We start from the raw sequence: 219,138 nt of genomic DNA on the forward strand, positions 1-219,138 counted from the left end.
ATGCTTGCAGCCATCCGCCGATGGTAGACGAAGACACCTTCTTGCCTTGGGAGGCCGGCTGAAAGGATATGAAAAGAGATTCGGATCTCCGAAATCTGGCCGTGCATTTGATATATCTGCGAATAGTCCTGCGCACATCCAGCATGTGCCAGCGTTTCCCCCTCAGGTGATGAGGGTGCGGGCAAAAATCCGGAAGGACCACCTCCTGTGCCCAATGGAACCAGGAATTGATCTTCAGAATGAAGGACGGGTCCAACCTGAGGATCACTCTGTCCTGCCGAATGAGGCATAAGTCCTCACTGACTGACAAGGCAGCCAGCTCCGATATGCGTCTAGCTGAAGTGATAGCGACCAGAAAGACTGTCTTGAATGTGAGATGTTTGAGACTGTCAGTTTTAAGTGGTTCAAACGGAGGACCGAGGAGAGCCCTCAGCACAACGTTGAGGTCCCAAGACGGATATCTGTGAACCACTGGAGGTCTCAGGTTGGTCGCCCCCCTGAGAAAACTGCGGATAGTAGGATTCCGGCCAAGTGAGGAGCAACCCTCAACTGAAAGGATGGTTGACAGAGCTGCCACCTGACGCCTCAGAGTGTTAGGTGCCAGACCTTTGTCCAAACCTTCCTGTAGGAAGTCCAGGATGACAGGAACTGTAGCGGAAGATGCAGACGTACCACGAGCAGTGCATCATCTGGCGAAGGTATTCCAGGTGGCATCGTAGATATGCATCGTAGACGGCCGTCTGGACGCTTGAATGGTGCCAATCACCTTGTCCGACAAACTGCCTCTGCTGAGGAGATCCCTCTCAAGTGCCAGACGGCCAGTTGCAGCCACTGGGGCTCTGGATGTTGAAGAACCCCTTGGCTGAGAGAGATCTCCTGTGGAGGGATCCGCCATGGTGGTGCGACCGAGAGACTCACCAGATCCGCAAACCAGGTTCTCCTGGGCCAGAACGGTGCCACCAGCAGAACCTCCACCTCCTCTGACAGGATCTTCCTGATGACTCTGGGAAGAAGAGGCAGCGGGGGGAAGGCGTAGAGCAGTCCTTTCGGCCACGGGCTGTGCAACGCATTGACTCCTTCGGCCCTCGGGTCGTGGAACCTTGTAAAAAACCGTGGGAGGTGTGCGGTGGCCGCGGTGGCGAACAGGTCCACCAACGGAAGGGCGAACCTCTGGGACAGCTGCTAGAACAGTAGCGGGTGTAGACGCCACTCCGAGTGGTCGACCGTGGACCTGCTCAGCCAGTCCGCCTGGGTGTTGCTCGTGCCCGAGATGTGTTCTGCCTGAAGAGAGAGAAGGTGTCTCTCCGCCCATCGACCCAGGAGCTCCGCCTCCTTCATCAGGGATCTGGAACGCGTGCCTCCCTGGCGATTGATGTGTGCTTTGGTGGCTACATTGTCTGTCAAAATGCGCACGTGCTGTCCTTGTATGGTGCTCTGGAACCGTCTAAGTGCCAACCTGACCGCCCTCAGCTCCAGCCAGTTGATGCTGTGAGTGGCCTCAGAGGGGGACCATCTGCCCTGCGCAAGCTGATTGTGGCAATGGGCCCCCCAGCCGAACAGGCTGGCATCCGTCGTAATGGTGAGACGGACTGGCTCCCTGAATGGAGACCCTTTGACAGGGCCGGAGACAACCACCACTTGAGGGAGCGACGTACCTCTACTGAGACTGGAATCAGCCTTGTTGAGCTGCTTTCGTTGGCCCTTTGGTATGGAAGCAGGAGCCACTGAAGCGGGCGGGAGTGAAGTCTTGCCCAAGGCACGATGGACAGGCACGAAATCATCTTGCCTAGGAGCTGTGAGAGCTGGACCACTTTGACCAGGCGTGACTGCTGCACCTGGGCGACCCTTTCCGGGGATAGGGATACTGTGCACGAGACGGTGTCTATGATGGCCCCTAGATGTTGTAGCCTGGTTGTTGGAACAAGATGACTTTTCTCCAGGTTGATGGAGAATCTGTGGTCTTGGAGCACCTGAATGGTGTGCTCCAGGTCTCTGGCTGCTTGTTGATGCGACGATGACAGAATGAGAACATCGTCCAGATAGCAGTGCGTCTGATCGGATGTGACCTGAGGAAGGCCGCCACGGCTGCGAGGACCTTGGTAAATGTCCTGGGTGCCGATGACAGACCGAACGGCAAGGCCCGATACTGGTAGTGGCGGCCTGCGTACGTGAACCTCAGGAACTTGCGGTGGGCTTTGCGGATAGGGACGTGGAGGTAGGCCTCCTTGAGGTCTATGGATGTTAGTATATCGCCTGGTCTGATGCACCCCAAGATGGACTGGAGGGACTGCATTTTGAACCTGCAATAGGTCACGTGGTAATTGCACTTTTTTAGATCTAATATCCCCCTCCACCCTCCGGAGTTTTTGGGAACCGGAAATAGGATGGAGTAAAATCCTGTTCCCTCCTGGCCTGCTGGAACAGGTTCTATGGCCCTGATTTCCCTGAGGTGCCTTATCTCTTGTTCCATGAGGGATCTTTTGATTATGCCCGAGGGAACTGGACACCTGATGAAGTGGCGGGGGGGAGGGACCAGAATTCCAGAGTAAGACCCATGCGGACCGTTTGAAGAACCCACTGGTCCGACGTGGTATGCTCCCATTTGGCATGAAACAACTGTAGATGCCCTCCTATGGGAGCTGACCCTTGATGGTCACTTATATCTCCTAAAAGGCCGTGAGTCGGAGCCCCCCCGGAATGGCCGCTTGGAGTAATACTGCTGGCTACCTCTGTCGCGAAAGGACTGACGGTCCTGGGACCGCTCGCCCTGCTGGGGATACGCCCAATGAAAGGGAGTGGAGCTAGTGGAGGGCTCATTGCTCCGAAAGGGCTGCCTCCTGTAGGAGCTGGAACCCTTACGATCAGACTTTTTAGCGACTGATGGCATCATCTTCTTTTTGTCCTTGTTTTCCACAAGGACAGGGTCAAGGACCTCCCCAAACAGCTTGTCTCCTTTAAAGGGGGCAGTTACAAGCTTCCATCTGGAGCGCATGTCCACGTTCCAATGTCTAAGCCACAGAAGACGCCTAGAAGTAACATTAGACGCCAGGGCGCGTGAGGCAAATTTTGCAGCACTCAGGGTGGCATCAGCAGTGTACTCTGTGGCTGCCATGATCTTATTGATATCCTGCCTCACTTTAACGTCCTTGGCAGGTATCTTCCTCAACAGCTGTCTCAGCCACAGGAGAGCTGCCCTGGAGAAGAAGGAAGCAGAAGCGGATGACTTAATACCCCACGCTGCTGCCTGGTGAGTCTTGTGGCAAGCAGTCTCGGTTCTTTTATCCTCAGCCTTGAGCCCCTCCAACAGGTCAGGAGGGAGCACAGAGGAGGAAGTGAGAGCCGCTACAGGGGGATCAATTGGAGGTAGCTTGAGCAGATCCTCCAGGCTGGCATCCACCGTGTACAGCTTTTTGTCATTGCTGCTGGGGGTAGCCATGGTGGCCGGCTGCGCCCACTGCCTCTGAACTAAGTTGAGGAACATCTTGGGCACGGGAACAATTTCCTGGACCAAAATAGGTTCCTCAAAAAGGTCCCCAGATAGGTCATCAGGGTCTACGGTCTCTTGGGCTGGGGGAGTTCACCTCAGACGTGTTGAGATCTTAGCCTTGTCTAAAATGGTTTTAAAGTTGTCCAATTTAAATAGGCCTGAAAAAGCCGGTTTCTTGGATGGGCCTGTCTCATCCCCAGAGAATTCAGCCTCCTGCCTAGGAAGGATATCCTCCTCCTCCTCCCAGTCCGAATCATCGGTAGCCACCGAAGAATGCAGGGAAAGAGGGTGGAAGACTAGGAGTCATCTCTCTGGAAACCTCCTGGGGCTGCAAATGGTGGGTCTTGCGAGTGCGCTTGCCCCTCCGTTGCATGCCTGCCTCAATGCCCTGGGAAATGGCCCTGTTAATAATATCCTGCATTTCACTAGATAGGTTAGGCCCCTGGTCCTCAATGGGGCGAACCCCTTGAGCAGACCCGGGGATCGGCTGCTGAGGGGCCAAGGGTCCCATTGGAGCTGGTCCCTCTTCCATATCTGAGGGACAGGCAAAGAGATCAGCCTGGTCAGCCATGGAGGGGCCTGGAGAAGCTGCCATGGCAAATGAAGCCGTGGGGGAGAATTCCTGGCCTTCCTCCTCACTATCAGAAATGGGCCCTCCCTGGGCTGGAGGAAGTTCCCTGGAGGGCTCCCCAGGAGACACCGAAAGGGAAGAATGGGCCTGCTGTTGGGCCTTGGAGAACTGCTTCTCTAAGGCTTTCTGGCGTCTTAAGGCATCTCTGTCTAGACCTGAGCCCTGTTTGGGACCATGTCTGGAGTAAGGTTTACTCCCTCTAATGGCCTCTCTGGCAGCTTTCCTGGCCTGTCTTAGAGGGGCTCTGGAAGAGACACCTTCAGAAGTTTCAGGGGCCTGATCTGCCATGGTAATAATCTCTGGACAGGATAGTAGGGGATGGGAAGACCACCACTCACCACCTCCACAAAGCCCACCGCAGCACGATGCTCCTGAGGAGACAAGAACTGCAAGGCCTGATTCAATTACTGGAGCTTTTCGCGTGATCAGAATTCGCTCCCAGAGCCTGCAGGAGATCCAAGGGGGCGACGCATCAGGCCACAATCCCATGCCACTATTAAATGATTGGATTGGGGCCCAGGTCGCCGGTCACACCGGTCAAGTCTGAATCCAAGCGGCTCCTGCAAAGAGTCAGGCTTCAGGCAGCTGCGGCAAACTTTTTACTCGACGAAACCGAAAGTTGCGCAATCCAAAATGGCGGCCAGAACTCACCGCTGCTTTGCGCGCCAAATTTTAAAGCCCTAATGGCCAAAATGGCTGCCCTGGAAGCCCGCGCCACAATCTGACTTGCAAGAAGCACAAACGGCAACAGCGGGCTCCCAGCGGGAAATGGCCCCCAGTAGGGGTGCCCCAACAGCTCTGGCGTCGGCACTCCGACCCACGCGCTTTCCTCAACAGCTGCCTGTGGCCTCGAGGAGCCTGAGCGAAGCCCTGGAGAGCCAAGGGTGAGAACACCAATTAAAAACAATATTTTTGACTCACCAGCCTGCTCTGCGTGATTACTTTCCATATTTTCTATTTTTCTTATTTTAAATTACTCTTGAGAGTCCAAGTAATCTCAGAATTGGAGAGAAACTCTAAGCGCGTCCACTGGGCTACCTGAATTGAAAAAAACTGGAGATAATCAGCACCAGAGGCGTGGCTTAAAGTTTCAATTCAGTTCTGGGCAGATTGGCTGTATTTAACCCTTGCTTGGACTCTCCAGAGCAGCGCCCTGGAAAATAGCAAGATGTATTCTTCCTGTTCACCGTCTCTGCGGGATGGTTTAGGTCCGTTTGGACCACCCAGTGGCAAAAGTATCAACGGCAATCTCAGAGCATTGAGATCGCACATCGTCTTGTCGTGACATTGGCTCCTCCTCCCTCACTTGAAAAGTATTGAAGGCAAAGCTGACCAAAAACTAACTTGGAACTGGTTAAAATCAGGAGTACTGAAAAAAGAAACAGAAGGCTTTATTTTGGCAGCTCAAGAACAAGCCTTAGCCACAAACTGTATGAAGGCAAAAATTCTACATGTTACCACCAACAGCAAATGTCGCCTCTGTAATGAGAAAGATGAGACAGTCGACCACTTGATCAGCGGGTGTAGCAAAATTTCATAAACTGACAACCTACAACGCCATGACTGCGTTGCTAAGATTATTCACTGGAAATTGTGCCAAAAGTTTAGATTTGAGTACAGCAAAAACCACTGGGACCATCAGGTTGAGAAGGTTTTAGAGAACGAGAAAGGCAAGATCTTGTGGGACTTCAGAATCCAGACTGACAGGCACTTGGCCTACAACAGACCTGACATAACAATAATTGAAAAGAAAAAAGTATGGTTCATTGACATTGCAATACCAGGTGATGCACGAATTGAAGATAAACAGCAAGAAAAAATCACAAAATACCAGGACATGCAAATTGAGGTTGAGCGACTGTGGAAAAAGAAATGTATTGTCCCAATTGTAATTGGAGCCCTTGGAGCAATACCTAAAGAGTTACCTCGCTATTTGAAAATTCTAAATTTACCTGACTTGAACATTCTGACTCTACAAAAAACCACCCTACTTGGAACAACTTATATCCTCCGACGTTACCTTAACACAGTGCTTCTCAATTATTTTCTGTCATGCCCCCCCTAGGAAGAAGAAAACATTTCGCGCCCCCCCGCGTGACTGTAAATAGTATCATTTGTCTATAAAATTGTTATAAGTACACCTCTGCATAACACTGTATCCTTATTAACGTATAAGAGAATAAAAAAAGAAAAATGTGGATCAATTTACAACAAAGAATAGCTTTATTAACTGTAGCAGAAAAGATTTAAAGGAGCACAGCTAGAACATATATATACATATATTTATATATAGAGTATCACAGAAGTGAGTACACCCCTTAACATTTTGTAAATATTTAAGTATACTTAAATATTTACAAAATGTTAAGGGGTGTACTCACTTCTGTGATAACACTGAAGAAATGACACTTGTATGTGCATGTATACATGTTACGGTGAAAGTCCGAAATCTGGTGAATGTTGACATTCACCGGTGAATGTCGACATTCACCAATCTCGCTTGGTGAATGTCCGAAATATTTGCTAAATGCCCTTATTTCTGACTTACACCGGTGAATGTCGACATTCACCAAGTACGTTTTCCCCTCTCTTTGGGGAGGAGGAGAGCCAGAGGATCGCCTCTCTTTGGGGAGGAAAGTACGTTTCCCCCTCTCTTTGGGGAGGAGGAGAGCCAGAGGATCGCCTCTCTTTGGGGAGGAAAGTACGTTTCCCCCTCTCTTTGGGGAGGAGGAGAGCCAGAGGATCGCCTCTCTTTGGGGAGGAAAGTACGTTTCCCCCTCTCTTTGGGGAGGAGGAGAGCCAGAGGATCGCCTCTCTTTGGGGAGGAGGAGAGCCAGAGGATCGCCTCTCTTTGGGGAGGAAAGTACGTTTTGCCTCTCTTTGGGGCATCCTTTGAGGCGATCCTCTGGCTCTCCTCCTCCCCAAAGAGAGGGGGAAACGTACTTTCCTCCCCAAAGAGAGGCGATCCTCTGGCTCTCCTCCTCCCCAAAGAGAGGGGGAAACGTACTTTCCTCCCCAAAGAGAGGCGATCCTCTGGCTCTCCTCCTCCCCAAAGAGAGGGGGAAACGTACTTTCCTCCCCAAAGAGAGGCGACCCTCTGGCTCTCCTCCTCCCCAAAGAGAGGGGGAAACGTACTTGGTGAATGTCGACATTCACCGATGTAAGTCAGAAATAAGGGCATTTAGCAAATATTTCGGACATTCACCAAGCGAGATTGGTGAATGTCGACATTCACCGGTGAATGTCGACATTCACCAATTTCGGTCTTTCACCGTAACATACACACACAAACACACACATATATTTCCTGCATGCAGTGATTTCTAGAAACAACACCTGCTCGTCTCAATGGGAAAGACCCATGCATCCCAGATGCGAAGACAGTCCAAGTGGTCTCTCCCTCTGTCTCTCTCTCTCCCTCGTCTCTCTCCCTCTCTCTCTCTCTCTCTGCCTTTCTCTTTCTGTCTCTCCTTCTATTTCTGTCTGTCTTTCTGTCTCCCTCTCTCTTTCTCTCTCTCTCTGTCTTTCTCTGTCTCTCTCTCACTCTCTCTGTCTCTTTCTGTCTCTCTCTCTTTGTCTCCTCTCTCTCTGTCTCTTTCTGTCTCTCTGTGTCTCACTCTCTCTTTCTGTCTCTCTCTTCTCTCTCTCTGTCTTTCTCTGTCTCTCTGTCTTTCTCGGTCTCTCTCTCCTCTCTCTCTCTTTCTGTCCCTCTTTCTCCTTCTGTCTCTCTCTGTCTCTCTGTGTGTGTGTCTCTCTCTCTCTCTCTGTCTATCTCTTTCTGTCTCACTTCTCCCTCCCTCCCTCTCACTAGCTCTCTCTTTCTCTATCATCTTCTGAAGGTGGGGGGGGTTGAAAAGGGGCCCATTTTTTGTGCCTCCTGGGGCATCTGTGCACCCCATTTTTCATCTTCCCCACCCCCAAAAGCATTCTACTGGCAACAAATGGGCAAAAATGGCCCGTTTTTTGGCCAAAACCTTCCCCTCACGGCCAGTTGCAGGGCGTGTGGATCCCGCTCGGAGAAGGCGGAGCGGCAGCTCCTCCCTCAGCCAGGAGCCAGCGGGGGCTGGTCGGACAGGCAACCTTGGCGGGAAACTCCAGTCCGCCGCCGCCGCTGCGCTGTTGCCGCCGCCGTTGCACCCAGATGGAAAGGGAGCCTTCGCGCCCCCCTTTACGGAGCCTTGCGCCCCCCCTGGGGGGCGCGCCCCACTATTTGAGAACCACTGCCTTAACAGTTCCTAGGTCCTTGGTTAGGACTCAAGCTGTTGAGCTACCAACCAGCCCCAAAGGCTGTGAATCTCACCAAAGATTAACATAATAATGATGATGATGATGATGATGATGATGACGATGATGATGATGATTTTTAAAATTGCCCTAAGTGCAAAATTTATCAAAGACCCTCTTATTCTACCAGTAGATATCACAAATCTAGCAGCAGGTTTATTCCTCCCCCTTGCAGCTACACAAGATAACTTTGTAAAGGAGGAGAAGTAAACATGAAAGGTTAAAAATCCCTGGAAACAGATGTATACATTTCAGTATGTAGATACATGGTAAGTTTTCCGAAAAGAAAAAGGCAGAGAGATTCTTGTAATTGTGATTAACACATACAAGTTTTTGTAGTTTATTGAATATTATTATCTTTAATGCTCTTCACAGAAGGTTTATTTGTACAAGCCATATAACTGAATTACTGCTAATAAACTTAGTTGCAGTAATGTAAAATGCTTCTATATTTGAAATATGACAAGTACTGTACTAGTGATTTATAACATACTCTAGCCATTGTTGCGGCAATATATCATTATCAAAGACAGGCTTTATATTACTACAGCAATATATGAATAATGCTGTAAATACCAAGTACAGAAATGCTATATATCACATCAGTTTACCTTTTAAAATAAATATAGCATTGAAGATGCAACTCAAAAACATTGACTCTTTGTACTTTTATTCTTTTGACCATAAGAAACACTGAGGGACAGACAGCAAACCAGAGATGAAATACTTGCTCTTTTCTCCTGATCTGAAGATATAATCTTCAGTGTCTGCTTGACTTTGTCAGGGGTGAGAAGGAAGAAAAAGATGGGCCTGGTAAGTACTTGGATGTCCAAATTACACTAGGGTTGTAGGCTAGAGTAGGAAGTTTTTAAAAAATCCCAGATGGTGGCACTCCTATATTGCAAAGAAAACAGGAACATGTTCAAAATGGTCATAAGGAGACAAGATCATCCTGAAGCTGGTAGTTACTTTTCAGAACTCTTCCTTTGAACCTGCTTCCTGCGGTACTTTTTCTCCCCTAACTTCTATGATGATAGAAAACTGAGAGAAAATTGTCATTTTTACCATTGGGCAGAAGACATTGAAGTACAGCCAGCCAGACAAACAGGTTTGAAAACAGCTTCTACCCATGGGCTGTCAGACTCCTAAACACAATCACAAATCACTCCACGTACATATGGAAATGTATGACTAGTTTTTTCTTTCCCAATTACTTGTATAAATTGGGAACTGTATTGTCCTGTATTTTTGGTTATGGATTGCACCAGTAGAGGCTAAACCAATTTTATTGTATACATGTGGTACAATGACAATAAAGGCTATTATTATTATACTATTATCATTATTATTATTATTTTTGGCAAGCTCTGTTCTAATGAAATCAGCATGAACAATGGCATTGGAAAGCATGGACAATATATACAATTTGAAGAAGTTTGTCTCTACTATTCTAATCAAACAAAGACAGAAACTCTATCTGCTACATATTTCTGGTGAGAAAAAATTAATCAATGAAGTATTACCATCATTAGAAAAAAAAACATTAGCTGTCCTTTGCAGTCATTTAAAATTAGCATTCTCTCCCAGGATCTTGAAATGTGTTAATAGTGTGTGTGTGTGTGTGTGTGTGTGTGTGTGTGTGTGTGTCTGTGTGTGTGTGAGTGAGTGAGTGAGTGAGAGAGAGAGAGAGAGAGAGAGAGAGAGAGAGAGAGAGAGAGAGAGAATGAGAATAAAAGACATGGGGTCCTTTATGATTACAGAAAATGAATTTCCCTTTTGTTAACTTTTGTTAACTTTGTTTTCATAATAATAACTTGCTTCCTCAACTGAGATCTTAGGTCAGGTTCCAGTTCAGCTATAGCTATCCTCAATACTGTACATCAGAGATACCAATGATATCTACTCCAACAGAGATATCAAATACAGATGGTCCTTGCTTAGTGACCACAGCTGGAAGTAGAAAATAGTCCTTATGTAAAGTAGCTGCTAAGTGAAACTGTAACTGTGCTTATGATCTTACTTTAGCTTTTCTTTGCTTTGCAGACCTACAAAGATTTAAATGCAAGGACTGGTCATATAGTTCGTTTTTCATCACCACCGTAACTGCAAATTATCACTAATCAAGGCTGTCACTAAATGAGGAATACCCGTATAGACAGAGACACAAACAAGTATACAGGTGTGGGTGTATTGTGTGGGTGTCCACCCATTCGTAGATAAATGTCTATATAGAGAGAGCCAGTTTGGTCTAGTGGTTAAGGTTTTAGGCAAGAATCCAGAAGTCTCAATTCTAGTCCTGCCTTAGGTATGAAAGCTAGCTGGGTGACTTTGGACCATTCGATCTCTCAGCCCAACTCATCTCTCAGGGTTGTTATTGTGGGGGAATCAGAGGAAGGAGAATGAATATGTTCTTCACTGCATTATTTATAAAAATAATAAAGGTGGGATTAAAAACATTTTTAAAAATGACCTAATGCATTCCTTTTGACTCTCAGCTGATCAGACATCTGTCTGCATAAAGTTCTGCTAGCCTTCCTTCCTATAACAGAATATCAGAGTTGGAAAGATTCTTGGAGGTCTCCTTATCCGAGTCCTTTCTCAAAGCAGGAGACCCTAAATCATTATAGACAAATGGTTGTCCAATCTCTTCTTGAAAACCTCCAGTGATGATTACTCAACTTCTGGAGGCAAAGTATTCCAGTGATTAACTGTTCTCATCATCAGGAAATGTCTTCTTAGTTCAACGCTTGATTTCTCCTTAATAATCTTCCATCTGTTACTTCTTGTCCTGTCCTCAGAAACTTTGGAAAATAGGCCAACCTCCTCTTTTCTGTCACAGCCTGTCAAGTATTGGAAGACTGATATCATGTCACTCCTGTTCCTTGTCTACATTAAGGTAAACATACCTAGTTCCTGCAACCGTTTAGCCTCCAGATCATCTTCATTGCTCTTCTCTGAACTCTTTCTGGAGTCTCAATGTTTTTTTTTGTATCATGATGACCAAAACTGGACACAGTATTGCAAATTTGCTGTTACCAATGCAATATAATATGGTACTATAACTTTAAGTGATCTTCATGCTGTCCCCCTGTTGATGCAGCCTAAGACTCAATTGGCCTTTTTGGCATCTGCAGCACACTGCTGACTCATTCTTAAGTGATTGTTACCTTCCCATCGAAATGGTACTTATTTATCTACTCACATTTGCATGCTTTTGAACTGCTAGATGGGCAAGTAATAAGAGATAAAGCCATTACACAGTGCTTGGGTCTCAAAACCAGGCTGTCAGCTTTCCAGCTGACAAGCTCAACGTCTTTAACCACTGAGCCATTGCACCCCCTTCATTTATTATAAATCATCATTATTACTTAGTACAAAGGGTGTTTTTTTTCATTTACTAAGATTCCTTGTTATTATTTGATTCAAAGATAGACAGGTTGAGGTCTAGATGCAAGTATAAAAGCTCTTTTTTTAAATGTCCCCAACCCACTTCCTCGCAGAAATTTGATTTTGGATGAGTGCTGGCAAATTCCTGAAAAATAAAATACAATTTCCCCATGCTATTTGTCATAAAACAGGAGTGGTATATAAATCACAGTTAGGCTTCACACTGCACAACCATTGACATTCCAGTGCTAACAATTGTGTGATGTCATTTCATTATCATTCTGTCCACTCTGCCTCTAAGCTGATCAGAAGAGAAATAAGAGCAGTCCTGGCCTTCTTTTGATTTAATATCCTAAGGGAGGGAGCTCTGGCACTGAAAACAGATTCTAAAGATGAGATCATACCTTATGCTGACAATCATCTCTTGGCGGAAGTAGAATAAATACAAGACAGAAAAAAGAAGTAACCAAAATAAATAAACTTTAAGACTACATGTAAACTTATACATAAACTGTGCAAGTGCTGATGGGATTTAGGGAGGTAAGTATCTGAAGCAGTTAGCTCAAATAGGTTAATGCTTAATCTCTCTCTTCAGTTAATCAACTTGATATATATTTCTTATTTTCTAGTGGAAGTACAGAATGTAAACCTGCAGTCCCAACTTTAATCAAGCCTTCAAGCTTCAAAATAGTCTAAATATTTGGACAAAACAATTTGCAAATTAACTGCAAGTTATTCTTTTTGATGGTGATTTTGACATAACAATATAACGTTTATCTTTCAGCTTCTGTTAGAAAGGTTTTTTTTTAAAGCCTTACCGTTAAATGTACAATCTCTTTTCATGTACATAAAGTTCTCTTGGATTTATCCAGTTCAGCTGAAATGGCCGGAGAATGCTTGGAGCAAAACACTGCACAAAGAAATCTGAGGAGGCAGGAAATAAAATAACTGAAATGGATCCATGTGACATGGACTGTTAAAAATAAAACTGATGTACTCAGCAGCATGATTCACTTTATGGAACACTGTCCTTTCATGGTATTTCTCTCCACTAGTGCTAGAGTGATGTTTAACAGAGTTGCTGTTGAACAGGTGATTCATATTTTAATAAAGGACAATATTACCAGTAAAAGGCAATGGTATTTTCTTTGCTGTATTATAGAGAAAGTTTTGCATTCCTTTTTCCTTTTATTTTTTACTACAAATATATTTCCTCAGCCTTTTCCATATATAGCAGCTAGATCACAAATCTTTACTCAGTACAAAATATAAACTTTCTTGTCTGAAAACATAAAAGTTTAAACTATCTTTATGAATCTTACTGACATTAAAAGTTAAGAAATAACCGAGGTCCAAATCATAGTTTAGATGCTTGAAAGTAGGGTTGGGTTGGTTGTTCCTTTCTTCCATCTTAGCAGCAGCTTTTCATTTCATTTTCTAATGAGTTTTACATTTATAGAAAAGTATTAGGCCTGAATTTTGACTAATACACGGACGGATCCTACTATCCTACTCCTTGTAAACTTCTTTTTAACCTCATTTTGAAGCATATCAACAGGAACCACATTTTCTTCGAAAAACTAAAGGACAAACCAGAAAAAGGGATAAATTTAAAAGGGTTTCATAAGGATAACAATATTTAATTCTATGGTTATAACTTTGCTTTAAAATTTAAAGAGGAAAAACAAAGGAAAAGTTTTAAAAAATGTATATTCTAAGAAAAATATCAAAAATCAAACAGTATATGTACACTTCTTTTAAAAAAGACATTCAATTTCCATATTTTTTCATGAATGTGAAAGACTGTTAAGTGATACTGTTTGTAGATTGAAAGTTACCGTAAATGACAAATTGTGTTTTTTTAAAATTAATAATCTAAAGAACTGCTTTCTGAAATAAAGGACTGCCCTTTATAATAAGGACACATGATCACTACAGACATCAAGCACATAATATGAGAAAATAGTGACAAATGAATAGACTTTGTTTAAATTCCTATCTGTCTATAAATTGGTCAGTAGCACATGGTGATTAAACCTGCCACTCCATTGTTAATTGTTTTCCCAGTTCTCTGTCTCATCTCATCACTATTCTGTGTTCCTTTCAAGCTGTATAGTAATTGTATACAAGTAGTTCTTGACTTTCAACAGTTCATTTAGTGATCGTTTGAAGTTACAGCATCACTGAAATCATTTTTCACACTTATGACCATTGCAATATGCCCAAAGTCACGTGATCAAAATTCAGACTTTGACAGAATCAGAATCAATCTTTATTACAATTACAGACCAGCACAAGAATTAAATATTAAAATTAATATGTTCTCTAAAAATTATTGGAAAATAACAATTAGTCCCCATTTTTTCCTTATTATCATTGCAGCAGCACAAAATTTTGCTACTGCAAGAATGGTAGCTGGATTTGAATCCTGAAGGAGATGGTGCACATAGAAATTATCTTATCTCTCTAGAAATCTCTCCCATAGAGGGAGGATATATGTTGATCCGATGTCCCTGTAGAACTTGCAATGCAATAGGACATGTGAGATTTCTTCAATTTCCCCGTTGCCACATGTATACAATCGCTCAGCTCATAGGGGAGCTAAGGGGAGGATATTAGGTCTGGCTCTAAAAAATGCTATTCTGTTTTTAGGAAAAATCAGGTCTTCCAGATACCTTGCTGGTTCCCAAACATCCCATTTAATCTTATTTTTGCTGTGGAGAGATATCCTGTTAAATTCTAACTGGAACTCCATGTCTCTTATTCTATTTGTAACCACTTGCTTGGCTTGATCATAGGGATATTAAAACCAGTGGGGAAGGTCCATAGAAGGCCAGCTTATGTTCTATCGCTTGTTTATAAGAAGAGGGGAAGTTGTCTATCAGAACTAAAGGGGTCAAGCCCTTTGGGAAGAATAGAATGATCAACCAGGCCCTTACCTGAATTTGGTATTCCTGTCTCAATTTTCAACTGGGCATTTGGTCTCCTGCTAGGTGGAGCTAAAATGGATCGCAGGAATTTTGTTTGTATGGTTTCTAAAGACACTTTTTAAAAAAATCTTGTTTGTGCCCCATAATTTGCCTCAGGTTTTTAGCTCAACCAGTTTTAAGGCTATAGTGACAAATTGTCCTCCACCCATGTAAAAAAATGTTTGATAGCATTTGAAGATCTAAAAGCTGATTGCATCCTGTAATTCAGGTGTGCCTTCCAAATACCTTTCTTGTGGAAAACCACCCCAAAGTACTTGAATACATTCATCCCTGGTATACTCCTCTTTGTACACTTATTGAGCCAGATAAAGTCCCTTATGGGTTACACCTTACTTTGGAGGTGGAGTTAGAATATAGTTTTTGTATGAGATAAGGGAAGCGTTTATCAATAGTAATATTTTTTTAGTTTATTCCAGAGGGTACTTCTGGATAGCAAATCAAACACTTACAGACTGGGAGAAGGAATAATTTAAATCTTAGCAGTCCACAATTTCCACCAAGAGTAATCATATGATTATGAGGGGTTATTGTCACTAAAACTGAAACTCATGACAAACTATAGTTAATATTGCTGGGGAGCTATTAGTGCTTCTCCCTTTCATCCAGTATTTAAAAAATAGTATTTTAGGATCTTCTGCCCAAAGCTCAGGAATTAACAAACATAAGGAACTTTGTGTCTCTCTTGAAATTTAATAATAGTTCTGTGTTACCTTGCATGTAATAATAGTTTAACGTTAACATTTGATTTTTAAATCAGTAAGACCAGTTCTCTAGATATCAAAAGGGGAAATATTTATGTAGTCAAAAATAAGGCAACAAGCACACAAAATTAAAATTAACATTGAATTTTAATGGGTCTATGGCAAGGGTGCAGGATATCTGAAGAACCATCTTTTCCCAATGGGACTGGCCCATCCCACTTGTGCTGGCAGAAGGGGCCTACTTTGCATCTCATCAGCCAAGGAATTTTAGATGATGAGATCCAGGATATTCCAGCTTTTTGAATATATTGTTGCAGGTGGTAAGATTCCCCCACCCCACCCCATCTCTCTTTTGGCCTTCAGGAAAAATATTGAAAACTTGGCTATGCTAGTTTGGAGGCATGGAGTTCTGAAGAAGCTGTTGGTTTGGAAATGGTTGGTGCATTAAGACAGAAAGCACATATTAATGTTATGCTTGTCCACCCCTACCCCATGGTTTTTAGTGGGGGGGTTTTGGGTAATTTTAATGTTTTTTATACTTGTCTAGTTATGTATATATTTTATCATGTTGTAAGCCACTCATAGTCACTTTGAACTGTGAAATGGGTGACAAATACATTTAATAATAATAAAATGTTATTTGGTATCACTGCATTAACTAGATCTATAGGATCTTGAGACTTCAAGACAGTTTTGGACTTCATTGCAGAAAAAAGGCTGCGAATAACTCGTATGGAACAGCTTATCCTTTCAGCATGTCATCAATTTGCCAGATGGGTTAGTGTGTTAGTGGCTTGCCAAAAACCATGGCAGACCTCATCCTTCCTCCTGAAGTTTGGTCCACCACTACTCTCCTGGTCTTTTGCAAAGCACTGAAGAACTGGCATTTCTCACAACTGCTGAGATAAGACAAGGTGACTGAATATCAGAAGCTTGACATAGCACCAGGTTTTTCTTTAATGTGTTAGGTTATCATTTTACTATGGTTTTTGTGTTGCTGTAATTTTAAACTGAAAGCTGCCAAAGTTTGTTATAAGACGGGCAGCTATATAAATGTTTCAAATAGAGTTTTTCAGCCAGGAGCTGAACAGGAAAAGTACAGCCATATTAATACTGAGACCACAGGATATCAACACTCTGGACTGCCTGGTAGGCTATTGTAGTTAGTCTTTCCTGTTGTACCATAACTAGAAGATAATGCGGTGAGATTGTTTGGCATCTCAGTTCTTGTCTTCTAATGTCCAACAGAATTCTATCTTGTTCTGATCATCATCCATTCTTACAATAACCAGTTCAGTTCTTAGCATGGGGCAGGGAAATGTGTTGTGGCTGATGCACAGTAATGATGCAGGGATATTACCATTTAGGATAAAACTAGGAGTTGTGCTTCCGACAACCAAACGGTGTGTTTTATGGTTGGGATTTCAAGCATTGAGCATTGAATAGTGTGTTGTGGATTAGATGTAAAAACAATATCCCAAGCACCTTGTGTGTTTATAATACAACTTGGCACTGCTTTACAGGATGTTCAGAGAGAAAACACGCCCTCCCTCAAACACATTAGAAACTGATCATTTCCTCCAATAGGTTTCATATCCAATGTTTTTATTAGTTGGTGGGTTACATTAAGATTTATCCCAAGAGTCAATGTTGGAAATGTACTATTAATGCCAAAAAAAAATCCATGTTTCTTTGTTTTTGGTATAGTGTATGATGTTATTTGTGCCAAGGCTTCTGGTGGAGCCTACATAAAAATGATGGTACATGTTTTTGTGGCAGAGTGAACTGAATTTAGGGTTCATTCTGTACAAAAAGATGCAATGTATTGTTTCCCACAGAACTTGCAAAAAAAAAATATCACATGAAATAAAGTTCTATGTCAGATCTCCTGAAATGATCTTTTACTCCTTTCCCACAAATTATGCGGACTTTCCAATTAAGTCAGCTGCTACCTCTTTCCAAGATCTGTTGGATCAAGTTGCAGAATAATCATTTCAGGAAATGTGCATGTTCAATGTTCCGAGCTGCACCGCTTTTTGCAGAATCCGCTTTCTGGATTTCCTTTTTAAAATCACCGTTATTTAGGAATGCTCATGGCGCATCTGCCTGTCCTTTTTCCCCCCCTTGTAAATTCCTCTCCGTGGGCAAACCAGATGGATTTAGTTACCCTGTCGAAGGTGCGCAAAGACCAAGAAAAAAGCTGCAACCTCCTCCCGTTCAGTGGCTCCCTGAGTGAAGTGATGGATCTCTCCCGGTTATACTTTACGCCTTAGAAGCAGGCAAAGAAACGGCTCGTTCGTTACGCATCTCGCGCGTCTTACATGGGATCTTCCTTGCGGTCCCGCGGCAGGCTAGCACGGCAAACCCGCCCTCCAGGTCTCGTCAGAAGCATAGCACTCTCTTCCATACAGGCCCCTTCTCCCTAGACTTATTTACGTACAGGCGGACCGGAAGCTGCGCCAAATGGCTGGCTCAACCGCGCCTGCGCGCTGTGGCTTTTCGCACCCGGCTTCGCCTTGCGTAGAGGGAGAGGCGCCTGTGCGCGCCTTGGGCCCAAGAAGGATTTTGGTACCGTGTAGGCCGGCTCTTTAGCCGGCCGCAACAGCAGGTACTGGGGGTTGGTGGTAGATAAGTTGTGCGCGCCTGATTCGAGGGGCCGGCCTTGCCTAAGAGAGGGCGGCCGCTGGGCTGCGTTTCTTCCAGGGCTCCGAGCTGGGAGGGTGCGCGGCCTTTTGGTTGGGGGCGCCCGCAGGCTGAGCTTGGCGCCCCCCAAGGGGGAGCGGAGGGGGGGCAGGCCCCTCGAGAGGGCTGCTGCTTTTTACTCTCGGGGCATTGAGGTGGTGACTTGCGGCGCTGGAAGGTGGGGGGGCGGCGGGGGTTACTCGGAAGCCATGAAGTAGCTGCTGGACACGGCCTCCCTTCGCCTTCCAGGGTTTATAACGAAAGTTCGGCTTGGCATTTCCTACCTGGGATGATTTGATAGCGGCAGGGACTCTGCTTGGCACCTGTGGAAGATTTGGGCACCCTCTGCCCATTATATGAATCTTGGCCCTTTTTTGATAACTGAACAGAATTTTCACACCAGTCTTATTTCCTGGGGGTGGGGGGGAGAACAATCCCTGTAAATTGCCCCTCCACCTCCTTGTTCAAACGAAGCGAGTCTTGATCAAATATTTAAGAGTGGGCAGATCTTTATTTTTCTGTTAGCTATTATCATTAATATATATAGTATAGAGTATATAGTCGTTCCAGATGAGACAACCAAAATGTTTTTCTGGGAGATAACTGTATTGTAAGTAGTATCTCCTGTTGACTTGCGCATAACTTCAGAAAATTTCTGCGTAGTGCAAATAACCATTCTTGTGAGGTTCAGGTGTCAGTCAGTGAAATTCCATGCACACGGAATTTCATATCTTCCTTTCACATCCATCTTTCTTCCTGATACCTAGTTTCCTTCTTTCTAGCTGCTGATTTTGGATTCTTCCAGAGTCAGAACTATATGATCGCTTTGCCAACCAACTATAAAGGTTTGACGCCATAGATATAGAAATGTTAGATATATTGATATCAAAGTTGGATTACAATTATAGATGGGTATTTTGTCCAGTTGCACCCATTCTGTTACAAAGTGAATTTCCCTTCCACAAAAGATCAAGTACAAGATTTAGGCATTCTCCAATTCAAAGGAGGACAGTTCAATCACTATGACAATGATTGATATATTTTTGATCTTTTTTCTGTTTTGGAATTTTTCTGTTTCTGACACAATTTACCAGGAAGTTTTTTCCTTTAATTATTTGCTTGCACACACACACACACACACACACACACACACACACACACACACTTTTCTCTTTGTTATATTGTTGCTTTCCTGAATTGTTTTTTCTTATACTACATTGTTATAAAACTGAGAATAAGTTGAATCTGTTAGGGTGAGTATGTTCTCACCAGATTTAAGCTGATCCCAACTATCTTCTTTCTGCCTGCCTTACCATGTCTTATCGTCATTTCAAAACGAAGGCCAGAAGACAATAAGTCCATTTCTATCTTAGTGTCTGGATTTACATATGTCAGTGTCTTTGATTTTGTTTATAGCAGTTTGATTATAGTATGTTTATTGAAATACAAAATGCCCCCAGAACTGACTATGCCCATTCCAGTAACATATTGTCATTATTCTCCACAGCACATGGAATCTTTTTTTTAAAGAAATTGTGATGTGTGCCACACACAAAAATCCTAACCCTGTACTAACTCTAACCCTGTACTGTTTCCAAGTGAAATTCAACATACTGGTATTTACAAAATTCTAAACAGTTTACATTCATGCTACAAGTGGTACGTCCCTTTTGGTACTTACCTACTTATACTTTAAGTTCTTCCTCCAAGGTTCTTATGCTGACAAATCAGAAGTACCCTGTTCCCTGGTGTTGCTTCATTTAAAGAATATTCTGCCCAAGAAGATCACTTAAAATATTTGCTGTGGTACTTTGGTACCATGCATTTTCCCAGTCATTCTAACAATTTTAGCACTTTAGATAGTTTTATTGCTTTATTTTAAAAATGTAGAATGGGGAATCAGTTTATTTTTTTAAAAAATGGATTTTAAAATTATGTTAAGTTATGATATGTTTATATGTGTAAACTGACATTTACATATACCAACCATACATCAATTGTATCTTTGTACTTGTTTATCTCTCTCTAGCCACATGTCCTGTATGTTCCTCAGGAACCAAATGTGGCCATTGAGCCAGACAAGGTTGCAGATGAGTTGTTTATCCAAATAAAGTTGGGACCGTCTGATAAAGTACCTTACTTGCTTATATTAAGCATATGAGAACAACTTTGACCCAGTTAGTGGATAAAAAATGCAAAGATAATTTATTTATTAGATGCATGCTAAAATACTTCAAGTTCAGAAAAATATGGAATATTTTCTTTTAAAGCTACGATTCTTACATTTTCTTTTATAATGATAATAGCATATAGAAGAGGGAGTCAAACTATTCTCCAAGGCACTTGAGGGTAGAACAAGAAGCAATGGGTGGAAACTAATCAAGGAGAGAAGCAACTTAGAACTGAGGAGAAATTTAATCAGTGGAACAGCTTGCCTCCAGAAGTTGTGAATGCCCCAACACTGGAAGTCTTTAAGAAGATGTTGGATAGCCATCTGTCTGAAATGGTATAGGGTTTCCTGCCTAGGCAGGGGGTTGGACTAGAAGACCTCCAAGGTCCCTTCCAACTCTACTATTGTATTGTATTGTTCAACATAGATATGCCTGTAAAATGCTACTTGGGGATAAGGAATAGATAAGAGATAGAATATCTAAAATATTCCCTAAGAATGGAAAAGATAAAACTACTTGATGTTCATGTTCTTATAGTAAATGCAGTAACCAGCCATGTAGTTCTGAAAAATATTTCAAATATTTATATTGGAATCAATTTCCATTTCAATATTGTACAAGTGTTCAGTATATATAAAGCTGAAGTATTTTTCAAAGTGCTTGTGCTATTTATTTTCAGAGCATTGCCAAGGAGACATGAAGGAATTCTTCAGATTGCTGTTTTTAATTCCCGCAATACGTTTTGGGTTTAACTAGATGTTTTATTCCATCTCTCTAGCTGTAACTCTATCTATCTATCTATCTATCTATCTATCTATCTATCTATCTATCATCTATATAATGTGTGTGTGTGTGTGTCTGTCTGTCTAATTCACAACAAAAACTATTGTAATTGATTAAATAGAAGTGATCTTAATTAAGGACATTCTCTGAACTCATTACTTGAAGATACCATATTTTTATCTTCCCTCAACTGATATGGTTTATGTTTCTGGAATGGTAGCTCGGGGGAGGTTGTTTCTGTTTTCTTTACTGTTCTTGGCCATTCTATTAAGTATTTTGATTCTGAAATGATAGTCTCTATGTTTCCCCCGTCCACTGGAATTATTCCAAAACACACTAGTTCTGTCCGTGCTTGTATAAGAATATCTAAGTGGAACTTCCTAGTGAGTAAAATGCAAATGTTTTTTCTGGATGCTTCTAAAAACTTTTTAGAAGATTCATTAAATTTCTTAAGTTCTTAATTAGTTGTTTTGTCTTATGGTATTACTATGTAAGTACCCTGTTCTGGTAAATTTTGTTTTAAAGCAAGGCATGTAACTTTTGTCAGCTTGTCGATTTCTTCAGGTTTTATATCATAGGGTTGAACTCCATCAGTAGGCAGAGTAGATCTGTTTTGGAGAATTTGGGGTGAAATTGATGCTTTAAGGCCTAGCAACATTTCTTCTAGTTGTACCTGTCTACTGTGAGACGTTTCATGGACAGCTCAATGAATGCTATATAGGCTGAACATTTTTGCCAGTTTAATTAATAAAGTTTATTTCAAAATAAAGATACAATAGAAAACTTCATTTGGATTTATAGGACACCTCAGATAATGTTTAACAAAGGTTGGTTATAATTACCTTATTTGGCAATGCACTTCTGTAGTTAGAAGATTAACTCACATGGCCTCGGCTTATCCTGTGATTGACATATTTTGGACTATTTTCTACATATTATGTACATGATTATTAATAGAAAGCCTGTGTGGCATAGTGATTTAGCATTGTAGAGAATTCAAGGGTACACTTTCATGGACACTCATAGAGTTTTTTGCAACCAAGGTTAGGAGGGATGTTGTTTAACAAAGATTAAAATAAGGAGAAATTCTCAAGTAAGCTAGCTCAGGCCCATGGAGAAAAGATAGGACACAAATTTAGTAAATAAGTAAATGATCTTGCTTATCAAGAGTTCATATACATCCTTGGCTGTTTTTTTATAAATTTGGAGTTTATCAAAGCACCAAGAATTGTGGAGTTCTTGCACAGGGAAAGTAGTCAAAAGAATAAATGCAATAATAGATACATACCGTATATATTAGGATTTTTGAAAGATGTAGAAATAGCCTTTTTTCATTTTCTCTCTCTTTTGGACAGACGGGTGAATAAGAGGATTTTCAAACAAGTTGGCACACACTTTTGGAATTTTTCTGTTTCTGACACAATTTTTCAGGAGTTTTTTTCCTTTAATTATTTGCAATAATATATGTACATATTTTTCTCTTAGTTTGTTATATATGTTGCTTTCCTGAATTGTTTTTTCTTATACTATATTGTTATAAAACTGACAATACGTTGAATCTGTTAGGGTGAATATGTTAGTATCTCACCAGATTTAAGCTGATCCCACTACCTTCTTTCTGCCTGCCTCACCATGTCTTATTGTCATTTCAAAACAAAGTCTTATTGTCCATTTCTATCTTAGTGTCTGGATTTATATATGTCGGTGTCTTTGATTTTGTTTGCAGCAGTTTGATTGCAGTATGTTTATTCAAATACAAAATGCCCCTAGAACTGACCATGCCCATATTCTTCACAGCACATGGAATCATTTTCTTAAGAAATTGTGATTTGTGCCACAAAAAACCCCTCCTTGCTTAATTGAGTCAGTTTTGCCTTTGAGAGAAATTCATAGACACACAAATGCATTTTTTTAACTTGGATAGGAGTCACCTCTGTCTATGGAAAAGCAATAAGAGGAAGAGAAATAATAAAAGGGGGAGAACTGATGCGCCTAATTAATGAATGTTTATAGAACTGGATGACAAGTCAGGCATTCAAATACAGATTTATAGAGGAGGCTGATAAATTTGTAGATGAATTCAGAGAAAAGCTGGCATTTAATGAAAAAATATTTGGCTTTTGGTAGGAGAGACTGGGTTCTTGATTGCACATTGTAAGCTTGCAGAGATATTGGGAGTATATTGTTTAATACAATGCTAGTGGGAAAGGAGACAAATGTAGACTTTTCTATCAATCATGAAAACATGAATGAGAAAGACAAAGTATCTGTGTGTAGAAATCAGATAGCAATAGCAGTTAACTTATATACTGCTTCATAGTGCTTTACAGCCCTCTCTAAGCAGTTTACAGAGATAGCATATTATCTCCAACAATCTGGGTCCTCATTATATTGACTTCAGAAGGATGGAAGGCTGAGTCAACCTTGAGCTGGTGAGGATCAAACTGCTGGCATTCGGCAGAATTAGCCTGCAATGCTATATTATTAAGCATTTTCTAAAAATTAATTTCAATTTCTCTATTTGGTAAAAGGCTTACATCAGACTAATTCCTAGCCCAAGTCAAGTATCTGTTAGATCCCACTCTAGAACCCTCCTTCCCACTTTAGTTTATGTGGCTCTGAGCCTAAGTAAAGCTGCGTGGAAGATTAATATAGCAGATTGCTGATATCAGCTACCCATTTTATCTTTCCTTTATTGACCAGCAGAAGTGAAGTCATTTGAAAGGAAAATGATATGTTGGATCATTTTTTTCTGTGCTCATATTTGTAATAGACAAATATTTCCAGTGCCCTTTAGTCCCTATGTTTAATCTTTCAATCCTCATCAATAATTGAGGGAGATAAAAAATCATATTTTTTCTTCCACCGGAGAATTAAATATGATAGCTCAGAAGCTGATTAAACATATATATTAATACATTTAATTGGATGTAAACATGCTAATAAGGAGCTCCCGAGTATCTTAAGAGTGGTTGGGAAAAGTATATGGGATATTGATTGCCCAAGTAGCTTACCTTGCTACATTAGTCTCAATGGGTATTGACTACCATTTGAAATGGCTTGCCATAGCAAGCTATTTAATATTTGAAAGTGGTATTTTACAAAACGTTGGTGTGAGGGAACTATATCCTGCTGAAGGCTGGTTACTTCAGATTATTTGCCTGTCTTTATATTATTCCTATATAATTGTTTTGCCAAGTAGCTGTTTATACTTCTGCCTATAGAAATCAGGTGAAGAAGCCTTCAGAGCAACTGTTCAAATCCTTCCAGTGTGTACATTAGCTCATTGCTTAGCAGGATGGATAAAAACCGATCTTTAAAATTTAAATTGGATTTTTAATTTTTTAATCAAATTTATTTTAATAAAATGCTTCTGGAGTAAAAATCTATTTAAAGATAGTTTTCTATTGAAGATACATTAATAATTTAATTTATTCTGCATGAAATGGAGCTTGGTTATGTAGCATGAGGCTGTATATTCTGCAATATTTACATTATTGGTAAAGTCATTCAATGAATCCAAGTTCTACAAGCTGACAACATGCACTGCGTGATGCATTCACACAATTTACAGTAACCATGAGATAAATCATAAAACAAAGTTCAGGAATATTCTTTTAGCCCATTGTTTTGCAAATTACTCTGTTTCCCCAAAAATAAGACCTCCCCAGATGATAAGCCCAATCAAAAGCCCTCCCTGAAAATATTGCATCACAGCAGCAGCCATGAGGTGACCACGCTTACTACCTCCTGCACCTCAGAAATAATAAGACCTCCCCGAAAATAAGGCCAAGTGCTTTTGGGGGGGGGGGGGCAAAAGAAAATAAGACCCTATCTTATTTTTGGGGAAACACATTATGTACACTTCGTACTACATGAATGTTTGAAGAGAAATGCGTCTGTACCACCAGGTTCGAAGTATGAGGACAAAGGGCAACCAGTAAAAACGAAAGTGAAACCTAAGCAGCTTATAAATATAATATTAAAGAGCATCTGTCATTTCCATCATGGCAGTGCCTGTTAGCGGGCATTTGCTCACCTGGTGCCTGCCACATCCCCACCTTGATGTGTCACTGCCGCATCACCAGCCGCCCCATTAAAGTGAATGGGACTGTCGGTGAGTCAACAGCGGGCCAGAGGAGCCACTTCAGGATAGAGATGACAGTTGCTCTTTAAAAATTATGATTTAAATCAAATCCACCCTGTTGCTTAGAGGTAGCGGTAGTTTTAGTGCCAAAGACCATTTGGGAGCATCCCCTTGAATAATTTGAAATTTTAAAAGCAGTATAAGTAGAAATGTAATGAGCGATATAGTTTATTTGTCAAGGCCCTGAGGATTTAATAGCTGCCAGCTGATGTAAGACTGTAAAATGTAATTTGTAAGCTGAAGGCAAGGCTGATGAAATAAGACTGATTCATTGCAGCTAATGATGGGAGGGCCGCACAAGTCCATATATATAGGTAGCTATTAGCGGATGTTTCTTCTCAGCGTGTATTCAGTTCTCTCCTTGTGTCTGTAGTGAATGGTAAGGGATTTTATCTTCTGCATGTGTTTGCCTGTATATAGTTGTAAATAAACCATTGTTAATTGTCTTAAGGCTGTGTTATTGCTTCTGGGTGTATCACATTATACTAATCACGCTGCCAAAACTGACATTATTTGTATTTCTTATTTTTCTGGCCTAAAAGAAAAAAAATCCCTAGTATTAAAAGTCTACCGTAACTTTCAAAATAAAACGCAACAAAATAAATAAATTCAGTTTGAAAATCAATTATAGCATACATTTTGCAATGTCAAAAAAATTAAAGATACAACTATGTGTCAACTATTGGGTATGTCTAGTCTAAGGAAGAGAAGAACTAGGTGACATGATGGCTGTCTTCCAGTACTTTAGCTGTCACAGAGAAGAAGGGGTCAACCTATTATCCAAAGCACCAGAGGGCAGGATAAGAAGTAATGAGTGGAAGCTTGTTAAAGAGAGAACCAATCTAAAACTAAGAAATTTCCTGACAGTTAATTAACTTTTAAGCACCGTAATCTTTGGAGATGTAAGTGTTCCATCTCAGTACTGATGGCCTTGGGTTTTGTTTTTTTCCTTGACAAATAATAAAGCATGTTTAAGAATGAAGATAAAACATCTTTTGACTGGAGATCTTAAAGAATTTTAAAAGAGGAATAAGTCTTTTGAGAATAACGTCCCCTACCTTGATGGCCAAGGTTCTGTATAAACTGAGGAATAATCAGCATTGCCTCCATTACCACTCCAGGGTCTCCAGTGTCCCTGTTGCCCTACCTCTTGGATCTACTTTGGAAGGAGAAGTAAACCTCCATTTGGGAGAAGTTAGCAGCACATCTGTACATTTCCAGTGAAATCCTTCTCAGAGACCGCCTTTATCTTACTATTTGCGCTTAGCACTTTCTCCTAATACAGAGCTGTTCTGTTCCTGGGTTTATTAACTCTTGATAAAATTTAAATGCCATTACATTATTACAACTCTTGATCTCCTTCACCTTGGCCCTGAGCTCCATCTTAGTGATAGTGTTTATTATTCCCAGTAGTGCCAATTCTTTACATTGTTCTTCCTTCTATCTACCTTACGTTCACTGCTCATATATTTCTCTTTCAGCTTTGTTTTACTCCTAGTGTTAGTTATGGTGTTTATTTTGATGCAGTTTCCCTTGGACCCAAAATTGTCTGTTGAGTAGATTATACTTATAATGAACTCTAAAACCCACATGGAAAAAGCTTTTCTATAAATCTTACAAATCTTCATACTTTGGTCCCATACAGTATTCTGCTTTGAGGTAGTAGTTTAGTATAGTTTTTACTGCCACTATCTTTGGTCCAGGGGGCATTTCTGACAAATCCCCAGGATATTTTTTAAACCTGTGCTGCTTTTGTAATAACTGAAAGGTTAGAATGCAAACATTAAAATAATTTTAACTTAGAACAGGAGTGAAAACAAAACTAATTCACAACTGCATTGCTTGGGTTCACTGCCAAAATAGTTATTCTAATACTTTCTGTTACTATGGTGTATCTTATAGTACAAAGCTTTCCTTCATCCTCTGTTTAAACATCCACTATCTGATAAGGCAATCTGCTTAAGTGTAGAACAGCAGTAACCATTAGGGATTTTTTTCTAATGTCCATAAAAAATCCATTTCCTTGTAATTTAAGCCATTGTTCCTTGTCTTCTGGAACAACTGGACAATTCTGCTTTTTCTCTCTCTACACAGTAGCTTTTGAAGATTGCCAACATATCTCCCCACCGTTTTCTCCAGTTTAAGCATACCCAGTTTCTCCAACCCAGAACTAAGGAAAAGTTTCCTGACAGTGAGAACAGTCCACCAGGGAAACAGGTTGCCTTCAGAAGTTGTGGGAGCTCCATCACTGGAGGCTTTAAGAAGAGACTGGATAGCCACTTGTCTGAAATGGTATAGGTTCTCCTGCTTGAGCAGGGGGCTGGACAAGAAGACCTCCAAGATCCCTTCCAACTCTGTTGTTCTGTTAACTATAGTTGATAGATTTGTCTTTCCTGAACCCTAATCTTTGCCTGCTTTCCTTTGGATATGCTCCTGTTTGTCAAGTTCTTCTTAAAAAGCTTTGTCTAGAACTATATGCAGTATTTGTGAACCACTATCTACAGCTGACTTGCTTAAGGAGGTTGGCTTATTGATTGTATCAGGATGAAATAAATCTTTTAAGATAGGCATGAGATAAAAATAAAACAAAAAGAGCCATATCCTGTTAGAAAACTCCTATGTATATATGAAATGGTTAGCTGGTGAAAGTTTTGGGCCATTCTTACCTGGAACTGTAAACTAAGACTGATCAGTATTTGAGAATTACATAAATGATATGGCCGTGAACTGTAAGTAAAGCTTGAGTTGAAGAATACTTTACTTTTAGGTACTTACAGTAAGAATTTATTTGTGTAGGACTTTTTTGGCCGTGGTTTTAGCTTGGTTGCATTCTTGGTGGTCAAGAAAGACTGAAGAATAAACCATAAAAATTGGAAAATAGCAAGTCAGAAGCCTAAGTCTTTGTATCTCTAACATTGCATCTGGAGTGGCTGTAAAATATGTGAACTTCAAAGGAGGGAAGTTGTAGAAACTTGATGTGAGCTAGCTTTAGTCCATTTATTAAAGAAAGAGGAAGAAATCACACTGATTGTTGGTTCATTTTTCCAGGTAAATTTATTCTGGTTGCACCTATTTTCAGATCTGGCTTATTCCAATTTGCTTGTGTTTTCTTCTCCTTTTTTATTTTTGAGATTATGTTTCATTTGCTGGTTTTTCGTATTAAAGCAAGATAGTTGCTCTGAAATATCTCTACTAATAATTAGACAAAATGAAGCCAATATTAGGAGAAGAATAAAAATAGTTTATCAAACGGTGTTTTTTCTCAAACAAGGCAATTCCTCCAAACCTTTTCCACAATCGATTTTAAATAATACATTTGAAGTAAAAACATGGTTACCTGTCACTTGATACAGATTTCCTTTCTAATCACTGTTTAGAAACCATGACATCTTCAGGAAAAGAGAATTTTCGACTCAAAAGTTATAAAAACAAGTCTCTGAACCCTGATGAAATGCGGCGCCGTCGGGAAGAAGAGGGCCTTCAATTGCGGAAGCAAAAACGAGAGGAGCAGGTAGAATGAAATTCTATGAACACTGAAAATGGAAAGGGCTATATTCATGTATACATATATACATAAAATACATACATATGTATCATACGTATGTACGTACATATATACATAAAATATTTAGTGGAAATTATCAAGAAGCAAAAGAAAAGGGGGGAAATGAAACAAAAAATATTCTTCCCAGAAAGTCATGTTCAAATACAATTAAGAAAAAGTCTGTTAATAAAGTTCAGAAATGAATAAAATTACCTCTAATTGTAAAATTTTCTAATGCTTTATGTTCCAGCATTTTAATTTTTTTAAGCCAATGGATTTCCCAAAATTTTAATTGGTTTAATGGAATTATTAATTGATTTTAAGAAAGACATACTTTTTGGCAGGTAGTAACAACATTATTGTGTGTGTATATGTATGATAGCAGTTTAGAAATCTTTGAAATTTAAACAGTATAAAATGATGTAATTATTTACTAAAAGTAGTATATTGTAATAATTTATTCGCAGTAGCCATATCTATGAATTTCCTGGATGATGAAGGGCCAGTTAAGTAAAAGAAGTCAAATGTTGACTTTATCTTCAAAAGTAAGAGAAAGAATGGTCCAGGAACTAAAGGCCAATCAGTTTGACTTTGATATCTAGGAAGATGCTAGTGCAGTTCATAGTGACAGATCTGTAAACATTTGGAAAAAGTTCAGTGATTATTTGAAGTTAACATGGATTTCCCAAGAACATATATCGTTAATTGAAATCAAATGATTTCAATTTCAAGGCATAGGCATAGTCTTTCATGCTGTCATCTCACAGAAAAAGCATATATACCACAGATAATAAATAAAATAATGAAAGTTGAGATTGTTACTTCAGCATTACTATCATTCTTATATATTAAAGAGGCATTATTTATTACTTGTATACTCCAAGTGTTAGAGCTCAGCCGTTTTTTGTGCCCAACTAAGCTTGTATAATTCCTTGTTTTGAGAAAGCATTCAAATTAAATTTCTAAGGAACATTCCAAGCTCCTTGCTGGGTCTCAAATGCAGTTTTTTTCTGTGAGGCTGGAACTATAATTAAGACCAGCACTTGTTTGCACATTTTTACATACTGCACCAAAAGTTTTACAAACTGCCCCTTTAAGTCTGGTCCTGGATTCTTATTGATAATTTTGATTTATCCTGGAATTTCCTTAAATCAGCCCTGCACGTTCAAACATTGAGGATGGAGCAGCAGCTTTGAAACAATGAATTGAGGATATTGCTAGCCAATTAAACCTAGCATCTCTTCCCATGGATATATTTTTGACTAGCCTCTTCATCCTGCCAAATATTTACCAAATCACAACATTTTAATATAAGAAGGCATTTTCCCTAGCTAAATTCAGTGGCCACCCCACAGCAGTCTTAGAAGGGAGATAAAAGGGCATCCTATTTGGCAAAGGCTTTCCTCATGTGACGAAAGAGCTAACAAAACCATAAAATACATTTATTACAGTGCCTCTTTTAGGCTGGCACATATTCATAGTGGATACCACCACATTTAAAGAAATTTGGTCATTCTTACTGGCTCTGTTTATAATTTTTACTTTCAAAAGGACATGGTTCTGTTATTCAATCTAAATTTTGTTATGTGTTATATAAAATTTCCCCCTTCCTATATACATGTAACATGTTTTAGATTGGAATACGTTATATACTGTTCATTTATTGAACATAATAAATATTTTTATTCCCTATTTTAAAAAAAAATTCTTAAATGTGTAATTATGTTCTTGTGAAATAATACTGAAGAAAAAAACATCAGCTTTTGGACATGCTTTTGGTGTTCTTTGGTTTCCAGTGCTGGATAAAAGAGTTCCACTCATAAATGTTCTATTTGAACTTTCTATGATAGTTGTGTTGCAGTAATTTAAAGAACTCACTTTACATTCTATATGAAATAACATTAAATATGTTGAGTATTCTGCTCCTGGAAGCTATTGAAATTCAGAAAATCTCTTTCATTCCACCCAAAAATTAGTAGGATGTCAGTTTATGCTTACTATTACCTACTCTCCAACTTACAGAAAATATGTCACTGATTATTTTAAAATATGTGAAATAAATAGAAGTTTAATTAGGAACTGTGAGCCCCTTTCAATATCTAGCTCTGTGACTCCCAAACTAAATAAACTAAGGAAGCCAACAACTAAGAAAGTTTGGAAACTTTTGATCTAGTTGATAATCTTCTGGAAGAGCTAGTATTTCATGTTTTAAAGCTGTTGTAAAGGGAACTGGACGATCCTTCTCCACTATACTCTTACATCCCACTTAAATTGGACTGAAATTCAGAGACCATTACTTTAGGTTGAAGGATATTAGTAGCCTTTGGTCATTCTGTTATGGATGTATAGATGTATAACAGAATATCCACAGCCTTTCAGCTAGTAAAGATAGATATGATAGCTAAAAGTGCAGGAGGGATAGGTTTTTTCGAGTGTATTGCACAATGTTTGTATTTTGCTCTATTTATACTCTCTTCCACAGTATACAATGGATATAGAAAGTCTATACATCCTTGTTAAAATGCCAGGTTTTTGATATGTTAAAAAATCAGACAAAGATAAATCACATATTTTTTTCAACCTTTAATATAACATATAAGCTGTATAATTCAATTGAAAAACTGAAAACTTTTAGGGCTAAAGATAACAATAAAAATTTACAATAATGTGATTACATAAGTGTGCATGCCCTCATAAGTAGGGATGTGGCTATGTTCAGAATTAACCAATCACATTCATACTGATATTAAATAGTAGTCAGGACATGCCATCAATTAAAGTGACTCTGATCAAGCCAATATAAAATTAAGCTGTTGTAGGATTTTGTTAGAAGACATTTACTCAGTTGCCTCTTACCATACAATTTTTGCAGCCGTGGTCTGCAAAGAACTTACAGAGCATAACAGGGATCTTATTATTGGAAGGTATCAGTCAGGAAAACAGTACAAAAAATTTCCAAGGCATTAGTTATATCATGGAAGACAGTGAAGACTGTCATCAACAGTGGAGAAAATAAGGCACAACAGTGACATTACCAAGAACTAGACGTTCCTCCAAAATTGATGAAAAAACAAAACTGGTCCGAGAGGCTGCTAAGAGGCCTACAGCAACATTAAAGGAGCTACAGGAAGTTCTGGCAAGTACTGTGTATCTTATGTGACAATAATCTACTGTTTTCTTCATATGTCTCGGCTGTAGAGTAGGGTGACAAGACAGAAACTTTTCTTACAAAGAAAAACAAACGTTGCAAAAACCTATGTCAAGTCTGACAAAAGCATGTGGGAAAATGTTATAGTCTAATGCAGGCCTGTCAAACTGGTGGTCACAGGTTGGATACGTCACATATAGGCCATAGCTACCCTGGCTCCACAAAGTCAAAAAAGTCACGATATGCCACATTACACTATTGAGTTTGACACCCATGGTCTAATGAGACCAAGGTTGAACTTTCTGGCCATAATTCCAAAAAGTATGTTTGGCACAAAAACAACACTGAGCATCAAAGTATACCATACAGTGAAGCATGGTAGTAGCAGTATTATGCTTTGGGGCTGTTTTTCTTCAACTGGAACTGGGGCTTTAGTCAAATTAGGAACAGTTCCAAATATCACTCAATTTTGGCAATTCAGCCTCTGATGCTGACAATGAAGAGGAATTTCACTTTTCAACATGACATAACCCAAAGCATACCTCTAAGTCAACAAAATAATGGCTTCATCACAAGAAGATCAAAGTTTTGGAAGGATCCAGACCAAAATCCAATTAAAAATCTGGATGACCTGAAAAGCTTAGGAGATGCCCTTGAAATCTTGTCAGATTTGAGCACTTTTGCAAGGAAGAATGGGAAAAGATTCTGAAGGCAAGATGTGCCAGGCTCCTATCCCAAAAGACGGAGTGCTGTCATAAAATCAAAAGTGCTTTAATAAGGTATTAGTTTAAGGTTATGCATCTTTATGTGACCATGTTACTGTACGTTTTTTTATATTTCACCCTAAATGATTTCAATTTGTTTTTCAATTGTATAGTAACAGCTTTTATGTTTGGTTAAAGCTGGAAAAAAAATCTGAAGCAATTTATCTTGGACTGGTTTTTTTTACATCTCAAAAACCTGGCACTTTAACAGAGTTGTGTAGACTTTATATATCCATTGTATATAGCTGATTGTATAATCTCCATTTTCTCTTAACAGTTGTTTTATTTTGTGTCACTCCCAGCATTTTCTTTCAAACATTACTGATGAGGTTATAGGGTCTAGGACCTTATGATTGTTTGATAAATTGTGAATTGTTTTATTCTCTAAATTACATACTTCTAATTTTAATGTCATTGCATTTCTCTTCTAGTTATTTAAACGTAGAAATGTTGCCACAGCTGATGAAGAGACAGAAGAGGAAGTTATGTCAGATGGAGGTTTCCATGAAACTCAAATGAATAACATGGAAATGACATCTGTAAGTCCATAATAAAATGCAAAATCCAGCCTGAACATCTGGCTTATGCCTTTGTGTGACCAGCCATTGTAATAATTTTATTATTGATCATTTCTAAAGCTGTAAAGCAAAACACAATTCTCTGGAATCAAGATACCTATTAATTGCATGAACATTCTATATTGGAGGAACAATCTCTCTGGAAACCTCTAAGTTACAGTATTTGTGCAGGATATTCGCAATGCTGGGGAAGGGGGGGGGGAATTCTAGCCTAACATCATTTTCAAAGCTATACCTGATTATTTAAAGGGAAGTACTGAACTTCATTCTTGCTAGCTGTGGTCCCATATCTTCTTTCAACCAGATATTGCTTCTAACAAAATCAATGGCAGATTTTTTTTACACCCCTGATAGAAACTAAAATAATTTATTTTCTATTGTATGTTTCTTCAGGACTTTTTTCTTCCATTCAGTTGTGCCTGATTCTGAAAAAGTCCTTGCAGTTTTCTTGGCAAGTTTTTTAGAAGTGATTTGCCCTTACCTGTTTCCTAGGGCTGAGAGCTGGCTTTGTGCCTACGGTATAAATTAGAACTCATGGTATCTGGGCTTGCAACCTGATGTCTTACAACTACACCAAACTGGCGCGCTCTGGAACTTAAGTTAGCAACATGGTTGTTAAGTGAATCTGGCTTCCCCATCATTGCTTGTCAGAAGGTTGCAAAAGTTGATCTCATGATCCAGGACACTGCAACCATCATAAATACATGGCAGTTTCCAAGCATCTGAATTTTGATCATGTGACCATGGGAATGCTGCAACGGTTATGTGAAAATGGTCATAAGTCACTTTTTTCAGTGCTGTAACTTTGAATGGTCACTAAATGAACTGTTGTAAGTCGAGGAGTACCTATATTAGGTTGTACTGGTAGTCTTTGACTTAAGACCACAATTGAACCCAACATTTATGTTGTTAAGTGAGTTTTGCCCCATTTTGCGACATTTCTTGCTACAGTTAATTTTTAGAAATTTCAAGCAGTGTTTTTAGGTAAAATTTTTTCCATTTGGAATTGTAGAATGCAGTGATCACCTCCGACATGACTGAGATGATATTTTCCAATAGTCCAGAACAGCAGCTCTCAGCTACCCAAAAGTTCCGAAAACTTCTTTCAAAAGGTGAGTGCAAGAGAAAGTTGCTGCTCCTAGGCGTGTCTTGTGGGTTTTCATCAAAGCTGTCCTATTATTAGCAGTTACTGCGCATTAACAGGATGCCAGGTAAGGAACCGAGGAGTACCAGTGCCAAATAAACCTCCCTGGATGCTAATCAGGCTCATTCCTATTCAATTTCCTACCTTAAAAAAATAATTAAAAACATTGGATGGATGGCATCTTGCAAATTTAGAGCAAATATGCAACTATTTCATTATTTCTGAGAATGCCTATGATCCCCAAATTCTCCTAGAAAAATGCAAGATGAATGGTTGCTTCCCTGCATTTCTGTTTCATGTCTAGAAAATAGACAAAGGTAAATACGGGTCATAGTTCATGTTTTGGTGGAGGGTGTGGGTTTGTAGTTAGCATTCTGGTAAATTGATGCCTTGAAGCTATGCATTGATGTGAATTCAGAATATAATCCAGAGCATTCATAGATGCGTGCATTGCACCTGATTCAAATAATTTAAAGCAGATTCATTGGGGGGGGGGGGGGGGTCTTTTGTGGCTGGCCCTGCAGGAATAGAGTCTTAAGAAAGGCTACATTTAGTTAGGAATTCCTAATAGGTGTTTCTTATATATCCCAAAATATTTTGCCCTTCGGTTCCTAATTAATACATTGCTCTAGCAACTGTTTATTCCAATCTACCTATGTGCCCACTCAGTAATCATTTTGCAGCTGAACTCACAGGGGTTTTTCAGAATGTCATATAATACCCACCACCCCAAAGAGGTTGTAGAGGAAAGAAATTTAGAACACAATGTAAAGTAATTCATATTTTATATAACTTTTATGGATACATATTTATATATAGGAGAAGCAGGTAGATGAAATTAGCTTATTGTAATTCTAAATAATAATATTTTAATTTCCTGTTCCATTCATCATTCATTCATATACATGTAAACTACTCATATTTAACTACACTTTACTTTTGGATGATGAGATCATAGAAAGCGCAAAGTCAGAAAACAGAATGAACTAGTGCATAAGCTGTCCATAGAAGTATTCTGTAGATGAAGTCTGCTCTGCTTTTTCCCTACAAGATTAGAGTTTATTCAGTTTTGTAAAACAATGTGCATCTAGGGATCCAGGGTTCCACAGTGGAGGAAATTTTCCTTACCTGGGTTGCTCTTCTTCAATCGCCCTAAGAGGAGGATCAAAACCTACAGTGTGTCTCTGATTTGAAAAGGTACCAGTCTTCCTAAAGTCTTCCCCCTACCCCTCGGCAGCAGCCTCCCTTCCACAGACTATCCCAGGAGCAGTTCTTGGCTCAACAGCTGAGTCAATAGATTCCACTTGTGCCACCTCTGCAGGTGAACAGAACTCCCTCAATCCCCATGAAGAGCTGAGAGACCATGGGGTAGGAAGGGACTAAGCCTAGAGACAACGGGCAGCCAATCCCCCATCTCCCACGACCAAGTGATCGGCGTTTCATCTGGACTTCTGCCATTGGATGCATCAGGTAACCTTGGCAGACTTCTTCCCACCCAATCCTCGCGACCCATTTCCCCCAATGGCAAAGGAGACTACGCTACCACACAGGGGACCTGCTCTCTATGTAGCAAGTGAGGCAACCAATATCTTGAGGGAGAGAAAAATTGCCACCTTGATGGGCATAGATTGCATCTATCCCTTTCAAGTGAATACTCCACCCAGCAGAGGAAAACACCTGTTCCAATTTATCTTTTATTTTTCATCCTTCTATATTCTGAAGGAGTTTATCTCAAAAACTGAAGGGGAGGGGCTGCTTTCTTCCACAGTAGAAGCATGCAAAACCTTTAGTGCCTATCAGACTGAATGGGAGGAGCAACCCAGAAGAGTTTTCCACTGAAGGAAAAGGAATCTTTATGGTAATTGCAAGGATTTGTTTGTTTCAAGTAGATTTTGCATATTGCTATTGCTATTAGGTTCTTGTTTTGTAGATCACTCAGAATATCTTTTGTAGTTTTCCTATCTCCTCTCTCACATACTCACACATGCACCCTCACATAACCTTCTTTAAAATATGTATGTAATCATATTCTTAATTCTGCAACACAAGATGAATTCAGATCCAAATGCTACTCTTGGTCTTTATTAATACCTAAAGGCAATGTTTATTATCTGATCACTAGCATATTGAATATAACTAATTGCTTAATCTATCATGTGTTTTTTTTTAAATTATGTCCACAATTTGTCTTCATTTTCTCACCTGAATTACTGTTACAATTAAAACATTTTTATAATCTAATTGAAATTTGCCTTCTGGCAGCTTAAATCCATGGTTCTATTTGGATTCTGCAACATCAAGGAATACCTTCTGTGTGGCATTCCTATTCTTTTCTAAATAATCTATCCTTAAGACTTGATTTTGCATAATTCCTTCAACTCTCTTCACAGAACTTAGGTTTTGGTCCCTTGACCATCCTCATCACTTTTCCATGAACATGTTCCAGTTCTCTTGAATCCTGAAACCAGTTCTCCTGAATCCTTAAAATGTAGGGTCCAGAATGAAACACAGTATTTGGAATGGTTAGAGCAGTGCAGAATGATTTAGAAGTCTGTTGATCTAGAGTAAAGTTGTATTTGTCATTTTTGCAGCTACATCATAATTTCTCTTTCTAGTAAGGATATTAACTATCCCATCCAATTTTAAGCCATCTACAGAATGAATATGCATTACTGCTACCTCCTAAATCAAATAATTGTTAAAAAAAAGCACTAGGCCCTAATATTGGTTCTTATAATTCTATGCTCAATGCATTCATCTTTATCCTCAGCATCTTTCACAAACTCTGAACTTTAGTTTTCAATAGCACTATGCTTTTTAATTGTCATATGGGCTTCTTTTTATGTCCTCCATTTTATATTCACTAGAATTGTTTGTGATAGTGCTTTTAGAATCTCCTTTTAAAGAAACTCTTATATATCTTAAGCCCCTTTTCCCAAAAGAGTGTTCTGCCACAGGATCCTCTTGATTATTGCTCTAAATTTATTAAAATCCACTTTTTGAGGTTTAAAGTATGTTTTAGACTATAGTCAAATTTAATTGAATGTTAATATTTTTATTAGAATCATGCTAAGAATAGCTCATATTCCTTCACCCTCTGAAGGAGTAATTTAACACAAGTCAGAAATTTGGTTAGAACTATACTTGACAGAGTTTTTCTCAGTGATTGATTTGGATGATTAAACTCCTCTCCTCCATTTAAAAAATATTTGCAATCTGGTTTTAGATACACTTGCAGTATCTTTTCCTTATGTGGACAAACAGTAATTGACATCAACAATAGTAGTTTTTATTTGCTGATCCATTTGTTTTAACCCAGATGTTCTCTACACTATTGCTAGATTTGTTCAGTTGAATTTCTGGGTGGGTGTGGAGTATTCACTATTTGTTTATTTAATATTCCTATCTGTTTCAAAAGATACTCAAGACAAATGGCACAGAAATAAATGAAAATCAACATAAGGAAAAGTGAGACTTAAAATAAAAAATAAAAAATATTGAAAACATTTTAAAATGCCACATAAAAAGATGCTTCTTGGCATCTTACTTTTCTGTTTTAGGGAGTAGAGTCAAGTGACATTTCTGAGAAAAACGTACAGGTTTAGAGGCTGCAAATTAAAATAAAGATGCAGATATTTAGCAAAAAAAAGCTGGATTATTGGTAGTTAACAGTTAAGCGCATTGAAAGCTAATCCAATAAGATTAAATTGAAGAAAATTTATAAACAGGAAAGTGCCTTGTAGAATGAAACATATAGATCAACAAATAGAATTGCTGAATTGCGTATCTTCTGTCTCTGTATTTGCACTATATAACAAAAACTCATTTTTGTTGCTTTCTCTTATTGAAGTAGAAATTGGGAAGCATATTTTTCCTAGAGTCCCCTATTGTATCATTCCCATGAGCTGCTTTTTTAAAATTGTCCTTTTCTTCCTCCTCTCTCGCTGTGGAAGACAAAGAATCATTCAGCAAACACTTCTATTTCCAAAACCATTCAGATAGCTAAATTATACCGTGTTTCCCCAAAAATAAGACAGGGCCTTGGGCTTATTAGAGGGGAAGGGCTTATTATTTTTCAGGTGCAGGAAGCAGCAAGCCCACCAGCCCCACTCTCTCCATCCCACCATCTGCTTGCCTGTGGCCACAATGACCCAAGTTCTCCTTGCATCCTGGCCTTCGCCTGCCCTGCTGGCCGCGGAACCAGCTGACTGTGCTGCTCTGGCCTCCATTCTCCGCTCCACGTGCAGGACAAGAAAAGTAGACTGTGTGTCTGTGGTAAAACAAATGCCAGAAAATACCATCCAAGTTCTCACAAAAAAGAAGAAGAAGAAGATCTCGCGAAGTTGGATGTAGTCCCACAAACTACTTTTCTTGCCCTGCACATGGCAGTGGAGAATGGAGCAGAAAAGCAGGTTAGTGGAGGGATGTGGCTGCCTTGGTGGGGGGGAGTGTTAGGGATCTCTTTTTCACACACACATACACACCATCCTTTCCTTGGGAGCTCTGCACAGACGCAGAGAAAGCTTCGGATAGAGTATTTGGGGGATGTGCGTCTGCGCTGTGATCTCAAGAAAAGAACGATTGCCAGGAAAAAGGGGGGGTGGGATTTTGCCTCCTATCCTGTTCTGAGTCTGTGCTGAGCTTCAGAACAGGGTAAGAGGAAGGAAAATCTCCCCTCCCCATTTTCAAGCCATTCGCAAAAATGCCTCATTCCGAGCCTTCAATCCTTCAATCCTGCAATATGCTGAAGGCTCAAAATGGAACGTTTTTGCAAACCGTTTGAAAATATGGAGGGGGATATTCCTGCCTCTCCCCCTGTTCTGAAGGTCACAGACTGAAAACAGGATAAGAGACAAAATCCTCCCTCCCGTATGCCTTCAATCCTGCAATCCTGGATAATGTGAAGGCTTGGAATGTGTTTTTCAAACCTTGAAAATGGGAAGGGGGGATTTCGTATCTTATTCTTTTCTCAGTCTGTGCTGACCTTCAGAACGGGGAGAGGGAGGAATATCTCCCTCCCCATTTTCAAGTCATTTGCAAAAACGCCCCATTTTGAGCCTTCAGTGTGAATATGCAGGTGAGAAACGACCTCCTGTAGGCATTAAAATCCATACACTTGGGACATTGGAAGAAGCCCTGCAAGGAGACACTGCTGCCGAAGTGCAGGAAATCTCCCCCCCGCCAACCTGCAGATCGTCCTTTCAAAGAGGAGTTTCACCAGGATTAGGATGTGGCTGAAGGTGGCGTTTGTGTCGCCTTCATCCTGGTGAAACTCCTCTTTGAAAGGACGATCTGCGGGTGGGGGGGAGATTTCCTGCCCTTCGGCAGCAGCGTCTCCCCTCATGGCTTCTTCCAATGTCCCAGGTGTATTGATTTCCATGCCTTCTTTTCCTGTTCCGTGGACAGAATTGCGAGCTGTGACTGTCACCGTTAGGCAAGGAAGGCATGAGGCATTTGGGTTGTGTTGCTTGGCTCCGGCTTCTTTTGCAGCTGCAATTGGCTGCAAAAGCGACCGGAGTTTGCTGAAGGCAGAGGCCTGAGCGGCACCCGTGAATCAGCTGTTTTGTGAATGGAGCGGCCCAGCTGATCCGATTAAGGGGCCAAGAAGCCCTGAGGTGACCGGGGAAAGGAAGGGCTACCCCCTGTTCTGGCTAAACCCACCCGTTCACTAGGGCTTATTTTCGGGGGAGGGTTTATATTTTTGCCCAACACCACAATCTGGCATGATCTTAGTTTCAAGACATGTCGTATTTTCAGCGAAACACGGTAGTTTGAGACTATTGAAGTTCCAACCGTATCTGGTTCCACACACTTGTTTGCATATTTGTTGTCATCGTTAGATGGGAGGAGGGACTGTGACATTGAGCAGAGGGATAAAGACTAGTTTTCCATTCTTATCATGACTCTACTTTCAAATTCCTAATCTTCGGGCAGGCACTTGATGAAATGAAATAAAATAAAAGGTTTGTAAAAGAAATAACATACTGAAGAAAACTGAACTGAGAGGGAAGGGAAGGAAGCCTGGAGAATTTCAGTCTACCTAACTACCTATTGTTCTTTAGAGGCAAACTAAATCTTTTAGAAAGGGAAGGAAATAAAGGACAGAGTCCCTGTCTGCATTTGTTGCCCTAGAATGGTTTGGTTTTATAGGAGTAGAAAGCCAGTTGGTGAAAAGTTAAATTCTGCAATTTATGTTGTGTGTATGTGAAAGAGAAATAGTTGGGATAAAGTGCACAAAATATATGACTGCACAAATCGTTTAAAACCTTTAACATGAATCTATTCATGCACTTTATACTCAATTCTATCATATATTTTATAGTTAAAATCAGTTAAAAGTTGGAGTGGGACTATATGTTTATCATTTAATTAACAATTACCTTAATTTTTATTTTATTTGCTCTCTTTTTGAGAAAATAGCACCTGGTTCAAAATGTGATTCAGACCATATCTTAAAAGAATGGTTTTGCGTTTATGATACAGAGCATACTATAGCTATCTGCCCAAATGTTAAATTGCTTGATATTTAAACAATAACAGTGTTATTTTAATATATTTGTATTTTGTATCATCTCAAACAGAACCAAATCCTCCTATAGATGAAGTTATCAGCACACCAGGAGTTGTGGCCAGGTTTGTGGAGTTCCTGAAACGGAAGGAAAACTGCACATTACAGGTGTGATGTTTGTGTGTTCATTAGTTTGTAAAATGCATATTCATACATAATTTAAAAAATCTAAAATCACGGAAGTCAAGCTATTGTATGATAACTCATAATTGGTTGACAAATCCAATAAATGAAATGAAAAGATTTATTGTGAAAAACTTAGCAGTTCAGCTTTAAAAAAATATTTTTACAAAGAACATTGTCTCATTTTAGTTTATTTCCACCCATTTGGGAGGAGTGAATGTTTTATTTCCTGTTTCTTTGCTTATAAATTGTTTAAATTCCCAAATGGATGCATAAGTATACAAATAAATGCATCTTTAATAGTAAACTTTAATGACACTCTTGATGTACTATAACATTTCCCCCTCTACTAGTGAGATGTTTGTGTGCAAAATCCCTTGAGTTTAAATTAAGGTGGAAGACAGAATTCATCAAGCCATTTTCTCACTACAGGTAGTCCTCAGTTTACAACCACAATTGAGCCCAAAATTTATGTTGCTAAGTGAGAAATTTGTTAAGTGAGTTTTGCCCCATTTTACAACTTTTCTTGCCACATTTATTAAGCGAATCACTGGAATTGATTATTTAGTAACACATTCGTTAAGTGAATCTGGTTTCCCCATTGACTTTGTCTGTCAGAAGGTTGCAAAAGGTGATCACATGACCTAGGGACACTGCAAACATTAGAAATGTGAATTAGTTGTCAAGTATCTGAATGTAAATCACGTGACCATGGGGATACTGCAATAGTCATTAGTGTGAAAAATGGTCATGCCACTTTTTTCAGTGCTATTGTAATTTTAAATGGTCACTAAACAAACTGTTGTAAGCCGAGGACTACCTGTATCAATTCATCTAGTGCTCCCAAGAATATTAAAACAAATGTATTTTTCTTATATTACTCTTCGGATTCTTTGTTTTAATCATACTGTATCTTAATCAGTTACATTGGTATATTTATTAGGGAATACATGTAGCAGATGTCAGCAACACTTGCTGTTGCATAAAATTACCCACCATAAGGCTACACAAGTGGAATATGTGGGTTCGTCACAATTTACATTGCGTGGTTTGGTAGAGTTCTTTACACAAATCTGCCCAAAGGATCAGCTTGAACTAATACTAGTTTGGTCCATGAGACTTGTAATGTTGTTCAGGTAGTAGACTGAAGACTTAAGGGCTGCTGTTTACTTTCCCTGAAGATTTCCCTATTGTTATGAATTTCCGTCTGATTCTCCTGAAAGGAATGCAAGCCCAGACTCAGATACTTTTGTATCTATAATTGTAGATATGAAAATAAAGACAGGTAGTTCTGGAGATTTTAGTGGCATCTCCCCCCCCCCCTTTTTTTTTTTTTTTAATTGCACCCCAAGAGGCTCATTTTAAAATGGCCTTTAAACAGTCAAATCATTTTCTTTCTCTTCCTCTTTATTTGTTTTCCCCATGTTAATCACTTTGTACATGTGCCTTAAATCACAATTTGCACTGTGGCTTGTTTATAAAAATGTGAGTTTAATGGTATTTAAGACAAATGATCCAAATAGCATGCACCATTCCACAAATAATGTGCACTGTTCTATTAATGCTTTGGATGGCTTCTGAAATCTGAACCCTCTTAAGAAGACTCTGCCTACCATTCTTCAATTTGCACATGCTGTTCTTGTGATGCATCAGAAGACCTCAGAAGCATTGTGAGAATGGCATGCACAATTTGGAGACTGGAGTGCACAACTGTCTTGCAATGCTTTGGAAGGCTTCAGAAGCTTTTTGAAGCATTGTGAGAATGGAGCATGCTGTTTGGAGAAGGGCACAGCCACAGAGGACCAAGTTGGGCAGTGCACCTAGTCAGCAATGGAAGGAAGATGATGAAGGTCAGCTGTGCATTGCGGGGGTGGCTGGGGCTTTGCAGCTGTAACTTTGGGGGTCAAGTGTAACTATTACTTGTTCATTGTTGCTGTAACTTTGGCAAGGACTCTCTCAATTTTGATAGATTACTAGATAGACAATCATAGAACTTTATTTTGGTCATTGATCAATAAACATACAATCAATAAAATGAACAACACAAAACTATCCCCTATCAACGAGAACTACTAGCGACCATTGTGGATGAAGCTTACACATAATTAGCAAAATTTTGCTACTTTTAGAGAAATTTCTCTTGATTATTTAACAGATGGTACCACTAAAAGCTATCAGAGTGCCCAGGAAATTTAAAGAAATGAGAGGTAATGAACTGGTGGCGAATGGCTGTGTAGAACTGGTAATACAGAAAAACATGGCTGTGGTTTCTATGGCACCCATATCATAAGGGCAGTATTGAGTTTCATATGGAGTTTTTCTATATTTCCCTTCCAGGAAGCTGTGGGGAGAATATTAAATTGAGTTCAAGATAAAACTCCTAAATTTGAGAACTGATACACCATAAATAGGCTGGTTTAGACACTAAAATTATATTATGAATGAAAGCAGCAATTTCTGTTTAACCTTCTATATGTAAGAACTTTTTCATTAGATCTATCTTGATCTAACTCTCTAAGTTAGATAGTATCACTGGAGAAACTATAGATGCTTAGATACTCAGATACTAGAACTTCCTTGTGTTTCTTGTTATTATTGGTAACTTAAATGTTACCCTGTAAATGCAAATGAGTATAAACTAATGGAATTTAATGTTATATTTTAAAAATCAGTGACGGAAGCTTTTTCTATCTCCTGATGCAGTTTGAAGCCGCTTGGGTTCTGACTAACATTGCCTCTGGAAATTCCCTTCAAACTCGGATTGTGATCCAAGCAGGAGCTGTTCCTATCTTCATAGAACTACTCAGCTCAGAATTTGAAGATGTACAGGAACAGGTTAGATTCTCAGAAAATAAAAAGGGAAAAGGAGAAATGAAGTAGTATGGATTTCCCCACAACTGAAAATTGTCTTTATAGTGTTACTTTATCTTACTAGATTGCTATGTTGTGTCTTGTTTTATTGTGACTTTATGGTTTGTTACTGTTTAAATTGTAGTATTATTTTACTGATAATTAGCTTGGAAGTATAGTCTTTAAATCTTCTTAGATGCATAATATTAGAAAAGCCTTTATAGTGGAAACATATTTAATTCTTTTCTTTCTTTCTCAGGCTGTTTGGGCTCTAGGTAATATTGCAGGTGATAGTACCATGTGTAGAGACTATGTACTTGACTGCAACATCTTGCCCCCTCTATTACAGTAAGTGATACAAATGGTATTCAGATTTATCAGCAAGGGTGGTACAATCTTTGTGAAAAGAAACTGTTTACCAGCAAAGTACATCAAACTAATTTCAGTATATGAACTAACAGGCCATCCTACAACTAAATAACCTGAATCTGTTCTGTGCTTGGATGGAAACTGACTTATGCCACCTTCATTTCCTTGATGAAGGTGAAATAAAAAGTGTAGTGTAGATAAAATAAGGAAGTGTTTGACAAATTGGTAATTTCTTATTAACTTATTAAACTTATTTCTCATTAAAGATACTTACAGTTGGTTCGTAAGTAATGCATCTCATAAGCCTGAATAATAAATATCTAATATAGTGTCAATCAACTATGCAGGAAGATGATATTGCAAACCTTTTATTTCTATTTTCAGATTGCTTTCCAAACAGAATCGTCTTACCATGACTCGGAATGCAGTATGGGCACTATCTAATCTTTGCAGAGGGAAGAATCCTCCTCCAGATTTTGTTAAGGTACAGAATAAAATTCAAGGAGAATTAATGTCCGAAAGGTGCTTTTTCCAAAAAGCAACTGGGCTTTCTTGAATTTTTTTCTTTGAAAACATTTCACTTCTCAGCCAAGAAGCTTCTTCGGTTCTGTTCTTTTCTGGGTTTTTTTCCCTGTTACTTTTTCTATTTGTGGAAAAAGTTGTTCATAAGAGGGTTATTTTCCCAGAATGTCTTCTTCACAATTACTTTCTCATTCTCAGCTGTTCCAATTATTGCTGTTTTTCTGTACCCTATAAGTAATCTTTCTGGAATATTTCTTCAGAATAGCAATAGGCTCCTGCACAGAGAAGAAGTGGCCAATTTCTCATTATTAATAAAAGCACTTCAAGTACAGTAATTGAGAAACAATGGGAGATTTCTTTCCCTTTTTGACAACTTATTCAAAACCATTGATTTTTTTCAGAGTGAAAAACAAGAGATCTACATGGAAGAAGACAGGGGTCCAAACTCTATAGAAATATATCATAGGAGGTAAAACATAGCTCCTATGGTGAAATAAAAACATTTCTAAAGAAACAGTAAGCCAGCCTTGCCAACAACACCTGCTTTATTTTTGGTATATTGCACAGGATGTCAGTTTTATGCTCATCTGCCTAAGTCATAGGCTTGTGCTTGGTGCACTGAGATCTTGTGCTTAGGGAAGAAGTTCATTCTCTTGAACACCAGATACTTGAGCTAGAGAGGTGGAGAAATACAGACGGGAGATAATTTAGGAGGTATTAACTTTATTTCAGTCTTCAAAAAAAAAAACTTGCTTGCTATCAAGAAGAATAAGGAAATTGGGGAAGGACATAATTTTGATGTCCTCCCTGGATGCTTCTCCGGATGTCAGCTCGACGGAAGATGAGCCGGTCCCAGGCATGTCATATGGAGAGGCAGCAACAGGCCCGGAGGCGGCCAGTGGCTTTGACCAGAGAGCAACAAGTCCAAGCACAGTGGAACAATCACAGGGAACAATCAGATGAGCTTCCAGCTGAGTTTGAGTCAGTTGAGGCCCAGCTGCAGCAGGACAGCCCTGAGGCTTCAGATGGAGAGAGTGTGCAGCTGCAGCTGGCCAGCAAGGAGGAGAAGGAACTGCCTCCTCCACCCAGTCCCAAGAGCATGCAGGGCAGAGAAGAGAAGGAGCAATGGAGATCAGGCCACTTACTTACGAAGCTGCAGCCTTGCCCCTCTCAATGGGCTGCACTGAGTGCCAGCTATTTAGTGCAGGAGGAGGAGGGAAACAACATTGGGAACAATGCATTTATTTTGGTATCTAGCATTTACCAGCCTCTTAGTTGAGCTTCCTGACCATGACCATGTATTTTAGACCCTGGATTTGTGCTTTGACTCTTGGATCTGCCTCTTGGACTTGCCTTTGCCTTGAACCCTGTCTCCAGACCTTGGACGGTGGACCTTGGTATTTGTGCCTTGCCTTGCTTCAATTTTGTCTTACCTTGTAGATTTCTCCAGCTTTGTGGATTCATACTGAAGTCATTCCGGAATTGAGCTGTGAACTTGTTGGGGTGGGGGGGTTGCCTTGTCATTGGATTGGAGATTTTCTAGAAAAGAGTCTTGGAAGGGTTTGGAAAATCCTTGAATTCTCTGAAGTGTGTGAGCTGGAGCCTGACAAAAATTTCAAAGAAGACTGACATGTTCCCATAGGAGAATCCTAATCCTTGGATAATGAATGCACATTCTTTCATACCAAGAACACTCCCCCATATAGTTGATGACGGGAGGAGTTTGTGATGTGTATAGAACACATGGTAACTTGTCTACCTGAGGAAATACATATAAACTGCTGTATAACTGGGGGAATGGGAAAACCCAATGAGGGAATACTGTAAATGTAATACAGTATATCTTGATTTCATGAGCAAAACATTTGAGAGTGTCAAGAGGAGCATGGTTGGAGATGGCCTCATCAATATCGTTTATTTGGACTTTCAAAAATTATTTGACAGAATTCCTCTTCAAACATTTTTGAGTAAACCTAATGGTCAAAGGATAAGAGTAACTTTCTTAATGAATAATTGCATTAATTTAAAAAATAGGTTAATTTATATATTCTTAAGAGTTTAGAAGCTGCATTGCTGTTCTAGTGTGAGAGTCAGAATGTCCCCTTCTCTATTGCCTGTTTTCTCCTGGTTTACTCCAGAATAAGCATTCAAATCTCCACCATTCTTACTGTTTAAAAATGTGCTCCAAGAGACTAAAAAATAAAAACTTTTGATACGTCTTTTTTCTTTTTCATCAACATATACTGGTAATTATATCTGTGGCTTGTTTTAAAGCCACAGTTATCCATTAGAAATTTAGACAGGAAGTCAGTAATTTCGATGCGTATGGAAAGCAGGAGTCCTTTCCCAGCAAAAAGTTTGTTTACCTCTGTAAGGTTCCAAGTGTTATGCAAAATCAAATACAAAATGCAAATGTATTACTAAATGGACAGGCATTTAAAGGACCAGCAATTTGTCATATCATAAACAATACATATTTCAGTTTGCTAAAATCTGAAAGGAGAATTGGTTTCTAAATTTTTGTTTTATTTTTTCAGTAGAAACTGTGAAATTCTTCTTAATTTCAGAATATTAAAACCAACAGTGATAATCCAATTGTTGTTACATTTTTTCACTACAATTATTTAATCTTTGGACTGGTTCAGTTTTACAATCTAAACTTGATGTATAATGGAGCACTCTTTTTATACATAAGAATTCAATTTTGGCAACCTTCTGAGTAAGAAGCATTTATTGAGTCATTTTCATAGAAACCATTTGATTAATTATTTTCCTCTTTCTACCTTTGCAGGTGTCACCCTGTCTGAGTGTACTCTCATGGCTGCTGTTTGTTAATGATACAGATGTTCTAGCAGATGCATGTTGGGCTCTCTCCTACTTGTCTGATGGACCCAATGATAAAATTCAGGCTGTGATTGATGCTGGAGTATGTAGGAGACTTGTAGAGCTGTTGATGTAAGGGATTTTAGATCAAGTACATATGATTTTTCATTAAGTTATTCTGTTTCCTGTATCAGTGTAAGATTGAATCAATGTTTGTTTCACATTCATTGACTGATTCATTTGGTTCCAGTGCCTCCTTTTTGAATAGCATTTAAACAAGCAGTCAAATTGGCTTTACACCACATTTTTCTATCTAGCTATGTGATCTTGATGAAGAATAATTTTCAGAGTAAGGTGTTTATTTGGAAGTAAAACTTGCCCATTTGCAATATCTCTTGTAGTTCCCCAATCTTCTTTTTGTCACTCATTGAAGCCTATATAAACAATTCTTTCTTCTTATGCTTCACAGTTCATGAACAGCTGGGAAGGGGCATCTTGACATTGTTGGACATGTAACCAAGATTAACAATTGGAGGCTTTTGGGGGGAACTGCACATATCTCAGTGATATAATAAACTCAGAGTGATTAAGGATGACTGGGTTATCTATACTAAATGACAGAATAGCATGGATAGAATCCTTGGTTAACACTGTAGCTTTAATAAGAACAATATAGTCACATTTTGTTTAAGCTGATGCATATCTACACACCTTTCACTCCCACATACAAACAACAGACATCCACCAACTGGCCAAAGAGGAATGGAAGTAATAAATTAGAGCTTCATATGGTTTTTGTACATATATGATTCCCTCCCCTCATCCGACAGCTTCCTCTGTTTTCCCAAAATTACAAAATTTAATATGAAAAATTATTGACTTCATGTTCATGTGTAATTAATGCTGGATCACATAGCTTAACATTCTGAAATGTAATACTAAACAAGTATGAACTATACTTACACCGTAGGAGACATACAAAGAGACTGAGTTGAATCTTTTTATACATTTCACGAAAAAAAATCCACTTTGCTCCAAAATTAACTGTTAAATTATGAAAATATAGAGCGGTGCTTATATTTTTAGTGATTTGCTATAGTTTCTAAGAAGTGAAAATCTCTGATTCAAAGAACAGGAATTTGTTTAAACATTTGCTTGCACTGGACTCTGGACTCCCCTTAGAGTAATTGAGTGGCTTTTTCCTCCCAAAGTACAAAATAGTATTTTTTTAAAAAAAGTACTGAATTTGAATATGTTACTTCTTTTACACATGGTTTACCCATTCAACAGTAGAAGTTAGATCCTTATTCATTCGCCATATTGTATTTTTTAATTATTGGTAATTTAAATCTCTAAGCTATATATAGTTTTTATATATAGACTCACACAGTCCCTTCTCATACTGTGATGTAGCTCTGTCTACTTTTGATACGCAGTTTTTCTTTAAACATTCATGACTCGTTTTCAAGGATTGTGACAAATTTGGTTTCAGTATTTGTTAACAACTGTACAGCAATATTATAATAAGCGATATTCAGTATTACTATTACGTACAACCCAAAAGCAAAACATAGCCAGAAATGTTACAATGTCATATGTTCATGAATATTCATTGAAAAGAGGTAGTATAAAAACTGACACCACATAGCAATCATCACAATATATCTACCTTGTATATTTTACAATCTAGTAATAATTTCCTGTGTGGTATTTTTTAATCAGGTTTGGATTTTTTGGAGTCTTACTTGTTTAAGATTACTTACGTGCTTCTTGATTATAACAGAGTATTACATCTGTTAAACTGCACCCTTTTCTTGTTTTAGGCACAATGACTACAAAGTGATATCACCTGCCTTGCGAGCAGTTGGGAATATTGTTACAGGAGATGATATCCAAACCCAGGTATTAATATTTCATACCGGAACCTAATGTGCTCATTTCAAACAAGTCATTGAACAGAAGTAAATTAGCCCATCTGAGGGACATCATAAAAAGACAAGTTTTTCCCCCCAAAAGGCAACATGGTTCCCTTATTGTACTTCAGATTTCAGAGCTTTGAGCTTTGCTGAAAATTACTTTACGGGGTCTGAGACACATAGTTTGCGGAATAGCTTTGTCTCTCCCTATTAATTTTATCTATTTGAAATGCCGTTAAATCTTTAGATTATAAATAATTTTATATAATCTGCTACATTCCTTCTTAAAGATTTAGAAATAGGATCTGTCTGTAAATATGCATTGCATATTCATATTGTTCAACTCTTGGTAACAAAATACAAAATTGTTGAATTAGTACTTAACCCTGAAGAATGTTTTTTTTTTTTCTTCATGGAATTTGAATAAAAACTACTATAAAAATGTGAGCTGGCGGAGGGAGGGCCAAGCTTATTGTTCACTCTTTGCTGTGTGTGTCTTCCTTTTTGTGAGGGTCACACATATTGTTGCTTATTACCGTGTTTCCCCCAAAATAAGACAGGGTCTTGTTTTCTTTTGACCCACAAAATATGTCTTGGGCCTTATTATCAGGGGAGGGCTTGTTGTTTTGGGGCTGCCAGGCGGCTGCTCTCTTGTGAGCGGGCTCAAACAGCTGGGCACAGCCTCAGGGGCGAACAGCTGTGTTGCGCTGTCACAGCAGTGCAACACAGCAGCCATGAAGCGACCACGCTCACGAGCAGCCACCCAGCAAACACCCTTTCCAGCTGGGCACAGCACCATTCACTGACCTAGGGGTATTGCCAAGCCGCGTGAGTACCTGTTTGCCGTTGCCCTGCTCCTGTGGCTTGGCACCTTAGAAATGCCAGTGAAATCTCTGCACGGCTGGAAAGGTGGGTTGCGCGAGTGGCTGTTCCACTCCTGCTTGTGCACCGACCAGCTCATGATGCCCTAGCCCAGCTCTCCCTGCAGAGCCAGAGCACCTCTGCCTCCACCGCCATCCCAGCATGGCTTTTTCGGCAGTTTCCAAACTGAGCCTTCCGACTGTGGCCGCTCTGGGCATACGCTCTATGGTTGTACGCTCTGGAAGTACGCTCTGCCGGCAGCCAGCCCACACCATAGAGCATACGCCCAGAGCGGCCACTGCCGGAAGGCTCGGTTTGGAAGCCGCCGAAAAAGCTATGCTGGGGTGGCGGTGGCAGCAGAGGTGCTCTGGCTCTGCAGGGAGAGCTGGGCCAGGGCATCGTGAACTGGGAGGTGCGCAAGCGGGAGTGGAACAGCTGCTCGCACAACCCACCTATCCAGCCGTGCAGAGTGCCATTCACTGGCATTTCTAAGGCGCCAAGCCGCGAGAGCCGGGCGGCGGGAAACAGGCACTCACGCGGCTTGGCGATACCCCTAGGTCAGTGAATGGCGCTGTGCCCGGCTGAAAAGGGGGTTTGCTGGGTGGCTGCTCATGAGCGTGGTCGCTTCATGGCTGCTGTGTTGCGCTGCTACGACAGCGCAACACAGCCGTTCCTCCCTGAGGCTGTGCCTGGCTCTTTGGGAGCCCGTTCGCAAGAGAGCAGCCGCCTGGCAACCCCCCTGCAGCTGGGCACAGCACTGCTCACCAATCTAGCTGTATTCCAAAGGCGCCAAGCAATGCAATCACCTTTGCCCCTCGCCCCCAGTTCCCGTGGCTTGACACAACCCAATCATTTGTCTCCGCATAAGCCTACGTATGTTTGTAGGTATTCCTTGATGATAGCTGCTTTTTTAAACACAGGAATGTTAGTTATTTCACATTTGGTTCCGAACATGTTCTTGTTCCTCAAAATGAATCTACAAATGTAAATAGTCTGATCTTAGTGGTATTTAAACAGGTGAATGGTTGAGTATCAAATAATGTGATCTATATCCATAAATATGCTTGTTATTTCCAAGTGAAAGACTGGAAAAGTCTATGAGGTCCTCTAATACCTAGAAGTACATTAGTTGGTCAATAAATCAATATTATTGATATCTCTGATTTCTCTTAGTCGATTGTCCTGTAACCAAATTTATTCCAATCATTGGGTTTTGAGGTGGTGGGGAAGGAAGGAATGCAGCCTGCTTAGAATTCAAGAAAAAGCCATTTAGATGTTGAGGAATAGTGGTGGTGCAGGCTAACATTTTCCTTCTCACTCTGTATCCTCCATCATCTTAACCCAATCCTTAAATCATAATTGCCAATAATTGCCAAAGATCAACATAGATTATTATCAGTTTTTTATTTGCTGTATGCATTCATTAATATTTGACTCAAGCATTTGCCCAAGCATTTGATAAAATATTTTATAATATTCTGATTAGTGGTGTTTAAGCATTGGTTTTAAGGTTTGACAGTTAAGTGTACATGCTACTTGGGTTGAAAATTATTGTTTTGAAAATGGCCAAGGCATATCAGCTACATGAAAAGCTATTATATGTTGAGCCTTCTATAAATGATAGTTTTTAGCTAATATTTCATGTATTCAATAAGAGAATAAGGCTGACCCATTTCATTACATTCATTGGATCATTTTTAAACATCTCCCCAGACTTCCCCATGATCTTCTAGCTCCTGAACTACATTGAATCTGCTATCCTAGCACATTTTAAATACTTATTTTTACAGGAATTGACACCACACCTTTCCAGTATTTTATAGTTGCCAGTGGGAAATTTGCCCATTTATTCTACTCTTTGTTTTTTATTTTTTAAATAAATCATCCATTAAAGCAGGGTTTCCAACCTCCAGTCTGGAGATTGATACCAGTCCATGGCCTGCTGGGAACTAGGCTGTGCAAGCAGCGGGCAAGTGCGCAGAGCTTCATTTGTGCATATGTGGGATCTAGATTTTGCATGCGCAGAATCTAGATTGCATGCACAAAACCATCCACATGCAATGCCGTTGCTGCTGCCGCTGGTCCATGGAGCCAGAAAGGTTGGGAACCGCTGCATTAAAGGATAGGTCTGTGAGGAATTTTATCAAAGACACTTTGAAAATCTGAGTATATTGTGATGATTGATACATCTCCATCCACGTGTCTGTTTATATTCCAAATATTTCAGCTTTTCCTCCAGAGAGGCCTTTTAATGTAGCAGCTTTTTTTTTCTTTGATTACTGTTTTCATAAGTTTACTTGGAAGAAGTTTAAGCTAAGTGCTCTTTGGTTTCTCAGATCTTGCCTAAGTCCTTTTTAACAACTATGTCTCCTCTGTTTTTGTGATCCTGTAATCCCTTAATTCGGGTTAGAATTGGGGCATGATAAAAAGTTATGTACAGCTCAGTTCAGCTGTCAGATAACCAGTCAAACCTGTGGCTCTCCTGTACTCCCTGCCATCATGGTGATATGTAAATTGGTTTTACTGAAAGGGTTTGCTTTCAGATTCTTTCCCATCCTGTTATTATTTAGGCAGATGTAGCAAAGACTTTAGCTAGCTATCTGTAAGTATATGTGTTTCCATTCTCTTATGATTATGAGTTCCATTCAAAACTGCATCTACAACCCTTTTTTTTTTAAATGTAGGCTACCTAAAAATCAGTTAAGCTCAAAATCCTAGTCCACAGTCCTTTCCTCTGTTGTAATATAACTTGTGTGGCACATGCCAGTCAGCATAACCTGCCATTGATATACAGTTGAAGTTCAAGCAGCAGATTTAGCACATAGAGAGAATTGTTGGTAACTTGGCTGTGGCTGGCTGTTAGAAAATAAAACTGTTGTGTTCAAGTGATGCTTATGGTAATACTTCCATGAGAATTTCTTTGAAAATATATTGGTTAGATTTTTTTTTCTCCAGGAGCTCAAAATGGTTTACATGGCATACTCAGCTTTAATTTTATCTTCACAACAAAACATCTGAGTTTGATCGATCTGAGACTTTCAAAATATCCCAGTGAGCTTCTCTGCAAGTTACATCCCCAAATGCCTCTAAAGTCCTAACCCAATATTTTTATAATTACATACACACTGGCAAAAGCTGTATTAAACAAAATGGGCAAGATTGCTGCCCCTGCCCAAGCTCCATCAAAACACAGAAAGGTGTAAAAATCCTCTCTGCAGAGTTTTTTGCCTCCTAAACATTTCTGCACAGCATAAAAGGAACTGCTCTGTGCTTACAACGCTCATTTGCTTAACAAAAAAATTCCCCTTTTTATACTTTAAAATCTTTTTTTTAAATAGCATTAGAAGGCACAGGCCTGCACATCCACGAAGATGCTTCATGATGCTATGAACAGATTAGGTTTCTTTAATCTAGGCTCTGGTCTGCTGCCAACATGTTGGCTGTGTGATGCACGTGGTGTTGTGGGCTACAAAGCAAGTGTACCGTTTCAGACCTGCCTTGGTCAGGGACTGTTGCCCGGCAGCATTAAGACCATCAACTCCCCAGTAACCATATGTGAATGCAGATAGGTCTCCTCAAGTGACCTACATGGGATCTCCATCCAGGATTCAATAAAACCAGGGAACTACATGGAATGAATCTGATGTGCATTTTGGGTGGTATCTCCCTTTAATAGCCGTTATTATTCCATTGTTTTGAATTTCACAGTTCCAAATCTTCACTCACACACACACACACACACACACACACACCACACACACACAAAAACCATTGGTAAACAGCAAAAAGAAACAAACACATCAGCGTAGAGTGCTGCTTCTGATGCCACAGCATGATAGCCCTCAGCCATTCTTGGTTAATCTCAAAAGCCTAGTTGGGGGTGGACCTAGTTAGTACTTGAATTGGGGGACTGTAAGAGGATCCCCAGGGCTATAGTTGAAGAAGCATCCCAGAACTTGGGAATGGCCCATATTGCTGCCATGAGCTCCACTTAATGGAGAATTAACTTTAGCCTTTGGTAGTCATTGCTCATATTGTTTCCACTGACCATCCCTCCAGTCCTTTCTCACTGGATAAGCCATCTGCTGTTATGCTTCTCCCTGAAAGTTTTTCTTAAGGTTATTTTTAAATTATTTGCTGAGGTCTAGGACCACGCTTTCTGATGTTATTGTTTTGTGCTTCTGTTAATTATCATCCTTATTTCTCTGAAGTAAATACGTCGTCTGAGTATAATCTAAAATCTATTCTCCCTTTTTCTAGGTAATACTGAACTGTGCAGCGCTGCAAAGTTTATTACACTTACTGAGTAGTCCTAAAGAATCAATCAATAAGGAGGCATGTTGGACAATATCAAACATTACAGCCGGAAACAGGGCACAGATTCAAGTAATTAATCATTTTCGGGCGGGAGAAACAGGAACATATTTGCGAGGGGAAAATGAGACGTCTTTATAAAACTTTTGAAAAGGACGTAACTTTCTCCTCATAATCCAAGAAATGCTATATTGTATTTCTAAGCAGAAACTTTTAAGAGAAATGAACTCCACCTATATTAACATTTTGGAAATACAGGTAGTCCTCATTTAGCGACCATAGTTGGGACTGGCAACTTGGTTGTTAAGTGAAACAGTGATTAAGTGAAACCACAATTGGCGTTATGATCTTACTTCAGCTTTCATTTGCTTTACAGACCTACAAAGATTATAAAAGAGATTAGTTGCAAAGATAGTTTAATCACCGGTGGAACTGAATGATTTCTGTACAAGGCAGTCGCTAAACAAGGACTACCAGTTAACTGGTGTAAAATAATAGCGTAGACATATGTCAGGATAAATGCACATTGCTATGACTACCACCAAATTCTTATTTAAATTAAATCTATAAAGAGGGAGGGGTTTGTCCTATTTTTATTTGATATTAAATTCTGTTTTTCAGACTGTCATAGATGCCAATATTTTCCCAGCTCTAATAAATATTTTGCAAACTGCTGAGTTTCGGACAAGAAAAGAAGCAGCTTGGGCTATCACTAACGCAACATCAGGTGGTTCTGCTGAACAAATAAAGTAAGTAGTAGTAAATTGATCATAGCTGATTATGAGAACCATTACGAAGCATTAATGGTGGTGATCCAAGAGCTGCATGTTCTTGACCCCCTTAAAACACCCCCAAAGATTGTGCTATTGAAATTCCATCAAAGTGCCATTTTTGCAATGCAGATATTTATATATTATTGTGGTTAAAAGTGCAGAAGAAAAATAATAAGATTATTTTTTGCTTAATGCATTATTTTACATTTTAAACCTCCCAGACTTTTCAAAAAAATGAAAACAACCAATAACATCACTGCCAACTTACTTCTATTTTTTTAAAAAACAGAAACCCCACCCCACCCCCAAAAAACCCTGAACACCAGCCAAACTCTATCTCCATTGGATAGCAATTGCCTTCTCTTCTTGTAATTGCTCCCAAAGATTCTTTAAAATAGAAGAATTGTGGCAAGAGCTGATTCCATGTTTTATTTTGTCTGGCCTGCAACTAATTTTAATTGATATATTTTCATTAATGCTTTAGGTTGGTCTTTTAATACTATTTAGCAGTTTTTCGATTCTTTATTTTACTACTTTCCCAGAGAAAATTGATTACCAGCAATAATCTTCCTTTGTATTTAGGACATTTGAGCCATATTAATTTTACATTTGAGCCGTATTAATTTTACCTTTCAAAATTATCTGTTCTTAATAAGTGATCTAACCATGATGTGCACGTTGACCAACAAAATCCTCTGTGTGACTTCCAATTGGTATGGTTTTCAGATATCTAGTAGAACTTGGTTGCATCAAACCACTCTGTGATCTCCTTACCGTGATGGATTCAAAGATTGTGCAGGTAGCACTTAATGGACTGGAAAACATCCTGAGGCTGGGTGAGCAAGAAGCAAGAAGAAGTGGCAGTGGCATTAATCCATACTGTGCACTCATCGAAGAAGCCTATGGTAAGGATGATGGCTACAAACCAGAAGATTGAGTTTACTCTAAGCCTCCCTTGGCATGAAAGCCAGTTGGGTCAGCCCCCCTCTCAGCTCAGCTTGCCTCATAGGGTTGCTATGGGGAAAATTGGCAGGAGTATTTATGCTTGCTGCCTTGAGTTGACATACATACATACAAATGTGGGATAAAAATATAATAATAGCCAGTAGATTGATCTTTGCTTATTTCCCATTGTTTATTTTAATCTGAATTTTAATACAGTGTGCCTATTCTTTCAGTCCCTGTCTAAAGCAATTGTTATAAACCTATTTGCCTTCATCTTTGCTATATTCTTCTTTTTAGTTGCCTCCTATATGTATATTGCTATAGAAAAGGTTAGTAGAAATGTAAATCTAGTTTTTATTCTCAAAATAAGAACAAGATTTGAAAATTCTCTAGTTCTATTGTATAACCCAATAAAAGGTTGTGGAAGCCATATCTTGCCATTAGACTTTAAGCAGTACTTGGCTACATTGAGTTAAACAAATCATATTTATTTGAACTGCAACATTAAGAGATTTGGAGAATATGTAATTATTTGTATACTGCTTCTCTGTTGTCTAAGTGGCATCTGCAGATTCTAAGATAGTAAAGAGAACATTAATTAATAAGCCTCAACCAACTTTAGTGCCAAAGGGACCTATTGCATCTTGAATAGTGCAGAGCTAGTCTTCTTTACAGTTTCATAAGAAATAAGTGAGTTCGGGCTAGCTGTTAGTTGAGTTTCTAGGTTTAGGGAAAGGCTGAAACAGAGCAACTATATCTTCCAGTTCAAAATTTGATGGAAGTTCTGTATTTTTTTTTGCAGGCCTGGATAAGATTGAATTCCTGCAAAGTCATGAGAATCAAGAAATATATCAAAAGGCCTTTGACCTGATTGAGCATTACTTTGGGACAGAAGAAGAAGACAGCAACATTGTCCCACAAGTAGATATTGGCCAGCAACAATATATCTTCCAGCAGTGTGAGGCTCCCATGGAAGGTTTCCAGCTCTGAAGTGCTCCTGTCTGCCATTAATGTAGAGCTCTGAGTGGTTCATTTACCATAAATGTGTGAGCTAATTTGCTTGCTTTGCACATACACTACCTTAAACACAACTGGAAAAATATTTGGCTCTTAGTTGTAGGATGCCACTTTGGTAAGGGCTTATCTTAAATACTGAGCCCATTGTTCAGAAGTGGCACACTTCTTTAAAGATACAATTTTTCCTATTTTCCTAATACACTGAAAACGTAACCCTAGAATCTCAAACAAGGACAACATTTCCATATGGAGCATTCTTCACTGTCTACTGAGACTTTTGAGAGACTCTTCCTTCCCATGCATTCCTTTAGGTGCCTGCCTTGTTCAATGAATTTAAGAGAAATATTTAATGCGCACTCAGAATTTGAGTGGCATTCTTTGCGGCATCCTGGATTCCTGTTAATTTATAAGCATATATGGTTAGAGTTATTCTATTCCCTGCGTTTATGGCAGCCCATGAATACCTTTCTCCAGGTTTTAGGAATATTGCTAATTGTCAGCAAGCTGATTTCAGTGCTCCCATTTTGACTGCATAGGATTTGGAGTTGCTCACTTTCAGACTGGGAATCAGCTCATCCTTCTATTAAGAATATAGCACTTTCTTTGACATGTTCTGAATTGGGCCATTGGTAGAGAAAACCTCTCTACCACTAAATTAGCACTCTCTCCTAAAGCATACTTTCACATCCTCACTAGCATGGTGATGAAAACTTCCAACATAATTTTTTGTACAGCTCCATCAAACAAAGCTGTACGTAAGTGGTTAATATTCTAAATTATTGGTGCTAGGACACTTGATCCCTAGTTTGCATCTGCTTTCACAAACTGCAGTTTCTAAATCAAATCAGACAGATTGGTTATTAGCAGCTTCATTAAAAATAGTAGAAACCATCTGCCCTGTATAATAGATTCCAACACGCCCAAATAATAATTTGTTTCATGGTTAAACTATAAGCACTTCAGCCATTTAACACTCTTGCACCTTTCATTTAGTTTTCAATACAGCTATCTCCAATGAAAAAGTAGTAATTCAGCCTCTGCATCAGTTAAGAGATTCCATTTCTTGAAGAATATCCATTGGGTAAGGTGAGGTTGGAGGTCTCTAATAAGCTTGGATTTAAGACCCTGGGAATGAATACCAGTTGCTTTGATCTTCTCCTACATTCATGTCCTCTGATCTTGATAGTATAATATAACTACTTCAGGAGTGTTGTCCTATGAATTCAATTTAACTTTTTCCAAACAGATGACCTTTGTTTACACTTTACAAAAGAAAACTAGCATTGCGTACAACATACTACTTTGTCAAAGTCTGATCCATATCCTATATCCCACATAGTTTCCGGTGAGATCTATTATTCAGCAGCCATCACAGTCCAAATTACTGCATTCATGATAGCACTCTCTTATGCTGAAAGTGCACCATAGGTTACAATGTCAGTTGAATTTCCTGTTTGATTTTAGGATTTAAAAATAGAGCTAAGATGGCTAGGATGGTACATTTCGCAATAAACTAATTGTCCATTTTGTTGATTGTCCAGATTGTTGGGCCCCAGGTGAGAGAAGGAATTTATGGGCTCATTTTAATTGTTCTATACATAACAAGTTTGACTCCAGATGATGTGACAATCATGCTTCCTGATTGGCTAGGATTGCTTTGGGAAGAGATCCCCATTTTTAATACCAGAAGTCAAATGGGCAAAATAATCTGTTACACATAGGAAAGCAAACAATATGTAGTTTGCAGTTCAAAAGTAAATGAGCAATCTTTAACATTTTTAATTTTATATATTCATCTTTTTTTCTTAAAGAATGGTAGAAACACTGATGATAAAAAAAAGTCCATTTCGTTTCCACAGCGGTTTTTTTTGTGGCTGGGTTTTTTAAAGGATAAATTACTGACTACATGTCATTCTATATAATATGCTTTAAATCATGTACTTTATCGCATAGTTGTTCTAGAGAGGAGCTACGTATTTTGTAAATCAGCTTCAATGAAGTGTGTATGTGATACTGAAATGTATCATGTATACCAGTACTAATACATGTGTGCATACTTAGTTTGTATATGCACATACACACTCTTCTGGGATAATTGCTAATGTGTATGTATATATGTATATTTACACAAACTTCACAGTGGAAGTTTTTCTCTGAAGCTCCTAGAACAATAATGGTGCATTGGTGTTTCTTCTAGTAAATAATGACAGTTCTCTCTTTAAAAGGGTGAATTAAATCATATATTCAAATGAATGGAGTGTTTGTTTATAGAAGAGTTAATTAGATTTATTATATATGTAGAAATAGATTGTACAATCCAGATTTGTATAATTGAAGTATTTTAGATAGCTGAAACTGTAAAATGTTACTAGTTACGTAGCCTGCTGAAGGTAGTTATTTGGTGGTGGTGGTTTTTTTTTAATGTGGAGCAAGGAGAGGCGATAAACTCCTGAAACAAGTGTCAATACTTTTCAGGTGTGCAATGGATGGATTGAATGGAATGTGAGAGGACTGCAATTGTTATGTTGTCTTAAAGTGATTCAAAAAATGGGAGGTGGGAGAGTTTGGAAAGATTCTTCTTTGAAGAGCTTGTAAACCTTTTGTTTACAAGGGAAAAAGCCAACACTGGATTTAGTATCCTATTTACATATCCAGAGTTATAATCACAAGATTTTTGGCAGTAGCAAAGATTCCTCTAATACAGTGGGATGGGATAGTTCTGTGTGAGTGGCAGGCGCACACACATGTACAGCTCCATTTGAGCAGAGCTTTGTGGTTCACACAAGTGTCACACAAGCATCCACCACTCACATGAGTGGAGTTCCACGCACACGCTGCTTGTGCGGCCCGGTTCCAAACAGGCCCCGACCTGGTAGTGGACCACAGCCCATAGTTTGGAGGACACTTGCTCTTAATAGTTCCAACATAGGCCAGAAGAGTGAAAGAAAATGAATATGGAAGGATGAACTGTTATTTCCTTCCATGATAGCCTGTACTTTCCATCACTTCATGAATTTAGGGCCAATTTCAAAAATTAAGGCTAACCCTCTTCTATAATTCTACAGATATTCCTAAACTTACAACCACAATTGGGACCTGAATTTTAGTCCTAGGTTGTTGCAGTTATATCTCAAAATACCACATGACTGGACCCAATTTTTAGACCATTTTTACAATCATCATTTAGTGAATCATTTGGTTGTAAGTGAATCTTGTACAGAAAGGTCATTTTTTTCCTAGAAATTCAGTCTTGTGACCAGGGGGTGGTCACATTTTGCAATGGCCGGAACTGCTGTACAGATCAGCCTTTCTGAGGATGTTGTAACTGGTTGTTAAACAACTGATCCTTAGTTTAGGACTACCTGTACCTTGATCTATTATTTTTGAACCTGAACTGCAATGGACATTTTCAACTGGGAAGAAAGGAAGAATTAGGTCTGGTTCTGCCAGCAAGTTTGGCCAAAACTACAGGACATCATTAGTATTACTCAAATGAGGAATTACATTTCATAAAATGTTTTCTTTTTGTCTTAAGAAAAATGTGTAATTTTTTAAAGAAAAAGTTACACATCACTGACAAATCCCAAAACTACAAGACCAGATTAGGACACTTAAAAGAGATTTTAATTTAACATTAATGCAGATAAGATGATCTTTGTCATAATTTTTGGAGAAATGTAGAATAATGAGAATTCGAACTTCAAGTTGCTATCCAGTTGCTAGAATGCCATGGTAAGTATGCATGGACAGCAGTATGGTTAGCATAACTGTTGTGTAAGGACAGCCCCCAATGGAAAATTGGCTCTTCTGCTAAATTGTTGGTAATTAACAGCTAAGAAAATCTCTCTGCAATCAGGAAGAGACAGATCTTGTGTGTCCAGGGAAATTTCATTTTGTCCTTCTGAACTAAATCCTAGGTGGAAAGAGTTACTAACCTGCAGTTTAACACCTTGGATGTTGCCTTATGAAATGTATTATCTACATACCATTATTATTAAGCACAATACAGTAAGAATTTGAGCATAGGTTGCCAACAGAGATCTGATTATTGTAGAGTATTTTTTGTGCCCCAGATACATATTTTGTGCTGAACAAAACACAGAAGAGATTTTAGTAAAGCCTGTATGATTCCATTAATAATGTACAAGGGAATTTCTCCATTCAGTTCTCCGTTGATCATTTATGAAAAGTTGAGATGCATCTTATTAATAATTTGTTTCCTTTCTCGGTTTTTTCCTGCATTTTAATTTAAATTTAATGCTTTAATTTTCAAACTTTTAAATATATCTTCTATGCATTGTACTTGGAATCCCACCTGAGTTGTATTGTCACTGTAACAGCAAGGTAGGCAACCTGCTATCCACAGATATTAAGGTATTAGTAACAGCCGATTGTCAGCCATGTTTTGTGACAATCTGACTTCATTTTAAAATATTTTTTAATTTAACCAATTTTGAAATTGGCATGCTCCACAACACATAAGATCCATAGACATTTTTTTTGCAATGGAAAAAAGCAAGTGGCTTCACCCAGGCTTTTTTGTGGGGGTGTATCCCTAATTGTCCATTAAAAAAAAGATGAAGTAAGCAATGGATGATATCATGCCCTTCCACTTTATCCTTTATGATTGACCATACCCATCATGGAAGGCATTTTGTAAGAATGCTTCATCATGCTGCCTCCTTCCCCATTTGTTCTACTGCATAATTGTGAAATGTATTTGCCTGAATCTGAGAGATAGGAATTCATCATGGGAGTTCATTCCCTGGCATTTGGATGTGATTGCTCATACTATTCCATAAGATACTCCATGGTATAGGTAGTCCTCAACTTACAACAGTTTAATGAGCGGTCAAAGTTATAACAGCACTGAAAAATGTGACTTATGACTGTTTTCCAAAGTTATGCCTTTGCAGTATCCCTATGATCATGTGATCAAAATTCAAATGCTTGCCAACTGGTTCGTATTTATGGCCATTGCAGTGTCCCAGGGTCATATGATCACCTTTTGCAACAACCTCATAAGCAAAATCAATGGGGAACCAGATTCATTTTAAGAACTGGGTTACTAAATTATCAATTGCAATGATTCACAACAGTGGCAAGAAAGGTCATAAAAACTCACTAAAACATATGTCTCACTTAACAGAAAATTTGGGCTCCATTGTGGTCGTGAGTCGAGGACTACCTCTTAGAAATTCTACTGGGCATGACCAGCTTTCCTCAGTCAAGATTAATATTAAAACTAATGTTCAAAACAGGCTTTTCTCAACTCTATTCTTACCATAGTTCATCTCCCCACCTATTGACCTTACATTTACCAAAAAGAAAAAAGAAATATGGCCTTTCCAACTGATGCTACTTGTCAGCTATACTTCCATAACTAGTGGGCAAAGCTGGTTCAGTATCAATTCTGCATGTGCTGTAACTACAGTACAAGATTAAGGTTTAGTGCTCTTACCAGCCAAATAAGACATACAGTACCATCTAATTTAATACTTAAATTCATATTAAACTTTAGTAGCAACTTTTGGAATGGATCTATTTTTTAAATTCCAGTCTTTTGCATATTTTCAAATATCCATTTAATAACAAAAATGAGTTCCCATTTGAAATAAATATTGGCATAAGCAGTATTGGGAAGCAATTAAAAGTGCTGTACGGTTTCTTAAGGCTTTCATATTTTAGGTAGCTTTTGGATAGCTGCTGTTAGATTATTGTTTATTAAATACCATGCATTTCTTCAAATGTCAGGAAATGATTCCTCATTTTGTAGCCTTATGTCATTTCAATATTCTGGTTTGAAATTAAATCATACATGACACTTATTTCATGAAATGGAAAAAAAATGCCCAAGAGTAAAAAACTTTGGATACAATCTCTACACTAGTCAGTATAGTAAGTATGAATTATTTTACCATTCATGTTATTCAGTTCATATGAATTCAGTATCCTGGATAGATCCATTTATTATTAGAGCAGGGTGTATTTTACAGATTACAATGATGTGTATATATATATATATACACACTAGTATTTAAAGAAACATTCTAATATAGATTCAGACTTTCAAAAATAAAAGGTGCTTTTGTTTTAGTCAGAAATGGAGCCTTCCATCAGAAAGGATAAAATTTTAGCATTGCCACTGAACTATAAATTCTTTTTTTGAAATGTGAAAAAAATGAAGTAAATGTTTCTTAAGTTGCTCTTCCAATTCATGATGAAAATCACACACCAACAGATCTAATCTTCTTTTTGATTATGGCTTGGCAGAAGTACTTTCACCAGTCTCTTCTATCTCCTCAACGCTGCTGTGCATATACCGCAAATGTTTATATTTCTGAACATCCTGCAGCAGAATGACCATAACATGGCAAGTAAGAGACAGTTAATCCTGTCATTATTTCTACAGCATGGCAAACAGAGGCCTTAATGTTCACTTATCTCTAATTCTGAAAATATCCCTAATACAGGAGTGGACAGAAGATAAATTTGGTTATCTAGTTAAATTACTGGATAACACACAGTAAATCAGCAAACATTTATACTTCTAACTTCAGCAGTTAGAGAAAAACACAACTGCTTCCTGAAATAAGCCAGAGGTATATTTCTAAACTACAGACCTTATTCAGATCAGTTCGGTCTCTAAGGCTCATGAGAATGCAACAAATTAGCTCTCTCGATTGCCACCATTTTTCCATTTACATTCATTGTTCTAAGGATATACACACATGTATAATCCTACAAGTCTGAAATCTGCAACAGAAGAGAGGTAAGGAGAGTAGCCTATGTTTTTACTGGGTTACTCCTTCATGTTCAAGGATGTTTGTATTTTTTGGATTTATGTGCCGCCCATCTCTGGAGGTTACTGACTGCTTACAAACATTAAAAACAGAAACATTAAAAACAGTAATCATAGTTATATTAAAAATTGATTTAAAAGGGTGAGTGGGAGAAAGCATAAACACAGGTCTTCAATCTATTAACCACCTGTACAGTGATGCCCCCTTGTTGGGGACCAAGGCGTTCTAGTCTTCAAGCCCTTGGGAAGGTCAGGAGGGTTGGTCCAGATCTCACCAAAGGGCAGGGACCACAGAGAAGTCTCTTCTGGATCCTGCCTGTTGGAATTCCTTGGCTGACAGGATCCAAAACATGCTTTCTCTGCTGGCATGGGTGAGGGGAGAAATCTCATTGGGGTGAGGTGGTTCCTCAGCTGGGACCCAAGCCATACAGGGATTTAAAGGTAATAACACCTTGAATTGCAGCCAGAAGCAAACCAGAGCCAGTGAAACTCATGAAGGAACAGTATAACATGGGCCAGTCAAAGCTCCCAGAACTGCCTGCACTGCTGCATACTGCACCAGTTATAGCTTCTGAGCTATACTCTTCAAGAGTAACCCCATTAGAGTGCATTGCAAAAGTCCAGCGTGAGATGACTAGGGCTTGAGTGAGTGCAAGGACTGAGAAGGGGTGCAACTGACGCACAATGCAAAGTTGGGCAAAGATTCTCCTGGCTATGACAGCAGAATTGAGAGGCCAGGAGAACCACCACCACCCCGCCCCAAGTTGCGCACTGTGTCTGCCTGGGGTAGTGGAACCCCATCCAGAACTAAATGTGTTAAGAATCCTGGATCTTGAAGCTCCAAGTATCCAAAGCCATTTGATCTTGCCAAAGTTCCATTGAAATTGTTGTCCCCTATCCAGGCCCCCACAGCGTCCAGCACTCGAGGGCAGCGACAGCATTATTTGGGTCACCAGGGGTGGAGATGTAAAGTATTTGGTCTCAATTTCTTTGGACAAATGACAGATACAATAACATTAATCATGAAGTTATGATGTATATAAAAAAGAGAGCACCCAAGAGGCTCTGGGCATTGTTTATGATAGATGACTGATTGGTTCACATAACCCAAGTGTTTCTACTCCATCGAATATGTTTAAACAAAAGGCAGAAAATAATGCAGTCCCATAGGACAATTGCAGATTGATTGGCAGGGGTAGGAAAGTCATACTTTTTTGTCAGCCATTGCAGTGGGTCTTCACACTATTTTCAATGAGCTTTGAAATATAATTGAATAATGGGTAATCTATTAATACTTTTGATCCCACTTTCAACCCTGTAACAATTTTCTACTAACCTTTTTCCCTATGAAAACTGCCGATACAAAACCCATAAGCAGGAAAGCCATTGCGAAGTAGGCAACTTTCACACGAAGTTTGCTCCTTGTTGCACTCATCATCTTTTCCCTTTAAAAAGCAAACATAATGTTATCCCATGGAAATGGCTATCTTGTATGTAAGATTTTGAAAGCAACTCTCCCATAGTTTTACCTGACATTTAAATTTTACTGGTTTAATGGTTTAAAGCATTTGCTCTGTTTTATTGTGCTTCACTCTATTGTGAGCTGGATGGCCATTTAAAAGAGAGAGGTAAGAACCTAGATGTTTACACTTTGCCAATTTCCAACAGGAGAAAATATCAAATCTATCTGATGGATCATCTCTCTTGCAATTCTAGCTGTCTGTTCTGCATACTGATAGGTGGCTAAAACAATACATTTGAAGAGACTCCACAGATGAGTTACTGAAAAGCAATCATACTTCCTGTTAATTACAGTAGGATGTTTGCAATTTCCTATACAGGCTTACAAGAAAAGATGAAATAGCATGTGCAAGTGAAATGTAAAAGGTAGGCTTGTATTATGAAAGTTAAGAACAGTGGACAGCTTTCTCCAATCTGAATGTGAGCCAGATGTATGAGCTTCAAATTCCAGAATTTTCATTGCTCATATTAACTAAGGAAATCAAACATCTGGAGAAAGATGAGTCTGGGGAAAGCTTAGAGTTTACTGAATCATACCTACAATTACTCTTTAGTTCAGCATCCTAAGAGTTTTACAACAGTTTTTCTGCAGATAAAATATGTCCTCTGAACAAAATATTCCATTTAGTTGCCAACAGACACTATTCTCACCAAATTTACAGACTATAGAATAACAAGAATGGAATTGGGAATATTCTAGTCCAACCTCCTGCTCAAGCAGAAAACTATACCTATACCCTAGTGATCCCTTTTCTGTGATAGACCCCCAATCACAGATAGACCCCCAATTGGAAGACTGCTATCACGTCATCCCTAGTCCTCTTCATTAGACTAATTCTTATAATTGTTCATCATACACATTCGCCTCCAGTCCTCTAATCGTTTTTGATTTATAAATTTTATACAAAAAATATATTTTCTTTTTTAAAAACCACTATTTAAGACAGTCCTCTACTAATAACTATCAATATCATAATTCCACAGTAGTATTAAGCCTTATTTAGCCTGAAACAGATGAAAATCCACTTGACCTGATATCCCAGAGGACAAGTTTTATAAGTCTGTAATGTTTTATACGCTTCTCTATCTGAACTAAACAGATAAACTTTTTTGGTATTTCCTCATAAAGAATGACTTAAGTATTTGGTGTAGGTTTCCAAATCACGGGCAGTAATTCTGTTCTACCCTACATTTATCAGACTAAACCTAGAGTTGTGTGTCAAGCTTTGGATAAACAATATTTCAAGATTCAAACAAATTGGAACATGAAGATGGAAAAGTGGTTCTACAAAGAGAGATTGGGGGAAATGGTTTAATCTTGACCAAGAGAATTTCGCGAGGATACGATAATAATCTAGTTCTTGATGGGAGTATTTTGTAGACAAAATTATCTACAGTCCAGACTGCATTTGTAGCCAGTTACAAACTGCATTATAGACAGAGCAAATTGGCACAACTGACAACAATTCCAAAGCTGGACCAGAGCTTCCAAGAAAACAGCACTTTGGCCTCAGATTGCTGCTCTTGTATTAATGTCCCCATTCCCCCTCCCCGCCATGACCACCTGCCTTTTCGCCACATGAAAAATATATATCTATTTGAAATTGGTGCCAGCAACAGTCATTTTTAATGGGTAATGAACATACGAAACTTGATGAGGTATATCTTCTTTTTTCTTGAAGCGGCCTGACCACAGCAACAGTTTCTTATCCCAGTCAGAAACTTCATGGCTGAATGGAGAGGAGCGCCCTGCAGGAAATGCACCACCTGAAAACCCAAGGACAAAAGGCAGCATCAGAATTGAATTGTAGCATCATAGCCAAGGAACCCCATGCTAACAGTTTTCCTAAGGGTAACATATTTTATAGTCAGAGAATACAGAATAACAGGGTTGGAAGAGACCTTGCAGATCTTGTAGTCCAACCCCCTCCTCAAGCAGAAGATCCTATACTATTCTGCACAAATGGCTGTCCAGTTTCAACAATGAAGACAGTTTTAGCCCACCACAAAGAGAAGCATCTGTGCAATTGGCATTCAGTCGCCCATGCCCATGTGATAGTAGAGGTAAACATTTCACTTTTGTGACTCCCAAACTTCCTGCCATTATTCCTTATTTCATTGTTCTCTCCTGATATTCAGGTCAAAGGGATATTTTCATAGCAGCCTTTTCTAGAGAGCTGGGGGTAATATATTCAAAGTAAAATAACTTGACCTCATTATTTGTGCTTCAAGCGAGAACACTGGGTTGACTTGTAGTTTTTTTTGCTGTCTGTGGTAGTCAATGCCAACACCAAAGATCAAAAACATCAACCTCTCCTGCTTCAGTCCAACTTTCACTTCCGTAAAGTGTCACAGGAAAAATCATGGCTTTGCACTAATTAAGCTGGATTCAAAATCTCAAGTCAGCAGAAGGGTCACGAACTAGTCTGAGAACATCACTTTCTCTAATCCTAATCTAAACTGCTGTGAGGACTAAAAATACAGAGAGGGATGTATTACATATAAGTAGTCATTGATTTACAATCACAATTGGAACCAGAATTTCTGTTGCTAAGCAGTTGCTAAGTTAATAAATTGAGTTGTGCTCAGTTTTACAATCTTTTTTTTGCCATGGTTGCTAAGTGAATCACCGAATCTTGCGCTTGTCAAGTGAAACTAACTTCCCCGCGTTGACTCTGCTTGTTAGAAGCCAGGTGGGAAAGTCACAAATAGAGACCCTGGGATGCTGCAACCATTGTAAAGACATGCTGGCTGTCAGGTGCCCAAATTTTGACCATGTGACTGTGGGAATGCTGCAATCGTTTTAAGTATGAGGACCAGTTGTAAGTCACTTTTTTCAGTGCCACTCTAACTTCAAACAGTCGCTAAACAAATGGCTGTAAGTCGAGGGTGATCTGTATATATGCTTTTTGGATTCAAACATAAATGACTAAAAATAAGATTCAAAATATCAAACCTGCTAACTCCTCTGAGATGTAAAACAGCAGAAGCACACCTGCTAATATTACAATTGCTAGTTTGAAAAAGTTTACATTGCAACTAAACCTCTGCTTACTTTCCTAGAAAAAGGTCTGACTGCTGAATAATCAGAATTAGGAGAAGGAATTTTGTGGGTGCCATTGCACTATATATTCATTATGCAGGAAGGGGGAGCCCCTTTCTTGCTGAAGATTCCTTGTCAGACTTTAGTTGTGGGTCTCTACTGTATTTAACATGTTTACCAATGATCTGGATAAAGAGTTGGAAAGAATGCTTATCAAATGACACATAAGTGGATGGAATGGGAGACAAATTTCAAATAAATAACCTCTTAAGAAATAGACCTGAAAAATAACAGAATGAAATATAGACCACTAAATGCAAAGTTATGCACTCAGGAAAGAGAAATGAAATGCACAGATACTGTAACGAAAACACTACTTGTGAAGAAGTCATTGGAAAAGTGAGTTAATTACAAACTCAGCATGAGTCAATAGTAGGATGTGACTTCCAAAAACCAAATGCAATTTTAGACTACATTAGCCAAAGTACAGATTGCAAAGTGCCAAAAGGAATACCTCTCATTTATTCTTTACTAGTTTGATCTTATTTGAATTATTTTCAGTTTTGTGTATCACACTTTAAAAAGGATTCAAACAAAACAGGCATTCAAAGGTCATTCAAGGGAGACGTCCAAAGGCCAGAAAGAATGATAAACTAAAAACTAAAATTTACAAAAAAGAATGGTAGGAACTGGAAAAGTTTTAATCTTGAGAAGAAAAAATTGCATAGGAATGTTTCAAATGTGTGAAATGATGTAATACAGATCTGTTCTTTATTGAACTAGAGTGGTGATGACTAACCTTTTTCTAAAGGTGTGGCAAAATTGTGTGTGCGTGTGCTATCGCATGCAAGCTACATGCACACAACCCCCCCCATTGCGCATGTGCACTTGGGCAGCACTCTGCATGCGGGGTGGGGGGAGTTTTCGCCCTCCCCAGGCTTCAGGAAAGCCTCCAGAGCCTGGGGAGGGCAAAAAACGGCCTCACACAGCCCTCTGGAAGGCTGAAAATCAGTTGGCCGGTGCACACATGCCACCTGTGGCACATGTGCCCTAGGTTCACCATCACGGAACTAGAGCATGTGAAACAAAATAATGATTTAAGCTATCAAAAGGAAGATTCATTTGCTTTCTAACTTTTATTTATTTATATATTTATAGCATGCCTTTATTTTTATAAATAACTCAGGCCGGTGCACATAACTACTCCTTCTTTCTCCTATCTGCTAATAGAGCAATTCAATATTGAAATCAATTACCCATTGATGTATTGGTTTTCTCTTACTGGATTGTTCAACAGAAGCATACTATTTGGAATTTTTGATTTGGATTCACACATTGAGCAAAGAATTGGATTGTATGCCTAAGTGGCCCTTTCTTTTCAGCTATTAATAGAATATTTACTGTACTCCTGGATATTTTCAAATACTTCAGTCAAGGGAATGATACAGAAATTCAACACAGGAAAACACCTTGTTTCCAATTCAATATGCCCTCTTTTCCAAAAAGAGTGAAGCCATTCCTGCCATCCCAGAATCTATATATAAGGGTGACTGTATATTATTGGTCCACTCTGCTTTACTAAATTTTAAGTATGTTTAATATCTTATTTTGACATACCTATGTCAACTTTTGTACATTATTTAAGACAGTGCTTAGTTCCATACGTATATTTCTGGAGTGTGAATTCCTTACAACATAAAACAAAAAAGGAGCAAAAAAACCACACCAAACAAGCCAATTTTAACACCAGTGACTTCCTGGAGAAGGCCCTGAACTTTTCTTGCCAAGATTTCAGAAATAGCTTGTCCTTGCCTGCTTCCTACAACTGAGAGAGAGGGACTGGCCCAAGATCCCCATGCTGGCTTTGTAACCAATATGGATCTGAAACTCATGGTCTCCTGCTTTCTAGCCTGACACCTTAACCACTACACCAAACTGACTTTTTTTTTCCTAAGGGGCAAATTACAAATTTGTGCTGTGTTCATCCAAAAACATAACCCAGGGTCCATCTAACCAGAACAAATCAGTTACCTAGACTGATATACGTACCACAAGCTATAAAAATCATGGTTTGCTAAAAGTGATTGAGTTCACATAAAATACTAAGAAAGAAAACAACAAGCAATCACATTTTGGTTCGCCATATTGTGTGAACCCACAGATGTGTCAACTTCCATTCATACTCTTTAGGCCCTTAATATTTTCTCATTTGTTCTAAGTTAAAATCCTGACCGTATTTAATTGCGACAGGACTTAGTAGACTAGAGAACACAAATTGCTGGAAAAGCTATTGATCTCACAAATAAATCAAACTCTCCAACTCTTTAAAAAAGCAGCTGACTGCATTTTGGGGCATCAATCTACTACACCATGTGAATTGCTCCCAACGAAGCATACACAGGATTCGTCAAGAAATTATGAATTGTGAACTTTACCTGGTTCTTTGAAATGCGGGGGTTTTTCCACGGCCTTCTCATTTTTGCAACACAGCCTATTGGTTACAGAATACGGTCTTTTAGCAGCCCGCGCAACCGAAAAAATGCGCTTGTCCAGCCTCCTGACAATTTTGCCTGGATGAAAAAGAAACGGGTGTATTAAATTGAAAACGAGAAATGAAGAAGTAACCCATCGCTTGGCTTCCGAGTCCTCTAGCTCGAAAGAGAATGGGCAGGAGGCCGATCGGGGAAATTTTACGAGCGGCAAAGAAGGAGCTCCGTTTCCTAAGGCGAGAAAACCTTAAAAGCTGCCTTAGCAGCCCCCAGAAGCACCCACCAACAGCCAGCGGTAACTCAGACATGATCGCTAACTGTCCTTGGATTTCCGCGGTCCGACTTCGGGTTTCCGGTCCTTCTGCTCTCCTGCTCCAGCCTCCTTCTTCGCGCACTGGCTCGATGGCAACGCTCACCCCTTGCCAAGCGGGAGAGGTTGGGTGGCTGAGGCCGACTAGTGGAACCAGCGCGAACTTCAAATAAAAGCGAGAGCGGAGTGCAGGGAGGAGAATAAGGATTGCTCCTTAGGAGAATATGAATTTCTGCCGCTGGTTTCATTAGTCTAGAAACTATTGTCTTCTATTGCAGGGGTGGAAATAATTTTCATTGCCCTTCTTCTGCTTTCCTGGTGTCAATTCATATTTTCTTTAATATGATGCCAATATATTCTGATAAAAAATATCAACATGTTTGGATTAGTTCTTTCCCTGGAAAAGGTAAAATATATGCTGAATAACAGTGGCAAGCTAGAAAAATGACCCCTATAATATAGCCTTGCTTTTATTGAGACTAGAATGATGGATCTAGCCTGGAAAGAGGGACCCAATAAAAAAATCTGAGATTGTAATACTAGTCCATACAAGTTGGTCGTCAACCAGAAATAGCAGCTTTTTATAGTGGCATAGAATTCCTCAACTGGGCAAGCCCTCTTACCACCCTTTGTTGTTATAAGAATCTGATGACTATTTTAAATGCCTGCATTGTAAGTAGACATTTGGCGTCTCATTTTTCCACCATAGAGCATAACAGAGCCCATCCACATTTGCATCTAAATAAAATACAAATACATCCTGGCAGCATCTGCCATTCTGCCATAACCATAAAAATACTATCATCTTCTCCCCATCCCATGAGCAAGACAGGTTTAACCACTCGCCAATGGAATCCAACAACGGCTGTAAGGTGTGTGCATACCCATATAAGATACCTTTCACCCCCTTTTACATCAGAGGGGAAGTCAGGTGACCAAGAAGCATTTATTGGTTGTTCCAACTGATACATATCCTCTCCTCTGCTTCCTGGTCAATCTCATTTGCTCTCACAATACTGTTGTTTCCTTACAGGGTTGGACTCATTAGCTCTAGCTATTTGATCTCTAGTAAACAGAGATCAAAAGAATCTGGAAGTTGATGCCTAGAAGTTATTCTTCACCAGCTGTAAGGGCTCCATTTTTGAAAGACTTGCACTGGATAATAGGTGGCTGCATAGAGGAAAAATAAGGCTGGGAAAATTAATGCATAATTCCACCGTCTGTAAGTAGAATGAGGGGGTGATATGTTATGTATTTACTAAAGTTATATAGTTTGCCATCTCACCATTAGCAACTCTTTGGGCAGTGTATAACAAATAGATAAAAGTAATATAAAAACAACAGCTATAAAAATATATGCTGCATAAAATATAGTTCCAGAATGTCAAAAGGGATAGAACTAATTTGAGAGGGTGGGGGAGAATGCTCCATAATGTGGTACCATGGCAGGTACATCTCCTGGGATGCACAAATGTAGATCTCTAGCTGATGGCATCGGTAGCATGCCTTCTCTGCCAAATCTAATATAGAACAGGCTGAAATATCTGGGGAGAAGCAGTCCCTTAGGTAATATGATATCATGCCATGAAGGGGTTTAAAATGTGTCACAATGCAAATCCACCACTTAGTGCAACCTTGGGGGATTGGACTAGAAGACCTCCAAGGTCCCTTCCAGCTCTATGATTCAACCTCAGATTGAAGAAACAGCTGCTAAGTTGGGGGAGTCCTCCAGCTGGGGAGAGGCATCATGCAACAGAAGCAGCCTCTCAATTTGTATTGGAATAGAAATCCTTTTCCCTTCCCAGAGGAGTCACTGTCATTGATAGGATTCCCTCAAAGAAGGCAAATACATCTTAAAGGATGTCAGCAACCTGAAAGAATATGCCCCCAGTCTCATTAATGGTGCCCTATTTTCTTACTACCATTGATGAGTTGCCATCTCTTCTCCAAAACACGAGTCAAAGGCATTGCAGGTAAACCAGTTGTGACTGGGATTGCTAGTGTGTGTAGTTATAGAACAAAATGTCACATGACTGCCTCAACTTGAAACAGCAACTCCCCATTGCAGTTGTAAACCAAGAATTGTTGTTTATCACAAACCCAGGTCAAGCCAAGCCATTCTTTGTGTCATTCAGTCACAAGCCTTGGTAAGATTTCTGAAGGCTTCACAGGTGGAAGGTGGCCAGAGACAGAGAGGGAGGGAGATAAGCAGGTATGGGAAATTGTACACCCCTGTGGTTGTAAGTACGGGTGGGTGCCAAGCTCTGCAATTTTGATCATGTGTCCAATGGCCAGAACTTTGGTCACAGGTTGTAAGTTCCTTCATAAAGTATCATCATAACTTGGGTCACTGAACAAATGTCGTAAGTTGAGGATTACCTCTAGGTCTTTTGCACTCATTTAAAAATATATTTGGTGGAAGCCTTTCAAGGTGATGGCTATTGTGGATAGAAACAACCTGGTCCACTTTGTATCAGCCTTTATTATGTTTACAAACAATTCAAGTGGTGAACATATCCAACACACGATTCTCCTATTTTCCCCACAACAACATTCCTGTGAGGTTGGTTGGGCTGAGAGTGACCAGCCCAAAGTCACTCAAGCTGGCTTCCATGGTTAAGGCAGGACTTGAACTCTTGGTCTCTTGTTTTCTAGCCTGGTGCCTAGACTAGACCAAACTGACTCCATCCACTTTGCAGTCTCCTGACTGGGGAAACTGGCAGCTGCTCACGCTCTACCTTGGTTAAAGGACCAAAAGCTTTTCCTGGATTCCCTTCCCAAAGTGCACAAGCAGCCTTTCTGCTTGCCTAGCAGGGATCTTCACCTCACCTGGTCCAAATACTCTTCCTTTCTTCTTTCCCCCTCTGCCTTGCCTCCTCCAAATCTGTCATTCAATCCCCTCCTGTCTTAGCTTTTTGCTTCCTTTTCCCTCCTGACTTCCTTTCCTCCACTCAAACCCTTCCCCATCACTGAGCCTTTAGCACTATCTCTACTAGAATCCAGAGGGCAGGAGTATACATCTCCAAATATTCTTTTTCTTTTATCTGGCCAACTAGCTTTTTAGCTGAGCAATTTTAAACTGCCTTCTGCCATCCTGAGTTGACTTTTTCTTCTTTCCTGGGTTGTTCTATTTTACTGTCTATTGCCCCACTATTAACTTAAACAAAATGAAATTGAATTCCTAAGAATGATTTGAGATAATATCTGAAATCTATAGTACCAAAGTCTTTGGAGCTATGCCCAGTGCCCAACTACAGTAATTCCATTTTACAACAGCTTTTAAGGAGAAGTTTAACTTCTGACAAGGTTTCTTTTAAATAAAAATTATCTCTAAAAGTCCATTCCCTGTAGCCGTTTGGAATAGTGTATTTTCAACCTCTCTTCAGTCTCCTTTGTGGCGAGCCCTGGTTCACACATGGCTTCAAGATTGGCTGCCTGTACTAAATGAACTATTTTTCCTAACCGGTGTTGGAAGAAATGTCCTTCTGGGTTCGGCTCCAAGTGGGGAAAAAGACACTGGAGACATGGAGGCTGCTTGGAAGGATGGTTTTAATGGTGGGCAGGACCACATGGCTTGAGTCCTGAACAGAAAAGGTGATCACATGCTTCAATGTTGATGGAGAAAAAAAGAAGGGAAGAGCAGAGACTCAAGAAGGGCTTGCAGGGCTTTTTATAATCTGTTCTGCCCCACCTATCTGTTTCCTGTTCCTGTGTAAGAAATGTATTCTGATTGGTTGTGAGACTCCCATGGGCCTGTGCAAGGCAACCCTCTAGTCTAGGCTGAGTTTTGAATCCAGGTTTGGTTGAATTCTCAGATGCCATGTGGTCAGTTGAGTAAAAGGCAATATTATCCTGTCTTAATCCCATCAATCTGGCGCTGAAGAGGAGAACTCTTTATTATGTAAAGTGGACTAACTTGGCCTTCTTAATGGCCCATTGACAAAGTGGGGATGGGCAGGAAGCTGCAGGAATTTACTTTGTGTTTAAAATGTGTTTCTCCCTTTTTCACATCCAGGAAAATATAATATTCTGCCTTTTCAATATTTCCTAGGATATTTCATTTTTCTGGGAGAGGGCTGGGTGATAACTTCCTATACCGGCCTAAACAAGAACCTTGAAAAAAAACTTTGCATCCCAAGAAAGCTGCCCCGAGAAAAAGAACGGCTGCAGGTGGTTGGTTTTCACCTCCAAACGCGGCTGCTGTTGCGTTTTAAAATCGGTCTCAAGCACTACGTGACCAGTTCAAGATCTCTAACCACCTGCACCTCGACGACCTCGGCCATCCGCACCAGGAACGGGCAAAGGCGCAGCGCAACAGACGCCCCGCGACTTCCGGCCCGGCTCGGGATCCCGCGGAAGCGTGCTCTTGGCGCGGCGAAGGAGCAGGAGGGGGCGGGCCTGCCTCCGTCACGCCTTCCAATTGGCTGCGTTGAGACCTTCCAACATGGCAGCGCCCGGCTCGACTCTAAATTGCGAGGACTTCGCTGAGTTTCAGGTACGGAGACGAAAGTGAGGCTGGTGGAGGCCGGCGGGGAGGCGCCCGGGACGTTTCCCTCCCAGCGGTCGGCTGGCACGTGCTGATTCGCCTCCAGATCTTGGAGCCTGCTGCGCCTCCTCGCCCTCCGGAGTACCTTTGCTCGCGCCGTAGAGGAGGAGCGGGGCGGGCGTGGACAGCAACGTGGAGCAGACTTCGAGAGATTCTCCACCCGTGGAGAGGAGAACAGAAGGCTCGTTTTGGGGGGCTTGAAGGAGAGCCGGGTTCCTGGATGCTGTAAAATGTTTCCTTTGCCCAGCACACCCGACAGCCGTGCACGTGCTTGGAGGGGATGCCTGCCTGGTTGTAGTAGTGTGTTCGAGGTTTTAGAAACGCTCTTCCTTGGAGTTTTCTCTCAAATAGATGGGCATTACTGCAATCCAGGAAGGGAGAGATGAGAGGGTGCATGGTTTGCCTCTCCGGAGGACCTTGGGGATCCCTATTAAAAAGCTGAATGTCAATCAGAGTCTTCCTTTGTCCCGCGAAAAGACAAGGGTCAAATGGCAGATAAATAGGAGGTGGGAGCTGAGAGACTGGGCAAACAGGGAAAAAGTTAATTTACACATTTCTTCTTCTGTTACATTAATTTCTGTGATTCTTATGCTGCCTTCAATGTGTTTTTAAAATATTGCAAAGGGATAGAAAATATAATCTTGTTCTTTTCATTCTGTTATTTTAATCATTTTGAAAGGGAGAAAAATGTACAAAAGAAACTCTATGTTTGGGCTTTTGCAGTTAGAACTGCAGCCTCTTATTATAGTTGTGAAACATGGAATACTTGCCCAGAAGAGACAGGACTCAGATTGTTACTCTTGAACATAGGAGGTTAGGTTTAGGGTTAGAATAGCTTCCCCAGAATGAAAAGCAGGAATGGTGGTCTCTTGAGGTAGAATAACAGCATGAGGAAAGTGACTTATCCTGGCAGCAGATATCCTTTTCTTTAGTACAAAGCATTCAGATGCTGCTTCAAAATACAACAACACCGACATCATTGCTGGAGGTCAACATGTCATTGCATTTGTTTGTAACTGCTGTTGCTTGGAATAGCAGAATAGCCAGAAATATTAGGACAAGAAGTGGAATGTTGGCCTCTTTAGATCAAAGTGGGCATGGGACTGAAATCATTATCCTTAGAAGTAAATACAGGTAATATTTATTTAGCAACCATAAATGGAGCCAGCAACTCAGTTGTTAAGGGAAGTGAATACTAAATAAAAACATGAATGTACTTACAAACTTATTTTACAGGTTGTAAATGTGGGGATCAATTGTAAACTTTTTTGCCACTATTGTAACTGTGAACATCCACTAAACAAGGTCTATCAGTTGAAGGTAATGGGATAAAAGCAGTGGTGGGTTTCAATTTATTTTACTACCGGTTCGCTCGTGTGTGCTTGTGCAACTCTTCTGCGCAAGCGTAGAAGCTTCTGTACATGTGGAGAAGCGTCCGGGCTGATGGGCAGAGCCTCCCGCCACCACTACCAGTTTGCCCGATTTGGGACGAACTGGCAGAAATCCACCTCTGGATAAAACGGCTAGTAAGGACAAAGATGGGAATTATGATAGTTGAAACCAGAATGACTAGGTTCTATTACTTTATTTTGTAGTCTAAAAATTAATTGTATAGCAGAAGAAGCAGTTAAGCCACAGTTGGGTTTACAGTTACTGCAATGATAAAATACTGCATTAATTGCAAATTCAGAATTGATCCCAGAACCAGTTGTAAGATGCTTTGAGACCCTTTAGCGTTTGATTGTTTTCACCAGTTGGACAAGGGACAGCCCATCATGGGTGAAAGCACCCTAGTGGCAGTAGCAAAGTAATGCATTCCTTCAGGAGTGCTATTTGTATAGGTGCATGGTAATTACTTTTCCTATTCCTGATTTGTATTATCAAAATTGACTGGATGAGATATCACCTTTTTGGAGAATTTCTCTTCTAGGTTTTTATTTGTTTCTTGAATTTCAAGGCAACTGACTCAAAATGTCAGCTTACAGTTTTTAAAAGAATCAATTAAAAAAATGAATATGGGCACAGCCATATAAAAAAGCAATCTCCATAAATCCAGGAGAGGTGGCACTGATTTTATTTGCAGCCAGAGACTCACTTCTGTGGTAATAGGATGTGAATGCCTAGATATTTTACCAGTGCATCCCAAACTTGGGTTGGATAAAAGTGGTTTTTCTTGGATAATGACAAATAAGCCCAATCACAACAGGGATGTTTATATTGACTCAGTGTTTCATCTACATTGGGTAAAAAGGACTTTCTGATAAGTGGTTTTTGGATAATGAAGGGAAAAGTTTGGGAAGCACAGCATTATAGTGTCTGACAAAGAGAAGCTGTGTGTCATCCTGGTGATCCTGCTGCTGCTTAGTTGGATCCTTCTCCAGACTCCTTGATCTTGTATCTCAAAATTAATGGTAGTGACCAATACAGTTCTCCTAGGACTCCTTTTGATAGGTGTACTCTAAGACAAATTTTATAGCATGGCCCCTATCACTTTTGGGTTTCTCTTCTGGCTCCTTTGGGGAAAGATGGAACCATGAAAGAGGTAATATGCCCTTCCTTAAAAGGTCATCTCTGGAAGCAACTGTTTGATAACTGTCACCCATTCTCCAACCAAATGTCAACTAGGAGTTGTTGATTCATCTTCAATTTATCTTGGAGATAATTATCTACCCGTATTTATTCAAGTATAACGCGCACACGTGTATAACGCGCACCCCCTAATTTTCGATTAAAAATCGGTATAAAATTTTGTTTCACACCAAGCATTGTAATTGACAAAAAAACGTTGTTGAACACGTGCGGCCATGACTATTGCCGCCGCTGCTGCCGCCGTTCACAGGACCCGCCTCTCACCCTCTTCCTCCTGCCGACTGGAGGAAGAGGGTGAGAGGCGGGTCCTGTGAACGGCGGCAGCAGCGGCGGCAATAGTCGCAACTCGGCGGCGGGCCGCCCCGGCTGAGAGACAAAGGAGGGGAATGGCGGCAGGCAGCTGAGTTGCGACTATTGAGCACGGCACGGCGCCGCCTGAGGCCGGGATCGAGGCTGCAGTCCGGAAATTTACAATTTACAATTCGCCTGCGCCCTCAATGGACCGGCCGCCACTGCCACCCCACCCCAGCCCTCGTTTATAACGCGCACCCAAACTTTGATTCCTTTTTTTGGTACAAAATTTTGCGCGTTATACTCGAATAAATACGGTATATCCTTTTCAACCAGATTCATCCCTCCTAAAATATTTCCCCTGGAAGAAACTGCTGCTAAAGAGGGAGGCGGAGGCTCAAAAAAAAATAAATCTCTGGGATGGTTTTGAATGGTTTCTCCTGGAAGTAAAAATAGCTTAATTGATAATATAGACTTCCAAACGCTAATTAAAATCAATTTATTTCAGAAGGCTTTGAAGTGAATTGTGACATTGTCAGGATTGTCTTTACAATTTTAATTTAACTTTATCTTAAGTTTCATTTATTGTGGTTATTTTATTGTATTTTGAAATTATTGTAAACAAATCAGGGTGATGATTTACTGTAAATTCAATAAACGAGTAAAAGAGTAAGTTGTATGAGAGTATTCCCATGTTCAACAAAGGTAACATAAGGGTGGGGAATTCACTCCTACTTGGTGAGAGCTACGTTAGGAAGACAGCAGCTTCAACAAGAGCTAGCTTACTGTCATTGAATTTCTGCTTCAGGTTTGGTTGGATGGACAATATAAGTGATTGCTCATGGATTTTAACTTATTTCCCTCCCTTTCGGAAAATGTTAGTTCTTGAATGTTAGAGCACATATGGAGAATGGGATGTCCCTGAATTGGAGAGGTAGGGGGAGGAAGCATCATAAATAGAAAAAGATCAGCAGCATAAGATGGTAGAAAGAGAAGGCATCAACAAGCAGAGGATATAGATGGATGCAGATTGGGCTCTAATGACATTCATCTCTGTTTCTCCATAATATGTCCATGTTCAATCAGATTTATTTGTGAGAAAGCATGTCCTCACAACATCCCGAACCACAAGCTAGCCAATTAATTTACCCCATTGTGTTAGGTAAACAGCCAATGTAGATAGTTTATGATTCAATGTATTATACAAACTTCTAAAACTGAATGAGTAAGTCATTGCTAGCTTAATCTGAGAAATGTACTTTGTAAATACAATCATAGAATTGTAGGATTGGAATGGATCTTGGAAGTCTTTTAGTGCAAGTCCCAACTCAGGGGACGAATCCTCGGACCGTCCCAGAAAAATTGCTGTCTTGTTTGAAAATCTCTGGTGATGGTGCACCCATTACTCCAGGAGATAGTCCTTCAGTTGGAAGACTGCTATTGTGTCTCCACTTCTCTTTAAGCTAAATGTGCTCAATTTCTTTAACCATTCTTCACAGAATTTAGCCACAAGCCCCTTACCATCTTTGTCACTTGTCTGTGGATTTCCCCCCCAATTCCTCAGCATCTTTGTTGTATTATGGACAAAGGCATGGAACAAGATGTATTCCAGTTTGTTGAATTCCAGGTCAAATATACTTTTAAGAAACGAAATTATTGTAGGCATTAAAACATACTCCCACAACTTGACTTGCTATTCTTTTCATAGAAGGAATCAAATGACTTCTCCACTAAAAAGCATCACAAAATTTTCAAATTTGGACAGTCATTTTTGTTGACCATGGCTTTTGATCAGGGGATTCCTGTCCTGGGCAAAGTTTGGACTAGAAGACTTCTAGAATCCCTTTCAATCTTATGATCTATTATAGTAATCTGGCACAATCAACATGTAAAGTACTCTGCAAGTTCCTAGGAATTTTAAATATGTGGCTCAAAAATACACTACTTGATCTGGTTGCTAACATACTGTTTCTTTTTTTAATTTAAATTTTGCAACATTAAGTCTAAGTTTTTCCTCCCCTACCCCCTCCCACCCAGGAATTGCTCAGGGTAACAAGAACAATTGATGACAGGATAGTCCATGAATTAAATACTACCGTTCCAACAGCTTCTTTCGCAGGAAAAGTTGATGCTAGGCAAACTTGTGAAGAACTTCATCATTCGGTAAATATATTTGTTCTTCCTCTTCATTTAACTTTTTTTCTTTTGAAACCTGATTTTGTTTTTACCAGGTGTTCATGGCCACATTGGCATCTTATAGTTCTATAGATCTGGGAGCGCCAGCATCTAGGTGACCACTAGATGACAGCAAAGGTTAAGAGTTTTCTATAGTTCTTTGCTGCCATCTAGCTGTTTCTTGCAGTTCATATCTGCTGGCCTTTTAAATCATATATTGTTCCTTCATTGTTCTTGTCACCAATTTTCCTGCTTGTGTCATATACAATAAAAAATACTTAACTCAAAAGGGAGATACAGATCATTGTACTTCTTTCTCCTCCATAGTACCTTATAGCCATAGAATCTGTGGCAATGCTACTCCTTCCAAACTTCCTCTTGTTTGTATGTCTTTTTTAACTCTGCCAATTTAATTTGTATCATGCTTTTAATTATTTAAGTACATTTATATCCAAAAATATATAAAGATAACTATACTTCTTTTTGTCTTATTTTAATCAAAATAGGTCTTATAAAGTTAGTCATATTGTGTTGTATAATTAAGTTGCTAATGTTAAGTGTATTTGACACTAAGAAATTTACCCTGTTTCCCTGAAAATCCCCGGATAATAAGCCCAATCGGGCTTTGGAGCGCATGCGCTAAAATAAGCCCTCCCTAAAAACTTTGCAACACAGCAACAGCCATGATGTGACCACGCTCGCTGCCTCCTGCACCTCAAAAGTAATAAGACCTCCTAAATCCACCACATTGAACCAGTGTGGCTTGATATTATTTATTTCCCAGGCTAGGGCCAAGTGAAAATGACTGGCTCAAAGTCACTCATTGGCTCTCATCTCTGAGGGAGACCTGAATCTCCCCAATTCTATTTTTGCATTTTAACTACTACTCCAACCCCATACTAATTTTTATATAAATTGGCACATGCACTACAAATAGCAATTATTGCTTTTTTTCTTTTCAGCCTCAAATAAAGTATTACTTTTGCACAGATATGGAAAGTGTCCAGAGAAAAATGGCTTTGACAATTTTGTAGCTCCACAGGCCTCAGCTCAAATTTAGATCAATTAATATTAGAGCCAGAAAGCACTTTAAAAAGCACCAATTAATTGTATTGATTTTGGTGCCTAAGGCTCAAGTTTATCAGTACATGTAGTAGACCTAATCTGGTTTTCCATATGGCACAGGCCAATATGGAAATGGTTTCGTGCCCCAAATTAAACCATAAAAGAGAAGACAGGTTGTTATGTTTTCCAACAGAAAAGACTTAGCCAAAATTATTTTGCCCCTCATACGTCTACTTGGAAATCAAAAAGACTCATGATTCATTTTAAAAATTCCTGAAGAAAATTATTTCATTGTAAAAATATACAAAGCAAACAAAACCAATATTTATGGTGGACTTGCCACCAGGGAATGGTCCAGCCACAATAAAAAGTAACAAGTAAAAACCAACAACAGTGCTATGCATACTGTTAGTAGAAGCCAAGGTATAAATCTAATAGTAAATGAAATATTCATAACATAAAAGAAATCAGCAAATAGGCATTGTGAGTAGGCTTTATCCACCAACCTGATGTTATTTGTTAATGTCTTGCCATCAGATAAATAGGCCACTTTACAACAGTAACAATCCTATTGAAGTAAGTTAGTCTGAGAGACTGCCAACTCCCTATCTGTGACAAATTAGCCTGAATATATCAAGCTTTCTAATGTGTTTGCAAGTCAATCTGCAACAATCTCAGATAATTGGGGTGGCACCAACATGCTATTTATTTTACATCATTACTTAGGTCAGGCCAAAGGAAATATTCATCTGGTAGCTGAAGCTGTTAGAGTTTGGTTGGGACAAAATGGACTGAAGCTGAACCCAAACAAAATGGAGTTGATGTTTGTTTGGGAGATTCTTTGCCAGCTCCATTTATAACTCTGGATGGGGGTGTTCCACTTCTTGAAGGAGCAATTATGCGATTGGGGGTTCTCCTGGATACCTCGCCACAACTAGATTAGACAGGTGGAAGTCATGACCAGAGAGGCCCATTCATGCACATATTGCTCTTCAATGTCATATAAAAGGCTGCTTTGAAGACTACCGAAAGCTGAAATTTGTGCAAAATAGGGAGCTTGCAGTCATCACATAAGTATAAGTATAATCTTTATTGTCATTGTACTTAAATACAACAAAATTGGTTTTAACCTCACTGGTGCAAAATTATAACAGAAATGAAAAAAGAAAGAAAAAGAAAAAAAGAAGAAAAAGAAAAAACATAATGTCTGTGCTGTGAGCCCATCAGGTTCTGAATACATTAGTTGCCCATCGAGCAACTGAATACAAGTGCTATCTTAACACCTTAGATGTCTTGGCTCCTAAATAACTTTGGGGCCTCCTCCTCCAACAAGAATCTGCATTGTGGTACATGCTCCCAACAAAATCCATTAACAGTTTTCCATTACTAAAACATTAAAGGCGGCACAGGCTCACAAACATCTTTTTTTTTTTTTGCAAACCCAATGTTATGGAGTAACTCCTGAGATCAAATCGGCACATAACCCAATTGCCCTCTGTAAGCAGGAAAAGTAGCTTTTCCAGAGAGTATTTGGGGAGCACGAGGAAGTTAATGTATTGTTTTATCTTTATATTGTATTGTTTTATTGTTGTAGACTGCCAGCTGCCAATACAGATTACAACTGAATATTATAAACATTGAAAACAATATATTTTAGCACCAACATTTATCAATGAATAGATCTACAATCAGGCGATTCTGATTTAGTTACAAAAAGGTGTTTTGAAAGTTGTGGGAGTACAAATCTACCAACTTTTTGCAACCCTTTATAACTGCTTTTCTTTTCCCTGGATTGGGCAGCAACTAAGAAGGCAGAAGCATCCTGCTAAACAGGAAAATGGGCATCATGTTGACTTTATTTTAAGTACAGTATATCGATATAAGCTCCATTAAGAGAGACTGGCACAATACCAGAGTCATAAACATTCTAATAGAAATTTAAACAAAAAATGTCCATGTATCCATTATATCCTTTTTCTTTATATTATTTAATCTTGATATTTCTCCAAATATGATCAATTATATACTTACGTTTTCTGACTAATTTTATTTTGTTAAAATGGAGTTGAAGTTCTTGAATTTTGTACTTTTATATCTATGGAATTTTATATGCTTTATTGTAGTTCAACCATGTTGCTTTTATAATCAGTGACCACTATTCTATCACCTGATTCTCCAGATTACCAAAGCTTTGCCATAAACATGTTGATGCAAGTTTACTTTGGTGGAATGTAATACATGCTGTTTATACATGCCACTTTGCAATTCTTGAATTCTGGAAAAGGATCCATGGCCTATTGCAGGGGTGTCAAACTCACAAGGTCACGTTGTCACATGATGTATTGTGACTTCCCCCCCCCTTTTTTTTGAAAAAGAAAGTGAATGTAAGTGGTTGCTAATTTCTGTATTTTTAAGTGGCAAGGATTTTTCTGCTAAGCACTTATTTAATAGCTACAGTATCTGGGTAAGCTCTGAAAACAAAAAGTGATAAGAATAATAAGCTTTTGTGCTGTGTCCATTATATATGCTTGGAAAGTGGTAATTTTATGAAAACCTCCTCAATTTCTGCTTTTATTTTCTTAACATTTAACTCATTATTGGCTTGCTTGCTCATCTGGTTTTCTTTGTTTATATTTACTGTCTATTTAGTTGAAAGAAGCTCATGAAAGTAGGGAGAGAATAATCAAAAGCTGTATTGCCCAAACTTCTAATGTAGTAAAACTTCTGCAGGAAGAGAGGAAGAAATCTCCAGATGACATAACACTACTAAAACAACTCAGGAAAGAGCAGACAAAAGTAAGTCGCAGAATTTGGTTGCTTTAAGTTCTATTATATAAAATATGATTGATATTGATGTGGCACAGAAAAGTAAAACATGTAAAATTACAAAAAATTGTTATCTGTGGTTTGACATTATAATGCTCCTCCTAATGCTGTAAAAGGACCAGTTCTCTCTAACAAATATATCTGTCATTAGATATTCTTTTATGCCCATGCTTCATCATTCAGAAAAGATAGAAATAGAAATCATGAATTGACAAACTGGCTGTTGCAGATTGTATTATTAGATAAGGCAATACCTTCTTCAGGTGAAGCTCAACTCCTGGCACCTGGCACCTTCTTGAGCATATCTGCAGTTTTCTCAGCCACAGCATGGACCTGCCTTGTCATATTTCAGGAAATTAGTTCAACTTCCCAGTTTTGCTTGAGCCCTGGGGGTTCATTCTAAGTACTAAGCAAGCCTGATCCTGCTCAGCCAAGATCAGCTTGATAATACAACAGGATTACTCAGGGAAAAAAATGACCCAGAGTTCTAGCCCTATCTTAGGTACAAAGCCAATCACCCTCTCTCAGCCATAGGAAACAGGCTAGGGCAAACTGTTTCCAAAAATGTTATTAGGTAAACTGCAGCAACTGGTCCAAGTAGTTGCAGGATTGTCTTGAAGGCATACACACACAAAGAAAGACAAAAATAAGTAATCTGCCATCAATATAATTTTCTCACGTACTAAACAAAATGTATATATGCACAGACACAAATACCCACACATAGATGAAGTTTTATATTATTATATGTATGTACTCTTATATGTACTAAAATAAGACGTACCCCCCAAAATAAGCCCTAGCCTGATTTTACAGCATGCTCCTAATATAAGCCCTAGTTCAAATATAAGCCCTAGTTAAGGTTGTCATTAGTGCGGAGCGTGGCCAGCACCAGAGGCAGTGAGGGCGCAGGGACCGACAATGTCTGGCAGCAGCCACAGGCTGCACAGTGCAGGTGAGTTGATTATATGTCCAAGCAGTAGGCAGAGGTGGGGTGGGGGAGGCACACAATCCAGACGCATCGCATGGGACATGGGTAAGCCAAGAGTTGGTGGGCTGGAGCAGGCAGGCAGCCACGGGAGATTCATCTTCACACGGTGGCATTGGCAGCAGACGTACAGGGGGGAAGGCAGGTGATCCTTACATGCCATGTGGGATGCGGGAAAATCGAGATACATGAAGATGAGCCTCCAAGCCCACCCGCCCACTCTGTCCCACCATGTCTTGGCTTGCTTCCTCTGTTGAGGCCATGAAGAAGCAGAACTGGGCCTCCCGTACATGGAAAGAAAAAATTAAGACATCCCCGAAAATAAGCCCTAGTGCCGTGATGACAAACCTATCGCACGCGTGCCACAAGTGGCATGCGGAGCCATTTGTCAGGGCATGCGAGGCGCTGCCCTGTCAGCTGGCCAGCGCGCATGCACGCACTGGCCAGCTCAGTTCACCTTTTTGAAAGCTATTTTTTGCCTTCCCCAGGCTCCAGAGGCTTTATAGGAGCCTGGGGAGGGCGAAAAGAGCCTCCCCCCCCCCCTGGAGGCTTCAGGGACCGTCCGGAGGCTTCCCTGAAACCTTCGGAACGCTTAAAACCACCCTCCCAGCAAACCGGAAGTGACTTCCGGGTTGCTCGGAGGGTCGTTTTAAGCGCTCCGAAGGCATCAGGGAAGCCTCCGGACGGTCCCTGAAGCCTTCGGAACGCTTAAAACGACCCTCTGAGCAACCCGGAAGTCACTTCCGGTTTGCTCGGAGGATGGTTTTAAGCGTTCCAAAGGCCTATAAAGCCTCTGGAGCCTGGGGAGGGCGAAAAAAGCATGTAAAAATGGGGGGGGGGGTTGTGCGTGCATGCGCACTGGGGGATTGCGCGTTGCATTATGGGTGCGGCATGCCCGCACACGACCCCCCCGCACTCCCCCCACTTGTGGCACGCGAGCCAAAAAAGGTTTGCCATCGCTGCCCTAGTGCTTATTTTGTAGTCCCAAAAATATAAGACTGGGCCTTATTTCCGGGAAACCCAGGTATTCGTGTCTTGTTAAACACACATAATTATGTCTTGTTTATGAAAACGTGTACAAACAGATGTTCTATTGATTAATTTAAATTAATATTAAACTATTAATGTTTGCTAGCTGAAGTCAAATACAATTTGAAAGGAAAGAAACATGAAACTTTAACCTATAAATCATTTTATAAATCGAAATTTCTAAGCAGTCCTTGGGATGCTTATTTAGATATAGAAAAACAGGTGATTGGTTCAGACTCCTCTGTAATGATAGTAAAGATTGGAGATCCCATGTTCTATCAATATTTTACATTTTTGTGATCTTAAAATGTACTGTATCCATTTCAGCTTCTTCCCAAATATTTGGTGTGTTATTTATTGTTAAACTATCTGAGTATTGACAAAAGAAAAAAGGTTTCCTGAAACAGAAAAAAATGTAAAATCAGATTTTGTCCAGAAGAGAGCAGTACAGGGCAAGGTGACTAACATACTTTGAGCACTGCAACTCCAATAGTTAGTTTGAACCCACAGTTTCTTCCTAAAGGGTTCCAAAGAGGGCATAGAAATAAGGCTCTACTATCTAGGATACTTGCCATATGAATGTAATTTCAGACATCTGCAAATGTTTATAAGGCAAATGTGAAATAATGGGATTTAATATACATTGCTATATTTCTGTCCATGTAATAGGTCTGACATTCTGGTCTCAACTCACTCATTTAAAATTAACTGCAATTATTACTAAAAAAACCTTTGGGGTTTTTTTAACAGTTAATTAGGAGGGAGGGGTTCATTATTCAGAAACATATGTTGAATAAAGAATTTGTCATTGTGAGGATTTACAGCATCTATATGACAACATCACCCAGGTAATCTAGTTATTTGTATTATTGCATCATTATGCCACTGAAATAAATGGATTTAAATGATGTAATTTGCATCATATGCTTGATGACATCATTATGCATATATTGCAAATCATGGCAAAATTAAGTCTGCTTGCACATAAAATGTTGCATTAAAGTTTGGTAAATCAAGATTTCACTGCATTGCAATAACCCATTCAAAAGTATATTCTCTGTTTTTGCAATTTTCCAGCTGGGGTGAAAAAAAGATTTTCTAATTTCTCACCAATATGAATTTTAGCTTTAGCTTTGTTCTCTTCTAAATGTCTATAAAATGCTTACCACTTCTAATACTTAATTCCCCAATATTCTACAATGAAATTCCAATTTTTCATAGGAAGATTTATTTAGTGAATGGTGAGAAAATTTGATTAAATGTTCTATTTTAATCTGTTTTAAGTATATTTTAATATTGTTATCCAGATTTATTTTTGTACAATCTGTATGCTCATGGTCAATCCCAACTGTTATGCTAAATCTCTAAAGCCTCTCTTCTTCTCTCTCGTAGTTGAAATTAATGCAATCAGAGTTAAATGTCGAAGAAGTGGTAAATGACAGAAGCTGGAAGGTAAGGAGCAGTCCTAATTGTGAATTTTTGTCATACCATATTAAGGCTCTGATTGATGGGGGAAGAAAGCTAGGAAGAGAACTATAGTACAAGTTAAATCCAAATATGAAAATCAAGTAGAAATATCTTACATCCAAACTAATGCATGTAAGTAGTCTTCAATTGTAATGCAGCCCAGGATCTCCATCATAAATCATAACTCAAGACACCCATGTGACCAATCTGATTTTACAACCCTTTTTGCAGCAGTCATTAAGTGAACACTGCAATTGTTAAGCAAGCACTACATTAATTAAGCAAGTCAATGCATTCCTATGGGCATTTCTTGCCAGCAACCAGCTGAAAAGGTTGATTTCTGGCAAAAAAAAAAAAAAAGTTGCAAATCCTGTCACATGACCACAGAACTGCAACTGGCTATAAAGATCATGTGATTGCTGTCATGTGACTACAAGGGTGATGCCATCAGAACTTGGGAACGGTTCTGCCATAAAAAAGCCTCCGTCTGCCATGTGTGGAAATATTTCAGCCAGTTATTTATCCCCTTTTATTCTGAAAGCTACAAACCTGGACAAGTACATATCACCTTTTTTTGTTTTTCTGAGCACATGCATTTGGTTCTGATTACTGCTTTTCAGCTAATTAACTTTTTAGATATTTGGATCCATTCATATTTGTATCAAACAACTTTCTGTTTTGCTATTTTAGATATTTAATGAACGCTGCAGAGCTCATTATAAGCCCCCAAAGACACAATAATACAAACGCGGGGGAAGAATCCCCTGAAAGTGGTCTTCAGTAATGCAAATGAACTGGAAAAGGAACATGGAACAAAATGCATGGGACCTCTTGAAAAATGATACCCACGGGATCTATACAATGAGTGATTTTGCTAATAAAGATAAACCAACTGTTAATTTGTACAAGACATATGAGAAGAAAAAACATTAAAAAAATGTTTAGATGGAATGTGATGTCACATACTTGACCTCTTTTGATATAGCAGCAAATGTACTTTATGTCTATCCACTCTCATATACCTGGAGATTTTTACATATAAAACAACGTTGTACTCTACTAATTGTGTAGGTCCTTTTCAGACGGGGGGAAATATTGAGGGTAAACAAAACTTTATTCTAATTACCAACATAGTATAATCCTGGAGTAATTGCATCACATTGTGATGGCATGTTTCAGAGATGTGAAAGCCCAGGGGTCCCCAACCCCCGGGCTACAAACCGGGATTGGTCTGCAGACCGTCAGGAACCAAGCCGCACATGTTAGCAAAGCCCCATCTGGGATCCAGGCAGCATACAAAACCATGCCTCCCCAGTCCTCAGAAAAACTGCCTTCCTCGGAACCAATCTCTAGCCACCTTAGAATTTTTTGTTGATTTAAGTAAAGCATACACATAAAATTAGTAAGGTTGAATTTTGGAATGTTTTGCATGAATATGGATTTCAGGTTTAATTTCTGAATGTGATAATAGTAGTATATGATCAAAGTAAAGTACTGTGAGAAGAAATACAATACTTAGCAAAGGGTTACACATTGATATGTCTAATATCCCCTTTGTCGTTTAAAGTAGCACTTAAGGGATGCTTGTAGAGACATTAGATAATATACAGTATGGTTTTGGATTGATTATGTTCCATTAAATTGATGTTCACAACATGAGAGTCTCTATGACTCTCATAATTATAGAAATCTTTCAGATCTTCCAATGGTCACCATTGTAACTGAATCCATCCAACCAGTTCCAAGGATGGTGGTTTTACCTGTTTGATATTAGTTTTGTATTTTTTATATTTAATTTTATATGTCTCCACCTGGTTATGCCCGTGTATAAAAAGCATCCTTTTGGTTGTTTGAAGACAGTGTTAGCTATGAAGAAATCGTTGGAGCCCTGATGGTTCAGTGGTTAAAGTGCAGTATTGCAGGAAAACTCTGCCTTCAGCCAGGAGCTCACTTAGCCTTTCATCCTTTCGAGATTGATAAAATGAGGGCCCAGAATGTTGGGGGCAATGTGCAATAATGCTTCTACATTGTAAATAGCCCAGATAATGCTATAAAGTGGTATATTAATCTCAATGCTATTGCTATTGCAAGTACGGAAATAGCTAGACCAGTCTCCTCCTTCATTTTGGTTTTCTAAACTATTCAGTCCAGCTATATTTTCACTGTTCATGTTTCCACATTTTGTTTGAATGGCTTTTTTGGCGGGTGCAATACACTGCTGGCTCATACCTAAGGGGTTGTCCACTAGGACATCTAGATCCCTCTCACAGTCACTAATTATTGATTCAGGTACCACCTATTTTATACCTGTGCATTTGGGTTTTCTTGCCTAAATGTATGACCTTAATTTTTTCACCACTGATTTGCGTTTTGTTGGATAGTCTGTTTTTCAAGTCTGTCAGGATCCTCCTGTATATTGAGACTATCTTCTAAAGTGTTCACTATTTCCCCCAACCTGGTGTTTGAAAATATGATGAGTTCCCCTCCTGTCCCCTTATCTAAACCATTTATGAAGATGTTAAATAGCTTAAGACAGAACCTTGAGGCACTCTTAAGTAAACTCTGTCCACACATTTTCCTTATCCACTAATTTAGCCACTTTGTCAAAGAAGCCGATAAGGTTTGTCTGACATGATCTGTTTTTGACAGCCCTTACTGGCTTCTAATAATTGCCTTGTTCATTTCTAGGTGCTCACAAATGCACTGTTTGATTATCTTTTCCAGAATTTTTCCAGATATTAATGTCAGGGTGATTGGTCTGTAGTTTCCTGGATCCACTTTTCCCCCCCTTTTTGAAGATGGGAACCACATCAGCTCTTTTCCAGCCTTCTGGTATTTCCCCAGGGTGCCAGAGTCTTTGAAAGATTTGTTCAGGTTTCTGAGATCACATCTAGGATTACGCGATTAGTACATTGCACTATTAGTATTACACCATTAGTACTCAAAAGCAAGTTTATAAAACAGAAGTATTTTATGGGGAATTGATGGTATATAGAGAATCAATTGTAAAATAAATGTATGAAGAAAGATTATAGGGGTCAAGAGGAAGAAAGAGGAAGATTGAAAAAATTACAACTGAAAGAGTTGATGAATTGCAAAAACAGGAGTGCATCAAATGATGAATTAATATGGTGGGAGCTAGGATGATTTCCAAAGTTCAAAAGGTATGGAGATATATTGAATAGTGTTGGTATATGTTAATTTCAGTTATACTTCCTTCTCTTTTTCCCATATCATGTATTTCGTTGTTATTCCTCTTTTCTGGGCTCTACACAACATTTATCCTGAAAATATATAGCAGGAGGAATATGTATGACTTAAGAAATGTTCAAAATTATACATAAAAGTGAGAATTGCTTCTAGTGTTTTTGCATGGAAACACTGCTTTGATAGGCATATTTAGGGTTTCAACAATGACCAAACTTTAATGACATAGATGTTTTGATGGAGCTCTTTCTGTATATGATTAAGTTTTCAAACATTTGTACAGTGTTTATTGTACCTCAGCTGGTGATAGCACTTGCTGACCTTAAGCAGGGTTGGTGGGGCCTCGTTAGTATGTTGATGGAGACTACTGGGACTATGGGCCAAATTGGAAAACTGAAAAACCTTCTGAGCAAAGACTGGCTAACAACCTCCATGCTATTATCAATGAAGTCACATGGTTGTGTCAATAATGTCAATATGAACTTTGCTCAGTAATAAAGAGGTTTTAATCAGATTACCTAGTTTGGAGACTTTCCAAACAAAGCTACTGATAAGAGTTGAAAAGAATTATCGGGACTGAATGCCCCCATGGACAATTAAAAGTGAGGTTACCTACATACTTCTATTCATTTCATTTGTAGGAAATTCCTCAGATTCTGAGTTAGGTTCATCTGATTTTAACAAAGTTGTATATTCTGCTAGCAACTTGCTAGTAGGAAATTTCTTATTGCATTTAGTCAAAATATCCATCTGTCTCATAACATTTGTTTGCCCTATTATCTTGTATATTTCAGATATAAATTCTTCTCTTAAAAAAACATTAACCTGTTTCTTTCAATGTTTCCTTAAATAACGTAGGAATTTTCTCTTCTGGTCATTCTTCATTATCTTTCCTAATCCTTTAATGAGTTGGCCTTGTTGCTGGTTATTGATTATTCCTTTTTCTTCTTATCTGAGGACCTGCTAAGCTATCCATTGATCTCTTTTTCTGAGTTAATCTATACATGTCCCCCTTTTTTAAAATAAAATCCAGTGACAGTATTGCGTGACTGAGTCAGTCACCATGTCAGGGCTGCAGAGAAGCCCTAAAAGACCTTGGAGTGCCCCTTACTTAAAGCCCTTCTATTGTGTTACATTTTGAGAGCAATATCAACAAACAACTAAGCCAACACCTTCAATGATAAGTCTGTTGCACTTCAGTTGCAAATGGTTTCAAAAACACAATTTTATTTATCTGAGTGGGCACATGTACAAACCCTGGGTTGGTGTGTATAAATGTTTATAAAATGAAGCGTGAAGTTCAGGAGTGTGCATACAACTGCTAAGGAGCATATGCTGCTAACTGCTGCTGTGGCCCTTGATGTGTGAAAATTGCCCTCCACTGCTTTGTACTATCTTAAACTCAAGCTGTCACAATTGCAAAATGTCTCATAAATCATGAAGATGTAGGGTTGGGCATTTGTTGCTCTATTCACTTTTGCAGTAACTGTTCATCCAGATATTTTAGAGGTTCTGAAATGTCAATGCGCCTTGGGAACATCAAATGAGTTCCCATATTCCAAGTGAGGCCTTACCAAAGCAGTATAAAGTGGTACGAACACTTCACATGATCTTGATACTGTCCTCCTGTTGATAACAACCCCTAGGCTCTCCTGCACCTCCATTTTACCTACCCAATATACTGGCTAAGAGACTATCCTGTCAGCATTAAATTTCCAATCCGATAATATTAGATTTTCTAGTTGTTTTTCTGAAAAAGGCACAAAGCTAAAGTTTACACAGATATACAAGAATAAAGGGTTTCAGACTTGCATAACCGGTACTGCTTGCTTTTTTCTTTTTCTTCAAAGCCAGCTCATTGTTTGTTTTTTGGAAGAATTGGGGTAGAATGCTTCCAATGTCTGAGGGCTCCAACAACAAATTACATGCAAAAGTAATGTCGTATCATTTGCTTTTAATAGAATTAAGACACGTGTAGTGCAGATTTAACAGTAACACCTTTGTAAAAAAAAGTGATATATTTTTTTACTTTTGCAAAATAAACACTACATGTTTAGATGTATGTATATACACCCCATAGGAATGTATCAAAGGAAAAGAACTTCTAAGCGACTCTTTAGAAATAAGTCAAGTCGTCATGCTTTTCTTTCTTGCTCTGATAATTCGTGAGCTCCATTGGCTTGTTTTCACGGGAGAGCCTTTTGTACACTCGCACATGAAAGTACTCTTCATTCCCCACATGGATCTAGAAAAAAAAACCCCAATCAGATCCAATATCATAAAAAGAGCTTATAAACATTTTACAATATCCCAGGAACCGTAGGAGTGGGAGGACTGCATCCAGATCACAGGAAGGGTTTTGGCATCTCCATCTTTCCTGCCTTGAAAATGGATGCCAGAGTTGGAAGGGCATAAGTGACCAGCACAGGGCCTCATGATCCAGTTAAGGGTGCAATTGCTGCACAACATGAAGTTGGGCAACGTCCCTCCAAGCCACAACTGTCACCTGCTCTTTGAACAGGAGTCACGAGTCCAGGAGACTCCCAGGTTGCCACACCAAGTCTCATCCGGAACTGAAGATGCTGCAATGGTCATAAATGTGAAAAACGATCATAAATCACTTTTTTCAGTGCCATTGTGACTTTGAATGGTCACCAAATGAACTGTTGTAAATCAAGAACTCCATGTATAGCTTGAAAAGCATGACCTCAATAACATAATTGGTGAGTTGCCATCACTTAGATCAGTGATGGCTAACCTTTTTTAGCTCAGGTGTCAAAGGTGCACATGCATGCGCGATAGCGCTAATGCATGTGCCCACACCCATAATTCAAACCGTCGTGCACCCCCCGTGCATGCACGCACAACCCCTCCGCTGCCCCACGCATGCACGTACGACCCCCTTACCCTCTTGAAGCCTGGGTAGGGTGAAAACGGCCTCCCCCAGCCTTCCGGAGGTCCTCCGGAAGCTGGAAACAGCCCATTTCCAAACTTCCGGTAGGCCTGTTTTTCACCCTCCCCAGGCTTTGGAGGCTTTCCTGAAGCCTGGGGAGGGAGAAAATGGCATCCCCCATCCCCCGGAGGCCTTCCGGAAGCTGGAAATGGCCTGGTTCCGAATTTTTGGTAGGCCCCTTTTTTGCCCTCCCCAGGCTTCAAAGGTTTTTCTGAAGCACGGGGAGGGCAAAAAAGGGCATCCCCCAGCCCTCCGGAGGCCCTTCAAAGGCCGAAAATCAACTGGCCGGTGCGTTCTTGCATGCTGCAGCTTACCAAGTGCAATGGCTCGCATGCCCTCAGAGATGGTTTGCCATCACAGACTTAGATAATATTGGTTGATGCATTAAAAAATGCAGTGATCCTATGCTACAAGCCCCACCTCCGCTGGGTGGCTTGTTCTGCTCCCATGAGGTGCACCCTTTCTTTTAGTCATCCAAATACACAGATCTACATATGTTAACTAATTAGGTGGAATGTGAATAGGCTTAACTCCTAGCAACCATCTAAAAAATTAATACTGTCCCATAACTATTCCAGTAATTGCATTGATTCTATCGATCTCTCCATCAACTGGTTCTTTCCAAATAAAAAAAACAATATTCCTCTTGTTTTTTCTAAGGTGGTTATTGAGCCATGTGAGAATGTTTCCGAACCTTGGTGACTTTGAGATAGGTGGCTGGGGAATTCTGGAAGCCGAACTGCAGACATCTTAAAAGATGCCAAGGTTGAGAAACATTGATCTCAGTGACACAGAAGCTTTATTGCCCAATTACAAATAAACTTTAGGCACTGCTTGATTAGATTATTTTAAAAAATCTATTTGGAAAGCTAGTCTGGGAGTCACTCCCTAGACTTTCAACAAGTCAATACCGCCTGATTTCTCCCCATTAGCTGTGCGAGACTCATCACTCCTCTAAGCGACTAGATACCCTGGGCCAGAGGGTGGTGATGTAAAGCAATCAATTGCTGTTCTTTCTAGGGACATTATTTTTGCCAATGTTCTCAAAACATTTAAATTACAATGAAAAAATAGAGCATTTCCAGAATGTGCAATTTGTTTTTTTTCCAACATGACACAATGTTGATCAGAGTGAATATGGATATTTGTGTTTATTCTAACCCCTTTTTTCAAGGGACTCTTCCTGAGCAATTATCAGCCCAGGAAGATAATATGTGATTCATTAAACTAATGTGTTGTTAATCAGATTCTACTGGTATCTTTTGTTTTGTTCCTGGACAAATCAGGCAGAGTCAGCAAATTATTAGGTTTGGAAAGAGGCATTGGACTGGTTGTTCTGGTTTTCAGAGTGCCTGTTGGCTAAGCAAAATGTCTGAGCTTATGGTCCGAGGGGGAGGATCTTACAGCTGCAGCTGACTCATGGATCAGATGACTAGCTGATGAATGAAAACATCATTCTTTCAGCAACTGCTCCCTCTTAACTGTATTTTTTTTAGAAAAAGAAAGGCAGCCGGCAGCCTATGAGGAGGTAATAATAAAGGAAATGGAGAAGTTGAAACTGCTTCCTTGATTGCTCATTTGATTTATACAGACACCCACCTTATGCAGCATAACCTTGGGCAGATCACAAACAAAGGGAAAAACAATAAAAAAATAAGAAAAACAAAACCACAATACTAAACTCCTGGTGTCCCCAGTGTTAACACATCCATTGCTCCATTTAGCTTCAGTCTCACATTATCCCAACACTTGGGGAAAGTAAAAGTTTTTGGAAAGCTAGAAGGGTAAGGCTTACCAGATCTCAGGACGAAGGGTGCTGTAAAGGACAAGGGGCACTGCCTAGATCCCACTAAATGGCAATATTTAATCTGCTGGAATCTGCTCACTCAGCAGACTAATGAGCCGTGGTGGCACGGTGGTTAGAATGCAGTACTGCAAGCTATTTTGCTGCCTGCCGACTGCCTGCAATTTGGCAGTTCAGATCTCACAAGGCTCAAGGTTGACTCAGCCTTCCATCCTTCCAAGGTGGGTAAAATGAGGACCCAGATAGTTGGAGGCAATATACTTATTCTGTAAACTGCTTAGAGAGGGCTGTAAAGCAGTGCCCCCCAACTGTGGTATATACTGTAAGTCTAAGTGCTACTGCTGCTATTACTAATGGAATAGGGAGATATCCTCAAGGAGATGCAGTCCGTAAATGACTTGACTGTGGGTCATTAAAGGCTTTAAAGATGACAACAGAAACTGAAAGCCAGTTCAGCTCACACAGCAGCTATGTAACATGAGTGAATCACAGAGTGCCATAACTGCACCTGCAATCTCATTCTGGATCGGTTGCAATTTCAGGATGGTTTTCAAGGGCCAGCCTCATGTAGAGTACATTGTAGTAAACCAACCAGTTGATTTTGCTGATTGCAGTAAATCAACTTACAGTGTGAGTGACTGTAAACAAGGCTGCCTTCTCCAGGAATGGATGCAATTGGTTCACAAGTTTAATCTGTCATGGTTGCCATCTTGAGCAGGCACCATGAGTCCAGAGTCTAGGAGGACCCCCCCCCCCAGCTCTGTTGAGAGATGTGCAATACAAGCAAGAGTGAAATATGATGTCTTGCCAGAACCTGGGGGGTTGTCAAAAACCCAGAACCATTTAATTTTGATACTGTTGAATTGAAGCGGGTTCCTCCCTATCCAAATCCTGACCCTCCCTGGTTCTCATGAAGATAAAGGGGAGTGGGTTCATATTTCAAAATTTGTTTACTATAACCTTATAATAAAAGTAGTAGTTTCCATGACTTTGGTTTCCAAGTTTGAACTACTTTGGAGGGCAGACATATACAACAGGCCATCAGATGAGCTCTTCCAAGCTGCATCAAGTAGTTGTTGAAGAGGAAGAGTGAAAGATTCAAAGCATTTTTTCAAAAGGCAACTGGACTTTCTTGTTTTTCCTTGAGGACATTTAGCTTCTTATCCAAGAAGCTTTTTCAGTTCTGCCTCAAGCATTGAGACACCCTAAATTGAAGAGACCAAGGTGTCCACCAACTGGAACCTACCACAGGAGGAGGAGAACTACAGCAAACCAATGCCTCCCAACGACCAGAGCTAGTCCAGGAAATTACCAAAATCAGTGATACTAAAAACCACTGAAAGATCCAGGAAGGTCAGAATGGATGGACCACCTCATCCCAGGCCCTTCACAGTTAATCCAGAAACACGGATAATGCTGTCCTAGCATTAGAACCAGTCTGAACACTGACTGAAAAGAATCAATACTGCAGACCAAGCTGGTATAAATAGCAACAGCCAGAGTCCAGAGGTATCAGGGCTCCAGATAAAAGGCCTCAGGACTGAGCACAGGGGGTTAAAATATATTATTGGTCTTATACACTGAGGCTCTCCCACCATATTTCCTGATGCCCATCAACAAATATAGAGTTCTCCACAAAAGAGCAAGCGTTTACTCTCTCTCAGAATAACAAAGTTGGAAGGAACCATGGAGGTCTTCTAGCCCAACCCTCTGCTCAAGCAGGAGACCCTTTATACCATTCTGGACAAATGTCTGTCTGATCTCGTCTTAAAAACCTCCAGTGATGGAGCACCCACAAGCTCTGGAGAAAAGTTACTGCACTGATTAATTGTTCTCACTGACAGGATATTTCTCCTTAGTTCTAGGTTGGTTCTCTCCTTGATAAATTTCCACCCGTTACTTCTTGTTATGCCTTCAGGTGCTTTGGAGAATAGGTTGACCCCCTTTTCACTGTGACAGCCCCTCAAATATTGGAAGACTGCTATCATGTCATCCCATTCCTCCTCTTTGTTAGTCACTAGATATACCCTGCAACCGTTCATCATATGCTTTAGCTTCCAGTCTCCCAATCATCTTTGTTGCTCTTTTCTGCACCCTTTCTGGAATTTCAACATTACTTTTGTATCCTAGTGACCAAAACTGGATGAAGTACCATATTCCAAGTGAGGCCTTACCAAAGCAGTATAAAGTGGTACAAACACTTCACATGATCTTGATACTGTCCCCCTGTCAATAACAGCCTAGCTTCTCCCTGCACCTCCATTTTACCTACCCAATATACTGGCTAAGAAACTATCCTGTCAGCATTAAATCTCCAATCCGATAATATTAGATTTTCTAGTTGTTTTTCTGAAAAAGGCACAAAGCTAAAGTTTACACAGATATACAAGAGGTTTCAGACTTGCATAACCGGAACTGCTTGCTTTTTTCTTTTTCTTCAAAGCCAGCTCATTGTTTGTTTTTTGGAAGAATTGGGGTAGAATGCTTCCAATGTCTGAGGGTTCCAACAACAAATTACATGCAAAACTAATGTTGTATCATTTGCTTTTAATAGAATTAAGACATGTGTAGTGCAGATTTAACAGTAACACCTTTGTAAAAAAAATGATATATTTTTTAACTTTTGCAAAATAAGCACTACATGTTTAGATGTATGTATATACACCCCATAGGAATGTATCAAAGGAAAAGAACTTCTAAGCGACTCTTTAGAAATAAGTCAAGTCGTCATGCTTTTCTTTCTTGCTCTGATAATTCGTGAGCTCCATTGGCTTGTTTTCATGGGGGAGCCTTTTGTACACTCGCACATGAAAGTACTCTTCATTCCCCACATGGATCTAGAAAATAATGAAAAAACCCAATCAAATCCAATATCAGAAAAAGACCTTATAAACATTTACAATATCTCAGGAACCTTAGTGGGAGGTCTGCATCCAGATCACAGGAAGGGTTTTGGCATCTCCATCTTTTCTGCCTTGAAAATGGATGCCAGACTAACAGAGTTGGAAGGACCTTGGGGGTCTTCTACTCCAACCCCCCACCCAAGCAGAAGACCCCACACCATTTCTGACAAATGGCAGTCCAGTCTCTTCTTGAAAGCTTCCAGTGATGAAGCTCCCACAACTTCTGAAGGCAAGCTGTTCCATTGGTTGATTGCTCTCACTGTCGGAACATTTCTCCTTATTTCTAGGTTGAATCTCTCCTTGTTCAGTTTCCATCCATTACTCCTTGTCTGGCCTTCAGATGCTTTGGAAAATAGCTTGACCCCTTCCTCTCTGTGGCAGCCCCTCAAATATTGGAACACTGTTATCATGTCTCCCCTGGTCCTTCTCTTCACTAGATTAGCCATGCCGAGTTCCTGCAACCGTTCATCATATGTTTTAGCCTCCAGTCCCTTTATCATTAATATAATTTTAAACACTGACTTAGTCTTTTTCTCCCTGATCCATTACTACTATCTGCACAAAGCACTTAGGGGAGTTGTACAGCTCCTGTATATATTACCTGAACAACCTTTGTTGTATCTATTACACTGGGCAGCAAATATTAGAACAAAGGTATGTTTCTTTCAATTGGCAGTGGGCACATTACCACCTATGGGGCGCATTACCACCTATGGGGAAATCTAGAATGTTTTCATTTCCAGCCGATAAACTAGATGTAGTTTATCACTCACAAAAGCTGGGGAAATCTGAGCTGTAAAATTTGAATGATGGCTAGAGAGTAGCAAAGAGGTATTGGGGGATTTTTACAGCCTAGCTAAAGTAGTCCTATGCAAGAGCAAATTTACACTATAGCATCTTATAGGAACTACATGTACTACCTTGATGAAAATGTTTATACCGGCAACCACTTGTGTTTTATATGAAACAGCATCGAAGATGTTGAACTTCCGGCTTTCTTTTTCTTCCAGCTGTGACTTTATCTTTGGGAACAGAAAAGGAGAAAAATGCTTGTTGTTGCTGTTTAAAACTATCAAAACACGCATCCTGCAATGCCATAGTCATTACTGAAGATACAAACAATAAATGCAGAAATGAAATAAAACATGAAAGTTTGAAAGATGCTCTCTAAAAAGATATCACTGAAAGCATCTGCTTTCCAGCTTGAAATGCCCCCAAACTAAGTGTGGTACATTCTTGAGACAATGTTTTACTGTTTTTATTTCCATGCTTCTGTTCAAAGTTTATATTTTTATAAAGCCTTGGTCTTGGGGAATTCAAGCACACTTTTTACAGATTATACCTCATCCCCAGTCAGCCCCAAGAGCCAGTTGTTCTACCCCATTTAGCGTTTGGTGTATAGATCCTAGAATTAGAAGTGTTTGTTTCACAGATGAAGAATTAAACCATTCTTCTTTTCCAGCTAAACATGAACTGTTATGTTTTGTGACTATTTGTACAAGCCCTTCTTTTTCTGTTTCACATTTAAAGGATTTACTCTATTAGACGATGCTTAGTTTAATTGTTGTGGAGTGTTTTGGATGTCCAAATGTAGTAGAAAGGAAGTAAGAAATTTCGGTGGCTCACTTAATTTACCATCTTATTCTGTCTTACTGGGATGGAAGCTCCACTGATTTCAGTAGTATTTATTGAGATGCAATATACACTGTTAAGGGTATTTTTTTAAAAAAAAACAGGTTACCCATCCTGTCTAATAGGAAAGTTTAATTATCCAGCACTATTCAATAAATTTATGCTTCACTGTTAGAATAGAAAGCCTATGTTTGGTGTTTTATCATCCTTTCTATTTGAAAATGAATTCTACAAGTGCAAGTGGAATTACTGTAAATGCACTTGTGTTTGCAGTCCTGGTCTAGAACCAAATTCCTATACAGATTACTCATTTAATAAAGCAAATCTATTTAAACTCATGTGACTTATAATTCTACAAAAAGGAGCAATTCTGATGGGCTGCATTTAGAAAATGCACTAAGTCATTGTTTTCTGAAGCATAACTGTTATGCTTGTTAAAACCATCACAGTGGTTTGGTTCACAGTGCAAAGTATGCCAGAATCAAGGACCTTTTATGTTCATTTTTATTGTAAATACATTATAAACTATACGTCACTACATCAATCATGAGTGGATGCAAAATTGTAAATTAAAAAATAATAAATCAAGGATAACCATGAAGTGAAATGAAATGGAAATACTGTTTATTCAGTCAAAAACCAGCAAAATAATATTAATGACTGCAAAGGGATTTTGAAGAAATAAATAGGAAAAAATTCCTTTTCTGTGGAAAGTGACGCACAAAACTTTATTTGCTAAACTTCTCTGTGACACCATAAGGTACATCAGGAACCGGCAAAGATATGTTTGACTTGCTGTGCCTGGTAGATAATCAGAAAAAGCAACAGAGAAAGCAGAGCTACACTGCAATGAAGTAGTTCATTAAAAACAAATGTTATATCCTCTCATTAAATCAGAATATTTGGGAGGGGGACTTCTTGTTGCTTGTTTGTCCTAAATCAAGATGTCATATTCTTCCAATCGTCCAGTCTTTTCCCCCCAACAAAGCAGCTGGACCCCTCTCCTGTAAAAGATACCTCAGCCTATGGAAGGAAAAGGGGCATAGGAAGCTTCTCGGAAGGGATCCTCCCTAGTTTCCTGGAAAGTGAAAACAAAGGAGGGGAGAAACACTTTTGGGCTTTTAAGAGTTTGTTAATGTAATCTTACAATACTTCTTGTCTGGACTACCTCGAAGGGCTAAATAGCATGTCAGGGCCTTTGCAAGCTGAAAATTCTCTATGCGGAAGGGCAACACTCACTGCTGTCTGTTTGGGTGTTTTAAAAAGGACTTGAAAATAATAATGGAAAGATGCCCTCTAATCTGGGCTTGTTGTGAGCGTCTAAAATGCAATAAAATCCACTTGGCCATCATGGGACACCCAATGGCAGATTCCAACCGAGCTCTTTAGGGTTTTTTTGTCAAACCACAGCCATAGTTGGTTGAAAGGGTGAGGCACGAAGCACAGCAGTTTCATCCCCCCACTACCCGGGCCACCAAATCGCAGCCTCCACCACTGAATACCACCCACCCCATCCCAATTAGAAAGGGTAAAGGCTTTGTTCGGATGAAGCCAAGTTACATAGGCGACAAGGGGAAAACTTTGGCGGACAACTGGAGGCTTCAGGGTGAGCGCTGGTAGCGGGGAGAAAAGGGAAAGAAGTTCTCAGGCGAGGATGCAAAGTTGGCTCTTTTTTTTTTCTTTTTACCTCCTGCGTGATTTGCTGCGTCTCCGCAGTCGCTGCCTTTGGCTCGGAGAGTCCGCCGCACGACATCGCTGCTGGAGGGAAGGAGGAGGTAGCGATGCCCGCTCCCTGTTTCCAAATGCAAACCTAGCGTTTTCCACCCACAGCCCCCCCGCCGCCCAGGCCTTTGTATCAGCTGTGCCCTGTTAGGGGCGTAACCAGGGCTGGGGGGTGATGCGGGCGAAGCATCTCATTCGATGGAGAGAGTGTTTCCGGGTTCCGAAGCCATTTTTGGAAAAACCTCCCCTGTGAGTCAGTCAAGAAGCTGGGAGGCTTGAGCGAAGAAGGGGATCGGGTTGCTCGTGACGGTGACTCAGTTAATAGTGTGTGGAAATAAAGAGTAGGAAGAAAAGGAGGAAAAGGGACTTCTTCTAACTCAGTCGTTTTTATTTGAGTGGCTTCAAGTCCTAAACGCTGCGTGATTTTAGGTAGAATGCATATACAATCCATTATCTTGTCCGGTGGAGTAAACGGGCTGTAATATAGTGGCAGCGTTTCACACCATGCTCTACGCCAGGGGTCTCCAACCTTGGCAACTTTTAAGTCTGGTGGACTTCAACTCCCAGAATTCCCCCAGCCAACTTTGCTGGAATTCTGGGAGTTGAAGTCCTTCAGGCTTAAAGTTGCCACGGTTGGAGACCCCTGCTCTAAATCAGAAACATGCATGGGAAGCAGGGGCCCTTATTTTAATAAGTCATCCCCCAGAGGCCACTGGCAAATCCTGTTTATCACATCTAGCCAGTATTTTTTGGCAATGCCTAACATTAAAGCATGGATCCGTGTGTGGATTCCAACCGACTATTTTAGTTTTACGAGGGATCCCTCCCGAATCACTTCCATGAATTAAAGCAAAAGAATGATAAACGGCCAATTAATAATATAAACAGAACAGAACACTCACCTGGCCAAGGTGCTTAGAAATAGGAGAATCCATGCCTTGCATGATATTAGTTTTCCCTGTTTCTAGAATAATGTTTACGTTTTTAAAGACTGACAACAGTTTGTTTAGTGACTGCTCAAAGTTACAATGGCACTGAAAAATGTGACCAATGACCTTTGCAGCATCCCCATGATCATATGATCAAAATTCAGCTAAGCTTGGTTCATATTTATGACCACTGATGATTCCCAAGGTCACTTTTTGCAACCACCTTATAAGCAAGGTCAATGAGGAAGCCAGATTCACTTAACAACTGGGTTACTAATTTATCAACTGCAGTCATTCACTTAAAAAACTGGGCCAAGAAAGGTCATAAAATGGGACAAAATTCACTTAACAGAAATTTTGGGCTCAATTGTGGTCATAAGTGGATGACTATCTGGTCATGATTCTTAAGAACTGATGACTCAGATCCACAGTGAGAAAGCAAAAAAAAAATAGCAATAATTATTTTTATTTTGAGTAAAAATTATCTCCAGATGCTTTGGAATGGTTTTAACTATAAGAGTGCTCAGATGTTTTCCACTGGTTTTGAGGGTTTGCACTTATCTTGTATATTAGGGACAGAAGTGCACATGACAACCAATGTGTACATGTCCATGATACAATATTTGCTGAATTATGGATGCTCAAAAATAATGTTCATCTAATAATAAATAACATATACATGACAATATCGTAATGCTGTAGAAACCTCTAAGACCCTCCTGAGTTTTGAGCTGCGCTATTGAAATTTTGTAACTGTGTTTCGTTTACAGTTACACATTAAGCAAACCATGGAAGACCCACTAATGATACTTAGTTTATATCTCACCCCAGGTCACCTAAGCAATGCCACAGAGGTTCTGTTCCAGTGACTGGAGGCTTTGGGGGCCTAGATACACAATCTGACCCTGGATGTCTGAACTTCTACATGCAGCAGACAAAGGCATTTAAATATAGGTTCACAATGATTTCTTACCAAATGATCCCTCTCCAGGGAAGAGAAAAGACAGAGGGTAGAAAAGTAGTGATTCCAAGATCACGAAGGGGTTAATCTATGTCCAATAGTGAGTATGCTGTGCTTCAGGATCTATACTAGCATGAAAAGGAGACTATATAAATATTTAATTGCTTTAGGATGGCAATTACATGCTAAATACTGGATTTTTGAGTAACTAGTATTTAGTTAACTAAACCAAAGTGCTGAAAATTACTTTTAAATAATACAGTATACGTCTATATAAATTGTAGCAGATTTATCAGACTATTTCACCCTCTACATTTTCTATTCCCATATCATGTATATATTTTTAATTTTCACATGTAATCTATTTCTTTATGAACCAAAAATACACTTTCTTTCTCAGTTCTCTCTACCTCGTATGACTGAGAAGTTTCAATTGTAAAACTGTTCATTTACCATTGTGTTAGCTATTGATAGTTTCTTCTACAAGATGCAGGCATACAAACACAGAAGAGTAATTCTTTATATAAAGGGCTGATAAGATGAGGCACTTTATATAATTAATTTTATGGGGCACTTTTAAAAATTTGTCTAACTCACAGAAGTAGCAACAGTCTCTCTATGACCATCATCACTACGAATATGTTTTCTGAAATTTCCTGTTCTTAATGGACTAAGTAATCAAAGAACTGATAGAAAACCACAGCTTTCAATTTATAAGATGAGGGGGAAATCTCACTCTTTCAAGAGTCTCAACAACGTTTTTTGTGTCATGGTGACCAGAATTGGAGGCAGTATTCCAACTGTGGTCTTATACCGAGGCAGTATATAGCAATACTAACACATCCCTTGATCTTGATATTATCCCTCTGTTGATGCAACCTAGAACTGCATTGGCTTTTTTGGCAGCTGCAACACTTCTGACTCATAGTTAAGTTGTGGTCTGTTAGGACTCCTAGATCCCTCTCACAGTTAATGCTGATGAGCCAGTTACCACCTATTCTATATCTGTGCATTTGTTTTTTCTTTACTAAGTGTAAGGCCTTTTTTCAATTTTAGAATTATATTTTATTGGATAGGGCCCAGTGTTCTAGCCTTAGTTTAATTCTCAGTTTCCAAATTCAGTAGGACCCGAAAAACTCATGGCTAATATTCTCTAAGGGTCAATTCAGCAATGAAATTGACAATAATTCAGTATCTGGCTTGTGAAATATAATTAACTGAGAAATGTTGGATAGCACAAAGCTCTGACATGTGAGCCCTATTATTTTCTTTCAACTTGATCCACTTTGTGGAAGCATTACATAAATAATATGGAGATGGGTGCATCATATATACCACTGAAGATGTGGAGTTAAACTAATAACATATAAGTTTCAGGATACTGAAACAAAGCATTTTTGTGAGTTCCATAAGAAGATTGCTGTATCTGGGCGGCAAAGAAGCTAAGCAAATTGACAGTGGAAACTTACTATACTGCCCTCTAGTGGTTTATTGCCCTCTAGTGGTTGCTGGGTTGGTTGCAGTCCTGACAGTCCTGTTCAATGTGTTCCAGATTCCAAGAGTCAATTGGCTATTTTGAATAGCTGCGAATATTGTGTAAGGTTTTTTTTTTCTGCTGTCAGGGCTGAGCAATTACATTGCTGGTCAGGATTATTTTAGTTATTAAAAAGATTGGAGATTAGCAGGATCCAAAGTGTACAGCAATAATCAAAATAAACCTGGAATTTATATTGCTCTGTACATCCCTGACATTGACAGCTCTTGATAACATCTGCCTTTGAAATGTGGACTTGAAAGATAGGGGCATTTAAATCAAAGGCAGATTCCCTTCTCCCACATCTGAATTATTTTTGTAATGCTGGTACAACACCGTAGCCTTCTGTAATTAGTCTTTCCAAAGATGTTTAAAATGTCACAGGTCAAAGAGTGTGCATGCACCTTCTTTTCTATTCTAGCAGCCAACCTGCATGTCTGCATGTGCCCTGAGGATCATTCATTATAGGACTCTTTTAATCCTGCGTTCATTTTTGCCCATAATACGTTTTAGCATAAACCTGATGCAGGACTTGTCTTTGTCATCTAATGTAACAGGTTTAAGGTTTATGTAAACATTTAGGGAGGAATAACATCATTGAGGGTGATAAGGCGGTGATCTGCCAAGAAGAAAAGAATAGTATTATTACCAACAATAATTCAGGTCTAATAAAACAAAGTTCTGATATTTAGATGTACTGCTTTTCAGAACGTGATTGTTTCCTTGAACAAATAAGGGTGGGGTTTGGTTTTTTTTGTTACCTGCAGATGTGATAGTAGAAAACAATGGAGAAGTAAAATGTATCATTGGCTCAGTGATATTTAATGGCATTGGAAATTGCCTTGTTTGGAGCTTTGATATAGAACAAAAAGCTTTGGAAAAAGCTTACAATAAAGAATATATTAATTCACATCCACTTAACTTTGACTGCTATATTAATAAAAGTTTCTTAATAGAATTTCTTAATCCATAACAATCTCCTTTGGCACAGAATGGTGAATATAGATTTTTAAAATATTTGCATATGTATTTTTTGTTTCTTTATTTTGATTGTTTTTGTCACAGTATGCTTTCCTAGTTAATTCTGTTTCTTTATAATAATGTTTTTCAATCTGGACAAGCAAATCAATCAATTTCATCTAAGAGATGGGATTAAGATGAGAAGATTCTTAAAGATAAACCCCTGATAGCGCAGTGGTTAGAATGCAGTATTGCAGGCAAACTCTGCCCAGTTTGGAGTTTGATCCTGATGGGCACAAAGTTGACTCAGCCTTCCATCTTTCCGAAGTCAGTAAAATGAGGACCCAGGTTGTTGGGGGCAGTATGCTGATTCTGTAAACTGCATAGAGACGATTGTAAAATACTGTGAAGTGGTATAAGTGCTATTGCTATTGTTAAATTAGTGGTCCACAGAGAAATGAACCAATATCTGCAGCTACAAATTGAGCTCCGTTCTGTACACTTTTCTCTGTTTGAACATAATATAAATGGGTATTGTATGAATTCTTCTATCAATACAAAAACTTGAGAGGATATTAAGGTATAGGATTATTTGTAATTTATTAAAAACATCAAAGTATACAATAGTTTTGCTGTTACCGAGTACATGTACTGATACCAAAGGAAAATAGGCAAGCAATTCTAAAAAAACAGAATCCAAATCTCACTTTGCACTTCGGTTCAAAATGAGAGTAGTGTGCAAAATATTTTGAATGTAAATTATTTGAGTTCAAAACAGGTTTCTTCAGTTCAAAATGGTGTATTTCAAACATTATTTCAAGTGAAAAACATTTTGTATGCCTTTGGTGATTTTAACATAGACAGCGGGTTAAAACTTTGAAATCTGTGTGTGTGTGTGTGTGTGTGTGTGTGTGTGTGTGTGTGTGTATCTTAACATCTCTTCCAAATATCAAATACTAGTTTCTTAGGGGCTGATTTTTTTTGAAGAGGCTGGGAGTGGATGGGTGGAGTGAATAGTGTAAATGGGTTTGGGGGAGCATATGCAGATCACAGGTTGTCCATCCCATTCTAGATGAAATTTATAAAACCTTGGCAGAAACAGGAGCTGGTAAGTATGCATTTCTCATTCTCTTACAACTCCAAGATCCCTTTATGTTGAAGTGAATGCCCGAACTAGGCCTAAGTGAGAGTATAAACATGCTCCAAAAGAAAGCATACCATGTGTACTTTATATATGCTGGGTATATTGTATGTAAGCATATCTGAGCTCTGTTTTAGATTTTGTACATTTCACGATTTGTTTTCCCAGAATTAGATGTGTGTTGCCTTAGAGCTCAGGGGAAGGAAGCTCAGTGATGCAATGGAGAGGAGGAGTTCATGGGAAAGGCACAGCAGCTGGTAGCAGAAGGAGGGCAGACTGAGGTTGAACCTGGAGCTTAAGGAGAGTCTCATCTTCGTTTCTTAATGGAATAATGGCATCCCTTGCAATCCTAATCTACCCTTCACTTCTTCTAGTGCTTATTTATCATGCAAGTAAGTAAACTTTGTACTTATTTTCAATCCCTAATGATTAATAGGATATTTTAAAAAGAAAGATACCCAAGAATATGACTTTTGTTCATTAAGTTTTAACATGATGAGCTGGTGGGTTTCTGAATGCAATTTTGTAATCTAGGTAAAATGTAATGGATTATATTTATATTTTATTTAATAAACTACCTCAAAAAGTTTTGAAAAGCAGAATAGAATAGATTAGAATAGAATGGAATGGAATGGAATAGAATAGAATAGAATAGAATAGAATAACAGAGTTGGAAAGGACCTTGAAGATCTTCTAGTCTAACACCATGCTTAGGCAGGAAATCCTATACCATTTCAGACAAATAGTTGTCCAATCTCTTCTTAAAAACCTCTAGTGTTAGAGCATTCACAGTTTCTGGAGGCAAGTTGTTCCACTGATTAATTGTTCGGACTGTCAGGAAATTTCTCCTTGGTACTAGGTTGCTTCTCTCCTTGATTAGTTTCCATCCATTGCTTCTTTTTCTGCCTTCAGGTTCATTGGAGAATAGGTTGACACCCCCCCTTCTTTGTGACAGCCCCTCAAATATGGAACGCTGCTATCATGCCAACCCTAGTCCTTCTTTTCAAAGCCTATGGTGGGAAAAGGCCAGAAATTATTGAAAACTGATAGAAACAGCCAGGGCTCTCAGATGCTATGTAAATGATACCCAAGGAATAGAACAGTTACTCCTATTTCCAAGTTAGGTTGGGCTAAGTTGTGTATTTGGGGAAGAAGAAGCTCAGGAAGATGGCTAGTAGGTAGGAGAGTTGTACCACGAATGCAATTAACTGATCTAAAAAATAATATACAGCAATTATATAGTATGTTTTATTTTATTTAAGTTACAAATGGTTGAGAAAAAGCATAGCTTATCTAATCCTTGTAGTGTATGTGAAACATTAGATTCATATGAGAAATTGATTGATTGATTGGTTGGTTGATCAAATTTTTTCCCGATGGCTAAATCTAAGCTGGCTGTTCCATTATCTAGCTGCATCGGATGTGTTCAGGGTGCGTCCGTTCGACAATATTTCTCTGCCCTGCCATTTCTCCTTTGTGGATAGCACAGAAGGTTTATCCTTCACCTGGGAGAGGGAAGATATCAAGGAGGAGCACGAAGTAGAAGACGATGATTTTTACAAATACTTTGTCGGACTTCATGATTTCTATCAGTTTTATCCGAAGGTGATATATAGCTTTAGCAACAACATGGAACAGGTGGAAGAGCGGAATTCCCTCTATGAAGGCAGAGTCTGGGTGGATGAGGAGGAGATTCCAGAGGGCAGCCTGACCCTCATGCTGGAGCAGGTTCAGTTTTCTGATGAGGCTATGTACATATGCAAGGCCACTAATTCAATGGGCAGAGGGACAAGAAAAATGAAGCTTGTTGTGGAAGGTAAGAATGCTTGCCTATTCTCCAGTTGAAAATACCTAATACAGGAGTACTGCGGTGTGTGAATGATCTTTTATAAATTGTTGAGGCTTTTTTTTTCTTTTGTTATCAATTTTATCTTTTTATTCTACAATAAGAATAAGATTTCACAGATACAGACTTAGGGGTATATGACTTAGCAATAGAGAGTAGAATATTCAATAAAAACAATAACAGAAAATAAAAGAGTCATTACAAATTAAAATTTCACAGCATATTTTTAAAAAGACTAAGAATAAATTAAAATTCCAACAATTTTTATATATACTGCGAAATTGTTGCAACTCAAACATTCTTGGTTTCAATCTTTAGACAGACAATCAAAATTGACTCCGAATATGAAGGGTAAGTGATTTTTCAGGAACAATTTTACAACACTGGATCTATCATAAAGTGAGACCTTTCATCTTAAGGTCTCTTAAAAGGTTGCTGACAGTAGTGCATCCTACTTCCAAATGGCGAGAAATATCAAGATTCCACTGTTATCTTGACCTTTGGTAGTTTTTGGAAATGACTTCTTTTACAACTTTGTTTCTATAAGATAGATTGTTTTTTATAAATATATGCACAGAGCCTGAGCTTTAAAAGCATTAACATTTCAAGAGGATTATTCTTACTAACATACCTATAAGAGAATCCAGAATGCTATAGAAGTTGCTGATATGTCAAGTAAGATGCAGTCTTTTTCTGGATCAATATTTTATCCTTCAGCTGAAAAGGACTAGAAATAGCAACAGAAGAATAAGCTGGAGTGGTTAAGTAGTTTGCTTTATAAGGAGTACCTACTTAAATTGCATTTCTAAGCACATCAAAGTAAATCCTTAGATAGTTAATCATGAATATTGGCGAAAATATTGTACTGTAAAGATATTTTAGAAGGGTGAAATTGTTTCCAAGCTGAAACATTATTTGATCAACAATTGCCTTATTTTTTCAGTATATATAAAGAAATGCAATTTTAACTGATCTTTCAAAAATGAACATTTTATTTCTAAGCATACATCACAAACTGAGCCTAGCTGCATTATTCCCATATTCTGCTAAGTCGTATTATGAAAATAAACAGAGGAATCTATTTTACATTATTACTTAAAGCAGGGCAGCAAGTCAAAGAGGAACAGTTAGAGGAACAGAATAAATACCAGCAGTAAATTGGGAATAGCTCTCAGAGTGATAATCCACAAAAGTATAACAAGGCAATAAAACTGGCATATTTCTGGGACTCAGGGGTGAAGTTGAAAGTGGGTAACTGGAGAACAAGGGACATGACTATCAATGCAGAACAGAAGTATTTATATAAGTCAGGGAGAAGCTTTGAAGATTAATTTTCTGGAAAGAATGTGTTCCTTTTCACACCCACAATTTATGCCATACCATTTTTTCTTATTTTTCTTCTGAAGAAATTGCAAGTCATAGCTAGGATAAAATGAATCTTACTAATACTGAGCAAAATATCCTACGGCAGATCTTCAAAAGTTCTAACCAGCATTTCCCACATCACCTTTTCTATATATTTAGGGCTTTAGCTCTTCTAGTTCTACAGCTTGGATGCCCAATGCCTCTACTGAATGGATAACTACTGGAAATGAAGAATGCAAGCTCTGGAAATCCTGCTGTGTAACATGTTTGAGAAATCTCAGAGCAATTGTTACAAAGCTGTAATTAGATTATTACTAATTGTTCTGTTTTTCCACCTCTCGCAATTAGATGCTGAAGAGCCACAGGTGCAGTTCAGCACAGTCGATGATGCACTTGTAGCCAAGTGCATCTCAGCAGGCTGGTACCATATGCCAAAGGTAACCTGGCGTAACCGCAAGGAAGAGGATCTATCTGGCTATTCCAAAACAGAGATTCTGGAAGAGAAACAGGATGGGTCCCACCGTGTGGTATCTACATTACATTACCCTGTACTACTCCATGAAATCTACACTTGTCACATTGAAGAGAGTGATGTGCTCAACAGACCTGTTAGGTCCATCCACAAAGTTCCAAGTTAGTGATCTCTTGTTGAAAGCCTCTGTTGGGTGTTGAAAGAAGTCATATGTTGTTAAGCAAAGACACGAGGATAAATTAAGCATGATAGAGTAATTGTTTTCTTCTTCCCAGTAACCTTGCTCAGGATGCTGTCTTTCAATGGTGGGAAATGGTTAAACAAATCATTGGGCTAAGACAGGGGTGTCCAAACCTGGGAACTTTAAGACTTGTGGACATGCTGGCTGGGGAATTCTGGGAGTTGAAGTCCACAAGTCTTAAAGTTCCCATGTTTGGACACCCCTGGGCTAAGAGGAAGGCATGTGGCTTTTTTCCTTCTTCCCATTGACTGTGGTCAAGAGTACAAGGAGCATGCTCAACAAAGAGGAGGGTGAAAGTGCAAGAATGAGTGTTGGCCTTCGAGATGTTGTTGAATTATACTTCCCAATAATAATGGTTATTATTATTATTATCAAGATTCTGGCAGTTATATTAAGAAATATCTATGGTATTACAGATTTCCCAGTTTTAGAGTAGCGTGTGAGAGAGAGAGACACACAAATTAAGATGTGATGAATGTCAGGAGTAATGGAGGACAGATGTACACACATGTAGAACCATGGATCAAACCAACAATTTGTGTAGCTTGGTCTTTCATGAACATTGTGTAGACCTTATATGGTTCTCGTGTTTCTTGAAAGCAGTTTGGCCACACGCAAAAACAATCAGCTGGATCAACTCTTACCATCTGATTATCCATCTTTCCAGGCAAGAGGAAGGAGTAGAACCTTCCACACTACTCTTCTGAATATTCATGAATCCTGGCCATGAAGGCTCAGATTGAGAGCTGTGGTATCTTAGAAGCCATTTCTGGTTTTGACACTCAACAAGGTGTCATTTATTCCTAGTTAGAAAACTGGCTTCTCATTTCAGTTAATGCTTATTGGCACCTCAGTTTTAAAAATGCATATTTAGAAATACATTCCATTGAATTCAAATTAAACTTAATTATCAGTAAAATTGGCAACTTTAAAGAACAGGTGATTAGAATGTCAAAAGTGTTTATTCTCTCTCACAAACAATAGACAGAATGTGGGGTCCAATTCTTTTTTCATATGCATATCTCTATCTCCCCTCACTTTTTGCAAAGAAACAGAAAAAAATAATTTCTGGTGTAGCAATTGATAATGTACTTAAGAATTGAGATTGGTATACTTAGTTCAAAGATGTGGTAGTACTCCTGATGCAGTTACCCAAGCTGACTTTCATAAACCTGAGAAAACAAAATGGCCTATCTCCTCCAGCCACATCTATATTTATTTTATATTTATATTATGTATATTTATTGTTTTTAATATGACTGTACACCGCCCCGAGTCCCTTCTGGGAGAGGGGCGGTCTAGAAATCAAATAAAAGTTAAAAGTTAAGTTAAAGGTTCATGGCAAGTTAGTTATGTAAAAGTAAGTTCTATTAAGGTGAGAGAGCATTAGAGGCCACTTTCTGTGGTAATTTGTACTGATATAAGTACTTATCCTAAAATTTTGGATGAATATGCACCTGTGAATGTCCCTACAACAAAATGGGAAAGCTTTCTTCTCTTCGGGGCCAGATTCTTAGAAGACTTATTTGCTAGTGAGCCAACATATCAATTGTAAATAGCACTATTTATTATTTTTCTTTCTGGCACTCTCTTTTTTCTTTAACTTTCTCATCACAGATTGCTCCACTAGTGATTTGTAGGGTCTTGTAGAGCATCCACCACGGTAGAAAAATAGCAGTAATGTTTGGTTCTACCCTAGTGATTTGTAACATCTCACAGTGTTGTTCAATCATTGCTATGGAAAAATAGTCTCCCCTTGTTGCCACAGCAATGACAGCGGGTGACACTGAAAATGCTATAATGCTGTAAACAGTGAATGATAGGTTTTTTTTTATCATTTCAGTGAGTTGGATGGTGTGAGGAAGACACTATGCAGTGGGTGGGGCGTGGGGTCTTCTTCATGACTGCATTGTTGTGCTTTCCTCCAGTCCACACATGCTGGGATATTTCTATTCTGCCCTCATTGATGAATCTCATTCTGCCTCAGCAGTGAGCAAAGCAAATGATGCTTTTCTTAGAGACCCAAATGGGGCCATCTAAGGAGAGTAATTGATGGATTCTCTTGGCTTTGCCTGCCTGAAGAAACAAACAATACTATGCAAGGAAAAGACACGTTTTCACAGATGGTAGAACAGCCATCAAAATATGGTTAGCCGATCAGTGTTTGTTGGGGAGTAGTTCTGCCTGGTCTAGCAGCTAGTGATCTCCTACTTTATTGGGTGGACCCAATTAACTCATCTGCAGGAATGGGTGTATTCATTCTACCCAAGTAAGCAAGAAACTGTCGGCTTTATCAGGCAGATCATAACATCATCCCCTGCAATAAAATTGTCGATACAGCTGTGGCACATCATACAGCTGATTGGGGATTAGGCGAACCTGTAGTTCCGGCGATCAGGTACCCCATCCCACCAGTCTCCTTTGATTCCGGTTGAATCCCATCACTGGGCGGTCATAGTGAAGGGCAATCTTCCAGAAGACTGGTGGACATGTTTCCAAAAAAAGGGGTAAACAATTTATCCCCTCTGCCTTTTCCTCTCTCCTCTCTCTTTCTCTCTCTCTTTGAACTAGCAGGAAAGATGGGGACAAAATGGTCCATGTTTAAAAACAGCATTTCCCACTTTTGCTCCCCCCCCTCAATGAACGAAGGGAATTAAATCACCAGGGATAGCAGATTAGAGCAAGATCTGTGTTTGAAAACAGGATTCCCTACTCTTGCTAGGTTGAAAAAGAGATATAGCAGACAAGGGAGAAAAGTTTCAATCACCTTCCTAAAAAACATTTGGTTTCTCCTGTCGTGCAAGCCCGTCCTGGAAAGCTGTGCTTGCAATAGCTTCAGGTACTGGGCATGTTGCAATCACTAGCCATACCCTCCCTAGGCATCCTTTAGGAGATGTTGAAGTTGTTAAAATAGGAACTCTTGTTCTAAATATGTCTTCAGGCTGCTGCTGCAGTGGGCTAGAGTTCCCAAGGCAACCTCATGAAGACCTGCCCTTTAACACTAATTGGGGAGGCAGTTTCATACTGTGATTAGTGGACCATGAGGAAGAGCCCGGAATCTGATGGGCAAGTTGTTCTTGCCAATGATCTGGAATGATAGCTAGTAAAAGAGCCTTTGAAATTAGGGTGAGTGGCTGCATGAAACTAGATCAAAGATATTACGATGTTTCAAGTAGCACATTCCTATGATAGAGGTGAAAGGTTTTCAGGAAATTTAACTTTTTCCAGTCCATATAAAGGGTAGCATAAGCACATAAAAAAACAGGGGAAATATTTTACAAAGGAAACTATGAAATATACCTCTGCCCGTGTAAAATGGATGCATTAGTTGAGATTTCAAAAGGTTGGTATCTGACTATTAATAGCAATGAAGTTGCTTACAGAACCAGACAGAAAATATTCACAAATTTGGTCTGACAGATCAACAAAGGGGAATATTCTATATCTATATTGTAGATATAGATATAAATATACAGTAGAATATATAGATACAGGTAGTCCTCAACCTACAACCATTCATTTACTGACCATTTGAATTTGCAATGACACTGAAAAAAATTACTTATGACTGTTTTTCACATGACCATTGTGTCATCCCCAAGGTCAGGGAGTCAAAATTCGGATGATTGGCCACTAGCATATATTTTATAACAGTGCAAGTGATTCACTTTACAACTGTATCAAGAGTGGTTGTAAAATGGGGCCAAATTTACTTAACAACTGTCTTCCTTAGCAATGAAAAATGTGGGCTTACTTGTGGTCGTAAGTCAAGGACTACCTGAATAAGTATGTATATAGGTATAGATATGTAGGGGTAATCATGATTGTCTGAAAGGTTTTGAGTCAGAACTGATGAAGCTTCCTGGATGAGAAGTGAAACGTCGTCTTCCTCAAAGCAAAAACATAGTCCAGTTGCCATTTGAAGAACCACACTTGAGATATGTAGGAGTAGTTTTTTTAAACAAATGTGCTGGTTGTTTGTATGGCTGGGTTTGTTTTAATGTTTTAACTTTTCTTTTTTCAGAGAGGAAATATCATAATATGTACAATCACTACTAGAAAATCAACACCAAGTTGATGTAACGAGGGAAGATTTTTCATCATATCAGCTCTGTACAGTGCCTGCAGCAGCAAAAGGAAGAGGGAAAATACAGAAAATGAGACAATATATTTTGCATGTTGAAAGGAGGGGATTGTTTATATCATTCTGTTAGATGTTTGAATTAAACTGAATTGAATTGAATTAAAAACTGCCAAAATATTCCATATGGACAACCAAGACTGGACTGAGTTTTTTCACACTTACAGAGATTATTTGGTAAGCTCATCCCCTGTGCTCAACCATCCCCCAACAGATGCCATTCTCTGCTAGAAGAAATCTGGCCGAGGGGACCCCACCTAGTCTCTAGTCTAGAGAAATTATTTCATTGTCAAACCAGTCTTGCAATTAAGGAAACTAAAAAAGTAACAATAGGAATCATATATAAACATAGGTCTGCAACAATTAGTTTTCCAGTGATTTTGGTAAGACTCATTGAATTGTGTCTTTTGTTTCAGAAGCAGAGAAATATGTTGACAGGATTAGGGACGTGCGGTCAGGGGAGGCAAGGGAGGCAGAGCTTCACCTCTCTTCATGAAATAATAGTATATAATATTATTATAATATTATATACATCCGCCCGGCCGCACCCGGGAGCTGCGGAGGCAGAAATGTTGTCGGCGCTCCCGGATGACGAAGCCACGAAAGCGACTGGGGAACGACGAGAACCTTCCTGCCTCTGCTGGACTGTCGCTTTCGAGGACTGCGGAGCGCGAGCCGGCGGAGGACGCTCATGAAGGCGGGGAATGGGATCACGTGTGCTGGAGGCTGCCTCAGCCTCCAGCACACGTGATCCCATTCCCCGCCTTCCTGATGACGTCATCAGCCTCACCAGCCGTAAACCTCACCGCACGTCACTGGACAGGATTGGATTGCTAGCTTTATACCCAGCTTTCCTCTTTTCTGATTCAGGCTTAGGAAGAGCAGTGGGGGAGCTAATCTATCTTCATGAAACTAAAATCCTTCATTACAGTTCTGTGTTCCGTAAGAACAGACAGCAGGACCTTGATTTTATTGTGTCATATTCTTTTTCAGATATTTCAAGGGAGCTATTGTATTCTCTCTTCAATTCTCTTCCCAAATCCTCCCATTTGTATTCATAGGACTTAAGTTTCTAGCTGCCTGATCATCCCCACTGCATCTTTTGTAGTTCAGCTGAATCCTTCTTAAAATGTAACACCCGGAATTGGACAGAATACTTGATGTGCGATCTGAACATTACATAAAATAAAGAACAGAAAATAATAAACCAATCTGGGTTGGTCACCGGGATCAGGGGTTTTGTCTCCCGAGCTTTCGGACTCATGCTGGAGCCCATCTCAGTAAGATGAGCTTCAATATGAGTCCGAATCCTCGGGAGACAAAACCTCTGGTCCTGGTGATCAACCCAGATTGGATCCTGTAACATTATCCTGGGACATGTATTTTCGCCTTCATTCGTGAAAAAATAATAAAGCATCTATAATAAGTAAATGTCTCTCCCCCCCCCCCACACGCGCGCAAAAGATACAGGTTTCCAGTCTCTGTTTCTTAGCCAAGGGAGTCAGCATTGCCCAAAGATATTTTCCATGGTCATATGGGAAGTGAGGTACATAGAACACTCTTACCATCTCACCAAAGTGGTACCCATTTATCTATTCACATGCTTTTGAACTGCTAGGTTGGCAGGAGCTGGGGCAAGTAACGGGTGTTCCCCCTGTCACATGGTGATTGGATGCTGAACGGTTGACAAGCCCAAAATCTTAACCACTAGGCCAACACATCCCCTACAAAAGGTAACATTATAATAAAATAAACATAGCCTGACCCTAACCATACATAAATTACTTCAGATACAATACTGCAATTTGTAATGACAACTGTTAGCCATTAAAGCCCTCCAGAGTGGCTGTCTGAAACGCCTATCATGCAGTGGCCAATTTGATGTTAAGAGAGGCAAAGCATTGGTGATGATGAAGACAGGCTACATTCTGCTGTTAAACCATGGTTTCTCGACCTCAGCAACTAAGATGTTCAGCTCTCAGAATTCCCCTGCATCCATACATCTTAAAACTGCTGAAGTTGAGAAACTCTATGTTAAACAACCCCTCCTCCCCACTTCCCAAAAGGGTAGGGAAAGCAAGAACCTTTCCAGAGAAAAGGAGGTTCTGAAGTCACAGAAGACTGTTAGTAGAAGGCAGAAGACCTTATTTTTGAATACTTCCCTGCACCTATGCAATCTGTTTCCCACTCCTGGTGAACGAAAACAGCAAGCGGTGGGAGGCTAAAAGCCCTCTGCTCTGTTACAGGTAGGAGTTTTGAATTTAGCTGGTTGCCTCGCTACAATACAGAAATCTGTTTTCACAATCTCTGTAATATGTTGGTGGCTATTTCATAACTTGAGTGGCAACCACTCAAATATACAGTTAGTCGTAACTATTGGAAAAGATTGCCCACACACAGCCATATTGGAATGAGAATTGCTTTTCCATCTCAAGCCTTGTAGAATACAATATACTGAATTCACCTTGTTGGGGTTTTATTGGATGAGGTGGGGGGGAGGTCTATCCATTATCAGGCAGTAAAAGACACAGCCGTGACTTCACCAAGGTCATTATTCACCCATTTCCTCAGCAATGGTGATGTTTGTGTATAGCAGCTGGCAGAGTGGGTGATGTGACATCTGCTTTCCCTTATGGAGCAAGGTGTCTGCTTCCTGCCCCCAAGCCAGAGATGGGCAGCACACTGGCAGCTGCTCCCCTGAGCAGGCGACAGACACATAAACGGCCTCCAGGCAGCCAATAAGGGAATAGCAGCCAGGAAGACAAAGCTGCTTCATGGCTTCTGCTGCCTTTTTTCCGTTTCTGCTGCCTTCTGATGTTTTGAAGAATCCACCAGCTCAGCTGATTGCAGTGTAGAACGCTGTTGTCCTGCCTCAAACAGCAAAGGACCTCTTGGATTGTGCAGTCCATAAATAATTATTTAAAAGAAAATTCCTACTCTGCTAAACGAAGCATTATTGACCGCTTTCAGAAGAAGAGGTCTTCATGGGATTCCTAAATATCTAGTGACCATTTCCTAATGTCCTTTTGAAAAGTAAAATCATAATGCTGGTAGCATAAGTGGGCAAACTGGTTGTTTAAAATGATTCCTACTGGGGTTTAGGCCAGATTTAAACTGCCCTGGGAAGCACCTAATCTTGGAATTGAATAAATAGGTTGGGAGGGATGTTAGGGGATATCTAGTCTGATCCCGGTCCAATGCAAAACATCCTGCATTACACCATCCTTGCCAAATTACTAACTACTTTCCAGTGTCAGAAAGTCCACCAGTTTCCAACTCCGGAATCTATTCCATTGCTGAATGGCTCTAACTCTAGGAAAATTTTCTTGATGCCCAGGCAAAACCAGCTTCTTCATAATTTAGACCTGTTGCTTCTTGTCTTGTCTTCTGAAACAAAATTCAATAATTCTTCTCAAGTCTTCTGAATAACCACCTTCAGATACCTGAAAATAACAATTATGTTTCCTCACAGTCTTTTTCTCTCTCCTCCTTTTGTTCCTGTGTAAGCATGCAGGGGTGGTGATTGGCCCAAAATCTGTATTCATGGTAGTACTCTCATTTGTTCTTTGTTCTTAAGGCTTTACAGGAAGGGGTGGGGGTGGGGTAGAGATACCAAATGAAATTTAGGTAGCTTTGCTTTGGGGGATCCTGCTCCCCCCCCACACACACAATAACCCCTAACGCAGTGTTTCTCAACCTTGGCGACTTGTGCTCCACCAGAAGTTTTCCATTACTTAGGGTGGGCTCGAACCTCTTCTCCCTGCCCCCACTATTGTTATGTTGTTGTTGTTACAATTTATATTCTGCCTTTGCTCTAGGAACTGACAGTGACACATCTAGCATTGCCTCATCTACAACCCTTTGAGGGAGAAGGGACTGGTCCAACATCTCACAGGAGTTCCGGGGAGATGGATGGTTAAGAAATATGAAATATAAATAAATATAAGGAAAAAATAAAGTCTGCACGGTTCACTAAGGGCTCTCCCTAGACCGGCATCTCAAATCAGCTTACCTAGAAGCGAAAGTGGGGTAATTGCAGGTATAAACTTTGCTATTCAAAACGAATCCTGTCGGAAGCATTGCTTACAAAAGGCAAAGAAGCAGGAATGTGGACAAGATACACGGACAAGATTGAACTAACGCACTTAGGAGCTTTCCTGTGAAAAAGGCACGGGATTCGGTTTCCCCACCCACCCCCGCGCCGAACCGAACATCGCAAACACCAGGCGCAGCGCGGGGAGGGGGCGCAGAGGTCCCGGTCAATGACGAGTTACGCTCCCTCGCTTGAGACAGACATTCGGGGGCCGAGGGTTGCCGGCAGCAGGGAAGCAGCGCAGAAGCAGCGGCGGCGGCAGAAGCAGCTCACTTCCTGGGCAAGTTCGATCGGTAGATCATCCGCGTTCCACCAAGGAAGGCAGGCAGGCAGGCAGGCAGCGCTTCACCTGCCCGTTCCTCTTCCTTCCTTTCTAGAGGACCGAGGACTCCGCGCCTGCGATCCCAGGCTGGATGCGCAGCTGCCGAAGCCGGAGGCAGCAGCCACCGGGAGCCTCGGCGGCGGGTTTGTCTTTTTTAAAGTTGAGTCCAGGGAGATCGATCGGCGTCATCCTTCCGAAGTCCGGAAAAAGCCGGCCTCGCTTCGCCACCCAGAGGAGAAGATCCACTGACCACGCCTCGACCCACTACGGATGTCCCTCTGAAATGAGCCAGGTGGCAAGGAAGAAGGGCGTGGGAAGCCCCGGGCGCGGCGAACGGCCGGCCGCGGCTAGAAGGCAGCGAGGTAGCGAGTAAACAGAGGGCAGCCAGGCCCCGGGCTCGCGGAACTCGCCCCGGTCGCTCTCCTTTCGGCAGCCTCTTCCACTGCGGCGGAGATGAGCGGCTGGGCAGGGCTGGCCGGGCTCCTGCTGGCCGTGGCCGGAGCTCAGAAGCAGCTGCTGCAGTCGCCGAGGGCGCCGCCGAGTAGCCTTCACCCTGCCTCCGCGGAACACGCCGCGCAGTTCGACCACGTCTTCAACGGGACGGTCAACCGAAGCACGGAGCGGCTGTACTCGTTCAACTACACCAGTAAGGCGGGCCAGGTAAGGCGACAGGTGCTCCCTGGGGCAGGTGCGGCAGGACTCTGGAGCCCTGGAAGGCGGGGGAGAGGGAGAGCTGGGGAGGGTCGGCTGGCGGGTTCAGGTGGCGAGGCAGGAGAAGACCTCCGGGGGAGGGGAGCAAATGCTGAAGGCCTGCGGCGGGGCTCAGATGATGGGGAAGGTAGAAGAGGGACAAGGCCTAACTATTGAGAATTGGAAACCAGTCGAGTTATTCATTCATTATCCCTTTCAAGAAACACCACCCCTCCTTCCGTTTTGGCAGTTTCCTAGGTGCCAGCTATTTTTCTGAACTTGTTCTTTTACGTGATTGTTTCTGCAAATAAAACTCCCATTTAAACAAACTTCAGATTTCCCTGTTCTTTCTGAGTCATGACAAATGCTTCCATTGCTTCCTTGAGATAATGTCAGAGCACATGTTATCATGGGATTACATAACAGTTAACTCCATATTGGTAATTAGAGGTTATCATTCCATCCATCCATCCATCCATCCACCACACTGGTGGGTTTTTTGGGGGGGGGGGGAGAGGAAAGGATAAGCAGTGCTATTCAAAGTGCAATAAAAGAAAAGGTGTTAATAAGACATTAAAGAGATGTTCATTCATTCTTTGTGTGTGACCAAACCACCTAAATGTATTTCTTTCATTTGGGCAGTGTTAGACTTCAGGGTTTACATCAGTGTGTGTGTGTGTGTGTGTGTGTGTGTGAGTGTGTGTGTGTCAGTGTGTACCTCTGTGTGCAGGTACACACAGGTACAGGTGTATCAGTGTGTACCTTGGTTGCAGGTACACACACACACACGTGTGTGTGTGTGTGTGTGTGTGTGTGTGTGTGTAAACCCTAAAGTCTGCCACTGCCCAAATGAAGGAAATATATATTCTTTCATTCATTTTCTTTAAGTATATTTCTTTCACGTCTATCACTTACTTTTGCATTCAGTCCAGTTTGTTTATTTTTGACTCTTTCCATTTTATCATATACCCTTAAAATATAACCCATTCCCTTTGCATTCAAAGTACTTTTGCTTCTCCTGATATACCCAACTCTCAGTTCTATGTAAGAAAGAGGACAAAGTATATAGCATGTTTGCATATTTTGATACACATTCAGTATTTACAATAACCTCCATGTTACCGACTCTCTTTTTATCAGTAAAAAAAAAGAAAACTACCTGGAAATGTGGAAAGAACAAATCCTTCACTGAACTAAAAAATAAAAATAACAAACCAAAACATGTAAATATTTAACTTGCCAACCTTATAGGCAAGTTAATTTATGCATGTGTATGTATATGTACAAATCTAATAATATTTCATTCCCTATAAGGTTATAAGCCAATAAATAAAGATAAATGTTTCAATCCTGGTGTCAAAAAACTCACTGTCTCATTCTGTGGCCTCACACCCAAGGAAAATTGCTGCTCTGCAGTCTTCCTTGGAGCAGCAGCTGCCTAGAGCACATGTGGGTGATTTCTCTTTCTTTCAATGTCCGGAGAGGTTACTTTACTTTTTACTTTACTTTTATTTAGATTTTTATACCGCCCCCTCTCCCCAAAGGGACTCGGGGTGGTGTACAGTCAAATAAAAACACATCAATAAATAGAAAATACAAACACAAAGAGGAGGCAATAAGAAACTGTACATATCTGAAGTAAAGTAGTTAAAAGCAATATTTAAATACCCTAAAAATACCCAATTAAAATATCTGCCAGGAGGTAGAATAAAACTATAAATGGGCCAGGCCGGCTAAATGGAACAGGTGAGTCTTCAGTTTTTGTCGAAAGGAGCGGAAGTCGGTGGTGGTTCTGATATCGGGGGGGAGGTCATTCCAGAGGGTTGGGCCCATCACAGAGAAGGCTCTACTCCTAGGCGCCACCCGTTGGCATTGCTTAGTGGACGGCACCCGAAGGAGTCCTTCCCTGTGAGAGCGAATCGGTCGCAGGGAAGTGTGTGGTAGGATGCGATCCCGCAAGTACCTAGGTCCTGAGCCATGGAGCGCTTTAAAGATAGTAATTAACACCTTGAAACGCACCCGAAAGACCACAGGCAGCCAGTGCAGCTTGCGCAGGAGCGGTGTTACGTGGGAGTACCTAGTACTCCCCATAATAGCCCGCGCGGCTGCGTTCGGGACTAGCTGCAGTCTTCGAGCACGTCCCAAGGGAAGCCCCATGTAGAGGGCATTGCAGTAGTCCAGCTGAGACGTCACCAGTGCATGAGTGACCGTGCGTAGGGCATCCCGGTCCAGTAGGGGGCGCAATTGGCGCACCAGGCGAACCTGGTGGAACGCCCCCCTTGCCACGGCTGCCACATGGTCATCCATTGACAGCCGGGCATCTAGGAGGACGCCCAAATTGCGCGCCCGTTCCACAGGGGGCAATTGCTCGCCCCCTATGGTCAGTGATGGAATCAACTGACTGAACCGGGGTGCCGGTAGCCACAGCCACTCGGTCTTGGAGGGGTTGAGCTTGAGTCTGTTGTCCCCCATCCAGACCCCGACGGCTTCCAAACACCGGGTCATCACCTCGACAGCCTCGTTGGGGTGGTCTGGGGTGGAAATGTACAGCTGTGTATCATCAGTGTACAGATGATACTCCACCCCAAAACCACGGATGATCTCCCCCAGCGGCTTCACATATGCATTGAACAGAAGGGGCGAGAGGACCGACCCCTGAGGCACCCCACAAGTGAGTGACCTTAGGGTCGACCTCTGCCCCCCTGCCAACACACATTGCGTCCGGTCAGAGAGGTAGGAGCCGAACCACCGCAGAACGGTGCCTCCAACTCCCATCCCCCCCAGCCGGCGCAATAGGATACCATGGTCGATGGTATCAAAAGCCGCCGAGAGATCTAATAGGACCAGGATAGAGGAACAACCCCTATCTCTGGCCCTCCAGAGATCATCGACCAACACGACCAAGGCCGTCTCCGTGCTGTGTCCGGGCCGGAAGCCGGACTGGCATGGGTCTAGATATTCGGATTCCTCGAGGTGTCGCGGAAACTGCTGTGCCACCACATTCTCTACAACCTTCGCCAAAAAGGGAAGGTTGGAGACTGGACGATAATTAGCTAGCTCCATCGGGTCAAGGGAAGGCCTTTTGAGTAAGGGCCTCACCACCGCCTCTTTCAAGGCGGCAGGCAAGGACCCCTCACTCAAAGAGGCGTTCACCAAGCCCAGTAGCCAGCCTCGTGTCACTTCCCAGGATGCCAGTACCAACCAGGAGGGACACGGGTCCATTAAACATGTGGTCGGTCGCAGCCGTCCACGCAACCTATCCAAATCCTCGGGGGCAACAGAATCAAACTCCTCCCAGAATGGTCTCACAAGACTCACTGTTGGCGGCTCCTCTGGTCCACTGAAGGGGGCCCAAAGAACTGATCTACTCACCAGTTTCTTGATCTTTCCTGTGATCATCAGCTCTTCAGTTCACTATAACTCCCTCGGAAGCCATTATTTCTCCCAATTTGTGATTCAAATTTTAACAACAAATTCAGTCTGGATCATATGGACATATAATTTTGTCTGTTGGCTGACACAAAGCTATTTTTTTTTACTTTTTATTTTGTTTATGCAAACATAACATCTTTGCAACACATTACACTTCTTTTACATATCTGTTGAGATTCTTTTATCTGTACATGTAAATCTTATATAACTATAACTATAACTATATATATATATAACTATATATAACTATATATGTTGTATTTGTACTGATAAATAAATAAAATAAATAAATTTATATTATTTCATATGTCTTTTTTCTCCATTGTATATATAACAACCTTTATGTACATTTGACTCATTTTATATTCATTTCCTATTATTTATTTGCTACAGTCTATTTCGTAATTCTACCTTTTATTCATTTTCCAGTTTTGTAGTTATTTTTTAATTTCTTGATTTTTCTTCTTTTCTTTTTTGCTTTCCTACTTTTTCCCCCCTTTCCTCTAGCCAATTATACCATAAATCCCATACAGAGTAATATTCAGATTCTTCTTTATTTTTTTATTCCCTCATGAGCCTATCCATCTCTGCACATTACAATATTTTTAATTACATTTTCTTTTGTTGTCTTTTTTATACCTTGCCTGTATTGATACAAAGCTAATTTAAAGATGGATGTTGACAAATTTATTAAGCCAAAATTTAAAATTGAGGATAAGCCATTCTTCCATGAATCACCTTTTTGAAACAGTCCAAACATGATACAGTATATCCAAAGTTCTTCATTGATTGAAAAATTTCAGTGTATTGGAATATAATTTAATGAAATACTGACATATTTCAAACTTTAACTGTGTTTGAAGAACCTGGATCATCATAGCAAAACTACCTAACATGGAATTACAAAGAGACAAGTCTGTAACGTACCAATTTTCTTTAGAATTTTTAAAACTCTAAGCTAAAAACAGTGGGAACTAACCTTTTCTACACATTCTTTGAGGAATTTAATAGACCTTAAGAAAATATTTTTGCTGAATCAAACAAGTTGTAAGAAATATGTCTACTATTATTTAATACTTGGAGCCATTGATTGAGTATTCCAAATTGTTTGTCTGTTATTCAAAATTATTTTTGAATAAATAGTTATTGAATAGTTATTGATTTAGTTTCCATAAACATTGGAGGGCACCTCACTAATTTCAAAACCTCTGGTGTTTCTGAGGCTGCAAGTAATGCCAAACCACATACATAGCAAGTTATTTTATCTGTATGTGTTGGTATTCAACCTTTCTAGGAAATTATATTTTTACATAGAATTTCAAAACTTTTAAAAGTATCCTTATTTAATAACCATTGGAGAGTAAAGATTCCATTATGACCCTATGTTTTCCAGAAATAAGAACAACTCCAAAGTGTGCATAGAGGTAAGGAATCTGATCTCCCTTTGTTCCTATAAAATAGTGGCAGAAATCCCATTTCTTGCTTCCTTCTGTATTTTAGGCAGATGCAATTGTTCTAGAACAGGATTTTTAAATGCTAGGCATGGGACGGCTGATTCTGAGCAGAGGGGAAGAATTCTAAAGGGGATCATGAATCACATCATTTAGCTTACTGGCTAAGATATCTTTACCTGGTTAAATGGTTACCATCCCTGCCATACAAGTGAATCCTTAATTTGAACAGACCAAGTGGGGTAATGTGTGCCCATTGTTCCCATGTCTCCGTTTAGCATTATGTCCTCCTGGTGACATTAAATCATTTGCATAAACATTAGCTGTGCACTGTGGGCTAATGGCAGCTTCTTAGCCCTACTCCCTCAGGGAAAAGAATAACCTGCTGGGAGAAGACCCCTCCTCTCTCGAAGGAGCTATGCTGGCTGTCAGGCTACACCTGAGCAAAATGTCTATGGTGAAGTATGCTGCCTGTACAGGTAGTCCTCAACTTATCACCACATTTGAGCCCAAAATTTCAGTTGTTAAGTGAGGCATTTCTTTCTTTCTTGCCACAGTTGTTTAGTGAATCACTGCAGTTGTTAAGTTAGTAACATGGTTGTTAAATGAATCTGGCTTCCTCATTGACTGTGCATGTCAGAAACTCACAAAAGCTGATCACATGGCCCTGGGACACTGCAGCCATCAAAATGTGAAACAGTTGTCAAGCATCTGAATTCTGATCAATGACCATACGGATGCCACAACAGCGATGAGTGTAAAAAGAAAAGTAAAAAGTCACTTTTTTCAGTGACATTGTAAGTTCAAATGGTCACTAAACAAACTGTTGTAAGTCAAGGACTACCTGCACTTGCTGAGGAGCTATGTCTTTGCGTGGGATACCTTCTGTTTCACATAGAATCAATTGTGGGGCTAGAAGTGATCTTGGAGGTCTTCTAGTCCAATCCCCTCCCAAAGGCAGAAGTCCTTCCATTCCAGGCAAATGGCTGTCCAATCATGTCTTGAAAACCTTCAATGACGGAGCCCTCACAGCTGTAGGAGGAGAGCTCTTCGTTTCATTAATTCTTTCATTAGTTAATTTCAGGAAATTTCTCCTCAGTTTCAAACTGGATCTCTCTTTCCACTACCCATAATTGTTTCTAGTCCTGCCCTCTTCTGGTTTAGAGAATACTGTAAGTCTATCCCCTGTGACAGCCCCTCAAGTACCAGAAGACAGCTGTCAAGTCACCCCCAATTCTTCTCTTCATTAAGCTAGCTATACCCACTTCCCTTATCACATTTTTCAGGGTTTCCCAGTCACCTTGAATTGATTTTCCTTTTAGGATTTCTATCCATGAAATTCTTTCTAATCTTCCTCTTAGTTTGTTAAAGTCAGCTCTCGTAAAGTCTAAAGACTTTTTTCAGTCACTTTGTTCTGCACTATGGTGAATTGTAGCATGACATGGCCACTTTCCCCAAAAGTTCCCACAATTTCCATTCCTTCAACCAACCTAACCTTATTAGTTAGGATTAAATCCAGTACAACTGATCTTCTAGTTCCCTCCTCCACCATTTGGGTGACGAAGTTGTCAACTAGGCATATCACAAACCTGTTAGATAACCCACTCACTGCAGAATTTGTTTCCCACTACTGTACACCTTGGCTAAGTGATCAGCAAAAAGTTTGTCTGCAGGTAGTCCTTGATTTACAACAGTTTGTTTAGTGACCGTTCAAAGTTACAATGGCACTGAAAAATGTAACTTATGACCATTTTTCACACTTATGATCGTTGCAGTATCCACATGATCAGGTGATCAAAACTCAGATGCTTGGCAACTGGTTCATATTTATCATGTGATCACTTTTTGTGACCTTCAGACAAGCAAAGTCAATGGGGAAGCCAGATTCACTTAATAACCAGATTATTAACTTAACTGCAATGATTCACTTACTGTAACAACGGTAGCAAGAAAAGTTGTAAAATGGGGCAAAGTTCACTTAACAAATGTCTCACTTAACAACATAAATTTTGGGCTCAATTGTGGTCATGAACCGAAGACTACCTGTATTTCGTCTGCTTGGTTGAGTGGCCTATAGTTTTTTCTCTCTCTAATATTCACCCAAATACCTTTAAGAAGGCTTTTATCCCTAGTATTGTGTACTTCTATAGAGGTGTAGCAATTTTTCACATATGAAGGAACTTCTCCCCGTCTTTTTAAATTGGTTCTGGGTTTTTTTAAACAATTTATATGCTTTTAACATTTATATTCCAATCACCAGTTCCATCTCACCAAGTTTTCGAAATTACAACAATATTGTACCTGCCCTCATGTATTAGGTTTTCATGTTATCCCTGTTTGTTACTCAAACTCTGGGCATGCACAATGTCTTTATAAGTCTGCTGCTTCTCTTTGTGGGCCACATCCTAACTTACTCCCATCAGAAAAGGATTAAAGTAGAAATACCATTGCGGTTACAGAATAGGCATTGACTGATGGGAGTGCCCTGGCTGTCTCTGTCTCTGTCCAGGTGGATGCCCTCCGTGTTACCGTGAAGAGTGACTCCGAAGATGATCAGTACCCTGTCTTGTTTGTAGTTCGGCAGCAAAAGGGGGTGCTATCCTGGCAGCTCCCGCTCATTTTTCATGGGCTGTAAGTAATCGCTTCCTGTCATAAAATATTTATTTCTATTCTGTTTAGTTTTTCTCATTCCAACTTCTTCCCTCAAATTCCTTCTAAAAAGATTTTTTTTAAAGGGAGCTTTTTACTCTTTCCCTGCTAGAGAAGAAGCATTCCTTCATTAATTTTTTTTTGCAACATTGAATTTTACTTTGTGGTGTATTTATTCTTTATTGTATAGAGAATTTACACTGAGTTAAATGTGTAGAGATAAGGACAGATATTAAATTTAAAAAATAATGCAGTATTGCCAGTTCAATCTCTTCAATTTTATTTAATTGAATCCCAATAGCTTTCCAAAATAGATAGTAATTCCCGATCAAACAACTTTTTTTTTTTTACAATATTGGTTTTCATATAATTTTGGGCATTGCCTTAAGCTATCATTTGAGTAAATATGCATAAAAAGCATTAAGATATCCAGCTTTTTCTCTGCTAAAAAACTGTGTGAGATATATTTTGGATGTGTAAAAACTGTGTTGTTTTGGGAGTTTTGTAAAATAGACATACATAACTCAAAATGACTGGAAATATATGTTTACTATGAATTAACCTCTTTTACGTTATACTTAATGTATTTGTTAAATTTAAACATTTATCTTAAAATGAATTCAAACTGGCTTGTTGTAAAGTACAGATATAATATGATAGGAACAATGGGAGTAATGAAACAAATGGGAGCATAATATATTTATTTCAGCAGAGTCAAAATAAAAACCTGCTATCTGGTTCCACTCAATAATTAACAAACTGTTCTGAATAAGCTTGTTTTCAGACTATCTTCCTGTGATAACCCAATTTGGAGCTTAGTAGAACATTAATTATTGGGGTTTCAATGACCAACACAGAAATATGAGCTTCGTAGTACAGGATATCCAATTTTTCCAACATTATCTATTTGATCTGTCGTGGTAATTTCATTCTTGTTAAAAACATCACCTCTTGAACAAAGAAACTCTAACCACCAGCTTGCATTTAATATCCATCTAAAACTGCTTTCATATGTCTACTGCTTCATTTTGGAAATAAAAGAAATGGGTGTCAACGGCTGGCAGTTAATTCAAAATAATTTCACATAGCTATTGGAGAACAAAATGAAACCCTTTATTGTAGATTGGTATAAAGAAATAAGAATTTGTTTTAGCTTTCTGGAATTAGCTTTCTCTGTTTGAACTGAAACCTCCAATCAAGAGATGTAGAATATTGTGTTTTGATTATGCCATTACCTAGTGAAATCTAGGAGAATAAACAGATTCTTACTGTTAGATTGGGTAATGGATAGGCACACAAAAACTTAACGGTAACAACAGCTCTTTATTAAGTACAACAGGTGAGAACAATCCAGCAAAGGTTGAGTCTGACAGCAGCCCTTTTATAGGGAGCAGTCAGACCCTTCGACCAATAGGATTAAACCTCTGCTCCTGCCGGAACAGAGGACCTTGGTGGAAACCACTGTAGTTAGAACAAGTATCTAACGCCCCTCCCCTCCTGGATGGAACAATCCTACTTGTTACATAGTCACGCAGGTAGGCAGGCTTTTGGATAGCTCTGCCAGACCTGCGCAGTTCAGTAGGAGGGGTTTCCTTGGACAGGTCGGACATATCTGTTTGCTCTGCAGCTCCGCTTGGTGGAAGCTCCTGGAACCTTTCAGAGGCCGCATCTGGAGATTCTAGAGCCGGTTCGCTCGTAGCTCGCTGCGGGCCTGCGACATAACCAGATAAGTTTCCCGGTACCCTCGGGCTTCAGCTGGCCATGGAAGGAGTGAGTGTTTGCTCTTTTTGGGTAGGGCTTTCGCTAACTCATGCAGGAGTTACCTCTGGTTGTCTAAGAGTGGGGTTGGAGAGGCGGCCACGGAGTTGGTCAATATGCCTTCTCCAATTCCTACCATCCTCGAGCTCTAGGAGGTAAGAGTGAGGGCCTGTGATGCCTATCACTGTGGCAGGAATCCACAGAGTTCCCCCAGCATAGTTGTGGGCATATACCGAATCGCCAAATGTCCGAATCTTGCTTGTGGAGTCTGTGGGCGATGAGGCAGAATAATTGGGGTGTAGACGGTCTAAGTGGGACCTTAGCCGGCGACCCATGAGAAGCTTGGAGGGGCTTCTCCCTGTAGTGGCACTGGGTGTGATGTGCTGAATTAGCAAATAGTGGTCAACCTATGTTTACCAATCTCCTGGGCCCATCTTAGAGAAGGCCTCTTTTGCAGATCTCACCATTTTCTCCATCTGACCATTGGAGGCCGGATGGAATGGCGTGACCAGGGCATGCCTGATTCCCTGAGCTGCTAGGAAGGTCTCAAATTGCATGGCCGTGAATTGGGGCCCATTGTTAGAGACCAAGACATCGGGCAGGTCATGCGTGGAGAAATGTCTTCTTAGCACCATGATGACCGCTTCTGCCGTAGTGGAGGTCATCAGGACTACCTCTAACCATTTCAAGTAGGCACCCACAACTATGAGAAATGTCTGGCCGTGAACTGGGCCAGCAAAGTCAATGTGCACCCTAGACCATGGTGCTTGAGGTCGCTCCCATTCCTTAGCGGGTGCCTCTGGGGGAGCTGGTCTGGACTCCTGGCACAGTGTGCAGGTGGCCACCCATTCTTCAATCTTCCCGTCCATGTTAGGCCACCACACGTAATTCCTAGCCAAAGACTTCATCCTGACAATTCCAGGATGCCCTACATGTAAAGCCTCTAATACTGCAATGCGCAGTTTGGGTAGAACAACGACCCAGTGCCCCCACAATAAACAGCCATTTACAACTGATAACTCATTGCGTTTGGCCAAATACATTTTGAAATCAGCCCCAGCAGGCCCCTTGGGCCACCCCCTCCGCTTCCAGTTCAAAATTTGTTTGATGGTGGAGTCCTTTGCAGAGTGATGGGCAACGTCACTGGACGAGATAGACCCAGTCTCAAGGCAGTCAATGAGGAGGACTGGCATTTCGGGGGTAGGGTCAGTGAGAAGTTCAGGCAGCGGGCAGCAGCTTAGAGCGTCAGCATGCCCCAAAGTGGAGCTTGGTCGGTGGATGAGACGGTAGGAGTAGGCAGCTAGGAAGATGGTCCATCTGGTCATGCGAGGTGATAATGACACTGAGGTAGGTCGCTCCCCAGCCAGTAAGCCCAACAACGGCTTGTGGTCCGTAACTAGTTCGAAGTCCCGGCCATATGGATACTCATGGAACCTCTTTACTCCGGCCACTGCAGCCAAAGCCTCAGGGTCCAGCTGGCTGTAGTTCCGTTCTGCGGCAGACAAGGTCCTGGAGTAAAATGCAATAGGGGCTTTGGTTCCGTTGGGCATGCGGTGGCTGAGGACGGCACCAACGCTGAACGTCGCAGGTCAGCACCAACGGCAGGGTCTGGCTGTATTGTACCAGAAAGGAGTCCGCCGACATACTGCTTGATTAATACCTCTTTCAGTTATTGCCAAACAAATACTATAGAGAAATTAAACTCAAAACATAAACTCTCAAAATCCTTTATATAGCCATTTGAAATCAGCTGAGTTAAAGTGTTGATATAAGCATTCCAATAAAACATATTTTCCTGCTATTATAAAATTAGGCTTATTCCATACCACCAATATAACTCAATTTATAACAATATAATTTCATATCGTCCAAGTGATTCAAGATCAAAATGTAACTGCTTAGTAATCAAATATGTCTAGCAGCTTTCATAGCTGGAAACAAAGAGTCCTATCTAGCAAAGCATGTCAGGATTTCCAGGGTGTTAAATCTTTACTGTTCAAATTGGCTGAAAAACTCCTCAAAAGTCTTGTGCAATAGTGGTTTGTTTAGTTACCCCCCTGCCTAACTAACCTTGAAAAGGGGAAGTAGAGTCAGACACTGTTAAATGCCTGGATAGGAGACCACCAGAAAATTCCAGATATGTGGTCTAAATTGCGAAGTCAAAAAACACCATAGTAAAAAGCAAGAGGAGACTATTTCTATATTATTGCCAACAAAACTTAAGGGATATGTCTATAAAGTCACCAGAAGTTGAACTCAACTTGGAGACTTCACACATTATCTTGCATCTGTTTTCTTTGCCAAATTCAAGTACAGGACATGGATTAGAGGCTGACTGATGCTGGACAGATTTCAAAGAGAAAAGGTCACCAGCAATTAGGAATTGATGCAGAAAAATCAATAGGCAGATAAGATATAAACAAGATTAGCAGAGGTAGATAAGAGAAGATAAGAGGATGAGACAAAAGGCTTATTCGGTGTATGCTATGGAAATTGCTCAGGCTAGAAAGCTAACTTGGATGTTCAACAAAGTGCACTGATTATATTCAGAGTAGTACTAAAGGCCAAGAGGTACTCTTTACTCACAATGCTGGAACTGCTCAAGGCCTGAAAAAATAGAGCACTTGTGACTCCACCTATTGGCTCCTAATTCATGACATATACCAGACACAGTAACACTTCTGCTCTGAGTGAAGGAGTTATTTTTATTTCCCCCCTTCTGTTTTAAATGGCAGTTTGTTTTATAACACGGACATAAATATTTGGATGAAATTATCTTCATTTATATAATATTTTATGGAGTCTGAGCGCAGGCACCTATAGGACTCTCAAAGGTTTGTCTGGCCTCACCTTGCTCTCCTTTAGAAGCACTTCTTTAAAACCTGGGTTTTGAAGAGTCAAAGGCCAGGTTGATTTATGATCCCAGCTGGTAGAGGATGGATAATTAGTATTTAAGTATATGTTTTTCTCCAAAGCATTATACTCAACTGTGTGGGTTTTTTTAAAACACAGTTTTTATTCTGAATGTCAGATTTTGCTTTGTGTCGGCAGCTACCAAAGAAGTTACAACTACACAGAAGTCAGCCGTACCCTCTGCCCATCCGAGTCTGTACCTGAGAATGGATCTTCCGAGCAAATCGTATTTATAAATGTCGCTTCCATGGCTCCTTATAATGCCCACTATCAGCTGCAAGTTACCAAGATTAAGAACTTCCAACTTAGGTGAGTGGTCCGTTTCTGGATTTACCATTTCAGAACAATGGAAAACAAATTTTGTTGTTGTTTGGATCACTGCATTAAAAACAGCACTGGCTGAAAAATTAACACAACAAATCCATGTTTTAGCATCCTTTAGGTAAGAATTGTTCTACTCATATTTGATTGCCATGTTTAACAAAATTGATTTCATTATTAATCAAGTTCATAGGGATGCCTATCTCATAGAAAGTGACTTTATAAATATATAACACAGCAATTCTCAGTAGATTATCCCTATACAAATATGTTTGGGGATATAAATATTAAATATCAATGTTTAAAGTGTTCTTTTTCCTTAAGATTATAAAGAATTTTTATATACATTTATATATCATTTTGTTTTTGTCCTTATGTGGTTATTTTCAATATTCGTTCTTTTGTTTAAATAGAAAAACAAAAAAACCCTATATTTTAAAATTTCCCATGGACAACATGGGAGGCCGCAGCTAAAAACACACACATTTGTTTTGCTGATTACAAGCTGTTTGGACTGCCTGCATGGAGGCAATGCAAGCTGTAGTCATATGTCCCACTGATGCTGCAGACCAAAGTAGTGGTTGAAATGCAAAACTAAGGACCCCGCAATGTGACAGGAATAACACAAAGAACAAGAAGAGAAACAGCTAGAGCCAAATCCTCTGAAAAAAACAGTAGCAATAGATTTATCGATCTAGGCCAGTGATGGCGAACCTTTTTTGGCTCGCGTGCCACAAGTGGGGGGAGCGCAGGGGGGTCGAGTGCGGGCGTGCCGCACCCATAATGCAACGCGTGACCCCCCAAGTGCGCATGCACGCAAAACGCGCGACTCCCCCCCATTTTGACATGTTTTTTTCGCCCTCCCCAGGCTCCAGAGGCTTTATAGGAGCCTGGGAAGGGCAAAAAGAGCCTCCCCCGACCTCCCGGAGGCCCTCCGGAGGCTTCAGGGACTGTCCGGAGGCTTCCCTGAAGCCTTCGGAGCGCTTAAAACCACCCTCCGAGCAAACCGGAAGTGATGGTCCCTGAAGCCTCCGGGGGGGCGGGGGAGGCTCTTTTCGCCCTCCCCAGGCTCCTATAAAGCCTCTGGAGCCTGGGGAAGGCGAAAATAGCTTTTAAAAAGGTGAACTCAGCTGGCCAGCGCGCGCATGCGCGCTGGCCAGCTGACAGGGCACCGCCTCGCGTGCCCTGACAAATGGCTCCGCGTGCCACTTGTGGCACGCGTGCCATAGGTTCGCCATCACGGATCTAGGCCATAAGCTATATTAGAAGCATCAAAGGCTTCTCGCTAAAAATATTAACCTTCTATTATATATGCTGCATATCCCCACTTTTGCATGTCAAATCAATTTATATCCAAAGCTGACCAGAAACAGAGCGAAGAAAGCAACATAGTGCTAACATATGGCATGCAAGCTAAAAATGTTTAGCCTGAGTGTCGACAGCTTGTTGTCTGCATCACACAGCTTTCTATGTCCATCTGCATCTACCCAATGGGTGGATTGGGATCCTGCCCAATCCTTCAGGTTTGGATTTTGTGTTTTCCTTATAAATGCATACACCGGAGAGAACCAAATATTTGAACTCTATAATTTGTACAAGATATTCATCAGTAGAGCTTTTGTTTATTCCAAAATCATCTATATATTCATTAGTGACATGGGTGAAACTCATTTGGAAAAATGAACCCAGCTGTAGATATCTAATGAAGTTCTTACCACAGTTTCTAACTGCTACCTTACCTGTATGTTTCATATTTTATATTAATATCTGAACAAATTTCCTTTTGTCCACAGCATGAACACTACTTTTATATTCACTGCCAGCCCCTCTCAGCCACAGGTAAATAATAATAATTATGTATGGTAATGATAAATACATCTTTTCAAAGTTTAGTTAAAATCCAAGATGTTGGAATATTATTTTTGGCTATTTATTAAGGTAGGATACATTTGCCCTATATTATAAATCTTAGGGCAGATGGAGCCAAACAGACAAATTAAACAGCTATTAATAAAAAAAAGCCTCAACATTATAAAATCAATGCTTACACATAGATTAAAGCCTCCAGTAAGACACAAATGTTTGTATAAATAGCCAGATCTTTACTTCACACTGAAAGGAAGTCAATATTGCTGCCAGCTGCACAATTTTATTCATTGGCACTGAAATGAAATTGTATCGGATGCCAGCTGTACATTCCTATATACAATAATAGGCAGTTCTTAATGACAGGATGAAGAGAAGAGTCCAAGAAGGTACAAAAGCATCTCTTCTTCATATAAGCCAATATCTTAAGACTGTGTAGGACTTTGGCAATATTAACTACCTCTATATAACGGGCAGAGAGGCAAATGTAAACTCTTAAAATCTCTCTTCTGTCTTCTTGGATTATTGAGTCCAGATCGCTATCAAACTAGATAAATTGCCTCTGGAGGACATGGAATGCCTATATATAACTCTAACTCCAATCTAGATGAATGTTAAACCAGTACCTCAGTATCCGATGCTAGATGACATCTAACTCAACAAATTTCTCTACAGTACTCAGGTGTGGATATTTATGCCAGGGAAGAACAAGGTTCATTGGTATGATCTCGTAGTGGTATTAAAAGCTTCATGAACCTGTTAATAAAATGGAATAAAAATTTGAAATCTCTTTAAGATCCAGATTGTATTGCCAATCAGTCTCCAGCTGGGACCAATCGCTACATCAGTTGACGTTAAAAGAGGTGCCAGGGATGATTTCCTCAGGAATTTCTTCAGGGATGGCATATATTATCCACATCTAATTTATCCTATTAACCTTGTTTGTAGACCAACGAAAATATTAAAATAGCAAAAAAATTAATTTCCAAATAACACTCTTTAATAAAGTGAATCAGAAATATAAGACATAATGGAAATGGATTTATAATGAGAAAAAGTGGATACTACTTGATAGTACAACGAATTACGCAGGCATAGAAGGACTTCCCTTTGAGTGGTTCAGCAGAAGTAAAACTTGGATAGACTTCTGTCCATATTTTAATTTGAATTTCTGTACTGAGCACGGAGTTGAGCCTGAATTACGTGATAAAATCATAGAATTGGAAGTGACCTTAGAAGTCAGCTTGTGCAAGTACACTTTCCGCAAGAGCATTTTGACAAATAACTATTTCACCTCTGAAGATTTCCAGCAGAAAAGAACTCTCCCCGTATGTGGCATCCTCTTCCATTAGCTGACAGCTGCTCTGATTAGGAAGTTCTTCCTCTGTCTGGCCTATACTAACTTCCTTGTAATATTACTCTATCAATTCTGGTCCTGCCCTTGAGGCAGGAGAGATAGCAATATTTGCTTGCAATAGCAATAGGCAGCAATATTTGACAGGTGTGATAACCCTTTAAATATTTGCAAATGTGTCATTTCTCCTTCAGTTATTTCTTTTGAAGGTTAAATATAAGTAGATTTTTCTAACCATTCTTCAGAGGCAATGGTTTCCAAACCCCCAGTATATTGATTGATAGTTATCAAATCAGAAAGCTTCGAAAGGCAATGTTTAATGTGGATTTCCTTGACAATAAAAAGCAGTGTTTGGCCTGGCAGGGGTCACCTGTGGGCTTCTTTGTCTTCACCCCCATCTTAGTCTTGTGCTTATCCTATACTCATCCAGTTTCCAGCAATATCCGGCCTCACTCCCCTGTTAAAAGGTTGCTGCATTGCCATCCCTTCCAGAAAAAATTGTGTTTATTTTTTCCCTTTGGTAAAATGAACTGATTTTTCCAGAACCTCCTCATTACAGATAGTCCTCAACATAGGACCACAACTGGGACCAGAATTTCCATCGCTAAGCAAGGTGGTTGTTAAGTGAGTCATGCCCAGTTCTATGACTTTTTTGCCACAGTTGTTAAGCAAATCAGTGCACTAATCACATGGTCATTAAGTGAATCCAGTCTCCTCCCTTGACTTTGCTTGTGGGAAGCCAGATGGGAAGGCTGCAAAGAGTGATCACTAAATATTTATATGAATGGCCTGATGGGAATTGTAGGCTTTTAATTGTTTTTTTTAAACAAAATTGTATTGGTTTTCAAATATATAGGGGAGGGTAAATAGGTATACAAAATTTTTTGGCAGCTTTCATACTGTTGGTAGAGATCCCAGCACGATACATCACTTCCGGGATCGGACGATGACGGACGTGTTTGTCCGCCGCTCGTCTCCCCGGTGGGTCCCTTAAAGGACACAGGAGGCCTTGTAGGGGGCTCCTGCCGAAGGGCGGCCGGCCGAGGCACCCCGCATGTGGCGGCAGCCAGCTGGGGTGCTTTTCGGCTTCGCCTAGGAGCTGGGGAGCGGAGTGGGGGCGAGAGACAGCATCGCGCTGTTCGCCCTCTCGTCGGATGGCTCCGGAGGCTAAAAGAAAAGTCGGAGAAGTGCAGCTGGAGACTGAAAGTGGGGATCCTGACCGATGCTCTTGGAGGACTTAGGAGATGTAGGCTTTTAATTGTTATCTATTTCCCCAACTGTTATTTTAAAAATGAGAATAATAAAATCCAATATGAAAATAAAAGTGAATGAAATGAAAGTAGACCATTTGGGGTCCTTAGAATGCCTTACGGAGCTGATTTGGTCCTTGGTTTTGTACCCCCCAAAGATATATTTTAATTGTACAGCAGTTAAAGCAAGGGGGAAAAGCTTTGATAACTGTATCAGGGCAGTACTGAGCGTTATAAAGGTATGGTGGAAAACAGGAAAACTTTTCCTTGATTATCCCAAATATGATTTTTCAAAGGGCAACTGGCTTTGTTTTTCCTTGAAGACGTTTCGCTTCTTTAGTTCTGAAGTTCTTTAAATATGGGGGAGCCCCATTTAACCAAGATACTCATGCTGATGCCACCATGTCTCTGGTCTGTGCCTGACTTGCCCTCTTGTTAACCATGGCCTGGATGACTGAGAATCTCTATAGACATTTCTTTCATTAAGTAAAAGTTTTGTCATAGCTTCCAAGCCATTAGAGAGATAATATTTTTTATTTTATTTTTATCTTCCCTTGAGATCAAAATTAAGCAATTATATATTCATGAACTGGAACTCTTCCAACCAGGCACTAACCAGCCCAAAGCTTGCTTTATTGTGGTGAAATTGTTGTATTGTGTAGTTATGACAGCAGTTCCCCGAGTGGCTAGTAGCTAAAAAACTTGCTTCATTTAGCATCCTTCTTACACATAATATACACTTTCACAGGGCCTCTGGTGGCTGAGAATCACTCTGGAATATGGGCTGTTATTGGTTGAGGGATTATTTATTGATTGTATTTATGGGATTAATTTTTGGTTGGGGTTTGGGTTTTACGCTGATTAACTATGTGGAGATCTCTTCTCATATTTAAAAAAAAAACCAGTAGAGCTCTACTTTAAATATTACCACTCAAGGGGCAAGTCAGGTACAGACTCAGAAGCATGATGGCATCAGCATGACTATTTTGGATAAATGGGGCTCACCCATATTTAAAGATTATCCTTATAGCAGAAAGGATCGTAAACATATTTTCTTCCTTCGTAGTACTTTTTGTACCAGTTCCCTCCTGATGTGGATTCTGTCATTGTCAGAGTGATTTCTAAGACAATCTATCCCTGCTCTGTGGTCTCCATCCAAGATATTGTGGTAAGTCCTGCTAGTTTATGATAGGCTATTTGAATATTGGAAGTGTTTGTCTTTGCTTATGGTACTATTGCTGCTCAATTTAACTGCGAATCAAATTTGGACCATTCCTGCATTCTGAGTCAAATTGGGCTGATTCTGACAGATCTGAGCTGCCTTCAAAGCAGGTAGATTCCAAATCTACATCCCAAAGTTGTTAGTGTTCACTTAGGACACAGAGAGAAAACAGTATGCCTGAAAACAAATATGACAAATATCCGGTTCAGAGAGGACGCATGCCGAGATAACCCTGAAAAAGGAATTCAAGGAAGGGTTACATTAGCATCTGCTTAGCCATGAAAGAAAAGAGGCGGTGAGAAAGAAGCTCAAGATTGTCCACCTTGATTTTCTTGGGTATAAGGACAGAAAGAAATTATAATCGGGCTTTCAAGATTCTGCTATCATTATTTGCAACCGGGTTCCAATATCCTTTGTAGAGGCGGTTTCCTGACTCGATCTTTCTCAGAGGACTGACAAAGTGGCTGGGGAGGAAGGGAGGACATTGTTTTTGTTAGTGACATTACTAACTTCCAGTAATAATAAGACTTAGCAAGAGCAGTGATGATAAAACAGCCTTGTTTTACTTTTGAAGTGTCTCACAAAGAAGCAGCAGGTGCTACTTAGGAGGGAAAGCTGTTTCTGCCTTATTGAGAGTCAGAGCTGTACAAACACAGAGTCTACATGGCCCAAATTTGTATTGTCCCCCCTTTTCCATAAGGCACAAATGATAGCGGATTTTCCTACCATACTAGAGTCATCCTTTCTGTGTAATTTGTTTTTCATTCCTCCCGTTCATTTCCTTCTTTCCTTCCCATTGGTTCCTCCATGTCTGTTCTTTTTTTCCCCTTTCCCAGTTCAGATCTCTCTTACCCACCTACCCCCATCTCACTCCCCCTGGCCCCCATTTCTGCTGCTTGGAGAGAACACAATGTTTATAGATACATGCATATATTTGTGTGACTTTGTACACACCTATGCAGAGAGTTCCTTGTGTAGCTTATTCAGGTAAAATTAATTTTTTGTCTTGGCTCAATCCTTTTCAAGAGTGTGGTTTTTATTCCCTCAGTGTGTGTGTGTGTGTGTGTGTGTGTACTCATATGTGTAGAACAGGGACGTGCGGTCAGGGGAGGCAGGGGAGGCAGAGCCTCACCTCTCTTCATGAAATAATAGTATGTAATATTATATTATAATATTATATACATCCGTCAGCCGTGCCCGGGAGCTGCTGAGGCAGAAATGTTGTTGGCGCTCCCGGATGACGAAGCCACGAAAGCGACTGGAGAACGACCTCGCTGCCCCTTTCGTTGCTTTCCCATTGAGGCGGCTGCGCTTTCACCCCGCTGAAGCCTTGCTGCCTCAATGGGAAAGCAGCGAAAGGGGCTTTCACCCCGCTGAAGCCTTGCTGCCTCAATGGGAAAGCAACGAAAGGGGCTGCGTTTTCACCACGCTGAAGCCTTGCTGCCTGCATGGGAAGCCGTCCTCACTGCCCCTTTCGCTGCTTTCCCATTCAGCAGCAAGGCTTCAGCTGGGTGAAAACGCAGCCCCTTTCGCTGCTTTCCCATTGAGGCAGCAAGGCTTCAGCGGGGTGAAAACGCAGCCCCTTTCGCTGCTTTCCCATTCAGCAGCAAGGCTTCAGCTGGGTGAAAACGCAGCCCCTTTCGCTGCTTTCCCATTGAGGCAGCAAGGCTTCAGCGGGGTGAAAACGCAGCCCCTTTCGCTGCTTTCCCATTGAGGCAGCAAGGCTTCAGCGGGGTGAAAACGCAGCCCCTTTCGCTGCTTTCCCATTGAGGCAGCAAGGCTTCAGCGAGGTGAAAACGCAGCCCCTTTCTTGCTTTCCCATTCAGCAGCAAGGCTTCAGCGAGGTGAAAACGCAGCCCCTTTCTTGCTTTCCCATTCAGGCAGCAAGGCTTCAGCGGGGTGAAAACGCAGCCCCTTTCTTGCTTTCCCATTCAGCAGCAAGGCTTCAGCAAGGTGAAAACGCAGCCCCTTTCTTGCTTTCCCATTCAGGCAGCAAGGCTTCAGCGGGGTGAAAACGCAGCCCCTTGCTGCCTCAATGGGAAAGCAGTGAAAGGGGCTGCGTTTTCACCCAGCTGAAGCCTTGCTGCTGAATGGGAAAGCAGCGAAAGGGGCTGCGCTTTCACCCCGCTGAAGCCTTGCTGCCTCAATGGGAAAGCAGCGAAAGGGGCTGCGCTTTCACCCCACTGAAGCCTTGCTGCCTCAATGGGAAAGCAGCGAAAGGGGCTGCGTTTTCAGCCCGCTGAAGCCTTGCTGCTGAATTGGAAAGCAGCGAAAGGGGCTGCGTTTTCACCCCGCTGAAGCCTTGCTGCTGAATGGGAAAGCAGCGAAAGGGGCTGCGTTTTCACCCCGCTGAAGCCTTGCTGCAGCAAGGCTTCAGCGGGGTGAAAGCGCAGCTGCCTGAATGGGAAAGCAACGAAAGGGCCAGCGAGGACGGCTTCCCATGCAGGCGGCAAGGCTTGAGCGGGGTGAAAGCGCAGCCCCTTCCGTTGCTTTCCCATTGAGGCGGCTGCTCTGTCACCCCGCTCAAGCCTTGCCGCCGGGCCCCACGGAGCTGCTTTTCCTGGGCAGCGATTGGTGAAGCTGCTTGACAACCACACAGCCGGCGCGCTGCCTCTCGGGTTGTTAGGAAGCAAACGCAAAGGAACCCACCGCCACGGGCCCGCGTTTGTGGGCGCCGGCGGCTGCAAGCCTTAGACAGGCTCTTCTTCTTCTTCCTCCTCTCCCACACCCCTGGGAAGCTCCTGCCCCCATTTTGTGCATCTCCCTCCCTCACCCCGATTTTTTTCTCGGAGTCGGCGGCTCGGGAAAGGCCCGCCCTGTAGGTGAGTCTCTCGTTGATGTGGGGCCATTCCCGGGAGCCAACGGGTTTTTTGCTGGCTGCCAAGGCAGGGCTTCGTTGAGGTGACAACGCTGAAGAAGCCGTGCAGGAGGAGTTAGGGGGATGCAGAAGGCCCGAGGGAGGCCTCTGGGGATTGGGCTTTGGGTTGGTGGAAGACGTTGAAGGAGTGGGGGGGGGAAGGGACTGGCGCCGGTGGAGGAAGCAAGGCTACGCGGATCAGTGCACTCCGCGGTCCCCTTAATGTTCACTCAGGAAGGTGGGGGCTGCCTCAGCCTCCTGCACACGTGGTCCCATTCCCCGCCTTCCTGATGACGTCACCAGCCTCACCAGCCATAACTCTCACCGCACGTCACTGGTGTAGAACTCCTTATCTTATCATATCTTACCTTACCTTACCTTACCTTATTTATTTATTTATTTATTTATTTATTTATTTATTTATTTATTTATTTATTTATTTTATTGTTACTTGTTTATAGGAATGGGTGGCATGTCTGCAAGTAGTTTTACCTAGATTTGGCAAACCTAAGCTGAGAAAGTGGGAAACCTGCTCATTGTACAGGTGTTTTGTCTGTGTTTGTGAGTTGTTTCTTCTCTAGTATTCATTTTGGGAGAAGGGTTCTTTGAACTTCAGTATCATCTTCCATCCTGATAAAGGTGCTGTGTAACAGTACCATGTGTTCTTTAATCATTCTTTCTTCTAGGCAGAAACATTAAAAAAAGGTATACAAATTAAGCAATCTCAAAGTGGCTCGAACTGGGAGCAACTGAATTGCTCTGTGATGTAATGAAACTTGGGAATGAAGATGAAGGTCTATAACAATTTGAATGGCCCTGCCTGAACTGAAATGTGATCGAGAGAAGGAGAGAATCGGGAAGGCCTGCCAGGAATCTATTTCAGTAACCAAATATACACAAGCAGAGGTAGTTCTCTAATCAGCTTCTTCATCTGTTGCAGTGTCCCGTTTATGATTTGGATTATAATGTGGAATTTAATGGAGTTTACCAATCCATGACAAAGCAGGCAGCCCTCACTGTGCAGGTGAGTGGATGGTGCTGTCTACTGTAGTCAGTCTGCTTTTGTTGGAGGGGGCAATTAGGTTGATCAGGATTGTCTGCAGTCAATCATGTAGATGGAGAGAGACATTTTAGAAGGTGGAAACCTGGCCGGGAAAATCTGTCCATATTTAGGGAGAGGAGCATGGGGAAATTGGCAAGCATAGGAGAGGGCAGGCAATTCTGAGCCAGGAGAAGTTGATTTCAGGCAAATGAGGAATGATTTAGAAATGTGGGACAAGTGTAACAAAGGGAGGGAGAAGGAATCAATTGTAAAGAAAAACATAAGAATATTGTACGTTTCCTTGAGGTTGAATACATCTACACTATATGCACACAAAAACATACCTGCAAACAGTTGAGAAGTCTCAAGCGGTTAATTTTCATTAGGAATACTAGTAAGAGCATGGTCACTAAACCAGAGATAGCCAATGATCTTGAGTGAAGAGGCATATTTGGAGTTTTGAGAAAATGTTGAGGGAAGCATCAACACAGAATCATGGCCCATTGGACCACTTTGGCAGCTCCAGAATACACCAAGCGTTCCAATGTTTGAAAGCACAAATGGTTCTTCTCGGGGACATGAGTTCCTTCCTTAGAAAATAATTAGGGTTGAAATAGGTAACTTAAACCTCTTGGGACCTCAAGACCCTCTTTTCTGTATTAAGATCTTAACTCCAATTTTATTTTAAATGTTTAGTTATACAATAGTTTACTGTGGTCTTCAACCAGCATAAAGTAAAAATGTAGGGATTATGAAATTAATAGCTATGACCTGAAAACAGTCTGTGGAGATAGTGAGTTAAAAGATATCAGTTAGTATTAAAAGTTAAAAGATGGCAAAATAAAAGCTGCAAATGTTTATAAAATTAAGAACTACAAAAAAGCTCTATGGTTAACTAAAATGAAAGTGTAATTAAAACTAAGTGTTGAATAAAATAAAATATACTATAATTGCAAAAACATTTAAAGGAAAAAAGTCATTCAAATTCAGTTTAGTGAGAAGCTATAGAACTGAATAACCAAGAAATAGCAGGATAATAATTATAGATTAGATTAGATTTATTAGATTTATAGACCGCCCCCTCTCCCCGAAGGGACTCGGGGAATTATGACTGATTAGCTTAGCTGGAACTCACTACCTGGCAAATTTTGCACACTATGCAATGCAAAACCTGGCAACATTATGTTAAGAGAGAATTGCACTCAGAGAGCATACACAATAAGTCATATACAATGGCCTGGGAAAATACAGATGGTTGTGTAAAATGGGCAGGAAAGAAGGACAGAATCATAGGGCTGGAAGGAATCTTGGAAGCCTTCTAGCCCAATGTAGCCCAAGGTAGAAGATTTTATTTCATCACATAGTTGGTGGCATCTTGAAAGCACAGATGTTCTCGGAAGAGGATCTTTCTTTTATCTTTCATCTAGCACAGCAAAAGAAAGGGCATTGTAGAGAGCCAGACCTTTCTGTGGTGTAGGAGCTGTGTAAGACATGCAGCTCCTGTTAATATACATATTACGGTAGGAATCCTAACTAAAATAATGTTATTGATTTGCTTATGTTCAGTTATCAACAATCATAAATGCATTTCATTTTTTTAAAAAATGAATTAAATTACATTAAAAACCTGAAACAATAATGTGAAAGCGCACCAGCAATGATCATTGATAAGAATTTTACAATCTTCTTACACTTCTTTCCATTTTGCATTCGTTATAGGCAATTTAAAGAATGTACTGGCTTACAGTGTTGCTTATCCAGGAAAGATAAATTTGTTAGGGTTAAGGTCACTTGATTTCATATTAATCTAGTCAACTCTGCAAAGAATATTTATGACACGTGATTCTTGTCCCATAATACATGGGCATAATAAATAATGGGCACAGGATCTACTTACATATTTGTATAGGTCACAGTATCACATCTGTGGACCTGCTTTTGCAATGTTCATAATAATATATCTTGATGTTGGATTATCTGTACATATTGGCAGGATTTTATTTTTTTCTTTAAAAAATATAGGAAATCTTTCATTTTATATTAAAGGAACTAGCTTAGAAGTAGACTCCTTTTTTCACCTCTTCTGTTGTTTTAGAGTCACTACTGGCCAATCATAGCTACTGTATGGTAAATCTTTGGAATTCTGGATAATTTCTATCTAATCATTTCCTCTTTCACAAGAAAAGACTATAAAAATAAAATAAAAGGATTTTCTTTCTCTGGGCATTGTGTATGTCAGTCACTGTTATGATTTCATTTATTGCCTAGATCTCTAAAAAAACTGACTTCACAATAATCAAAAAGAAGAAGAATTGCTTTTATTTCAATTTACTTCTAGAAGGATTAAAATTTACTCTTTTTTTAAGAAGACAAGTGGGGATCTCCCAATATGGGGAATCAACTGCCTCCTGTTTCTCCTCTCCCTTACTGCCCAGTTATCTTTCTTAACTAAAGTTGCCTAAAAGCATTAAAAATTATTATGTTTTTATATTCCACAGAAAAAGGACTTCCCAAGCAAACAGTTTTTTGTTGTATTTGTCATAAAGCCAGAGGACTATGCCTGTGGTGGTTCAAGGCCATTCTCCATTCAAGGTAGGTGAGTTATGATCAAGAAGGCCAGGAAGAATACTATCTCTCAATGTTTCTGTTTTGGTCATTGTAGTTATCCTACCTAGACTGTCGTGGCAATCACAATGAGACATGCATTTGTTACATAAAATTTAATTTCTTGAAATAAGTCAAACAAGGTTCTGGGAAATGGAAGCAAGAGTTTCCAGTTGGGCACGCTTTTATGACACTCTGAAGACACACTGACTGAAGTATGAAATAGTGTGTCCACTCAAGCTCTCACTTTAAATGCAGTGTCTTCTGCTCTGACTGCCTTTCATGCTGATCTGGACATGTAAGACAGTGTGAGTCAAGATACCTTCACAATATAAGGAGTGGTGGCTCAGTTTTTTATCTTTCTAATTCAGAAACAGAGTGTGACCTACACAGATCACTATGGCAATAATGGGGAGTCTTTGGGCCGACTAAGGCTGCTTCCTCTTATTTAGGATAGAGGAAAGACCATTTAGTTGAGAACTCTATCTTGAGAAACTTAGGCCTTAATTAGCAGCAAGGCTTTCCTTCCAGAATAGGAAGCTCAAAGCCACAAGCAAATGTATGTTCTCCCTCTCTCTCCCTCCCTCTCCCCTCTCTCCATTCAAGAATTCTCAGCTATTGAATATCTTTCTTTCTGGAAGCCATGGTCTAGTAGAGATCTCATGACTTGCAAACTTTCTGCATGATCAAATCATATGTATGTACATGCATGTATGTATTATGTTACTCTTTTTCAGGAAAGACCAACTACACATGGAACCTTCAACGAATGAAGCATCTTGAAGTGACAGTGTTACCTTCAGTTAAAGGTCTTGAAACATAATTCTGTATTTTCTTAAAGTTAACTAAAACCAATGAAGCATTACTATCACTACAAATACGGTTTTATTAAAATAATACAAAATAAGGCATAACATACTCAGGTGATATTATGAGATTACACACACTTGCAAGTGCTAACTGATCATTTGATTCTCTCATCCTTCAATTTGCTGTAATTCTACCTGGCACAGATTTTCACTTGTGTACAAATACTGGATTTTGAAGAAATGTTTTCTTTAGAACCACCGAATAGAACAGATGTCAAAGTCTTGATTGCAAATTACCTTACAAATCTATCTTCCAAGTGGAGAATAATATTGAGGATTTCACATAGTAAGAGGAAGAACTGAGCATTTACCATTAATACCTGAAATTGGAGGGGCGAACAACATAGTAACAGTAAAGTGGATTATAATTTCTTCACTTATTAATGATATATCCTTGTGTCTTTTTCCTAGGAACTGTTTATGTACATGCCATCCTTTTCAGTTTTCTGACTTTCTTCTCCTTCTATCTGGGTGCACTAGTGGTTGGATTTGTGCAATATATCAGGTACATAGAACATTTAGCACCGTTTAATAAAGCATATCTCCAGGTGTTTAGGCTGTATGATGGTATAACATATGATACAGGCACAACACCTGCTTTGGACTATGAAAACTTGCAATAGACTAATTAAGAAACTCTTGTACTGTATGTAGATGAACGGTTGTGATGACATTAGCACAATAACAATAATCAGGAATGTGACTGCTTTTATAAAACAGTATAGAGACAAAATGAATTTTCTGATTGTCCTTCTTTCATATCTACTAGTATTCAATTGCTTAATGTCTGTCATAGAAATAATAAACAAACTGTTTGTCTGGACCATATGTGGTACATCTTTAGATGTTAATTTCCTTCCAACAATGTGGTTCATCACAGTATTAATCTCTAGCCAAAAAGGAACTACTGTTAGACATAAAAGCACATTCAGTGATGTCCCTTCATATTTATTGCCTCTCCAGCATAGAAAAAATGATCAAGAAGAGTTCAATATGTCCCAAAGATTCGATTTGATTTTTAAATCATAAAATATTTAATTTTACATTTCTTAAAGCTTTTGTTTTCTTATATACATACCGCAATTCTGTACTCCATACTACTTATATACTATGGACATTTATTTGAATATTAGTGTTTAATTTTCCTATAATACTGAATTATTGGTTTAGTCTAGGTAAACACTTTGTTGGTCAAACTTTGCCTAGAACAGATAAAAATTCCACTTCAGTGCCAAATAAGGAACATAACAAATGACTCAATTTAAGATATTGATATTTGGCAGTTTATTTTGGGGTACTTTTTTAAATGTTTGAAAATATCCTTACACTAATTAATTAAAAAGACTTTAATTAGTTTAAAAAACATTTTTCTAAAAATAAAAAATCCAAATTTTCCTTCATTTCTAAATAAACATTATTCCAGTGAGTCTACTTTTTATGATAATGAAAACCAGATTTTTAATTTCTTACCTAGAAAGGACCACATGTCAAATTATATTAAATATTGGAAACATAATAAAATTTCTACTGTAATTAGCTCTAAGAACATACAGGAACTTTAAATGTATTTAATAACATATCTTAACATGAGACCACAATGGAACATGTTTAAGATATACCCAATAATTTCATTCTGATGCAGTCTTGGTATGTCTTAAAATTAGGAAAAGTAAAATCATAATTTTCTTGTAAGGATGTAGTTTTGAAAGCATCTTGAATATTTATTATTTCTTTATGGTTTAGTTAAGTTTTAAAAACTATTTCAATGGAACCAAAGTAAACATAACTCTCAAATGTGAATCTAGAAGCTATTTTTATTTTCACTACATTTACTTATTCCCCCAAACTCAGGGTTAATTTCTCTATCTCTCTAGCTCACCTTTCACTAGGGTGAAACAATTTGCTGATTTATTTTGAAATCATTTTTGTCATTTTGTCATTATTTGTTATATACTGTGAATATTTACCATATTGAAAAATCTCTACAAAAATGATACAAAATGTGACAATCATTTAAAATACTCAAAATATTATCTGCATATAAAATATTGCATTCATCTTTATGATATATGATATCATATATTGTTCCATTAGAATGTCATCACATTGTTTTATGGAACGTATCAGCGGTTCCAAAACCAAACTAAATATAGGTGAACATAAATGGCATCCTTGACATGTATCTTTTTGCTTTTCCTAACAAGAAATAATCCTATTCATAATCACCCAAACAAAGATAATTAAAATGTGTAACAAAAAAACCATGTAACCAAAAAAATCAGTTTATGTTAGCAAAGGCTTTTTGCAATCACCTTTTTGTAAGGATAATAAATCCAACAAACAAAAGATATCAGATGTTTTAAATCCTTTTATAAATCCAAATTGTGCAGGATATATTCTTGAACCTTTGTGCCAAAGTAGCTGTTGTTTTTTTTTAGTGGCAGAACAATGAAAATGGTTATTCAAAATGATCTTGCCAATTTTTAAAATAACTATTATATAAATGTTATAATTTTATTATAAATAGTTGCCTTTTACTATTTAGAGCCATTAATGACATCTATATGGTTATATTTGTGCTTGATTTCAGATTTCGTAGGAAAACATCAAAACTTGATGATGGTAATTATGCTAATATATTGTGTTGCTAGTATACAGTTGGAAGACACGTCAGGAGTTACTAAGTTCCAAGTGGACCTAAACATCAACATCAATATATTTTTGGTTGGGGATGCTGTAAGGCTCTGTACAATCATTGCTGTGGATTAATGCCTTGAAGGACCCAATGTCCCAGAGAAAGTGCAAATAAGGGATAGGTGCAGAGATGGGTTCCTACCAGTTTGGCATATAGTGGTATGCTGGCCTGGGTCATAGAACCGGCAGCGACCCAAGCTGGCCACACCCCCGAACCAGTTCCCTGGTCACCGCCATCACTGCCACCATCTTTTTTTGGCCAATTTCCTTTGGCCAATTTCCTTTGAACTACGCATGCGTACGCATCCAGTGTGTGTGCGTGCGCGCAAGCCGTGCACACGAGCAAATCGACAATAATGTCAGCTGAACCCCACCCCTGGATAGGTGACTATTGATATGAATGTTTATCTTTAAATTCCATTATTTCCTAACTTTCATGCAGTTTCTGCAATAAAATCTGGAATCCTCATCAAATTGATTCTTTTTCCATCTTTTGTTTCTCTCTCTCATCCTTAAGCCATGTGGTTGTGAAGTGCAAAGACACTTACTACATCACTTAGTGATGGCAATCCTGTCCATCCCTGATCAGTTGTTAATCAAATCCCAGCCAGTCATTAAGTGAAGACCCATTCTGTTCCAGGCTATTCCCATCCTCCTTCCAGACACTCCATCTGATTTATCAAAATCTTATGTTGAACTATTTAATGTTTATATATACCTATTTCCCTGGCTCAACTGATAAGGAAGAGAACCCGTGGCTTAGTGGTTAAGACTCCTGCCTAAGATATATACAGCCCGGGTTCTAATCCCAGTAAGGGTATGGCTAGCTGATGAGAGCTAATTAGCTCGAAATAGATCTATCCTAGTCTCCCTTTATTTATTTATCAGTACAATTACAACACAAATATAAAAAGGCAACAGTAAAAATAAAAAATATGGTTTTCTGCCTGCATGGTCTTTGTGATAAGCCGAAGGACAGAAAGAGGGAGTAGTGACCTTCCTCCCATATTTAGTCATACCAGGGGTTGTAACACAAATACATACCTATTTCCCTGGCTCAACTGATAAGGAAGAGAACCCGTGGCTTAGTGGTTAAGACTCCTGCCTAAGATATATACAGCCCGGGTTCTAATCCCAGTAAGGGTATGGCTAGCTGATGAGAGCTAATTAGCTCGAAATAGATCTATCCTAGTCTCCCTTTATTTATTTATCAGTACAATTACAACATATATATATATATATATATATGTATGTATGTATGTATGTATGTATGTATGTATGTATGTATGTATGTATATCTGTCTGTCTGTCTGTCTATCTATCTATATATGTTTTTATTTTTTAAACAAACAAAACATGTAACATAAAAACATCTCCCATTCTGTTCAGTGTGTCAATTGGTTACAAGGATTTTGTGCATCCTTTCCGTAGTCATCCCTTAAATTTTATATAAAATCACATATTGTCAATCAAGTATATTTGTATACATTATTATTATAGTACTTCATTTGTTTGACTGTCACTATTGTTTCTTCATTTTAAACGAGGTATGTTAAATATGGGTTTATTTATATTACAATAATTCCTTACATCATCTTCAACATGTCCAATAATAAGTTTTTTTTAATATATCATATTTTAAATCTTTCTATTATTTTGGTGGTGTTAACATTCCCTAATAAATTTTCAATTCCATATTTTTTTTAATCTAACCACCTATTAAATTGATCCCATGTCCTATAAAATTGTTCTTCTTCTTTAATTTCATATGTCAACTTATTCATTTTCGCACATTCCATTGCTCATATCATCAATCTAATATATATGCATATAATTATTATGATTATTAAACATTCATTGAATATAGCTATTATTACATCCGTTTTATGTGAAGCATACTAAATTTAAAATAAATGTATATTATGACATTTCATTAAATCACCCTGGACTCATCCAATGGTGTTACATTCTTTGTATTCTATTCTATATAGAATTGTTTATCTTTTATTTTTTAAAAAAGGATTTTCCACATCATTTCCATGGTCCTCATTTACAGCTTATATAAAATTCCATATATCACTCTAATATATATAAATGCATTATTATCATTATTAATCATTTATTTGACTATAACTATTATTACTTTGTCTTATACATAATACTCAAAGTTTTGAATTTTTTGAACTCTATCTTCAAGTTTCATCGTTGTTTCATCAATATCCTCAACTCTTCCCTCCATTATTTCTGTTCTTTGTTCTATAATCCCCAGATTCTTTTCAATTCTTTCTGTGCTTATTAGGACTTTTTGAATTTCTAGCATGATTCTTTGCAAAGTTATTTCCTCTTCTTCATATTGCGCCATTTTTCCAGGTTGTAAACAATGCCACTAGGACATCCAAAGACTTTTTGCTAAATTCAGTGTAATCTTTCAAGTCAGGGCTTTCTCTTTACTTCAAAAGAGCACCTAAACAAGATATGATTTCCTCTCTGTCCCTTTTGGTAAGCAAATCCAATGGCCTTGAAATAGCAGATGTAACCAAGCCTCCAGCCTCTAGATGGCAGTGTTACTTCTTTTTCCTCTGTTTTAGCTCTCTTTAAGCTCTGAGTTTGAAAAGAGGAAAAAAAATGTTTAAAATGCTTAGCAATTCCGATCCAGCCGAACCTTCAGAAGGAAGAGATTCTTAGTCCACAAATACAAATAATGGAGAAAAATAGAGGAAGAAGGAAAAAAAGACCAGTCCAATTTAAAAGTAAGAGGCATTTGAAAAATTCCTCCATAAAAAGAAACAAAATTAAAGAAAAAAGGATAACACAATAGTTATAATTCAGGCTAATCCACCACTTACTGTCTTCTATCTTCAATTTTAACTTTACTCTAAGTCTTTTGGGTGTTCTCTTCTCTAATAGTAAAATTTATCTCACAAATTTCGACACACTCTCTCTCCTGCTCAGCTTCCATTCAGGGGTTTGTCCCAACCTTATGCATCTTAAAATGGCTGCTTCTCTTGTAGCCGGCAAAAAGAGCTTTCTCCTGGATCAATCTTTGCGATGTCCCTGAGATCAGCAGGACATGCTCTTCTCTATTACCATCTCTACAGGTCAGTTTAGGTCCAAAAGGACCGTCCAGCCTAATAGAGTTATCAACAGCAATCCTGGAGCTCCAAGATTGCATGTTGTGTTGTAGCAACGTCAGCCCCGCTAACTATTTAATTTTCTTTGGTTGTATGCCAGTCAGAAATCTCATCTAAACTTTATTCATCAGATACAGTGTATAGATACTACCCTGGATATCATTAAAATTTGCCAATTTTTTCTCCAAACAACAAATCAGAGGAATTTTAACATTCAGGTATGCTCAAAACTCTACATGGTGCAAAAATATAGTGCAGCCAGGGGAGCTACAATATCACTACAGTCTCTTCCATTTCATTCTCTTTAGGCTTAGTTTCTGCTGATTTTCATCTTCTGGTAGGATGAGGTAACTTATATGAATTATTGAAGATGGCCTTTTCTATTTCCTTGCCCAAACCAACTGCTTATCTGAAAGGCCGAGGGAGGTGTTTGTTGACTCTTTTTCACCAAAGAACAAGCAACCTCTACTATCAAGGGATTTTTGTAATCTCAATGGCCCTGACCTTTTCTTCATTTTTCTTTTTGTACTGAGATGGATAATTCTCCTTGATATAGATTATAGATTATAAAGCTATGAAATTATATGAGCAAGAAAAGGGGATATTGTATTTTCATCCCTCTACCATCATTAATGTCTCATGTGAGCTATCTCAATCTATATCACATTGCTCAGTTTGTACCTGGGTGTTTTATCCTTGGGGTGGACAAGCTTCTGCCTTAGTGTATTCTTGGGTTTGAAGTTTGCACGTATGTTCTATTGGTTGAAGATCCTCTTGAGCTTTTCTGATATTCCTGCAACATATGAAGGACAACAATAAACAAAGCAATGTTGTCATTCCATACATTGCAGGAATAGCAGTAAAGCTCAAGAGGATGTTCAGCCAACACAGCATACTCTGAAAACTTCAAACATATATTATAATCATTAAATATAAGTAAACAATTTTATAGACAACAGGTAATAATTTATGAAGTAACTTTTAGGAAATAAATTTATTTCTTACAATACAGAAAACTATAAACATTTAATTCATAAGTTCTTTATAATGTGAATTCATTAGGTGACTTGTGCATTCTGATTCCCCCAAAGTAGGAATATTGTTTTCTGTTGCATGAGTTGGTCAAAAAATTGAAAATGTGGCAATTAAGAGGATTCCTCAGCCTGAATGGTCCATCCCTGAATTCTTGAGATAGCTCAAGGATTCTGCTCTGGGCTTGGTCCTCCACCTTCCTTATCAAGGATTCCTTTTTTGTATTTGCTATTTTCAGAAAATTGGGTTGTCATCAACTGATAGTAACAGAGGGTATAACATACTGCTTGGCAATGTCTAAAGCCAAGTCTAAAGAAGGAGACATCTCTTTTCAATTCAAAATAGTTGGTTATTCTCTCTGTTGGACCCTTTGGGAAATGAAAGTAAAAAGCCATTCTTTATTGGTTTACCTTGTAGGTCCAGGGACTATGACTTCTTCTCATCCTATCACTGCCAGCACCCCTGAAGGAAGCAGCTATGGAGCTATAGGTATAGTAATTCTTCAGCTCACAGATGTTTGCTATGTCTATATCATGTATGTAGCTAGTAAAAATAGTGCATTTATGTCTATGAGCTGTTGCTTGAAGTTGAGGGCAAATTTGTCATTTTCAGTTTTGTTTCTCATCTTTTCTGCTGTATTTTTGTTTTAGTCCACTTCTGTCCAAATATTTGTGTTCTTTTTTCACATACACATATTTTTAATACTCTTGGTCTAATGTGGAGGGAGTCATCTTTCCACAACTGGAAAGATAATTGTTAGTCTCAAAATCATGTAAAATGGGAAGAGGCATGGTACATGCTGTGTATGACAGAGTCAAGATTTTCAGCAGCAGTAGCTCTGATGATGTTACCTAGTTTGTAGGTAATAAAATATTTCTATGAACATGACCAAATTTAGAGAACACCACAGACCCAACAGTCCTATCATTTATCTATTTGACTGTCTATCTGGCTGTCTATCTTATCTATCATCCATCTATCTCTCAAGAGAGAGAGAGAGAGAGAGAGAGAGACAGAGAGAGACAGAGAGAGATTAGCAATAGAGATATGCTGCAGCTGCCAAAAAAGTAAATGCATCTTAGATTGCATCAAGAGAGGGATAGAATCAAGATCATGTGAAGTGCTAATACCACTTTATAATGCCTTGGTAAGGCCACACTGGGAATACTGCATTCAGTTCTGGTTGCCACGATGTAAAAAAAGATGTGAACACTCTACAAAGTGTGCAGAGAAGAGCAACAAAGATGATTAGGGGACTGGAGGCTAAAACATATGAAGAACGGTTGCAGGAACTGGGTATGTTTAGCTTAAGAGAAAGAAAGACTAGGGGAGACATGACAGCAGTGTTCCAATATCTCAGCGGTTGCCACACAGAAGAGGAGTTAAGCTATTCTCCAAAGACAGGGGTGGGTTCCGGGAGAGACTACTGCTGGTTTGCTCAGGAATGCACTGTGTACAACTAAAATTGCTCTGCGCATGCACAGAAACAAAAAACAAGATGGAGAACTGGTTCGGGGACATGGCAGGCGTTGGTCGCTGCCGGTTCCAGTGACCCAGGCCACCAAGCTACTACCGGTTCAGCTGAACCGGTCTGAACCGATAGGAACCCACCACTGTCCAAAGCACCTGAGGGCAGGACAAGAAGCAATGGGTGGAAACTAATTAAGGAGAGACGCAACCTAGAACTTAGGAGAAATTTCCTGACAGTCAGAACAATTAATCGGTAGAACAACTTGCCTCCAGAAGTTGTGAATGGTCCAACACTGGAAGTTTTTAAGAAGATATTGGATAACCATTTGTCTGTAGTGGTGTAGGGTTTCCTGCCTAAGCAGGGAGTTGGACTAGAAGACCTCCAAGGTCCCTTCCAACTCTGTTATTCTGTTTTCTATTAGTACCAGCATATACTGCACTGTTAAGACCATACTTGGAATACTACATTCAGGTCTGGGCACCATGATACAAAAAAATGTTGAGACTCTAGAAAGAGTGCAGAGAAGAGCAACACATGTTGAACATTTGCAGGAACTGAGTATGTCTTGTCTAACAAAAAGGACCAAGGATAACATGATAGCAGTCTTCTAATATTATAGATAGATGCTGTCACAAAGAATAGGCTGTCACAACCTATTCTCTAAAGCATATGAGGGCAAGACAAGATGTAAAAGATGGAAACTTATCAAAGAGAAATTCCATCTAAGAACTTAACCTTAACAAGTTCTGTTCCTCTTAAATATAACTCAAATTTCTTTCATTTTCTTTCTTTTTTCTGACAAGAGCTGTTTTTCACCTTTCCTTAACAATTCTTGCCTATTTTGGGCTGTCATCACTGCTTCTGGTTGGCAATATCTTCTCAAAAACAGAAAAAAATGTCTTTCACTAGGTGAAAAGATCTCTGCAGCCTTTGTCCATTTCCCCTCCTTCTCTTTTCTTATATGGAAGGAATACTTCAACACCATGGATGTTCCAACCCATAAAGGGAAAAATCATACCTGCCTGCTTTCTGTGTGGGGTGTCAAAGCAACAGATGATATTATGTGCTACAATTAGCCCTTGGCATTTGCCTTACTGGAATTAAAATATTATTAACTGAAATATAAATTGAGCTAGTAAACTAATTGTTAAAAGTACTAGTACTTATGAGGAAAACTAAAGTTCTCATACAAATTATTATTTCTGGGCAAAGGGATGGAGCAGGACATGGCAGAATCCATAGCCATATAAGAAGCAGAAATGAAGATGGAAGTGAAAATTATGAAGATATGATCTCAGAGAGGCACTAAAACATTGAAGAGACATGATGGTCCTTGTCTGCTTGCATTTGTTGTTGTTTTAGCAGTATAAATTAACCAATATTCATTGTTCAAGCCTTATGTGTTCACGATTCACATAAAAATAAACAAAGCAACCAACTTTTGTACCACAATTTTCATTTTCAGATGAATCAGGCTCCAGTGGAGGTCAAGAATTATCAACTCTAGATCGTAGGCCTCCTTGTGGCAGTGATACAGACAGCTCAGTGGAAGAGGAGAGTGATTTTGACACTATGCCCGAAATTGAAAGCAACAAGAATGTAATCCGCACTAAGGTATCTCTTGCAAAAGGTTTTTTGCATTTTTATAGGAAATTTTTTTTTTGGCGTATCCTTTCTCTACATCATTGCAGTTATATTTGAAGTGCAACAATCTAAGATCTAAAACTTTGTTTGCATTGGGAACATATTTACACATTATTGTCAGCTTCTTCTCTATGTTCAAAGAATAAAATATTCTGAAACTTAATGGATTGTAAATATTTAGCTCAGATGTATATGAGGAAACAATGTGATCCTGACTTTTGTAGAACAAGCTATTCTCTACCAAGGAAATTTGCCCAGAAATTAACACACTTTTGATAAAAACATAAAGAAACTAAAGTGTATATTTTTTTATCAGAGTTTTCTGCAAAGATTTATTCATGGAAAGCTTCTTAGCTATAACTGTCTGGCCTCCAAAGAAGGTTTAATTAATCAGGTTCTCATTTGTTATTTATAATTAGCATCGAATAGTATTATTTATTTTATTTCATTGTATTTATCATTTTTATTATATATTTTTAATACCACCTTTATTATTCTATAACTCAAGCCAGCTAATATACCTAATACTCCTTCATCATTCTTTCTAAGTCATCCATCCAGCTTTCCTCCCTAAGGCAGGATTAGAACTCACAGTCCATTGGTTTTTAGGCCAGCACCTTAACCAGTACACCAAATTGGCCTATAGTTTCACATTTTATCATTAATTGCTCCCAAAATCTAATTTTACAGGGTTATTATCTAAAAAATGAACACATCATAACTATAGCTTTAGTATATAAGCTATTAGTTCAGGCAGTTGTATTTTTTGTAAACAATAGGGTAGTACAAGGTTTAGGTGGATTCTTGCTGTTTTGAGTATAAATGAAATTAAAAATAATACAAAACTCCTCATACCACTACTGGCTGGTTGCACTCTCCACAGTCTTTTTTAGGGACCTCTGTAAGAGAAGTTACAAACCAAATCTAACTTTACTGTGATCATTAAGCAGCACAGGAAGTTCCAGAATCTCCAACATCACCTCCTTCCCTCCCCTCCCTCTCTCTCCCTCCCTCCCCCTCCCTCCCTCTCCCTCCTGCTTCTTCCCATCCTTCCAGCGTCATCTTTGTCAAGCAGATTTTAGCCCAACATGATGGTTGTGACTGTGAATCACTCTCTGTTTAATCACAAACTGTGTGATTCAATCCTTTTTGTCAAAATGTTTACTGTTAAGAGCTGGAGTGAAATAAATTTTTTATTAACATATTGTGCACAGTTTTTGAATATGGTTCAGGTCACACTGGTAAGACAATATGTTAAAATTTAGGAGATTGTGCTCAGTTATCTTACTTTAAAGGAATAAATTTGGATTTATGTGCTTGCCTTGACAGGTTGAAATGACATTCCTGAGCTGAAAAGCTAGATTGTACTTTAATCCTTTTAATCTTTTTAAAGGACAGCGAATATCTTTGTCCTCTTTCTTTTTAGATGTTCCTTTATCTGTCAGATCTATCCAGAAAGGATTGGAGAATTGTAAGCAAAAAGTATAAAATTTATTTCTGGTAAGTTACTAACAAGTTAATGGAACTCATTTTTTTAAACGGAACTCGTCTTTCTCTTACCTTCTCATAATTTAAACCGAATCCTTACAGGAGATTTTCTTTGTGAAATAAGAGTATAACATCAGTCTCATACTGGTTAAATATGGGATTCCCAGGGCAAAATTTCAGAATTTTGCACTGATGCACTAGAAGAGATGTAGCTTTCATTGTTTAATTGTTTCTGGGGTGAGTGCCCAGAATGGGCAGACTTTATACTGAGGTAACAGGGACCTGAGCTTTAGAGGCAATGACCACAACAGTCTGCATACTAACCAGAAATCTAGTGGCAGTTAATGCAACACCTAAATATGAATATTAGCCTTTTAGGCCTGGTCAGGAGTGATTGGAAAGCTATTTTATTGATTTAGGCCAATATTTCTTAAATTGTAGCACAAGGATCTCTGAGCGTCCCATAAGACATCTCAGAGATCCATGAAATCAAATCATTGGCCAGATATTAAAGACATTAAAGCAAAAATTGAAAAAGCCACACTTCTCATCATTATTTTTTATTGTTAAAAAGTAGGATTTCTACTTGAAAAATATTTCAGTATTTTATGGGTTTAATATTGTTATTGTTACACAATGTAAAATGCATCAATTTTAATTTTTAATATGGTAAATATCAAGAAATATAACCCATGCAAAGAAAATCTCTTTTGGGGTTCTCTTATCATTTTTATAAGTGGGAAGAACTCCTGAGAGCAAAAAGGTTAAGAAACACTGATATAACAGAGTCTTCAATGCCTACCTTCTTCCTTACTTTTCCTCTACCTCTACCCCAGAGAATTAACGCAGAGGCACACTGGGTTTCTAATGTTTTCTTCATTTCCTAGGCTTAAAAACATGTTTTGCTAACTGATGATAACTGCACAGCTTTTTCCAAGGTTGTTTCTGTGGCTCTCAGTGTGTGCTACTCTGCTGAATTGATCCAAGCAGATGTGCATTTTGAATAGTCCAAATTAGTTTTTAGAAGTAGATACAAATAAAGTCAAATTTTCCAGTCTAGTCTCCAAATGTAGAAAAGCCCTTTTTGTTTCCTATTCAAATGCTAATGAGGTCTGACCCTGCTTAGTTTCTTGAGAATCATTGTAATTAACAGTAGGAGTAGAGCAGGGGTGTCCAAACTTGGGAACTTTAAGACTTGTGGACTTCAACTCCCAGAATTCCCCAGCCAGCCATGCTGGCTGGGGAATTCTGAGAGTTGAAGTCCACAAGTCTTAAAGTTCCCAGGTTTGGACACCCCTGGAGTAGAGTAATCATTGTATTGTCCTTGCTTCTGATACTTATATATATACATACAGGCATGTATTTAAGATAAGCATTTATTTGGGGCAGTTTGGCTTCAACTGGAATTTTAACTTTAGGTTAACAGCTTTGGAAATGAAGGTATCTTTTAAAAACATGATTTGCATTTTTATGTTATCTATCTTTTTCTCCACCCTTTTGCTATTGCTGAGGGGGGTCATCTTAAATTCACCTTGGCATTTATAGTCATGCTAACTCTATGTTTGGTTTAAGTCAGGGGTGTCCAAACTTGGGAACTTTAAGACTTGTGGACTTCAACTCCCAGAATTCCCCAGCTGGCTGGGGAATTCTGGGAGTTGAAGTCCACAAGTCTTAAAGTTCCCAAGTTTGGACACCCCTGGTTTAAGTGATTAATTTTGCTTTATTTACTCTAATGAGACCATTTATTAAAGTTCAATGGAAACACACACATTAATTTAAATACGATGCTTTGTATTCTGTAGGAATATCATCACAATTGCTGTTTTCTATGCCTTACCTGTGATCCAATTGGTGATCACATACCAGACGGTGAGTTCCTGTGCCTTCTCAGCACACATTAAGCCTCCAGGCTAATATCTTTTCCTACTTTTTACTCCTCAGCCCTATTGCTTTGCAAACTGTTTTTAGCTTCATTTCCGGTTATTTACTTTTTAGCTTTTATAGTGGTGCCATGTACTGCTGAGAGCACTCATCTCACTCTTAAGACAAAGTGCACTGAAAGGAGATAACAAACAGCAGGCACATTTCATCCATGCCTGCATATGAATGTCTATTACCTCAAGAGCATTTTATTTTAGTCTGTTTATTTTAGTGATTAGTAAAATCTGTGTTTTATTTGACCTCTTACAGAAATGAAGTATCAAAACAAAATGAGTTGAAAGTTACATTACATTGTCAAATCTGCAATGCTCCTTTCTCCTTTATTAATCTAGGTTTAACATAAAAGACACTCAACCAAGTTAAACAACCATCATCAAATTTCTTGGTAACCAATTTCTGCTTGGTTCCTAACACTCAAGAAAATCCTAGAAGAGGGAACTATTATGGAGAGTTTCTGCTTCTTACTTATTGTTACGGGGGTTGGAAGTATGGCAGGGAGTTAGACTAGAAGCAGTCAATAAGCAGGACTGGCATCCCAGGGGTAGGGTCTGCAAGAGGTTCTGGCAGCGGGCAGCGACTCAAGGCATCGGCATGCCCCAAAGTGGAGCCTGGTTGGTGGATGAGGCGGTAGGAGTAGGCAGCTAGGAAAATGGTCCATCTAGTCATCCGCGGTGATAATGACACAGGAGTAGGTCGGTCCCCAGCCAGCAAGCCCAAAAGCGGTTTGTGGTCCATAATTAGCTTGAAATCACAGCTGTAGAGGTACTCATGGAACCTTTTTACACCGGCTACTGCAGCCAAAACCTCACGGTCCAGCTGGCTGTAGTTCCACTCGGCCGCGGACAAGGTCCTTGAGTAATAGGCTATGGGAGCCTCAGTTCCATTGGGCATGCATTGGCTGAGGACAGCTCCGACGCCAAACGGGGAAGTGTCACAAGTCAACACCAGTGGCAGGGTCTGGCTGTACTGCACCAGGAACGTGTCTGCTGACAGAAGTCTTTTTACCACGGCAAATGCGGCAGCCTAAGCTCTGCCCCAGGACCACTTCGCATTCTTCACCAGGAGACGGTGTAAGGGCTCAGCAACGGTGGCTTTCTTTTTAAGAAAGACACTGTAGAAATTAAGGAGCCCAAGGAACGCCTGCAGCTTGGTTTGATTGCGAGGTGTAGGGGCGTCCTGGATTGCTTGCATTTTTTTAGTGGTCGTGTGAATCCCAGAGCCGTCGATTAGGTACCCTAAGAATTCAACCCTTGGCATGTTAACTTGGCATTTTTCTTTTTTGAGACGGAGGCCTTTGTCTCGAATTCTGGTCAAAACAGTTCGCAAACGTTTGAAAAGTTGTGCCTTATTTGCAGACGATACCAAGATGTTGTCAAAATAGGGGACGACTCCTGGAATCCCCTGCAAAAGCCATCCCATGATGCTTTGGAACAGTCCAAGGGCAATACTAACTCCAAATTGCAGGCGGTGACATTTGAATGCACCCCTGTGCATTACAATGGTTTGGCCTCTGCTGTAGCACCATCTACAGGTAATTGTTGGTATGCCTGTGCCATGTCCAATTTAGCGAATGCTTTGCCGGGGCCTAAAAATGTAATAAATGCTGTACAATGGGTACAGGGTAACACTTTATTGATTGTGCATTTGTAGTCTGCACAGATGTGAACAGACCCGTCAGATTTGACAGGTGTCACTATAGGGGTCTCCCAGCGTGCGTGATCAACTGGCTCTAGGATTCCCTGGCCTACGAGCTTGTCAATTTCCAGATCAATTTTTGGGCGGAGAGCGAAAGGTACTCTTCTGGGTTTTAGCCTTATAGGGGCTATGTTGGGGTCCAAATTAAAAGAGATCAGAGTCCCCACATACTTACCCAGACCGGTGCCGAAGACGTCCTTGAACTCCTTAAAGATGGCTTCAGCGCTCTCGTCTTTCAAGGTGTTGATACTTCTAGGCCCAGGGCTTTGAATCAGTCACGCCCCAGGAGGCTCTGCAGGTTGCCGCTGACCACTGTCACTGGGAGCTGGCCACTGTATTTCTTGAATTGCACCCGGAAGGTGCCCTGGCCCACGATGGGGACTCGGTTCCCTGGTAATCGCGAAGGCGGATGTCAGGGGCGCATAAATGCTGCTTCTTCAGGCTAGGGATAGCCCGCTTGAGCATGGAGCATGGCATGATGGTCAGTGATGACCCGTGTCGATCTCCATCTCGCATGGAGAGCCCTCGATGAGGACTGTGACCTTCAGCTTTTTTGGCCGCCTAGTGCAGACTTGGCCGATTGAGGTGTGGTAGGTGACTCTGGTGTCGCCCTCTGAGCGCCATGTGGCTTCTGCCATGCCCCTTGGTTGGGCCTCTGCTGGCAGTTAGATCGGCTTCTTGGCTGCCAGGTCATCGTGGGGTGCTCGCTTCTGCAAACTTTGGCGATGTGCCCATTCGTTCGCAGCACTGGCAGATAGCGTCACGGAAATGGCAAGCCGATTGGGCATGGTCTCCTCCGCAGCTAGCGCAAGGCGGGAATCGTGGCTCGAATTTGCGCGCCGGCTTGGTGCGGCTACTGCGCATGCGGCAGCTGTCATCTTTTTCTCCTTCTGAGCTCTCGGCCTCTGCAGCCTCGCGATGTACGCATGTGTTTTTTTGTGCATCTTGTGGAGTGCTTTGGCAGGGTTTCTGTTGACAAAGCCAGGCCGATTCTGTTGCCCTCGCTTTGTCCAAGACAATTTTTAGAGTGAGGTTAGATTTGGCAAGTAACCTCCTCTGTAAATTAATGCCCCGCACACCGCATATGATGCAGTCAAGTATAAGCTCTTCTAGGTCTCAGAATTCACAGTATGCTGCGGCCTTTCGTAGCGCCGCAATGTACTCATTGATTGATTTGCCTTCCTTCTGGTTGCGAATATTAAATTCATGCCAGCGGACGTGCTTAGATGGCTTGGGAGCATAGTGACTCCTCAGCATCTGCTGGAGCCTGGACCAAGCGACTGATTGTAGCGGCATTGGCTCTGATAGGTCTTTGGCAGTTTTGAACACTTTCCGTCCACAGTATCCGAGGAACATGTTCTTCTTGTGGCCTTCAGAAAGGCCCATGAGGTTGTTGGCTTCGAGGAAACAGTCGGACCTCAGCATCTATGAGTCCCAGTGCTCGGTGACTGGGTCATACGGAGTGTTTTGTGCCATTTTGTGTTCTGAGGGCGTTTTGAGTTTGCTGCTCAAAAATGGCTGCTCAAAGCTGCGCTGAGCTCCTGGATGGATTTACTGGATTGCTACGTTCTTTTTGGTTTGCCTAGTTGCCTTCCAATCCCATCCTCGTTGCCAGTGTTAGATTGAGTAATGGAAAGGTACACACAGGCTAAGGGTAACAGCAGCTCTTTATTGTAACAGAACAAGTAAGAACACTCCAGCAAAGGTTGAGTCTGACAGCAGCCCTTTTATAGGGAGCTGTCAGATCCTTCGACCAATGAGATTAAACCTCTATTCCCGCCGGAACAGAGGACCTTGGTGGAAACCATTATAACTGTAGCAAGTATCTAACAGAAGTGAATGGAGCTAATTCCCCAGCTAAAACCTATAATTTCGGTTACATATTTGTGTTTCTTCATGAAAAAATAGAATGCATGTGCATAGGAAATGGAAATGCATTGTTGTGCTGGAAGGGAAAAAAAACCTAAGATGGAACAGAAATAACACTGGTCAATAAATATTTTGCTTCCTGAACACTTTTGGGTGTATCTTTCAGATTTTGGGCTGCTAATTGTGAAAATAATCTGTAATTTAACCTATCACATACCATTCTACAGAAAATGTCTGTTTTTACATAATGGCAATGTGCACCCTTCAGTACCTGTTGGCTCTGCTGCACTCATGAAAGAAATATACCAAATCATGGAACTGTTGTTGAAGTACATCCAGTACACCAAATACAACTGGAATATCTGTGAAGATCTAAAAGTAGTGGCTCTGCTGCTTGGAATGAAGCTCAGATATACCAAATATTGCTTGTTTTTCCTCTCTTGGCTGTTCATTGTCTTAGCTGAGATGTTCAATGAATACAAGTAAAACTTTATGCTGGGTTGTTGTTTCCCCCCCCCCCCCCCACTTTTTAGGTAGTGAATGTGACTGGAAATCAGGACATCTGCTATTATAACTTCCTTTGTGCTCATCCGCTGGGAGTCCTAAGGTATGCATGAGGATCATTCCCAATTTGTGGCTTGGGTTTTAATTTGAGTTTCTTTTTATGTAATTGGGAAATGGGGATGGACATTTTCTGTGGGGTAAGTGGTTTGCAATGAATATAATTTTTTGCATGAAGTTTAATGTTTATAGACTTGTAGAATATAAGGATTGGAATGCATCTCTAGTCCAGCTCTCTGCTCAGTCCTGAATCCTGAATTATTACAGCAATATTGCTTGATATTAATAATATCATTTAACAAAAACAGAATAAAAACCCGTAAAAGAAATGATGACAAAACCAAAAGCCAAGTACAAGGAAACTATGACTTTACTATTTTTAACTTGAATTGAAGGAATTTGACACACAAGAGTAGAGGCAAGTTACACACGCAGTTACTGGGTGGAGGCAAAATTTCCAGATCTGGTAGCAGTCATGGGTGGCAGGCGTAGTCCTGGATTCCATTCCCCCAAGGTACCCCTGATAGTAATATTTTTCAGGAAATACTGGAAATTGGAATAGAGGACAACCATATTTCTTTCCCCACTTCTTGATTATGAAAAACATTTCAGATGGCTGCACCTGGGCTTGTAGGTCTGAGGTCTGAAGTGACAGATTATTTCATTTTCCTTACTTTTCCTCACAATGTTAGCCAAACAAAGCCAGTGTTATCACTGCCGGCTTCACAGCTTTGCAAAAGACAGCACTTGCAAAAGCTTTGCACATGGGATTAGGATGACCCTTGGAAATAAACAGAAAAAAAAATACTATTTTACATAGTTGCATTCCCTTACAATTATTTTATATGCTCAGTTCCAGAGACAAATGTATTATATGGCTTTTTTGCTTTTTCTGCAGTGCTTTCAACAACATCCTGAGCAACATTGGCCACATGCTGCTGGGTGTCCTTTTCCTGTTGATTGTGTTGTGCAGAGACCTTCTTCATCGGCGTTCCTTGGAAAATAAAGACATCTGTGCAATGGTATACTCTCTACTTTCTTGCTGGGTAAAAGTGACATGGTGGTCATTGGTATAAAGTGCCTCTGTTTTTCTGGTTCTTACAATGCCAGTGAAGCCAAGCATTTTGCTAAAGGAAAGAACCCTTTCTGTTAACTTTCCTTCATAGAGGAAAGCCTCTATGCCTTTGGGCAGACTGCAATCTCATGATTATTTTACAAAGCCTTTGTTTTAATAACCAAGCAGTTGAATTTAAAACACCTGGCATTTGTGTTGGGGAGGGTGTTTAATTTTCCTCTCAGAACATCTTGCTCAAAATTGTTTTCCTTAAGTTCTTTTCTCTTAGTGAGAGGAGATCTCTGAGTGGCTTTCTCTGTACTTCACTCGCCTTCAAACTGTTCAGCTCCCTAGAAAGTTTGTATGGGGAAAAGGCTGAGCATGAGAACAACTAGTGAGAATTTTGGGTAGGCCAAGACTGAGAGTTGCAAAGAAACCCCAGAGAAGAAAGAGAGGCTGGATATGGGCGAGGAGAGGGGTGACTAGAGAGGTGGGAGGGAGGGGGAGCATGGGAGGGCAGGTAGTAAGCAAGACTGCAAGAAGTACAGTGACCACATTTTCTTAGAAAATATAAAGGACAAACCTGAAACTGTAGCAAATCTGAAAGAGGTTTTTAAGGATAGAAAACTTCTTTAGGTTCGTAATTTTTCTTTACAAAGGGATAAAAAATTGTACAAAAATGCATATTTGAATAAAAATATCTACATTCAAGCAGTAAATTTATTTTAAGACGGCAATTCACCTTTCATATTTTTCACATGGAAATAAAAGACCACATGAAGTGTATGGTAAAGTGTGGTCCACCTACTTCAGTTAGTTATTTGTTAATAATTATAGCTGCTGTTATTTGGGTTTTAATTGTTTTATCTATTCATTTATTAACTGTTTTACCTGTTCTGAATGAAAAAACAGAATGATAAGTTATAATATAGTGCTTGGTTCTTCCTCTGTCTTCTCTTACCTTCAAGGAATATGGGATCCCTAAGCATTTTGGCCTCTTCTATGCCATGGGTGTCGCTTTAATGATGGAAGGTGTCCTCAGTGCTTGCTACCATGTCTGTCCAAATTACACTAATTTCCAGTTTGGTAAGTTTTTTTGGGGGGGGGAGTTCCAGTCAAGACCAGTCAAAGCCCTCTGGCCTTTTGAACAGGTTGGGTTTAGTGGCCGCTCAAGATTTTAGAAAAACTAAAGCAAAACAGTTAAGCAAACAGGAGGAGCCAGTTTCTAACATTTCATCACTCTGTTAAGTTTGCATGCTCTGAGCCTGAAGAAAACAGCTTTTTTGTTCTTTTCTGAAAACTAGTATTACATGAGATGTTCAGCTGACATAACAATGTTGAATAAGTGCCTTCATTCACAGAACAGACTGTAACATAAACAAACCTTCTCCATTTTAGATTTATATATTGTGCAAACACAGGTTCTGTATGTAATTTTCTTCTGGAGGAGGGGAAGTACAGGTAATCCTCACAACCATTATGACGGAATTCCGTCATAAATCATGATGCTCATAAGTCAAGGCACCCATGTGACCAGACCTGATTTTTATGGTAATCTTTAAGCAAGAATCTCAGTCATTAAGTAAACGTTACAGTAAGTGAATACAGTGGTTATTAAGCGAACCAGTGGGTTCCTATGGGTGCTTTTTGCCAGAAACCAAGCAAAAAGACCAAAAAACAGCAAACAATTGTTGTAAGTCATAAATACTGCAACTGGCAATAAAGATGAGCTGGTTGCTAAGCATCCAAATGCAGTGATATGTGTATCTGTTGGGTGTGTACATGCGTGCAGTCATCAGAACTCCAGAAACAGGTCATAAGTAACTTTTGGTGGTTCTGGTTGTTAAGCAAGGACTATCTGTATTTTAAAATTGCTGTCTGCCCTCTTGATTTTAACAGACTAATTGAGTAAGATGCATAAAATACAAGAACAAAATGGGTTTTTATATAGTATCCAGTTTTCTACTGCAACTAAGAAGTCTTGAGGTTCCTCTGTTGGCTGTTGGTTTGAAAAAATAGTTCCCCATACCTTTGGTCATTAGTTCCCATGGTCTTTATGCTACAATCAAAAGGGCTGAGAAGTCTTGCTCTGAAATTAGCATTGCAATCTGGAGAATGGGTTTTATTTTATTATCTGGCCTCGTTCTAGAAATCTCATTCCTCTACAACAACAGTTCTTTTAATAATTAATATTATTAGTTAATAGTTGGTCTAGAGTGATAGTTATCTCTTTAATGTTAACAGAAGTAACCACGAAAAGAACTATTTTGTTTTCTCTTTTTTGGCAGATACCTCTTTCATGTATATGATTGCAGGATTGTGTATGCTAAAACTATATCAGACTCGCCACCCCGACATCAATGCCAGTGCTTACTCAGCCTATGCATCCTTTGCAGTGGTTATTTGCCTTGCTGTACTTGGAGTGGTAAGATTGTGTCTTATGCAATCGCGCTATTGTGCATAGAATCATGGGCAAGTAAGTCAGTACTTCTGAAAAAAACCACTTCTGTAGACTCCCATGAACTTAAACTTAAATTCCATTGATACCAAATAGCAAAAAAACCCAGCAGCTATAGAGCTCAAGTGGGGGTGTGATGGCTTAACAAAGACACTGAGCTTGTCAGCTGGAAAGCTGAAAGCCTAGGTTCGAGACTCAAGCACTGCACAGCATGAGTGCCTGACACTTGCTCCAGCTCCTGCCTACTTGGCAGTTCAAAAGCATGCAAGTGTGAGTAGATAAATAGGTACCACATTAGTGGGAAGGTAACAGCATTCTTCCTGCCTGTGCGCATATAGTTATGATGGCCACGTGGACCAAGTGTTTTTGGACAGCCCTGACTCCCTTGGCTAAGAAACAGAGGTGAGCACTGCCATCTAGAGTCAGGCATGGCTAGATAGAGAAAACCTTCATCCTTATTTTTAAAGATAAACCCATCAATTTGAAAATTTGGGTTATCCTTAAAGAATATCCAGAAGCTGCAGCTGGTGCAGAATGTGGCTGCATGAATAGTTCTGGCACCCCAGGGATTGCACATGTAATACCTCTGCTGTATGAATTTCATTGGTGCCAGTTTACTTCTGGATCCAATTTAAGGTGTTCGTTATCACTTTTAAAGCCCTTCATGGCATGGACCAGGTTACCTGAAAATCATCTTGTCCAAATTATATCGACCTTCCCACCTGGTCAGGCATAGAGATATGTTATGGATACATCAGTTAAATAATTCTCATTGGCAAGGTCTAGGAAGAGTCTTATCTTCCATTGGCCTTGCTCTATCTTGCCCCCAAAGGCAAGGTTGGCCCCATTCTCCCAGCCTTCCAAAAGATCATGAAGATCTGGCTTTGCCAACTGACATGGGAATCAAAAAGTGATATGCAACCTTATAGAGGTGGTTGGTGGTGGGAGAGTGCTCCCTCTACCATTTAACTTACTTTTTAACCTTATTCTTACCTCTTTGTTATTTGTTTTAATTCATTTTTCACTGTATCTTTTACATGACTTTATGACTTTTTTTAATTAAAATTTTTAAATAAGTTTTACAATTATTACCCCCCTTGCCCTTCCCTCTTCCCTCCCTCCCTCCCCCCGACCTCCCAGAGCAAAATACAGGGTATAAACATTTAACAACCATACACTAACATAAGCTAACTAATTTTAATATGTTACTATTCTTGTGCTTTCCTTTATTAAACTAGCTTTGAATAAATTGTAGCATTCCTTATGCCTTCATTCATAAGCTAACTGAATTTTTTTAGTCCGGTATTTGTTTTGAATATAGTCAATCCATCTTCTTCAGTCCAGCTTGTACTTCTCATCTGAGTGGTCCTTCAGATACGCTGAAAATTTGGCCATCTCTGCTAAGTTTACTACTTTTAACGTCCATTCTTGGGTAGTGGGCAACTCTTCCTTCTTCCAATATTGCGCCACCAACAATCTTGCTGCCATCATTAGGTTCAAAATCAAATTAGTCTCTATAACAATCTGAAACTATGCCTAACAAAAACAACTGGGGTGTGAACTTTATCCTCTTTTTCAAAATATTTTGAATAACCCACCATATTTTTATCCAAAATGCTTTAACTTTTTTACAAGTCCACCAAATATGGTAATACGTGGCACCAACACAGTCACATCTCCAACATTTAGATTGTAGATTCGGATACATACAGGCTAGCCTTTATGACTTTTTATCTACAAACTGCTCAGAGTCACTTAAATAATAAGATGGGCAGTTCCTAAATTGGATAAATATATAAAATGAAAGACAGAACTAGGTATTATTAAATAACAATGACAGAAATTATTATAGAAAGTATTTTAAGGGTCACAGCCTAGAGAGAATGCTTTTCTCAGAATCCAGGTTTGGTCTCTAATTTAATGAAATTATTAAATCAGCAAGTAAAAACAGTTTAAAAAAATAAAAAAAATAAATCATAATAATAAACTCACTATTACAGCTCAATACAACTCATTGCCTTAATAAAATAATCAAAAGTTGCATCTATATTTAGTTAGTATTTAGATTTTTGGAAATGCAATTTGAGTATGATTAGACAATGATCTATTCCCATCCCTATTCTACAGCTGCAATATTAAATTACTATTAGATTTTACTAATTAAGATAATTATTGATTTATTGGCATGTCTTACCAATCCTTTCTGATCACCAAGCTTACTTTAAGTTGGAAAAAGTTCACTATACATTCTTTAATTTTTTTATTTGAAAGCCAGTATACAGTACTTGTGCCTGATATTGGGATAACTATTTATTTATTCCTTCCAAGGTTTTTGGAAAAAATGTGTGGTTTTGGGTCCTCTTCTCCATCATCCATGTTGTGGCCTCTCTTGGTCTTAGCACCCAGATTTACTACATGGGTCGTTTTAAGATAGGTAAGTTTTACTTGGAAGTAAATCTAATTAAAATCCAATTATTTTAGGATTTTAGCCCAAACACTGTTGAATAGCAGATACAGTAGCTTTATATTTTGAAGAGTCTGCTGCAGAAGAAATATACTTAGCAGAGTATTAATTTTGTAAGAAATTAGAGATTTGCCAAATTGATTAATATAATCATCTGTGTCACACACACACGTGTGTGTGTGCATGTATGTATGTATGTATGACCCATTAAAGGATTGCATATGTATTTATTTGTGTTGTGTAGTAAAAGCAACGATTGCTTTTCAGCAGGTAGTGCTTTTCACAGGGAGCATAGAGCTGGTAATTGTGTATGTATGTACATTTTGGTTGGCAAGCAATTGAGGACACCTCCTAGTTCCCTTACAGTCCCTTGCTGTGTCAATATATTCTTTTCACAAGCATTTCCCCCTTTTCTTTTCTGCTTCACTTGGAGCCAGATGTCTCTGATCCAGGTAACTAGCATTTGGGGTTAAACCGTCTCCCTTTGGACTAAGTAAAAAAGGACTTTGGCAGCAAGACTCAGAAGCATGCTCATTTTTCTGGATTTTTGACTTTTCTGGAAAAGTCAATAGCTTGAATCCCCAATGCTTTCTGAATAGACATCTGGTCTGTAAAACAAACCAGATGCCATAACTACTCTGTTATTTCTCAAGAATGCTCGTTGTTGGAGATGGTATAAATGGGCACCTTTCAGCAAACTTACTGGCAGATGTGTTTATATAAAATGCTTCCATAGGGCCTGATTTTAAAAAGCATCCTACCAAAAAGAAATGATAGGGAAGCTGAGTCATATAGAATGATGGTATCTCTAGTTAAACATTGAAAAGACCTGAGAAAATAGAAGGTCAAAGTTACTTCCTGGCAAGGACTTGGAGCATGGCATAGTGAAGACACCACCAGCTGACATAATCATCTATTCTGAGACTTGGGTAATGGTAGCAATGATTCTTAGAGGAAAATATAGCTTTCAAATGCACGTGTTCTTAGTTCATAAAACGATACAGTGTCTGATATTTCATATTACCTACAGAAGAATCAACATTTATGTATCAGCCAGAGCTGGTAGAAAGCAGTTTCATGTCTCAGAATGTGTCTTCAAGAGATAAGTCACATTCAAATTATTGCTCTACTATATAAAAATGAGCAATTTACAGGAAGCAGTAGAATTGATTTTCTTTTTCTGTTTCTTCAGCCTCAGAGAGTGTAAAAGACCAGGCTGAAAGTATGATAATTTTAGGTGGGATTGAAATGTTACTTAAAAGTATCCTACTTTTAAATTTAGATTATTAAGGGGTGAAATGAGTATATAAATTCTTGTAAAGGCTTGCCATGTAGCAAACAAATTGGGAAAAGCTATATTCCTTGAAAGTTGGTATTTTTGCTGCTTATTTATTTAGCGTATGGCAAATACATGGACTTATAGTAATACAAATGTTAATGTCCAGTCCTCCCACCATTCAAGGACAGGGTGGTCTATGTTGAAAAAATCAGACATTGGGCCGGTGTAAGCTCTTGATGGGCATTCAGACACAATGGGATGGATATTTTGTCAAGGAGCACCACAGGCATGCTAAATTTTGGCTACATATTCTGGAAGTGCTCTAGAAGTTGTAAAAGGAATGTTAGGCCAGTAGCCTGTGGTTACCAATCCATAATTGAGATTACAATAATCTCCTACAAAAATCCATTCTTAATTATCTCAAAATTTCTTAGCTTTCAGCTGCCTAATAATAGTATAAAAAGTCATATTTTTTATCACCAATGTTAAAATAACTGGTAGTCAAGGATCTTTTTTCATTTTCTGAAAATCAAACATTTTCCAATAGATTCCAATCTTCTTTGCGTCAACTCTTGCTTCTCAGGCCTGGGTTATATATTTGCTTCAACATGATCTCAGTCAAATGCTGATTGCCATATTTTAATTCCCTTTGTTGTTTTCTGCCATAGACCTTGGGATTTTTCAACGTATAGCTATAGTATTGTACACAGATTATATACAACAATGCAGCCGACCCATGTACATGGTAAGTACTTCCTTCAGTCCCTTGAAGGTATCTCTGATAGATTATGAATATGCTTTTCTTTCTCATTTGAAAACATATACATTACTTTAAATAAACACAATGGTATCATTTGCCACTGCAATAGTAATCTATTTTTTGAAATTACTTTGACTAGACAAACTACAGATGAATTCCACTTGGAATTCTTTATCCTGGTCTCATATGAGATGCACCTGCTCAGAACCACCATCTGGAACTTTCTCTGCTTGACAAAATTCTTAGTGGGAGGCCCACTCTCCCCTGTGCACACAGATAGTCCTCAAAATCCGACCATTCATTCAGCCACCATTTGAAGTTCGGCCACTGAACAAATGGTACTTACACCCAGTCCCTGAAGTTATTATCACTGCAGTTACCCCCACATCACATGATATATGAGTGTGTGGCAGACGTCCACACTTACAACCTCAAAGGCACTTCACTTCCTCCACCCATCTCTCTCCCCCAATTCTGCCCTTTTGGCCTCCCTACCTACACAGTGGCACTCCTCAGCTGGGGTGGTGGCACTGAGGTTGATGTAGAAGCCTGGGGCCTTCAGCAGTCAATTCTGAGCCTCTCAACCCAAGTTCCACTGCCACCAGGGAGTGTTGCCTGGCCCATGTCACACCTAACCATCCAATGCCATAGCACCAAGCTTGAGGTGCTCTCACCACTCTCCATTCCATTTGGATTCAGGAGGAGGAGCTTCCGGCGATGGCGGTCGCCTGTTTGAGCTCCTAGTTCACCATGGAGCGCCCGATAGGGGTAGGAGGTTGCCGCCAGCCCCCATGGCAACGGGGAGCTGAGACTTGGATAGCCCGACCACCCTGGCATGTTTGGGGCTTATTTTAGTCCACCAGGGGTGGTCGGAGAAGCTTGGAGGCAAACAAGAGCGGAGCGGTGCTGAGCAGCCGAGAAAGGAAGCTGTGAGGCAATGGCGGCGGCGGCGGCAGCGCGGCGGCGACGGCGGCAGCGCGGCGCGAAATTTGAAAGTGGAAAGGGGAAAAGGCAAGACAGCACCAGGAAAGGCAAGCCAGCGGCACCAGAGAGGATGGGGAGACAATGGAAGTTCTGGAGCCGCCCTACAACGCTAAAAAACACCAGAGGACATCGAGTGGTGAGCAGAATGGGGAGGCAGCAGGGAGCGGCACTGGGAGATGGCTGCGGTATTGGGTGTGTGGAAAGAACCGCAGCCAGGGACTCCTAGGGACTCCCCCATAACAGCTGGCCATATCCTGGCTGCCCCCATGCTCCTAGGAACTTGCTCTGGTGTCTTGAGAATCCTGATAATTTTGGAAGCTTTTCCCAAATTGCTGCAAATGTTAAGAGAACTGAGAACTGAGAAATGTTAAGAGAACTGAGAACTGAGACGCCGGATGGGGGGGGTCAAGGTGAGGATGTTGGGGAACCAGTAGAAAGAAGAAGACCTAAATAATGGTTGGGGATGACCTGGAACCTTAGAGGTCACTGAAGACCCGTGTTAGGGCCATGGATGAGCCCAACTGACTGCCCAGACTAAGACCAAGAACAGCTGGGCTTAGAAGGCCACCCCTCATTTACTAAGGAACCCACATCTGTACTACATTTATTTTCAATCCACCTTGGACTGTCACCTCATTTTATGATATCTCCACCTGCTTCACCTTCACGTCCCGGAAATATTTGGAACATTTTCCCCTCCAGCTCCCCAGTAACATCTCAGCCTCCGGCTATTAACTATTAATTTTTACCATCTGCACCCTTACCCAATTGGGTTTTAATACTTTATCAATTTACTCAAGGCTAGACCTGCTCCGCCTGCGGGAGGCCCCGCTCTCGCAGGTATGGCCCTTGGCTCTCTCAAGGGCCTGCCTTGATGACGGGTTTGTGAACCCCGAGAGGTGGAAGAAACGGAGGCTGAGGGGCTTTTTATCCAGAAGTTTTTTATTGTTATTAAGGGGTTCCAGGGAGGGGGGGTGTGATAACCAGGCCGGGAGAGGCGCCAGTGCCAGTGCTGGACGGACAGGTGAGTCCGGGAAGGAAGTGAGCGGAGCGGGGGGGGAGAGGGAACAAGAGATTCCAATAGAGGGTTGTTTGATTACAACGGTCGCGGGGAGGGGGGGATGCGAGGACAAGAGAAGATCACAAGGTCGGTTGGGAGACCGTGGTTGTTGGCTATGCCCGGTCGTCTGCACCAACCCCCGCAACCTAGGTGGCCAGGAACTACAGAGCCCGGGCCTACGGCTGATGCTTTGCAATGCAAGGTCCGTAACCAACAAGGCCCCCCTCATTAATGAGTTGATCTCTGAGGGGGAGCTAGACCTTGCAGGGATAACGGAAACCTGGTTGGGCCACGAGGGTGGTTTACCCCTCGTGGAAATGTGCCCACCAGGTTTCCGTGCATTCCATCAGCCTCGGGCCCTGGGTAAGGGTGGTGGGGTGGCGGTAGTTATACGGGAAGGTCTAGAGCCGAGGGAGTTCACTGTTCCTCAGATATCCGGGTGTGAGTCCCTTGGTGTGAAATGGGGCCCACGGAGGCAGTTGGGTTTGCTGATTGTATACTTGGCTCCTCGCTATACATCAGCAGCCCTGCCCGAGCTCCTCGAGCTGATCTCGGAGACGGCGGTTGAGATCCCCAGGCTCATGGTCATGGGAGATTTCAACCTGCCGTCGACGGGAGCAGCATCTGAGGTAGCTCGGGAGTTCATGGCTTCCATGACAGCCATGGGCCTGACCCAGTTAATTCAGGGCCCCACACACGAAGGAGGCCACACATTGGACCTTGTCTTTGTATCTGAGCAGTGGACGAGTGATCTGGGTAGAGGGGATTTTACTGTTACACCCCTGTCATGGTCAGATCACTCATGTCTCCGGCTTAACTTCCCTGGCGCTACCCCCCACCGCGAGGAGGCGGGACCAGACGGTCCACACTGGTACCGCCCCAAGCGCCTGATGGAGCCGGATAGGTTCCAGACGGAGCTTGGGCCATTACCTGTAGCCCTGACCCGCGCTCGGTCGGAGGACCTAGCGGCCGCCTGGAATAGGGCGGCGGCTGGGGCCTTGGACCGGATTGCGCCTTTGCGACCTCTCCTGCGGCAGCGACCCACCCGGGCTCCTTGGTATACCGAGGAGCTGAGGGTGATGAAGCGTCACAGGAGACGTCTAGAGAGCAGGTGGAGGTCCTCACGCTCCGAATCTGATCGAACACAGGTAAGATCCTACTTGCGGACCTACCTGGTGGCATTAAGGGCGGCCAAACGTAGATATTGTGCCACCCTTATTGCGTCCGCGGATAACCGCCCTGCTGCCCTGTTTAGGGTGACCCGCTCCCTCTTGTCACAGGGGACGCAGGGGGCACCTTTACAGGGCAGAGCAGAGGAATTTGGGGAATATCTGCAGGACAAAGTCGCTCAGATCCGGAGCGGATGGGCCCCACTCAGTGGACCAGACGAGCCGCCAACAGCGAGTCTTGTGAGACCATCCTGGGAGGGGTTTGATTCTGTTGCCCCCGAGGATTTAGATAGGTTGCGTGGACGGCTGCGACCCACCACATGTTTAATGGACCCGTGTCCCTCCTGGTTGGTACTGGCATCTTGGGAGGTGACACGAGGCTGGCTTCTGGGCCTGGTGAATGCCTCATTGGGTGAGGGATCCTTACCAACCGCCTTGAAAGAGGCGGTGGTGAGGCCCTTACTTAAGAGGCCCTCACTCGACCCAATGGAGCTAGCTAACTATCGTCCAGTCTCCAACCTTCCGTTTCTAGCGAAGGTTGTTGAGAATGTGGTGGCCCAGCAGTTTCCACGACACCTTGACGAATCCGAGTATCTAGACTCACGCCAGTCCGGCTTCCGACCTGGGCACAGCACAGAGACAGCCTTGGTCGCGTTGGTTGATGATCTCTGGAGGGCCAGAGATAGAGGTTGTTCCTCTATCCTGGTCCTATTAGACCTCTCGGCGGCTTTTGATACCATCGACCATGGTATCCTATTGCGCCGGTTGGAGGGGATGGGAGTCGGAGGTACCGTTTTGCGGTGGTTCGGCTCCTACCTCTCCGACCGGAGGCAATGTGTGTTGACAGGGGGACAGAGGTCGACCCCGAGGCCACTCACTTGTGGGGTGCCACAGGGGTCGGTCCTCTCGCCTCTCCTGTTCAACACATATGTAAAGCCGCTGGGTGAGATCATCCGTGGTTTTGGGGTTGAGTATCACCTCTACGCTGATGATACTCAGCTGTATATTTCAACTCCAAACCACCCCAACGAGGCTGTCGAAGTAATGTCCCGGTGTTTGGAGGCCGTCGGGGTCTGGATGGAGGACAACAGACTTAAACTCAACCCCTCCAAGACTGAGTGGCTGTGGCTACCGGCACCTCGATTCAGCCAGCTGATTCCATCGCTGGCCATAGGGGGCGAGCAGTTGCCCCCTGTGGAACGGGCGCGCAATTTGGGCGTCCTCCTTGATGCCCGGCTGTCAATGGATGACCATGTGGCGGCCGTGGCAAGGGGGGCGTTCCACCAGGTTCGCCTGGTGCGCCAATTGCGCCCCCTACTGGACCGGGATGCCCTACGCACGGTCACTCATGCGCTGGTGACGTCCCGCCTGGATTACTGCAACGCTCTCTACATGGGGCTGCCCTTGGGACGCGCCCGGAGACTGCAGTTAGTTCAGAATGCAGCCGCGCGGGCTGTGATGGGGAGTACGAGGTACTCCCACGTAACACCTCTCCTGCGCGAGCTGCATTGGCTACCTGTGGTTTTCCGGGTGCGTTTCAAGGTGCTGATTACCATCTTTAAAGCGCTCCATGGCACGGGACCTAGTTACTTGCGGGATCGCATCCTCCCACATACATCCCTGCGGCCAATACGCTCACACAGGGAGGGACTTCTCCTGGTGCCATCCACTGGACAATGCCGGCGGGCGACACCGAGGAGTAGGGCCTTCTCTGTGATGGGCCCAACCCTCTGGAATGACCTCCCCCCCGACATTAGAACCACTTCTGACCTCCGCTCCTTCCGGCAAAAACTGAAGACCCACCTGTTCCGATTAGCAGGCCTGGCATAATTCAACTGTCCCTCCTGGCAAACGCACTATATCTGGTTATTTTAGGGGTTTTTTAATTCACTGTATTTGTTTTTAGGGGTTTGAACTTATTTTAATCTGCTTTGTACAGTTCTTTTAATGTCATGCTAACCTCCTCCATGTCAACTGTCAACTGTACATACTTAATTTTATTGTATCTGATATATTTTGTATGAACTGTACACCGCCCCGAGTCCCTTTCGGGAGAGGGGGCGGTCTAGAAGCATTAAATTAAATTAAATTAAATTAAAATTTAACCTGCTGTCCTTCTCCCTAGCACTCCACTGGTCATGCCAGCCTACCAGCCATGTCACTCTTTGCACTGCTTGTCCTGCCAGTCTTGCCATTCCCAACTGACTTTTGCCATCTTCCTGCTGCTGCTGACAAGGTATGCCTAGCCAGGCTCTAGGTGAGGCAGCTGCTGACCATACATTCATGAGAATGGTAGACCCTATTTGGAGAATGCCACATGAAGCCTTGGGAGGAAGGCCTGACAGTAATTGCCTCACATAGGGCCAAACTGGGTGTTCCTCATCAGCAGTGGAAGGAAGACCGAAGGTCAGTTTAAAAGATACATCATCCCATTCTCCTTGAATAATTATTATGTAATTAAGTTAACAAATGGTAGATTTTGGTTTAACATATCCTAACAGAGATAGTAACTTCCCCTTAAATGTTTTGAAGCAAAGACTGGGAAAACATTTCTCAGATATCTTTTAATCTGGATTCAGGATTGGAGTCAATGGACTGTTATAAAGGTGTAATGTTATTGGATATGTGAAAGTTGACAAACAAAAAATTAAATCTTATAATTAGTAAGTAATAATTTAGTAACTTTTAGATTGTTATATTAAATGAATAATTGATAATGACAATAAGGTACACATATGTGTTGGTTTGATGAGAAGAAAATGGAAATAAACAGTAAAGGATCTTCTGTTAACCAATATTAATTATAACAACTAATAATGGAATGATAATGATAAGGGATACAGTTAATGATATATATATGTACTACCATAACAAAAGGAACCTGGAAACAAATTGTAAACAGTGACTTGGGAAAAAAAGGCTTAGAAACTTTGTCAACTAATCTTTATTTAGAATATGTTATAAAGGCTTAAGGTTATTAGATGATTTTTGTAATAACTAATGAAATGCCATCAGGTGGTTGTGTAGTTAACTATGGATTATTTTAGGCAAAAGAACACTAAAACAACTTCAGTCAAATGAGAACTATGCTATGTTGAGAGTAAGACTTATTAAGAATCTTTGACATTTGATATGAATATAAGTAATGACTGTGGAAGAGATGCACGAAAGCTAATTGTAACCAATTGACACACTTTCTACAAGATGTAATGTAAGATGATGATTTTTTTGTGTTGTTTGTTTAATAAAAATAAAAATTTCTTGCAAAAAAATAAGTAATGAAGACTGTTGGTAAACCATATAAATGTAGGATTTGCCAGAGAAATTCTCGGCAGACACTGTCAAATGCTTTCTTAAAATCAATAAAGTTGCAAACTTTTTTTAAAAGTTGTTTTTGTTGTTCAGTGCACTGTTCTGTATTTCGTAAGGTGAAGATTTGTTCACAGCAGGACCTTCTACACCAAAATCCAGCTTGTTCTTCTCTCAGTTTGCCTTAGGCAGCTGTCTTTGCAGCTGCCTAAGGAAAACTATGCAAAAAGTCTTTTCAGGCACTGAGTGTAATGCCCCGCCATTTGATGCATTCTTATCGTTGATCAGAACACTGGAGCTATTCCTTATTCCAGTCAGTTCATTAGAGATGTAATAAACAGTTTAGGAATCAGTCTGATTTGTTGCTTCTTGCGCCTTAATGCCTTTCTGTTTTAGCCATTCTTTCTTGTCTTCCCAGCAATTTCTCTTCACCGTCTGGTTAAGATCTATACATTTCCAGTTTGTTTTTACATTTAATCTACATAATATTAAGTATACTGTTAATTATTTCCTGTTGAAAGCAGGAAGCAAAAAAATGTTGCTATGATTTGATTTCAATTGTTCATTTTTGTTTATTCTTTCTCTTCTCTAGGACAGAATGATTTTGCTTGTTGTTGGGAACTTGGTTAATTGGTCTTTGTAAGTAGCAAATGTATGTTTATATGTTTGTAGATTTATTTTGTACAATCAAGCGATACAAGTGTCAGTTGAAGAAGCTCTGTTTCTGAAATAGTGCTGCCTGCTATTTTTAAAACATTTTTCAAGTTTTAAAGATATTTAACAATTTCTTCCCATTCCTTGTTCCCCATCCTGGAAATTCCAGAATTCTTAATGTGATTATTTCAGCATAGGAACCAGATTTCATTAGGGAATTAACTTGGTAACTATTGGGATCCATACTAGTTCATTCCTTTCCCCTTTCCTCCTGTAGTTCAGCCTTAAGTTTGATTTAGATTTCACTGCACACCTAGGGAATATATGTGTCTGTTGTTCAGAGACAATTGCATTGTTATTGCATTTATATTTCTATGAATATTAATATCCTGGACACTCAAACAACAGTGTGCCTTGCTGCCTGCCTCCCAACAGGAAATTAGTTCAATCAATCAGTGTCTAGGGCACACACCTCCATGCAACACACATAGTTGTGATTTGCAATCTACAACCTACACTTACCCCTCAACTCCTTCATAATGTAAATATGTGTTGACAACTATGCACAGTTGTGGGCAAGTCCTAATCAAGCCTAAAGGTGTTGCCATCCCCAGCAGGGACTCAGGAACAGCCTATGCTTGAATAAGTTTAGTGACTCTGACTTAAGCTTTAGACTTGCTAAATCTTCTGCAGTGACTGGGAGTCATGGACAAAATCATTTGATTTCTGGAGCCATTTTAATATATATATATTATGTTTTATCAATGGGAATAAAATCCAAAAAAATTATCCAACAGTAATAACAACAAAAAAGGAAAAAAAGAAAAAAAACGGCGCAAACATTCAACACTAAACAACAAAAAAATCCACCCTGGCTGGATGTTGAAAAGAAATAATTAAAAAATACCTGATAAATTCTCCCCTTATATAACAGGTTTGCAAATAGTTATAAACTTACAAATGAAACTTATGAAAGTTAAAAACTTTCTCATCCTTATTTAACAAGAAAAATATATTATATAAACAAATATTTCAGATGAGGAGGACTCTAGGTAATAATTGAATCGACCCAGCATCTAATATATATAAAAAGTGAAAGAAAGAAAAAAGTCAATGTTAGCTCAAATATTACACTGGTCTTCAAATTCCTCTGTTAACCATCTGTAACCGTATTTAACAAGAAGCAAGTCCATAAACAGCTTCCAGTCTGTTATAAAGCTGCCTAGTCCATTATCTCTAATCAAGGCAGTTAATTTTGCTATCTCTGCTAATTCAGTCAATGTTTAAAATCCATTCTTCAACAGTCAGCATCTCCTTTTCTTTCCAGTGCTTAGCGAATACAATCTTTACAACAGTCACCATAGGGTCCCAAATTGCTTTTTGATTGATTTATCCATAGTACCTAAAAGAAAAGCTTCATGTTTTATTAATATTTGTATCTTAAGTATTTTCTGCATTGTCATTATAATGTTTATCCAGGATGTTTTAACATATTTGCAGGACCACCACATGTGATAAAATGTACCTGGATTTTGATTACACATCCAACACTTATTACAAGACCCTCTATACATTTTTGCTAATCTATCTGGAATCAAATACTGATAGATCATTTTATTAAAAAATTATTTCAAAATAAAACTCAAAGTGAATTTTAATCCATTAGTCCATACATTGTCCTGTTTATCTAGCATTATGTTATACCCAAAAATGTTTGCCCATTGTACCATGCAGTCTTTTACATATTTGTCTTCCAGGTTTCTCTTGAGTAACGTTTTATATACTTTAGCAATCAAGTGGTCATCTCCAGAGCATAAATTGATACCCAATTCAGTGAAAACAAAACTTTTTTTATCAAGTTTAAATCTTTCAAAAATTATATAATAATTAAACCAATCATAAACAAAACCTTCACTTACTAATTGTTGTCTTGGGAACAAGAGAACATTTCTGGAGCCACTTTTAATTAAACTAGTGGATTTATGGCAAGAAGTTTTGACAAATGGATGATCTTTGTTTGGTTTTCAGGTAGATCTAGATGCTTTACTACTATAATTAAAACAATTCATTAAAGCATGGTTATATTTTTCTGTCTAGAAAACCATAGTTGCTCTAAACAAATTAATCTGGATCAGCTTTGCATGATTTTGTGCAACCGTCTTGGATTATGTTGTCTTTATTCTTCTTAGTGCAATTTTTGGACTAGTATATCGACCAAGGGATTTTGCTTCTTACATGCTGGGCATTTTTATCTGCAATCTTTTGCTATATCTTGCCTTCTATGTCATCATGAAGGTCAGTGGTTCTTATTACTTGTTAGTTAATATTTTTATATTACCGAACTTAGACTGCTTAGAAGGGGGAATTAGATTATTATTGTATGCAGTGGTGGATTTCAAATTTTTTTAGAACCTATTCTGTAGGTGTGGCCTGTTTTGTAGGAGTGGCTCGGCAGTCATGTGACCAGGTCGGCATGGCTAACTTGGAAAATGTGGTGAAACTCATTTAACGACGCTCTTGCTTAGCAACCAAACCTTTGGGCTTAAATGTGGTCATAAGTTCTCTTTCTTTCTCTTTCTTTCATCTCTCTCTCCCACTTTTCCTTTTTTTCTTTTTTTCTCTTTCTCTTTCTGTCTTTCTGACTCTCTCTCTCTCTCTCTCTGTGTCTGTCTCTCTGTCTCTCTGTGGTTCTTTGTCTCTCTTTCCCTCCCTCTCTCTCTGTCTCAGTCATTCTCTCTCTGTGTCTGTCTGTCTATCTCTCTCTATCTGTCTCTCTCTCCTCCCTCCCCCATCTGTCACTCTGTGTGTGTGTGTGTCTGCCTGCCTGCCTCTCTCTGTCACTCTGTGTGTATGTGTGTGTGTGTGTGTGTGTCTGTCTGTCTCTCACTCACTCACTCACTCACTTAATCACTCACTCTGTGTGTGTGTGTCCCTCTCTATGTCTCTGTCTGTCTGTCTCTCCTTCCTTCCTAACCCGCGGATGGGCTCTGGACAAGTGGAGCCTCATCCTTCTTTTTAACCAGGTGATCTTTCCTAAAACATAAAAAAGAACCTTAATTGCACGCTCAACAAAAGAAGCTGGAAAGAGATACTGAAGCCAGGAAGCTGAAACCTGGGACTGGAGAAAAACCTTTTCTGTCCCCTTACCAGCCCATCCAGGAAGACGAGAAATGCAAGGGGGATCCCCTCCCCGTGGATGGGCTCAGAACCAGTGGAGCCTCCTCCTTCTTTTTAACCAGGCAGTTATCTTCTTTTTAGCCAGGCAATCTTTTTAACTAGGCAATCTTTAACCAGGTGATCTTTGGCTGCTGCACGAGCCCATGGGCATGCACTGCCCTCTTCTCTCTGATAGCAGCCTGGTTAAAAAAGAGGAGGCTCCACTGGTCCGAAGCCCATCCGTGGGGGGAGGGACCCCCCTCGCGTTCCTCGTCTTCCTGGATGGGCTCCAGACCAGCGAATAAGCAGCGGGGGCTGTCGGGCTGGAAACCCAAGCCCGATTAGCCCCCAAAACCTCTTCTGGACGTCTATTGCAGTCACGAGGAGCGCACAGAGAAGAGCGCAAAGGTTCTCAGCACTATGGTAAGCCGCGAAAGCGGTTTAGACTCTCTGGATGTCGCAGCAGCAGCCCCAAGCACGCCGGTCTTGGTGTTTTTCGCATCGGGGTGTGCTGCAAGAGGGAGTGAGTGAAGACCTTTTCTGGCTGGCACAAAGGACTTCCCCGGACTTGCTTTGCTGAGCACAGGGCGACGGGCCCACACCTCCACCACCAGCAATCTGGAAAAGGTCTTCACTCATTCCCTTTTGCAGCACGCCCTGAGCGGAAAATGCCAAGATCAGGGCGCTTGGGGCTGCTGCTGCAACGTCCAGGGAGGCTAAACCAAGCCTCGCAGCTTTCTGAAATGCCGAGAACCTTCGCGCTCTTCTCGAGACTCCAACAGACGTCCAGAAGTGGCGGGGGCTGTCGGGCTGGAAACCAAGCCCCATTAGCCCCAAAAGCCGCTGCGCCAGCAAAGAGCTTACTTAGCTCCTCAGCAGACAGCAATAAAGAGCCAAGGGCTCTCTATAGGGCTCTTAGAGGCGTGGTGCGGATGGGTGGGTGAAGCGAGCGGACAAGCGGTGACCATATGGGCGGGGCCCGAGGAGTGAGCGAGCAAGGGGGCATTCCACCAGTGGAACCAGTTCTAAATGGCACGCTAGATTTGTGGAACCTCTTCTAGCGAACCAGTTAGAACCGGCAGGAATCCACCCCTGATTGTATGGTAGAATATGTTTGCTCAGTGCTCATCTTTCAGATATGCCCTTCAAGAGTTGATTACAAGTTTTTAAGCTTTTGGATAAGAGGCCTCAGTGAATATTATTAATTTATGATGAAGTTATTGTTAAGAGACAGAGACTACATATTTTGAATAGTCAGAGTACATATGGTCTATCTAAAATTGGAAAGGCACAAATCAACTATTATATTAAGTTAAATATAGGTATTAACTATATTCCACAACCTCAAATGTAAAGGGGGAAATACAATTTATCAAAGTTTACAATTATCATTAGGCTCCTTATATGAAAATACCAGGTGAAAAGAAGGAAGAGGAAGGCCCCATACTTCCAGTCAAAGATGAGATTAGCCCCCTTCTAGGTATGAACTGCTGTCATTTTAGGATATCTGCACATTTTAGATGTCTAAGCAATGGTAACAACATGGTAATATGGAAGAAATTCAAGCAGATTCCTCTTCCTTTCAACCAGGGCTGGGGTTAGGCTGGCTTGAAAAGAAAGCTCTTCAAAGTTAGAGAAAGCTAGACTGGCTTGAAGAGAAAATGCTAGCTTTTCTAACAAAAAAAATTGATCAGTTCTCCCTTTTATGTGCATCTCATAGAAAATGCCCATTCAAATATTATACTTTTTGTCTTTTCAGCTCCGCAGCTCAGAGAAGCTATTGCCTTTCCCCCTCTTTTGTATTGTGGCCACAGCTGTGGTTTGGGCTGCAGCTCTTTATTTCTTTTTCCAGAACCCCAGTAGCTGGGAGGTAGGTTCCTTCCTTTTTTCTTGCTTCTCTTACACTTCAGGAGTATTTGAAATGATCAAAGGTTACCAGAAAGAAAGGAGTCAAAGAAGCATTAGCGAACATATGGACAACATTTCAGAATCAAAATTGTTTTGATTTAAAAATTCAGCTTTGGCTTCCTTCACTGTGACCTAATTTCTTATGCCAAGATCTGTAGAATATTAATATTAAACTGGTGTGATCTTTTAACTTATTGTTGAATCTAAGTCATATAGAAATACATTATTCCATTTTTCTCCTTCCCTTTTTTATAATATAAATACATTTCAAAAATGTATAAAGAACACGTCTCTTAAAACCATTCTTTAACATCCAAAATATAAATTTCTACATATATAGAGACTATTCACACCTGAATTCCAGGTTGGCTAAAGCCAGAGCACCTCATTAAAAAAGCAAAACCATATTTTTGGTGTGTAATTCAGTTTCACCAATTACTTATAAAAACCTTTTTATTAATGCTGCCGAGGAAAATTATTGAACATTTTAGCACTTGAAAATCATGGACATTATATAGTTGGCACTATCATTTCAATTATATTTGATATTTATTACATAGCTACTTATATTAAATGCCTTCTAAAAAATCTCAGAGCAGCTTACATAGGAAACCTTAATAGATTGATTCATTGGTTTTGTCTTTTCACGACTCGTTTCCTCCTTAGATTGGAATAGTGAGTTTGCTGTGCTTTTCATAGTTAGGTAGAGAAGAGCATTTAATCACTGAGATATAAGGCTAGATCAGACATAAGGTTACATTTTCTGTTGGGGAACATCTAGAATTCACTGATTTCATCATTTCCTCCAGGAAACTCCAGCCCAGTCTCGTGAAAAAAACCGACCATGTATAGTTTTGGGATTCTTTGATGACCATGATATTTGGCACTTCCTCTCAGCTGCTGCCTTGTTCTTTTCATTCTTGGTAATATTTTTCTTAATAACAAAATAATGTCCTAAAGTAAATCATGTTAGGATTTATTCCTAGCCCTATTGAGCAGTATAACATCGTATAGTTTGTGATATTTTCTTTCTTGCAATGAAAATGGTTTGTCTTCCATAATGAAAATAGATGCTTGCCCCAAATATGTCCTTGCTTATCAGCCACTCATTAAGTGACCATTTGAAATTCCAATTGTACTGGAAAGTGAGATTTATAACTGATTCTTGAAGTTGCAGCTTTTGCAGCATACTTGCAGCCATGGGCATGTGGCAAACAGGAAACATTTACAGTGGTTGCAGTATCCCACAGTCATATGATCACCATTTGCAACCCTCAGTGGGGGGGGGCGCCCAGCCCCTCTGATCACCCTGATCGTGTTTCCCTGAAAATAAACTCTGCTGCATCTTTTGGAGCAAAATAATAATAATATAAGACTGGGTCTTATTTTCAGGGAAACACAATATATGTCCATTCATCCACCAAGCTTAATTGGATCACTTAAGGAAACAGCATATTGTTCAGACCTATTCATGCTAGGGTCAGAATCAAGTTCCAGTTATTTTTAAAATACCTCGAGCCATGTTTTACAAACACAGAAGAGGTTAACTCTCCATTTGGCCTTGTCATAGAAACAGTATTTAGAGCATTCTAGAGAAATGAGTTTACAATTTTAAGAAAGGGCTCGTATTCCTTTTTAATTATCTTTATTAAATTGGAAAGGGAAGAACCAATATTTTCTGTGGTAGTAAATTATGTTAGATGCTACTCTTAAATGTGTTTTAGATAATTTTTGTGAATATTATATGTTGTGATGTTTTATTATTTGTTTGCACAGTGCTTAGGTATTAAGTGTGGGCTAAATTAAAATACTACAAGTGCTAGAAAAAAGATGTTTTACTATTGGGAAGATGGTTTTCTTTTAAAAAATAATTTGAGCAAAAAAAAACCCCGCAGACCTATTTTTTTAAAAAAATAACACATTATTTGAGTCAGACATAGACAATGTCCTGCTATATTTCACTTAAACCCATGTTAAGATGGAAGGGCACGGGGAAATAACCTCCAATAAAAATTGTCAAAATAGGAAAAACAAATCTTATCATAAAACTTCAGTGAGCTGGATTAACATCTGGGACAGCTGAATACCCTAATCTGATGGAAATAGTTCATTTGGCTGTTGATAACCATGTACTAAGATGGAAACAATTGCCTAAAGATGTACTCAAACTCTACCATCCAAACAAGTGTCCAATACAAAGCGTATTTATGCATTCAGACTCTTTCCTGGACCAGCATGGCTGTCATGCCTAAATGTGTCCCTTCTACTACTGTTAATTTAAGAAGCCAGAGGATGCTTCTAAAAAGATTTGAAAAGATCTCATCTCTCTAGACAACACTCCTATTTAGCCAGCTTGCTTTTCATTGTTGCTGTTGTTATTCTTGGCTTGGAGAAATATCCTTGGAGGGAGCACTTCCAGAAGCTATTTGGGCTACATTTAAAGGTTTCTGATTTAAACTCCCCACATGAGAAAATCTGAATGTAGTATAAATTATTTTCCCTTTGTCACCAGTTGGACCAGATTGTATCTCAGATTCTTTATAGAGTTAAAGTAACATGGGTGTCCACCAGGGGAGGGAAATCACATTAATTGTTATGGCTTACATGCTTGCATTAGACATCAGAATGCCTGCACTGTAATTTTGATTCTTTTATAGCTTACATTTGGAGACCACCCATCTCCCTCACAGAGCACATCTGGGCAGTGTACAATACAAAACATTAAAATTATGGTTTTTATGGAATTATGGAAATTATGGAAAACACAGGATTCTTGGCCCTCAGCAAATCAGTTTGCTATTCACAGTGACATTTTACAATATGGTATTTGTATCACCAAATCCTGAAATAAGGATTATGTGCAGTGGGAAAAATAGCTGTTATTCAGATTTCTAGGAGTAACATGCCAGAACTATCCTGACTACAAAACTGATAAGACATTTCTGCTTATTCTTCCATTTTGTACCAAGAAAAAAAAACATACTGATTTTTTGATGTGCCTGTGATATTTTCTTGCTCTAGGGCCTGCTGACCCTGGATGATGACTTGGATTCTGTGCCAAGGAACAAGATTCCTGTCTTTTGAGCTACAGGATAAGAACAGTGTTCGACGCTTCTCAGTGAAATTTGCTATGTGGAGCAGTCAGAACAGACCACCAAGTACACATTGGAAAGAACCTTCTTGGAAACAATTCCCATATAGGAAAAAAAACAGCCAAATCATATCCTCAACATCAGCTGGATCAGATCTATAGTATAATAATGCATTATATTGAGACTAATCAAGCTGAGGTGTTTATAGGCTCCCTGAGGCCATTCTTCACTTTCTTATAATGGGGTTTATTCCCAGCATTGATGTTTCTGAGTTTGTAATTTACCAAATGCACACTGTAGCCCTTTTGGCTACAGTGGAACCTTGGTATTCAATTGCTTTGAAACTCATTGAATTTGGTACTCAATGCATTTTGACACAATTTTTTAAATCCCAGTACTCATGTTTGTTTGGTACTCGATGCATAAGCTAGAATTTGTTGGGGCCAGTTGCCTTGTGACTCACTATATTATTCCTTATGGGAGAAATTTGTTTGGTACTCATTGTGTTTGGTACTCATCGTATCTCCTGGAACCAATTAATGAGTATGAAGGTTCCACTGTACTTATGTTCTGTTGCTTGATTAGTCAGAATTACTTTATGCAATACATTTTAAGATCGTGCAAAATAACTGTTATGTGGGTAAAACAGAAAAGATCCAATCGTCTCCCCTATTGCTTAATCCCAGAATTATATTCAGGGGATGCTGTGTAGATGTTTGTGCCATGCTTTGCTAAATTTAAATTAAAGCATGTCTCAGTATTATCAATTTGAATTACTTAAAAGTGTTTAACCTTTAAGTATATTTGGACTTTCTCTTATTGATTGTTTGACAGCTAACGACAGCCCAATTTTCTTATCAATTCACTTTGGTTAAAAAAATACTAAACACTAGAATTCTGCTTTTCGCTAGGTTAAACCTGCTGTATATTTAAAGGAAATCTAAGAACAAAGGAGACTTTATTTTCCATCCAGAGGTCTTTTATGTGTGCCTGGGTGGCGTTTCTGCATCATATTCCAAAAGAGTGCAAGGGGGTGCAGGAGTCCTAATGTAGCACTTCAGCAAAGGAACCATATCTTTTCCAATGAATGTTTTGGGTCAGATTTTTCAAACTTGACAACTTTAAAATGCCTAAACTTCAACTCTCAGAATTCCCAGTTAGCATCTTAAAGTTGCCATGTTTGAAAAACACTGTTCTGGGTCTCTTTTTGGAATCAAGCCAAAGCATTACACAGCCTAAATACACCGTACTCCAAGTCACATTTTCTAAAAATGTAGCAGTCCCAAATGTCTTTTCCTATCAACTTGCTGATCAATAGATCTGAAAACTACTGTCCATGCATAGCAACCAAAGCCATGCTCTGACCCACTATTGACAACATTCTATGTTGTGTCCAAGAATCAGTCTAGCTATTTTGAGGTTCTCGCTATGGCTGAGCAGGTGGACAAATGAAATTGGAACAAATTAGTGGGAAACCACAGACAAAATTGCTGGCCTTTTTAGTTGTTTACCTTCTTAAAAATTACAATCTTAAACTTTGGGTATGGTATTTAAATGTAAGATAATTGCTTTTGCTTTTTGTTTTTCCTGCAGGGGAAGAATTACAAAGCACAAGCAGAACACAAAATGATAGTGCACAAACTGTACATGTTTAAAAATAAAATACTATTTTGTTTATATCTATACAATGTTTACAATCAATATAATTTTACATTTAATAGAAATCTGATTTTTTTAAAAAAAATCAAGGTTGCAGGTATTTACATACAAATGCATTCAACTTGTAAAAAGATGTCAAAATAAAAAAAACTTATTTACAATAATAAACGTTCTTTACAAGCTTATCTTCAAGATCTTGAAAATTTCTGGGGGACCTTAAGTAGTGGATAGAATATTATAGAATACACAATAACATACATTCTTAATTTGCTGAAAAGTGTAACACAATCATCTTAATTTCAAAACAGGAGGGAGTTTAGACAATTCTTCTATGTGCACAAGGAAACTGTCATGAAGGACAGCAGCAAAAGAAAGGTATGACTGTAGGATATAAACCTATAGGCTCCTGTGCTGTGTGACAGCAAGTTTTCTTTCCCATTAAAAGAACAAGGAGTGACTACCTATACCCAACATAAATCCTAAGGTATTATAAACATGTTATCTATAACTTCTGTTTTTTCAACTGATTCAGCCACTATTGTACCCTATTGCACTTTAGTAATAAGAAAAGATCAATTCCTCATGCATCCAAAAATTGACATCTAATGGATTTTATAAACCCCAGAAGTCCCCAATGCTTTATGAGCTTTTCTAGCATATGAGAAGCTTCAAATCACATCTGTGTCAATAAGACAATGTGTTAAGATCACAGAATTTTTGAGATCATACAATGGGAAATTTGAAGTTAGAATCCTAAAATAGTTTCAGATAAATTGACAAAATACTAACATTTTAATAATTTCAAAATGTTAAAGGCATTCTTTAAAGTAAAGATTCCTTGATGCCATTTTTAAAATTATTTTGAAGGGCACTATTACCTGAAATAAGAAAAAAAAATAGATTTGCAGAGTGCATGGAATCTCATTAGGGAGCTGATCTTTTGCTAAACACAACCCCTGTTAATAATCAAAACTAAGGTAATTTATCTGCAGTAGCAATTTTACCACTGCAGGCAATACCAAGAGATATATTGAAAATATATTTCCGCATGAAAATATACTTGAAAAATACTAATAATAGTCTATAGTGACATCTACCAAAAATTCTAACAAGAAATACTGATAAATGCTCAGAAAGTAGCTATTGGTTTATATGAATACATAGTGAAAGTCTGAATATTTTTTTTTAATCTATTGTCATAAAAATTGTTACATAAACCAATATGCAGAATATTATATTCTTCAATCAAGGCTTCCTCTTTGCACAACTGTCTCAATGAAAGGGAATACGGGTTCTCCTATTAATTAAATACTCTGCCATTTACTTGCATTTTCTTTTCATCTGTGCATCAGACTCTTCCAATACATTTTCAGAAAAAAACATTTAATACTCAGAAATCACAAACGCACACATTATTGCATAGAAAATTTCTTCAAGAAACTGATATCCTCTGCCGGTCAATATATTTTTGTCCAATTCACTTCCAACTGTTTCATTCTCACTACTTGCTGTGCATTTAAATTGGTTAAGAAGAGTACCTGGTTTTTTTCGTCCTTGGAATATGATTACAGGAATTTGTTTTCTGTAAACAGCAGAAATAGCCAACTCATAAGAGGGAAGAAAAACAAAGTAAAACTAAACTATCTGGCCCTATTTGTATGAACTCTTTGATTTGTTAGCGTGTTCTGCAGAAACTCTCAGTAAATCCTGGAAATAAAGGGGAATACTTTTAAGAGCAAACATCTCTGGCCACTCTCATTGTAGGAAGACTTTCTTTCTTCCTGCTATCAAAAACAAAGTCTGTGCCTCAAATTGGGCTGTTTTACAGGACCTTATAGAAACAGAAACAAAGATTTAGCAATTTATCAGAATAATATCTTAGACAATGTTGTACTGATGACATCGTATTTTTTTCCCATCAGCTGTGTGGAGAGACAAATAGAAACAATAATAGGGTTGTTTTTTTAAAAAAATCAAGGGTGCACTAGAATTGTTTTGAGCCTGACAAAAATATTCCCTTGTTGCTTGACCCAGTGTTTTGGAATGCTAAATCAAATGTGTGTGTCTATCTGTGTCTGTGTGTGAGAGAGACAGACAGACAGACTTTTTTCATTCTCATCTTATACTATCAAGACCACCATTCCACTAAATACCATGTGATTCTTTTTTTCCTCTAACTTGACAAAATTGTGTTATGTATGTAATCAGTTTGCTTACAGACTTCTATAACTCTGGTTCATTTTACATACCACCATTACTAGTTCCTTATTATTAAATTTTAAAAAATGTTAAAAAGGGGGGGGGAGGAAATCTAATAGGGTTTTTTAAACAACAACAACAACAAATCAACCCAATACCTGAGAAAGCACACGGTAATCAGTGGCAAAAAAAAATCTATATTGAGTGGGAGGAAATTGCTACATTACTATTTCTATTCCTGTTAACTAGAAATCTTGAAAATGAAGCAATGATTTCCATACAGTTTCATAGAGGTCATCAGAAACTAAGCATGGCATTAAATTGAAATTGAAGAATTTATGACACAGAGATGTTTATATCAATTTTAAAGAGCAACCTAAATTTTCTCCATACATCTTGTGCAAAATGTTACTTCCCAAGGACCTGCAAATGAAACCATTCCAGAATGATTGTTATAAATCTTTACAAATGATAAATCCAAATTTATACAAGTATATATGCGTTACACATATAAAAATGGGTATTCAAAAAAATTCACCCCTTCCCATTCTTTTCACACAGCTGAACTGCAATCATGACCTAGAATATGGCTTATATTATGGGCAGGCCGATTCGATGATTGTTTCAAAGAGTCAGAACCAGATGTATTTGCTATTGAGAGCAGTGGCGAGATTGCTGATCCATCTGAAGGAAGAGCTGTAGCTATTTCTGGGAATAAAGAAGTCAAATTAAAATTGGACAAGTGTGATGAATTGGCCATATGCATTGGAGGCATATCTGTCAAAAGGGGAAAGCTTGGCTGAGCAAAACCAACTGGTCTGGGAGGTGACAAAATAGAACCAAATCGATTATTTAAACCTCCACCACTTGGCTTCTCAGTACTTGGATTAGAAAACATTTGGTTAGAAAAATAAGGAATTGAAATGTCATTAGACAGGGGGGGATGTGCAGGAGAATATGGTGGATAGAAAGACGGCAATGTATTCTGAGGATCAACTGGAATCAGGGCTGCTGTGCGGGTAGCATTGGGTTGAGTTACTGGTGGAATAAATGAAGTGTTAGCATTTACTGGGGGATTCATTCCACTTTCTGGAATAAAAGGGAATCCAAAATTTTGAGACAGAGTGTGCTGTTCAGCAGCTGTACTGTCATGAGAGACATGTGGCCCTTCAGGCATGAATCGTACAATGCTGCCCCTTTTTTCAAGGGAAGGCTGCTGTCGGCCAAGGATCATTCCTCCACCAGTGGATAAAGGGAGTTGGGGAAGAGAAGGTTCAAACACATTCCCATGCCTCTGATTTGTAGAACGATTTCTTTCAGACTGGCGAATTTTAGAGCCACCGTTATCCTGTAAAGGATGTCTTGATCGATCAGTGGCTGAAGAATTGGTTTGACGAACAGATGGAGGAACCTGGTCAGCATTCCCACGAGAGACTGGTGCATAGTGAAGAGGACGTGTAGCTCCATGTACATTGCTAGAAGCTGAGGCATTTAGGTGACCTTTTGTTCCATGGCTCTCTGTTATTCTCATGGAATTAGATTTCTGGATAGAAATATTGGGACTTGAGTTGCGGCCCTGAATATCTCCAGAAGAACTTGAGAAGGGAATAGTTAAAGCATTGTTCCTACCATTAATAGTACCAAGAGACATATCACAACTTTCTCTGTTCTGATCATCACCTTCCCTCCGAATATGAATACTTTCTCTTGCTGGGGCACAATTATAATCAATATTTGAGGAACTGACACACTGTGGATTTCTCTGATGTTCTGAAATTGGTCTTTGGTTTCCATTAGCTTGATCTCCAAGATGAGGAATAAGTAAACTTTGCATGAATCCTTGGTGACATGTATTCTCATTGTCTCTTCGGGGAGGGAGAGGATTTCCTGTTGAAATGCTTTGAACTGGTTGATAAGACAATCTCTTTTGTCTGTCTATTGGTGGTCCAGCATTTTGGGCAAGTCGAAAACTCTGTGTTTGCATACCCCTGAGAGAGTTACTTATTTCATTACTTCTTGAAGATTGCACATCAAAATTACCTGTAGGCTGTTGATTAATGGCATTCACCTTGAATGTCTGACACTCAGAGAGCCTCTGAATGTCTGATCCAAGTGGATGATCTACAGATACACGATTCTGTGTATTATGAATTACTAGTTCTTTATTCCTAGATACATCAGCATAGTTTCTCATTTCAAGATGATCTGAAACTTTGAAGCTCTGCATGGATACTCCTAGCCTGTGTTCCGAATTAGATGAAGACTTCCCAATAAGTGCCTCTGCAGAGTAGCTACTAACTCTATTTCTTTCTTGCCTATGAGGGAGACAGGAAACATCTGGTCTAGACACAATACTAGGTTGAGACACTATCTGCTGCTCCAAAGCCCTAGAGGTCAACATTCTGTGCATCTGACTATGTCCCGAGGCATGTTCAGAAGGAACTCCAGAACCTGGTTGTCTGCTTCCCACATCTGATGACTGCTGATGCAGAATGTCCTGACTTGGGTGGCTCCGTGGGTGGCTATGAGTTCTACTCAAAGCAGTATTCTCACAATTCTTCTCAGACTGGGAAGAAGGGTAATGCTGCTGCAATTGTTGAATCTGGGAGTGATGGGGGTGTGGCTGGCTACTCTTTGACCGTGATTGGTCATTTCCATGATGCTTTTGCTGTAAAGTAAGTGTGGTGGGCTGTGTGGCTTGAATGAGACCTCTCTTTTTCTGCAGCTGTGCTTCTTGATGCAATATTCTTTGCTGATGGGCAATATGGGTTTGAGTGTGTATAGAACTTTCTGCAGGAGAAATATAATGCTGAAGTTGATACAATTGATGCCGTTCTCTTAGCTGTCCAGGCTGCTGTTGCTGTGGTTTCATATATGGGTGATTAACCTGAAGATGAGCCATACCCTGAGAGACAGCATGTTGGATTGGCTGCAGATGCTGTCCTGCTTGATCAAGGATAGGTGGATGAGAATTACATTGAACTTCAACTTGCCTCGAAGTAGGCGACACAAAATTGCTGGCTTGAAATAACCTGCTATGGCTATTGGTATGTCCTTGACTACTCACTGATACTGCAAGATTAGATGAGTTGGGGGGGATCTGACTCACACGGATTTGATTTTGACCCTCAATATCATCAGCTGTTTGATTCAACAGAGCCATGTCTTCAAGCTGTAGAGCTGCTGTCTGGCAATGTTTCTGCCTCTTTGATGTAGAAAGCATGTGATCATCTTGAATAGAACGCTTTGCTGATTCTTTGCGGCTTTGTCTTTGCTGCTTTAAATGTGGTTCACATATCTGTGGACCTTGCATCGTGGCAGTCTGAAGAGCAGATAACTGTTCTGAAGGATACTCTGCCATCAACCTTGGAGAATGTCCTGGAGACTGAGCCATATATGAATTAGCAGGGACAGATGGAGTCCCAGATACAGAAACAGTTGTTTGATCTGAAGATGATGGTACACCTGAGCAGCTTACTGGAGGATGTATGATACATGTTGGATGTATGAGATTATTCACACTCAAGCTGGAGGTACTTGATGGTTGTGGAGTTGGAATCTGCAAAGCTGTATCAGCCATTTCCAGTCTAACAGAACAACTTTTCTCTGCAGACAACTCAATATTTATTTGCATTGAATTCTGAGTACTGAAATTGTTTGGCCCCGTTTCCATTTGATTAGTATTTTTAACTGGATGGGCTTTGAATGGTTGGTCTTTTCCTAGAGATGCTACTTTACTACCCTTGGAAATAGAGGTTCCTGACATTGTTCCTGTATTTTTTGCAAGAGTCTCCTGGTCAAAAATTGCTCTTGCAGCTAGTGCTACAATATCTGTTTGCTCTGAAAATGTGCAGGTGCTATGTGGGTTCACCAAAGTGCTGTTGGAAACATTTTCCCTACATGTATCTGGCAACATGGATGCAACAGAAAACCCACAACTGCTACCTGAACTAGTTGACATGGGGGAGTCTACTTGTCTATTAGCAGTGATAGCTTCCTGATCGGAGGTGCAAGAATTAGACCGTGTGAGGTTTTCTTCTTCAGCATTTATCAGCAAGAGTTCTTCTTGTTTCCTTCCCAAATTATCATTTGAGCTGATGTTTGATTTTGTGCTTTGAGTACAAAAACTGGGGTGCTCTACTTGGACTGAAAAGGATTTTTGTACATCACCTACTTTATTAAACTCTGAGAACATTTTGGTTAGGCCCTGTTCTTCCAATAAATCTGAGGCCTGCATTACAATGGAACAATTTTGTTCCATCCTGCAGATCTCTGAGACCTCTGTTCTGGGAACATTCTCTGTATTCGTTTCTCTGTTTGACACTGACGTCTCAGAAATTTGAGAAATTGTCACTGGAGAATCTGAAGAAGACGGTAGTAAAGGACTGGTGGATATACATTTGGATAGTTCTGATAACTTAGAATTTGCTGTTGAGTTGGTTTGAGATTTACATATCTGGAGAGGTGGAGAAGCACCGTCTGTGGAAATTGCAGGAACTACCTCAAATTGACCCAATAAGGATGATTCCAGGGACAATGGCCTAGGCACTCCGGCTGCATTCAGATCAGATGCCAGAGTAGATTCCATGTTCTGTTCAGTTCTCAGTCTATCTTTGGGATGAGGATCAGAAGCATGTATATCATTTGATGATATTCTACAGTTTGCCTGTGGTACAGCTAAGCACTGCAAAACAACGGGCATATTTTCAAGCAATATGTCACTTCCTGAATGTTCAGATGCAGTTGTCACATTCCTATCAATTTTTTTGCATTCTTTTTCAAGATCTGCTTGACATGCAAGGTTGTTGTTGGCGACTGAAGTTTTCTTAGTACCTGAATTTTTATTAGACCATTTTGAACCCAAACCAGCAGTTTTAGGAGGAGAAATGTCTAGTGAAGATGAAGTACAGGTTAATCTAGAACTCTCAGCAGCTGAAGAGGAAGGTATTGTCACTGTTAGCAAATCAGGAGATATTGGCGCGGTTTGGTTACTAACAATTTTGGGGTTGGTAGACGGATTGCCAGACACTTGTTGACAGCTTTGGCCAGCCATCTGTGATATACTTTGATTGAGGTTAGCTAAAGCACCAAATGCATTGAGGGCAATATTGGTATTTGGATCTTCACTGGTGGTAGGCTGAATAATTTGCATAGGGGTTTGATCTGAATCTCCAGAACAGGATTTCATAGGCTTTAATGCAAACAACTGTCCATTTAAAGAAATGGTCTGTGGAAGCTTTTGGTTAGGCATTGAAACAGAAAATGTTTGTGTTAGGCAAGATGATGTTGAAGAGGAGGGCCTTGGTAAAATGTGAACAAGATGTTTCCCACCAAACATATGAGGGCCAGAGGCACTTTGTATAAGATTGCCAGCATTTGTTCCATTCACAGGCATTTTAACAACCGATGGTGTAGAGAAAAAAGAGAGGGGATTTGGATTAGCAGTTTGTATTATTACAATCTGCTGGCTAACAGTCTGATTTGGGAGTTCAGCTCTCAGCACTGGAGGACAGGAATTAGCATTAGGAGGCTGGAGAATTACAATGTTCTGATTAATAGGTGATGTATTGATAGGGGAGGTCATTGGCTGAGATACTTGAATCACTTGCATGGCTGGATTCACGGGAAGGAGACTGCTTGCCATTTGCGCTCTAGTTTGTGCCTTACTAATTAGTGGCTGAATAGGTAAAGATGGATGAGATGGCAAGGTAACAACCAATTGGTCAACTGGGTGATCATCTGGAATTAGAGGGTTACTTAAACCATCAGCATTGGCCAGAATCTTGTTTGGAGTGGAAGCTATAATATTAGCACCATTAATTGGCTCATTTAAAAGAGCTGTCATTATGTTGGATGGAGTATGATTTAGAGGCTGAACAGTGCTTCCAGCTAGCTGCAATGTAGTCCAAGTGGTTTGGGTATTTCCAGCTGAAGAGATTCTCATAAGATTACCAATGCTTTTTGACTCTGGAATGCCAACACCTGAAGAACTGGGAAAAGGCCATTTCTCCACAGTAGTAGCAGGCACTATATTCAATTCTGTTACAGCCTTTGGGGCTTCTCCTTCTTGAGTTCTACCATCTAGGCTTTTGAAGACCTTTTCTGTGGATGTCTTTCCATCAATAGATGCAGCACAGGTTGAGTCAGCTGCAGAAGTTACACAGCTTCCTAGAGACCCACTTCTTGAACCCACTTCTGTTGGTATATTTGCTTGTTGACAATGAAGTACATCTATACTAACACTGGAAGAAAGGCTGGGGCTTAGTACACTTGTTTTCTCAATCGGCTTCAAACTCCCTTGTTTATTTTTAGATTTGGAGATGTCATTCTCATCTTGTGATGAAATCTGTTTTCCACTCTGCAGTCTTACTAGCTGCGAGGTATTCAGAGAATCAACAGCACTAGTACAGGTAGAGGTGCCTTGCTTGTTCTCAGAGGTAGATTGCTCAAGAGTTTTTTTATCTGTATTTCGTAGGCCTGATACTAATGATGAAACTGAAGTTTGAATACCTGATTTGATTGCTGTTGAATAAATACTAGAAATGGTTGCAGGAGTATTGCAAGTCCTCTGGACAGGAACAACATTAGCTGTCTGTTTCTGTAAATTATGTCCTATATTAAAAGTTATTCCCTGGACAGATGGCCCCTGGTTACTTCCACCAAACTGGCTGCCATTGGAATATACAACGATATTCTTTTGCAGTTGATCATTGGGGATAACAACAGAAATATTTGTATTTTTCAAGTTTTCTTTCTTTTTTTGTATCTGATCATTTGGAATTACAATAGAAACGTTTGAATTTTTAAGATTTCCTTTCCAATGGATTGTAGGATCATCATAAAGGCAAATGTCATTAGCCTTCAACAATGCTATGTAGCGCCCATTTTCTTTCTGGAGTTCATCCAATTGCTTCCGGAGTTTTTTTATTTCTTCAGCTGCAGAAAAAATTGTAAGAAGTTTAGTGCTAATTAGAAAAAAGCAGAGAAAAATCTAGTTGATTAAGTGATTGATGTAACTTGGATGAGCCTGTCCTTGCTATTATCCAAACTGCTATGTGAAGTTGGGGTTGTATTCATTCTCCTGTCTAATCCAATGCCTCATTCCTGATTGTGTGAAAAAGTGCAGGTGTAGAGGCCCTCTTAAAAAGGAACTATGCTTTTATTATTACTATTCAAATTCATACTGGACTTTCATACTGAAGAAAATGGTTATATAAATGCTAGAAGATGCAGTAAAATCTAATAAACCCTAAAGAATAGGATCAGAAGATTCTAATAAAAGAAATTATTGATCCTATTCTTGGCATTTGGGTGAAAATATAGAACTAATTACCTGGGATAAATTTTAAAAATAATTAAATTGCTGTTAAACTCAGTTATTAATTGCACATTAGACTTAGCTTTGCTTTCCTATTTTTAACTACAGGTTATTCCTCAACTTACAACCACAACTGAGAAAAAAATTTCTGTTGCTAAGTGAGAAATTTGTTAAGTGACCTGTGCCCCATTTTACGCCTTGCCTTGCCACATTTGTTAAGTGAATCATTGCCTTTCTTAAATTAGTAACACAGTTGTTAAGTGAATCTTGTTTCCCCATTGACTTTGCTTTTCAGAGTGTCGCAAAAGGGATAACATCACTCCAGGACACTGCGTCCGTCATAAATGTAAGTCAGTTGTCAAGCATCCAAATGTAAATCACATGACCAGGAAGATGATGCAATGGTCACCTTTTTTCAATACTATTGTAACTGTGAAAGGTCACTACTGTTGTAAGTGAAGGACTACCTGTATTTTTTTTCATATAAAATCTTTTTTCAAGAAAGCAACAATCCTAGCTCATACAAGGAAGATGTATTAAGAAGTAAAATGAGCAAATATTTTAATTAAAATATTAGTAGTAACTTTATTAGTAGTAGATTATTAGATCAAACAAAATAATAACTTGAACCATAAAGATTTGGACAATCAGTGCTGAACTTGCTGGAAAGTTTTAATAATAGTTACAAACCAAACGAGGAGGAGCAATAAATGAACCTTTATTTTAAAACCTGTATGCAATAAAAACAAATGTGCCAATTTTATATAATGTTGAGAATAGTAAAAGCTACATTTGCTAACTACTTTCATTAAATATAAACATAAATATGCAGTAGCAGTAGAATATTCTAGAATATTTATCAGTGCTATAAACTGAATGCTTACCACCTTATAGCAACAGAGCCTCTTTCCTGAAGTGGAAATAGTTTGAAATAATTCAGTCACAGAAAGACAGTGCAGTACTTCATTTTGTTTGGTAATGCTTCATAAAGCCTTCTGCAGCAACCCCAGATAAATAAGGAAAGACTATAAAATGTTACATTCATAGAATAATCTATTCACCTTGTTCGTTGTTTCCTCCATTTAACAGAAGTTCATCGTTTTGCTTTTTCATTTCTGTTATATATTTGTATGCTTGATCCAGAATCATATTCTTACTCTGTAAAGGATACCAATTTTGAATTGACTTATAATGTCCAGAGGAAAAAGTAACAAAACATTAAGGCTAATAAAGTTAACATTACCATCAACCCATGCTAATACAATGTAACTAGATATCGAAAACTTTCACAAAACAAAAACATTTTCAGGAAATTTTCCATAGCTCTTTTGCTTAGTTTTTAAAAAATCTCCTACCATGTTTCCCCGAAAATAAGGCAGGGTCTTATTTTCTTTTGAACCCCAAAATAAGCGCTTGGCCTTATTTTCAAGGAGGTCTTATCATTTTTGAGGTGCAGGAGGCAGCGAGCGTGGTCACCTCATGGCTGCTCTGTGTTGCAATATTTTTGGGGAGGGCTTATATTCGAGGGAGGTCTTATTTTAGTGCATGCACGCAAAAGCCCGATTGGGTTTATTATCCAGGGAGATCTTATTTTCAGGGAAACAGGCTGTTGCAACCGATTTAGACAATTTCAAAATTATAATGTAACTGCCACAGAATCTTTTTTGTTAATATATATTTTAAAAAGATTGATAACCACTTTACTTAATGACAGAACTGCCAGTCACAATGGTAGTCACTATACAAGCTATCTGCAATAAGATATTTAATTGCATTTCACAATTAAAACTTGAGTATATTCCAATTAATCCCAAGTCTTGATTGTTTGAATAGGGGCATTTTGTTTGAATAGGGGAATAAACTCTAAGGTCTATATACAGCTGGTATTAACATACATTCCTACTTGCCTGTTTCAGTGCAGGGGAACATGGAATTAGCTCACCAATTCGGTTTATACCAGCATTGATTTTCTTCTTTCGATGCCTCTCCACTATAAAAAAGAGAACCCACTGTATGTACACTTACAATTACAGGTTGCTTAGAAATAATAACACTTTTCTGTTTTGATAGTCTTTGGTTTTGCATACTTAGAAGAATCACCTGGATTCCACCAATATTAAAGTTCCTCTCAACTGGAAGCCTGGACAACTGAAGATGGGTCTATGAGCGTGGAGCTGATGCAGTGGAAAAAGGAACTGGTGAATGAATCAATTCCCTGAATTCCTCTTCAGAATAAGGAGAGGCCCTGCGATCTATCATAGCACTTCATACATATGCTCCCTGCAATGAGGCTGTAAATCAGGTGTCTCTGGTGGGTTTTAGAGCTCTGGATGCTGGAAGAATCATTTTGTCCAAGCTACAGTTCAGAGCCTTCAAAGAGACACTAGGTTTGCCTACTTCTGTACTTAATCATTTTTCCTGGAAGTGACTCAAAAAGTTGCTTTTTGAATATTAAGAATTTTCAGAAGGACAAGTTTTATTACGCTGGGTGATTTTCCTCAGTAAAAAAAAGTTTCATGTAAGTCTAAGAGCTTAATGAATAAAATCAGAAATAAGCAGCAAAGGAGTGATTAGAAATTTGATTTCAAAGAGTTTTTAAATGAGTTAAGAGGCCAGACCATAAAAAATTAAGAAATAATTACAAGAATATTTCTTGTGGTTTGTTTAAACTCCTATAAAAATATATGAAGATTTTGATTTTAAGTGTAAGAAACCTTTCTCTTGGAATAAGATAAGAACATTTAAGGAGACCTGGTTACTAGAGGTAATCAGAAAGAACTAAAAATGTATAACTAAGGTGCAGACATACTAATATACAATGGCAGAAAGTATTTTAACTCTGGAAGAAGTCAAGGATAATTGGCAATAGTGTACTCACAATTTTCTTTTAAAATTGCTTGTGAATATATAAACAGGTTCAAAAGAAGAGACAGAAAAGGGTAGAACTGAGAATGAGGCTGTTTTGAACACAGATTTAAAATCGCTAGGATTTATTAATGATATGAAGTTACACAAGATTCACAATGAAACTCATCAATGTTTCAATAGCTAAAAGGGACACACAAATAATTCAGAAAAGAGATGTATATGTATGGATTTTAACTCAGAAGAGTGAAGAGAAAGTCTCACATACCCACACATATTTTGGTCTTTTTGCATTTTTCTTCATTTGTATTAGTTTGTCTTTGTATTTTTAAACTTCAATAAAAATTATTACTAAAAATGAAAAATATTAAAATTTTACCTGCATTATGAGTCTCTCGGTTTTTCTTCCTGTTAAAAAAACATGAACTATTTATTTCTTTTTGAAGTATTTTATTAAATCCATAAACATTTGTAAAATAATGTTCTGTTCTGACAAACATACTTCCCATATACAGTGAATATTATAGCATATAACTAATTAACCTGTTTATTTTTTAACACAAGAAAATTTATATTCCCTAAAACATACATACACAAAATTGCACACATAAAACAGGCACAAAATGAGGCTTTAAATGGGTTCTCTTGTGGAAATTCAAGCTTTGAACAAAAGTTCCAATATGGATCACTATTATGTCACCAGTAATGTAAACAAATATCATAGATATAAGGAATAGGGGAAACATTATAAATGCATATGCAATGGATATATTATTTTATGTACTAGAGTAGGGAATTATGTTACATACATTTAAAATATAATTTTATACTTTCCTATAAATTTCTAACATAAAAACAAGTTTAAAGAACATTTTTCCTGCCAATGTTCCATATTTCCCTACCCAATGACATTTATTTTTAAATCTAGATAGAATAGAAATCATGTACTGGACCCTGGAAAAGCTTGTGATTGTCATGGCAGGAATGCAGATTTAGCATTTCATTACTGCATTTCCTTTGATACATTTTTCTTAAAGGTGTCATGCTACACCAAATAATTTATTTTTCAATTACTGTCCCTGCAAATATATTAAAACGACTCTATGTACATGTACATGTACACAAATACAAACACATGACTGATTAACTGATCTAGGTTTATCTCCTTCTCCAATCCCAAAGGACTCTAGGTTGCTTACATTTAGAAAGTACAAAACAATTTATAGCTACATCTGCAATTACAAAAACATCTGCATTTGAAGAGCAAGCAAGCAGCAAAGAAGAACTCAGGTTGGAGGCTGGCTACCAGGCCGGTTTAAAAAAAATGCAATTGCTTTCCTAAAACCTAGCAAAATGAACGCTAATCTGATTTTAGGCTCATTTCAAAGGAGACACTTTTCTATTCAGTTTTCTAAGAAATTCAAGAAACTTCATATAAAAAGAAAATGCAATAGCTGTTCATATCACAGAGACATACTTCTCACATTGGCATGGAATGGATGGAGAGCTATATGCTGTATATTTTTGCAGAACCACCCCACCTCCTCCATATTTTACACTAAATTCCTGATAAGCCTAGTGTAAATTCCAGTATTACTGATACGCATGCATGCTACATTAAACCAAGTTGGACAATAGCTACTACTGTTAAGCTATTTCCAGATAAATAACGCTTCAGACAATACAGCAAAGCATAGTCTGTTATAGTTCACCACTATTTATCATGTTGACTGATAGCTCACCTAATTTTGCAGTATCTGGCTACCAAGTACTTTTTCATTTTCGTTAAAAATAAATAGAATATGATAGTTTAATTAAAATTGGAGTCTTCCCAGCCCCACTTCTTTCATGCCTATTTTACCCTTTTCAGATGTACAGGCTGTTAAAAAGAGGTGTGTGTGTGTGTGTGTGTGTGTGTGTGTGTGTGTGTGTGTGTGCGCAGAAGCCTGAAGTCAGAACACCCTCTTTTTCGTGGTTATTCTAGTCTTCATTCTCTACTTTCAGAGGCTGGAACAGAGAATTAACAGGATCAATGTGATCTCAACCAAATCATTATCTTTCATTTCTCTGTAGCAAGAAATAGGATTATACCATTATACCATATACTTATTGGCAATGTGGAAACATACCGGTGCTGCTTCTTAAGGGGAGCTTTCTCTGTCATCTCTGGCATAGTTTGAGACAAAAGAATCTAGGAAAACAGAAAAACTCATCACAATCTTTGAAGCTACTACATCAATTCTCATTACAGTTGAAAATGCATGTGTTTGTAGCAATCTTTCACTACAATTTTGAAATAATTTTACATTAGTATAATCAACCTATATAATTAAACTGTGTTAATATACCTATGTATTGAACACTGAAGCAGAAGCAACAATGCAAACGTGTAAAGCGTTTCCATGACTACTATCAACTCGGGAAGGGAGGAGAATTCCATACATACTTTTGGCCCCCAAGTCTCATATTCTTTGCAGCTGGCCTGTGAATGCGCATATCTATAACCTGCCGTAACATCTTGTTGGTGAATGTGATTGACTTCAGGCAGAGGGATGGGACACAGGGGTAAAGTTCAGACGCCATTAAGTGGAATTTAGTTTCAGCTCCACAGAAAGTCATGCCAATATGTTGATCCTAATAAATGAATGTTTTTTTAAAAAACTTTGTCTCGAGGCTTGTAAATTAATTAGGTCATCTCTTGGGAACTTCACAGTTTCCCTATTTAGCTACCCATATATGGTTTGTACTTCTTATTGTCGTTAGTAGAGAAGTTGTGTCCGACCCATCGCGACTCCATGGACAATGTTCCTCCAGGCCTTCCTGTCCTCTACCATCCTCTGGAGTCCATTTCAGTTGACGCTTTGGTAACTCCATCCAGCCACCTCATTCTCTGTCATCCCCTTCTTCTTTTGCCTTCAATCTTTCCCAGCATTAGGTTCTTCGCCAGTGAGTCCTTCCTTCTCATTAGGTGACCAAAGTATTTGAGTTCATCTTCAGGATCTGGCCTTCTAAAGAACAGTCAGGGTTGATCTCCTCTAGGACTGACTGGTTTGATTGCCTTGCACTCCAAGACTCGCAGGAGTCTTCTCCAGAACCATAGTTCAAAGGCCTCAATACTTTGGTGCTCAGCCTTTCTCATGGTCCAACCTTCACAACCATACATTGCAACTGGGAAAACCATAGCCTTGACTATACACAATTTTGTTGGCAGGGTAATGTCTCTACTTTTTAGTATGCTGTCTAGATTTGCCATAACTTTCCAGGAGCAAGCGTCTTTTAATTTCTTGGCTGCAGTCCCCCATGCAGTGATCTTGGAGCTCAGGAAGATAAAATCTGTCACTACCTCCATTTCTTCCCCATCTATTTGCCAGGAATTGAGAGGGCTGGATGCCAAGATCTTAGTTTTCCTAAAGTTTTCTTAATGTTACCACCTAACTATTTGGTTTACTAGCTTGTAAGCATTCTAGAAAGGGACGTGGTGGCTCAGTGGCTAAGACGCTGAGCTTGTTGATTGAAAGGTCGGCAGTTCAGTGGTTCGAATCCCAAGTGCTGCGTAACGGGGTGAGCTCCCGTTACTTGTCCCAGCTTCTGCCAATCTAGCAGTACCAAAGCATGTAAAAAAATAGGGACCACTTTGATGGGAAGGTAACAGCATTGTGTGTGCCTTTGGCATTTAGTCATGCCAGCCACGTGACCACGGAGACGTCTTTGGACAGTGCTGGCTCTTTGGCTTTGAAATGGAGATGAGCAACGGCCCCTAGAGTCGGGAATGACTAGCACATATGTGCGAGGGGAACCTTTACCTTTACCTTTTTACCAGTTTATACCATATTGTTGAGGCCACATTTTGGATACTGCATCCAGTTCTGGTCACAATAGATGTTGAGGCTCAAAGAGTAGAGAAGAACTTCCCCTTCCAACCTTATGATTCTATGTATCAGCCACAAAGGACAATTCATGAGAAGGCTGACTAAAAAGCCCTATTTCTGAGTCATGAATGTCTAAAGTAATAGCAACATTCAATTTTATATTTAGTGTAAAATGTTGCAGTAACTTTAGTGAGTCTTTTTATTAGTTAATAAAACCTATATTACCTAATATTAATCTACATAGCAGTGGCATGTTGGTTGGAGCTCACGTCACTGATTCTTGTTTTACATTTTCTCAAATACACCAGTGTTGGGTATATCTACAGGTGGTGGCTACATAAGGAATAGAAGGGAAAAGCATTTTTCTTTCCCTGCCTAAAAGAAACTAAACATGTTTAAAATGTAAATCTATAGAGGAACACTGTAAAAAAAATAAGGAGAATGGAATAAAAAAATAGCCACACTTCAGCTCACAAAAGTGGACAAGGATTTTTGGAATCGAATACAAGAGCAATAGTAAATTATTCCAGAAAGTACCTTTCCCTAAAGAGAACTATCACATGGAGAAACATGCTCAGTGGAAGAGATTTATAAGACATTCTTTACCATGCAATTAATAAATCATTTGTTGGCTACTGCAGGAAAACAAGGACAGGTGATAGGTATAAGGCAGCAAGAATACAAAGCTAGAAAAGGAGAGCATGACTACTTTCTGAAAGAAGACAAAGGACATAATTACAGTCCTTGTGATAAATGAAAATGTATGCATAGCAGATACAAGTACTTTCCAAGTTTCATGAAGTTCACCAAGAGTTATTTTTTCCAGTTATCCATATGGAGAAAAATACAATACTATCAATAGCAATTATCATTCTATTTATCTCAGGCTCTTTGAAGAAAAAACCCTCAATCTCTTAATCTTTTATCAGAAACGATCAAATCAATCACACTTTCAGATGTTTCCATTTGCTCCAAGTATACACACACAAACACACACACACACTTGCATTCCTCCGGAATCCTGAACACTTTTTCTCAAAATCCAAATCTTACTTTTTTCATTACCACTATTCATTGGAGCTTAACATACAACTATTACCAACCTATACATTCCAACTTTCATATACATCTAAAACAATGTAGCTGAAATAATTCCTATTTTAGGACATCTATTTTAGCCCATTCACACATAATTAAGCCGATACCTTTATTTTTATGCATGCATTTATCAAATAGCTGTCATGGTGGGTTCTGCCCTGACCTTTCCTGGGACCTTTCAGGATGCTTTTTTCATCTTTGACTTTCCCCCCCAAAGCCATACAAGTGGGACTGAAGAGCAGAAACAATCCCTTGTGAAAGTATCCTGAGAGAGAAGCAAGTAGAAGGAAAATAATATACAGTAGTGCCAGTAGTGCACAAGGAAATAACAAAAGGAGGACCAAATGAAAGGAAATAATAATAATAATGGGGGGGAGGGAGAGAGAGAAACTAACTACTGAAAACAAGAATGACAGTTAAACGGAATCTAAGACAAAGAGTGGGTTTTTTTTTAAAGAGAGAACTGCAGTTATCATTTCACCCTCTTTTGGGAATATTAAGTCAAAACGGCTTCTTTTTTTAAGATGGTATTTTAATTAGCTGTTAGGTTATTAATCTGTGGCTAGTAGTAGTATGTTACTCCAGGTTCATAGTTTCTAAAAGAGGAACTTTTCATTAGAGGACAAAAGAGTGCTACTTCTGCTATCACTGAGGGAAAAATAATGGCAGAAAATTGGCATTGTGGTGAAGGTGAGGCTTGACTGCAACTAAGGTTCAAGATGACATGCTGAAGAAACAGGGCTACCAGACTGAACAAGAACTTTTGAAGTATATTCACTGAGTGACAGTCGAGGGGGGGGGCTTCTTATTGAACTTACTGCTCCTTTAGTGGACTTGGGATCTCCCACGAAAGAGATTTTTATTGGGTAATGTCCGTTCTTCTCTGTCCTTATTATATCTCGAGATATTTACATGAGCACCCTGCTCAGAGATGGGATAAGGTTTCTGCAGGCTCTCTGTATAATTTTGCAGGCTTCTTAATGGAGAAAGTCCTAGAGCTATATGTCAGTTGGACAGAATCCAACATGGTATTGAGACTGGATCTTGTGCTTTGAATCAAGGATACTTTTGACCTCATTATGGTCAAGACAGTGGATAGGATTCTCTATAAAATGAGTTTGCCAAATGCAACATGATTCATAATTTTCCTAGTTCCTCCAGGCAGGCAGGAATTTACTGGATATGGGGAACTGAAAATGCTTGTTTGTAATGCCACATGTTTTAAGAGGCATTTGTGTACTATCTCTTGAAAAAGCTGTCCTTGAATATAGCCAAACTTCCTTGCTGAGGGGAGGGGAGGGAGTCTGCTTCAAAGAGTGATAGTGATAAAAGATATGGATTATCTAGATTCCATGGGATGGAAATGGCATTAGTCACATTAGTGGATGATGATTTGAACCTTGATGGGGCATACTATATCCTTCCTAGTCCTTGTAAAATTTTCTTGATCATAGCATATTGGACTGTCAGCAGGAGTTAGAGGTTGGAAGTGTTGTTCTTCAGTGGCTTTTTTCTTGAGTGGATGGTTCTAGTCTATAATCCAGGTGGAACAGTGTTTAAGGGTGTAATTTCACCGATGTGGGATATTACAGGGCATAGTGTTCTCTCTCATATAATTTTTTCAGTATATTTTTCATTTTTAATATTCTGTAAGGTACGAGAAAGAAGAATACAACAGAATACCCCAGAATAATAGTCAATGTTCAATTACAGATTACACATTACCCTCAATTTACCAATAAAATAGTTATTAGCATTTGTATAATCTTTCCAGAGCTGATACAACATGACTCATTCCTCTTAAAAGTATTCAATTTTATCAGTCACTTTTTTCATAAGAGAAAACAATAATTGCAGCTCAATTATTTAATGATAGGTTATCTAGAAATTTCCAGTTTAGAGCAATTCTTTCTGCTCCATCTTATGATTTGATTGATGGCATTAGGTTGTTGTTAACCCTTAGCAGCCATACAGACATATTTTCTCCATGGCAATCTGTTCTTAACCTGGTCTTTCAGCTCTTTCAACAGTCTCCATCGCATACGAAACAACATGTTTCTTTCTTTTTTCAGAAACTTTTTTTTTATTTTTTATTTTCAAAACAAACAAAAAAATCCTCCTTCTTTACATACTGTAGAAAGCGTATCAGTTGGTTACAAAAGGTTTTTGTGCATCTCTTTTACCGTCATCAAGTATAATTCATATTAACTCTAGTATCTTAACTCAAATGTTTATAGATGTTACCATCATCATACCTCCACTTTTATTTGACTATAATTGTTTAAACGTCCTTCATCGTAAAATATACCAAAATTTAGTACATAACCACATACTGGCATTTCATTTACTTATTTATAAAATCCTCCATTAACATTAAATCCTTATATCCCATTCTAGCTAAACAACCATAATATTTAAGAACAAGATTTTCTAATCCTCCTTTCCAAATCACTGTTTACAATTTACATCCAGTTTCCTTATATTATACCCATACATATATATAGATTATTATCATTATCCTTTCTTTATTTGACTATATCCTATATCATACGTAACATTTCATCCCCCAATAATCAAAACTTAACTGTGTCTAATTTAGTTCTTTTTTTAAATTGTTATTATTATTATTGACTTTTATATATAATCCAAAAGGATTTCTAGCCTTCCCTTCACAGGTATCATTCAATATTCATATCCAATTATTGCTTATCATAACACTACACATTGTATACAGTATTATCCTTATCAATTTTTTATTTAACTATACCTATTGTCACTGAATTTCACTAGGTTTAGCTAGTTTTTTTAATTATACTCTTCCATCTATCAACCTGTATCTTTCCAGTAACAAAACAATCTCATAAATTCTGCCATTTGTGAAATTAATCTCCTAAGCATCTTCTAAATCAAATCTGTATGGATTTCTCTTAGCAACTCCTTGCTTGTAAGCTCTCTCATATAGTCTTGGTGCCCTTTCTTTGTTTCTTTCTTAATTTTTTCTCCTTCTCAGTAATCTTTTCCCAAAGTACTAACTAATCTCCCTTATAGAACATGAGAATGGCCTCTACAAGGTCTATTCTTACTATTTACTTTATTTATTACTCAGACATTTAACAGCAATAGAAAAAGCAAACACTTAAACACAGTAAAATTCTGAAAAAAAATATTTTATATACCCGTGATGGCAAATGTATGGCACGAGTGCCACAGCTGGCACGCAGAGCTCTCTCTGTGGGCACGGCAGCTGTCGCCCCAGCCCCACTCCATTGCGCATGTGCCTCCCGTTGGCCAGCTGGGCTTTAGGTCTCTGCTGCGTATGTGCAGGGTGCATATGCTGGGGGTGCTCATATTGCATTTTGGGAGTTTGTGCATGTGTGCTCCCCCTCCCCCCCGTGCCGTGTTTTGGGCCTGGAAAGCCTCTTGCACCAACCTGTAAGCCACAACGGGATGTGGGAGGGCAGGGCGCATGCATGGAAGAATGCACATGCATGCACGGAGCGTGTGTGCATGCACGGGGCATGGTGCATGCACAGGGCATGCACGCATTACATTTTGGGGGTTTGCTGGGCATTTGGCACCAAAAAGGTTAGCCATCACTGCTATATACTGAAGATTACCTTGAGAGAGAGATACAGCCCCTTAAACAAAAGGGGCTAAAGCATTTTTAAAGTCTAGACTGTCCAGATAACATCTGGAAAACGTTCAGACAGATGCCTCCCTAAGTCACTGAACTATAAAAAGAAGTAACTACACAGATTTGTAAGATTCTGCTTTATACTAAATCTCAATAAAAGTAATTTTAGCTATCATGGCAAGTTGATCCTTAGTCTGATTTATCTAGTGGGGCCAACAGGTATATCTCAAATTCTCTCTGAAACAGTAATCAAAAAATAAAATGATTACACATTGTTATGGAAAATATTTTTATGACATTAAACTAACCTTCGGTTTCAATCACAAACTGTGCCTAAGAACCCAAAATAATAGATGATCCTGCAAATAATTTTAGTTTGTCATATAATACTTTGTACACTAATATGAGCACCCTGGCATTGAGGCTGAAAAGCAACCAGTAAAAAAGTACTGTTTCAGTATGACAGCATTGTAACACCTAAAATATAGCATTCAGGGCCAGCTACAAGCTCCAACTTCTTGCAGATCTTTATATTCCAAATGGAATAATTGATCTTGAGAGTAGATACTTATCCAATAATCCATATAAGGCATTGGATTATCAGATCCATTAACTGTTTAATCAAGAATTTAGACTCTTTTGGAGAGAGATGTTTGCAAAACCTGAATGGTACCATATCAATCTGAACTTTAACCAAGGATAACCTAATTCTGTTTGTAGAAGATGAACAGAAGCACACATGGAAAGCCTCAATAACCTTTTACAGTACTGAATTTGTGTGTTTTCCAAAGATCTTATGCAATAGGCATTCCCCCTTTTTGATTAAAGCATTTGTAGAATAATTTTAGTGGTTGGTGCCAGCAAATTGTTCTCCTTTTGTAGGACAAAAAAAAAGTCACGATAGTCCCAATTATTTTAATTGTTAACATTTTACATTTTACTATAGTCTACGTCCCCTTCATGGATTACTGCCTTATCATGGCAAAGGGGCTTACGTAGCTCAATGAAAGCTATGAGCTATGCTGTGCAGGGCCAACCAAGATAGACAGGTCATAGCAGAGAGCTCTGACAAAACGTGATCCACTGGAGAAAGAAATGGCAACCCACTCCAGGATCTTTGCCATGAAAACCCCATGGACAGTACCAAAAGGCAAAAAGATATGATGCTGGAAGATGAGCCCCTCGGGTCAGAAGGTGTCCAATATGGTACTGGGGAAGAGCAGAGGGCTAGTACTAATAGCGCCAGAAAGAGTGAAGTGACTGGGCCAAAGCCGAAAGGATGTTCAGCTGTGGATGTATCTGTTGGTGAAAGGAAAGTCCCGTGCTGTAAAGATCTATACTCCATAGGAAACTGGAATGTAAGATCCATGAATCAAGGCAAGCTGAACGTGGACAAAAAAGAGATGTCAAGACTGAACATCGACATCTTCGGAGTTAATGAACTAAAATGGACAGGAATGGGTGAATTTAATTCAGATGACCATTAGATATACTACTGCAGGCAAGAATCCTTCAGAAGAAATGGAGTAGCCATCATAGTCAATAAACGAGTAGGAAAAGCAATACTGGGATGACAGAATGATCGCAGTTCGAATCCAAGGCAAACCATTCAACACCACAGTAGTCCAAGTCAGGATTGGAAAAAGTCAGTTTACATTCCAATTCCAAAGAAGGGCAATGCCAAATAATGTTCAAACTACCACACTATTGCACTCATTCCATATGCTAGTAGAGTTATGCTCAAAATCCTACAAACTAAGCTCCAGCAGTATGTGGATTGAAAACTACCAGAAGTACAGGCAGGATTCCGAAGAGGCAGAGGAACTAGAGATCAAATTGCCAACATATGCTGGATCATGGAGAAAGCTAGGGAGTTCCAGAAAAACATCTACTTCTGCTTTATTGACTATGCTAAAGCCTTTGATTGTGTGGATCAAAACAAATTGTGGCAAGTCCTTAAAGAGATGGGAGTACCAGACCATCTTATTTGTCTCTTGAGAAATCTTGAGAAGCAACAGTGAGAACTGGACATGGAACCACTGATTGGTTCAAAATTGGGAAAGGAGTCCGGCAAGGCTGTATATTGTCACCCTGCCCATTTAACTTATATGCAGAGCACATCATGAGAAAGGCAGGGCTAGATGAATCAAAAGTTGGAATTAAGATTGCCGGGAGAAATATCAACAACCTCATTTATGCAGATAATACCATTCTAATGGCAGAAAGTGAAGAGGAACTAAAAAACCTCTTGATGCAGGTGAAGAAGAAGAGTGCAAAAGTTGGCTTGAAACTCAACATTAAGAAAATGAAAATCATAGCATCTGGCCCTCTCAATTCCTGGCAAATTCCTGGGAAGAAATGGAGGTAGTGACAGATTTTATTTTCCTGGGTTCCAAGATCACCACAGATGGGACTGCAGCCAAGAAATTAAAAGACATTTGCTCCTGGGGGGGAAAGTTATGTCTAGACAGCATACTAAAAAGCGGAGACATATAAAAGTGCATATAGTCAAGGCTATGGTTTTCCCAGTTGCAATGTATGGCTGTGAAAGTTGGATCATAAGAAAGGCTGAGTGTCAAAGAACTGAGGCCTTTGAACTATGTTGCTGGAGAAGACTCCTGCGAGTCCCTTGGAGTGCAAGCGGATAAAGTCCTAGAGGAGATCAACCCTGACTGTTCTTTAGAAGGCCAGATCCTGAAGATGAAACTTAAATAATGAGAAGGAATGACTCACTGGAGAAGAGCCTAATTCTGGGAACAACTGAGGGCAAAAGAAGAAAGGAATGACAGAGAATGAGGTAGCTGGATAGAGTCATCGAAGCAGTAGGTGTGAGCTTAAATGAACTCCAGAGGATGGTAGAGGACAGGACGGCCTGGAGGAACGTTGTCCATGGGGTCGCGATGGGTCAGACACAACTTCGCAACTAACAACAACAGCAACATTAATCAGAACAGGACTATCATGAAGTCCCAAACCAGTATCAACAGGATTGCCACAACAGGATCTCCCCAAACAAGGTAAAGTGATTTAAGTTGTCCTCTACCCTAGTTCAAAATATGAGACAGGTGCGTACCAACTAGGTTCCATTTTGTCTTGAATATTCAGTTTCAGATGCCCATATTCAAAACATGAAGGTTATTGACATTTCTTCCTCTTAGTTCTACTTGTTGCCAACTGTTTATTTAAAAGCCTCAGGTTAAAAAGGATGGGCGATCTCTCTTAATAAATAATAATAAATAATAATAAATCATGCCAACAGGCTCATGCAGGGTTCAGAGGAGTGAAAGGGGAAAATCTGTTGGTGGGATCCAGCAACAGAATCTTGAAGGTAAAAGAGCATTTGCCAAACTGGGCAGTAACCAATGCCTTGTAATATTTTATTTTCTTAGCTGCCTACCCATTACCACCAGCTTTTTCTGCTGTCTACTAAGACAATGATGCTCCCTTTTGCTAACCAGTTGCCTTTTAATGTATATATTATTTCTGCATTTCAGACTCCACTTTTATGCTATTGCCTTTACATGATTTTACACACTGATTTCAGTCTTATTTTACTGTTTTCTGGCTTTATGTTTTTTCTACTCGTGCTTTACAGCTAACATTGTCCTTATTGGATTGGCTACAAACTTTGTTACATATGGTTTTGTGCTGATTGTAATAAAATATCTATCTTTCCATCCATCCGATCAATCAAACCTTGCCTCTTTTTAGAATAATTCCTTCAGCTTTAAAGATGCTATACCTAATAAAGGAAGATGTGCAGTACAGTACCTCCTCATTCTGAGTGTTTATGGCTTGATAGTAGAATAACAGATGACTAATGCTAATTAAATGTTTGGAAAATTTACAGAGGTATGTTTATATTTGCCAGTTAACTTCTAAATCAGTATTCTTGGAAAATACTATTTTCTCATAATGCCTTCATTTGACTGTGATACAGGCAGCTGTATGTCTTGTATTCAATCTTGCGATTTGAAAATATCTATTTTAAAATTTTGTCTGCCACATCCTATAATCACGTTCTCAAAAGTTTACAAAACATAAAAGTCCCAATCTTCTAAAAAGCAGTATATATCAAGTGATATTTGGAATATCACTGGTAAGGGAATTTTGGAGAGTGAAAATGTAAAACCACAGTGATATAATTTACTAGAGATTAGCACTAGCTAATATAGAATTGAAAAGATCAGCCCTGTCTTGCACTTGGGAATAGCGATATGTCCATCCCTAAGGATTCGTTCATTTCCCAGAAGCTTTCCTATCCCATTTCTGATACTTCTTCCAATGCCTTGGAAGAAATAATTGCATCCAGTCCCTTGGAAGAAGTCAAAATGCATACATTCATTGTGCTTTCAAGTCTCAAGACTGTTTTCAAAAGCTTTCAAGGCTGTGTGCATTTTTAGGCCTACAACCAAACATTCCAGCATGGCTCATTCGCCATCATCCTAATAAAAGGGTCAATCCATTCCTAGGCATTATTTTTCAGTCCTGGAGTTCACATTCTATTTCCGGGTCTGCCCTGGAGGACTTGGGAGCCTTCAGATTACATCTAGTCTGTCTCAAGTATTTCTCATTGTTTATCCATTTCACTGGGATAAGTATCTAATCCTCAAACAGTATTTTTATCACAATTTACATAAACATCACGTAAATAAAGAGTAACAAAAACGTTTCCATTTCCGGACCTGAACGTGTTTGAAGTCCGAAGAAGCAATCTTAACCTTTCCTACCGATGCTATTAATTCCCTTCCTTCTAGGATCCACTCCTCCTTTTAGGTGTAGCCTGCGCTTGCCTTCTGCGGAACTCCATCATCATGTCAATAGTAGACTTAACTCAACTCCCTTTATTTCCTACGGGCCTCTGGAGAGCTCCCGAGGTTTTCCGGGCGTCTTGCAGAGATGAAAGGACAGACTGGGTCCTGCCACAGGGTTCCGGAGAGGGAAGATGGCAACGTCTTCTGCTCTAAGAAGCAGGACTGCGGAAGCCTCGGGAAAGAAGATTGAAGGGGAAAGCCCTGCCGGTACGAACCTAGAGAGGCTTCACGCGGAGCTCTGCACTCAGAGAACGAGCAGAAGTTGGACCCGGGATATTTCGGGTGCGGAGCCACTGTAGTTTGGGGCTACGAAGAGGGGCCAGACCCCCACCCCCACCCCCAGGCCCACGCTGCTGGAGGGCCTCTCCCGCAGCCACCCGGTCCTCCTGCTGTGACCCTGGGCAGAGGGACTCACCGACGGAGTACAGGGTGGGCTCAGCAGCTGCAGCCCCACCGAGGGGACCATCCTCCTCCGGGGAGGCCTCTCCGCTCCCTCCCCCACTCCCGTATCCCTGTGTGCACTCATGCAAAATCCCACCCATCCCTCCCTGAACAGCCAATGAGCGACCGATTCCCCTCCCACTTCTGTCAATCAGCGATCCAGAACAAGGCCACCGAGCTTGGAGAAAGGCGAGGCCGGCCCACGAGCGCTTCATTGGCCGAAGCGCCAGCCAATGAACGACCCACGGATTGAGATTGACGGGTCAATGGGTTAGATTGAGGAGAAATCGGAACTGCCGCGGAGGCAGGTGGCGGTGAGATGCGGAGCGGGGAAGGCGAAGGGCTAAGAGCGTTTCTGAAAGGCGACAGACGAGGGAGCGGAAGCGTATTTGTAATTAGCCCTTGAAGTCAGTTCAGATTCGTTTTCTTTGCCGGTTTTTGTCTGTCCCCGGGTCTAAGCACAAGTACGTAGCAGATATTTGGCTTGATTCATACCGACGGTGTTTCTCAACCTCAGCAATTTTAAGATGTATAGACTTCGATTCCCAGAATAGAACTCTGGGAATTGGAGTCCATACATTTTATTTAAGAAATTTCATAAAGTAAAAGACAAATTAAAAAGGAAAAGAAAAAACATATAAATGAATTCCTACCTTTTCCACATAAATTACAATTTTATTGGCCCTTCTTCCTCTTAAATATTTATTTTAACCCTTCACCTCTCATTTAATCTGAAATTTTCTTAATATTTAAATTCATAATTCATTTTATTTTTCTTTTCAGAATTCACAATTCACATTTCCCACTGAGAATTTTCATTATCCTTCCATCACTAAAGTCCTGCTAAATGTGATCTGTTTGCTAGGAATTTAGCTGGAGTTTGCAAAGTATGTAAAATCTCAGCCCAGAGCATGTTTGAATTGTGATACTACACACTAAATATGAGGATTTAAAGATATCCTTTTAAAAGGCTATGTGATATATGACAACTTACTGTTGCTTGCTAAAAAGGAGTATGAAACAAGCAGCCTATCTTTAGGTTTGAGTATTTGCACATTAAAATCAGTGCTAAGTATACATCAATCTACATCATCTACTCTGAAAACATAGGCATTGACATTAACTATTGTCATAATTTTATTATGGGGCAAACTAAAACTGTGCAGACATCTAGGAATAGATAGCTCTGAAATTAGAAATTAGTACAGATTAAATTTGACAAATGTATTTAACAAAGATTTCCAGCTAATTGAAATGCAATTTAGTTTTTAATTAAAAAGAAGTTACTGTTTAAATATCTGAATTAAAATAGGAGTTGTATCAAAGGCAAATCTGTCTCCCTGATTATTGTCCCAGTTTTCTGTCTTTCTGTAATGTTTAAATAATAGTAAAAGTTGAAAGCATTATTATCATTTCACTGATTCCGAATCTTACTCTCCACAGAAAAGAGTAACATGAAAGTTTATTTAATCTGAAGAAAAAGCAGGTATTTGATCCATAGCCATTCAGCTAAAAAAATCAAAGAAAAATAAATCTGAAAATAATCTCAGAGTTGTGGCTTCCCTCAGTGGGGAGTCTTTTCTCATGAGCCACTTTGAGTAGTTGCCTGTAGAAATGCTTGTGTTGAATGCAAATTTGCAGAAATGTAGTGTTTTGATATAATTTTCCCTCAAAGGTTAGTGCTTCAGAATAGAAGTGATTGTAAAATCCATAGCAAAGCCCAGACACTGGGAATTTATATAATTGAGGTCTCTTCTATACTTTTATTTGAAAGGAGGAAAGTTGAGGGAGGGGGGAGCAAATAGCCTGCACAAAACCTTTGAAAAGAAAAATATTGTCCTGTCCTTTGAAATGCAAGTGTCTGCTGAAACAGAGAGAATAGATTCTTTTATTTAGTTAAAAAAAGTAGAATGTTTATTTATTAACCTTTTAGGATTTTCAGTAGTTTCTTGGGCCAAAGAAAAATCTTATTTAGTGTGTGCTGCTGCCAGCTTCTGCAAAATTTTAAGTACCCAGTTTCTCTGTTTTCTTCAAATCTTCCTAGAAAAACAAGCAGTCTTCCCACTAAAATATTTGATTTAATCCTATCTTAACCTTTCAACAATCCTTAGGGAAAGTTGGGCTATTATGTTCATTACCAAATTGGCTCTATTTAGGCTGTGTTGGACTGATTACCTTAAATCAGAGGTCCCCAACCTCCTGTCCATTGACCAGCATCGGACTACTACATGCGAGAAACCAGGCCATGCAAACAAGCGAAGCCTCATCTGCGGAATGCAGGCATGAGAAACCACGCCCCCTCTGGTCCATGGAGAACCCACAGAACTAATCCCTGGTGCGGAAAAGGTTGGGGGTCTCTGCCTTAAAAATGAAAAGTGCAGTAGAGAGTCAGGAGGTAGAGAGGGAAATGATGTTATGCACATTTTAATTCATGCTTCCCAATAATGTGTAATAAAATTTAAAAACAAACATTAGGGGAAAGTTTGTTTCTAATGTTCAAAAATAAATTTGTTCCTATGTATAAAGGCATTACCCAATTCATTCATATTTTGCAAACATCTTTCACCAAGGCATTCAATCTTCTGAAATGCTCAACTTTTCCTAGTAAGAGTAATGTGGCACGTTAGAGTGACTTTTCTCTCTGAATCAGAAATTTATTGTATATAGCAAAAACTGACATTATGAAGTACCCATAGATTAAACATGAAATCAAAGTTGGTTATCTTGGGGAAAATACACTTCCATAGTTGGATGCAGTTTTGTCAACTATTTCCAGGAAATACATATTGTAGTATCCTCAAATGATGCTTCTGACTGAATTATGTAAAGGCTGACATTCCTTTTAAATTGTACACAAAGAGGTCCTGAATATTTACCATACTCCCCATTCTTTTATTTTGTCATGAATACTGGCAGGTGATAATTACATAGTGGCACTGGTAATTCCTTTTTATATATCTGGCCTTGGCAATTGTGGTAAGGTCCAAGGATCTGCCGATAGTGATTTTGTATGACAGGCATTAGTGTTCTTCTCTGTCATGTTTGCTGATTGCCACTCTTGTGTGTCTGATGGAGGAACAGTTTTAAAAGCACGTAACATGCAATCAGATCCATCACTTCATCTTATTGAGACACTACAGGGATATTTGGGAAAGCAGGAAAAACTCCTGAATACTTTGACTTGAGCTTGGATTTTTATTT

General features: G+C 39.7%; 8 protein-coding genes across 19 annotated transcripts in view; 4 read left to right on the forward strand and 4 right to left on the reverse strand.

Moving 5' to 3' along the window:
- LOC309387073 (synaptonemal complex central element protein 3-like) overlaps positions 1 to 12,716 on the reverse strand; it is a 61,200-nt gene extending 48,484 nt beyond the window's left edge. For 3 of the 4 annotated variants that reach the window (XM_081943229.1, XM_081943231.1, XM_081943230.1), the window contains exon 1: positions 12,608 to 12,716. The gene's annotated coding sequence lies outside the window, so the exon portion shown is untranslated. The remainder of the gene's footprint in view (positions 1 to 12,607) is intronic. The other variant, XM_081943233.1, reaches the window with a different exon arrangement.
- Positions 12,717 to 17,951: 5,235 nt separating this feature from the next.
- KPNA1 (karyopherin subunit alpha 1) lies at positions 17,952 to 63,049 on the forward strand. 2 transcript variants are annotated; one of them, XM_081943241.1, is made up of 14 exons: positions 17,952 to 18,088; positions 28,641 to 28,774; positions 33,151 to 33,258; positions 34,310 to 34,409; positions 41,023 to 41,117; positions 43,836 to 43,967; positions 44,242 to 44,330; positions 44,736 to 44,835; positions 47,665 to 47,828; positions 49,520 to 49,598; positions 54,734 to 54,859; positions 55,409 to 55,536; positions 56,287 to 56,465; positions 57,308 to 63,049. In XM_081943241.1, exons 2-14 carry the CDS (start codon positions 28,646 to 28,648, stop codon positions 57,493 to 57,495), a joined length of 1,617 nt encoding a protein of 538 aa, XP_081799367.1. In that variant the 5' UTR covers positions 17,952 to 18,088; positions 28,641 to 28,645; the 3' UTR covers positions 57,496 to 63,049. The 2 variants fall into 2 exon arrangements, with proteins under 2 accessions (XP_081799367.1, XP_081799368.1); XM_081943242.1 differs by lacking the exon at positions 54,734 to 54,859.
- Positions 63,050 to 63,473: 424 nt separating this feature from the next.
- On the reverse strand, positions 63,474 to 71,812 carry LOC309387079 (protein FAM162A-like). Of its 2 annotated transcripts, none has more exons than XM_081943244.1 (5): positions 71,661 to 71,812; positions 71,324 to 71,458; positions 67,492 to 67,594; positions 65,661 to 65,769; positions 63,474 to 63,871 (listed from the first exon to the last, which is right to left on the reverse strand). In XM_081943244.1, exons 1-5 carry the CDS (start codon positions 71,683 to 71,685, stop codon positions 63,782 to 63,784), a joined length of 462 nt encoding a protein of 153 aa, XP_081799370.1. In that variant the 5' UTR covers positions 71,686 to 71,812; the 3' UTR covers positions 63,474 to 63,781. The 2 variants fall into 2 exon arrangements, with proteins under 2 accessions (XP_081799370.1, XP_081799369.1); XM_081943243.1 differs by having other exon boundaries at positions 67,492 to 67,612.
- A 4,219-nt stretch (positions 71,813 to 76,031) lies between these two features.
- MIX23 (mitochondrial matrix import factor 23) lies at positions 76,032 to 89,614 on the forward strand. The gene is made up of 5 exons (XM_081940523.1): positions 76,032 to 76,182; positions 81,151 to 81,276; positions 85,003 to 85,149; positions 88,589 to 88,648; positions 89,354 to 89,614. The coding sequence occupies exons 1-5, from the start codon at positions 76,132 to 76,134 to the stop codon at positions 89,402 to 89,404; spliced, it is 435 nt and encodes a 144-aa protein (XP_081796649.1). The 5' UTR covers positions 76,032 to 76,131; the 3' UTR covers positions 89,405 to 89,614.
- Positions 89,615 to 99,157: 9,543 nt separating this feature from the next.
- Positions 99,158 to 102,990, reverse strand: LOC309387010 (cystatin-B-like). The gene is made up of 3 exons (XM_081943069.1): positions 102,850 to 102,990; positions 100,451 to 100,552; positions 99,158 to 99,464 (listed from the first exon to the last, which is right to left on the reverse strand). The coding sequence occupies exons 1-3, from the start codon at positions 102,913 to 102,915 to the stop codon at positions 99,336 to 99,338; spliced, it is 297 nt and encodes a 98-aa protein (XP_081799195.1). The 5' UTR covers positions 102,916 to 102,990; the 3' UTR covers positions 99,158 to 99,335.
- Positions 102,991 to 103,027: 37 nt separating this feature from the next.
- On the forward strand, positions 103,028 to 116,791 carry LOC309387008 (V-set domain-containing T-cell activation inhibitor 1-like). 6 transcript variants are annotated; one of them, XM_081943060.1, is made up of 6 exons: positions 103,152 to 103,313; positions 104,645 to 104,874; positions 108,578 to 108,801; positions 109,821 to 110,225; positions 111,969 to 112,253; positions 116,358 to 116,791. In XM_081943060.1, exons 3-6 carry the CDS (start codon positions 108,741 to 108,743, stop codon positions 116,390 to 116,392), a joined length of 786 nt encoding a protein of 261 aa, XP_081799186.1. In that variant the 5' UTR covers positions 103,152 to 103,313; positions 104,645 to 104,874; positions 108,578 to 108,740; the 3' UTR covers positions 116,393 to 116,791. The 6 variants fall into 6 exon arrangements, with proteins under 6 accessions (XP_081799189.1, XP_081799190.1, XP_081799186.1 ...); XM_081943061.1 differs by having other exon boundaries at positions 104,645 to 104,753; XM_081943065.1 differs by having other exon boundaries at positions 103,157 to 103,313; positions 110,003 to 110,225.
- Positions 116,792 to 120,769: 3,978 nt separating this feature from the next.
- SIDT1 (SID1 transmembrane family member 1) lies at positions 120,770 to 191,926 on the forward strand. Of its 2 annotated transcripts, XM_081940515.1 has the most exons (26): positions 120,770 to 121,549; positions 128,972 to 129,093; positions 133,921 to 134,091; positions 135,897 to 135,942; positions 139,640 to 139,741; positions 143,593 to 143,676; positions 146,193 to 146,286; positions 147,036 to 147,107; positions 147,579 to 147,672; positions 149,758 to 149,789; positions 154,442 to 154,513; positions 156,961 to 157,109; positions 158,566 to 158,639; positions 160,430 to 160,496; positions 164,666 to 164,739; positions 165,592 to 165,715; positions 166,716 to 166,833; positions 168,036 to 168,172; positions 170,534 to 170,639; positions 171,107 to 171,121; positions 172,617 to 172,693; positions 179,823 to 179,869; positions 182,074 to 182,179; positions 184,800 to 184,910; positions 185,758 to 185,871; positions 187,970 to 191,926. In XM_081940515.1, the coding sequence occupies exons 1-26, from the start codon at positions 121,343 to 121,345 to the stop codon at positions 188,030 to 188,032; spliced, it is 2,478 nt and encodes an 825-aa protein (XP_081796641.1). In that variant the 5' UTR covers positions 120,770 to 121,342; the 3' UTR covers positions 188,033 to 191,926. The 2 variants fall into 2 exon arrangements, with proteins under 2 accessions (XP_081796641.1, XP_081796642.1); XM_081940516.1 differs by lacking the exon at positions 171,107 to 171,121.
- A 149-nt stretch (positions 191,927 to 192,075) lies between these two features.
- USF3 (upstream transcription factor family member 3) lies at positions 192,076 to 216,028 on the reverse strand. The gene is made up of 6 exons (XM_081940512.1): positions 215,912 to 216,028; positions 204,211 to 204,272; positions 202,461 to 202,489; positions 201,124 to 201,206; positions 200,278 to 200,374; positions 192,076 to 198,834 (listed from the first exon to the last, which is right to left on the reverse strand). The coding sequence occupies exons 1-6, from the start codon at positions 216,020 to 216,022 to the stop codon at positions 192,452 to 192,454; spliced, it is 6,765 nt and encodes a 2,254-aa protein (XP_081796638.1). The 5' UTR covers positions 216,023 to 216,028; the 3' UTR covers positions 192,076 to 192,451.
- Positions 216,029 to 219,138: the final 3,110 nt, after the last annotated feature.

Source organism: Natrix helvetica (genome assembly GCF_964273705.1).
Source record: "Natrix helvetica genome assembly, chromosome: 2".
Taxonomy (NCBI): domain Eukaryota; kingdom Metazoa; phylum Chordata; class Lepidosauria; order Squamata; family Natricidae; genus Natrix; species Natrix helvetica.

Bases quoted from the DNA above. Each gene is read 5' to 3' on its own strand.
- USF3 (XM_081940512.1), bottom strand. From the start codon at position 216,022: ATGAGTGCACACAGGGATACGGGAGTGGGGGAGGGAGCGGAGAGGCCT. The intron at 204,273-215,911 runs GTGAGTCCCTCT...CTGTTTTCCTAG, and splicing joins GCCCACCCTGTACTCCGTCG to ATTCTTTTGTCTCAAACTAT. The intron at 201,207-202,460 runs GTAAAATTTTAA...TCTTTTTTATAG, and splicing joins CCGAGAGACTCATAATGCAG to TGGAGAGGCATCGAAAGAAG.
- KPNA1 (XM_081943241.1), top strand. From the start codon at position 28,646: ATGACATCTTCAGGAAAAGAGAATTTTCGACTCAAAAGTTATAAAAAC. The intron at 33,259-34,309 runs GTAAGTCCATAA...TTGGAATTGTAG, and splicing joins ATAACATGGAAATGACATCT to AATGCAGTGATCACCTCCGA. The intron at 54,860-55,408 runs GTAATTAATCAT...TCTGTTTTTCAG, and splicing joins GAAACAGGGCACAGATTCAA to ACTGTCATAGATGCCAATAT.
- SIDT1 (XM_081940515.1), top strand. From the start codon at position 121,343: ATGAGCGGCTGGGCAGGGCTGGCCGGGCTCCTGCTGGCCGTGGCCGGA. The intron at 154,514-156,960 runs GTATAGTAATTC...TTTCATTTTCAG, and splicing joins AAGCAGCTATGGAGCTATAG to ATGAATCAGGCTCCAGTGGA. The intron at 172,694-179,822 runs GTAAGTACTTCC...TCTCTTCTCTAG, and splicing joins GCAGCCGACCCATGTACATG to GACAGAATGATTTTGCTTGT.
- LOC309387008 (XM_081943063.1), top strand. From the start codon at position 108,741: ATGGCATCCCTTGCAATCCTAATCTACCCTTCACTTCTTCTAGTGCTT. The intron at 108,802-109,820 runs GTAAGTAAACTT...TCCATTATCTAG, and splicing joins AGTGCTTATTTATCATGCAA to CTGCATCGGATGTGTTCAGG. The intron at 112,254-116,357 runs GTTAGTGATCTC...TTCTTTTTTCAG, and splicing joins GTCCATCCACAAAGTTCCAA to AGAGGAAATATCATAATATG.
- LOC309387010 (XM_081943069.1), bottom strand. From the start codon at position 102,915: ATGTCGTGCGGCGGACTCTCCGAGCCAAAGGCAGCGACTGCGGAGACG. The intron at 100,553-102,849 runs GTAAAAAGAAAA...CTGTTCCCAAAG, and splicing joins CGCAGCAAATCACGCAGGAG to ATAAAGTCACAGCTGGAAGA. The intron at 99,465-100,450 runs GTAGTACATGTA...ATTATTTTCTAG, and splicing joins GTATAAACATTTTCATCAAG to ATCCATGTGGGGAATGAAGA.
- MIX23 (XM_081940523.1), top strand. From the start codon at position 76,132: ATGGCAGCGCCCGGCTCGACTCTAAATTGCGAGGACTTCGCTGAGTTT. The intron at 85,150-88,588 runs GTAAGTCGCAGA...TCTCTCTCGTAG, and splicing joins TCAGGAAAGAGCAGACAAAA to TTGAAATTAATGCAATCAGA. The intron at 88,649-89,353 runs GTAAGGAGCAGT...TTGCTATTTTAG, and splicing joins TAAATGACAGAAGCTGGAAG to ATATTTAATGAACGCTGCAG.
- LOC309387079 (XM_081943243.1), bottom strand. From the start codon at position 71,685: ATGTCTGAGTTACCGCTGGCTGTTG. The intron at 71,459-71,660 runs GTGGGTGCTTCT...TTTTTCATCCAG, and splicing joins TGAGTTACCGCTGGCTGTTG to GCAAAATTGTCAGGAGGCTG. The intron at 67,613-71,323 runs GTAAAGTTCACA...TTGGGTTTTCAG, and splicing joins CCCGCATTTCAAAGAACCAG to GTGGTGCATTTCCTGCAGGG.